Source organism: Pinus tabuliformis, chromosome 5_1 (assembly GCF_031772625.1).
Source record: "Pinus tabuliformis cultivar Carrire ecotype Pingquan chromosome 5_1, CPIR1, whole genome shotgun sequence".
NCBI lineage: Eukaryota > Viridiplantae > Streptophyta > Pinopsida > Pinales > Pinaceae > Pinus > Pinus tabuliformis.
Window position 1 is genome coordinate 825,659,320 of NC_142305.1, and position 288,358 is coordinate 825,947,677.

General features: G+C 39.4%; 1 protein-coding gene across 1 annotated transcript; it reads right to left on the minus strand.

The window, feature by feature from the left end:
• Nucleotides 1–52,225: 52,225 nt before the first annotated feature.
• LOC149167456 (thyroid adenoma-associated-like protein) lies at nucleotides 52,226–195,136 on the minus strand. Its single transcript, XM_089432996.1, is given in 7 exon segments — nucleotides 52,226–53,004; nucleotides 53,101–55,684; nucleotides 56,646–56,958; nucleotides 57,061–57,275; nucleotides 104,296–104,576; nucleotides 190,711–192,336; nucleotides 192,339–195,136. Coding segments are annotated over 6 exon segments (6,996 nt in total). The 5' UTR covers nucleotides 194,349–195,136; the 3' UTR covers nucleotides 52,226–53,004; nucleotides 53,101–53,133.
• Nucleotides 195,137–288,358: the final 93,222 nt, after the last annotated feature.

The following is a 288,358-nucleotide window of genomic DNA, read 5'->3' on the forward strand; positions in this document are numbered from 1 at the left end:
TACTTGTTACACCTATGGTTACATTGGAAATACTCTTATACTTGAGGAGAGGGATTTATTTTTCTCAAGTAGAGTAGGATAATAAATAAATAAATAAATGTTTCATATAGTAATTAGTTTAGTTATAACATATATTGCAACATCTTTTTCATTTGTTTTCAATAAGTGGGGATGTTAATAGCTAAAAATTAATTAGTTGAAAATAGGAGATCTATGTTCCCATTGCATATTTTTTTGGGGGTCTCTTTCAGTTGCATACTATTTTAATGAAAATTGCCACACAGTATTATTTCCAACTACAACATGGTTCAACTATTACTTTGTTTTTCCACATATTATTTCTTTTTAGTTAGATTTGTTTCTAGTTTTTCTTTTCAATAAAGCAAGCTATGACCATTATGTTTGGAATTGTAGGTAAAGTTGGAAATGATTGCATAGCAACATCATCTAGTATTTCATACCAATTGTTTAGTACCATATTTCATCTAACCAGTATCGAGAATTCTAGTACCAATTTTCTATTTTGCAAGAAAAAACAAGATTCAAGGATATTGTTCATTTGAGATGCTTAAATACTGGAAGAATATTTTCAAAAGTGGAAAAGACATCTTCATCAACTGAATGGAACACTTAGGGGAGTATTTGATGACATCTTTCCTTTTTCCTTAAGTTATTAAAAAGGATGCATTCATGCTTTATCTGTTTTAAGACTGTTATTTTACAAAGATGATATAAGCAATCATTTTCATAAAATTTGAATTGAATGATAATTCCAAACTATTCATAGCTAATATACCTTTTCTTTGTTTCGAATTTCATTTCTCTTATTCATATAGATTTCTAATTATCAATATAAAATAGTTTCTCAAATTATAGCTACTAATGTATACTAAGGGGATTAAAACAGATTTAAAAGGTCCATACAATGATAGCGATGAAAAGGAAACTTGAATAATATAACTGTAACATAAACGCATGATCTTTGAGCATCTCTATTAATACTTGCAAGAGAGTTGATGAAGTCTTTGTTCATAGTGGAAAACTACTTTAAAAGCGAAAGCATATATGAAAACTATGATTAGTAGGACTTTAGGTGTCTTTTGGTTATTCTTTGGTTAGCCGTATCCATCTCACATTAAAATGACTCATTCATGCTATGTCCTTTGAAGCACCTTATGCATCCAATACATTATGTAGGTAATCTAAGTCACTCTAAAAGGTGTCATCCTATGTCTTTAAGGGGCTTTCCGAAGCCTCTCCCCCATCTATCAATTGTAAAAACATTATCCATAATATAAAACTAAAATGGTAGGAAACATGGGACTATAGCCTTCAGTGTAAAATAGGTTTAAGAGGTTAACTCGTCAAGGCTATGGACACCTACTGGCAACATGTACTGACCTGTGATACCACTAGGCAAACCCATCGGGGCTATAGATGCTTGCAGGCAATGTGGCATTCCGCCTAAACAAGTGTCAACCAAACCAAGGTTTTTGTCTACATGTATGATGGTTACTCTATAGTGTTACAATAAAAGGAAACATGTGTGGATGAAGTCAAGGGTAAAAACTAACTCCATAAATTTTCTACTAAAGAATGGCTTTAAGGAAACCTTGAGTCCTCTATTATTGGTTTTTCATACTATATCTAAGATTTAATTGTCCTATAAGTGGGACCTATGATCACAGATAAATAATTAAACTCAACTGAAAAGCTTTCTGTAATACTTGGATGACTATAAGAATTTTGGAATTGGTTAGTAATAACTAATTTTTCATTGGTTCATTATTTGTTGTGATCATAAAAATCATCATTTTCTACAAAGAAGGAGAGACCCATAAATTTATAAAAATTTTCTTTTTCTTGAGCATAAAACTATTAAACATTGATGAAATCATATGTAATGAGTGATTTGAAATTTCTTCTATGCTTCATTTTAGCTTTGCATCATTTTAATAAATCTGAGATGACTTATTTTTGTTCAATATTCATCTCATTAGTTTCGTTGTTTTGTTTTCCAGGTTCCTTTGTACTAGAGCCATCTCAACAACCCTCCTCACTTCTTCAGTACCTCACCTTGTTTGCATGAGGACATGCAAAACCTTAGGCATGGGGGAGTGGTTGTTGGGATCTTTTCAGCATCGTCATTTCATTCTCTTTAACTTCCTTCAACATATCAGATTGGCACTCATCAACTTCGGCTCTTCCAAATCATTCCAAACTCTCAACCTTACTCTGCCTCATATTCAGCTTCATAAAACTTCCATGGTAGCCTGCAATACAAATCAAGTCTGAAAGGTATACTAGAGATAAAACATGTTCAAAGGCTCTTTAGCATATTAAAATTTAGGGAATCTTGATGATTAACCACTCCTTATTTCTTCACCTTTATTAACCCACCATTTCCAAATCCATTAATGCATATTCTAGTTTCCAAGTCCATATTTATTTAGCCATTATCTTCATTGTCACCTTATATCATCCATCATTCCTTCCTAGTCCATATTTTGTTTGCATGAGGACATGCAAAGTCTTAGGCATGGGGGGTGTTAGTGTCAGTCTTTGCAGCCTTCCTCCAGTGATCAAACATGCTCTTACAAAGTGATTTTAAGGTGTCAAGGTCAAATTTTGTCATTTCAGTGAGTCTTCAAGCAAAATTTGGTCACTAGGCATTAGGTCTAGGCTTTGATTTTACCCTTGTCAAAGTTGTCCAAATGTCGGTCCATGTCACCGTTCAACTGAGTGTACCATCATTCAGAAGGTTGTCATTATCATGTCAAGTTCCACTGGGTCATTTTACACCTTGTTCATGCTTCAGTTGCACCTAGGTAAGGTCATTTCCCTCTCCTAGGGTTTTGAAGGCAATTTCTCTTGGACGGTCAAATCATTGGAAAAACTTGTATCCTGATGTTCATACACCTTCCCCTATCCTTAAAGTACCTTATCAAACACTTCCCATCACTGAGATCCCCCAAATTCATCATTTTCGCACAAACCCTAGTTTCTTGCTACAACCTGGCAATTTTCTAGGTTGGACCTGTGTTTTGCCTTTTTGGACCCCTTCCCCTCACTCAATTTCTGAGATTCCACTTTCCCCTACTTCCTAACATCCCTCCCTACTTCCCAAAATTTCCTCAAGAATTTAGAAGCTCCCTATCCCCTTCATTTCGCTTCATTTCGACAAATCTCTTGTTCCACACATCGGGGTAGGTTTCACTCAAATGATGTTTCTGAGCAAGTAAAGATTAATTTGGAGAAAATGAGAGAGGTTTATGTCCACAACAGGCCAAGGAAGAAAAACGTCCTTCATGTTTTACATAGGTGTCATGGTTTTAGAGAAATGCCAAAAATACAATTGCCTCGGGAGAATTGATGCATCTCTGAAGCGACCTTGGGAAAATCAAGTTTTCTCCTAGCTTGGTTCGCCAAATGACTTTCTTGATGAGTCAAATGATAACTAGACACAAAGATATTTCCAATGAGCTATCATGATCTCAATTTGGAGTTGAGGATGGCATTCAAAAGTTGACTGTAACAGCACTCTGCCTTTAGGTACTCTCATTTGGCACATTTTGACCAGTCTTGGGAGATTTGATTTTTGATAGGGAAAATGAACTCCAAATTGAAAAATTCCACTTGGGTTGGAAAGTAGACTCAAATACCTTTCCAATGAGCTATCATGCGCCCAATTTGGACACCGGAAGGCCTCCAAAAGTCTCCTGAAAAAAGGCGCGACGCACATAGAGAGCGCGGCGCACTGGGAGAAATTTTCCAGTGTAAATTTACACTGGCGCGGCGCACAGAGCTGCCAAGGCTGATTTTTCTCAGAATTTGCAACCAATTTCCTTCAATCCCTTGAATTTTCCAGGTGGGGTCAATCTCTCAGTGTTTCATCCATTTTTGTGCTCAGTGACGGTGGTGTAATGGCGATAAAGGTTGAAACAAAGATTCATACCCAACACAAACAAATTTGCTGCCAGGGTTTAAAAACTCATTGTTTTCTCCAAACATTGTGGAAGGGTCCAAGCCTACATCAGCAGAACAGGGATCACCATCACAACATAAGGCACCTTTGCAAGATGAGGAGCAATTCCATCTTTACACTGATATAGTAAACTTGAATGTTAATGAATAGCATAAGATAGTAGATTAGGTCATCATGGAGAAAGATGCTAAGGTCAAAGAGCTTAGGGACAATTTTTCTAAGGCCAATTTCATGGTTTGATTCCTAGAGCAGGATAATGAGCAATTGAAGATGATTCAGACGAGCATCAAGAGCAAGTGACAAGGAAGAGTCCAAAGACTAGAGGACTCAAAAGGGAACTTCAGCAACAAAGGGAGCAGATGTCTTCAGTTGACCTAATTGCAGGAGAAATCAATGAAAATGGGGAGTTTTGGCTTGACAAAGTAAATTTCCATTTAAATAATCTTCTTAAGAGGGCCAAAAGAGACAACAAATTTCAAAGACACATGGCTACTCATTGCTACACAAGGAATCAGGTCTCCAAAGTCAAAATCAAGCAGTTGAAGAAAATACTACAAGAAACCCTAATCAGGCAAAAAGAGAAGGCTAAGTTGGATTTGCTTGTTGATGCTTCCCTCAGAGAAATACAGGACAAGGACAAGAAACCCATGCATGATGAAGGGCCATCAGGTGAACAGGAGGCCGATTTCATCCTCATTTAGGATGATAATGCAGATGTGGTGAGCGCCCGACTTAGGATGACTATTCAGGAGCAGAACACGGAGATCCAAGACTTGTCACTCAATGTGGAGAGGGCCAAACGGATCATCAAGTATTTGGAGCAGAGAAAAAAGCATCTTGAGGACCAGCATGAGATCATAGAGCTACAAAACATCCGTGAAGACCAGCAGGCTGCCCAAAGAAGCCTAAATGAGAAGACACCTATTCAGTAGGAGATAGAGGTTGATTGAGAGATTTAGCTTGAGAGGATCCACATCCACTTAGAGAAGCTGTTGGCGAAAGAAAACAAGGACAGGGACATGCTCAGGAACATGAAAAACCACTATTGGGCACGGAACAAGGTTTGCAAGGCGCGAATAAGGAATTTGAAGGCAAACCTAAAGAAGGCATCAAAAAGGAAAAAGAGGAAAAAAAAGCATGATCAACTCCGGATATTGGCCGTGGCAATCGTTGGCCCACCATAACACTTAATGAAGAAGCTCCAGACCAAATTTCAAGAAATTTGGAGCACATTTTGAAATTTTGAATTTTTTTGTGTGCACGACGCTAAAATTCTAGAGCTCCAAATGAAGAATGGTTTGCATTTTTGGATTCATCATGGAAAATCACGACTACTGGTGTCCGGGAAAGAAATTTTTGCAAGATATGAGTCTCCAAAAGGTCAAAAAACACCCAAAAATGGCCTCTCTACCCCTTTTTTGACACACAGTGAGCAGTCTTGGGAGAATGGAGATTTGGAGGGGCAAATGAGCACCAAATTTGAAAATTCCAGTTGGGTTAGAAAGTAGACAGGACAGGCTTTCTAACAAGCCCACTTGGGAACATTTTGGACACCTGAAAGTGCCCCAAAACAGGCCCCAAAGTAGCACGATGCACAGAGAAAATGGTGCGGCGCACAGAGGAAAATTTGCCAATTTGCTTCCGTTTCGCGAAATTTCGGTTCGCGACTTCTCCAAGTGGGCCCGCTCATCTACACTTCGGTTTTTTTGGCACCAAAGGCGGCATTTAAAGTGTTTTTTCTCCAGATTGGCTTCTATCCAAGTGGCGAAGGAAGGCAAACAGTCACCCAAGCCAAATGTCATGTTTGTAGCGCTGCACCTGTAGCTGATGGTTGGCTCTTCATCTCCATTTTGTAATGATTCAAGTAACTCCCCAACCCTTGGGTGTTCTATCTCTTCCTTACACATTCTATATATTGTATGCAAGCTATTTGCAAAGGGTTGCTTGGCTTGTAACTTCTGGGAGACTGTGGGAAAGAAACTTTGTTTCTTCACTGTGTATTTTTGACAGAGAATTAATGAAAGACAGTGGTTATGTTTCATGAGATTCTTGTGGTTGTGAGTGTAGCAAATGTGTCTCTTATGTTTTCATATGTATTTCATTATGTTTCATAATTCAATTCATGTTCATTTCCAGTGAAATTTTTTGAGTGAGATTAGGTAGAATTCAATTTTATTGCTCTACCTGTGGGAAAATTTCATGTTCAGTGTTATTCTTCTGTTGAAAAGGATTCATGTCACTATGCCCTTTTCACTTTCTTCAACAATCTATTCATGTCGCGATACCTCAAACTAAATTGTTACATTTTCCACCTACCTTGCCTCACGGAATAATCTGTGCCTTTGTATTAAAGTCTCTGTTCTTTGTTGAGCGTCGGTACCATAACATCCCAGAAGCTCGGTCATTCATGAAAATTGTTTCCCGAATCCCTATTCACTTACTAGCCTAAGGTAAATATTTCATTGTAAGTCATCTCAGACCGTTTTCGATTATCTATTCACTGAGCGTGACTCAGAGAGAGCCCTCTCCTGCTCTGGTAGGGCTAGCTACTAGACTGAGCGTGGTTTGTGGTTACCCTAATTTTTGCCTTCCTTCAGCCTAAGGCAGATTTAGGTGCTAACAGGGGGATGTTGGGCCCTAGATATGTTATCATATTGGCTATCCAAACATTTCATTTACAACTTATATCCATACCTTTACAGCATATTACGTAACTATTATATTACCAATTTTCACTAAATGCTTTCATTTTACCTTGTGGTTAATTATTAATGATTTCTTGTATTTTTAACGATTAATTGAATTTTTAATATGGTTTTATCAATAATAGTTTACTAATGTGGTTATGTGGCCAAGGAGAATGTTCCACTACGAAAATGTATATCTCTGTATCAGTGCTGCAGTTCGGTACTTAATTATGCACTTGCATGAATGAAGGGAAAAAAAATTCAAAATTATAAAATATGTTTTTATTTTCTCTAGCATGGTAAAATAGGTGCCACATGGACCTAATATGTTGGTACAAGCCTTGGAATATACTCATCTCACACGTGGGATCCTAGTACATGATTTAAGTTACAACCAAAAATATGTAACAATTTCCAAATTGCCATGTTCTACCTAGATTTCTAAGCATATGATGGAAAATATCAAGAATCTGGAAAATGGGTTTGTGGAAAACCTAAAAATTTACTTTTATTTCAAACTTTTCCCCAAAATTCAATACGGTTTGAAAGTTACATCCAGTTCTTTGAAGAATTTTCGTACAAAATTTCTGCAAAACCCAGATTGACAAAAAATCTAAACAGTCATCTTTGGGCGCGCTTTACGAGGCCATGGAATTGAATCAGGAAATTACAAGAGAGTTTTTTTTTTTAATATAGCAATTTAGGCTCCGTAGAAATATCTCCCAAACATACATCATGGTTGAGAATATATGGTTGCTTATTTAACACCAATTTGTATAAAATTACACAAAAATTAGAGTTATGAGATTTTCCTCTAAAGTTGTAAATTCATTTTATGAGTTTAGGGGATTGTATATTATCCTTCCTTAATGGATTTTATGTATAAATAAAGCCTAAAAAATTAGAGGAAAGGAGGTTGTTCATTATTGTAATAGAGGATATCAATGATTAGTTTTTAGAGAGATTTAGAGAGTTGATTTGTAACAGAGATTTTTGAAGTGAATAAAGAATTGATGGTTGTTGAATTGTGGTACATCTTCTTAGCTTGATTTGATATTTTCTTAGCAGCACTAACCTCCTGGGAAGGGCCCCTCAGTGTGGGTAAGTGTTTCTATGCTTCATGTGTTTTGTAGATTAGTCTTACATCTAGCAATTTAGTTTTATTTTGCAATGAATTTATGTTAAATAAAACTTACATCTATTCACTTTCATGCTTTCAATTTAGTGTTTAGTACTTATCTTTAGGTTTAAGAAGTGAATTCCATTTGATTGCATATTTTATTTGATGTTCTTTTCAATTTTTCATTAGATTTGTATTTCACATAGTATTAGATTTATTGCTCTATTTTCATATCTGTTAAGTAGAATGCATTATGATCAAATTCAAATTGATTTTTCTCAGGCTTAAAGAGTCAAAAAAATTTAAATTAGTTTCTCAACATGTTTTAATATTTAGAATTTCAATCTACAAAATTTTCATACTTAATTCAATACTTATTCAAAATTTCAAATTCCAGCCTTTCTGTACTTAATTGGTACTAGGTTCTGTACTAGAAAAAAGTATTAAAGAAATATGCAATTTGTAATTTAGGATTCTTCAATTGATTGGAGCTTTGCAGCTACTTGATAAAATATTCCTATAGCGAATATGAACCTACAATATATCTGTAAACCCGCTTAGCATTATTTTTTATGGTTTGTTAATGCATTTCTTGTAGTATATTTCCTTGTTTTCTTTACTTGGCTCACATGCTTTTTCTTATAGTTGTCGGCATTTATTTTTCTGCAATTTAATTTTCTGCAACATGTTTAAAGCGTTTTCATCACTATAGGATTAAAACCACTGAAGTCTCAAGACCTAATAAGCTACATACATGAAACAACATGAACATGGTTAATGAAAGATTGTGGTTCAAAACCTTATAAGCATTAGAGTCCCATAGTCCAAGTGACAAGTGATAACCCTTAGTGATTAGTTTTTTCTAGTGTTAGTTGTTAGCATAGGCTAGAATAGGCTCTAATATTGCATTTCCTGTGCTTGCAACTCTAAGTCTTACTATCTCGGATTCGATAATTAAATGTTGAAATTAGAATACATATAATTCCACCAACACACTTCAAAGTAAAAACAAATCATGATAGTTTGAAGTACTTCTTGGAATAAATATTACTTTCAAAAGAGAAATAAATATGGGTTACAAAGATGTTGGGTTGTGACTTTGAAATTATCTACCAAAAGAGAAAAAAATATTGTGTTTGGAAAAATATTGAGAGGGGGGAGGGGGAGGGGGGGGGTGTGAATCAGTATTTACAAATCAATAACTTTTTCATTTCATAATCAGATTTATATACACTACTTCAGAGAAGGGAACTCGCGTGTGTATGCAACTATTCTTAAGGAAACCAATGTATATCCAATGAACTTATGATTTAGTTAATTCATCATATGTTGATCTTTAATCAGTGCATCAATACTTTATTAAACATTAAACAGTAACAGAATAAACCATCACACATAAGCAACACACATGAACATTAGGATTTAAGGTGGAAACCCAATGCGGGAAAAAAACCACCTATTGTTATCGTCTCTATCTTCTTTTAATATAAAGAAAATATGTTTTACAATCTTGTATTGGTGCATACTCATAACAGTGCGCAGGAACCCACCTACAGAAGGCTACAACCTTCTCTCGTTCTCCAACTTCTACTGGAAGGGAACTACAACCCCCTAACTCTTGTACTGACTGATATGTTTACCAGTATGTAGGCGCCGACCTATAGAAGGATACAACCTTCGATCTTCCTCGAAGGACCACGTTTCATAAATTTTCAGACTTGATACTCCTTGCACATAACAACACAATATGAAGGCCTTTTTTCATCAAATTTTCATATTGGGACCATCAGTAAAATTGAAGCTCAAAATCAATCACCACTGCAATAACTGCATCAACCAACAATCAGTCAATCTGAGCAGTCAGATCACTGTCATAACACTGTGTTGAACCTAGAAAACTGCATCAACAACCAGAACCAACTGCAACAAAATCATATGTCACAATGTATACGCTACTTCAATGAAGCCAGCCTGCATGTATACGCTACTTCCTTTAACCCAACCTGCATATACCTCCAAAAATACTGAATCATAAAACTTCTGAACCAAAAAATGTAGCAACTAGTAACATTTTGAAGATCTACTGTTAAATTACAGAGTTCTAAATGGACAACATCAAAGATCACCCTTCTCACTTGATCAATCAATCAATCAAACTCAATCTCCTTATACAGTCAGTTCTACTTTCATATCTAAGGAAGGCATCATTGATAGACATCAGTAAAGCAACAACATTGATCAGATAGATCAGTCATCTCTAAAAAATAACCTTTTCTTTTGCATAAGCTACTTGGAAGAGCCGAACTAGCGTGTATATGCACCTTCGCCAATTCGAACCAGCGTATAGATCCGCAATTACTTACTTATAACTTAGCTATTCCAAACTTCAAACATACCTAGATCATGACATATAAAGGATAAAACATTCATTATCATTCAGATCTAGCCCATTCATTATCATATCATACAATGATAAGTCATTTCAAGTCTCATGATCCTGATCCAACATTGTATCCAAAGGTGCACAAGATATTTCAGATCATATCATAACCATAGCCCTTGCAACATAAAATATACTTCAGATAGAAGTATTCATGAAAAATCCTTTTACTTGCACACTTAGCCCTTTGATCTTCTCCTCCTTATATAGTTTTAGCCTTTCTCAATACCTCGGACCAAAACAACACTTAGAACCTGTGGTATTCTTAGACGGGATCAAGTAACCATTATTCTGCTCAATATTGTGGGCTAATACCATGGTATGGACCCTTGGTATTCATTTATCTTAATTTTCTTAATTTTCCATCTCATACGCGCTTTTACTCTTGTGAAAGTGCGTGCATACGTATACGCGCTTTTTGTTCAGTGAACCCGCTTGTATACACTACTTGGACTAGGTGAACCAGCGTATACAACTTAATACAACTGAAAACATTCTTTTTCTTCAATTTCTTGATTCTGATATGTAGTCCTATGTTCCAACATCCTGTTCTTCTGTACCATTTCCCTGTTACCTCTGAATTGACCTGTTACAATGTGAGTTGCCCTTTATCAAATCTGAACTGACCTGTGAGTGGGTTTCCATCAAGGACAACACTGTACCATAATGACAACATATTGTGGCATATGCACTTTCATGGATAAAAGAAGACACAACGAGTTTACTATGCATTGTTACATTCCACAATCTCACTGGTTGGATGAGTCAATGATAGAATGGATATAAGATGATAAGGTATGAAAATTAATTTAACAATTACAAGAGGAACCTGATGCAGTAGAAAAATTTATGTGGAAGAATGAGTTTTTGTGGTATCAATGTTGCTTATGTAAGAATTCTCAACTGAAACAAAAGGATTGTTTGGCATTACACACTTTTCCTGTAGGAGGGCATTCAGAGTTCTTGAAAATATACCATGGGATCAAGAAATTTTTTTTTGGGAAGGTATTAAAGAAAATGTGAAAAATTTTGTGGTTGTGTGTGGCATGCCGACAAAATAAGGGAGAGAGAATCAAGATGCTTGGGCCTTCTCAATATTATTTTTATAAATAAAATGATGTGAGAGTTATATTAAAAAAGAAAGTTGGAATTCAACTCAAAACCATTACATTTCTTCACAGTTGTCAATACCCCTTGTGGGTTTGAGATTAAGCACAGTGACTCAATCCAAAACCTCAAACGAGAACTCCATAACACAAAAAAATTATTTCCTTTCCATCTAAATATTTTCCAAAATACTCCTAAGTTCCAATTACGTTTTCTTTCCATTTCTTACTGCTTATCAATTTGACTTTGACTAGCTTCTCGTTTTCCTTGGAGAGATGTTTTTTCCTTTTTCCCAACTTGAATCCAGCCTATATTTTCAGGTGGATCAGTAGAGTTTCTCTTCTAAGAATGGTCTTTGTTGTCTTTATCACTTTTCCCATAACCCTGATCAGCCAAAGAAATTGCATTTTTAGCTTTATTTCATGAAAGTTCAAAGCATGATCCATAGTTCACAAGGGTTTGTTAGGCTTGATCCTCCTTTGTTTCTAAATTCAATGGATCCTCTTTGACATGCATTTCTTCTTGACTATCTTTTGCTTCCTTTGGTGGATCCTCTTTGACATGCACTTCTTCTTGAATTTCTTTTGCTTTATCCTTGTCCTGAGTCTCTTCATCCTTGTATACAATATAATGTTCTATCTTAGCACCTTCCCACCACTTGGCCCTTCGACTATATTTTGGGTTCTATTATTCTTCAATAACTTATGGAAATTCTTGATTACATGCCCTATTTCATAACATGCTCGACATTGGAATGAGAGATTTTCATAATCAAGCTTTTGAACCCATACATAATCTGGAGTCATTAGATTTATCTCGACAAGAAAGCCTTTAGTAAAATCCATCTCCACGCATATTCAAGCATAAGTCTTGAGGAAATGCTTAGTTTTTGAACTATGATAGGAAAATTTCACTATTGCATTTCCAATTGAAGTTAACATGGGATGAATCCAAAGATGCAAGGGAAGGTTCAAAAGCCTTACCCAAACTGGAGTTGAGGATATTGTCGGCGTAACTAGATCAAAAGAAGGAGACCAGGGCTACATCAAAAGACCAACACTTCCCTAGAGCTAGGGTCTGGAATCCAGAAAAGTCTTCTTATCCTCAAGATTATCAAAGACAACAACAACAAAAAAATTGATCCAAAGGATAAATATTTAGCTCATCAGACAAAAGAGGTTTCCATGAATTAGAAATCCACTTATGAAGATTAATCAGCCATGACCAAAACCCATTAAATCTACAAACCATTCCTTGTTCTGTAAAAAAATTGCACTGCTAAAGGTTTATTCCCCCAAGGGAACATCAAAGGCAAGAGCTTATTGAACTGTCAGGAGAACATATCTAGATTTAAAAATGGCACTGTAAGAAACCTTGGCTTGGGCTACCTGTGAAGAAGAGATTGCAAAACCAGTTTCCATTCCTTCAAGAGTGATTATCTTCTCTATTAAATCATGTAGATTCTCCATTATCCGAGTTGCTAGAGCCATGTTGCAAGAATATATGAGGAGATCTGCGTAATCAAAGAGAGGATCAGCCAGATAAGTAAAACCCTAGTTGTCGCAAACGTCCTCAGAGCTTGGTCTTCCATTCTGACTTTTCCAAGCATCTCAGTTTTTGAACAAAACGCGCCTTCTCAATATATAGAAGACATTATTTCAACTCTTTTCCTAGTGAAAAGTGAACTATTGAAAGTGATACTCAACAATAAAACTACATTATATACTTAAAATACAATTCTAGCAAATCAACTAAATATGAAGTAGAGATGGAATGTCAGTATTACAAGAAAATGGATCACATGACCTAGAATTTCAAATTCAAATTTAATGATGCTCTCTAGGAATATTTTAAAGACAAACGTGTAACAAATGTAGCCATTGATGTATGTTCACCAAATGGTAATGACTTTACTAAAGAAAGAGCATTTTATGCATTTTAAGAAGTCCACATCTTGAAAATAGAATGGATCTAGTGTATATAAGTTAAGCATGGATGGCTACCCAAATAGTTTGAGAGCTTGTAAATGTTAGGAATCATACATTTGTGAGTATCATGAGACTACTTAATGGAACATTTTGGATGTGGCTCAACATGGATGATTATTCAATAATTAAGGAGATAGTTGATTGGGGAGTTCAGGGAGGTGGAGTATGAAAACTAAGAAGTCAGCGCAAGAATTACACCTTTATGAGGGTTACAAGGCAACTTAATAGAGCTTTACCTAACCCAATAATCATTTTCAAAGATGGAGATTCTAAAGAGTTCCAAATGTTTTAATTTTCAATCTACGTGTTTTATATTCAAATAGTATGTTTTTCTTTTAATATTGTAAACCTTAAAAGGGGGTGTTAAAATATAATACCTATGTTTATAAGAAAACACTTTATAACATTCTACTATGGTTTATGCTTTTATTCACTTTTAGTGTAGAATGGTCTATTTGGCATTCATAAGTGGAAATGACTTTCTCAATGAGCACTCATATATAAGGAGGTGAACTCTAGTGTAATAGATGCGCAAGTCATTCATTGATAATATCATATTGTGTTATTGAGATTATATGCTTATGTTTTAAAAAAAGGCACTTTAGGGCTTTAGGTTATAGTGTATCCTTTCATTCACTTGTTGTGTATTGCAACCTATTCTACATTTATAAGTGGAAATGTCTTGATTAGTGAGCAATCATATACAATGAGGTGAACTCCATTATAGTAGATGAACCATCCATTCATTGATAATATTATATTGTGTTATTGCATGTTCCTTTGAGCTTTGTTATGTGAACATTATAGGCTTTCCTCATTTAATGATTTAACTTATCTTATAATAATTTAAACTTCCTCTTATTAATGATATCATTGTATTTCCAACTTATCTTCAAATGTCATTATATAATAGAAATAATCTAATTTAAGGTTACAACCTAGCCAAGGCCAAATATTGAGATACTAAACCCTTTCTGGGACAAGGGACCCCATCCAGGTATAGACTTTATTGTTTGTTTTATAGAGATGTACATACTCTATCTCCTTTCTATTTTGAATTTGTTGACCTTATGGTGACCAATGTTCATATTACACACAATAACAAGGTGCCTATCATCGCTAAATTTTAGCAATTTATGCTTATATTTTAAATATCTTATAATGGTTTTAGACTCCACAAAAACACATTTAATTTCTACCAAGAAAATGGAATGATTAGTGTTGTATTTAATTTTAAAATTTATAGATTAAAAAACATTTTTGAATTTACTCAATTTTATTCCAAGTCTCATGAATGTTGCAAACACTAACTTTAGGGTGATTAAAAATAAATGGAGTAATAATGTGTTACGGAAAGAATTTTTTCTTAGTGTAAAAGTTCAGTATTTCTACATATGTTTTCAATACCATTATAGGTTCTAACCACTAATATTTTTTGCTTAACACTATGTTTCAAGTGAAAATTGTAAACAATGTTAGACTATTTGTAAAATTTCATCTTTTTTTGTGATGTCGTCATCATACATACAAAATCAGAGGATAACTTTTTTGTTGAAAATGGTTGTTAGTGATGTCAAAGGTTGTCCAAATGAAGGAGGAAATTACATAGTCAAGTATCATATTCTGAGACCTTTCCAATGGTATATCGCACTCCCTCTGATTCTATAGGAATGAGGAGATATGAGATATTCTGTCAAGGTGACCCAACCAAAGTACTAGCAGACTCTATTTGGATACCATATCTTTGAAGGAATTTTTACTCTAATTATCTAGCCCAAATGGGAGCATAATATATATGATCGGAAATTTTATTCTGAGACTATTCCAATGATATATCGCATGCATTCTAACTCCGCAAGGCTAAGGAGAAATGATTTTTTTAATATTCACTATACATTCTGCCAGTAGCTTGAATCGACCCAAAGACTGCACAAGTCGGCCTTGCCCGAGCGTCTAAATGCACAATAAATAGATATCAAAAGGAGAATTTCTAACCATTCCACTCAAGAATTTGGTTCCGTGTTTAGAAGAGAAAAGAAACTAGTCTGAATTTCATACCTCATAAACTAAGAAGAAGTGAAGTGAAGCCAAGTTGAAGCAGCTTTCTGTGGAAGGGTTTTGGCACATATTTTGAAGGGTTGTTGGCATTGTTCATGGAAAGGGTTTTGGTATGTTTGAGGTTTGCTTTTTAAGGTCAATTACTATTGTTTTGAAGGTTGAGTTTTAAGGGACAAATTTTATTATTTTAAGGCCAATTTTCAAGGGACGAGTTCTACTATTTAAAGGCTAAGTTTTAGCGTTGAGTTTTTCTATTTGAATTTAGGTTCATCTGATTTGAATTCAATGTTCGGGTATAGTAAAGGTTGAGTTCGGGTTGGAGCCTGCACTTACTGTAAGATAATGCTTATTGAGGATTGGTGGCATCATCTTCTTGATAGGGTGAAATTTTTATTTTCATTGAAATCTTTGTGTTCATACATTGTGGATGATTGATTATGTGATGTTAATTCAATTTCAAGATTAACGAAGTGAAAATTTGTCAAAAGTAACGAAATATTAATTCACCCCCCCCCCCCCCCACCCTCCCCCCCTCCACATCTCCCTCCTCCCCTTTCCTTTTCAGTATTTCCAACAATTGGTATCATAGAAGGCTTCTTCAAGAATAAACTAATAGCTCGAAGAAGTTATTATAGTGGGCCATGGCTAGTAGAGAAGCATCAATAAAAAATATTTTCTTTGATGGAACATTTTTTCTCTTCTGGAAGATAAGAAAGAGAATGCACTTGATGTGTCTTGGTGTTGAAGTTTGGCAGTTTGTTACAGATGGATATAAGGTCCTATCCTCTCCTCCAATTGATCGAGATGGGAAAAAGGCTTATGTATCCAATGAAAAAGCTATGAACTCCATTTTAAGTGGCTTGTCAGATTCATAATTTGTTAAAGTTATGTAGTGTGAATCAGCTAAAGAGATGTGGGACAAGCTTGTAAGCAACTATGAAAGAGATGACAAAGTAAAGAAGGAAAAGATCCATACTTTCCAGAGACAATTTGAAATCTTGAAAATGAATGATGAAGAAGATGTTGTTGCTTATTTTCTTCGAGTAAATGAAGTGGTTAATTCTCTCAAAGGATTTGGTGAAGAAGTTAAAGAAACAACAATTGTTCAAAAAATTTTGAGGTCTCTTCCTCTACGTTTTGATGCCAAGGTCTCTGCCATAGAAGAATTAAGGGATTTGGAGAATCTGAAAATGGACGAGCTTTAAGGAATTCCCACCACATACGAAATGAGGATGGGAAACCCATCACATAAGAAAGTAGCATTTAAAGCATCTAATAAGTCAAGAAAATTCAAGTTGGGTGATTATTCTAGTGATGAATCTGATACAAAAATGGCTTAGCAAGTTAGAAAACTAAAGAGAAAATCCAAATTCAAAGGCAAGTTACCTCTTATATGTTTTAACTGTGGTAAGATATGGCATTTTGCTGCTAAGTTTCCTTATGGGGAAGATAGTAATGATGAAGGAGGAATCCAGCATAGAAAAATCAAAGGAGCAAAAAGAAAAAGTAGAAGAAAAAAATGTTAAAGGCATAGTGGATCTTGAAGCAAAACTTATCAGTGCATTAGAAGAAATAACCTCAGGAAGAAGAATAGGGACTATCCAAGGAAAACATCTTCATCAAGATTGAAAGAAATGAAGCAAAAGCGTGGAAGAAGTGTTGAATGGTCAACTAAAAGAAAAAGAAGAAAATTGTGAAAAGCTTGAAGCAGGAATTGTCTCATTAAGGAAAGAGGTAGATAAGCTCAACAAAACCATGGAAAGCTCCCAAACCCAGGATGCTATTGTTAGCGGTCAAAGATCATCTTATGACAATATTGGTCTTGGCTATATGGGTGATACTTCATACAAAGAAGATGCAAACACCAAGTCACAAAGTAAGGAAGTTGAAGAAAAACTTGAAAGCTCCAATCTCAACAAGAGCAAGGATAGGAGACGAGAGGAGTCTGGAAACACTACTACACCAAAAAGCTATGTTGATGCTCTCAAGAAGTCCATTCACAATGCATGTATCAATCCCATAAGGGACAGGGAACAACAATCTTCTCCCAAGCATATTAACTCCAAAAGAGTTGTTCCATTACAACAATTATATACAACAAGGTATCAAACTATTTTTCTTAGTCATTATTTCTTATGCAAAAAATTTGGACATCAAGAAAGAGAGTGTAAATCTTATAATGATTATGACATAGGTTCTCACCAAACCTCTAAGAATAAGCTTGTGAACAACAAAATTAGAGATATTGATGAATTCAATAATATAAATCATAATTCATTTGTTCCATTATCCAAGTATAGTATAGAGTGTTACAGATGCAACAATTTTAGACATATGGCATGAGACTGTCCTACAAAGTCAAGAGAAGGGTTTTGAAAGAAAAAATAAGAAAAATCACCAAAAGAAAAATGTGGATTGGTTACGTATGCTCAAAACAATCAAATTGAGTGGTACATGGATAGCGTGTGTTCTAAACACATGACCAAAGATCAAAAGAAATTTATTGCTCTAAAAGAAATTAAAAAGGAAAAAAAGGAAATATGTCTTTTGGAAACGATGGATCTGCAAGAATCATTGGAAGAGGTATTGTAAGCCTTGACAATGGTAGGACTAAAGCACAAAATGTTTTGTACACTGAAGACACAAACATAATCTTTTGTGTCAGGCAGATGTGTGATCAAGGTTATGATCTCACTTTTCATGCTAAAGTTTGTGAAATAAGGAAGACTAATTAGGGAAGAGAAGTGGGAAGAGCAATAAGGACTTCACGGAATGTATATATTTTTTATGAAATTCAAGGAGAAAAATGCTACATTGGACAAAAATATGAGGGTTAGTTATGGAATAAAATGTTATGGCACTTGAGCTTTGATGATTTGGTAAAAATCAGCAAAACACAAGCAGTGAAAGATATGCCCAAAATATCGAAACCAACAAGTGCCATATGCAAATCTTTCCAACATGGGAAACATATAAGAGTGAGCTTCAAGTCAAATGACTTCTCAAAATCAATACCATTGTAGCTGGTTCACATGAATCTATGCGGACCAAAAAGAACACCAACTCTACAAAGTGAAAGGTAATTTAAGTTGTTTATTGATGATTCAATACTAGAATGGTTTGAGTTTCATTTATTAGAGAAAAATCAGAAGCACTAGATACTTTCAAATCATTTAAAGCCTTAGTTGAAAATGAAATCAATCTAAGAATCAAATGTCTAAAGATCAGATAGAGGAAGCGAATTTACCTCAAATCATTTTAATGAATTCTATGAGAAGTTTGGAATCAAGAGACAACTTTCAATTGCAAGAACTCCACAAGAGAATGTAGTTGTAGAAATAAAGAATAAATCAGTGCAACAAATAGAAAGAACGATGTTGTCAGAGGCCAAATAGATAAGTTTTGGAGAGAGGCAGTTGTTGCAGCAACATACATCATGAATAGTCTAATGCAACACTAAGTTAATAGTGAAAGGACACCATATGAGCTATGGAAAGGCAAGCTAGTTTTAGTTAAATATTTCAGAAATTTTGGAAGCAAATGTCACATGAAAATAAATGATGATAAACTTGGAAAATTTGATTCTAGAATAGACGAGGGAATATTCCTTGGATACTCAACAAGAAGTAAACCTTACAAATGCTACAATAAAAGGCTATGCAAAGTTGTGTAAAGTATTGATATAAGAATAGACGAAGCATGGCTAGAGAAAGAGCAGAAAAAATAAGTGAGAATTCAGAAGATACCATCTATGTGGACCGCAAAAGATTACTTCATAGGAAGAAGAAGAAGAAGCAAAATCTCCATCCAAAACAACTTTCAAATTTGTGCAAAAACATCACCTAAAGAACCAAATCATTGGATATGTCGATGCAAGGATACAAACCCGAAGAACAATGACCAATACACCAAGAAAAGGCAATTTTTCTTTGCTATCCAAAATAGAGCCAAAGGATTTTGCAGAAGCCAATAAGGACTAGCATTGGATGAATGATATGGAAAAAGAATCAAACCAGATTGAGAAAAATGGAACCCAGGAACTTTTTCCATGACCAAAAGATAAAAACGTTATTGGACTAAGTGGCTATTCAAGAACAAGATGAATGAAGAAGGACAAATTATCATAATTAAAGAAAGACTTGTTTGTAAAGGCTATGCACAAATTGAAGAATTGACTTCGAATAAATTTTTTTTCCAATTGTCAAATTAGAAGCAATAAGAATTTTTTAGCATTTGTGTGTTCGAAAGACTTCCAAGTTTATCACATGGATGTTAAATCGATCTTTCTAAATGGAAACTTAAAGGAGCAAGTATACATTAAACAACCAACAAGGTTTGACTTGTCCGAAAATAACGATTGTGTGTGCAAATTGAAGCTTTTTATGGGTTAAAGCAAGTTCCAAGAGCCCAGTATGTTAGGTTGGACCACTATCTTCAACAACAAGGTTTCAAAAGGGGAGTTTCTAACACTAATATATACATCAAGATGGAAATTGACAGTTTATTGATTACACTTGTGTATGTGGATGATATTAGTTTGGAAGCAATAACAATGATAAGTCATGGACTTGCTCATGAAATGTCAAAGTAATTTGAAATGTCAATGATTGGAGAATTATCCTTCTTCCTTGGACTATAGGTTTCTCAAACCAACGAAGGAATATTCATTTCCCAAACCAAATACCTCAAGGAGATGCTCAAGCGATTTGGAATGGAAGAATGTGCACTAGTCAGTTCCCTTATGGTTATCGGATGCAAGTTAAGCAAGGATGATGAATCCCCTGAAGTAAATTCAACACTTTATAGATATATGATCGAAATCCTACTATACTTGACAACTTCAAGACCAAACATTATGCAGAAAGTTGGAATGGTTGCAAGATTTCAATTAGCACCAAAGGAATCACACATGCATGTAGTAAAAAGGATATTTCAATACTTAAAGGGCACAATCAATTTTTGGCTTCGGTATCCCAACAACACAGATTTCACATTAACAACATACACAAATGCTGAATGGGAAGGTAGCATTGATGATTAAAAAATCACCAGTGGGAGTGCATTTTTCTTAGGAGATTGCCTTGTATCTCAGTTAAGCATAAAGCAATTATCAATTTCTCTTTCTACAGTTGAATTCGAATACATAGCAACAACAGACTAGTGTACCCAAGTTCTCTCGATAAAAAAACTTTACAGGACATCAAAGTGGAGTATGATCAACCCATTATTATTTTCTGAAACAACACTAGTGCAATCAATATCTTAAAAAATCATGTCCAGCACTCAAAAATAAAGAATATTCCAATCAAATATCATTTCCTCTAAGAACAAGTTACTGAGTAGAATGTCAAGATGGAATATATTGGCACCAAAGAACAGATTGTTGACATCTTTACCAAACCTCTGCCAAGAGAAACTTATGAATATCTCAGGCAGAAGTTGGGAGTGATATCTCCTTTATCTCAATAAAGGAAGCGTAAACTCAAGGGGAGAACTCTTTGCTATTGATGTCAAAGGGGGAAAGAAATCAGATAGGGAGAGCATCTGATAAGAAGTATGAACAAAATGCAAATTCAGGGGGGGAGACCCTAAGAAGAAACAAATATCAAAGTATTTGTTAAAATTGGCAACTAGGGCCAAACTCCATGTGGGTCATCTTATTTATAGCAGCTGATATTTTGGTTGGATTCCTCTCATCGAGAGGTGTAGGATTGATCTAAAGATCATCCGCTTCTGACATGTATTCATGGAGATATGAATTTATTTATGTTATGGGACAATTCGTCAACATCGGCCAACAACCAAATTGCCCCCACTTGTGCTCAACGTTTTAGTATAAAAAGAGGTGGCTTGCTAGTCATTTACACACACTCTTCTTTTGATCTCTTCCTCTCCACTTGTCTTTTGGTTTTGGTGGGAGGAGAGATCCTAAGAGATACATTGCCCTAATAAGAGCTTCCCTAGATGCTTCCATGGGGAAGAAGGATCTACGCAGCTCCTTGAAGATGATGTCCTAGCTCTATGCATGCCCTAGACCTAAGACACAGTCATGTTGAAGCTGCCCTCTACTCTATCATGAATCTAGGATGCAGTCATGCGGAGAAGACATGCCCTAGATCTAGGATGTTGTCATGATGAAGTTGCCTAAGATGCAATCATGTTGAAGCTGCCCTCTACGCTATCACGAATCTAGGACGTTGTCATGTGGAGAAGGCGTGTCCTATATCTAGTAGGTTTTCATGATGAAGTTGCCTAAGATGCAATCATGTTGAAGCTGCCCTCTACATTGTCATCAATCTAGGACACGGTCATGTTGAAGTCGCCCTAAACACAGTCAAGATGAAGTCCTAAATGCAGTCAAATGGTGAAGACCTTAACAATGTTCTAGGCCACAGTTTGAGGAGGCTTTATGTGTGCAAGACATATCTAAATGTCCTAATATGCAGTCTCATGTCTGCCCTAGCCGCAGTAAAAGAGAAGGTTACAGTCACCAAAATACAGGACTATAGCAGTTGTCCTATTGTGCTCCTAACCGCAGTCTTGTGTCATGTTGGTGCCCTTAACACAGTCCATTAGGAGGACTATTAGATTTAGGAGGGCTATTAGAGGCAATTAAGGAGGACTGTTAGAGGACTTGATTGTTGTCCTAGAGAAGCTCTCCACTGCTTGAATATGAAAGAAGCCTAAACAACCATAGCCTAGCTTCTTTGCTAGGCTGCAAATCATAACAAGTAGCTAAGGATGATAAGTGTAAATAGGTTGCAGCATATTGGATGTTGTATGTGCAACATAATGATATATATTACAGCAAGCATGGATGGGTGTTTTTTGGATGCAACATGGTGTTAGATACAACATGTTTGGTTGCAACAATTATTAGTGCAGCATGATGAATGGTGATGCATAGTGCACAATGATAGTGGTGCAGCATATACGTGACATCAGGGATGGGTGCAGCATGGTACAGTATGGCGCAGCACAATGGTACAACATGGTGATGATAGGCATGGATGTATAGCAGCAACATGATGCATTGTGGCAACTTGTTGATGATGAGTACAACATGATGATGTGGTATTGCTCAGTGATGGGAGCAACATAGTGATGATAACAGCTTAGTGACAGTGGTGCAGCACAGTGATGCATAGTGCAGCATTATGATGAAGAGCAGCATGATGAGGTACAACTCAGTGATGGTGTAACATGGTGCAGTACAGTGATGATGGACATGGTATGATGGTGCAACACAGTGAAAGGTACGACAAGGTGATGGAATCACCTGTGTTCAAATCAGCTACCTCATGTGTCTTCTTCTTAGAGAAGATATTTGCTCTTATTATGACAAGTCAAAATGTTGACTTCTGATGTATACATACTATCTCTCTCTCTGTTGAACTATTGAAGAACATATAAGAAGAAGTGATCAAGGGTTTCCCCACATTGGGGTTTGTCCCTGGCTAGCACCACATCCTCTGTCCTCTTGTCTTGGCTTGTCTTCTGCGATTTATGTTTATGTTCTATCTGCATTTTACTGTCATGCTAAATGTGATTGCTAATTTGGAATTGATATTGAGCTAATATGGAAAATTGAAGTAAATTTTCTATCAGGATAGAACATACCTAAAATTAACAGGGTATCAGAGATGAGGTGAAGACAAAGCCCAAACAAGAGTGAAAGAGCCATAATTGAAGACAGTTGGAAAGGACAAAAGACTCAATAGGTTCGTCATCCCTTTTCAAATTCACCAAGGGTGAATTTGAAGCAGAGAATATTATTCGAGTGGCGCAGCGGAAGCATTTGATGGCCTACCTAAAGATCACTTCAATGGGAAGTCTAGATCTAAGGGTGGAAGGAAAGGCAGATGCCTTGCTTGCAATAAGTTTGGCCATTATGCAAGGGAGTGTCTGAATAGAAGGGACACATCACTTGATGATGATAAATCATTCCAGGACCATCTTTAATGATCAAAGGAATGACAGGTTCCACGGAAAAGGAAAAAGGAATGCAGGTCATCAAGGAAATGGTCGACTCTTCAAAGAAAGCAAGGAACTCCAGGTATGAAGAATCAAATGTTGTTTCTGATAAGCTAAAGAAGTATTATATTATATTGGCCCTCTCCACTACTTCTCCTCTAGACTCTTTGGGAATCTGGCTTATTGATTGCAGTGCTTCAAGGCACTTCATCAGATAGAAGGAAGCTCTCTAATTTGGTAGAGATGGAAACAATCATGGGGATTATACTTGGATTCAATGCCACCTATCCCAAAAAGGGTGTAGTGAATTTTACCCCTCAATTGAATGAGGATAACACGATTAATTTTCAAGAAGTTCTTTATGTACCTAATCTCAAGAAAAACTTGGTGTCCATTTTGGCAATGGAAGTCAAAGGTTTCAAGGTGACATTCATCGATGGAAAAGTATGTCTTTGAAAAATAATTTTTCAAGATGCTTTTATACTTGGGTTCAGGGTTGGAAATTTATATTAAGTTGCAGGAAGTCCATTAGGGACCATGTCAGTTGACACATCTCTTCTATAGCACTGAAGGTCTTCTTATTATGGGGCCCTACCCGATGTGAGTGAGATGGTGACCGAGATGCCTGAATTTAAGAAGAGCATGAAGGTACATGTCTGAGATGTACCGAAGGAAAATCTTACAAGGGGACCATTCCCCTCATGTAGCAAGTCCACAGGTTTGGAACAACCTGAGGGGTTTGAGATTCACAATCAAGAATCTCATGTATGCAGGTTGAAGAAACCTCTCTATGATTTAGATCTAACACCCCGTGCTTGATATGAGAGGATTGATAGTTGTATGATGAAGCTTAGATTCACTAGGAGTTAAGCCGATCTAAACCATTTCTTGAATATTGTGGATGATAGACCTCTCATACTGGAACCTTATGAGGACAACCTCTTTCTGACAGGTGCAGACCCTCTCATTTGCAAAAGTAAGAGGGAATTGGATTCCAGATTTGGAATGGTAAACTACAAGCCCATGACTACCTCGATGGAGCTTAACTTTCAGAAGTTTTTTGGTAGCGATGCTAGACCTGATTTGGGAAATGCCTCTAGTTTCATAAACTCATTCTAGCATTGATGTTCTTGGTGAACTCTCGTCTGGATATACGTTTTGTAGTTAGCATGTTGAGCTCATTTATGGTTGAGCCTCACTGGATTGGTGCCAATAATCATTTGAGATATCTTCAGGGCACCATCTCTCGTGGATTGAGATACACTTCCGGAAATGTGAAGCTACATGATTATTCTGATGTTGATTAGACAGGCAGTGTGGAGGATTGCAAGAGCACTTATGGGTGTTGGTTCTCTTTGGGTTATGCTTTGATATCCTGGATGAGAAAGAAGCCAAAGTCGGTTTCCTTGATAAACATTGAGGCTGAATACATTGTTACGAGTATGATGTTGTGTGAAACTGCTTGGTTGAGGAATCTCTTCAGTGAGTTGTTTGGACACATGTTGGATACCACCGTGATCTTCCGTGACAACCAGAGGGGGATTCAATTGTTGAGGAATCTTGTATTATATGATCGCTCCAGCATATAGACATTAGGCACCACTTTATCTAAGATATGGTACATCGAGAAGCAAGAAGGCTCCATCGCATTGGGACTAATGTGCAGGTCACCGACATTCTGTTGAAGCCCCTAGAAAAGGTCAAATTTGTGACTTTCTGAGAATGACTAGGATTCGTGGAGAGACTCTCTCCTAAGGGTCCTGTATGATATGGACATTGAGCTCTGGGAGCTCCGGGGGCTTGGGGGTACATATTGGAGTGATGAGCAACCATAGGGTGAGTGGTTCAGCCTTCCCCTAGGATACCCCTAGCAACATGTAGGCAGGATGAGTGGTTCACCCTTCTCCTGTTGAGACATCCTACCCATGAAGTCTAGGATTCATGGGAAGTACCTCTCATCTGGCCAATGAGTAGGGAAATGAGGATAGGGACCATAGTAGTACCGATGGACGCATCATGTTACTACCGTACTCCCTATGCTAGGATGATATTGATCTGGGATCAATTGGAACTGACTTCGGGTCAATAAGAGTGATATAACTCACTCTCTTTTGGAACTGATTTCGGATCAATAAGAGTGGTATGATACACTCTTTTTATTTGGAACTGATTTCGGATCAATAAGAGTGGTACGATACACTCTCTTCATTGGGACTGACTTCAAGTGGTATGAGACACTCTCTTTTATATGGGACTAACTTCGGGTCAGTAGAGGATGGTATGATACATTCTTGATCACTTCTTCTTATTTCGTTCAGCAAAGCAGAGCAGAGCAGTGCAGGGCACTGATGGCAGAGATAGTACAATCTAGTAGATGGATTAGCAGATGGAGTTCTCCCTAGTTAAGAGGGAGTGTTAAAATTGGAAAATAGGGTCAAACTCCATGTGGGTCATCTTATTTATGGCAACTGATATTTTGGTTGGATTCCTCTCGTCGAGAGGTGTAGGATTAATCTAAAAATCATCTGATTCCGACATGTATTCATGGAGATACGAATTTATTTGTGCTATGGGACAATTCGTCAACATCGGCTAGCAACCAAATTGCCCCCACTTGTGCTCAACGTTTTAGTATAAAAAGAGGTGGCTTGCTAGTCATTTGCACACACTCTTCTTGTGATCTCTTCCTCTCCACTTGTCTTCGAGTTTTGGTGGGAGGAGAGATCCTAGGAGATACATTGCCCTAAGAAGAGCTACCCTCAAAGTGTGTTAATTTTAGGTATGTTCTATGCTTAGAGCAATTTATTTCAATTTTCACAGTTAGCTCAATATCTTTTCCAGATTAGCAATCACATCAGCATTAAAGTAAACTATAGATAGAACATAAACATAGATCGCAGAAGACAAGCCAAGACAACAGGACACAAGATGTGGCGTGAGCCAGGGACAAACCCGAATGTGGGGAAACCCTTGATTAATTCTTCTTATATGTTCTTCAATAGTTCAGCAGAGAGAGAGAGAGAGAGAGAGAGAGAGAGAGAGAGAGAGAGAGTACATTTACAACAAAAGTCAACACTTTGACTTATCTACATAAGAGCGTAGATCATCTCTAAGAAGATGATACATGTGATAGATGAACTCAGTTGAAGACATGTTGCTTCAATTGATTCTCCAAGGTGACTCTTTCACCTATCATTGTGTTGCACCTCACCATGCTGCACCCATCATAACTATGTTGGATCTCATAATTGTTGGGCACATATAAGATGTCTTTTAGAACTCCTAAATGCCTCACATGAATTATCGACCTGGGTAAGTCTTTTTGTTTCAAGAGTGTACACAGTATGTGCAAGTGATGGAAATCATTGGATCTACAGAGAGTAATGCTCTAAAATAACTTATTCATTTCAATACAAGAGTAAACGGATCAAACCATAAACTAACAAACTTGTAACTTCAAAGAAATTAAACTATTCAAGCATCAAAACTCAATCTTAATCAAAAATATCTAATTGCAATTACAAGCCATAAGAACATCAACCGAGTGCACTATAGCGGTAACAGAGCTCTTTCAGTTGAATAGAAACTTCTGCATAACAGTAACACACCTAATCTAACCAATAATACTCTAGCTCTCAATTAACTGGAAATAACTCTTATCTAATAATTGAATCAATCTACGACATAAATAAATGAAACCAATCAACAGAAATAATAAATAATGCACGGAATGCACAAACTCAACAACGGTGATTTATATATCAAATAGATCAATCATAAAACTATTAAACAAAGTAATTAAACTTGCAGTAAAAAGGTAAAGATATAACATAGGGAAAAGCAATGAAATCCACTAGTGACCGGGCCCAAGCCATCAGTGATTACTGCCTAGTTACTCAGAATATCGCAATTAAATAGAAACACGAATTATATATTACTCATTAACTCTGAATGCCATTACAGTAACGATGTGTTCTTCAGAATAACGTTCTATCTCTTAAAATTATAGTTGAAGTAAAAAATAAAAAGTTGTTCTATTCTATTCATTTTTCCCCTCTTATAGTCAAAGAGGAAAAGAGATAACTGTGATTCCTCAGGATCAGGAGATCCTGAGGAATTCACAACCAAATGCTATTATCAGAACAATATTTCATCCTGCGTTGATCCTTCTGATTCACTTCTCAACTTGACCGCACAAGACACGCTCTTTTCTCCTTGTTTAGCCTTTGTTGTTCAATAGATTGAATAACAATTGTCCCATTCGCTAATCTCTGCATAAAAAGCAACAAAAGTTAGTTTTGACAGTCAAATCATATCAAAAGTGGTTTCATTCACTTTCTATCGAAATTCTATCAAAACCTTATTACATCATGGCACAAATGCATAAAAAGGAGGAAAAAGATAATGTAATCAAGGGTAAATTTATACCTGTTGCACGGCCCAACATACTCCCCTACTTACCTTGTTTCATGTCCTCATGAAAATAAGTAGTTATTATGTAATGCAGTTAAAGAGTAAGCAGGAAAGACTTTTTCCTTATACAACCTAAAACCGTGCTTTTGTATTAAATTTGCAAAGGCTATCCCTTCATGACCGTCAGGCAGCTCGTAATCAGAACAATATCCTTCAGGAGGGTACCAAATAACAGGGCTCCTAAATCGACATCCTAGCCAATGTGGTCCTTCCCTCAAGATAATATTACTGTATGTGACAAAACGGCCTGCGGCAGCTTTAAAATTCCTGTAGCCAAACGGTTCTCTGTTCTTGACACTATTGGTGGAGACTATCCATCTCTGTTTGGATGCAAGTAAGGACCTTTCCTGTATGGATAAGAAATATGCCCTTCCTGCTTGCACAATTTCTTTATGTATAGGCCCCAGATTCTTAATTACTCCCTCCTGTTTCATGAACCTCTTGTGTCTAACAAAAATATGCAAGGGTTGAGTAGGCTCACCCCTTACCCACAAATCCAGTCCATGTTCTTTCCTTTGAAAGGTGTTATAAGCCCTAGACCACTTAAGTTGGTTCACTGTGAAGGAAATGAAGGCTTGGAACTGAATGTCCCCAATAAAAGGGCTAGGATTGTTATCCACCTCCCTGTCTAATAAAAAATTATGCAAATAAAGTTCACAGAGAAGACGTTGGACTTTTATCCCATGCTCCTTACAACATTTTATGAATTCTTCGGTTGTCTTCAATTCAACTGACTTTCCGGCCTTAACAGCTTTAATCTTCAACAGTAAATATCTTTCCAACAAAAATAGAGCATAGTTTGTAGCAGGAGATCTGCAAGATAAGACATCAGAATATAAAGAGCAAATAGCATCAATATGACCCACGACCTTATCTAGCTTGGCTTTTACTTTCCTCAGCTTTTCTTCCTCCTACCTTGACTTAGCAAAAGTTTCATCCTCAGTTATGGTCAAATCATTGAATTGCTTCTGCAGCTCCTGGTACTTTTGCAGAGGAACCGTCTCCTTCTTACATTGCGCTAAAGAAAGTTGGGCCTGTACCATCTCCTCCTGTAACTCTAGAAGAATAGGATCACAGTTTGATGGAGCGTCATTGAATATTTCTTCTGTCTGGGTTCTTTTGTTGTGAGAGGATAAACCCTCCATCTGAGTAGCCATATCTATCATATCTATATGAAAGCTTGTTTGTGTGGCTACCATCTAAGTAGAAATAGATTCAGTCTGGGTTCCTATTGACTTACTTTCACATACTTTTGTCTGTGCAACCACAGTGACTAACTCAGGAATAATGCTCGGAGTTTCCCCATTTGAAGCTTCTTTTAATTTCCAACACAGCCACTTAACCATCTTCTGAAGCTTCTGGTATTTCTTCTTCAGCTTTCTTAACTTTATTTCAGCCACTTGCTTCTTCTGAGAAGCATCCTCTGTAGGAACAGGTTTATCAATACCCTTTGTGTCTGAGGGATCTTGGTGCTCATCTTGGCTATGTTCCACTATAACCGTGTCACCTGACTGGTTATCAGATTCATGAATTATTTTTGTGTCCACTTCCTCGGCTCGGTCTACAGCTTCTGGGGAAGGCAAAATTTCCGTGTGACCAGAATCCTCTATGGATTGAGACTTGTTCAGGCTCTGGTCGAGTAATCCTTCAGGTTGTATATATGCGTTCAAATTTGCAAGAACCTGGGCCATCCCTTCCTCAAATTCCTACAAGAAATCATCTCGGGGGCTCATAGGTGGTGTTTGAGAAGGCCCTACTTCATTTTCTAGTTCACCATCATCTTGAGAAAAGTATTGTGCTTCCCTTTGTTCTGGGTCAGAATCATGTTCTTCCTCCTGTTCTGGTTCAGAATTATGTTCTTCCTCCTGTTCAGGTTCAGAGTCATGTACAACATTTGGACTAGATGGCTCTGTCGGGCGCTCGGCGCTACCTTGAGGATCTACAAAAGTCCTCTGAAATGGATTCATCTTCGCAAAACACATGTTCTTAGTAGGTCTTGTTATTGTATGAGCAGTTCTTTTCCTCTTCGGAACAGGGTTCTGTTGTTCAATTTCCAAGGTTGCATAATTTTGGACTACAAGGTCTGGCCTAATCTCTAGTGGAGCTATAAAATTATCCCAAGTTAAATCTTGTTGAGCAAGACTGTGACTAACAATCAGTCTGATCAACCCATGGTGACTGACTACAATATCAGGATGTTTAGCCTGTCTTAATCTATCAGCTATATCATGCAACAATGAATTTAAGAAAAATGGCAAATTGACAATAAGCTTTTGCTTTAAAATGGCAAAAAGTTTAAGTTGTCATGGTTTTACCACATCCCGTCGACCATCACAGGGAATGTACTGTTGGACGACACTCGCCAATTCGCACCATGGTCCTCCCAGAGAGGACAGTTGAATTCCCTTGCCTTTTTGGGTTAGCTCTTCACTTACATCTTTGAAAATCTCCACTGCATCATGCAACATTACATGCTTTTCTGGCCATGCTAATCCTTCTACCAACAACCTAGAAACCTCAGCGATCACAGCTTCTGATACTGTTATTCTTACACCTTTTACTATGGATTGCCCATTCTGTAAGTGTTCTAAAAATTCAAGAGTGATTTTACTGCTAAGGATCTAAAGCCTGGTGAAATACGAAATCCATCCCGCGCACACCAGAATTTCCCTGGCTCTGTCAGAAATTTCCAACACCGAGGGTTCTCGATGAACCGATTTTCCACCCATAATGCTCGAATTCTTCCAATATTGGCTCTACAATTTTCAAATATTAACACAGCAAAAACGTAGTAGAGAACAACAATTTCTTTGGTAAAATATAACAGCAAGTAGACATAACAACTAAATTCCATAATGTCAAGCAAAATTTCCATGATAATTAATGATATTAACTCTAAGACTATCATACTGCCACAATAGATTGAATAGATTGAACAACAACTTCTTCACTGCTATTCAAACACGATTGATATTCACTGCCACAACACTTCAACGATTGATATTCAATAGATTGAACAACAACTGCTCAATTAATTGAACAACAAAACAACGCAAAAAAAAAAGAAGTGTTGTTCAATTGGATTGAACAGCAGCTATTCAACGGCTGTTCAAATAATTGAACAACAAAATTATGCCAAAAAGAAAGTGTTGTTCAATTGGATTGAACAGTTGTTGTTCAATCTATTGAACAGCTGTTGTTCAATTAATTGAACAGCAAAACAACGCAAAAAGAGAAAGTGTTGTTCAATTGGATGAACAGCAGCTATTCAATTAATTTAACAACAAAATTATGCCAAAAAGAAAGTGTTGTTCAATTGGATTGAACAGCGGTTGTTCAATAGATTGCACAGTGGCTGTTCAATTAATTGAACAACGGTTGTTCAATTAATTGAAAAACAAAACAACGCAAAAAAAGAAAGTGTTGTTCAATTGGATTGAACAATGGTTGTTCAATAGATTGAACAGTCCTTGTTCAATAGATTGAACAACAGCTGTTCAATTGACTGAACAGCAAAACAACGCAAAAAATAAAGTGTTGTTCAATTGGATTGAACAGCAGTTGTTCAATTAACTGAACAGAAAAACTATGCCAAAAAGAAAGTATTGTTCAATTAACTGAACATCAAAACAACATCAAAAAGAAAGTGTTGTTCAATAGATTGAACAACAGTTGTTCAATTAACTGAACAGAAAAACAACGTCAGAAAAAAAGAAAGTGTTGTTCAATTGGATTGAACAACGACTATTCAATAGATTGAACACCAGTTGTTCAATAGTTGGAACAGCAAAATCACACCAAAAAGAAAGTGTTGTTCAATTGGTTTGAACAACGGCTGTTCAATTAACTGAACAACAAAACAAGCAGAGAAAAAGAAAAATCAAATCAAATCAAATCAGCAATCATATTTACATATTTTACAGAGAAGAAATAAATTTTATAAAGATGAAGCTGCCGAAGGATTGCCTTCTGCAGCTAAAACTTGCATGGTGGGGTCCTCACGTATCTGCTAGTAGAAAGATTCTTTGGTAAGTGGTTTTTGGTAGAGGCGCACTCGATGCCCATTCGCTTTAAAAGAAGAACCAGACCCATCAATGGTGGTCAGTGTAAGAGTGCCATTGTCATGTACTTGCTTTATTTCATAGGGGCCTAACCACCTAGTCTGCAGTTTGCCAGGGAAGTCGTGAAACCTGGAATCATAAAGGAGTGCCCAGTCGCCCTCATGAAATGTCTTTTTCTTAATTAGGGCATCATGCCATTTGGCTCTTTGTTGTTGAATAAGTGTCATACGTTGTAGAGCTAGTAGCTGAACTTCATCTAATTCGTTCATCTGCTGTAACCTGTTAACCTGGGCTTCAGTTAAATCCAATCCCACTTCTTGGGTTGTCCTTAGTGTTTGTATTTCAAATTCTATGGGAAAAATGGGTTCTTTACCAAATACCAGTTGATACGAAGAGTATCCAGTAGTGTTTCTCCAAGTTGTGTGATACGCCCACAAGGCCTCTGGCAGTCGAGCAGTCCAGTCTCGTCGATGTGATGAAACTGTCTTTGTTAGAATAGCTTCGATAACTTTGTTGGTGCTCTCCACCTGCCCGTTCGCCTATGGGTGATACAGGGAAGTAATTCTGTGTGTGATATGATGATTTCTCAATGTAGCAGCAATCTTGTGACCCACGAATTGTGGCCCCCCATCAGTAATTACTTCTTTGGGTAAGCCATACCGCACAAAAATTTGAAAAGAAAATTAATAACGGTTTCCTTTATTTCTCTTGGCAACACTACTGTTTCCACCCACTTAGTTACGTAATCTATTTCAACCAATTAATACGATTTCTGGTTGGATGATGGTTTGAACGGCCCAACGAAATCTAATTCCCAACGCTCAAAGGGTTCTATCAGCAACTATGGATGCAAGGGCATTTCATTAGATTGGCCAAGGCCCATCCTTTGGCAACTATCACATGCCTAGACAAATTTCTTAGCATCTTTAAAAATAGTGGGCCAGTAATAACCCATATGTAGAATTTTATGTCCAGTTTTGCGGTCTGCAAAGTGTCCACCGCAAGGTCCATCATGGCAGGCTTTTAGGATATCATAAATTTCGTCCTCCCTAATGCACCTGCGGATGTGCATATCAGATCTTGTGTGGAAAAGGTATCCTCCAATCCAGGAGAAACGAGTGCTATGCTGAACAATCAATTTCCTTTCTCTGGGTGTCAAATGTTTGGGCAATTTTCCCACTGCTAAGTAATTTGCTACATCTGCATACCATGGCGTTTTTACAGCCACAGCAAACAAATGTTCATCTGAGAACTGATCATCTACTGCCATTGTATCATTTGTTCTTGGCACTTGGGAGAGGAAGTCTGCCACGAGGTTCTCCTTCCCTGGTCAATCCCTTATAGTTATGTCAAATTCCTGCAAAAGTAGTAACCAACAAGTCACTCTTCCATTTGTAATTGGTTTGTTGGCTAAATATTTAATGGCAGAGTGATCAGTATACAGAAATACAAGATATCCAGTTATATAGTGTCTAAATTTGTTTATAGCATAAATAACAGCTAGAAACTCCTTTTTTGTTACTGTATAATTCAACTCAGCAAGAGTAAGGTTTTTGTTGATGTAATATATAGCGTAAGGTTTCTTGTCTTCTTCTTGGCCAAGAATAGCTCCAATGGTTGTATCTAATGCATCTGATGAAATCTGGAAAGGTATATCCCAATTCGGGCCTCGTAATACTAGTGTTGTCGATACTAACCGTTTCAGATCTGTGAAGGCAGTGTCACATTTATCAGTCCATATAAAATCAACATTTCCTATCAAGGCATATAAAGGTGCAACAATTTGCAAAAAGTTCTTTATAAATCTACAATAATATCTAGCAAATCCCAAAAAACTGTGTACCTATGTTTGAGTGCAGGGAGTAGCTAATAAGAGGATTACCTGTATCTTTGCTGGATCTACCTGAATTCCAGCTGCTGAAATGAAATGACCCAGAATCGGGCCCTCTATCATCATCATATGACACTTCTCATGACTTAAGCATAGCTAGTAGCAATACACCGTTCTAGGTCCTTTCTCCAATGTTTGTAATGCCTAATCAAAGTCATCCCCATAGGCTGTGAAATAATCCATGTACACCTCCAATCCTTCATTTATCCAGTCTGCAAAAATATTGAGTATGGCTCTTTGGAATGTAGCAGGTGTGTTGCACAATCCGAAAGGCAATACCATGTAAGCGAATATTCCCCAAGGGCAGGTGAAAGTAGTTTTATCTTGGTCTTCAGGGGCAATTTGAATTTGGTTGTAACCACTGAAGCCATCCAGGAAAGAGAAGAATTTCTTTCCTACCAGTGTATCAAGGACCTGATTGATAAATGGAAGGGGAAAATGGTATTTTTGCATTGCTTTGTTGAGTTCTCTGTAGTCAACGCATATCCGCCATTTTCCATTCTTTTTGGGGACAACTACTAATGGAGAAACCCATTTACTGTCAGATATAGGATAAATAAAATTCACATCTAACAGTTTTTGAAGCTCTTCTTTCACAATATCCTTTAGATGAGGATTTAATCTACGTTGTGTCTGTCGAATGGGTCTTGCATATTTTTCAGTGTAGATGTGGTGCATGCATAACTAAGGGTCAATCCCTTTCATGTCTGGGTAGTCCCATGCAAAATCCCCTTTATATTTCCTAAGGATTTGGATAAGTTTCTGTTGCTAGTCATTACTCAGATTATTGTTAATGTTCAGGATTTTCCCTTGCTCGATTTCAATAGGCTTGCTATTATAGACAGTGGTTGTTGGTATCAGTTGGTCATTGATGTCTCTCAAGGAATCTTCTTCAATCTCATTGTCAAGGATTGCTTCAATCATGTGACATCTCAAATTAGACACTGTAGCAGGGTGATTGATAAAGGTGTTAATGACATCATCTTCTATTTGATTTTTGAATTCAAGCGCATCTGCCACAGTCAACGGTGAACGAATATTTTCTTTTAAATATGTTGCTGGTTGTTTCTGAGTTTTTACAATAGTCAAGCTTAGCTGAGCAGGAGGGTATAAAGCTAGATTCTTAACAGTGTTTCCTCTGGTTATGGTCATACTGCCTGTTCGGCAGCCTATATAAGCATCAGTTGTTGCTAGCCAAGGCCTTCCCAATATTAAGGGATGTACATCTAGCTGATTTCTGGGGTTGATAATCAAAAAATCTGTCGGATATTCCCAAGAGTCCATAGAAACCATCACATCTTGTAATGTTCCCTCTGGCCTAATAACTGAACAGTCGGCAAGTTCCAACAAGGTAGTGGTTGGTTCTAAGGCTGTGATGCCAAGCACTTCACAAATTTCTGTTGTAAGAATGTTAATGGCTGCCCTAATTCAACTAAAGCATTGGGAAAAGAGCGGCCATTTATTTGGACTGTGACAATGGGATTCCCCGGGTCTTTGTATTTTACAGGTGTCTCTTTGCCTAGTAACAAATCAGACAAAGTTCCGACGACATGGACAGTTGGTGTTATTTTTTTTTCTCACATACTTCTTTGCAAACAACTCTAATGGTTTTATCATATATCGGAATATCTTGAATGGCCTGAAGGAGGGGTATTTTTATACAGAGATTTTTTAGTTCATCTAGAAGTTCAAAGTCAGGATATTCAATTGGTCAAGGTATTATCAATCTTTCTAGGAACGGGGGAGAAGTAGTTATGATTTGTTCGGGATCTTTCTGCCTGACTGTATCTTCTCCCTGTTTTGTTTGCTGGTCATCTACAGTCGAAGGCTTATTCAGATGTGTTTCTTTAACTTCAGGTTGCAGATTTTTGTCCTCATCTGGAGCAATTACGCGTCCAAATCTTAACTTAAGTTCATTACATTCTCTCGACTCAACTTCAGGGTCCAGACTTTCAATAATTTGTACTGACTGGATTGATCTATTGTGAGAGTTTGGATTTGGTTGAGTTGGGAGTTGTGGTTGTATATTAGGTTGAGGATTTTGCTGCAATGTGTAAGGTGCTCGTAAGGTTGGTTGAGGCAAAGGAACTGTTCCCATGGGCTGGTTTGCGAATCGTTGCCAATTTGGTTGCTAGTTCTGATTTTGTGAGGTAGAAGGAGACCATTGAGAGGAATAGGGGGTGTTCTGCCATAATGGTGGAGGGTAAGAGGAATTTGGCTAATTATTGTTTGGATTTGATTGGTTGGGCCATGGTGGCATAGAAAATACTTGAGGTGGCCAGGTAGAGAAAGGTGGCTGGTTCTGCCATGCTACCCCTGAATACCGTTGAGAATTAAAATGCAAAGAAGGAAAGAACGAAGATGGCTCTATAGACATACCTGTCAGACGTGTTTACCATTGACGGCGCTGGTTCAACAGATATACTGGTTCCACTTCCTCTTCTGCTTCCTTGAAAACTGCTTTTAATCCAAAAAGTGATGGACAACTTTCTGTAGCATGATCATTAGTGCAAATGGCACATGTTTGTATCATATCTAATGGAAATTCTCTATGATTGTGTTTCTTTCTGCAACGTGGATAGAAAATAGCCAGATTTTGTTCTACTTCAGCCTGCTTTTGTTTGGCTTGCATGATATCCAATTGTGTCGTTAGGGTCCCCAAGATATCAGTCTTGAAATCTTCCAGCAGATTGCCGATTTCAACTTGTGTAATGCTTCCTCCTAAGGCTTTGCTGTCTCTAGTGATCGCATCACGTCCGGTTGGTTTCAGCCTTGTACTACCTCTGGAGCACCTGATGCACAATTGTATAATATCGTCATAATTCTCTTGATAAATATCACCCTTCCCCATTAAATTCAGTGTTTCTACCCATTGGTCTTTCATACCTTTGATCATCGTAGTTTTAAGATCTTCAGGAGAAAAATTTTCATAAGGAAATCTTTGCATATTATATTGAAAACGTTCTACATATGCTTCAAGAGTCTTGTAGCTACCAATTCAAAGATTTCATCCTTCAGTTCTCTAGTTCGGAAATAATCTTAGTATTTCTTTAGAAAGGTTGTTTTCATTTGATCCCAGTCAGTGATGGTACCTCCACCAAGCCCCATAAACCAACGCAGCGCTGCTCCCTTCAGAGTAGAGGGGAACGGTTTCAGCTTCTAGGGGTCGATAGTGTAATCATATCCCCTACATAAAACATCAAATTTGAAAAGGAATGCATCAAGATCCTCTGAAGTTAGCCCATGGAAGTTAGGAATATTTTGTAATGGAATAGCTTTCATGGGAGAATTGACATCTGTATCAACAATAGGGTATTGTAATGTAGAGTTCTGAGGTTGTTGCTAATTATGAGCCATTTGGTCAAAAATGTGCCAATATCCTTCAGGGATTTCCGGAGCTGGAGATTTGTTCCTAGGGGGTTCAAAAGAGACTTTTAGAATGATTTTAACAACACTACCTTGGTCCGGAATACTGGGTGTCTTCTATTCAACCATTACTTCAGGAGATTTGGGTTCCGATGATTTAATATTTTCAGCACTACTTGTTTCTCCTTCTTCTTCACGGAGATTGCAATAATTCCCTTCTTGTAAAGGGATAGGCCGTAAATTTTCAGTGTTTTGAAAACTCCGTTCAGACCCTTCAGTCTTGCTGTGAATCTCAGCATCAGCTACAGATGATGATCCTGCAGCCTAAAGGGTTACAGTAGTATTTCTTGTAGAAACAGTTCAGGGTCCTACTGATGACTGAGACTTAGCTTTTCTTATGATTTCGTCAATGAAGTTTGATCATCGAAGGGTCACCGGTCCCTTAGATTTTTCAAATCTGGGCAGAGGAATTATATCTTTTTCTACTCTTTTCTTCTTAGTCATTCATACAAAAATACAAACATTTATTTCTACTTCAATTCCTATGCAATTTTGCTGAAAAGTGGGAAAAGGAGAAAGCACTTTACTTGCTCATACGCAGGTTCTTACCTTCTGTTTTTAATACCCAATTCTTTCATAGCAAACGAACATCAAACATTTATTTCTACTTCAATTCCTACGCAATTGTGTTGAAAAGCGGGCAAAGGAGCAAGCACTTTACTTTCTCGTACGTAGGTTCTTACCTTATGTTTTTAATACCCAATTCTTTCACAAAAACATACATCGCCTTCTGTGAAATAGAAACACTCTCCCCGAAAACAGCACCAAAATGTTGGGTGCATATAAGATGTCTTTTAGAACTCCTAAATGCCTCACATTAATTACCAACCTGGGTAAGTCATTTTGTTTCAAGAGTGTACACAGTATGTGCAAGTGATGGAAATCGTTGGATCTATAGAGAGTAATGCTCTAAAATAACTTATTGATTTCAATACAAAAGTAAACGAATCAAACCATAAACTACCAAACTTGTAACTTCAAAGAAATTAAACTATTCAAGCATCAAAACTCAATCTCAATCAAAAAGCTCTAATTGCAATTACAAGCCATATGCACATCAACCGAGTGCATTTTAGCAGTAACAGAGCTCTTTCAACTGAATAGAAACTTCTGCATAACAGTAATACACCTAATCTAACCAATAATACTCTAGCTCTCAATTAACAGGAAATAACTCTTATCTAATAATTGAATCAATCTACGACATAAATAAATGAAACCAATCAACAAAAATAAGAAATAATGTGCGGAATGCACAAACTCAACACCGGTGATTTATATATCAAATAGATCAATCGTAAAACTATAAAACAAAGTAATTAAACTTGCAGTAAAAAGATAAAGATATAACACAGGGAAAAGCAGTGAAATCCTCCAGTGATCGGGCCCAAGCCGCCAATGATTACTTCCTAGTTACTCAAAATATCGCGAGTAAATAAAAACATGAATTATATATTACTCATTAACTCCAAATTCCATTAAAGTGACGATGTGTTCTTCAGAATAACACTTTGTCTCTTAAAATTACAGTCGAAGTAAAAAGGCAAAAATTGTTCTATTCTATTTGTTTTTCCCCTCTTATAGTCAAAGAGGAAAAGAGATAACTGTGATTCCTTAGGATCAGGAGATCCTAAGGAATTCGCAACCAAATGCTATTATCAAAACAATCTTTTGTCCTGCGTTGATCCTTCTGATTCACTTCTCAACTTGACCGCACAAGACGCGCTCTTTTCTCCTTGTTTAGCCTTTGTTGTTCAATAGATTGAACAACAATTGTCCCATTCGCTAATCTCTGCATAAAAAACAACAAAAGTTAGTTTTGACAGTCAAATCATATCAAAAGTTTCGTTCACTTTCTATCAAAATTCTATCAAAACCTTATTACATCATGGCACAAATGCATAAAAAAGGAGGAAAAAGATAATGTAATCAAGGGTAAATGTATACCTTTTGCACGGCCCAACAATAACCATGTTTCACACATCATACGTTGCACCTTATGCTGCCACTGTTGTCCCATGCTAGCCACTGTTGTCCCATTTGCTTGCTCCACCAAGCATCATAGCCTTGTTGTCCCATTTGTATTGTTGTTGTCCCATCACAGCTTACTATCCCAAATGTGCCATCACTGCACTGCTAGCACTGTTGTCCTAATGAGTTTGCAGCACTATGCTTGTTGTTGTCCCATGTGGTATGTTGTACCTTGATGTTGTCCCATTGTAGCCTTGTTGTACCTTGTTGTTGTCCCAATGCACCATGTTATTGTTGCTGTTGTGATATAGACTGGTTAGGGCACTTCAGGTTGCTGCCACAACCCTCAAACAGTCACCTAGGTAGCCCTTAGTCTCCATGCTATCCCTTGCTGTGATGGTATGGCCTGCGGCCTACCACACAGCCTTGTTGTAGCTTTATGGCCCACACATCACACTCAAATCAGCCCTTAATTTCTGCGGCCTAGGCTAGTAAGGCTTCTCTCCATTCAAGTTGTTGTTCTGAGCACTGTACAGCCCTAAACCCTTTCACATTATCCCTGTTTTGAGGTGGTTAGGCCTGCGGCCTACCACAGTCCTTGCTGTCACCTACAGCCTTCTCCAAAACAGAACTCCTTACCTCGTTTGTTGCCCAACTGACTTGTCTATGACCTACGTTTAGCCCTGAACATACTTGGCCTTCTTGCAATGGCATCCAACCCTTAGAAGGCTCCACACTGCCTTCTTTTCCTTGCTGTAGTTGCCTCTTGTTCTCCTCCACATCACGTTGTCCTATAATCTCCTTTGCCTTCTTAATTGCGACTAGGATTTAGTGTTAGGACAGCATAAGGAATTGCTGAACTTCCCTCATTACCTAGGGCACCTAACCCTTCTTGTCATGACCCCTTGTGGACAACACTTAGGCCTTACTCCATAACTGCGTTAGGAGCTAGGGCATCTCTTCTAGGTCATGCGTAGATCATCTAGGACTACGTTTTGAACTTCATGCTAGGGCTCCTTCCCTACTGCATCTAGGGCTTGTAGAGACCAGCGTTTAGGGCAGCGAGTAACCCTCCTTCTTGACTACGTCTAGGGCTTGTGCTAGGGCTTCTTAACTTCTACGTTTAGGGCTTCCTCTCTTAGATTTCTCTACCACTAAAACCCAGAACAAGTGGAGAGAAATCAAGAGTGAAGTGTGTGTAGAAATGACAATCAAGTCACCTCTTTTTATACTAAAACGTTGAGCACATGTGGGTGTTATTTAGTTGTTGGCCGACCTTGACGAATTGTCCCATAACACAAATAAATTCATATCTCCATGAATATTTATCGGAATCGGATGATCTTTAGATCAATCCTACACCTCTCAATGAGAGGGATCCAAGAAAAATATCAGGTGCCATAAATAAGATGGCCCACATGGAGTTTGGCCCTAGTTGCCAATTTTAACACTCCCTCTCAACTAGGGAGAACTCCATCCATTGATCCATCTGTCCGACTGTACTATCTCTACCATTAGTGCCCTGGAATACTCTGCTCTCCTGAACCATGAAGAAGAAGAATTGATCGATAATGTCTCATACCATTCTCTACTGACCCGAAGTCAGTTCCATATAAAGAGAGTGTGTCATACCACTCTTACTGATCCCAAATTAGTTCCAAGAGAGAGTCATATCACTCTTACTGACCTGAAGTCAGTTTCATTGATCCCAGATCAATATCACACAAGAGTGTCTCAAACCACTCATATTGATCCTAGATCAATGGAGTTCATCCTAGCATAGGGAGTACGGTAGATACAATGATGCGTCCATCAATAGTACTACTATGGTCCCTAACCCCATTTCCCTACTCATTACCCAGATGAGAGGTACTTCCCATGAGTCCCTGACTGCATGGGTAGGATGCCTCGACAGGAGAACCACTCACCCTCTCCATAACTCACCACAGGGTATCACAGGGGAAGGCTGAACCATTCACCCTGTACACAGTGCACCATTAGGGGAGGGCGAGTCGCCCTATGGTCGCTTGTTCCTCCAAGAAGTACCTCAAGCCCCCGGAGCTCCCAGATCTCATTACATGCATCATGCAGGACCCTCATAAGAGGGTCTCTCAACGACTCCAAGTCGTTTGGGAAAGTCACAAATTTGACCTTTCCCCGGGGCTTTGACAAATTGTCTGCGACTTGCACATCAGTCCCAATGCGATGGAGCCTCCTCGCTCATCGACGTACCATATCCCAGATAAGGTAGTATCCGATGTCTATATGTTGGAGCAATCATAGAATACTGTATTCCTCAATAATCGAATCCTCCCCTGGTTGACACAGAAGATCACAATGGTATCCATCATGTGTACAAACAACTCACTGAAGAGCTTCTATAACCAAGAAGCTTCACACAAGGTCATACTCGTAGCTATGTATTCGGTCTCAGCGGTGCTCAAAGCAACCGTCTTCTGCTTCCTTCTCATCCAGGATATCGTAGCAGAAGCCAAAGAGAACCAACACTCAAAGGTGCTCTTGCGATCCTCCACACTACCTACCCAGTCAACATTCGAATAATCATGCAGCTATACATTTCCGGAAGTGTATCTCAATCCATGAGAGATTGTGCCCTGAAGATATCTCAAAAGATTCTTGGCACTAATCTAGTGAGGCTCAACCATATATGAGCTCAACATGCTAACTGCAAAACATATATCTCAATGGAAGTTCACCAAGAACATCAATGTGAATGAGTTTATGAAATTCAGAGGCATTTCCCAAATCTCGTTTGCATCACTACCATATAACTTCTGAAAGTTAAGATCCTCGAGGTAGTCACGGGCTTGTAGTTTACCATTCCACATCTGAATCCAACTCCCTCTTACTTTTGCAAATGAGAGGTCTGCACCTGTCAGAAATAGGTCATCCTTAGAAGGTTCCAGTATGAGAGGTCTATCATCCACAACCTTCGAGCAATGGTTTGGATCGGCTTCACTCCTAGTGAATCTTAGCTTCATCAGACAGCTATCAATCCTCTCATACTAAGCCTGGGGTGTTTTGCCTCAAGCCATATAGGGCTTTCTTCCACCTGCATACATGAGATTCCTGATGATGAATCTCAAACCTCTCGGATTATTCCAAACCTGTGGACCTGCTACATGAGGGGAATGATCCCCTTGTAAGATTTTCCTTTTGTACATCTCAGACATGTACCTTCATGCTCGTTTTGAATTCAGGCATCCCTGTCACCATCTGACTCACATCGGGTAAGGCCCATAAAGTAGACCTCCGGTGCTATAGATGAGATGTGTGAATTGACATGGTCCCCAATGGACTTCCTTCATTGATACAACCCTAAACTCAAAATCATCTTTGAAAATTCCATTTTCAAATACGTACCTTTCCATCAATGGATGCCACTCTAAAACCTTTGACTTCTATTGTCGAAATGGACACTAATTTCTTCTTGCAATCAGGTACACAAAAGAGATTCTTGTAAATGAATTGAGTTACCCTCGTTCAATTGAGGGGTAACATTCCCTACACCCTTTTCGGGATAGGTGGCATCGGCTCCAAGTATAATCCCACGATTGTTTCCATCTCTACTAAATTAGAGAGAACACCCTTCTATCTGATGAAGTGCCTTGAAGCACTACAATCAATAATCTAGATTCCCAAAGATTCTTAAGGAGAGGGCCAATACAAGATAACGCTTCTTTATCTTATCAGAAACAACATTTGATTCTTCATACCTGGTGTTTCTTGTTTTCTTGAAGAGTCGATTATTTCCTTGATGACCTACATTACCTGTCATTCCTTTGATCATTGAAGATGTCCCTAGAATGATTGTTATCATCATCAGGTGATGTGTCCCTGCCTCGAACAATCCTTTGCATAATGGCCGAACTTATTACAAATAAGGCATTTGCCTTCCCTTCCACCCTTAGATCGGACTTCCCATTGAAGTGATCTGTAGGTAGGCCATCAGAAGCTTCCACTGCGCCATTCTGATAGTATACTCTACTTCGACTTCACCCTTGGTGAATTTGAAGAGGGATGAGGAATCCACTGATCCTATTATCCTCTCCCAACTAGCTTCGATGATTTCTCTTTCACTCTTGCTTGGGCTTTGTCTTCACCTCAACTCTGATTCCATGTTAATTTTAGGTGTGTTCTATGCTTAGAGCAATTTATTTCAATTTTCACAATTAGCTCAATATCTTTTCCAAATTAGAAATCACATCAGCATTAAAGTAAACTGCAGATAGAACATAAACATAAATCGCAGAAGACAAGCCAAGGCAAGAAGACAAAAGATGTGGCACGAGCCAGGGACAAACCCCAATGTGGGAAAACCCTTGATCAATTATTCTTATATGTTCTTCAATAGTTCAGTAAAGAGAGAGAGAGATAGTACATTTACAACAAAAGTCAACACTTTGACTTATCTACATAAAAGCATAGATCATCTCTAAGAAGACGATACATGTAATAGTTGAACTCAGTTGAAGACATGTTGCTTCAACTGATTCACCAAGGTGACTCCTTCACCTATTGTTGTGCTGCACCTTGTCATCATGTTGCACCTCACCGTGTTGCACCATGTTGCACCCATCATCACTATGCTAGATTCATAACCATGTTGCACACATCATACGTTGCACCTTATGCTGCCACTGATGTCCCATGCTAGCCACTGTTGTCCCATTTTCTTGCTCCACCAAGCGTCATAGCCTTGTTATCCCATTTGTATTGTTGTTGTCCCATCACAACTTACTATAGCAAATGTGCCATCACTGCACTACTAACATTGTCGTTCTAATGAGTTTGTAGCACTATTCTTGTTGTTGTCCCATGTGGTATGTTGTACCTTCTTGTTGTCCCATTGTAGCCTTGTTGTACCTTGATGTTGTCCCAATGCACCATGCTATTGTTGTTGTTGTGATATAGACTAGTTAGGGCACTTCAAGTTGTTGCCACAACCCTCAAACAGTGACCTAGGCAGCCCTTAGTCTCCATGTTATCCCTTGTTGTGATGGTATGGCCTGCGGCCTACCACTCAGCCTCGCTGCAACTTTATGGTCCGCACATCACACTCAAATCAGCCCTTAATTTTTGTGGCCTAGGCTAGTAAGGCTTCTCTCAATTTCAGTTGTTGTTTAGAGCATTGTACAACCCTAAACCTTTCACGCTATCCCTATTTTGAGGTGGTTAGGCTTGCGGCCTACCATAGTGCTTGTTGTCACCTACAGCCTTCTCCAAAACAAAACTTCTTACCTTGTTTTCTGCCCAACTGAATTGACTATGACTTGCATTTAGCTCTGAACATACTCGGCCTTCTTGCAATGGCATTCAACCCTTAGAAGGCTCCAAGCTGCCTTCTTTTCCTTGTTGTAGTTGCCTCTTGTTCTCCTCCACATCACGTTGTCCTATAATCTCCTCTGCCTTCTTAATTGCGGCTAGGCTTTAGTATTAGGATAGCGTAAGGAATTGTTGAACTTCCCTCATTACCTAGGGCACCTAACCCTTCTTGTCATGACCCCTTGTGGACAGCACTTAGGCCTTACTCCATAACTGCGTTAGGAGCTAAGGCATCTCTTCTAGGTCATGCATAGATCATCTAGGACTACGTTTTGAACTTCATGCTACGGCTCCTTCCCTATTGTGTCTAGGGCTTGTAGAGACCAACGTTTAGGGCAGCAAGTAACCCTCCTTCTTAACTGTGTCTAGGGCTTGTGCTAGGGCTTCTTAACTTCTGCATTTAGACGTTGAGCACATGTGGGTGTTATTTATTTGTTGGCCGACCTTGACGAATTGTCCCATAACACAAATAAATTCATATCTCCATGAATACTTATCGGAATCGGATGATCTTTAGATCAGTCCTACACCTCTGGATGAGAGGGATCCAAGAAAAATATCATCTGCCATAAATAAGATGGCCCACATGGAGTTTGGCCCTAGTTGCCAATTTTAACATGTTGCCATGGGGAAGAAGGATCTACGCAGCTCCCTGAAGATGATGCCCTAGCTCTACGCATGCCCTAGACCTAAGACGCAGTCATGTTGAGTTGCCCTCTACGCTATCATGAATCTAGGACATAGTCATGTGGAGAAGACATGCCCTAGCTCTAGGACATTGTCATGATGAAGCTGCCTAAGACGCAGTCATGTTGAAGCTGCCCTCTACGCTATCATGAATCTAGGACACAGTCATGTGGAGAAGACATGCCCTAGATCTAGGATGTTTTAATGATGACGCTGCCTAAGACGTAGTCATGTTGACGCTGCCCTCTACGCCGTCATGGATTTAGGACGCATTCATGTTGAAGCTTCCCTAAACGCAGTCAAGATGAAGTCCTAAATGCAGTCAAATGGTGATGACCTTAACGCTATTCTAGGCCGCAGTTTGAGGAGGGTTTGTGTTTGCAAGCCTTATCTGAATGTCCTAATGTTAAATTGGCAACTAGGGCCAAACTCCATGTGGGTCAGCTTATTTATGGCAGCTGATAATTTTATTGGATCCCTCTCGTCGAGAGGTGTAGGATTGATCCAAAGATCATCCGATTCCAATAAGTATTTATGGAGATATGAATTTATTTTGTTTATGTAATTATTATCAAGCCGACCAGCTCTTATGTAGGCTCTAGAAGCCCAACCGACGTGTCTATTCATCATCTTCGTTTTAGTATAAATAGATGAGTATTTGATATCATTTGGACATATTCTCGATTCGATCTCCTCTCCACGTCTTGGGTTTTTGGAGAAGGAGAGTCACAAAAGGAATATGTTGTCTTTGTTTGATGATGCCCTAGCCAACGTATGCTGATCCAACACAGTGACAAGGAGACTCCTTCAACGCAGTCATGAAGACATATATACACAGTCAAATGATGCTCTAACTCATTGCTAAGAAGAGGACTATTACGCTGCTCATGGAAACTCACTTATATGGTGTTCATGGTTATATATATATATACGCTGGTAATGACCTGAAATGACCAACAATATATATGTATGCACAACAGGGTTCTACCTGATATACCAACATGGCAACTCCCGTGCGTACCTGACCCTGAAGCTTGAATTAAGGAGGATCTGCAATTTTATTGTTGTTTCTTTATAGAGGGATTTCGGTGATCGAATACCATTGACAAAATGAGTAAAATCGAGGCCTTCCGCTGTGATGTCGGAGATCTGTGGAAACGCCAGACTGGTGTAACATATCTGAGAACCTTCGCTCACTGCATGGGTGGTTGCTAGGATTCTACGCGGACATGAAGACTCATTTGTAATCAATTGTGAACGCAATCATGGCTTTAACCTAACGCAGTCTTGGCAATGCATACGATGGGCATGAGAGTCATATCCATGAAGTCTGATATTCCGATGTCATAAAAGGAACAACTGCAGTCACATAAGGGTAATGATGAAGCCGCAGTCAAAATCAAACTCGGGTATCTGCACTGAGTAACCGCTGTCAAAACTAAATTAGGTAACGCAGATATGAAGGTAGTCACAGTAATATGCCGTTGTAGTATGAACGCTATGATGTGTTACAGAATGCTAGATTCTATGCACTGTCCAGAATGCATATAATATATGCATATATGAATACACGTTGTGCAGATACATGCTGGGTATATACGTTGATCATTATGGATCATATACGTTGTTCATGGAGGTACAAATACGTTGTTCATTATAAATCATACGCAGCCCTAATATAATGAACAGTAGTGATGTATATAAACTTCGGTGGCATAGAGATAAGGACATTGTATTGATGTGTGATCTGGACATATATAACGCAGTCAGGGGCAGCAATGTTGATGGGAGCCACAATCAAATATAAAGGTGCCAGAACATATACGATGTCATCTTTGAAGGGCAGCAATGTTGATATAGCAGTCAATGGTATGACTGTAACAATCTTCAGTAGAATTGTGTCAACATATTCATGAGCATGTAGAACATGGACAGCATCATGAGATACATGGGCAGCATGATAAACATAGACAACATTATAAGATCATGAACATGAAGAGCAGAATGATAAAGAACATGGACATGGGCAGCATGATGATAATCATGATTGGTGCAGCATGGTGTCATACACAGTGGTGCAACAAGTGGACCTAGACGCAGCACTACGATAGGTGAACTTGTCACCTTGGAGGATCAGTTGAAGCAAAATGTCTTCAACTGATCTCATCGTTATAGGAGATTATCTATGCTCAGATCTAGACAAGTCAAAATGTTGACTTATGTTGTAAATGTACTCTCTCTCTTTCTCTGCTGAACTTTGAAGATAAAAGAAGATTTGATCAAAGGTTTTCCCCACACATTGTGGGGTTTTTCCCTGGCTCACGCCATATCTTGTGTCCTCTTGCCTTGGCTTGCCTTCTGCGATTTTATATTTATGTTCTATCTGCAGTTTATTGTAATGTTGATGTGATTGCTAACCATGAAAATTTAAATAAATTGCTCTAGCATAGAACATACCTAAACTTAACAACCTAATCTGCAGTATGATGTCTGCCCTAGCCGTAGTAAAAGAGAAGGTTACAGTCACCAAAATAGAGGACTATATCAGTTGTCCTATTGTGCTCCTAACCACAGTCTTGTGTCATGTTGGTGCCCTTAACGCAGTCCATTAGGAGGACTGTTAGATTTAGGAGGGTTGTTAGAGGCAGTTAAGGAGGACTGTGAAAGGACTTGGTTATTGTCCTAGAGAAGCTCTCCACTGCCTAAATATGAAAGAATCCTAAACAACCATAGCCTAGCTGCTTTGCTAGGCTGCAACCATAGCAAGCAGCTAAGGCTGATAAGTGTAAATAGGTTGCAGCATATTAGATGTTGTATGTGCAACATAATGATATATATTACAACAAGCATGGATGAGTGTTTGTTGGATGCAACATGGTGTTAGAGACAGCATGTTTGGTTGCAACAATGATTAGTGCAGCATGATGAATGGTGATGCATAGTGCACAATGATAGTGGTGCAACATATAGGTGACAGCAAGGATGGGGGAAGCATGGCACAGTATGGTGTAGCACAATGGTACAACATGGTGATGATAGGCATGGATGTATAGCAGTGACACGATGCATTGCAGCTTGATGATGAGTACAACATGATGATGCGGTACTGCTCAGTGATGGGAGTAGCATAGTGATGAGAGCAGCTTAGTGACAGTGGTGTAGCACAGTGATGCATAGTGCAGTGTGATGATGAAGAGCAGCATGTTGGGTATAGCATGATGAGGTACAGCTCAGTGATGGCGCAGCATGGTGCAACACAATGATGATGGACATGGTATGATGGTGCAGCATGGTGCAACACAATGATGATGGACATGGTATGATGGTGCAGCACAGTGATAGGTACAACAAGGTGATGGAATCACCTGTGTCTGGATCAGCTACCTCATGTGTCATCTTCTTAGAGAAGATCTCTGCTCTTATTATGACAAGTCAAAATGTTGACTTCTGATGTATACATACTATCTCTCTCTCTGCTGAACTATTGAAGAACATATAAGAAGAATTGATCAAGGGTTTCCCCACATTAGGGTTTGTCCCTGGCTAGTGTCACATCTTGTGTCCTCTTGTCTTGGCTTGTCTTCTGCGATTTATGTTTATGTTCTATTGGCATTTTACTATCATGTTAAATGTGATTGCTAATCTGGAATTGATATTGAGTTAATATGAAAAATTGAAGTAAATTTACTATCAGCATAGAACATACCTAAAATTAACAGTGTTGTCATCAATAACAAAGGGGGAGCCTGTTGAAAAGTGTTGTTATTAATGTCAAAGGTTGTCCAAATGAAAGAGGAACTTACATAGTCAAATAGCATATTCTGATATCTTTCCAACAGTGTATGGCACTTCCTCTAATTCCATAGAAATGAGATATGAAATATTTTATCAAGATGGCCCAGCCAAAGAACAAGCAGACCCCATTTGGATGTCCTATCTTTGAAAGAATTATTACTCCAATTACCTAGCTCAAATGGGAGCATAAGATATAAGGTTAGAAAGCTTATTCTGGGACCTTTCCAATGGTATATGACGCACCTTTTAACTCATCAATTGAGGAGAAATGATTTTTTTAATATTCATTATACATTATGCTAGTTGCACCAATCAGCTTAGCTAGTGGACAAGTTGGCCCTACCCCAGAATCCAAATGTACTATAAATAGGCATGAGAAGAAGCATTTCTAACCATTCAACTCAAAAATTTGTTGTGTTTAAAGTCATGAAGGAGTTGCTCCGAAGTTCATACCTCATTAACTAAGAAGAAGTGAAGTGAAGCTGAGTTGAAGTAGCTTTCTGTCGAAGGGTTTTGGGACACCTTTTGAAGGGTTTTTGGTATTGTTCTTGCAAAGGGTTTTTGGTATGTTTGAGGTCTATTTTTCAAAACTGAGTTTTAGGGGAAAAGAACTGTTGTTTGAAGGTTGAGTTTCAAGGGACAAGTTCTATTGTTTGAAGGTCAAGTTTCAAGGGTCAAGTTCTACTATTTGAATGTAGAGTTTTAAGTTTGAGTTTTGTTATTCAAAGATTCAGTTCATGCCTGATTTGAAATCCATGTTCTGGTGTATTGAACACTGAGTTCACGCTGGAGTCTGCAATCACTGTAAGTTGGTGTTTACAAAAGATTGGTGTCCTCACAAGAGATTGTAATAAATCAAATATTGTTTTCAAGTATTTCTTTTTCAAATTTTGATTTGCATTGTAATCTTTGTGTTCAGACATTGTGGATGATTAATTATGTGATGTGAATTCAATTTCAAGATTAAGTGAAATTTTGTTAAAAATAACAAAATACTAATTCACTCCCCTCTCAGTATTTCCAACACATTTTCCCTTAAATTTAATTATTATGATTTTTTATTTTATAAATATTAATGAAGTCCCTAACTTACACTCCAAGTTACTAAAGCTACAAAGTATTGACATTTATTAAATGTAAACTTAATTACTAGCTTAGAGGAATCTAATTTCTCATCTTTTAACCTTATTTTCTGAACTTATTCACTAGCTTTCAAAAATCAAATTTCTCATCTGTTAGCCTTAGTTTCTGAACTTAATCACTAGCTTGGAAAAATCACATTTCTCATCTGTTAGCCTTATTTTCTTCCTATAGAACATTGACTAGTGTACATCAAGGTCCATTATTTTCATGTACAAGTTGTCACAACATCATGTTTTTAGTAGTGGTCCATGGTTTTCATGTACAATTGCCGCACATTTGTCATGTTTTTAACTTTTTAGTACTGGTTGATTTTCATGCATATGCTGAAACATCCAGATGTATTGTGGATCTCTTTGAAACTTCCTTATCAAAATTGATCAATATGACTATCATGCTTAATGTTTACCTCAGTATTGTAGGTTTTGCATATGTTTTCCACGTCAGGGTAAGCAATTCCATTGCAGTGATATTTTCATTCCCCCGTTTCCAATTCACTGGTTTCCCCTCTTGATAGAGAGATGCCTGTGCTTTTTAATTAGATTTGTACAATGCTACATACAAAGGGATCACTGCACACTTTTATTTATTGTCCACATGTTAGAATATTGTTCCAAGTGCAGCTCCTTACAAATCCCAACCTTTCTATTAATGACAAGGGCAACAGACAATTATGTGATAGTAAGGACTCCGAGGCAAAACATGAAAATTGGTTCAGTATCAGTTGTTAATAGATGATTTATTCAATGTGACATGCAGTAAGCCTGCACATGATTTCATATTTACACTGGCAAGATGGATTATATGTGACGTGCAATAAGCCTGCACCCCATAATTTGTTTGCTAGCTTCAAATTATTAGCATGAATCAGTACCAAAAGGATTATCTCCTGGGTTTTTGCCGCAAGATAGTGTCGTAGTACCCGATACCATGAATAACAGACCTTTTATAGGAAACAGAAAAAACACTGACATACTTTATCTTGCTGGATGTATCACCCAGGCCAATATAAGTATTAACTTGTCCAATAATGAACCAATGTCTTCATAGATAGAACCAACCCTCTCTCTTCACGGATTTTACCACTCACCCTCTCTTGAGTTGGTCGGTTGTACCCTTCTAGAGAGGGTGATTTGGAGTGTGCCGGTGCCCCCCTGGTCACCAGGACTGTTATCCACAAAATAGCAATCAGCAAAAACATGGAAATAAAAATTCATGATCAGCCAAAGCGTGGGACTGGGTACTGATAAACATTGAGTCACATTTGAGGCCTAGGTATGTCAACTCAAGAAAATAAACTACAAGTCTGACAAATCAAGAAAAATAAACTTTCTTTCAGGCCCCAGGTTTGCGGACTACAGAAAAATAAACCATCTTTCCACTACTGAACCCATTTTCATGCTAGTATACCCAAACCTGTAACAAGTTATCCAGTATAAATCATGTCAGAATGTTGTTTTCATTTGAGTGTCTAGATAAGCTACAGTACTGCAGTTACCTTTCCGACAATGGCATTATCAAAAACACAAATGTAGCATAACCTAGCATAGATTCATCTTAACCCCAGCCAATAGGAATCAAAACACTTAAGATACAGACCCCCATGTTATCTGATCATTTCAAATGCACAATATATCCAAGCTTAATATGTATCTATGCTAATGTATATAGTTGTTTAAAGATGGTAATATTAAGTCAACTCTTTCCTTTTATTTCGGGAAATATGTTCATTTTTCTTTTCATTTTTTTAGTGATTCACATAAACACACAAATGTTGAACATCTCCACCCAGGCTATAGAGCATCTTGCTTCTGATAGCACAAAAATATGACATTTTTCTTACAAAATTAAAAATGGCGGACTGGCATGATGAATGGAACTCGTTAATCCCCACATTAAGTACTTGAGACAGCTTCAAAACTACACTTATTTTCTATCAAGTTGAACAACATAGTTTGGCATGCCTAAAGCAACTTTAAGGCATCTTCAAAAATATCTAGTGTATGGGTCTCCAACATTGACAATAATTTCTCTGTATTCTACAGAGACATACATAAATGGACATGCAGCAGAGAATGTCTAAAGAGGATGTGAATGTTCTCTTATATTCAACTCTTTTACAAAAGAGTTTGTTCAAGTCATCAATTTTAGCATCTGAAAAAAGAAACCCTCATATTTTCTAATTTAATGCAGAGTAAAACTCAGTTACCAAAAAATGTGCCGTACAGAAATGGGTTCCCTCGAACATATCACGTTTCATTTTCCAATATACTCCAGAGCATAAGGGGTCAAGCTCCCTGAAATCTTTGGACATTCCAATGCTAAAAATTACTCAGTAAATGACAGAATAAGGTGCCATATGTTACATGATAATCCAAGCAGAAACTTCATAGAACATGCAGGTACCAAATAGCCATTCCAATCTTCCACCTCCTTTTGGAGTGCCCGCCTATTTGCAGAACAAATGACAAACTTCAAATTCTAGACCTCGAAACTGTTTTGATGGCATACTTTAAAATGCACAGTGCACAGCCATTAAAAGCATCACTTAATACAATGATCAACAAGATTCCATTTCCTAAGTTTTGCCATTCCCACAACAGGGCAAAAATAACAGAAAGGCATAAATGCCTTCTCTTCAATGCTTCTGCTATAAACAAATATTTGTTCAGTTGCTTCAGTTGCCACCAAAAGGTAGCTATCTGTCATCCTACTCCTTTTCTGTTCAATCGTTCAAATTTCAAAATTGTGGATGTGGAGCTGCTACAAGAAATGCTCATCCAGGAGATTGGCAAAGGCACCATTCAAAAATGGCTGAGATCAAGATCCATCAACATTAACCAACTGCAAGAATTCTGCCACCAGAAAGATACATATAAATACAATATGATTGAGTTTAGGTCAAAAAGGAGTATCATGGAATGAATATAATTTAAATGTTTATTACTGACCATAGGAAAACAGACTTGCACGAAGGAGACTCTTTATTTCACAAGAAAATATGGATCAAAATCCTGAGACCAGGAAGCTCCTTTCGAACTTTGTAGATCCTTGGACCGTAGGTCAATGGTAAACTGGTTCTCATATGCTTGAAGTAGCATTATATAAAGGTTTGAGATAAGTGGATTTGAAAGCAACGGATCCATCCATTTAGTTAATTCAGTCAGCCTGGATGACAGCTCCTCAGAAAACCTTTGAGACAAGTCCTTATATTCCTTCCCAAGGGGATGAAGTGCAAAGACATAAAGCCCCAGAAGACAAGGATATAGAATCTTGAAGATATCTTGATGATTAACTATGCCACCAACCCAACTCAAGCTGCTCTCCAATTTGTTACAATGTTTTGCAAATAAAATAGTTTTAGACAAAAATTTCATCCTCCATGTATGCATATATACTTTAATCTCTTCCCGGTAGTTGAAATGGGTATCTTGATCTAAATTAGTTGCAAAACTGATTTTGGTACCTTCAAATTCAGCTTTCAAAACTTGAGCACTAAGTTGCTTCTGTAGATGCAAACAACAAAGCTGAGAAATCAGAAGTCTTTCTTCATGATGGTTATCAAGTTCTTTATCAAATAAACGGCGAACCAAGTCCCCATTTCTTGTCATAAATATGGAATCAACTTCTGACCCAAGTACCCAATATGCAAGATAATCAAAGTACACTAGCCACTGACTAAAGCTGTCAGTTAGAAAATCAAAGCACAGCTCCAGCACTCTTTCAACTTGGGTGGGCACAACATTCTTCACAGTGCTCTTGCATGGACTGGAACTCATTGAACGTACCAAGGCAACAGCAAGTTTTTGTCTGAGGTTAACATCTTCATCCTCCATTAGTTTAATACATGTGAACCATGTATCAAGTATGGCTCTGGCATACAAGTCTAGTTCCTCATGATCTCCCATATTTGTCATCTTAATGAGGGCTTCTCCATTGGAAATTTTTGAGCCAATCCAACTAACCTCTTCCAGGAGACCAGAGGCTATGATACCCTCCGCTGTTGCCTTTCTCATGTGTACAGATTCACATGGATTGCTATATTTCTTGATGAGAGCAATCCAGGTATGGATGCATTGATAGGTAGTTTTCCACCATTCTGACTTCTCAATCTTGATATCAAGATCTGGATAGTTGTTTGCTTCATGATATTGAAAATCTGACAACATCAAGTATCTAATGAATTTTTTGAGTCGCTTAATACAGACTCCCAAGCAGCATATCAACGTTTCTTGTGTCTTTCCATGCCGTGAAGTTCCCTGAAGTGTGACCAACTTACACCAGAGATTCAAGACTGCTTGGTAATCAGCCCAGCGAAAAAAAAATTTATCCTCACCTACCAAACTGCTGGAATTGAGATAATCAAGCGAATTATAAAGGAAAAAGACTTGCAGAATGCTGCGAAGACAATTAGGATTTTTCTCCAGTTCTAAGCACTCTATCAGCATGGGTTGCAAATTAATCTGGAGCCACTGATAGATTTTACCAATAGAAGTGCCAAATCTACTGTTGTCTTTCTCTGATTCTAGAGATTTAAGCAACTTCTTAAGTGACTTAAATGAAACCAACCTGACTTCGTATGTAGAATCAGATAAGCATCCTTTCAGTCTTTCAAGGAACCTTTCAGAATCTTCACACTTGTTGGATGAATCCAGCATTGATAGCAGCATATCAAAACCTATTCTTGAGCCTTCCATATATTGCATTGGATGTATTGGCAGCATTGCATTCAAATAGAAAGCAGCTGCCTTCTGACGCAGATCTGTTCTTGTGCAATCAAAAACCTCTGTTTTGCACCCCACAGAAGCATCTAAACATTCAGAGCTAAGATATATCAACATATTTTGGATAGTGCTGACATGACTGCCTGAAGGACATGTTTCTTCAATCTTAAGTAAGTCCTCTAAAACCTTCAAATATACACTAATGACCATGGGGCAGGAACATAGTTTAACACTACCAAGCCATGAGCAGCTTTGAAGCATGGGAAGTAATGCACTGACAATTTGATGTTTCTCAGCCACATCTGGTATAATCATGCAGTTTGTACTCAGAAGAGAATCCATTTGCAAAAGTATTCCATGAATGGCATTGAATGAAACAGAAGCCCTACAGGAAGGATTTACATTGTCAAACCTTGCAAGAGCCCTTGGGGCAGAATTCACTACCTCATTGTTAGTTGTTTGACTACCTGCTCTGGGCAATCCACTGGCAATGTCAAGCAATAATTTCAACAAATTTTCGCTGCATACTAAAGGTGCTAAAGCTTTTGATGCAAGTATTCGAACTTTCAAATTGCGCTGTGTTGCACACCTTCTAACATAAGGCATAAATGCAGAAGGATTCAACCAATCTTCACTTCCACTGCTGATAGTAGAAGGCTTGAATCGTGACAGGATGATCAGAACAGCACCTAAGCTTGGATGCAAACTTTTCCCCAAATTACTGCCACTCCAAGATTGAGAAACACTTTCTTCTAATTGTTCCGTTGCACAAAGTAATTCTTCTAGAAGGAAAGGGTGCAATGTAGGGTACCTATGAAAAACAAAAGAAATGAATATCTTCATCCAATGCTAGAAAAAATATGCAACAAGGTACAGAGCAATAAATATATAAAAATAAGAATAATTCAGGTGGCAAACTGTAGTAGATTAGATAGCAAGCGAGAGTCCTGAATATATAAAACATCGAAACTAAAATCATTATAATAAGCTGTGGAAGAAGAGAACCAGTTGAAAGATAAAGGACTTATAAGTTCTAGGTTTCCAGGTGGTACACTATATTAGACTATATAAACCTAGGTGGGCACACTGTAGTAGATTAGATAGCAAGCTAGAGTCCTCAACATATAAAGCATGGAACCTCAAATTATTATAATAAGCTGTGGAGGAAGAGAATCATTAGAAAAGTAAAGAACCTATATGCCCTCGGTTTGCTCTTAATCGGGATTATCGGTTACTTATGATGGGTGGTTCGGAATTGTAGCAGTACCTTCAAAAGCATTTCCCTAACACATGCTATAAACAATAAAATATTCCTCATATAAATTATAATGTATTTAAAGCAGACAAATTTCAAATGAGTATACCCAATGCTAGACAAAATATGCAACAAATTACAGAAGAATAAATATATAAAAGTAAAAATAATTCGGGTGGCAAAGTGTAGTAGATTAGATAGCAAAGCTAGAGTCCTGAACATATAAAACATAGAAACTCAAATGGTTATAATAAGCTATGGAAGAAGAGAATCAGTTGAAACACAAAGAACCTAGATGCCCCTGGTTTGCTATTAAACATGATTATCAGACACTTCTGATGGGTGGTTCGGAATTTCAGCAGTACCTTCGAAAGCATGTCCCTAACACATACTATAAACATTCCTCATATAATATATTTAAAGCAGTCAAACTTCAAATTATCTGAGCTACACTAGTAATTTTTTCTGATCCAAAGAGTTTCCTCACTCCAGCTTGTTAGAATATAAGACGATGTACCTGTGGAAGAATTCAAACCCAGTCATGGCACGCCGTGCTGATTCTCGTTTGTGCACATTTAGAAACCCAATCATACGATGGACCAAAGCAGTGAAGGCAAGAGTGGCACTGTTTCGAACCTCCCAATAATGACAAGAGAATGAAAGTATTGCCGTTATAAGTGCCTCTGCACAGAAGCCTGAAGTATCTGTTGACAGGTTTGTGTCATGGAAAGCAACTTTCAGGACATTAAATGCATGTACTGTGGGTACCACACCTTCATCTCGTTGTTTAGACAGTGATTTGGATCCATCAACCTCCATACATCTAGTGTCTGATGGAAATAGAAAAGGTACAGGCGCTAGAGTCAGTAATTTGCTTTCCTCATCCAAGCTTAGAATATCATTTTCCAGAAAACGACTTCCACTAAGAGCACCTGATTTCAACAAAAAGGACTTTGCAATATCAATGAGCCACCTCAATGCTGAAGGAAGAAGCTTCTTGGGTGTGCCTTCTGGCTCAGCAAGGAAAAGTGCAATAAATGCAGCTGGTATTCCAGCACTTCTCCTCAACAGGTCATCTACAGTTTGACCCTTTGCAATTGTCCTTTGCATAAGCTGTTTCATCCATGATTCCGGCATCTGGTTTATCCTGAAATTTATCATGCAAGAGCACTGTCATATGGAAATTTAGACCAATAATTTTGTTTCAGCAGAACAACATTTTTCAGCATGATTTTCAAGGTAATAGATTAATTTTCAACTTTAATACAATGCACTTCAACAAGTAAATTACCAAAAGAGCATTTATCTTCAGTAATCAATAATAAAAAATAAGAAATCCACAAAACAAAAAGGAGACAAGTTTCATTCACAGTTAGACACAGTGTTGCAGGGGAGCGCCCCGCCCCCCGATCCCGCTCCCAATCCGCGCTCCGGGCGGGAGCGACTCAAGAGTGGGTCGGGAGCGCGCTCCCTATAAAAAAAAATGCTCCCTGCCTTTTCGGGATCATTTTCAGGAGCGTTTAGCCTTTTTTGCAATTTTTTTTGCAGTGATGTTCCAAATGCAATTTTTTTTCAAAAAAACAAATAAGTTTTGAGTGGGGCACTTAATGATCAAGCCTATGGCCCTAGTATTGATATGCGATTCATGGTAATGTTTAAAAATAGTGACATTCTCCTTAATCTTCATTTTCATCCTTTTACTTAAATTTTTAACATTCTCCTTAATCTTCATTTTCATCATTTTACTTAAATTTTTAACATTACCATGAAATGACTCAGGATGTTTGAGAGTGGTTCTGACCTCATTGGATTTCATATGGAGAAAGTAGAATTTTAGATTTCATTCAAAATCCAGCAGACTTATCAGTTTTTCAGGATTTCAGGATTGCAATGTTTCCATTGAATTTTGTCATGTATTAGGGTATGGAACTCATATTTAATCAAGAGCACCAATCCCTCTATGTACCTTGATGTTAGTGACATTGGTTGTCGAACTCCTCTATCATGACCCTCCTAAAAATGTACGCATCACTCAAACAAAATCTTGACTTAGACATGATATGCTTTTTCTATATTATGTTAATGCTTAGAGGGTGATATTAATGACAAAGATCCCTATACAGATACAGAGGTAATGACAAAGATACCTCTGGATATTAATGTTTAGAGGGTGATATTAATGACAAAGATCCTGATTTTCCAACAAGACTAAAAAAATAGACATTTCTCGTGGTGGCAAGAGGCCCAAGCATGAGCAATAGATAATAGATTTACTTGTCTTTTCTAGTTTCTAGTAGTTTTTATAACTATTGACTCTTTCATATTTATTATGATATTTTTTTAAACAATATATGATAATTTAAGTTTGAAGTTATAATTATAACTCATTAGTAATGAATTATGAATATGATGCTTCATGAAAGTTGAAAGTTGTTTCATTTCATTTTATAACATTTCATTTCATGTTAGATATTATTTGTTGTAATGGTTACACTTAGCTTACAAGTACAACTTTGGTGATCAATGATGATAAATGATATATATTGAATTTTGAAAGCTTGAAACTTTAAGATTGATAAATCACGAGACTCAATCTGTTGTATGTTACTATGTTACTAACTTGTGGACGTGGTTGATGAAGATTAAACTTCTAGATGATTGTTGTTATGTGGTTCAATCTATGTTTTTTTATGTTTTTTATATCTAATTCATAATTCTACATGTTTTTGTTGACATATATGTATCAAAATATTAAAAAATTAAAAATAAAAAAAAATAAATAAATAAAAAATATATATATATATATAGATTATATAAAAAACGCTCCGGGATTCGCTCCCAAACTGGGAGCTTTTGAAAATGTCGCTCCCGCACCCATTTTCACTCCCGCTCCCAAGTAACACTGGTAAGACATGTTCTCCATTTTAACAAACTTTCATGTGTGTGTATGTACATATCATTTTTACAACCCAGGAGGATAGCTCGTTTGGTCCAACCCTTTCCACTAAGGTGTAACAATCAGGAAGGTTGTGTGATCCATTCCCACCGAATCCCACAAGGTTACCAGCTGCTATTGCAGCTGCACGCTGCACTCCATCCAAAAAACCGGGGAAAAGTTGGAGAGGGGGAGAATCTGCATGACACTAGCAAGGTACCAACTTCCTCATTCTGAATGCTTTTTCAACCCACTTGAGAATAACCATGAATCAGAGAAGAAAATTCATGCATGGAGGTGGTGTAACCAAAAGAAACCCTAAGATTCGTATGACTTCCTTCTTTAAATCATTGGTGGAGATTACAGAATCTTCACGACGATCTATAGCCCCAATTCCGGCTGTTGCAGACCACTTTGCATTTAGAGGCACCCCAACCGCACTGAACATCCATCGAACCAGCGCCTCTTTTCATCAATTTTTCCAGCCACGAAAATAAATAGTTTCTACGCCACAACTAAAGTCAAGTTTGAGAGGGTGGAGAGATATTTTTCCCAGAAAAAGATATATATATATATATATATATATCATCTTTTTATTTGTATGTGTGTGTTTTTTTACACTTCATCATTTTCATTTACTAATGAAGGACATATGGAAAATCTATTGTAATTAGATGTCCCTATAGACCTGAGCAAAAAACTATACAAAGCCTGCAGATACCATTATTTATATTACTATATGCAAGCATCACTGCCATTTTAGTGTCATACAGTATAAATCTTGCAAGTTGCAACCATGAAATATTTGGAAAAGGTGGCAATATATGTATAAATTCAGTTTCTCAACATAAACAATGCATGCTTGGTTTTTAAAGAGATTAATAAAGACTCTCTGTATACTTAAGGGAGTATGTCTTATTGGTCAAACCTAGTTTATAGTGAAAAACAAGACTCTTCTGAGAATGAGCATAGTTAAAGGAAGGACCTTGAGTGTAGCCCAGGAAAGGACTTAGACCATTGTTCAAAGCACAACATGTTACTTACTACTTACCTGAGATTGTTCGCATAAAGGATAACCTAATTTTGCTATCTGAGATAAGGAATCACCTTATCTTACTTTAATGAAGATGCATTTGCTATACTTAGGTAATTTTTTCCTTTATTTATGCTCAGATGAAAGCTGCTACATTGAGCCAGCTTGGACAACAGAGCCAACTGAACCATTAGTAATACGATATGAAAGGACCTGTGATATCCAAGATGATACATGGAAAGAAATGGATCAGAGACTCGCTAGTTGGCTTTCATATTGTTCCCAGTGAACTGAATCCCACCACTGCATTTAAATGTGCTCTGTCCTGCCACTGCTGAGAAGTTGTGTTGAAGATTACCTGAAGTGCACTTCAGACCTTTACATATCATCTTCAAACAATGCGAAAATTTTTATTCTACCCATATCAATCATTGAGCACATTCCATTCCAGTTCCATCACCCGTGTAAAGGGGCACAATCTAATATGGTTGATGACCAACAGTTTTCATATTAATGACTGGATTGACCACTATCATGACCATCAAGTATAACAGGGGAAATGATAGTATAGCAATGAACGTCAGAACATACTAGGATATATTGTTTTAACAATCCCTATAGTAATTCCATGAACAAACCATTGCAGGATTGGGTTTCTTCTATAGTGAAAATGCCATTAAGCCCGAACTAGTATCCATGGTATGAGAATCAAAATCAGAATCAGGAAGAAATATATATTCCTTGAGATCCTAATTACCATGGTTCCACTGCACCAGAAGAAGTGATTGTGAGGATTCAGGAATGACCATGTTTTAAGTTTTAACAATTATTTAATTAACTTTGACCTTTTGATCCCGAATTGAGTACTTGTCCTTCTCAGCCCTCGGTATAACCCCATCCTTCTATGAAATTCTAATTACTGTTGCAGTTAACTGGTTATTATTCACCTATCAATTTGGACTATTTGTTTTCTGCAAAATACTTGCAGCAAACACTGAATAAAACACTACTGCAACTTCACTGAAAAATAAATAACCACAGGAACTGAGAAAATTATGCGCACACACACAAATAATGGACACCAATATTTTTGGACAAATGTCCCTGGAAAAACCCCAGTGTGGGGAAACCAGTTCTGCAAATGAGTAATTTTATTATTTTCAGTAAATCTTGATGGAGAAAATTATAAAATTGTTTTCCGTAAATTAGCAAACCTCCGGAAAAATATTTTTATCACTTCTGCAAGTAGATTTCTCCTCTAGGAATCAACTCGGTCTCCTCTAAGCAATTCCACTTCCCTCTAGCTTCTGCGCGGCTCACACGTGCGGCCCTGTGACTAGCAAACTCACACTACTGAGGAAATTCTAATCAAGGTCTTTTCTTGCGAAACCTTTTTTGGGTATTGGAGAAAATGTGTTCCTTAGCCTCATAGACACAATTTGATACTCGAACACCTATCTAAGCTACATAAACTAACACTCCCTCTTAGCAAAGAAGGTGTTCTGCATAACACCCAACTTGTGTTTGAAGAAGATGGATCTCGCCTTCCCCAAAGCTTTCGTCAGTATATCTGCTACCTGCCCATCTATGGGTATATACTATAGTTGAACAATTTTGCACAACACACAATTCCTGATGAAGTGGTATCTAATGTCTATATGCTTGGACCTATCATGAAACACCAAATTCTCTGACAACCTGATGCAACTAGGATTGTCACAGTGTATCATTGTCATCTCTATCCTCCGACCAAACAAGGCTACTAGTAGCTTATGAAGTCATATAAGCTTGCATGTAGCCATGCTCGCTGCTATGTACTTCGCCTTTGCAAAACTCAGTTCCACGGACTTTTGCTTCCTATTGTACCAAGAAACAACTCCTGATCCCATGCTAAAGCAGCACCCTGAAGTGCTTTCCGATCCACTGTGTTACCTACTCAGTCTGCATCAATGTATCCAACCAGCGTAACACCATCACCTTGAGCATACCTGATCCCATACTCGATAGTGCTGCATAAATAGTAAATACCTCAGCACACATTTTGTTGTTGTCCAATGCACTCTCTTTGGCTCCACCATGAACTAGTTGAGAGAGTTTACTGCATAGGATATATTCAGCCTGGTGTTGAAAAAATACATGAGAGAACCTATCAACTGCCTATACAAGGTGGGGTCCACATCCTTCTCCCTGGATGCATCTATCTTCCTCCAATTAGTGATCATGGGTGTGGACATGGATCTACAATCCTCCATCCCAAATCTCCTTAGCATCTTGATGCAGTGTTCCCCTCGATGCTTAGAAAATAGTGCATGAGCCCCAAATCCTTCATCTCGAACTCATCTGCAAGATCCCTCCTGCACTCCTCTATGAGCCCCAGTGAACTTATCAAAAATAAGTCGTCCACATATAGGACAAGAATGAGTACATCACCCCCAACCACCAAGTAGTAGAGGTTTGTGTCCACCTCACTCTTCATAAAGCCCATGCCCTACAAGTATTTGTCGATGTGCTCATACCATGCCCTAGGAGCTTGCTTGAATCTATACAAAGCTCTCTTCAACCTGCACACATGGGTCTCCCTGTTGTGTGCCATAAAGCCCTTCGGTTGTTCAACATACCCCTCCTCCAGTTCACCATTCAAGAATGTTGCCTTGACATCCATCTGATGGATCTGCCATCCCATCTGTGATGTTAATGAGATCACGGCTCGTATAGAAGTGTACCTGGCCACAGAAGAAAATGTGTCCCCATAATCTATTCCCTCATTCTAAGGGAACTCTTTGGCCACAAACCTAGCTTTGTATTTCTGAATGTTGCCATCTGCACCGTGCTTGATCTTATCGATGTAGCGTGATCCAACCACTGCCCTGTTTGTCAATCTGGGTATAACCTCCCACACCATTCTGCATTATTGAGGAATACTCCTCAACCATAGGATCTCGCCACACCTATTGTTGTGCGACCTCCTGATAGCTGGAAGGTTGGCTATCTACCAACGAATGACCAAAACCATGTAGCCAACGTACCTCTCTGGTTGTCTCCACTCTCTCTTGCCTGTCCTAGGAGTCCCCACAAACTCCCGAGCATCCTTGAGTGTTTGCTGAACCTCCCAGTTCCTCCTACCAACAAAGGAGTTAGGAATATCCACATTTATATCCTTTTGATGCATCTCCTTGATTTGTTGCATCTGTTGTTCCATGTGAAAATTTCTGAATAGAAATTCTACTGCAGCAACTGATTTATTTCACCTACTTATTATTCACAATAAGTTATTTACGAAATCCCCTCAACAAATATTAAAATAAATTCTATTGCAGTTATCACACAATTACCCGGAGAAAAATACATGGACAAGAACCAATCACATCAACACAGTTGTTTTTGGACAATTGTCACCGGAAAAACCCAATGTGGGAAAACCGGTGCAGCAGATGAGGGTTTTATTAATCTTCAGCAGCAATTGATTTTACAAGGAATGGTTTTATAGAGAAACTGAAAGAAAACACCTGAGACTTTCCCTTTTGTTAAATTTTGGTATGTTCTATGCTTAAGAGCAATTTACTTCAAAAAAATTTATTAGCCCAATATCAATTTCCAGATTAGCAATCACATCATCATCATAGTAAAATGCAGATAGAACATAAACATAAACAGTAGAAGACAAGAGGACACAAGATGTGGCACTAGCCAGGGACAAACCCCAATGTGGGGAAACCCTTGATCAATTCTTCTTATATTCTTCACTTGTTCAACAAAGAGAGAGAAAGTACAAATATACAAAATTGATAGTTATGACAGTAGTAGAAAAGTCTGGACCAGAGAAGACAATGCTGGTCACACAGGACAGAATCTTCCTCTGAAGATCATTCATATGGTATCAACGGGATGTTCAGCAAACTGAGCCAATCAGGGTCAAACCTTGACCCAAAACATCTCCCAGAACTCTGATGCCTTCTGCTGCACTAGCTGTCACTGCTTCAGCAGTTAGGGCACCAAACATTACTGCAACAGTCATCAAAACAGCCTTTAATCTCAGCAGTATTAAGTCACAAGACAGCTCCTAGATTATGCTGATGATCTGGGCATATATAAGCCTTCAAACACACATACGCAATACTTGACTGTGGTGTTATGGCCTGCGGCCTAACACAGTCTTCCTGTAGCTTCCAGGCAGCATGATCTTTATTCCTTGTCCCTCCAACAATACCCCAACAGATCTGGTCTTTATCTCTTCTAACTCAGCCCTCCTACAAGAGGAACACAGCCTCACGCAGTCACAAAGCGATGCCTAAACTGTCTCTTAACCCATGTCTACGAACAGCCTTCTTTCACGCTGTTAACAGAATTATTCTTGTTGCGTTTAGGGCACTTTTTGCTGCGGCCTAGGGTCAGTCAATGGCTGCGTATTATGGCTCCTCAAATCTGCTTGTTAAGACTTCTTTTGTTGTGGATTGAGGGCTTTCTTGACACCGGATTAGGGCTCCTTTATGACCGCATATTAGGGCTTCTAGGAGAGCAAATTTAGGGCCTCCCTTTAAGTGTAGATTAGAGCCTCCTTTGCTGCGTATAAGAGCTTCTTTGTACACGGATTGGAGCTCCTCTTGTTAGCGTATTAGAGCCTTCTTCAACTGTGGATATAGGCTTCCTCTAGACAACATATAGGAGCCTTCCTTTAGACTGCCGCTAGGGCACATCTGAACTGCAGCTAGGGCTTCTCCCTTAGTCTCCTCTTCACCTGCAGCTAGGGCTTCTCCCTCTTGACCTCTCTTGCCACCAAACCCAAACGAGTGGAGAGAGATCATGAGAGAAGTGTGTGTAACAAATGACTTGAGGCCTCCTCTATTTATAATGCCACGTTGAGGTTGAGCTGGGGTAATTTGCTTGTTGGCCGACCTTGACAAATTGTCAAATAATACAAATAAATTCATATTTCCATAAATACATGTCGGAATCAGATGATCTTTAGATCAATCCTACACCTCTCGAAGAGAGGAATCCAAGAAAAATATCAACTGCCATAAATAAGATGACCCACATGGAGTTTGGCCCTAGTTGCCAATTTTAACACTCCCTCTCAACTAGGGAGAACTCCATTTGCTAATTCATCTATCAGTCTGTACTATCTCTGCCATCAATGCAATTCCCTACACTGCTCTACTCTGCTCTACTTTGTTGAACTATGAAGAAGAAGAAGTGACCGAGAAGGTATCATACCATTCTCTACTGACTCGAAATCAGTCCCAAATAGAGAGTGTCTCATACCACTCTTACTGATCCGAAATCAGTTCCAAATAAAAAGAGTGTCTCATACCACTCTTACTGATCCGAAATCAGTTCCAAATAAAGAGAGTGTCTCATACCACTCTTACTGATCTGAAATCAGTTCCAAAATGATCCCAGATCAATATCATCCTAGCATAGGGAGTACAGGTAACAGTAATACACGATGCGTCCATCGGTAGTACTATGGTCCCTATCCTCATTTCCCTACTCATTGGCCAGATGAGAGGTACTTCCCATGAGTCCAAGACAGCATGGGTAGGATGTCTGAGAAGGAGAAGGATGAACCACTCATCCTGCCTACATGTCCCCATGGGGTATCCCAGGGGAAGGTTGAATCACTCACCCTGTACACAACAAATCACTATGGGAAGGCTGAACCACTCACCCTATGATTGTGTCTCAGCAAGAAAAGGATGAACCACTCATCCTGCCTACATAGCAGACCACTAGGGGAAGGCTAACCCACTCACCCTATGGTTGCTCATCGCTCCAAGAAGTACCCCAAGCCCCCCAGAGCTCCCAGAGCTCAATATCCATATAATACAGGATCCTCAGGAGAAGGTCTCTCCACGAATCCTAGTCGTTCTCGGAAAGTAAAGAATTTGACCTTTCCTTGGGGCTTCGTCAGAATAACAGTGACCTGCTCATCAGTCCCAATGTGATGGAGCCTTATTACTCCTCACTGTACCATATCCCGAATAAAATGGCACCCGGTGACTGTGCAGGGAGCAATCATGAAATACGAGATTCCTTGATAATTGAATCCCACTCTGATTGTCACAGAGGATCACGGTGGTATCCAACACATCTCCAAACAGCTCACTAAAGAGCTTCCCCAACCAGACAACTTCACACGAGGTCGTACTCGCAGCTATGTATCTGGCCTCAGTGGTGCTCAAAGCAACTGACTTCTGCTTCCTGCTCATCCAGGATATCGAAGCAGAATCCAAAGAGAAACAACACTCAGAAGTGATTTGCGATCCACCATACTTCCTGCCCAATCAGTATCAGAATAACCATGCAGCCTCATAGCTCCGACGGTGTATCTCAGTGCATGAGAGATTGTGCCCCGAAGATATCTCAGAAGATTTTTGGCACCAATCCAATGTGGGTGATGAGGCTCAGCCATATGTTGGCTCAACATGCTAACTGCAAAACATATATCCGGACAGGAGTTCACCAAGAACATCAATGCTACTATGAGTTGCCAAAACTCAGAGGAATTTCCCAATTCAAGTTTGGCAGCACTACCACATAACTTCTTAAAGTTAAGCTCAATCAAGGTAGTCACAAGCTTGCAGTCCACCATTCCAAATTCGGAATCCAACTCCCTCCTACGTTTGTAAATGAGAGGGTCTGCACTTGTCAAAAAGAGGTCGTCCACATAAAGCACCAGTATGAGAGGTCTATCATCCACAACCTTAAGGCAAAGGTTTGGATCAGCTTCACTCCTAGTGAATCTCAGCTTCATCAGATAGTTGTCAATCCTCTCACACCAAGCTCGGGGTGCTTGCTTCAAACCATAGAGAGCTTTCTTCAACCTACAAATATGAGATTCTTGATCATGAACCTCAAACCCCTCGGGTTGTTCCACATCTGTGGTCTTGTTATTACTTGTAAGTTTTCCCTCGATACATCCCAGACATATACCTTCATGCTCTTCTTTGAACTCAGGCATCCCTATCACCATATGTCTTACATTGGGTAGGGCCTTACAATGAAGATAGGCAGACCTCTGGTGCCATTGAAGAGATGTGTCACACGACATGGTCCCCAATGGACTTCCTGCAACTTGATACAAAGTGCCAACCCTGAACCCAAGAGTAAAAGAATCTTTAAAAAAAATTCCAAACACATACCTTTCCATAGATGAATGCCACCTTGTAACCTTTGTCTTCCATTGCCAAAATGGACACCAGGTTCTTCTTGAGACCAGGTACATAAAGAACTTCTTGTAAATGAATCGTGGTACTCTGATTCAATTGAAGAGTAACATTTCCTACACCCTTTACGGGATAGGTGACATCGTCTCCAAGAATAATCTCCAAGTTTGTTTCCTTCTCTATCAGATTAGAGAGAGCGTCCTTGAATCTGGTTAAGTGCCTTGGAGCACCACTATCAATAAGCCAATTTCCCAAAGAGTCTGGAGGAGAGGTAGTGGAGAGGGTCATTATAAGATAGTACTCCTTTTGCTTATCAGAAACAACATTTGATTCTTCATACCTGAAGTTCCTAGCTTTCTTGGAGGATCGACCTTGATGTCCTGCATTCCTTTTTCCTCTGCCATTGTACCGATCATTCCTTTGATCATTGTTGTTGAAGTTGCCCCTGGAATGATTGTGATCATCATGATGTTATGTGTCCCTTCTATTTGGACAATCCCTTGCATAGTGGCCAAACTTATTGCAAGCAAAGTTTCTACATTTCCTTCCACCCTTAGATCTGGCATTTCCATTGAAGTGACCTTTAGACCCTGCAGTGTTTCTCCTTTTGGCATGAGCAGAGAAAGCAGTAGGGTTACTTCTATTAGAGGGCATCTCTTGTTCCACCATTTTGGTTTCTTCTTGAATGCATCTTGACATCAATTCGTCAAACCCTGGAATTCGATCATTATTGAGAATAGTGGTTCTAAATATATACCACTCGGGTGGGAGCCCTCCAAGGGTAGTGATAGTAAGTTCCCTATCAAGAATGACTTCTCCAATCGATAGAAGATCATTCTTGATCTCAGTGATCCTTAAGAAGTAGGATTGAATATCCTTGTCCTTGCCCTTCTTAATATCCTTCAACTTATTTTTGAGGAACAAAATTTGATTTGCATCACTAACCTTGAACATGCTTACCAATCTGTCGTAGATCTCCTTGGAGGTGTTCAAATCAGAGATGTAGGCCACCAAATGCTTGTCAATGGAATCTCTAATAATTTTCTTCGCTTTGACTTCACCCTTGGTGTACTTGTTCTTTGTAGCAGCTGGTGCATTTGATGGAGGCTCGGGGATTTTACCCTTCACATAATCCACCACTTCTTGTTCTTCCAATGTCAGATCAAGAGACATCTTCCATCCGTGATAGTCGGACTTTCCACGGAGCTTGTCTTTAGCCGGGAAGTGGGATGAGGAACCCATTGAGCCTTTTGTCCTTTCCAACTGTCTTCGGTGATTGCTCTTTCACTTGCTTGGGCTTTGTCTTCGCCTCACCTCTCATACCATGTTAAATTTTGGTATGTTCTATGCTTAAGGGCAATTTACTTCAAAAAAAATTATTAGCCCAATATCAATTTCCATATTAGCACTCACATCATCATCATAGTAAAATGCAAATAGAACATAAACATAAACAGTAGAAGACAAGCAAAGACAAGAGGACACAAGATGTGGCACGAGCTAGGGACAAACCCCAATGTGGGGAAACCCTTGATCAATTCTTCTTATATTCTTCAATAGTTCAGCAAAGAGAGAGATAATACAAATATACAAAACTGATAGTTATGGCAGCAGTAGAAAAGTCTGGACCAGAGAAGACAATGTTGGTCACACAGGACAGAATCTTCCTCTGAAGATCATTCATATGGTATCAACGGGATGTTTAGCAAACTGAGACAATCAGGGTCAAACCTTGACCCAAAACATCTCCCAGAACTCTAATGCCTTTTGTTGCACTATCCGTCACTGCTTCAGCGGTTAGGGCACCAAACATTACTACAACAATCCTCCAAAAGTCATCAAAACAACCTTTAATCTCAGCAGTATTAACTCACAAGACAGCACCTAGATTATGTTGATGATCTAGGCATATATATTCAAACACCCATACGCAATACTTGACTGTGGTGTTATGGCCTGCGACCTAACATAGTCTTCCTGTAGCTTCCCTTCCAGGCAGCATGATTTTTATTCCTTGTCCCTCCAACGATACCCCAACAGATCTGGTCTTTATCTCCTCTAACTCAGCCCTCCTACAAGAGGAACACAGCCTCACGCAGTCACAAAGCGATGCCTAAATTGTCCCTTAATCCATGCCTAGGAACATCCTTCTTTCACGTTGTTGACAGAATTATTCTTGTTGCATTTTGGGCACTTTTTGTTGCAGCCTAGGGTCAGTCAATGGTTGCGTATTATGGCTCCTCAAATCTGCTTGTTAAGACTTCTTTTGCTGCGAATTGAGGGCTTTCTTGACACCGGATTAGGGCTCCTTTATGACTGTGTATTAGGGCTTCTAGGACAGCGGATTTAGGGCCTCCCTTTAAGTGTAGATTAGAGCCTCCTCTGCTGCGTATAAGAGCTTCTTTGTACAGCGGATTGGAGCTCCTCTTGTTAGTGTATTAGAGCCTTCTTCAACTGCTGATATAGGCTTCCTCTAGACAGCGTATAGGAGCCTTCCTTTAGACTGCAGCTAGGGCACATCTAAACTGCGACTGGGCTTCTCCCTTAGTCTCCTCTTCACCTGCGACTAGGGCTTCTCCCTCTTGACCTCTCTTGCCACCAAACCCAAACGGGTGGAGAGAGATCATGAGAGAAGTGTGTGTAACAAATGACTTGAGGCCTCCTTTATTTATAATGCCACGTTGAGGTAGCGCTGGGGTAATTTGCTCGCTGGTCGACCTTGACAAATTATCAAATAATACAAATAAATTCATATCTCCGTAAATACATGTCAAAATCGGATGATCTTTAGATCAATCCTACACCTCTCGAAGAGAGGAATCCAAGAAAAATATCAGCTACCATAAATAAAATGACCCACATGGAGTTTGGACCTAGTTTCCAATTTTAACACCTTTGAGACTTTCTGACACTTTGGAGACCCTGCGTCACCTCTGCGTCACTCTGCGTGGCTCTACGTCCCTCTGTGTCAGCCTGCGTGGGGGCTACGTCTCTCCTCTGGACTGCGTATCTCTCTGCACTATCTCCCATTGTCCTTGCGTCACCTCCTCCTCAGTCACTGCCTGCTGTTGATGCCCTCCTCTTCCTCCACCCTGCAACTCTCCCTCTGATATCGATCTCGTTTACTTGAGAATTGATTTTCTTAGAGATACTGAGTATCTGTCGGTGTGTCTACAAATGATCCTCAAATCTTGTCTTATACTTTTCCTGTTGATGAATCAACGATCGAAATTAAGTCTCTAATCAACGACTAAGATTAAAACAGACTTGATCCTCGTCTCTTAGGAGCTTCTCACCCTTATCTTTATTAATACCCATTAATATTTTTATTTTCCTAAGTTTAGACTTAGGAACCCATTAAAAATATTAATTATTTTAATAGCTCTTCATCCAGGTGGAATTTCTCAAACGATTTCTAGGTTTTGGAGATCTCATGTGCCTTAGCCTCTCCTCCAAATTTCAAGGCTAAAGCACATCCGATGCTACCAAAAATCAACACTCCCTCTTAGCGAGGAATGTGCTCTAGCAATGCTTCACTATAGAAACATCACACTGATCTTCCGCATCGGTACCTGTGTTGATGCTTGGCCTGCTGCCTCACATCCCCTGCACTGCTGCTTCCTGTACTGCTGCCCATGACACTGCCACTGTTGCATATGTACTGTAGCTCCCTCTCAACATGCTACATCATGCTGCCCATAGCACTGCCACTGCTAACTGTTGCACTGCAACTCCTGACACTTATCCATTTCTGCTACTGAAATGGATTCTTTACCATCCCCATCTTCTCCCTGAAATAAACAAACTTTGTTCTTCCTAGCACCTTGGTGAGGATGTCTACCACACGTTCTCCTGTAGGAGTGTACATCAACTGTATTGCTCCTCATTAGACACAGTGTCTGACAAAGTGACACCTGATATCAATGTGCTTCGACCGATCATGAAATATTGGATTCTCATAGAGCTTGATGCAACTCTGATTATCACACGTGATCCTAGTCGCTTCCATCCTTCTCCTGAATAGATTCACAAGCAATTTCCTAAGCCATATGGCTTCGCACGAAGTTGTGCTAGCTGCCATATATTTTGCTTCAACTGAGCTCAAAGCCACGGATTTTTGTTTCCTACTACACCAAGAGGTCATTCCTGATCCAATGTTAAAATAGTACCTAGTTGTACTTTTCCAATCTACTGAACTTCCAGCCCAATCTGCGTCAGTGAACCCACTCAGCCTGATGTCATTGCCTCTGGTGTACAATAGTCCATGCTCGACTATTTCTTGTATATACTTGAGAACATGTTTGGTTGTTGCCCAATGCGCCCTTGTAGGTTCCACCATGAACTGACTAAGGGTGTGACCAGATACATCAGGGACCCTACAAGTTGCCTGTACAAGGTGGGATCAACGTCTTTATCTTCTGATGCATTAATCTTCTTCCAGTTGGTGATAATTAGAGTAGCCATAGGTCTACAGTCCTGCATCCTGAATCTCTTCAAGAGCTTTGTAGCATATCTCCCTTGTCCAAAGAAGATGTCACCCTTCTGCTGCCAAACTTCCAACCCCAAGAAATAATGCATCTGTCCCAAATCCTTCATGTCGAATTTTGTGGCTAGGTTCTTCTTATAGTCGTTGATGAGCCTGGATGATCCTGTCAGGAAGAGATCATCCACATATAACACTAGGATTAGAGGCTCATTCTCTACAACAAGTATTAGGGTCTATGTCACTCTTGACGAACCCCATCTTCCACAAGTAGCCATCAATTCGACCATACCATGCTCTAGGTGCATGTTTAAGCCCATACAAGGCTTTCTTTAATCTGCGTACATGAGATTTCTTCTCATGTGTCTCAAAACCTTCTGGCTGTTCAATGTATACTTCCTCTTCTATTACCCCATTCAAGAATGTCGTCTTGGCATCCATCTGATGAATCTCCCACCCCATCTGTGCTGCAAGAGATATCATGATTCTAATAGAAATATACTTGGCTACTAGGGCGAAGGTTTCTTCGTAGTCTATCCCTTCTTTCTGATCATACCCCTTAGCCACAAACTTGGCTTTGTATTTCTTCACACTATCATCTACAGCATATTTAACCTTGTAGATCCATCTCGAACCTACCATTGACCTGTCCTGAGGCCTAAGTACCACTTCCCAAACATCATTGACCATTATAGAGTTGTATTCCTCCACCATAGCATCTACCCATACTTGATGTTGAACAGCCTCCTGAAAACTAGAAGGTTCCCCAACCTGAGCTACTAAGGCCTGGTATCTATCTGGCTGTCTTCACTCCCTTTTATTATTCCTGGGTGCACCAATGAAGTCCTCTACATCTCATAGAATCTGTCGGAGTTCCTGCCTCGTTCTTCCACTGGTAGTAGGCACATCTATCAACTCTTCCTCTTCCTGAAATACCAATTGTTCTGAAGCTTTGTCTTCAAGAGAATTTCTGGTACTAGTTTTTGCTGGTCAGAGTGGTTTGACCAATGGCTCGTCTTTCGACTGCTCCTAGGAAGGCATTTCTCGGGATTTCCTGAAAGTTATGTCCTCCGTGAACTTTACATCCCGCTGAACTACTACCTTCGTACTCCCTGGATGATAGAATCTATATGCCTTAACATTCTCACTATATCCCACAAGGTATCCTTTCCAAGCAGTTTGATCTAATATCTTTTTCTTTTCTTCAGGTATATGGGAATACGCTAAACTCCCAAATATCCTGAAATCACTGGCTTCAGGTGTCTTCCCTGTGAAGACCTTCTCCGGAGTGATTTTTCCCAATGCCCTGTGTGGAGTTCTGTTCTGGGCATAAACTGTCGTGTTGCATGCTTCTGCGCACAGGAATTTAGGCATATCTTGATCAATACAGCATTGCCTTAGTTGCTTCCACAATAGTCCTGTTTTTCCTTTCTGCTACTCCATTCTGCTCCGAATTGTAGGGAGTTGTCCACTCTCTTCTGATGCCTTCCTTAGCGCAAAAATCGGTGAAGTCCTTGTCAACATACTCTCCACCATTGTCTGAGCACAACACTTTTATCTTCTTTCCTGTCAGATTCTCCACTAGAGCCTTGAACTCTTTGAATCGACCAAAAACCTCATCCTTGATTTTCAGAAAGTAGATCCAAGTCTTTCTGGAATGATCATCGATGAAGGTGACGAAATATTCAGCACCACTAAGAGCTTTTGTGGACATCGGTCCACAGATATCTGAGTGTATCAATCCTAGCACACTCTTAGCCCTATTGTTACTTCTGGAAAACGCTGCTTTGGCATACTTGCCCAGAGCGCACCCTCTACATACATCATCTTGTTCGGTACTTAGTTCTGGAACTCCTGATACTGTTTTCCTGAGAATTCTCAGAGCCCCATGTTGTAAGTGTCCCATCCTCCTGTGCCATAGTTCATTCAAATCTTTGTCTCCATTACTGCCTATCAGTTCCATTGGTGATTCTAGCTGCAACCTGTACAACCTGTTACTTCTAATTCCAATATGGGCCTTCTTTTTCCAACTCGGGTGTTTGACATATACTTTCTCCTTAATAAAGAAAATGTCATAGCCCTTGTTTTGAAGTTGAGATACGAAGAGTAAGTTCAACCCCAATCCCAGCACATGCAACACATTGGTCGCTCGAAGCTGCTCTCCTGCGTCGGTTTGAAAGGCTACAGTACCTCTTCCTCCTCGAGTACACTTTGCCTTATTTCCCATGGCGATCTGAAAATTCACTCTTTCTTCCCGATAATCCGAAAAACATTCTCTGATTCCTGTCATATGCCAGGAAGCTCCACTGTCTATATACCAAACTTCAGAGGAGGCGGAGCTTGCTAAGCAAGCGACTTCTTCTTCCAATCTAGAAGCTAACATAGAATAATCGTAATTCATGTCCCTTGTGCATTCTTCTGGAAATCTGCGTGAGTCCCCTTGAGTGGATGCCTCTGCATCATGCTCTTGACCCATAGTTGATTTTCCTCTCCTAATGCTGAATCTCTGCTCTGATACCATGTGAAAATTTCTACACTGAAATTTTACTGCAATAACTAATTTATTTCACCTACTTATTATTCACAATAAGTTATTTACGAAATCCCTTCAGCGAATATTAAAATTAATTCTATTGCAGTTATCACACAATTACCCAGAGAAAAATACATGCACAAGAACCAATCACATCAACTCAGTTGTGTTTGGACAATTGTCCTCGGAAAAACCCAATGCGGGAAAACCAATGCAGCAGATGAGAGTTTTATTAATCTTCAACAGCAATTGCTTTTACAAGGAATGATTTTACAGAGAAACTAAAAGAAAACACCTGAGACTTTCCCTTTGATATTTTATGACACTTTGGAGACCTTGCCCCCACTCCTACGTCACCTCGACGTCACTCTGCATGGCTCTGAGTGGCTCTGCGTCCCTTTGCATTAGCCTGCGTGGGGGCTATGTCTCTCCTCTGGACTGTGTCTCTCTCTACGTTATCTCCCACTGTCCCTGTGTCACCTCCTCCTCAGTCATTGCCTGTTGTTGATGCCCTCCTCTTCCTCCACCTTGCAACTCTCCCTCTGAAATTGATCTCCTTTACTTGAGAATCGATTTTCCTAGAGATACTGAGTATCTGTCGGTGTGTCTCCAAATGATCCTCAAGTCTTCTCTTATACTTTTCCTGTTGATGAATCAACGACCGAGATTAAGTCTCTAATCAACGGCTAAGATTAAAACAGACTTGATCCTCGTCTCTTAGAAGCTTCTCACCCTTATCTTTATTAATACCCATTAATATTTTATTTTCCTAAGTTTAGACTTAAGAACCCATTTAAAATATTAATTATTTTAATAACTCCTCATCCAGGTGGAATTTCTCAAAACGATTTCTGGGTTTTGGAGATCTCATGTGCCTTATCCTCTCCTCCAAATTTCAAGGCTAGAGCACATCCGATGCTACCAAAAATCAACACACCATGCTCTCCGAGCTCTTAGGAACACCCGAACCTGAGCTAGTGCCCGTACTAGTAACTCTACTCATGCTTTGTTGCCCTTGATCCTGTTGCTCAAGTCTAGGAGCTTATGTTGGCTGCTCACTCTAATATTCAACTCCTCGTAATTATCTGGACCTCTTGTATGCCTTGTCCTCCATGAATCTGACATCCCACTTGACTATAATCTTCCTAGCCCCTGGGATGAAGATCTTGTATGCCTTAGAGCTTTTGTTGTATCCAACGAAGTAACATCATTCTGCAATCTAATCCAGCTTCAAATGTGTCTAGGCAGCCAAATATCCTAAAGTGACAGACATCTGGTTTCTTCCTCGTGAATGCCTCCTCGAGTATCATCTTGCCAAGCACTGTATGTGGGACCTGGTTCAGAATATAAACTGTCATACTGCATGCCTCTACCCATAAATAACATGGGAGATCCTGGTCATATAGCATCACTCTCGCTGCCTCCGAAATAGAGCGGTTCTTCCTCTCAGGAACCCCATTATGTTGCGGGTTGTAAGGAACCATCCACTCTCTCTTGATTCCTACCTTGGTACAAAACTCTTGGAATTCTTTGCTAGTGTACTCACCTCCATTATCTGACCGAAGAGTCTAAATCTTTCTTTCTGTTGCATTCTCCACTAGAGCCTTAAACTCCTAAAAGCGACTGAAGACCTCATCCTTGGTCTTCAAGAAATAGATCCAAGTCTTTCAGGAGAAATCATCGATAAAAGTCACAAAGTACTCGTACCCTTAGAGAGATTTCACTGACATCAACCCACATATATCTGAATGCACTAAGTCAAGAATCCCATGCGACCTGTTGTCACTCCTTGGAAAAGTTTCTTTCGCAAGCTTCCCCGACACACATCCTCTACAAATATCATCGTGCTTTGTGCTCACCTTTGGAACACCTGTCACCGTTTCACAAAGCAACCTCAGCACTCCATGATGAATATGGCCCATTCTCCTATGCCATAACCCCCCCTGGTCTCTCAGACTACTGTTGCAAACTAGTGCCTTAGGAGTGTCCATTTACAACCTGTACAACCGGTCACTCCTCACCCCAATCGCTATAGGTGACCTTCAATCCTTGTGCTTCAACAACACCTTCACCCCTCCAAAGATAACATCATATCCTTTTCCCTGAAGGATGGATATGGAGATCAAATTCATCCCCAAGCCTAGCACATGCAATACATAATGGATAGAAATTGTCTTGCCATTCTCCCTCTGAAATAGAATAGTCCCTCTTGCAATTGGTTTGCACTTGGCTTGTTACCCATCTGAATCTGAAATCTAATCTCCTCCTTATAGCTAGAGAAGTACTCTCTAACTCATGTCATATGGAATAACGCTCCATTGTCTATATACTAGACACCCTGTGAAGTTGAGCTAGACAAGCAAGCTATCAATGTGAATTCCTATTCCATCCTTCTAGAGAGCTCATCTGCATGTGCATCTAATCCCAATCAATGGCTAAGATCATCTTGGCCCCTTCAAGTGACTTTTCCAAAAGTCTCTAGAGTAAAATTGATTTACCCCAATTAATACTGATTAATTAAGCCATTTACCTAAGTTAAACTTAGGAAAATTAATTAACTAGCTAACTAATTCTAAAACAAGGCCTTTCCTTGCGAAACCTTTTCTGGGTATTGGAGAAAATGTGTTCCTTAGCCCCATAGGCACAATTTGAGACTAGAAGACATGTCTGAGCTACATAAACTAACACCTTCTTTCTTAGAAATTGGTTCTACTGGGTATCATACAATCAGTTCCATTGATTTTACAACTAGCAGAAACAGACTAAAAAACTCCTCTCCAATTCTAGTCTGGATAAGGTTTGAGTCCCATTGAGTTACCAACCATGATTGTGGTTGTTGACTGAGCCGCCCTCCATCCAGATATTCCATGGAAGAAAGGGGCAATCCTAGAAGGTTTTCCTTGGAAATATATATATATATATATATATATATATATATATATATATATAATCAGGGCGGCCATAAACAATTATTTTATTAAAAAACAATATATTGAGTGAGCCTTTACACAGACAGAGAAACATGGAGTAATGGGGATCTCCCCCACCTAGGCTGTAGAATATGCCTTTTAGTGCAATAAGCCAACAACACTCATTTCTTGCATGAGTCCACTAATAATCTCATAAGGTGCGAAACTAGTTTCGACATAACACAAATTGCAACAAGGGGTATTTTGAGGGTTGTGTAAGATTTCAATTTTTGGCATTCTTAGTATTTTACCCTGCTTCTCATTTCGTTCAATTTTTCACTTTTTTCAGAGTGATACTAATTGTTCATTTTTAATAGATTTGAGACTTTTGTGATCTGCATTTTGTGTGGTTATGTCTTCCGGAGTCATCGCATTACTGTTTTTTGTATCGATGTTTCGAACCAGCCTCTGTGGTTCATCATCAGGATTAGATATGTGAAAAAGTCAGAGATTGATGTGTAATAAATAGAGGATAGGGTAGGGATGGTAATGTAAAGAGCCGACAAGTCTGATAATGCTATGAATCAACATTGGTTTAATTAAATTAATTTTATTAAAAAAATTATTATTAAATTTTTAATTTTTTTTTTAATTTAAAAAAAAAAATTATTCATTTTTATTTTGAATGATTATTGGCTTACTTTGATAGTTGTATGCTTAGTTTTTGGTTAAAATTATTATATTAATTGTCAAGATCTAATATTATTAATGGTTGTGTACTAATTTATGAAATCGGATTTGCTGGAAATGGCCTGCGTGGCCGAATCCCACGAATCGGACACGATTTGATGGTGATTCGAATCCTAGAACCTAAGTTGCACGAAACGGGGAAACGGGTACGAGTTTCCAAAACGGGCACGGGTATGAAACGTGACCCCCCCAAATTTTGGAAACGGGGAAACGCAATATATATATTACGACATTTAAGAAATATGTGCAATCATAAAGCATATATGATACATTCTAATTTATTACATTATGATTAAATTGTCAATTGTCAATGCATAAACTATAAGTCTCTAAATTTACATCACATTTATTCATGAATGATCACATAATGAAAATAGAAATATCCAAAATCAGCCACGAGAAATTTCTGATTTCTTGTCTCGTGCTTGATTGGGAGTCTCCTCCTACATAGTCGAACAACCTTACTGCTCTTGATTAAATAAAAGTTTCATACCCTAGTACCCTACATGCTCTTGATTATTGGGAGTCTCCCATGCATAGAGGGCTTGGTTCTCTTGATTAAATACAAGTTCCATACCCTAATACATGACAAAATCCAATGGAAACATTGCAATCCCCCCAATCCTGAAATCCTGAAAAACAAATAAGTCTGTTGGATTTTGAATGAGATCTAAAATTCTACTTTCTCCATATGAAATCCAATGAGGACGAAACCACTCTCAAACATCCTGAGTCATTTCATGGTAATGTTAAAAATTAAAGTAAAATGATGAAAATGAAAAATAAAGGAGAATATCACTTTTACTTTAAGAATTTAACATTACTATGAACTGCATATCAACACTAGGGCCATAGGCTTGAACATTTGGCTGCCACACTCAAAAAAATCCTTTTTTTTATAACTTGAGAGACATCTAGAAGCATCTAGAGAATATTTGAGTCACCCAATAAAAAATTAGAAGCGAATATTAAAAAAAAAAAAAAAAAAAAAAAAAAAAAAATTACAAGAAAAAGTCAAGTTACAAGAGGAAACGCCGTCGTACGGCCCAGAAACGCGTTTCTGGCCCTACTGGCCACATTTCCTCCTCGAGAAACGGGCCAGTACGGCCGGAAACGCTTTTTTGGGCCATACCATATAGGTTTCCCCATTTCTATTTCGTTTCTGTACGGAAACGGACCCTCTACCCACGTTTCCTGCAACTTAGCCTAGAACGTGACACGTCGTGTCCTAACGTGACACGATCGAATCCCGCACGTGTCACGATTTTGGGATTCGAATCCCAAAAAAGGGAAACCCGCGGGCATAAAAATGCGTTGTTCTATCAGTCATTTACCATTTCTTTCTTTCAGTTTTGGATACATTGAGCTGTGGGCAAGGAGCTAAAGGTTTGGAGCAAGGAGCTAAGGGTGTGGAGCGTTCGGCAAGGAGATTCAACCACCAGGTAAGTGCATTTCATCTCTATTTTTTTTCATTTCTATTATAGCAATTTGTATATGAATTTTTTTTACAAATTTGTGCTTTTTTTTTTTTTTTTTACAATATTCATGGCGCAATCAAGGGCCGCAGTTAAGGGGCAAAGGAAGGGGAAGAATGTCTCCATTGGAGATGCCTCTCCTCCCCCAATATCATCAGAGTCTGCTGCAAGTAATGTTGAGGGAAGAGGAGGACCTAAAGACAACATTGAGAAATATCCCTTGTGGAAATATGTCACAAGAGAGAATGGGACAAGCACCAAGGGGAAGGGAGGAGGCAATGTGCAATGGAGATGCAACTTTTGCCACATTTCTTTCAAAAGCACATATTACCGTGTGAACGGCCATTTGTTGGCTTTACCAAGTTGAGGAATTGGAGATTGTAAAGTTGTTCCTTTACAAAAGAGGAAAGAAATGGAAAAGGAATTCACTGTTGGTATGGCAAATGTGGCTGCAAAATCAAGAAAAACCAAGAATGAAGACCCCCTTCCATTTTTGAGGAAAGGCACCACCAAATTTCCATTTGAGAGTTCTATTGGGGGACAAGCAGCAAAAAGAAAAGCAATTTCACTTGGTCCAATGGACAAGATTTTTCAAAAAGAGAAACGGGAAGAGCTTGATCTCACCATTGCCTTCTTTTTCTATCAAAACTTCATATCATTTAATGTTGCACGCTCACCTCTATTTATTGAGATGTGTCGAGCTCTAACTCACGGGTCTCCATCATGGTATGTGCCTCCTAGTTTAGAGAAGCTTAGAACCACATTGTTGACGAAGGCAAAAAAGAGGTGCAAAAAATGCTTGAGCCTATTAAAGCATCATGGCCAACATCTGGGGTTAGCATTGTTTTTGATGGATTGACAGATCCAGCGCGACACCCAATCATCAACTTCATGGTGTCTTCCTTGAATGATCCAATTTTCTTGAAAGTAGTGGATACACTTGGAGAATACAAGGATGCACAATTTATGGGTGAGTTATTTATTAAAGTTATTGAAAATGTAGGTGTTGATTCTTGTGTGCAAATCATTATATATAATGCACCTATTTGCAAGGCTGCCAGCATGATTGTGGAAGCTAAATATCACGTGTTTTGGACACTTTTCATTGTCCATTCATTGAACTTAGCACTGAAATCCATTGCTTCTGATGTGCTTTGGATTGGTAACATAATTGAGGATGCACGACATATCTGTAACTTTGTGCAAAATCATACAAATGCCCTCACTATCTACAAGGAGTACAACAATCTATCATTGTTGAAGATTGCTAATACACGGTTTGCCTCTTCATTCATGATGTTGAAGAGGTTGAGGGAGGTCAAGACCGCTCTTGGGGCCATGGTTATTTATGAGTTTTGGTCTTTTTGGAGAAAGATAGATCAAGTAGCCCTTAAAAGAGTGAAGGACACAGTGCTAGATGATGCTTGGTGGGAGAGGGTAGATCTAATTATTCAGATCATGGACCCTATCATTTCTTTGCTTCGATTTGCAGATACAGACAAACCCATCCTAAGAGAGGTTTATGAGGGATGGGATTCCATGATTGAGTCTGTGAGGAGCATTATTCTACAGAGTGAGTGCCCCGAGTATGAGACATCACCAAAGGCCTTCTGTGGTACTATACAGGATATTCTTGTCAGCAGATGGGACAAGAATTGCACACCTTTACATTGTTTGGCTCACTCATTGAACCCAAAATACTACAGCCATGAGTGGCTGAATGGTGGACCTTCCCGCAGATTCCCTCCTCACATGGATGGTGAAATCTCACAGGGGAGGAAAGATGCATTCAGGCGGGTTTTTCAGGATAGAGCATTGCTTGATGAGGTGGAGGATGCCTTTGTAGAGTTTTCCACTGGCACTAGTCGATTTGCAGGATATGATGTGATTAGAGACAGGGGGGCTAAGAAGCCCTATTCTTGGTGGGCAAATCATGGGGCAACAAGCCCTCCTCTTCAGCAATTAGCCATGAGGCTCCTCTCTCAAGTGACTTCATCCTCTTGTTGGGAGAGGAATTGGAGCACATATGGGAATTTGTATAGTGTGAAGAAAAGCAGGCTTGCGCAGTCTAGGGCAGAGGCAATGGTGTATGTGCACACCAACCTTCGTCTTATTTTCAGGCAAAGGGAAGAGTGGTTCAGGGGAAAGACAAAGATGTGGGATGTATTTCCTAATGATATGGGTCTGGATAGCAAGGTTGAGTTGGCATTGGCCAACATGGATCTCAATGATCTAGTAGCCTGTTAGATTTGATGACGGTGATATTTTAGAGGGGTCATCCTCCACACCAGCAGATGCAGAGGTGACTATGGATACAGGGGAGGAGGAGGATGCAGAGGAGAGCAGTGGTGAGTCTGGTGACCATGATGATGAGGTCATTGATGTTGATTCTGATGATGACTATGAGGATTGTTGACTCATGAGTCATGGGCTACCTATTGCCTTGAGGCTTGTATACCTGTAGTTGTTTTTAATTTTCTATTTCTATTTGCCATTGGCATTGCACTACCTATGTAACACATTTTGATTTGATGACTTAATGAGAAAACTACAGTTGTCAGTGTCTTTATCTTACTAGCTTGTAAGTTGTCTTTCATTTATGAATCATGATTTATGTGACATGTATTTGAATTTTATATGTACTATGCATGCTACAATGTTACTAACTTACTTTGTAAACAGTGAAACTAACATCTAGATGAAGATCTTTTGTATCATTAAAGAGAATTTGTGTAAGAAATATCTAATTTTTAATATATATATTAATAAAATAATATATAACGAATCCTACATGTCCTGTTCCGAGGGGTCAACGTGTCCGAATCCGACTCTCGAATCCCCATACCCTGCGAATCCTGAATCCCCATGTTAGGTGACTTAGGTACTAACTAAATATTTCTTGTATTTAATTGGTTTTGTTGTCAATAAGATTATTTTTGAATAATTAGCTTTGTATTGATATTAATGTTCTAAATGATGCAAGATCATTATTAAACATGTTATTTAATAATGAAACTAACTTGGTTTTATTTAAATTACTACTTGAATGTTAATTAAATAAAACCAATTAATAATAAAAAAATTAATAAAATTAATTTAAATAAAACCAAGTTAGTTTCATTATTAAATTGGTTTTATTTAATAATGGATAGAGAGGAGGTCCAATTAGTGGACTACTCTAACAATCCTTGTTAAAAAAAGATTGTTTTGTTCTCATATGGTAGTCAAACTGGGAGCAGAACAAAAGAGTCTAGCCCCATGGTCAATCCAAAAGTGCAGAAGAAGACTTTAGAAATAGGACTAATTTATATGGCAAAGGAGTTAAGGACATTGTCAGATCATATGATGGACTTGATACAAGGCTTAGTATACCTAGTGAAATTTTGGGCCATAGCCCTGACTGAGATCCATCTGAGGTGGCCTACAGTAACGAGAAGCTCAATGCACACTCCATCAATTTGGCAAATATTCTGAAGCACCCTTCCCAACAGAAAAGCCTAGCCAAAAACAAGCAAAAGGAACCTGACTAAAGGAAGGAGGTAGTGGTAAAGAGTTTTGAATCAAGGTTGTACCTTGGGGGGCAGGGTTTATTGGCAGTGGTCAGGATATGGAGGAGCTTAGCGGTTTCAAGCAAGGCTTAAGCCAAAGTAAGGTAGTTTTGGGAAAAAATGGAGTTAAGATGTAATATTCCTTAATGGAAATATATAATGTTAAACAAAGCAAACATAGTAGAAACACATACAAAAATTTATAGCACATTTAACAACCAGAAATCTCCATGAACTACACTGATCTAAGCCATTTTATTAATAAATAAGAGGGTACAATGTGGTGCTGGAAAGAGTGCACCTGGGCTTGCTCAAGGCAAGCTAGCTAAGCCCAAATGAACAATAAGAAATCCCTCTCAAATCTGTTGTTGCTCTCTCCTGGCTTTGCGCTGAAACTACCTAGAAAATATGTTGTTGGCTGCAAAGAACTGCTGCTAGGGCCTCCTCGGGTGCTCAGAAAATTCCGGGAAATTAACCCCGGGCTCTCCACCAATAACCCACAAAAACCCACAAAGGAATTGGCCAAATGTTGACCTTGGAATTTCGGCCCAATTTTCCCCTAGCTCCTCTAACTGTTGGCTAAGTTGGGGCCCCTGTTTGACCCCTCAAATCTGCCCAGAAAATTCTGCCAAATTAATCTTGGCCTCTCCTCAATAAACCCAGAAAAACCAAGAAAGGGTTTGTCCTAGTTTTGATGCTCCAAAATTGAACCCCAAATGCTTGGCCCTCCTCCACAAGCAAAAGATGTAACCTATAGCAAATGTTGCGTTTGTTACTTCGCCAAAATGATGTAAAAGCCCCCACAACAGTTCCCGGACTCCACCTCAAGTTTCAGCTCCTAACTCTCTTCCTTCCACAACCTCCAACCGCGCCTCTTCCAAGAGTTGTGCAGTCCCTATATTGTTGCTGCCAATTCTCTCCACAAACTCGCACTCCCTGCTGCTGATACGAACTGGTACAGGGAAGACTCCCTCCTTGGGCTGGCACTCGAAGTCCACTGAAGCAAGGGTTGAGATCTCCGCTCAAAGACACTCGTGTGCTAAACAACACTGCAGACTTGGCTTTAGCTCAAGCGTGCTATGTCAAAGACACAATTTATGAATAAATGAATGAATGCCCAAAATGAGTGTCTCTTGCTCTATTTATCAAAGAGCCTCCAAGATAATGCCCATGTGGGGGTCCAGCTCGACTTTCCCCACAAACTTCGCTCCAATGAGAGTGTCTTCCACATGTGGGCCACAATTCTCCATGGCGTGGCCCCCACGCTCCACTAGAGCTGCAATATTTCCCTTCCTAACGATTGGGCCCCCACTTAATCCCAAAATCCATGCAAGCCCTCTGAACCCACATTTCCTAAATGCAAACATGAAATAAGACAAAATTGGGCAAGATTGATATTTCCCTTAGCAATATTGCTAAGTGGGAATATCACAGTCCTCCCCGCTAAAACATTGCTTGTCCTCAAGCAACAGCCGAACAATGCTCTCCCTAGTTATTGCTCCCCATTGTCACTACAAAAATGTGTCAGGGTCCCAGATGCACCACTAATTCGTCCCTGACCTCTGCACTGTCCTAACATGAAAGAATCCCTCAATACCAAGATCCCAAGCCATACTATCCCACCTGAAGCTCCCCTCGCTCCACTCACTATCCTACTCGGTATAAGTATCAAAAGTCCCTTGTATACCATTAATGAGTATGGGATCATGATAATGTAGCACTATGTCCAACTCCTCGTGAAGTTGTCCTAACCCGTAAGCCATCCCATTCACTCTAGGAGTATACTCTCGAAGATAACACCCAATCCCTACAGAGATAGCGTCTCGCGCACGTGAGCTTCTCCTGATATCATCTTGCTAGCCCACCTGCCATGCTAATGAAGTCCCCCATGCCATCAGCGAGTCATCAAAGCCCAATGGAAGATCTAAATGATCTTCCCCTGTAGAAATTAGCTCATCCCCAAGGGTAGTTGTACTGCCAAGTCCTATGATGCCCGGATCCCACGCTAGTCTCAAAAGGGTGCCACTATGTTGTCGCTACGCAACTCTGATCATGACAATCTGCCCCTCATGCTCAAGTTGTATCCACCTCTCCTGGGACCTGATGGCAAAACATCTATGGAGTCCCAACGCATTTGGACCAAGCACCTCCATGATGTCACCTCCTACCCATCCAACACTCACCCTGATCCATAGCGACAACAAGGAAAACCAACCTTGCCATGCAATCAAGGCCTCAACACTCCCCGACATGTCAAACCAAGGGTGAGTTGGGTCATCCCCGATCCTGCTCCCACTTGTCAGACCAGGAGGTAACTCCTCAAATCAAAAATTCATATATTCATTCAAGTTGTTCATTATTATATACAAGAGGGAGTGACTATTCAGTTCATCCCCCGATGACTCTCTATCTTCTCTATTATTTATTTACATTAATTACAGTTGTACACCCAATCCCTCTAATTAGGTGTCAACATTCCCCCCCTTAATCTGAAGGGATGTTGGTGAGTCCAAGCATCGTTCTGAATTTTTCAAGTTTTTCTCTTCCAAGTGCTTTGGTGAAGATGTCTGCAATTCGCTCATTAGTGGAACAATGGCGAAGATGGATTGTTTTGGCCTCAACACGATGTCGAATCAGATGATATTTAGTATTGATGTGCTTTGTTCGATCATGGAACTTCGGGTTCTTGGCCAACTTTATTGCAGAGGTATTGTCAATCATGAGTGGAGTCGATTGTAATTGTTTTACCTGCAAATCTTCAAGAATTTTCTTGAGCCACACAATTTCTTTTGTTGCCTCAGCTGCTGCCACATATTCTGCCTCTGTTGTGAAATCTGCTGGAACTGATTGTTTGCGTGATCTCCAGGAGACAGCTCCTGATCCAAGACTCATAGCATAACCTGAAGTAGAAACCCCAGTTTCTTTGTCTCCATCGAAGTCTGAATCAAAGTATCCAATCAAGCTGAAGTCGCCCACCTGCGTATACTTGATTCCAAAGTCTTGAGTTCCCTTAAAGTACTTTAGAACTCTTTTTGTAGCAGACCAATGTCCCTCACAAGGCTTTTGCATAAATCTGGAGAGAATTCCAACAGCAAACGAAATGTTTGGTCTGGTAGTAGTTAGGTAGTTGAGACTTCCTACAAGCTTTCTATACTTTGTTGCATCCTCAAATTCTTTTCCTTCAATGGATGTGAGCTTTAAGTTTTATTCCATTGGAGTAGTCAGAAGATTGCATTCAATCATGCCAAATCTGTTCAACAAGTCTCCAATGTACTTTTTTTGAGAAAGGAATATGGACTTCAGATGTTGAGTTACTTCAATACCAAGATAGTAATGAACATAGTCCAAATCAGTCATTTCAAAACTTTTCTTCAATTCCTTCTTTATGGATGCAATGTAGCTTTCATTGTTCCCTGTCATCAAAAGATCATCTACATATACCACAAGATATACAACTGTTTTCCCAACTTTCTTGACAAACAAAGTTGCATCATCAAGATCATAATGTTTGAAATTGAGTTTCAGAAGATGCTCAATCAGTTTTTCGTACCAGGCTCGTGGTGCTTGTTTGAGGCCATACAAGGATTTCACAAGTTTGCATACTTTATGTTCATGTCCTTTCACAGCAAATCTTTCAAGTTGGGACATAAAAACATTTTCTTTTAGATCTCCATTCAAGAAAGCAGTTTTTACATCCATTTGATGGACTTTCCAACCGTTCTGAGCTGCTAAGGCAAAGAGTGTCCGGATGGTAGCCCATTTTGTTGTGGGGGCAAAAGTTTCCTCATAATCGACCCCTTCCTTCTGTGCAAAACCTTTTGCCACAAGCCTGGCTTTGTGCTTGTCAAGTGAGCCATCAACTTTATACTTGTTCTTGTAGACCCACTTGCAGCCAATTGGTTTAGTTCCCAATGGAGGATCAACCAGCTTCCAAGTGCCATTCTTTATCAGGGCATCATACTCCTTTTGCATTGCTTCTCTCCATTCATCATGAGAAGCAGCTTCTTTGAAGGAAGTTGGTTCAAAATCTGTAGACAAATTGAATTCACAATCATAAGAAACATCCATATCAACAGGTGAATCAGAGTCATCTACATTACCTCCATTTGTCCGGTTTGAATTTCTAGTTCCTGTCTTTCCAACCTCATCAGGATGAACACTTTCAAGTGTCTTTGTCAGCCACTTTGGGGGACCCTTCTCAGATGGTCCAGGCTGCTCTGTTGATTGAGTTGGGACTGAATCAAGATTGAGTCTCCCAATTCTGTCAATCACATCACTCAAAGTATCATCTGTTGTTGGGGTTTAATGTAGGGGAGAGAGTGTTTCAGAAGAAGATTCCACAGATTGATCTAATATAGGAATCCCCCCTTCAAGATGTGGACTCTGATTATCAAATTCTTGAAATGATTTTGCATTTGTGAGTCTATCCAAGAGATCAAGTTGCCTTTCAACAACATTGTTAGTTTTGGATGATTCAAGAGAGATTACATCTCTAGATACAACAAACTTTTTGTTGACTTCATCATAGAGACTATATGCTTTGGAGGTGTTTGAATACCCTAGGAAGATACACTTACGACTTCTTGCACCAAGTTTGTTTCTATGTACCTTTGGTATTAAGGCATAACAGGTGGAACCAAAAACCCTGAGATGCTTTACCGAAGGAATGTGCCCATACCACATTTCATAGGGAGTCTTGTTTCTGATAGCATTAGTGTTAAAATTGGCAACTAGCGCCAAATTTCATGTGGATCACCTTATTTGTGACTACTGATATTTTTCCTAGATTCCTCTCATCGAGAGGTGTAGGATTGATCTAAAGATCATCCGATTCCAATAAGTATTTATGGAGATATGAATTTATTTTCATTATGGAAAAATTGTCAAAGTCGGCCAACAACTTATGTAGGCTCAGAAGCCCAACAGTCATGTATATTCAACCTCAACGTTTTGCATATAAATACAAGGAGCATTCTCCTCATTTGGACACTTCATCATCACACACATCTCTCTCTCTCCTGCGCAGAAAGAGTCTCTCTCTCTTTCTCACACGTGTGGCTGAAAGGAAGACGTCCTAGGGCAAAGAGGACGCAGAAACAGGACAGAAAGTCATCTTTGACTAGCATTGACCAGCGTTGACCTTCCAAGAAGTGTGGATTGGGTGTGGTTGCCTCTCCTAGGCAAGCCGCAATTTTTGGCACAAAAATTGAGGTGATCTGACCTCAGGTTTGACCAGTATTGACTGCCCTAGTTTAGGGCTGCAGTCAACTTCAGAAATCTGCACTTTGACTGAATTTTTGGGGCTGTTCTAGGGCTGCTTCTTCAGGCTGTTCAAGGGCAAGTTGACTGGAAATTGACCGAGCATATTGGAGGTCAATTTCCACTCATTTGACTAAGTTTGACTTTGTTGATCTAGGGTTTGCTGCTGTTGATACAAAATTTCAGAAATCAGATTTTGTACTATTTCTCTCCGCTGAACTATTGAAGATAAAAGAAGATTTGATCAAAGGGTTTCCCCATATTGGGGCTTGTCTTGACTTTTTTTTCTGTTGATCATTTAATGTTCTATCTGCACTTTACATTATGCACATGTGATTGCTAATCTGTGAATAATATTAAAGAAAATAAGTAAACTGCTCTAAACATAGGACATACCATAATTTAACATGGTATCAGAGTTGAGGTGAAGACAAAGCCCAAACAAGAGCAAGAGCAATCACCGAAGAGAAGGTTGGCAAGGCTATCTAAAACAAACCATGGGGTCCTCAACACACTTCCCTGCTGAAGACAAACTCCGTGAGAAGTCTGACTACCACGGATGGAAGATGTCTCTCAATCTAACATTAGAAGAACAAGAAGTGTTGGATCATGTGAGAGGCAGAATTGTTGAGCCTCCATCAAATGCATCCGCTACTGCTAGGAACAAATGGACCAAGGGAGAAGTCAAAGCAAGGAAGATCATCCGGGACTCTATCGACAAGCGCTTGGTGGCCTACGTTTCCAACCTGAACACCTCCAAGGAAATCTACGATAGACTGGTGAGTTTATTTAAAGTTAATGATGCAAATCAAGTTTTGTTTCTTAGAAATAAGCTGAAGGAAATTAAGAAGGGCAAAGATGAGAGTATGCAAGCAAACTTCTTAAGGATCACCGAGATCAAGAACGATCTCCTATCTATTGGGGAAGTAATTCCGGACAGGGAAATGACACTCACAACTCTTGGATCACTACCATCCAAATGGTATGTATTCAGGACTACTCTTCTCAACAATAACGTAATTCCTGGATTCGAGGAATTAATGGCCAAATGCATTCAAGAAGAAACAAGGATGGAAGAACAAGAAATGCCCATACTTAAGGCTCATCCCTCTGCCTTTTCTTCTCATACTAAAAGAAGAAACAATTCCGAGGCTAAATTCAAAAGAAAGGTTGGACCAAAGGGTGGAAGAAAAGGACGATGTTATAATTGCAATAAAATAGGTCACTATTCAAGGGAGTGCCCTGATAAAAGGGACTCTCACCGGGACGATGATCAAAATCCCTCTCAAGGAAATCAAAGGAATGACAGGACAAAAGGAAGAGGTAAAAGAAGCGTCGGAAATCAAGGAAGAGGACAACCATTCAAGAAGGCAAGAAATTCTAGGTATGAATCTAACACCGTAAACAATAAGCAAGATGAATATTATCTACTGGTAGCGCTATCTACTACTGCTCCCCCGAACTCGCGGGGAAATTGGCTTATTGATAGTGGTGCCTCAAGGAACTTCACTGGTTACAAAGAAGCTCTCTATGATCTGATAGAGAAGGAAACCAACCTGGAAATTGTTCTTGGAGATAATACAAAATATCCCGTGAAAGGCGTTGGAAATGTCACTCTTCAATTGAATTAGGGAAATACAATTCATCTACAAGATGTGTTATATGTACCTAATCTCAAAAAGAACCTGGTGTCCGTTTCGACAATGGAAGACAAAGGCTACAAGGTGACGTTCAGCGATGGTAAGGTACATGTATGGAAAAAGAATATTAAAGATGCTTTCACTCTCGGGTTTCGAGTTGATTCATTATATCAGGTCGAAGGAAGTCCGCTAGGTGTCATGTCTTGTGACACAACTCTTCAGTCCGAACTATGGCATCGGAGGTTTGCTCACCTTCATTATAAAGCTCTACCCGATGTAAGAAAGATGGTGACAGGGATGCCAGAATTCTGAGTAGAGCAAGAAGGTGTATGTCCGGGATGTGCCGAAGGAAAGCTCAAAAGGGGACCCTTCCCCTCAAGCCAAAGCAAGACCTCTGATATATTGCAATTGATTCACTCAGACATATCAAGTATGATGCCTGTGAACTCCTTGGGAGGATATTCATATTATCTCACTTTTACAGATGATTATTCTGGCAAGTCTTGGATATACTTCTTGAAAAAGAAGGATGAAGTGTTCTCCTAGTTTCAACACTTCAAACCCTTGATCGAAAATCAAACCGAGAAGAAGATCAAGATCCTAAGAACTGATAATGGGACTGAATATGAATCCAATGAGTTTCATGACTTTTGTAAAAAATCTGGCATTAAGAGGGAGACTACCACACCATATACTCCTGAGAAAAATGGTGTGGCGGAAAGGAAGAATTGCACAATTCTGGAAGTTGTTCGTGCTATGCTCCATGATCAAAGACTTCTGAAGTTTCTATGGGCCAAAGCTGCAAACACCGCCATATATGTACAAAACCGATGCCCTCATCAAGCATTGGGTTCCAAGACTCCCGAAGAAATGTTCACTGGTAAGAAACCTGACGTATCTCATTTTAGAATTTTTGCAAGCCGTGTATATTTTCATGTACCGAAGGAGAAAAGAAATAAATTGGGTGCATCTGGAAAGAAAGGAATCTTCGTGGGTTATAGCGAAAATACTAAGGGCTACAGAATCTATGTGGTTGGTCAAAGGGAAGTCGAAATTAGCCATGATGTCACCTTTGATGAAGATATGGCTCTTAGCAAAGTAGACAATCTTCCTACTCAAAGAGGATCTAAAGAAGCCAACACCAGGGAACCAAAGGAAAAGGAAGAAGAGACGATGCCCGATGTGGAAGAACCTATGGATCCTATTGATCCCCCTCTGCATGAGCCTTCCTCTTCTAGGAAGAGGCCTTCATGGCTTAGGGGGACACTTGATGATGCTGAAGGACACATTGCACCCTAAGGAACCTTCCGTGAAAGTAAGAAGCCGAACAGGTATTAGGGATACTTGACTATCATGAGCACAATCATCCAAAATGAGCCTTCATCATTCACAGATGCCGTCAAGCATCAAGTATGGAAGGATGCTATGGCTGAGGAATATGAGTCCATCATGAAAAATGATGTTTGGGATGTGGTCCCCCGACCTCTGGACAAAGCTGTTGTCACCTCAAAATGGCTTTACAAGATAAAGCATGCAGTTGATGGAAGTGCAGAAAAATATAAGGCTTGTTTTGTCGCTCGTGGCTTCTCTTAGAAGGAAGGTATAGACTATGACGAGATATTTGCACCTGTTGCCCGATACACCACCATCCGCTCAATCATAGCCCTTGCTGCTTTGCAAGGATGGAACCTACATTAGATGGATGTCAAGACTGCGTTCTTACATGGTTCGATCAAAGAGGAGGTCTACGTGGAACAACCCGAAGTATTTGAGATATATGATCGAAAATCTCATGTGTGCAGGTTGAAGAAGGTCCTCCATGGGCTGAAGCAAGCACCCCGAGCATGGTATGAAAGGATCGATAGCTACTTGATAAAGTTGGGATTCACAGGTGCAAACCCCTCATTCACAAATGTAAGAGGGAGCTAGTTTCTGAGTTCAAGATGAAAGACCTAGGACTTATGCACTACTTCCTAGGACTGGAAGTCTAGCAAAAGCCAGGGGAGATTTTCCTATCTCAAGGAAAATATGTGGTGAAGATATTGGAAAGATTTGGTATGGTGGACTGCAAGCCCGTAACTACCCCAATGGAATTTGACTTCAAGAAGTTAAATGGTAGTGCTGCTGGACCTGTGTTACGAAATGCTACCAAGTATCGTCAACTCGTCGGAGCATTGATGTTCCTGGTGAACTCCCGTCCGGATATATGCTTTGCAGTAAACATATGGTTGAACCTCACCACACACATTGGATTGGTGCCAAGAATCTGTTGAAATATCTTCATGGCACAATTACTCAAGGGTTAAGATACACTGCCGGAGATGTGAGACTACTTGGATACACTGATACTGATTGGGCAGGCAGTGTGGTGGACCGTAAGAGCACCTCCAGGTGTTGTTTCTATTTGGGATCTACCTTGATATCCTGAATGAGCAGGAAGCAGAAGTCAGTAGCTTTGAGCACCGCCGAGGCAGAGTCCATTGCTCCCAGTATGGCCTCCTGCGAGGCAGTCTGGTTGCGAAAGCTCTTCAGTGAGTTGTTTGGATTTACATTGGATACCACCGTGATCCTGTGTGACAACCAGAGCGAGATTCGTTTATCAGAAAATCCCATATCCCATGATCGCTCCAAGCATATCAATATCAGGTACCACTATATTCGAGATATGGTGCAGCGGGGAGCTATAAGGCTCCAACATATCGGTACAGATGAACAGATCGCTGAAATTTTGACAAAGCCCCTGGGAAAGGTCAAATTCTTGACTTTTCGAGAACGACTTGGTGTCGTTCAGAGACCCTCTTATGAGGGTCAAGTATGATGTATTGAGCTCTGGGAGCTCCAGGGGGGCACGGGGTACTTCTTGGAGCGACATGTGACCACAGGGCGACTCACCATCCCCTGGTGGTACACTATGTACAGGGTAAAGAGGTTCAACCTTTTCCCTGCAATACCCCGTGGCGATTGTGGACAGGATGATTCGTTCTCCTGTGAGCCAGGATGATTCGTTCTCCGTGGCAACTGTCGACAGGATGATTCATTCTCCTGTGGGCCAGGATGATTCGTTCTCTGTGGCGACTGTGGAACAGGATGATTCGTTCTCTTGTGGGCCAGGATGATTCGTTCTCCATGGCGACTGTGGACAAGATGATTCGTTCTCCTGTGGGTCAGGATGATTCGTTCTCCGTGGCGACTGTGGAACAGGATGATTCGTTCTCCTGTGGGCCAGGATGATTCGTTCTCTATGGCATCCACTGACAGGATGATTCGTTCTCCTGTCGAGGCATCCTACCCATGCAATCTGGGACTCATGGGAAGTACGTCTCATCTAATCAATGAGCAAGGAAATGAGGATAGGGACCATAGTAGTACTATCGATGGACGCATCGTTGTATCTATCATACTCCCTATGCTAAGATGACCTCCATTGATCTGGGATCAATGAGAGTGGTACACACTCTGAGACTGACTTTGGGTCAATGGAGGATAGTATGATACATCCTCGGTCATTTCTTCTTCTTCATAATTCGAGCAAGAGCCAAGCAGAACAGAGCAGAGTAGGGGACAAGTTGTACAGGGCAGTGCATTTGATGGATGAATAGTAGCGACAATCAGATGGATTGCTAATGGAGTTCTCCCTAGTTGAGAGGGAGTGTTAAAATTGGCAACTAGGGCCAAACTCCACGTGGATCACCTTATTTATGACTACTGATATTTTTCCCAGATTCCTCTCATCGAGAGGTGTAGGATTGATCTAAAGATCATCCGACTCCGATAAGTATTTATGGAGATATGAATTTATTTTCATTATGGAAAAATTGTCAAAGTCGGCCAGCAACTTATGTAGGCTCAGAAGCCCAACAGTCATGTCTATTCAACCTCAACGTTTTGCATATAAATACAAGGAGCATTCTCCTCATTTGGACACTTCATCATCACACACATCTCTCTCTCTCTCCTGCGCAGAAAGAGTCTCTCTCTCTTTCTTACACGTGTGGCTGAAAGGAAGATGTCCTAGGGCAAAGAGGACGCAGAAACAAGACAGCAAGTCATCTTTGACCAACGTTGACCAGCGTTGACCTTCCAAGAAGTGTGTATTGGGTGTGGTTGTCTCTCCTAGGTAGGCCGCAATTTTTGGCACAAAAATCGAGGTGATCTGACCTTAGGTTTGACCAGTATTGACTGCCCTAGTTTAGCGCTGTAGTCAATTTCAGAAATCTACACTTTGACTGAATTTTTGGGGCTGTTCTAGGGCTGCTTCTTCAGGTTGTTCAAGGGCAAGTTGACTGGAAATTGACCAAGCATATTGGAGGTCAATTTCCACTCATTTGACTAAGTTTGACTTTGCTGATCTAGGGTTTGCTGCCACTGATACAAAATTTCAGAAATCAGATTTTGTACTATTTCTCTCTGCTGAACTATTGAAGATAAAAGAAGATTTGATCAAAGGGTTTCCCCATATTGGGGTTTGTCCCTGGCTAGCCGCCACATCTTGTGTCTCTTGTCTTGGCTTGTTTTCTATTGATCGTTTAATGTTCTATCTGCACTTTACTTTATGCACATGTGATTGCTAATCTGTGGATAATATTAAAGAAAATAAGTAAATTGCTCTAAGCATAAAACATACCATAATTTAACAATTAGATGGACATCTATTCTTTATATATACAACACATAGAACTGCATCAGCGCAAAACATCATTTTTACATTTTTGAAGAACAACATGGAGCGTACCATATTTAAGATTGTCCTATTCATTCTTTCAGCTACACCATTTTGTTGGGGATTATAAGGCACAGTTGTTTGATGTTTGATCCCATGTTGGCGAAGATAGTTTTCAAATTCATTTGAAGTGTATTCTTTTCCATTATCAGTGCGAATAGAGCCAATATGAGATTGTGCATCATTTTCAATCCATATATGAAAGTTCTTGAATGTTTGAAAAGCATCAGATTTGTTCTTCAATAAATAAACCCAACACATTCTGGTGTAGTCATCAATAAATGTCATCATATATTTATTTCCATTTGCAGAAGGAACAGGCATTGGACCACATAAATCTGAATGAATGAATTCAAGTTTTCTATGTGCTCTGGAGTGTGAATCATGAAATCAATGTTTGCTATGCTTTCCTAAAATGCAAGCATCACATTGCTTAAGCTTTCTAGGAATTGTAGGCAAACCAATAACACCATTTTTCTTCAACAAGCAGAGGCTGTCATAGTTCAAATGTCCAAATCTAGCATGCCATAATAAACTTGATGGAAGTGTACCTTCTTCATAATGAGAATTGTATGAGAAATGTTGTGCACAAGCAGAGGTACCCTGCAGCTTGAGAACTTAGAAACCTTTCTTCTTCTATGCCTGTCATGACAAGTGAGTGGTCAGATGCTTTTCTCACCTCAAGCTTGCCATCAAACATATGAATGGAGTGACCTTGCTAGTGGATGTGGACCAAGAACAGCAAGTTTCTCCTCAGCTGTGGGAGATATAGAACATGATGCAGAAGAAAGTTTGGACAACCAGGCAATTTAAGCCTGATTGTGCCAAGCCCTGATGGCTTGAATTTTGATTGGTCTGCAAAATATACTGCTCCATCAACATGGTCAGTAAATTCTTCAAAAAAATCTTGATTCTTTTCTATGTGTCATGTGGCAAGTTGCTCCTGAATCAAGCAACCAATCATTTTTCGAAGAAGCAAGTGAAGCATTAAATAAGTCTTCATTTACTCCAATATTACATTGTGCCACAATATAATGAGGGAATTCAGGTGCTTTACCTTTGTCTGTGTCATTAGTTTTACCTTTGGGTTGGTTTCTTTGCTACTCAATTTTGTCCCAAAGGAGCTTGCATGTGGAGGCATCATGTGATCCATTTCTTTTGCAGCATATGCAGTGCAAATCTGACTTTTCTCCTTGAGAGTGTCTGCCCCACCTGCCTCTGAAATATCTTCCTCTTCCTCTTCGACCACCTCTTCCTCTAGAAAAATCTTGGGCAAGATTCTTTTCTTTATGAGCAAGGCACACAGCCTCTTCAAAAGATTCAGGGGTTGTCTTCTTTCCAAAAGCTTTCTCTCTTTCAGCAAATTTTTTCACAAGAGAGTCAAAGGTAATATCTTTGAGATTTCCATTTGCTTGCAATGACTCAAGATAGTTGGAGTAACTAGGATAAAGTGCCTTGAGAAAAGCGATCAGAGGAATATCCAGTTCAACCTTAGTGGCTTTGATATCATGCATTATAGATGTTACTTCGGATGCAAGAGCAAGAGGATCATTATTTTGTAATTCAAGGGTGAAGAGTTTAATCATGAGTTGAACAACTTCAAGTGCAAAGTGTGAGTCATAGTGTTCCTTCAGCTTTTGTAAGGCTTCGAATGCATTTGAAAATGGCAAAATATGTCGACTCACCTCTTCACTTACAGATGCTGCAATCAATGCATAGGCTTTGTTGTTCTTATTTTCCCAAATGGTGAGCTCCTTGTCTGAGGTAGGCTGGACTGGCGCTTCGTCTCCTTCTCCAATACACACTCCTTTCCATAGCTCATTAAAAATGAGAGTGTGTTGGATTTTCCTCGACCATTCAGGATAATTCTCCTTGCTAGTGAGAACTATTCCCACAATAGATATGATTGAATGCATATCGTTATACCAACAGCATTCAACCTGGTATCGCCTTCTTTCACCCGTATACTAGAGTTTGACGTTTAAGAGATGAATGGCGGAGATGAGCGACGAAGATGAGTGGAGGAGATGAACGAAGGAGATGAGCGGAGGAGGGTCGTCGATGGTAAGCGATCAACGGTTATTGCAAACAAAACAAGTCAGGGCGATAACCACGGCTAAAGGCAGATTTCGGGTTACAAGTGGGATTTCGGGTGGATAAAAAACGGTAAGTGGTATTGAGAGGGGAGTGCCTGATTCCATTGAGGGGTTGACACGTAGCGACTAGGGGAGAGAGAAAAACCGCTCATATCGAGCAGGTAACTCTCGTGCAACTAATGCACCCGAAATCGCTATAAACCGTTGGATTTGGAGGTTACGATCAACGGTGGAGATTAAAAGGCACTTTTCAGGCAAGTAACTGTCGTGCAAGTGGTCCCCTCTGAAATCAATGTCAGCCGTCAGATCTGGAGGTTGAGATCAACGATGGAGAATGAGCCAGATAAAGTGAAACCTTGGGAACTGTGTCCGAGCGGGTTTAATGAAGGATATGATCGCATCGCAAACATGTAGCGGTATTGATCGAGGAAAGAGATTTGCGATATGCGATTAAAAAGCGGACCCGACGATTTATATATGGGTTTATAATACTTGAGATCCAGCTCAAGGGAATACGGAAAAGGATATATGTGAATACGAAAAAAGATATATGGTTTTTCAATGTGAAAGGGTATATATACCATACTCAGAGCAGGAGGAAATCCAAGTCATTACAGCACCTTCGACAAATGTATTAAACGAAAAATGAACGAAAGCTCTCCTTCGGCTTCAATGCACCATTCGACGCAACAACAATGAATGAGATTTCACAGGACTAGTGTTTTAGCCTCTGGAATTCTAGTCCACAATAGCACTTGAGCATTTTTGTGATTTAGACCCACAGCTGGCCAAAATCATGCTCTGATACCACTGTAATATTCCTAATGGAAATATACAATGTTAAACAAAGCAAAGGTAGTAGAAACACATACAAAAATTTACAGCACATTTAACAACCAAAAATCTCCATGAACCGCGTTGATCTGAGCCATTTTATTAATAAATAAGAGCGTACAATGTGGTGCTAGAAAGAGTGCACTTGGGTTTGCTCAATGCAAGCTAGCTAAGAACAATAAGAAATTCCTCTCAGCTTTGTTGCTTCTCTCTCCTTGCTGCAAAGAACTGCTGCTAGGGCCTCCTTGGGTGCTCAAAAAAATCCAGGAGATTAACCCCAGGCTCTACACCAATAGCCCACAAAAACCGACGAAGGAATTGCCCAAACATTGACCTTGGAATTTCGCCCCAATTTTCCCCTAGCTCCTCTAGCTGTTGGCTGAGTTGGGACCCCTATTTGACCCCTCAAATCTACCCAGAAAATTCTGCCAAATTAATCTTGGCCTCTCCTCAATAAACCTAGAAAAACCCAGAAAGGGTTTGTCCTAGTTTTGATGCTCCAAAATTGACCCCCAAATGTTTGGCCCTCCTCCACAAGTAGAAGATGTAACCTGTAGCAAATGTTGCGTTTGTTGCTCTGTCAAAATGCTGAAAAATCCCCCACAACACTTCCTCGGACTCCACCTCAAGTTTCAGCCCCTAACTCCCTTCCTTCCACAACCTCCAAGAGTTGTGCAGTCCTTGTATTGTTGTTGCCAATTCTCACCACAAACTTGCACTCCCAGCTGTTGGTACGAACTGGTACAGGTAGGACTCCCTCTTTGGGCTGGCACTCGAAGTCCACCGAAGCAAGGGTTGAAATCTCCACTCGGAGATACTCGTGTGCTAAACAGCACTGCAGACTTGGCTTCAGCTCAAGCGTGCTATGTCAAAGACACAATTTCTGAATAGATGAATGAATGCCCAAAATAAGTGTCTCTTGCTCTATTTATCAAAGAGCCTCCAAGATGCCCATGTGAGTCCAGCTCGACTTTCCCCACCAACTTCGCTCCAATGAGAGTGTCTTCCACATGTGAGCTGCAATTCTCCATGGAGTGGCCCCCACGCTCCACTAGAGCCGCAATATTTCACTTCTTTATTAATGTTTGGGCCCCCACTTAATCCCAAAATTCATGTTGGACCTCTGAACCCACATTTCCTAAGTCCAAACATGAAATAAGACAAAATTGGGCAAGATTGATATTTCCCTTAGCAATATTGCTAAGTGGGAATATCACATAAGAAGCCAAAGAAGTGTGTGAAGCAAAGGGTGTATCCGCCACGAATGGTGCTTGGGGGCAACATCAGATTGGATCGGGTGCTAGAATATGTTGGGGAAGCCCTCACCAAGAAGTTCAGTGGAAGAATCATTTCTGATGAAACCTTAATGACTAGATGTTGAATTGGGGTAGCATCGAATGTGCTCTAGCCACGAAATTTGGTGGACAGGCTCGGGCACATGAGATCTCCAATACCCAGAAAGGGTTAGGGCAAATTCCAAACAGATCAGGAGATATTAAAATAATTAATATTTTAATGGAGTCCCTAAGTCTAAACTTAGGGAAAATAAAATATTAATGTGTATTAATATGACTTGTGTTAGAATGGTTCAAAAGACATGGATTAAGCCAGATCTAATCTTAGCCATTGATTAGGGACTTAATCTCAGCCGTTGAGATGTCAACAGGAAAAGTATAAGACGAGGCTTAAGGGTCACTTGGAGAAGACACCAGAGTGATCAATCATTCTATTCTCTAGAACAGGGTTTGCTAAGAGAGATAGAATCAGTGATCGGGAGAGCAGCTGAGGGGCATTGAGTACAGAGAAACAGAGAAGGCAGAGATTGTGTCGAGAGAGCAGCGCAGCAGCAAAGGAGAGTGATGCAGAGCCAGCAAGGGCTCACGTAGGGCCACGCGGAGTCAGCCAAGTGTTGTGCAGAGCACCAGAGAGGCCAGTGTGTCTGACGCAGAGGCCCAGAAAGCTGACACAGGGCCTCCTGAGGCTGACGCAGGTGAAGAAAGGTTGACGCAGGCCAGTGTGAGACAGAGAGGGGCTGACGCAGTCCAAATTGGGCAGACGCTGGGATTGCAAAGCAGTTTTGTGCTGAGAAGTTGCCAGAAGGATTTTCCGGGGTTTCAGCCAGGAGATTTCTCTCGAACTGTGAGGTATAGTTGCTAAGGAAATTCTCTGTTGGGTAGGCCAGTTTCGGCACCCAGATTGTACTCTAATATTGCTTAATAAGAAAACCCTCAGATAGTTGCACCGGTTTTCCCGCATTGGGTTTTTCCGAGGACATTGGTCCAAAAATAATGGTGTCATGTGGTGTGTTTGTTCTTGTTTCTTTTAGTTGCTGATCTGTAATATGTTGAGCATGCACTGGTGTTTATTTTCATTATTTGCTTTGTAAATAACTTGTTAAAGAAAAAATAACAAGTAGGTAGGAATAAATCAGAAAAAGTGCATGAAGGGTTTCTAAACTAAGTAAACTTAGAAACTTCAACATGGTATCAGAGCGTGATTGCAGATCACAGGAGGACTAAAAGACATCAGCCGAGTAGAGCAATAGCAGCAGAAAACAGTTGTCCCGAAGTGACAGAAGTTGTTTCTAGCAGCACAAAAACCAAGAAGTGTGACGCAGAGCCAGCCAAAGCCACGCAGAAGAAGTCGGGAGCTGCGCAGAGCCTCAGAGAGGCCAGCATTGCTGACGCAGAGGGCCAGAGGGCTGATGCAGACCCATCTGGGGTGACGCAGAGCCAGCGTGAGGTAGAGAGGGGCTGATGCAATTCACAAAGAGGCAGTTGCTGGAGTCTAGAAGGTTGTAGCAATATTGCAGAGTGGAGCTGGTGAGGTACTGTAGTCAATATAGTACCTAATAGAGCAGGGCCAGAGGAGTTGTTACCGAGGGTTTCTAGCCGAGGAACCTAGATCAGCAGTACAGTTGCACAAGACGATCAAAGTAAGGGGCATCTCGACAAGCGGCAGAAGGATTTCCAAGAGGGAAATCAAGACTCAGAGGGAGTCCAAAAGAGAACTTCCAGATGGGAAGTAGAGACTCAGAAGAGTCGAATAGAGAACTTCCAGGAGGGAAGTAGAGGAGCGTCATGGCACTACACAGGGTAAGAGACCAGGATAGACTGGACGAAGCATCGAACTTCGCAATCTAGAAGGCCAGAATCTTATCAGTGCTTGACAGGAATCGTGTTAAGAACTTTGCCTTGAAGGTTATAGTTATCCCAGTCAACCCCAATGATAACGAGAAGTACGAAGAGGCGATGGCGAGGGCCAAGTGCATTATCCTTGACGGGGTCAAGGATCATGTGGTACCACATATAGCAGAGAAAGAAATGGCAGTTGAGATGTGGGAGGCTCTCAAGAACTTGTACCAGCATACTTTTGTGCAGAGAAGAATGTTGCTCGAGAACCAGATGAGGTCGTATCAGATGAAGGGTCAATCGATTGACACGTTCCTCGAAGGACTAAATGAGATCCGAGACCAGTTGACTGCTATAGGAGCGACACCGGATCAGGAGCTTATGGTGAGGACAGCCCTGAATGTTGTCTTAGAAGATTGGGAAGTGTTTGTCCAAAGTATCCTGGGCAGAGGGACTCTCCCACCTTGGGACGAGATGTGGGTAGCTCTTCGCCAGGAAGAGATCAGACGGCAGTCGAAGACAGGTAGCAGCAGCAAAGGGATCAAGGTCAAGCAAGAGGAGGAGGATGTGGCCCTAGCATCTGAGGGAAAGCAGGAGAAGCGGAAGAAGAAAGATCTCTCCAAGATCAAGTGCTTCCACTGTGGGGAGATGGGTCATTATGCGACCCAGTGCCCAAGGAAGAAGAGTAAGGGAGAGTCTTCCGAGACTAAGGCAGCGCCAACACAGGCAGAGAAGGAAGTTTTGACAGAGAATGACTGTGCCATGAATGCACACACGCCACTTGAGCGAAAGTGGGGAGACATCGAGCTGTAGTCAGGTGGACTACAGGCGATGAGGGGCAGGGTACTTGAGGTACCCAGCCTCTTGGATTAGACCTTGCTATGGGAGCCCCGACGAGAAGTAGCAGGACTGACTGAGTGGGTAGAGACAAATGCGGATGGAGCAACAGAGAGAGCTACAATGCAGGAGTCCCGAGACAGCGCAGAGCTAGCAGGCTGCAGCAGTGCGAGAGGCACAGGAGTGTTGCACCAGTGCAGGACGGCACAGAGGGGTGTGCAATGGTGCGAGATGCAGGAAGTTGTTGCAGCAGCACAGAGGTCAGGGAGCACTTGTCAGCAGCAGAGAGAGCTTCAGCATCAGTGGGTGTCTCTAGCCCAACAGGGAGGTCAATTGGGAGATCAGTTACTTACTTCTCAGTAACTAAATTGTTGTGCGGCAATGGGCAGCACGATGCAACATGATGAGAGGAGGTGCAATGCAGATGCAGTGCTAGGAGAAAGGACCAGCAGCAGCACGGATGTAGAGGAAGTTATCGTACAGATGTAGCAGTGGCAGCGACAGAACCATAGGCAGCAGTACAGGATGCAACAGTGCAGAGGATATTGGGCAGGAAGGCCTAGCATCAGCGCAGGTACCGATGTCGGATGATCAGAGTAATACTCAGTGAGGATTATTGCTAGAGCACAGTGCTCGCTAAGAGGGAGTGTTGAATTGGGATAGCATCGGATGTGCTCTAGCCAAGAAATTTGGTGGAGAGGCTAGGGCACATGAAATCTCCAATATTTAGAGAGGATTTGGGCAAATTCTAAACAGATCAGAAAATATTAAAATAATTAATATTTTTAATGGAGTCCCTAAGTCTAAACTTAGGGAAAATAAAATATTAATGTGTATTAATATGAATCTATGTTAGAATGGTCCAAAAAACATGGATCAAGCCAGATCTAATCTTAGCCATTGATTAGAGACTTAATCTCGGCCGTTGAGATGTCAACAAGAAATGTATAAGAGGAGGCTTGAGGGTCACTTGGAGAATACACCAGAGTGATCAGTTATTCTATTCTCTAGAGCAGGGTTTGCTAAGAGAGATAGAATCAGTGATTGGGAGAACAGCTAAGGGGCATTGAGTACAAAGAAACAGAGAAGGCAAAGATTGTGTCGGGAGAGCAGCGCAATAGCCAAGGAGAGTGACGCAGAGCTAGTAAGGGCTCACGCAGAGGCAACCAAGTGCTGCGCAGAGCACCAGAGAGGCCAACGTGTCTAACGCAAAGGCCCAGAAAGCTGATGCAAGGCCTCCTGGGGCTGACGCAGGGCCAGCGTGAGACAAAGAGGGGCTGACGCAGTCCAGATTGGGCAGACGTTGGGGTTGCAGAGCAGTTTTGTGCTGAGTTGCTAGAAGGATTTTCCGGGGTTTCAGCCAAGAGATTTCTCTCGAACTGTGAGGTATAGCTGCTAAGGAAATTCTCTCTTGGGTAGGCCAGTTTCGGCACCCAGATTGTACTCTGATATTGCTTAATAAGAAAACCCTCAAATAGCTGCACCGGTTTTCCCGCATTGGATTTTTCCAGGGACATTGGTCCAAAAATAATGGTGTCATGTGGTGTGTTTGTTCTTGTTTCTTTTAGTTGCTGGTCTGTAATATGTTGAGCATGCACTGGTGTTTATTTTCATTATTTATTTTGTAAATTAAAATAACTTGTTAAAGAAAAAATAAGAAGTAGGTAGGAATAAATCAGAAAAAATGCATGAAGGGTTTCTAAACTAAGTAAACTTAGCAACTTCAACACTAGAAACAAAAGTTCTGAAGCCCTTATCTGGGGTATGGTCCAAGGTTGAATTTGATGGCAAGACGGTGGTTAGGCTTCATGTTCAGGCCAAGAGAGGATGCCATGAAAATTCTGGACAGCATTTGATTCTAGGGATTGTTGTAGAACTTTCTGTGGATTGGTAGATTGATGTTTCTCATGCAATTCAGAAATTCAACCTTTATCCTAGAGGTTTCCAATTCTTAGCCCTTCGAATTTTCAGCATTAGGCCTGTTATAAAATATAACCAAAACAGCAGCAACAGTGCACTATATTTCAACTCTTAACAACCCCAATCTACTAGGGAATGGAAAAGGAAAGATATCAAAGTGATTTTCAGTGTCCCAAAATGCCTTCGCCCTGTCTCTAGAGTTCAGCATGATAAGCACTCTGAAAAAAAAGGCAGGAAACTTCAGTTGATACTTTTACAGAGAGTTGTATTCTCAATATGGCCCAATGGTTATGATGACCAGATTCAAGATTTTGCAAAGGAGACCCACCCTCTCTAGCAACAATGAAACTGATATGGTATCCTTACTATTGTTGAGATTGAAGAATTATGAAAAACTTGGGTAGAGATAGCCTTGAACTCTCTACTACAGCTCCAGGAATGCATATTATATCTAGCACAAGATTCAAGTTCTATTGAAATGTCATCCAGACATACGAATTTCCTCAACAGAATAGAATAATTTTTTGGCTTTGCAGAAAGTTTCATTGTTTGGAGAGTCTTTCAGGCAAGCCGCCTCCATTTTAAGTTAACATTCCAGACAACCAATGTGTGGTCCCTTCTCAGGACAGATATTTTGATCTGTCCTGATGAGGGAATAGAATAATATAGGCTAACTTAGGGCTAGGTTAGTTTCATATCAGAACATTTATTTCATCACATTCAGCCCCATCTGCACATTAGACTGATTATCTTTAAAACACAGAAAAAACACAGTTGTCAATTTAAGAATTTAAATCTATGTGTAGATGCAGGAACACGGTGCAGGGGGCTGTGTGCTGAGTCAGCCATTTAATCAAGGCAAAAGATTATGCATAAAAGAAAGCAGAAGTTTACAGACCTTGGATCACTTGAACAAAGCAGGCGGTTGCAGAGGGCAGTGAATCCTGCTCTTGTCTTGTCAATTGCACCATTATGTTTCATGGCTAAAAGCACTTGCAGAAAATGATCTCCTATGATTTCAAGTTGCCTCGAATCCAGCATTGCATCAAAGCATCGAAACTGTTTCACGCTATTGACAAGCTTACCAGCTTCAATTTCACCATTAGAGCTGTCAGCAATACCTGAACTGCATCCTGGTAAAGGGACTTTCCTTGCAATAGTTCCCAAAAGAAGACTCAACTGCAGCCAGAGAAAGACATACAATCACAACAGGGTTTAAGAATATACTTCAAATAGCATTGTCTCAATCAGCCTAGTTTGCCAGCAGATTGTTTCTATAAATAATAAGCACAATGCTGTTATAAGAACAGATACTATAAAATCAAAAATTGCAGTTAATTGTTAGATAAAAGAGTTGGACAAGAGAATGATTTTCATTTGTATGAAAAGGGAATTTGGATCTCCGACTTCATGTTAGGGTTTTGCAAGGGAAACAGCATGCACAGTCAAAGACATCTCCCACCGTGAGATCATGTCAGTTTCTGCCACAGATCTCAAATGATCCAGCAAGAGTGAGCCTCCTCACTGGATCGACCTGTAAAGACAGCAATTTAGAAGGATCATGCAGCATATGATTCTGCCTGGTACTTTGTTAGAGCAAAAACAATGGAAGATTTGTATTGGAGCAGATTTACAGATAGAAGGGATGATCACTCGGAGGCTCCTGCATCTGCTGCTAAGCACCTTTGCAAAGAATGCAATGTTTCAACTTTCAACCTCTAGAAGTTGTGCTGTGTCTGATTATCTTCCCCAAGAAAATACATGAAGACAGAAGTCAACATTTATTGCAGGAAACAGACCCTCTCAGACCTGTTTATGATTGCTATGATCGAAATGGCAAACTCGAGGGCTGTGTTAGTACCTGGAATTGGCTCCCAAAAGTATTAGAGGCTGCATGCAAGTGTTTGACAAAATGAACACATGCCGTGTTTGAAGAAATGCTTGCCTGACAAATGTTTGCTATCCATGTTATCAATGCAAGATTTAAGATTATGGTTAAGTTTCTCACTTGGAAAACCTTAATCTTGTGAGTGAATTCTGCTGATTACATAGTAGATATAAAAATAGAAATTGGAGCTCTACAGGGGATTCCCATGGATTAGCAGTGCTACCTTTTGAGGGAAAACAGCTTGACAAGCAATCTCTATTGTCCAGCTACAGCATATGTAAAGACTCAACCCTTATTTTCTTGCTGCGATTGTGCGGAGGAGCAATTGACCATGGCGTGCCTTCAACTTCAAGATTGTGATCAAGTTTCACATTGGCAAAACCTTAATCTTGTGGGTGAATTCTGCTGATTACATGGTAGATATAAAAATGGAAATTGGAGCTCTGCAGGGGATTCCTATGGATTAGCAATGGAGAAGCAGTTGGCCACAGGAGCCTTCAACTTCAAGATTATGATCAAGTTTCTCATTAGGAAACCCTTAATCTTGTGTGTGAATTCTGCTGATTACACGGTAGATATAAAAATAGAAATTGGAGCTCTACAAGAGATTCCTATGGATTAGAAGAGCTACCTTTTGAGGGAAAACAACTTGAGGACCAATCTCTACTACACCATATGTAAAGACTCAACCCTCATTTTCTTGTTGCGATTGCATGAAGCAGCAATTGACCATGGGGTGCCTTCAACTTCACATTAGTTTTTGTATTTGGTAGCAGTGGACAGGTGTTCTAGTCTCGGATTGTGTCTAAGAGGCTAGGGAACAGGAGATCTCCAAAACCCAAAAAACATTTCGTGAGAAAAGACTTGGAGATGCCTTAATTAAATTAATTAGCCAATAATTAAAAAGTTCCCAAGTCTAACTTAGGAAAACTGGTTAATTAAAGGGAAATAATTAAGGAAGTTCAATTTTGCTCTAAAGGCTTCTATTGATGAAGTCAACTTGATCTTAACCATCGGTTGAGATGTGATCGTGGCTGTTGAGAGACCAACAAGAGATTATAAGAGCAGATCAAACGGATTGGACAAGACACAGTTAATGAGTTGTGCAGTTCGACTACCCAGTTGCAGGTATTTAGCAAGGGCACAGTTGAAGCTAGGGAAAGCATCGAAGCAAGGGTTTCAGCAGAGGTTTGGGAGGAGTATGGAGGAATTTTCCTCGGTATTTTCCAGTGTCCGAGAGACAGGAAAGAGGAGGCTGAATTCATTTGCAGAGGAGGTTGAATACAATAGTGCGAGTTAGCTAGAGTTCCCAATTGAGTTGCCAGAGAAGCAACATTTCAGTTTGCAGTAGCCGGATCAATGTCTCGGACGTAAAGCGAGTGCGTTTTAGAGGCATAGGGAGGCAAGACGACATGCCTGGAGGTGATTCTAAGGTTGTACAAATTTTCTTCAACTAGATCTGCACATTCTGGGAGGAAGCTCAAATTCTAGGAAGGGAGTGCGAGTGGCTAAGAGAGGCCAGATCGATTGCAAAGGGAGACAAGGGCGTCTCAAATATATTTTGCCAATAGAAGATTGTCGGAGCTTTGCCAGTTTGGCAAACAGACCATTGTACTCTTGAATTTGTTGAAGATAATAATAAAACCCTCATTTGCTGCTCTGGTTTTCCCTCCGGGATTTTTCCAGAGACATTTGTCCAAAAATAACTGCGTCAATTTTTATGTGTGTGCGCATCTATTTCTCAGTTCTAGTTTTATATTCCGTGGCGTATTTTTTATTGTGAAGAATGAAACAATGAATTTATTGATATTTGTCGAATAATAATTCAGAAGACAAATAAACTACTAACAATTGGAAGATTAATATCCATTTGGTTGCATTCAAGGAATTTTCACACTTCAAGCCCATTTCATCAAGGATGTGGTCAAAAATAAACTCATAACTTTAGTTGCTCTAATCCCCCTTTATGGTAGTTCATATTTTTTTCACTACAAAAAAACGCTTTCTTTTTATTACAAAAAAGAGAGTACTCCTTATGGTAGTTCACATACAGACTATATAGTGGAAAAACGCGAAGAGGTGCCAACATGGTAGGTCACAGAGCTGGAGATCATAAATTTTCTCTCATTTTATGAAAAATCTTTGGTCATTTGTTGAATCAACGGTTTTTTATCTCCTACACCAGACTTATACAAGTGAATTTGTTCGAACTAGACAAAAAATTGTGAGGTCTATGTAATATCCCGTTTTAGAGATTTTCCCCAAAACCCCAGTAAACTCCAACCAAATACGCACAAATAATATAATAACCGGGAAACTCAAAATGATAAAAATAAGAGTGGTGTAACATATAATAACATAAGCATGAAATATAAGCAGATCCTCAAGAAATGCAGAGAGAAATGCTAAGCCATTTTATTATACTGAGTAATGGAATGAGTACAGGAGGTGATCAGAAGGATGGCACCTCGACTTGCACCAGGCAAGTGAAAAAATACACTCAGAATAACAAAGGAATGGCCTCTGCATGGATGCTGCTAGGAAACTGCCATGCTGTTGCTACTGCTGGAAATCAAATGAGGATTTGGGGCTATTCCCCTCCTCAGAAAATGTTGAAACTCTGGAATCCGCCCCTACTCAGAAAAACCCAGAAAACTTTTCTGAAATGGCCGACCCCCGAAAATCGCCCCCTTGGGGAATCACACAATCCCTCAAGGCCCTACGCTGCCACTGAGTAGAATCCTCCAAAATACTACCTGAAACTCTGCCAAACCCCTCCAATATGCAAGAGTTGATCCCTTGCTCAATATCCCAGCTCAACTCCTCCACAAATCCTCAACCCGGAACTGCTCCCAGAAGAACTGTGTCCCTCTCTCTCAAGACTGCGCAGTCTCCCAATGCTCAGCTCCACCTCAATGCCAAAGATAAAAACTACTGCAAAAAGACTGCTGAAAATACCTTGCTCGAGTAGGCACTCGAAGTCCCCTGGGGCTAAGGGTGAGATCTCCGAACGGAGACACTCAGTGCACTAAACAGTGCTGCAGACTAGCTAAACAGCCAGCGTGCTCTAAGTCGAAGTGACTAGCTCAAATGCACATAATCGAATGACAAAATGAAGGGACTCCTCTCTCCTTTATAGCATTGGCCTCTCCCAATCCCAAGGCTCACTTCCTCCAACGTAATCCCCTCTTGCCACGTGTTCCCTTTCCATCTGCGCAGTCCCTCCAAGTGTCTGCGTGGGCCCCATCTCTGCGTGGTCCTTTGGCCCCCTTGGCTCCCCTTTAAGTCACAACGTTGTGCTACTAGGAAGTGACTTTTTATTCTAAAAGTGAGTTATGTCCCATTTTCCTCACCTTTTTATTTACAAATAACTATATAAGGCAAAATTGAGCAAAATCGAATATTCTAATTAGCCATGGCTAATTAGGAATATTACAGTCTCCCCCGGCAAAATGTTGCTTGTCCTCAAGCAACTGAAGTGACGGATGCTGCAAAATTTTCTCACTCTCCCAAGTGGCATCCTCATCCAATAAATTCTTCCACCTCACCAAGAATACCCGAACCGTCCTACTCTGTAGCTGCCTCTCCCTGGTATCAATAATAGCCTCTGGCTGCAACACCAAATGCCCCTCATCATCCGTGGGTGGTAGCTCATCTGTCATTGTCACATGCTGTCCCAACGCCTTCTTCAGGCATGATACGTGGAAAACGTTATGAATCTTGCTGCCTTGGGGCAGCTCCAACTCATATGCTACCTGTCCAATCCTGCGTATCACCCTATATGGCCCATAAAAGCGGGGCTTGAGCTTTTCAGCCCCCTTCTGCTTCAGTGACAACTGTCGGTATGGCTGTAATCGTAGGTAGACCAAGTCTCCTACCTCAAACTGTCTCTCCACCCGACCCCTGTCAGCATACAGCTTCTGCTGGTTCTGCGTTGTAGCCATGTTATCCTTGAGAGCTCGGAGAATATCCTGACTCTCTTGGATCCAAATCTTGGCTCTCGAAGCCTTGCTAGCACCAAACATCACGTCAGCAAAAGATAAAGGATGATATCCATACAAAGCATAGAATGGTGACATACCGATGGACATGTGATGTGTAGTGTTGTAGCAGTACTCCCCCAGATGCAGCCACTTCAGCCATGCTCGCTGCTGCCCACTGACATAGTTACGCAAGTAGCCCTCCAACCACTTGTTAACTATCTCTGTCTGCCCATCCGTCTGTGGGTGATAACTAGTACTCGGTGTCAACTCCGTCCCCACCAACCGGAAAAGCTCCTGCCAAAATCCGCCCATGAAACGGTTGTCCCTGTCACTGGTGATGGTCTTGGGAAGACCATGTAACCTGAAAATCTCTCTGAAGAACAGCTCGGCCACCTACGCTGCTGTGTAGTGTGCAGATATGGCGAAAAAGTGTGAGTACTTTGTCAGCCGATCAACGATAACAAAGATGCAATCCTTGCCCTGTACCATGGGCAACCTTGTGATGAAGTCCATCGAAATACACTCCCATTTCCCCTCCAGAATGGGAAGAGGCTGCAATAGTCCTGCTGGATGGTTCATCTCCCCCTTGTTCCTCTAGCAAACATCGCACTCTCGGACATGCTGAAATATGTCCTCCTTGAGGCCCTTCCATGAGAACCTCTCTCTAATGGCCCTGTAGGTTTTGGTAAACCCCTGATGACCTACCAATGGTGAATCATGTGACGCCTGAAGTATCTTCTTCTTGCGCTAAGACCCCTTAGTCAAGAAGATTCGGTCCCTGTAGTAGATGATCTCATCAACCACCCTGTACCTCTCATCCGCCACCTGCCCATCCAGAACCTCACATGCAAATCTGTCCTTGGAGTACTCCACTAAGAGTCGAGCCTTCCAGTCTGCGTCCAAGCTCATAAGAGACAACGTGGCTGGCCTTCGTGAAAGGGCATCTGCTACCACGTTGTTCTTACCCTTGACATACTCAATGTCAAAGTCATATGCTTGGATCTTGCTGATCCACTTCTGTTGCCTCTCCTGTAGCTGCTTCTGCTCCAAAAAGAACTTGAGGCTGTTGTGATCAGTCCTCACCTTGAACCTGTTACCCACCAAATATTGCCGGTACTTAGCCAATGCATGCATGATGGCCAGCATCTCCTTGTCGTATATAGAATACAACCTCTCGTGCGGAAGGAGCTTCCGGCTCTCAAAGGCTATAGGGTGACCTCCCTGCATCAACACTGCGTCAATCCCCTCTCCCGACGCATCACACTCCAAAACAAATGGCTACGTAAAATCTGGCAACGCAAGCACTGGGCAGCTGCTCATAACCTCCTTGAGCCTGTCAAAGGCTTGCTACGCTGTATCCGACCAACTGAATGCCCCCTTCCTCGTCAAATCTATCAGGGGTGCAACAAGCTGTGAGAAACCCTTGACGAACTTTCGGTAGTAAGTACAAATGCCAATGAATCCTCGAAGTTCCGTCACGTTTCTCGGCTCCGACCAATCTCTAATGGCCCTGATCTTCTCCTCGTGGACCCTCACTCTGTCCACTCCTATGATGTGTCCCAAGTATAACATCTCCGTCAACCCGAACTCACATTTGGAGAGCTTGGCATAGAACTGTTGCTCCTCCAAGATGCGCAATACTGTCTCAATGTGCTGGAGATGCTCCTCCCAAGTCCTGTTGTAAATGAGGATATCATCAAAGAACACCAACACAAACTTCCTTAAGTGACTGCGGAAGATGTGATTCATGCAAGACTGAAATGTAGCTGGGGAGTTGGTCAGCCCGAAGGGCATCACCAAAAACTCAAAGTGCCCATAGTGACACCTGAAGGCAGTCTTGGGAATGCCCTGCTCCCTCATGTGAATCTGATGGTACCCAGATCTCAAATCAATCTTTGAGAAGAACCATGCTCCTCTCAACTCATCCATCAACTCATCGATCCTGGGTATGGGGTATTCATTCTTCAGGGTCTTCTTGTTCAAGACCCTGTAGTCAATGCACATCCTCAATGTGTCGTCCTTCTTCTTCACCAACACCACGGAAAAAGCAAAAGGACTCGTGCTCGACCGAATGTGCCCAAGAGCCAGCAACTCCTAAATGGCCCGATCAATCTCATCCCGATAGGCCTTGGGATGCCTATAGGGGGTAGTAATCACTGCCTATATGCCCTGCTCAAGCTCAATGGTGTGCTCAAACCCCCGGTCTGATGGTTGTCCCGGTGGAATCTCCCTAAACACTGTGGCATACTGGTCAAGGATGGCCTATATCTCTGGGTGCACCGTCTGCCCTGTAGTCCCTGCCTCTGATGCACGCAGCTCCACTGCCCACTCTATGTCTCCCTTCCGGAACACTGCCTCCATCCGATGAGTTGAAACAGTCTGAGGCGGGCATGTGTGTTGTCCCCGTATCTTCTCATGCCTCCCTATCTTCTCATCATCCCACTCCATCTCTAGGGCCTTCCAATCTGTAGTGACCTTCCCTAGAGTGATGAACCACTGAACACCCAGTACTATGTTGGTGTCCGGAATATTGACCACGAAGAAGTGGTCAGTCAGTGTGTAGGTGCCCATTGTCACTGATAACTCTGGAACATAATGAGCACACAGCATGGTCTGATCTCTTGGGACCAAAACTGAAAATCCATCGAAGCTCTCTGTCGGTATATCTCTCCGCTCAACCATCTGTGCATCGATGAAGTTGTGGGTGGCCCCACTGTCAACCAAAACTGATACTCCCTGGCCACGTAATGTCCCCCGTACGCGCAACGTCAAATACTTGGGAACTCCTCGCAATGCTGCAAAGGCTCCTCCGGTAGGTGCAAAAGCTACACCACCTACTGCTGCTAGTGGAGGCGATAAGGGACCCTGCATGGCATGACTATCTCCTACCTCCACATCATCCTCCTCATCCTCTTCCCCGCTGCTCTCGGAAAAGACCTCAATAAAATGTGCTTTGCCAGCAGCACATCTATGTCCCGGTGCCCACAGCTCCTGACAGGTGAAGCACAACCGCTTCTTCTTCAACTCCCTCCTAGCATCATCATCAATCTATACCCGTCCTGGATTCCCCTTCGGAGGCGGAATCCTCACATCCTTCCCCTTACGCTGAAAAGCCTGTCGCTGGGGTAAGGTGTCCGAGTCCTGGGTAAGACATCCTGTAAGTCCCGGGTCCTGCTAATAGCATCCTGAAGGGTGGTTGGTCTAGCGGATCTGACTAGACCCCGAAGTGGCTTTGCTAACCCCTCAACATACATGTAGATTCTCTGTGTCGTGGATAGATCTGGCACCATCACTGAAACCCTCAAAAAGTCCGCAATGTAGGTCTCTAGGCTCCCTATTTGTTTGAGCCTCGTCAGCTCAACAAAGTGTTGTTCCGGATCCCTCCGGTCAAACCTCTCAATCAATCTCCTGGTGAACTCGACGTATGTCGTCACTGTGGAATGCCCAAGTGTAACCATCCCATGGAACCACCAATCCTGGGCCTCACCATCCAAATGTAATGTCGCCACCTTGATGGCCTCTGTCTCCGACATCTAGTTAAGCTGGAAATAGATGTCCAGCTTCTCCACCCAAGACCTTGCCGAACTGTTTGATGAGCCATCAAACGTAGGCAAGTGAAATCTACTCGCGGTGGGTGTCTCCATCATAATAATGTCAGTATCCTCTGTGATGGTCGCGGGGTCTACTATCCCGCTGGAGCTGAACAAAGTCTCTGAATGAGAGAGCATCCCTGAACTCCTGCCCATAGGCCTGGAAATCCGCAAAATAATCGCCCATATGACCGGGCTCTGTCTCCTGCTGTGCTCCAGCCCCCATATCTGCTCCTAGGAAAGTGGGCATGGTAGAGCGTATAGCGGCATGTGAGGCCACTTGTTGAGTAGTATCACGCTGAGTGGCACCCTGCTCTGGCAAATGGTGAGATGCACCCAATCCCTCTCCAACCTGGAAAACTCGTGGGCTCTCACGCTGTCTAGCCTCCACTGCCGTGAATCTCTGCCCCATCACCTCGATCTGCCTCGACAGATCCTGCACTGATTTGAGGAGCATGTCCACAAATTTCTTCCCGTCATCATCTGCCATTGGATTCTCCTGCTCTGCATCCACCACAGGCTCCTCCTGTCCTGCATCCACCACAAGAACACAGTGTCTCTCTCCGTAGGTGTTCTCCAACCTACGCCCAGCGTCTCTGTATCTCCTACCTCTATAACAGATGTAGGGCTTTTCCCCCAGTGTCATAGATTGCTAGCTCCACAGGCTATGCCAGATCTATGCTCTGATACCACTGTAATATCCCGTTTCAGAGATTTTCCCCAAAACCCCAATAAACTCCAACCAAATACACACATATAATATAATAACCAGGAAACTCAAAATGATAAAAATAACAGTGGTGTAACTTATAATAATATAAGCATGAAATATAAGCAGATCCTCGAGAAATGCAGAGAGAAATGCTAAGCCATTTTATTATACTGAGTAATGGAATGAGTACAGGAGGTGATCAGAAGGATGGCACCTCCACTTGCACTAGGCAAGTGAAGAAATACACCCAAAATAACAAAGGAATGGCCTCTGCGTGGATGTTGCTGGGAAACTGTCGTGCTGCTGCTACTGCTAGAAATCAAATGAGGATTTGGGGTTGTTCCCCTCAGAAAATGTTGAAACTCTGGAATCCGCCCCTACTCATAAAACCCAGAAAAACCCAGAAATCTTTTCTGAAATGGCAAACCCCCGAAAATCGCCCACTTGGGGAATCATGCAATCCCTCAAGGCCCTGCGCTGCCACTGAGTAGAATCCTCCAAAATACTGCCTGAAACTCTGCCAAACCCCTCCAATATGCAAGAGTTGATCCCTTGCTCAATATCCCAGCTCAACTCCTCCACAAATCCTCAACCTGGAACTACTCCCAAAAGAATTGCGTCCCTCTCTCTCAAGACTGCGCAGTCTCCCAATGCTCAGCTCCACCTCAATGCCAAAGATCAAAACTACTGCAAAAAGACTGTTGAAAATACCTTGCCGAGTAGGCACTTGAAGTCCCCCGAGGCTAAGGGTGAGATCTCCAAACGGAGACACTCAATGCACTAAACAATGCTGTAGACTAACTAAACAGCCAGCGTGCTCTAAGTCGAAGTGACTAGCTCAAATGCACATAATCGAATGACAAACTGAGGGGGCTCCTCTCTCCTTTATAGCATTGGCCTCTCCCAATCCCAAGGCTCACCTCCTCCAACGTAATCCCCTCTTGCCACGTGTTCCCTTTCCATCTGCGCGGTCCCTCCAAGTGTCTGCGTGGTCCTTTGGCCCCCTTGGCTCCCCTTTAAGTCACAACGTTGTGCTACTAAGAAGTGACTTTTTATTCTAAAAGTGAGTTATGTCCCATTTTCCTCACCTTTTTATTTATAACTATAGAAAGCAGAATTGAGCAAAATCGAATATTCTAATTAGCCATGGCTAATTAGGAATATTACAGTCTATCTGTGTTTTGAAGTTCTCTTTATTGTACAATTTACATATTATTGATCCTCAACATTGTCATCCCTAATTACCCTTTTCTTACACTATTTTCTTACCTATTATACTCTTTTTGCCTTCAAAAACTATAATATTTTTCCTCAATACCCATAAATAGTGTGACCAGGTACTATTTGCTTAATTTCTTAAAATCCTATGTTTTTAACTAGACTAAAGTGTATTTTGCGGTTATTTTACTAATGATGGACTCTTGGTTCATTTTCAAAATCAATAGAAGTGTTTTGGTACTAGTGAAACCATGGACAATTGTTTACACATTCGTGGCCATCCATGCAAATGGATCACTCTTCAAGATTGTCAAGTACTCAACAAAGTGGCAACTACCCGTCTAGAGCGCATTTGCATCCTTTTTGGCGAGTTCAAAGTCAAAACAGAGCATCGATGGTTCTATGATATACTCATCCATAACAAAACCCTATTTTTTATCACAGTTACAGCATGCTTAGGATCTGATCGGCTGCATCATGTCTGCCATAAGCTTGGCAAGGTTCACAGAGATGGAGATCTTCTAGTTCCCGTTTCGACTATTACAAGGCACTTTGCCCTCAGTTCCAGGGACTAGGTCTTATCTTTGTGTCACAGCCTTTCCAAGGCTATAATGTTCCAAAATAGGAAAAACAGTGATATGCAAGCAAACAACAACTTTTTTACCACATAAATTTTAAAATAATTAGAACACGCCCATAACAATCAGAAATACGGAAGCAGCGGAACCATTTTATTATAAAATGGTGCAAGATTAAAAAATGTGGAAGGAATGCACCTGGGCTTGCCTCAAAGGCAAGCGGAGCAAAGCCTAGGTGAAGCAATGATAACCAAGAGCTACAATCGACTGACCAACTGCTGCATTCAGCAATCCCCAGCAATTTTGCACTATCTGTTGCAAAGATATGGATAAAAACCCCACCTCCGATGCTCAGAAAATTCTGCAAAATTTTCTAGGCTCCTCAGGCAAAACCCACAAAAACCCAAAATGGTTTAGCCTAGTTTTGACCTTTCAAAATCGACCCCCAAAAAGCCCTACACCCTCCAAAACTGTTGAAGCACATTGCCTGCCAATACACCAGCGTAATCCTCCTCAAATACTCAGGAAAGTAGCAATCCCCTCCCCTAATGCTTTCCTTATTTCTCCCGACAAGGATCAGCCTCAATGGTTGAGTCTCCACCTCCCACGTATGCCCAATCTCTTCCTTCTGCGCTGGCCCAGGAAGTGTGAAATCCCCACTAAATGATAGCTCTCTTCTCCAGCCCAAAAACTCACCCAAATGGCAACAAATCACCAGAGCTTATCTTCCGGAATTTCTCCCGAGAAAGGCTCCCCTGAAGAATGCAAAGATCTCAACCCAGTCTCTCCCACTGCATCCTCCAGAAATATGCACCACCTGGAGACACTGAATACAAATGTTGGAAACCACACTGAAAATCACCTCTGGAAGATTATGGATGAACCTCTCTAGGGTGGCACTCGAAGTCCCCCGAAGAAAGGGTGAGTTCTCCGCTTGGAAAACTCTTGCTAAACAACAAGTGACCCGGCTAAGCAGCTTGAGCAACTAAGAATAAATTCGATATGCCAAAGATGGTGAAATGAGGTGTTGCCTTCCTTTTATAGATTTCGTGGAGCCTTTTTCCCTCCATTTTCCCTCCTTCGTGGGCCCCTCATTAAGCCTTTGATTCTCCCTCTCATGTAATTCGAACTATTGGCTTAGGGAGTGCATATTTTCCTTGTGTGGGTGGCCCCCACATGTTATTAACAAAACCAAAATAACTTACTTCTAACTCCTAAGTCTTCTAATAAAATCAAATGGGCCCCATCTCCTCCAAAATTGGCCCCAAAATGTAGAAATTAATCATGTTCCAAAATAATTTAGGAAAGGACATTATAGTGTTCCCCTCCCAAATGTTGTTTGTCCCCAAGCAACTTCAATGTTGGATGCTCAAGTATATGCTCACCCTCCCAAGTAGCATCCTCATCTGGCAAGCTCTTCCAACGCACCAAGTATTCTCTGATTATCTTGCTCCTGAGCTTCCTTTCCCTGGTCTCCAAGATGGCTTCCAGTTCCAAAACCAGATGCCCCTCATCATCAAGTGGAGGCAACTCCACAGCTGTTGTAACTTGTTGCCCCAACACCCTCTTGAGGCATGAAACATGGAAAATATTGTGGATCTTGCTCCCTAGCGGTAGCTCCAACTCATAAGCTACCTCTCCAACCCTCCTGATCACCCTGTAGGGCCCATAAAATCGTGGTTGCAGCTTTTTGGCCCCCTTCTGTTTCAGAGTGGACTATCAGTACAGCTGCAATCGAAGGTACACCAAGTCCCCCTTCCTCAAAATGCCTCTCAACAGATGTTTGTCAGCTTATATCTTCTGCTAATTCTGAGTTGTCTGCAAATTATCCTTGAGAGCCTTGAGGATGTCTTGGCTCTCTAGGATCCAATCTTTGGCCTTTGGGCCCCAGCTGTCTCCAAAAACAATGTCAGCAAAAGATAAAGCATCATAACCATATAGAGCACGAAAAGGAGTCATACCAATGGACATATGATGTGTAGTGTTGTAGCAGTACTCTCCCAAGTGCAGCCATTGAATCCATGCCCTTTGCTGCCATGTCACATAGTTCCTGAGATAACCCTCTAGCCATTTGTTTACCTTCTCTGTCTCGTCGTCGGTCTGTGGATGGTAACTGGTGCTCGGGGTGAGCTCGATGCCTACTAGCCTGAAAAGCTCCTTCCAGAATGTTATGTAAAAAATTAGTTAATTTTAGGTTTATTATTTAATTTTAGGTTAATTAGACGAAAGGGCACAATCATAAGATCATGCCCTTTCCCCAAAGGGTGCCCATGGCGGTATATAAGCCAGGAAACCCCATTGTAAACAGCATCATCTGTCTATTCATTTATTAATAAAATATATATATATATATATATTTTCTGTGTATCGAGAAGTTTTACGCTCCATTGGTATCAGAGCGAGTTCACTCCTCGGGCACTAATTGTCTGCTGCCATCAATTTCCTTCTGCTGCCACGATTCCTTCATTCATTTCATTCCACTGTCTGACTGTGCAACCACGCCAATCTTCCCATCGTCTGCTGCCCACCGCATCTGCACTTCGTTATTGCTCGTTCGACTGTTATTCCCTATCCGCTAGCCACTACCAGCACGATTCCGCTATCTGCTGCTTCCAGCCGCCAGGTATCCATAAGTCTGCAACGCCTCATCGCCTGTACGCTGCCCTCTGCGCTACTACACTTACAGTCAAACCCGCCACTGCCCCCATCCGCTGTACGTCGAACCTTCTGCGGTGATATCTGTGGGTTCCATTGCGGTGAGTCGACAGTGTTTGTTCATCGCGGTAAGATCGATCGTGTTATCTGCTCGAAGCGTTGGTCAACCCGAGCGTGACTTTCCGGTTGGACGCGACTATCCATAGAATACACACACACACACACACACATATGTATATTATAATTTAATTATAAGTTATATAATATATAACTTTAATTTAGTTATAAGTTTCATATATATATAACGTTAATTAAATAAATTTATTTTAATTAAAAAAAAAACACTTATGTCATATAATTAAATTAATTAATTTAATTTAATTATTTAAAAAAAAAAAAAAAAAAAAAAATTTAAGCTGGCAGATAAATACACCCCCCACAAACTCGCTCAATGTCGACAATGACAATGGCGGATTTCCAAAAAAAATTGGTTGATGCGGAGCATAAGATAAATAACAACCACGACGAGGTCAGAAAAAGATTAGATGAATTCCAAATCAAGCTTGAGGGGCAGGTTGACGATATCAAAAATCAGGCTGACAAAATAAAAAATCTTCAAGATACAACAAATCGAATAGAAATAAAGATGGAAAATCAACATGTCCAAACAGAAGTAGACATCAGAGATGCCTTAACAATGCTAAAACTTCTGTGTAAAAAGGCGAACTGGACACCCGAACAACTACTAAAAGAAAATGAAGAGAATCAAGAACCCATCTCATTAGATTCAGCAAAGTCAACAGACTCTCATGAAAAAGTTGAATCCCCAAAAAATCAGCGACACCCCACCAAAAAGTGAGTAACGCAACCCTTACAAACAAGCAACTCTGGGATACCTTTACCAATCAACACCCCTTTTTCGCTCAACCATTAGCAACATACCAGCAAAGGGCAAAAGTCGAGATGCCTAAATTCGATGGAAACGAAAAAAACAATGTTGCATGGATAAATAAAACAGAAGAATACTTTGAGATATATGACATCAATGACGATGACGAAAAGCTTAGGCACACATCTATGAAAATGGAAGGGGAAGCATATAATTGGTATATGTAGTGGAAAAAGACAACACACGTCATTAGCTGGAGAAAATTTAAGGATGCATTCTTTAAAAGATTCCAAGGTGTAAAAGAAAAAGAGTTCTTTTCAAAACTCATCAAATTACGACAAAAAAGAAGCGTGGACGAATACACTCAAGAATGGGAGACCTTAGTAACACGAGTACCTGGGTTATCAGAATCTCGTCTAATTCAGTCATACGTCTTGGGACTCAAAACCCATTTACAAGCAGGACTTGAGATGCATGACATTACATCAATAGAAGTAGCAAGATGAAAAGCAAAAACAGCCGAAAAGAAATCTTAACCAATATTTTGGTCAAAAGCGGAAAAAACATATTCAAGACGAAGGATACCTCAGTATGTGGACTCAAATAATACGAGATATGTTCCACCACATCGTCGTGAAGATGAAAAATCTAATGTGGAAATGCAAAGGATAAATGAGGGTAAATGTAAACGTTGTCGTGAAAAGTGGGACCCCAAACATAGATGTACTAAAGGAAAAGAACCAAAAAACCTATATAATTGTGAAGCAACCAATGATTCAAACAGTGAAGATGCCCCAGAATTCTCACCAGAATTAGATGACGGGAGTATTCCGCAATTGTCATTATTAGCGATGACAGGTATATCACAACCCCAGACCTTAAGGTTAAAAGGACACATAAAGAAGAACAACGTAGTGGTTCTCATTGACTCTGGAAGCACACACAATTTTTTAGATGCAACCGTGGCAAAGAGACTCAATATCTTTTCATTTCCCTTACCAAACATGAAAATGATGGTAGCTAACGGTAAGAAGATTGAAAAGGTGGGGAAATGCCATAAGGTCAATTTGCAGATTCAAGACTTTAATCTAGAGTCTCCGTTCTTCACGGTACTGTTAGGAGTAGATGTAGTCTTAGGTATCCAATGGCTACGAATTTTAGGTACTTATGCCGCCAACCATCAAGTACAATTTATAAAATTCAAATGGGGAGGTCAGAAGTACAAACTACATGGATTCCAAGCACCAGAAAATCAAGTTGTATCATCATCTCAGATGATGAAGCTGAGTCGAAAAGGAGCACCTGCTTATGTAGTACAATGTCACCAATTAGAAATGTTATCTGCAAATATGACCAGCGAAGAGTCACCAGAGATACAAGATTTAATTCAGAAGCATGAAAAAGTATTTCAAGACCTACCTATGGAGATGCCACCTAATAGGGAAATTAAGCATACAATAGAAGTCAAGGCAAGGTCAGACCCTGTCAACATCAAGCCATACCAATATCCACATCACCAAAAAACGGAACTTGAGAGATTAATCCAAGACCTTTTAAAGTGTGATACCTTGATCATCTTGGAATATCTGATCAAGTGGAAGGACTTACCCGAAGAAGACGCTTTCTAGGAGTATGAATCATTCTTCAACAACATCCATCGTTACTTATGCTTTGAGGACAAAGCATTCTTTTGAGAGGAAGGCAATGTTATGTAAAAAATTAGTTAATTTTAGGTTTATTATTTAATTTTAGGTTAATTAGACGAAAGGGCACGATCATAAGATCATGCCCTTTCCCCAAAGGGTGCCCATGGCGGTATATAGGCCAGGAAACCCCATTGTAAACAGCATCATCTGTCTATTCATTTATTAATAAAATATTTATATATATATATTTTCTGTGTATTGAGAAGTTTTACGCTTCACAGAATCCCCCCATAAATCGGTTGTCTCGGTCACTAACTATAGTCTTAGGGAGTCCATTCAGGTGGAAGACATCCCTAAAGAACAGCTCTTCCACCTATGAAGTTAAATGCCATTTTGGAATGGCAAAGAAATGTGCAAACTTGGTCAGTCGGTCGACCACCACAAAAATGCAATCCTTCCCCTGCACTAAGGGAAGCCCCGTGATGAAGTCCATAGAGATACTCTCCCATTTCCCCTCAGGAATGGGGAGAGGTTTTAACAATCCTGTTGGATAGGTCAACTCCGCCTTGTTCCTCTGACAAGCCTCATACTCCTGCACATATCTCAATACGTCCCCCTTGAGGCCCTTCCAGGTGAAGCGCTCTCTCATTGCCATGTAGGTCTTTCTCAATCCTTGGTGCCCAAACAAAGGGGAATCATGAGCTACATAAAGGATACACTCCCTCAACTGTGACCCCGAAACCAAAAATATGTGCCCCTTGTAGTATATAACCTCGTCCATCACCCTGTAGCGCTCATCTGCATAATTGTCCTCCAAGATCTCGTATGCCCAGCGATCCTTGGAGTACTCCACTAATAGTTGTGTCTTCGAGTTATGGCATATGCTCGTGAGTGAAAGTCCTGCGGGTCTCCTGGATAGTGCGTCAGCTACCACATTGTGCTTCCCCTGCACATACTCTATCAAAATCATAGGCCTGCACCTTCCTAACCCATCTCTTATGTCTATCGTTGAGGCCCCGTTGCCCCATGAAGTGGAGAAGACTATTGTGATTTGTCTTCACCCGAAACCGATTACCCACCAAGTACTGTCGAAACTTGGCCAATGCATGCATTATGGCCAACATCTCCTTATCATATATGGAATATGAGCTCTCATGTGGTAGGAGCTTCTGGCTCTCAAAAGCAATGGGGTACCCACCTTGGGACAAGACTGCCCCGATCCCCTCACCTGATGCATCGCACTCCAATGTGAAGGGTTGTGTGAAGTCTGAGGTTGCTAATACCAAGCAACAACTCATCACCTCCTTGAGGCGATCGAATGTTGTCTGAGCTCCATCTATCCATGCAAAAGCCCCCTTCTTAGTCAGATCAGTAAGGGGTGCTACCAACTATGAGAAGCCCTTAACGAACTTTCAGTAATAAGTACAGATGCCCAAGAATCCTCTCAACGTTGTCACATCTCTAGGCACTGGCCAATCCCGAATGGCCCTAATCTTCTCCTTGTGCACCTTGACCCCATTTGCGCCTATGATGTGTCCCAAGTAGAGCATCTCCGTCAGCCCAAACTCGCACTTGGACATCTTGGCGTAGAACTGTTGCTCCTCCAAGATACGTAACACCGCCTCTAGATGTTGCAAGTGCTCCTCCCACGTCTTGTTGTAGATCAAGATATCATCAAAGAATACCAGCACAAATCTCCTCAGTTGACCCCTGAACACATGGTTCATGCATGACTGAAAGGTAGCAGGTGCGTTGGTCAACCCAAAGGGCATGACCAAGAACTCGAAATGCCCATAATGACATCTAAAAGTTGTCTTCGGGATATCCTGCTCCCTCACTCGAATCTGATGATACCTAGACCACAAATCTATCTTAGAGAAGTATTTGGCTCCTCTAAGCTCATCCATCAACTCATCAATATGCGAAATGGATTAGCGGTTCTTCAATGTCTTCTTGTTGGGTGCCCTGTAGTCAAAGCACATGCGTAGAGTCCCATCCTTCTTCTTCACCAGCACGACTAAAGAAGCGAATGGACTGCAACTTAGTCTGATGTGGCCCAACACCAATAGCTCCCTGATGGCTCCCTCAATCTCATCCTTATAGGCTTTGGGCGTGCCTATAGGGTGTAGTAATGACTTCCTGCACACCCAGCTCCAACTCTATTGTGTGCTCAAACCCCATATCAGGTGGCTGCCCTGGTGGTATATCTCCAAAAACTATTGGATATCTGTCCTGTATCCCCTGTATGTTTGGATGTGGTGGCTTGGTCTGTCCCCCAGCCTCTGAAATCCTCAGCTCTACTGCCCATGCTATGTCCCCATGCCTCAAATTGACCTCCATCCTATGGGCCGAAACTATCTATGGAGGATATGAATGCATACCTCGAAGAACCACTAGCTTACCATCCGGCCCGGTAGACTCCATCTCTAGTTTCCTCCAATCGGTGGTAACTTGGCCAAGGGAATACAACCATTGGACACCCATCACCACATTGGTGGCTGGTACATCCACTATGAAGAAATGGTTTGTCGTCAAATAGTTCCCAATGATCAATGTTAAAGCAGGAACATATCGAGTGCATTGTATAGTTCTGTCTCCTGGTACCAGAACTGAAAAACCCTCAAACTCTGCAGTGGTGATGCCTCTCCTCAAGACCATCTGAGCATCAATAAAATTGTGGGTGACCCCATTACCTATTAAAACTGAGACACATTTCCCCTGCACTGTGTCTCTGATCCTCATCGTCAAAAATTTGGGAACCCCGCACAAAGAAGCTAGGGCTCCCCCGGATGGTGCAAAAGATGCTCTCCCATGTGGTGGTGGTGGTGGTGGTCCCCTCTCTGCCGGACCCTCATTGTCTCCCCCACCAAGCTCCAACTCCACCTCATCCTCCTTATCGTTGTCCTAGAAGACCTCGATGTAATGGGACTTGCCCGCCATGCACCGATGGCCTGGTGCCCATGGCTCTAGACATGTAAAACACAATTTCCTCCTCCTGAGGTCTCTCCAGGTCTCATTGTCCAATTGCCCTCAACCTTGGGCTGCTCTCTGTGTTGGGGGTGCTCTAGTACCATTCCCCTTCTTGGGGTAGGAAGTGCATGGTGGAAAGGGTGCCCGAGTCTTGGGGATGGCCCCCTGTAGGTCCCTCGTGCAATTCACAACCTCCAGTAGAGTAGAGGAACTACGTGACTTTACTAGCGCACGCAGTGGCTACGTCAACCCCTCTATAAATGTCTATACTCGCCTAGCATCTGACAAATCCAACACCATCACTGAGACCCTTAGGAACTCTGAAATATAATGCTTTGGATGCCTTGTCTGCCTGAGTTAGGTCAACTCCTTGAAATGAGCCTCTGGATCCCTCTGATCAAAATGCTCCACTACTCTCCATGTGAAATCCTCATAGGAGGTCACGTTGGCATTCCACATAATGGGCAAGCCATGAAACCACCAACCGTGTGCCTCCCCCTCCAAATGCAAAGTGGCCATTTTAATGGCCTCTACCTTTGTCATCATGTTGAGCCGGAAATATGTGTCCAACTTCTCTACCCAAGCACAAGCTATGCACTTGGTAGTGCCATCGTAAGTGGGGAAGTACATCTTCCCAATGTACGTTGCAACTCATAGTTTTGCGTGCCATGGCCTCCATAACTCCTTCCCTTCTCATTCTACTTGAGCTGACAAAAATCTCTGAAAGATAGTGCTTCTCTGAAGTTTGCTCCCATGGACTGCCACTCCCTGAGATGCTCCCCCATAGGTGATTGATCATCAACTCCCCTCGGTTCACCTGGTGCCAAAGGTAGGAAAGAAGGTAGCATAGCTCTAGTTGGCCCCACTAGAGGATGGTGGCTGCATAGTAGGTGAAGGATGATCAAACTGTTGAGAAGCTCCTGAAGTCTCAACTCTCTCCAAATAGAAAATCCCGATGAGTGCTTCGTTCCTGGTTCTACATTTTGATCTCATCTAGCATCTCCTTCTGCCCCTTTGCCAAATCACTCAAGGCCTTCAAGAGACTGTCAAAGGCCACCTCTTCTCTACTCTTGGGCTCCCCCATGTCTTCTTCGATCATTGCCTTCCCACGATCCTCAGTATCTGGGGTGATCTCTAACTCCCTCTCCCTACTTCGGTACCTTTGCCTCTTGTAGGTAATATTTTGTCTGTCCTCCTCACTCATAGGAAAGTCCCCCACGACTGAGCCAAGATCTAAGCTCTCATACCACTATAATGTTCCAACATAGGAAAAAAAGTGATATGCAAGCAAACAACAATTTTTTTACCACGAAAATTTTAAAACAATTAGAACACACCCATAACAATTAGAAATATGGAAGCAATTGAGCCATTTTATTATAAATTGGTGCAAGAGTACAAAATATGGAAGGAATGCAACTAGGCTTGCCTCAAAGGCAAGCGGGGCAAAGCCCAAGTGAAGCAATGATAACCCAGAGCTACAATCAACTGACCAACTACTGCATTGCGCAGTCCCTAGCAATTTTGCATTGTTTGCTGCAAAGATATGGCTGAAAACCCCACCTCCGGTGCTCAGAAAATTCTGCAAAATTATTTCTAGGCTCCTCAGGGAAAACCCACAAAAACCCAGAAATGGTTTAGCCTGGTTTTGACCTTCCAAAATCGACCCCCAAAAGGCCCTACGCCCTCCAAACTACTAAAGCACACTGCCTACCAATACACCAGCAAAATCCTCCTCAAATACTCCGGAAAAGTAGCAATTCCCTCCACAAATGCTTCCTTATTTCTCCCGACAAGGATCAACCTCAATGGCTGAGTCTCCACCTCCCACGTATACCCAATCTCTTCCTTCTGCGCTGGCCCAGGAAGTGCGAAATCCCCACTAAATGATAGCTCTCTCCTCCAACCCAAAAACTCACCCAAATGGCAGCAAATCACCAGAGCTTATCTTCCGGAATTTCACCTGACAAAGGATCCCTTGAAGAATGCAAAGATCTCAACCCAGTTTCTCCCACTGCGTCCTCCAGAAATATGCACCACCTAGAGTTACTAAATGCAAATGCTGGAAACCACATTGAAAATCACCTTCGAAAGATTATGGATGAACCTCTCTAGGGTGGCACTCGAAGTCCCCCGAAGAAAGGGTGAGTTCTCTGCTTGGAAAACTCTTGCTAAACAACAAGTGACCTGGCTAAGCAGCTCGAGCAACTAAGAAGAAATTCGATATGCCAAAGATGATGAAATGAGGAGTGTTGCCTTCCTTTTATAGATTTCGTGGAGCCTTTTTCCCTCCATTTTCCCTCTTTCGTGGGCCCCTCACTAAGCCTTCGATTTTCCCTCTCATGTTATTCGAACTATTGGCTTAGGGAGTGCGTATTTTCCTTGTGTGAGTAACAAAACCAAAATAACTTACTTCTAACTCCTAAGTCTTCTAATAAATCGAATGGGCCCCATCTCCTCCAAAATTGGCCTCAAAATGTAGAAATTAATCATGTTCCAAAATAATTTAGGAAGGGACATTACAAAGGCACGATTTGATGTAATACTTTATGTAATATGTATAAATATGGCAAGGCATCTCAATGTCGAGCTAGCTAATCAATTAATCTAGTCAATCTTTGCAATCAAGCTTTATATTTTGTAAACTCTATGTTTGAGCTACATAACAGCAGACTTTAACTTTATGTAACTTGATCGTGCTTATCATGCTTAATATGAGACTTAATTCTTGATTAGTTGTTTCATTGTGACTTCTTGTCTTCTGCGATTGTAATTTAGCCAGATGCCACTTTGGGAAGGGCCCCTCACAACTGCGTTCTTCATTGTAAAGTATTTGATTTCATTTGTGTTCATATCGCTTTTAATTTACTATGGTATATAAATGTATTACTCTATACAACACGTGTATGGTTAATGGATTGATGCTTATTGTTGTTGTTTCCACTATGTAGATCACATGCAGAGTAGCATTATATCTTTTATACAGTCTAGTTTTAGTTTTGATCGCCATTGTTTGCAGTATCGTGTTGATTGTCTCCCTCTCCAATGTGCACTGAAATCAGAGTGAGTTTTACAGACCTTGAGATAGAACTTCGGTTGCCCTTTCATGCATAGAAAGAGCCCTAATCTAGGGCATGAACCACAGAAGTTGACCTCCACATCATGCGCAGAACAGACCTTACTTAAGGCATGAAATAACAGAGGAAACAATTCTCTTCCTTGAGCAGAAAGTCAACCTTCAAACAAATTAGAGAAAACCCTTCATGCTCCACTATTCATCCCCCTTAAGATGTTGCAGCTTCAGAAGGTACTAGGACCTCCTTCTAGGGCATATTCACATAATAAAAGGCTTCTTAGGATGTGTTTTCAAATGATCTGTCCTCTTGCCTTCTTATAGTTTTCTATGAGGGCAACGACTAGCCCTCAAGGGGCACCACTCAAGCCTAGCCGACTTGACCTTTCTTTGGAAAACCCCAACTAACATAGAGGTTTCTTTCATTTGATCAAGCCACCTCATCAAACCCTTAGGTGCCCCTTAGCCCTTCAAGGGTGCCCCACTTGATTTTGATGATTAAACAAATGTTTCTCCACTTGGTTTCGTGCCCACAACTTTGGGTACAAAACCCACTAGTTGGGTACACTTCCCACAAAGCCCTTTGTGGGTCAACTTCTCCCAAACCCAGAGCCCTAGGGTTGTGGGAGTAGCTCCCAAGCTAGACAAATCAACAGCTAGGACAAAAATTAGCGCGTGGGAAATGTTGGAAAATCATAAAGGCAAAAAGATTTTCTTTATGTCGATAATTACTTGTGATATTCTTATGTTCTTATTAATTGTCTTGTGTTCTTCTTTTATCTTTGTTCATCAAGCAATTACAAAAACCATAATATGAAGATCAAAGACACGAGATGTAGGTAGACATCTAGGGAAAAACCCATATCTAGGGGAAAACCCAGTCAACAACTCTTCCTTCAATAGCTTCACGAGATGATCCAAGACTCCTTGACCTAAACACAAACTTCCTCCAATCACCAAGTCAGTGGTTCCCTTCTTCTACAGATGATAACCTTCCAGCAACAACTTCGACCTAGATGCAGCAACAGCAGTAGTAGCAACACTTTGATCTAATAGCAACAGCAGAAACTTCGATCTAGTAGCAGTAACAACTTCGACTTTGATGCAGTAGCAACTTCGATCTTAGCAGTAGCAACCTTGACCTTAGCAGCAGCAACTTTGACCTTCATAGCAACAACTCCAACCTAGAAGCAGCAGCGGAATTTTGACTTTGATGCAACACTAGAAACACGACCTTGTTGCAGTAGTAGAGACTTCGACCTTCCAGCAGTAGCCCAATAACTTCACACATGTGAGAGAGATGAACCAAAAACTTCGATCTTGCAATCCTTCTCCTGCAATTTCATACACTTCTGCTTCTTCTTCTTGTATATCGAACTTGTGAGTGGATGACCTTCAAATGAATCAAACTGCTCTTTATTTATAGCCTCTTATGGAGTTCGAATTACCCTAATGTAGACCGACTTGATCAAGTGAGGGTCAACTTGGTGTGGAGGTGACAAATGACTTATTTGACTCAATAATAATTCTTTTTACATGATTCAAAAGCCCAAGAAGGGTCTCATAAAATGGACAATGACTCTAATGACTCAATATAAAACCTAGAAGTCCTCAATGGGGACTTTGACCTAAAACATGATGACCCAAGCATGAAACCCATGCTTTAATAAGTCATAATAATAATAATAATAATAATAATTTATTTTTCTTTCTTTTGATAAATACATTTCATTATGACTCAAATACAATTATGAAGACCGAACCTAGTTACATTCTTCAATAGGAAAAATCCTGGCATGAGCTCTAACCCCCCTCATTAGCCATCACCCGATTCGTAGAGCACATGATGCTCCATCTATAAAAAGGAACCCTTGTCCCAACCTTGATGAGCGATAAATTGCCTCATCATTAAGGGGTAATAAATGTTAAATCTCTCAAAAGCAAGCTTGGGTGCTTGAGCTATGCACCTAAATCAAAGCATTATCATAAAGAAGTAAAAGATGCACCAAACGGGTGGAAAAAGCGGGCCAAGAAAAGGGGTAATTAATACCTCCACTATTGCTCCCTCCTTAGATCTATACACTCAAAATGTTGGACACCATTAACTGGTCACTTGGCTATGGAACCTAGGCTTGAAGTCATGCCCGCTCCATTGTCACCATCTTCACTTGCACCTATGCAGTGATGGGTTAGCCTGGGATGTGTCACTTCCCTTGAGTTGGGGACACCTGATAGGGTTATCCATCTAGCCATCCCTCATGTAAGAGAGGGAACACTTATGTGGGACTTTGTCTCGTTAGATATTTGAAGTAATTTGTTAGTTTTCTTTTTGGAGATGGAGTTTGGAGTAACATCAGACAGGTTTTCTAATCTTTGAAGTGTCTAAGAGGTGTTGAAATTGTAGCAAGGAATGGCTTCTTTGACTTGTACCTTAGTCAAAGATGCTAATTTGAATTCAGTCTCATAGATACTTGAGTTAGTTGTCAGTTAACATGTGTGATGTGGCCTATCACTGAGTTATTGTCATTTAATTCGAGTTAGATGGCATGCAGTGAGTTGTGGACTAGTTGATGGCTAAAATTAGCTATCTAGTGGAGTTAAACTCTAGTGTCTGTCAGTTAATTGATCTCTAGTTCTAGAATAGAGATAGACTTGAGTTCTTGAGTTTAGTTGAGTAGTTTGACTTTTGTTAAGTCAATTGACTCTCAGTTAACTAGTTGCAGCTGCTAAATTTAGCCCTAGTAGGCCATGCAATTCGAATTCATGCAATTCGAATTGCCTATTGAGAGTGAATGAAGGCACAATTTGTATTTATTATGGTACACAAGTTTTTGTGTGCAGAGCTTGAGAAGCAAGCAAAGCAATTTTCATGGGAATTGCACAAGGAAATAGGAGAAATTCCTATTTTTTTGGGGCAGAATTGCGCTATGAAATAGGAGCTTCCTAGTAGGCCTTGTTTGCCTAAGTGTTGTGCAAGTCTTGTAGGGAGTTGATTAGTATTGTAGGGGTTTCAGGCTTGAAGCAAATTCTTTGTAATAGATCAGATTTCTCAGTTGATAATACAAGCAAGAGGGGTTTTTCCCAGTTGGGTTCCCCAGAAAAATTATTGTGTTCTATATGTGATTGTGTTTCTATTCATGGTTTTCTTTCCGCAGAATTTAGGTAGGGAAATATTGTGTCTTTTGCACATCAATTTGCTCTCATTAGCAGTTGCAAGATTTCAAGGATTTTCTACATGGTATCAGAGCCGAAAACAAGATAGAGACCAAGTTCCTTGATCAGATTCAAAGCACATTGAAGAGGAGATCAGTGGGTGCAGGAATTCTACAAGTGCAGGAATGTATCAGTCTATGGGTTGAGGACAGAGCATGCCCTAGAAGGGACATAGTTTTTTTGTGCATGGAAGGATAAGATGGAGGTTGTGTTAGATGATAATGGAGTTTTGGGATACATCAATGCTGATATTCCTAAACCTCCTACATCAGATGCACAGCAGCAATGGAGGAAGGACACTGCCAAAGCTAGGAGGATGATCCTAGAAGGAGTTAGAGACCATATTGTTCCAAACTTGCATGGGAAGGAAACTCCATTCCAGATGTGGAAGGCCCTTACAAATTTGTTTAAAAGCAGTAGTGATGCCTGAAAACTTGCTTTGAAGAACAAATTGAGGAACATTTGAATGGGCAAGGACGAGCCCATTGTTACATATCTATACAGGTTTGCTCATGTGAGGGATAAACTTGGAGGTGTTGGAGAGACAATTCCACCAGCAGAGCTTGTGAGCCTTGATCTTCTTGATCCTGGTAGAGTTTACAGGATGTTGTCAATGGCAGAGACAAGCTCCCTGATTGGGAGAGATTGTGACCAAAACTTGTGTAGAAAGAGATAAGGAGGAACACAAGGGATGAAGTCTCATCTGGGACAGAAGATCAGGAGAACTTTGCCTTAGCTAGAAAAGGGAAGAAATCCAAAGGCAAGAAGGCCGAAGGCCAAACCGAATCTAGTCAGAACGATGGCAATGAAAAGAAGGATCTTAGCAAGATCAAGAGTTTTCATTGTCATGAGTTTGGACATTATGCTGCAAAATGTCTAAAGAAGAAATCCAGCAAGCATGTTGCAGCAGCAACAGGAGGAGAAGTACTCACTCTCTTCTCAGTTCAAATTGGATTTATCCTCGATAGCTTGCATGGCAAGCTCAACATGAGGTAATGTGTGGTATATTGACTCAGAGGCTTTATTTCACATGACAGGGAACAAATATCTCTTCAGTAGTTTGGAGGAGAAAGACATGCAATTCCATATCGAGCTTGGAGATGATAGTAGATACATGACCAAAGGAGTTGGTACAGTGAGCTTTAAGAGGGAGTCTAAGTCCCTTATCCATCTCAAGAAAGTTATGTATGTTCCAGGATTGAAGAAAAACCTTGTCTCAGTAGCAGTCCTTAAAAACAAAGGGTATGATGTAGTCTTCAACAAAGGGATGGCCTACCTCAAGCATTTTGCTTCAGGAAAAATCAAGCAGATCAGTGTCAGGATCGAGAACCTCTACAAATTTGAGGTTGATGCATGTGTAGCCTTAAGAAACCAAAGAGAGTTCTCAGAGTAGAGATGTGGTGGTCGAGCGAGAGCAAGATAGAACTCTCAAGATGGAGCCTCAACCAATATCTCAATTTTAGTCTAAGCTAGTTGGCAGTTGGGATGACCAATAGGATGATGATGAGGACCAATCAGAGACTTCCAGTATAAAGAGAGTTCGAGCCAAGTGTGTAGAGGATTTTGTTAAGGAAGCTCAAAAGAGAGTTGAGTCTCCCAGCATCAAGAAGCAGACACACAAATACAAAGGGTACATGGCACTCTCTAGTTCAGAGGGAGCAACTGCAACAGCAGTATGTTCTATGCTTAGAGCAATTTACTTCAATTTTTCACATTAGCCCAACGACAATATTCAAATTAGCAATCACATCAGCATGATAGTAAAGTGCAAATAGAACATAAACATAAACAGCAGAAGACAAGCCAAGACAAGAGGACACAAGATGTGGCACCAGCCAGGGACAAACCCCAATGTGGGGAAACTCTTGATCAATTCTTCTTATATTCTTCAATAGTTTAGCAGAGAGAGAGAGATAGAGTACAATGATTTGAAGTCAATACTTGACTTGCCAAATAGGAGATCAGACATCAAAGATCTTCACCATGAAGATGACACAATGAGGTTGTAGAACTGATAACAAGGACTGAAGATATGTAGCAGATGATAGGCCTAGAACAGCTCAGCCAATTACCCAATATACTAAGGCTTTCCTTCAATAAGACTCTCCATCCTTCACTGCTTCACTGATCATGACAAGGCTGTTAATCTGGCACCTTTCATATGCAGCAAAGACTGATGCATTTCATGGCAGACCTAGTTTCTAGTTAGGGCACACACTTAGTGTGCTACAACATCCTAGACACACCCCACAATCCACCTATTGATTGCAGCTAGATTTCATACAATCCATCCAACCACATGATGCCTTATAAGGTTGTTGTCTTTCTGAACGCAGTGCTTAGAGACCTTCAACTATTGGCTATGGCCTACGGCCTAGCCCAACAGTGGACTGTAGCTTTAGTCCCTTCAAACAATGATCCAAACAACCCTTGCACAGCAACCTCTAGCTCCTCCTTATTGTGGATTCTTCTGCCCTTCAAATCGAGTTTAAGAACAACTTGAACATACCCAAACAGTCTTGAAATGGCCACGCTGTCACCTACAGCAATGTGGCATTATGACTGCAAATTAGGAGACTACAACTAGGTCTCCTTGAGCTGCGTATAAGGGTCTAATTGTTGCGGAGTTAGAGTCACTCACTAGCTGTGTATAAGGGCTCAATAGACTTCGAATTTAGGCCTTCACATGCTGCTGGTTAGGGCCTCTTCAACTACGGCTAAGATCACCTCCTTTAGAACTGCAATTAGGGCAACATTAGTCCTACTTTGACAGCGGATTAGGGCATGGCTTGACCCTCCTTTCTCTGTGGCTAGATTAGGGCATGGCTAGACTCCTTCATGATCGAAGCTTGATCTTCATTAGGGAAATGTATAAGAGCTTTTCCTTCAGTGGTGTATAGGCCTCCTTTACTGCGGCTAGGTCTCCCTTTAGGATAGAGAATTATGGCCTCCTTCAATCTGCGTCTAGGGATTCATCATCTTGACCTCTCTTGCCACCAAAACTCAAAGCAAGTGGAGAGAGATCATGAGTGAAGTGAGTGTAAAATGACTTGAAGACCTCTTCTATTTATAATAAAACGTTGAGGACAAGTGGGGATAATTTGGTTGCTAGCCGACCTTGACAATTTGTCAAGTAACATAAATAAATTCATATCTCCATGAATACATGTCGGAATCAGATGATCTTTAGATCAATCCTACACCTCTCGATGAGAGAAATCCAAGAAAAATATCAGCTGCCATAAATAAGAAGACCCACATGGAGTTTGGCCCTAGTTGCCAATTTTGACACACAGAGATACAAAGGGTACATGGCACTCTCTAGTTCAAAGGGAGCAACTGCAACAATAGAGAACTTGGGAGAGGTGAAGACAAATCCAGATGGACGAGGTTTTTCCAAAAAGCCCTTCCTCACTAAGAGGGAGTGTTGAAATTATCACAAGGAATGGCTTCTTTGACTTGTGCCTTAGTCAAAGATGCTAATTCAAATTCAGTCTCATAGATACTTGAGTTAGTTGTCAGTTAACATGTGTGATGAGACCTATCACTGAGCTATTGAAGTTAATTCGAGTTAGATGGCATGCAGTGAGTTGTGGACTAGTTTGATGGCTAAAATTAGCTATCTAGTGGAGTTAAACTCTAGCGTCTGTCAATTAACTAATCTCTAGTTCTAGAATAGAGATAGACTTGAGTTCTTGAGTTTAGTTGAGTATTTGACTTTTGTTAACTCAATTGACTCTTAGTTAACTAGTTGCAACTGCTAAATTTAGCCCTAGTGGGTCATGCAATTCGAATTACTTATTGAGATTGAATGAAGGCAAAAATTATATTTATTATGGTACACAGGTTTTTGTCTGCAGAGCTTGAGAAGCAAGCAGAGCAATTCCCATCTCTTGGGAATTGCGCAAGGAAATAGGAGAAATTCCTATTTTTTAGGGGCATTATTGCGCTAGGAAATAGGAGCTTCCTAGCAAGCCTTATTTGCCTAAGTGTTGGGCAAGTATTGTAGGGAGTTGATCAGTATTGCAGGTCCTTCAGGGTTGAAGTAGATTCTTTGTAATAGATCAAATTGTTCAGCTGATAATACAAGCAAGAGGGGTTTTTCCCAGTTGGGTCCCCAAAAAAATTAGTGTTCTATGTGGGATTGTGTTTTAATTCATTGTTTTATTTCCGCAGAATTTAGGTAGGTAAATTCTTGTGTCTTTTGCAAATCAGCTTGCTCTAATTAGCAGTTGCAAGTTTTCAAGGATTTTCTACAAGAGGTTAAGGAACACAAGATCTCCAATACCCAGAATAGTTTCGGGGGATATGACTCTGAAATACCTTAATTAAATTAATTGATCGGATAATTAAATGTTTCCTAAGTCTAACTTAAGGAAAACTAGTTAATTAAAGTGTATTACTTAGGGAAATTGACTTTTTCTCTAGAGACTTCTCAAAAGTGATTTTTACAGAGTCTAAGATAATGTGAGCCATCGATCACGATTAGATCTTAATCATTGGTGCTTCAACAAGAGAATTACAAAAGCAAGTCGATGGGGCTTGGAGAAGACGCATCAAATGTGCAAGGGAGCAACGCAAAGCAAATTTCCCAGTGCGCAGTATTCAGTGAGGGAAGTGTTTGAGCGAGCAAAGCATTTGTGAGAAGGTTCAGAAGAAATTGGAGAGAGATTTCCAAGGGAGATTTCCACAAATTTCCCGAGTAAGAGGGAAGGCTGATTTCCTCTGCAGGAAGGTCGTACCAGTGGGCGTGAGTTCTCCAGTGCGTTGATCTGGACAACAGTTCATTTTTTAGTTGTTAGGAATTAATTATGAAAGTCCAAGATCAGCAAAATCTTAGTTTCCAACTAGTGCGTATTTCCCGTAGCCGCATTTTTTGTGTGCATTTACTGGAGGAGGCCGAGTTTGATTTTGCAAGGGAAACAAAGGGTTTCCAGGTCGATTTGCCAGTTGGAGTGGTATAGTAAATTTTTTGGAGCTTGCCTAGTACTTGGCAAGCAAATTTATGTACTCTCTAATTTGTTGAATATAATAAAATAACAAACCTAATCTATTGCATTGGTTTTTCCAAGGACGTTAGTCCAAAAACATTGGTGTCATTTTTATGTGTGTGCATCTATTTCTCAATTCTTGATTTATTTTCCGCGACATTTATTTTAATTGTGAAGATTGCAGTAGTGAACCATTTGTTATTAGTTGTTAATTAAATAACAAAAGATAAATAAACTGCATCAGTTAGAAGAATAGTTTCCAATTTATTGCAATCATGGATTTTTCACATGGTATCAAAGCGGTGTTGATTAGATTTGAAGCTTAGAGGCGAAAGGAAGTGAGATCGTATAGTTTCAGAGGGAGATCTAAAGCACAGGTTTCCGATATGCGCAGGCTAAGCCAAGGGTACAATTTGTAGAGGAGCAGAAAAATCGATTTCCAGATCCAGGAGGAGGAAAGGTTGATGTCGCTTCAATTTGTGGTAGCAGGCAGTGGTATTGCCGGGAAGTAATTCCAATGAGCAGATCGGTCATTTCGCAAAGTAGATCTAGACGCAGAAGATTTGTAGCAAGGTTTGTAGTTGCAAATATGCGCAGGGAAGGAAGATAAAAGCACACAAGAGAGGGAATTTCCAAAAATTCTCAGAGGATTTCTAGTTTTCCAGTGCAAGAAAGGAGATCAAAATTTCCAGCAGCAGAAGGTCGTATAGACTTGCCAGTCCAGCCTGTACAATTTCCAGGGTAAACAGTGTGTGTGACAAAACCGAAGGAGGACATCTAGAAGGTAGAGCAAGTTGCCCAGAAGGATAGTAGTAGGCAATGTTGGTGCCAGGAAGGACACTAGAAGCAAGTGCAGGGTTAAAATTTGCAGTGCAAGATCAGATATGAGCATTTCAATAGCGAGTGCGAATGTAGAAGGAAGGTTGTGTTAGCTTGCAGGAAAGAGGAGATTTCCAGCGTTTAGTTCTCCAGTATTACCAGAGGAGACCGTGCGAGCTAGCCAGAACGCAAATATGGGCAACAGATCGACTTCCAATTACCAGAGACAAGTATTTGAGGAAGTGTGCGTTGTCTAGTGCGAATTGCAAAGTGAAGCAGTTTCCCAATAAGGGGCAAGGCTCGAAAGGAGATAGTGGGGCACCAAATCCAGGAGGAGTATGACACTCCAGAATGCTAGAGCAGGCATTGTCCAATGCAGAAGTAGCAAGGAAGATCAATTAGATCAATTCTGATTATTGCAATAGGACCATCACCTTTTCTACGAGGGCCCACAGTGTCATAGTAGTAGGTTCAATGTCAGCGAGTTGTACTTAGATGACAGTTGCAGAGCTAGTTGCAGTCAATACTCGAGAGACAATTGCAAAGCTAGTTGCAGTGACATAGGCAGTGCGAATTGCCCAAGTTACAGGGTGTAGGTGTAGTTCCAGCCAGAGAAATTAAGATTTAGAGGGAGTCTAGCTTCAAAGGGAGCAGCCCTATGGAAGCTTAGTGGTTCAGGATCTAAGGAGATCAGTACACAGTGGTAGTGATATTAGCAGTGCAAATGCAGTGTACAGTAGCAGTGCAAAGGCTTCAGCAGTGTGAGATCAGAGATTGGTTCAGCTACAGTTAGTGGCAGATGAATTGGAGTATGTGCAATAGCATGGTGGACAGTGAGAGCTAGTTGTATCACAGTTGTCAGACACCAACAACGTGATCAGTCCAGCTACAGAAGGTTATTGGGGAGAGAACACCTTCCTCATTAAGAGGGAGTGTTAGTTTTTTTTGGAGATGGAGTTTGGAGTAGCATCAGACAGGTGTTCTAGTCTCTAAAGTGTCTAAGAGGCTAAGGAACATGAGATCTCCAATACCTAGAAATGGTTTTGCGAGATATGACTCCAAAATACCTTAATTAAATTTATTGACGAGGTAATTAAATGTTTCTTAAATCTAACTTAGGGAAAACTAGTTAATTAAAGTGTATTAATTAAGGAAATCGACTTTTGCTCTAGAGACTTCTCAAAAGTGATTTGACAAAGTCTAAGATGATCTAAGCCATCGATCACGATTAGATCTTGGTCGTTGGTGCTCTAGCGAGAGAATTATAAGAGTAAGTCAATGGGGCTTGGAGAAGACACATTGAATGAGCAAGGGAGCAAGGCAGAGCGAATTTCCCTGTGCACAATACTTAGCAAAGTGTTTGAGCCAACAAAGCATCAATGAGAGGGTTCAACAGAAATTAGAGAGAGATTTCTAGGGGAGATTTCCACAGATTTCTAGAGTTAGAGGGAAGGTTGATTTCTTTCACAGGAAGGCCATACTAGTGGATGCGAGTATTCCAGTGTGTAGATCTGGAAAACAATTTTTTTTCCAGTTGTCGGGAATCAATTCCAGAGGATAGAGCGAGTTGCCTAGTGCGAGTGCAAGGTCACCAAAGGAGCGTGGAATTAGCGGAATCTCAATTTCCAACTAGTGCATATTTCCCGCGGCAGCATTTTTTGTGTGCATTTACTAGAGGAGGCAGAGTTTGATTTTGCAAGGGAAACAGAGGGTTTCCAGGTCAATCTACCAGTTGGAGTAGTGGAGTAAATTTTCCGGAGCTTGCCCAGTGTTTGGCAAGCAAATTTATGTACTCTCTAATTTGTTGAAGATATAAAATATATACACTCATCTATTGCATCGGCTTTCCCTTCGGAGTTTTTATGGGGACATTAGTCCAAAAACATTGGTGTCATTTTATCTATGTGCATCTATTTCTCAGTTCCTTATTTATTTTCCAAATCATTTATTTTAATTGTGAAGATTGCAATAGTGAGCCATTCGTTATTTGTCATTAATAAAATAACAAAAGACAAATAAAGTATATCAGTTAGAAGAATAGTTTCCAGTTTATTGCAATCATGGATTTTTCACATGATCTTTATGTGAAGTATTGGTTACACCACTAACATTAAGTATAATCCACTATGACGCATCCATGGTTTTTGTTACCTAATGATTGTTGATTTACACTTGATCTTCAGGAGGTTTTGGCAGGTGGTTCTCATCACATCAAGAGTGGCTTCTTGAGGTGATTGCCCCACCTCCTCAGAGAGCAGCAAAGGGTATACTATCCATTGAAGAGAGAGAGATTGGCCTTGATGATGCAGCATTGCCTACCCAAAGTAGAGCATTAGGCTATTTGATGACTTCATGTGATCCTTGACACCATAAGGGACCCCCAGATGTTGAAATGCTAAGCCCATGAAGTTTGATGTTGGAGATATTGATGATGTGCCTGGTGGACCCAAGATGATCTGGATTGGATCTTTATATTGTTTGTCATTCATCTCGATGCTTTCAAAGTGGAAAAAGTGGAGGAATCAACTCACAGGATCGTTTTCACCGATGGGACCAAATTTGGCAAAACAGGGTCTAAAACCTTTCAGGAGAGTTTTAAGGCATCAAACGACATTTTTGTTGGAAATACTGAGAGAGGGTGAAACAATATTTCACTTACAATTAGTTATTTTTCTTTCACATAGCATCAATTACTGTTAGCATCAAATAAATATAAGCATTTATCAATAGTAAATAACACTATTGTTAAAATTGGCAACTAGGGCCAAACTCCATGTGGGTCATCTTATTCGTGGCTAATAATATGTTTATTAGATTCCTCTCGTCGAGAGGTGTAGGATTGATCTAAAGATCATCCGATTCCGATAAGTATTTATGGAGATATGAATTTAGTTTGATTATGGAATAATTATCAAGCCGACCTACAACTCATGTAGGCTCAAAAGCCCAACAGTCGCATCTATTCAAACATCAATAGTTGTGTATAAATACAAGAGGACTTTTCCTCATTTGCACTCACATCTCATCACATATCTCTCTCTCTCCCACGTAGAAAAGAGGCTCTTCTCTCTCTTGCGCAGAAAAGACTGTCTCTCACACATGTGGAAGGAAGGACGCAGATTTTGGGGCTGCAACTGCAGATCGGAAGTTTGACCAACGTTGACCATCAGACTCTCTCTCAGAACTGCATTGTAGGTGTAACTGACTCTCCTCTGAAGGTCACATTTTTTGAAGGAATCAAGCCGATCCAACGTTCGGTTTGCAAGATATTGTTTGCCCTAGTTTGGTTGATCTAGGGTTTGTTGCTGCTGATGTAAATCAGATTTATGTACTATTTCTCTCTGTTGGATTATTGAAGATAAAAGAAGATTTGATCAAAGGGTTTGCCCACATTGTGGGGTTTGTCCCTGGCTAGCCGCCACATCTTGTGTCTCTTGTCTTGGCTTGTTTTTTGTTGATCGTTTAATGTTCTATCTGCACTTTACTTTATGTACATGTGATTGCTAACCTGTGGATAATAATAATAAAAAGAAGTAAACTACTCCAAGCATAGAACATACCATAACTTAACATGGTATCAGAGCTGAGGTGAAGACAAAGCTCGAGCAAGAGAAAGAGCAATCACCGAAGAGAAGATTGGCAAGGCTATCCTAAAAGAACTATGGGGTCCTCATCACTCTTTCCTGCCGAGGACAAGCTCCGTGAGAAAGCTAACTATCACAGATGGAAGATGTCTATTGATCTAACCTTAGAAGATCAAGGAGTGTTGGACCATGTGAGAGGCAATATTGTTGAGCCTCCATCAAATGCATCCGCTGCTGCCAGGAACAAATGGAAAACCGGAGAAGTCAAAACAAAGAAGATCATCCGAGACTCTATCGACAAGCGCTTGGTGGCCTACATCTCTGACCTGAACACCTCCAAGGAAATCTACGATAAACTAGTGATTTTATTTAAAGTTAATGATGCAAATCAAGTTTTGTTTCTTAGAAATAAGCTAAAGGAAATTAAGAAGGGTAAAGATGAGAGTATGCAAGCATACTTCTTAAGGATCACCGAAATCAGGAATGATCTCCTATCTATTGGGGAGACTATTACTGATAGGGAAATGGCACTCATGACTCTTGGAGGATTACCATCCAAATGGTATGTGTTTGGGACTACTATTCTGAAAAATAATGTAATTCCTGGTTTCGAGGAATTAATGGCTAGATGCATTCAAGAAGAAACAAGGTCCTCCTGCTGCTTTTTCTTCTCATGCTAAGAATAGAAATAATTCCGGGACTAAATCAAAAAGAAAGGCTGGACCTAAGGGTGGAAGAAAAGGACAATGTTACATTTGCGATAAAGTAGGTCACTATGCAAGGGAGTGCCCTGATAGAAAGGACTCACACCGGGACGATGATCAAAATCCCTCTCATGGCAATCAAAGGAATGGCAAATTCAATAGCAAAGGTAAAAGGAATGTTGGAAATCAAGGAAGAGGACAACCATTCAAGAAGGCTAGAAATTCCAGGTATGAATCCAACATTGTTGAAAATAAGCAGGATGAATATTATCTACCAGCTGCTCTATCTACCTCTGCTCCTTCGGACTCAATGGGAATTTGGCTCATTGATAGTGGTGCCTCAAGGCACTTCACTGGTTACAAAGAAGTTCTCCATAATCTAATAGAGAAAGAAACTAACCTAGAAATTGTCCTTGGAGATAATATGAAATATCTCGTGAAAGGTGTAGGCAATGTCTCTCTCAAATTGAATCAAGGTAATACGATCCACTTACAGGATGTATTATATGTACCTGACCTCAAAAAGAACCTGGTGTCCATCTCGACAATGGAAGACAAAGGCTACAAGGTGACCTTCAGCAATGGCAAGGTACGTGTATGGAAAAATAATGTTAAAGATGCCTTTACTCTTGGGTTTCGTGTTGATTCATTATATCAGGTCGATGGAAGTCTGCTAGGTGTCATGTCTTATGACACATCTCTTCAGTCCAAACTTTGGCATCGGAGGTTTGCCCACCTTCATTATAAAGCTCTACCTGATGTAAGACAAATGGTGACAGGGATGCCCGAATTCCAAGTAGAGAAAGAAGGTGTATGTCCAGGATGTGCCGAAGGAAAGCTCAAAAGGGGACCATTCCCCTCAAGCCAAAGCAAGACCTCTGATATATTACAGTTGGTTCACTCAAGCATATCTGAGGCTGGCATTAAGAGGGAGACTACTACACCACATACTCCTGAGCAGAATGGTGTGGCAGAAAGGAAGAACCGTACGATTGTGGAAGCTGTCCATGCCATGCTCCATGATCAAAGACTTCCGAAGTTTCTATGGGTAGATGATGTAACAATGCCTGATGTGGAGGAACCCATGGATCCTATTTATCCACCTGAGCCTTCCTCTTCTAGGAAGAGGCCTTCATGGCTTAGGGGGCTACTTGATGATGCTAAAGGACATGTTGCACCCCGAGGAACCTTCCATGAAAGTAAGAAACCTAACAGGTATCAGGGATACCTAACCATCATGAGCACGATCATACAAAATGAGCCTTCATCATTCTCAGATGCCATCAAGCATCAAGTATGGAAGGATGCTATGACCGAAGAATATGAGTCTATTATGAAGAATGATGTCTGGGAAGTAGTTCCCAGACCCCAGGACAAGACAGTTGTCACTTCTAAATGGCTTTACAAGATAAAGCATGCAGCAGATGGAAGTATGGAAAAGTATAAGGCACGTTTTGTTGGTCGTGGTTTCTCTCAGAAGGAAGGTATAGACTATGATGAGATATTTGCACCTGTTGCCAGATATACAATCATAGCCCTTGCGGCTTCACAAGGATGGAACCTACATCAGACGGATGTCAAGACCGCATTCTTGCATGGTTCGATCAAAGAAGAGGTCTACATGGAGCAACCCGAAGGATTTGAGATTTATGATCGAAAATCTCATGTATGCAGGTTGAAGAAAGCTCTCTATGGGCTGAACCAAGCACCCCGATCATGGTATGAGAGGATCGATAGCTACTTGATGAAGCTGGGATTCACTATAAGTGAAGTCGATCCTAACCTTTACTTTAAGGTTGAAGATGACAAACCTCTCATACTAGTGCTGTATGTGGATGACCTCTTCCTAACAGGTGCAGACCCTCTCATTCACAAATGTAAGAGGGAGTTGGCTTCTGAATTTGAAATGAAGGACCTAGGACTAATGCACTATTTCCTAGGACTTGAAGTGTGGCAGAAGCCAGGGGAAATTTTCCTATCTCAAGGAAAATATGTGGTGAAGATTCTGGAAAGATTCGGTATGGTGGACTGCAAGCCCGTAACTACCCCGATGGAGCTTGACTTCAAAAAGTTAAGCAGTAGTGCTACTAGACCTGTTTTGCGAAATGCCACCGAGTATCATCAACTCGTCGAAGCATTAATGTTCTTAGTGAACTCCCGTCTAGTCATATGCTTTGCAGTCAACATATGGTTGAACCTCACCACATACATTAGATTGGTGCCAAGAATCTGTTGAGATATCTTCGTGGCACAATCACTTGTGGGTTAAGATACACTGCCGGAGATGTGCGACTACTTGGATACACTGATGTTGATTGGGCAGGCAATGTGGAGGACCATAAGAGCACTTTCGGGTGTTGTTTCTCCTTGGGATCTGCTTTGATATCCTGGATGAGCAGCAAGCAGAAGTCGGTGGCTTTGAGCACTACCGAAGCAGAGTATATTGTTGCAGGCATGGCCTCCTATGAAGCAGTCTGGTTGCGAAAGAACTTCAGTGAGCTGTTTGGATTTACATTGGATACCACCATCATCCTATGTGACAACCAAAGTGGGATTCATTTGTCAGGGAATCCCGTATTTCATGATCGCTCCAAGCATATTGATATCAGGTACCACTATAGTCGAGATATGGTGCAGCAAGGAGCTATAAGGCTCCAACATATCGGTACAGATGAACAGGTCACTGACATTCTGACAAAACCCCTAGGAAAGGTCAAACTTTTTACTTTCCGAGAACAACTTGGTGTTGTCCAAAGACCCTCCGATGAGGGTCCTGTATGATGCATTGAACTCTGGGAGCTCCAGGGGTGCGGGGTACTTCTTGGAATGACATATGACCACAGGGTGATTCACCATCCCCTGGTGGTATACATGTACACCCCGTGGCGACTATGTAGCAGGATGATTAGTTCTCCTGTGAGGCCGGATGATGTGTTCTCCATGGCATTTATGTAGCAAGATGATTAGTTCTCCTGTCAAGGCATCCTACCCATGCAGTCTGGGACTCATGGGAAGTACCTCTCATCTGATCAATGAGCAGGGAAACGAGGATAGGGACCATATTAGTACCGATGGATGCATCGCTGTATCTACCGTACTCCCTATGCTAGGATGACCTTCATTGATCTGGGATCAATGATACTGGTCTGGGACCAGTGGTAGGAGTTGTACCCACTATGACGCTGACTTTGGATCAGTTGAGACTGGTCTGGGACCAGTGGTACATACTTTGAGACTGACTTCGGGTCAGTGGAGGACTAGTTTGGGACCAGTGGGAGTGGTACATGCTATGACGCTGACTTCGGGTCAGTTGAGACTGGTCTAGGACTAGTGGTACACACTCTGAGACTGACTTCAGGTCAGTGGAAGATGGTATGATACATCCTCGATCATTTCTTCTTCTTCATAATTCGGACAAAGCAGAGCAGAGGAGATCAGAACAGGGCAGAACAAAACAGAGCAGAGCAGGTAGAATAGAGCAAAGCAGGGCAGGGGTCAAGTTGTACAGGGCAGTGCATTTGATGGATGAATAGTGGCGACAGACAGATGAATTGTTGATGGAGTTCTCCCTAGTTGAGAGGGAGTGTTAAAATTGGCAACTAGGGCCAAACTCCATGTGGGTCATCTTATTCATGGCTGATAATATGTTTATTAGATTCCTCTCATCGAGAGGTGTAGGATTGATCTAAAGATCATCCAATTCCGATAAGTATTTATGGAGATATGAATTTTTTTTTATTATGGAATAATTATCAAGCCGACCTACAGCTCATGTAGGCTCAAAAGCCCAACAGTCGCATCTATTCAAACATCAACAGTTGTGTATAAATACCGGAGGACTTTTCCTCATTTGCACTCACATCTCATCACATATCTCTCTCTCTCTTGCGCAGAAAAGAGGCTCTTCTCTCTCTTACGCAGAAAACGTTGTCTCTCACACGTGGAAGGAAGGACGCAGAGTTTGGGGCTGCAACTGCAGATCAGAAGTTTGACCAGTGTTGACCATCAGACTCTCTCTCAGAACTGCGTTGTAGGTGTAACTGACTCTCCTCTGAAAGCCGCATTTTTTGGTGAAGGAATCAAGCCGATCCGACGGTCAGTTTGCAAGATATTGTTTGCCCTAGTTTCGCTGATCTAGGGCTTGTTGCTGCTGATGTAAATCAGATTTATGTATTATTTCTCTCTCCTAGATTATTGAAGATAAAAGAAGATTTGATCAAAGAGTTTCCCCACATTGTGGGGTTTGTCCCTGGCTAGCCGCCGCATCTTGTGTCTCTTGTCTTGGCTTGTTTTCTGTTGATTGTTTAATGTTCTATCTGCACTTTACTTTATGTACATGTGATTGCTAATCTGTGGATAATAATAATAAAAAGAAGTAAACTGCTCCAAGCATAGAACATACCATAACTTAACAACTATTCAACAATGCACAAAGATAGAGACAATAGACAGATATTTTAGGTGGAAAACCCCCTCAAGGTCAAAATCCACCAAACGCTTCTTAATATTTGTCCTCAAAATAATTACATCAAGTTTTCAACTCCAACACCCTGTTTACCAACTGCAACTAGGAGGATGCTCCAATGCCCTCGATCTCAGGCTCCAACCTGACAAAACGCTCCAACACCCCGTGTACTAGCTACAACTGGACGACGCTCCAACGCCCTGTGCTTTATCAGTTAGCACTAAAAGGATGCTCCAATGCCTTGCTACAAACTCCAACCTGCCCTAGCAACACCCTGTTGCCCTAAAGTGTTATCAAGCTACAACCTGAAGGTGACTCCAATCACTTGCCTTGCACCACCATGCCACCCTGATGAGTCGGCGAACCACATTTCACAATTTTCACACTGGATCCCCCTGTGCTTTGAATCAATATAAAGAAAATGTAATGAAGGTTCTGCTTCTCTGCTTGGTAAGTATATCATTGTCAAATCTTGGCAGCCTCACTGCTCAATTCTGCTCAATCTAACCACTGCACAATCGTACCTAAAACACAATCATGCCTTTGCTCAATCACAATGCCAAATCAAGCCACTGCATATCAGACCCTAGCTACCACATCAACTGACTACTGCACAATATTGTCAAACCCAGCTCTGCCAAGTATCACTGTGTTATGTCAGTCAAGTACTATCATAACATCAAGCCACACAATGTCCTTAGGGTATTGTTATCATCAAGAAGCTGTCATGTACAAGGAACATTGTCAAGTACTAGAATATACTATCGAATGCTAGGTGCGCTCTCAAGTAGATCATTGTCATGCATATCTAGGGCACACCGTCATAATGGTTCCAACAACACTATTTCCTTTATTCTTTCAATAAGGTCACTGTCAAAGACAGTTGACTTCAGACACCCTTAATGATATCACATGTATATTTATGACAATCACACTGTCATATGTATAATTAGTCACTCTACAAGATAGTCACATGGATGTCCTTACTGTAGAAGTTGTCATGTCAAAATCAGTGTCACTGTCATCAAATCACAATAAGTGTCACTGTCATCAAATGTTGTTCACAAGTTACAACACATCAAGGATCATAGTCATTGTTAATCTGGAAAATTCTGCCATCAAGGATTACACATTATCATCATGGAAGAGCATTACTTACTGGAACAATCTCACAAGCATTTTGCCTTCGCCATTGCTGTAGATGACTTTGAACTCACAGTTAGCCTTGACTTTAATGTTCCTTTTTCTTTTGCTACAAGTTATAGGTCCAAACTTCCTTCATACCCGTTTGTGAGATGGATCAAGGTCACTATACTAATACAAATATTTCAGATCTTTTGTGAGCAGAACAAAAGGTGTTTCAGTCTTTGTTGTAAACTCCTGCTCTAATATATATATATATATATCAAAAGGATTTGTCACGAGATAAGATCATCACTCTTGCTATAATGTGATGACTGGAAACAACTCTTACTGTTTGCACAAGAATTGAAGGTGAACCCTTTACTGCAAATGAATGTCTGCAAATAATACCCTTATATAATGATGAGGTGCTAAACAATGCACTGCTGTAGCCAACTCTTATTGTTGAATGAACCAGTTCAGTGAGATAGTCACTTGAATATATTATATATATATAGATAGATGATTCTGTTTTGAACCAAGACCTCAGCTATCCAATCGTAGAAGACCTTATGTAAGTGCCACAACAATTTTCTTGCTATATAGGGTGCCACTCTTAATGGAGATTGAGGTCAATTATGCCACTGAACATTCTTATTTTTTAGGTCACAAACCAGTTGAGAATTAGCAATGAAAAAGCATCAAGTGAGGTTACAGGCCTTGATTAAGGAGACCGAAATTGTCACTATATCTTCCTCAACAAATTTGCCCAAAAATTTGCTTTAATTCAAAGCTTGAAATAGGCCGCAGATGCCTGTGCCTTGAGTCCTAATCCGCAGGTCTGAAAGTGCATTAGAGCATTAAAATTCTACACAAAGTGGAACATCTTTCTGCAAACAATGATACAGGAACAAGGATTCTTCTTTGGGAGCCAATGTTGTCCTTAATCAATACAAACACGCAAGATGTGTTATGAATTGATGCCCTAATACAGGGCCGGGGTCCTTTTTCTTTTCACCGAGCTTCAATATGATCTAGAACATAGACAAAGCCTTACCATAGCCTGTAATGTAGTTCGCTGTTAGAATTCAGGAATGTGGTTTCTTTTATGATCTTGAAGCCTTGCTGATCTAGTTCCTTGCACTTGAAATGATGCACTACACACCTGCAAAGAGACTGTACCCAAACCAATCCCAGCCTCAGAAGAAAATCAAGTCAAAACCCTGTTACCAAAAGCTGTCTCATCTGAAGTTGCGTTCCTCTACAAAGGCCGAAGTCCAGAGCAAAGTCACTATAGATTGTTCATTGGAGTTATTTTTGTTCCTTTTGGGAGGACTAGGCAATGGTCTTTATAGAGTTAAACTCTTAGATTAGGAGGGGCTGTATAAGGCTAGACGTTGGAGGGTTTTAGGTAGGGAAATTCATAATTTTAAATTAAAATTTCTAAGCCCAAAAATTATGAAATCGACTAGGCAATTCCTTTTTCAAAATTTGACTTTCAAATAATTTCCTACCTAAATTTTGGACCACTATTTCATTTTATTTTATTAAGGATTTTTATTTGGATAAGAAGGGGCTTCAATAGGGCTTTTAGAAAGGTAACCTCTTTTTTAATATTTAAATTTTAAATTTTATTTCAATTAAAGCCCAAGAGTAATGCCCTTCAAGCCTTTATTTGACCTTTGACTTGGCCAATTAACCTCCAAGAATCATTGAACCACAACTTTAGATGAAACACCTTCTTTCTTGCTTTAGATAATGAGTTGACCAATGTAAAGGTGCCACATCACCATCCGTGTGGGGTTTGTGCCCACACATTAGATCCTTTGACTCCAAACACAAATGTCTCTCAAACCGGGAGGCCTCTCTTGGCTGCAACATACCAACAGAATCAACGCAATGAGGAGAATCCAATGACGAGGATTTCCAAGGCAAACTCAGTGATCTGCTTCTTCAAAAACCCTCAACAAGTGCAGGGTGTGTCCTTAGTCTAGGAAACCCAAACCCTAGAAGTAGGGTTTCCAACCATCCTTCAATGGAGCTTCCAACATTATGTAATTCAAACAAATATAAAAGCATTCATTGTATAACGTTGACATCAATGACAACACTATTCAATAGTTTTTGGGGGGTAAAACTTTGCCACTTTAGCACCACACCTTATTTTCTTATTTATACACACAAAGAAAATGGCGCAAGAATCATGTGAATCGAAGTCCATATGCGAAAGTTATGCCACTCAAAAATTGACCTTCCTGTTTTCACCACCATAATTCGAGAGGATGTCACATCAACCCCCAATATTCATGGAAAAGGGGCTAGCCACGTGATTATGATGTAGAAAACTCTAGAAGAGTTTATATTGTAACTCTGGTTAGAGTTGAGGTAGTCAAACCTAACCACTAGTAGGCTATCGGATTGTGTTATAACCAGGCCAATAGGAGGAAAAAGGGGTTCTATTCTTTCAAGTGCAATTGTTCCATAGTTGAGAAAAAATAGCCAAGAGAGATAGGAGATAGAGCACATAGAGAGGATTTGTGCACTGTAGCAGCCCACAGGCCACAAGCCATACTTCTTTGTACTCGCAGCCATATTTCCATTCAGAGAAAGAGAGCAGAGCGGCCTCACCTTCTAGCTGGGTTTTTCTCCCGAAAGGGTTTCCCAAAGCATATCTTGTGTCAAATGTGTGTGTGAGCTTTTATTTTGTCGTTCTTTATTTTCTGCATAATTTTAATTCACATGCATGCACTATTAACAGTAAATCTACAGATTGAGAAATTTAATAAAATTGTAATAGTGTAGAATTTCATATTCTAAATATAATTTTATCAAATCTGTTGTGATGAATTGTCTAGTGGAATATCCATGGCAGTTTACGGATCACAGGATGCCCCAAGCTAATCTTGAGTCTTGACACTATTTGATGGGCATCGCTTGTTCCAAAGCCTAGATGATGATGGTAATCCTTGAGATGACAGGGGGAAGGCTTGTACATCACCTTGAACCCCAACGCTTGAGTTATTTAGCGCCACATCACCCCTTTTTCTCCTTTGAGGGTAACGTATGTTAGGTAAACTTAACTCAGGAATAGAGTTAAAGTTGACCAAGTCTAACAATGGAGGTTTTGGGCACATGGTATTGGGTACCCGTGGCTTTTTCCCATGGTATTGCATGTAATGGAGCCTATAAATGGTTGGGAAGACTTCATTGTAATGTAAAGCCAAGGAGGTGAGCAGTGAAAGCTCACTTGGCCGGGTTGGCCAGGGTTTTGGCCAAGGCTAATGAAATTTCATTAGGGTGGGTTTTCCCCAAAGTTGGGGTTTTCCCAGGGCAAATATTTTGTGCATTGTGTATGTTTAATATTGTTGGTGTGTTAATGTTTTTCTCTTAGTAATTTATATCTCTGTGTAAATATTTGGGCCATGGCCATGACGTGATGGCATGGAGTGACTTTGATGACTTGCACATGATCCTTGAGATGCATCTTGGAGTATGGAGCATTCATTAGCCCTTATCACACCTTTTGGTGGCTTATTGAGCTCATTTAGGAGAATTTATTCCTACACATGTGGGATTTTATGGCACTTGTGTTATGTTTTTGAGCTATGAGGTTGGCATGTAACCTCTTTTTGTTAAATTTCTAATACCAACCAGATTTATTTTCTCACAGAAAATTAATTTATCCCCAACAATTCATTTATTTACCCACAAACATTGATTTGCCGAAAAATAAAATCATTGTAATTTTTAACTTCTAGAATTAAAAATATGCAATGGAAATAAATGAGAGAAACCAATCACGCATTGTAAAATTATTATCCCACAAACAATTATGTCATTTCATTATCTAAAAAAATCTAGCATTTTCAACCCACAAAGGTACAATGAAAAATACAAATTTGGGACCTACAACTCGGCTCCTTCAGAGTGAATTTGGCCCAGGTAAATCAACCTAAATGAAATCTACCTCCAGATGAAATCGGCCTAACGAACTCGGCTTCCAGCATCTCGATTTGTGCCATTCAACAACTCAATCCATGCCCTGCCACTAATGCGTACTGAGAAAACCCCAGCACACCAGCAACTCGACCTCCTCCAAATAAATACTATCTCCCTTCGACAACTCAACCCTGCAATCTCCTCCTACTCGGCCTCCCTGGATTCGCACGAACCCACTCACACTTCTCCTTCTTTGCGCACTAGTCCACTGAGCCACTTGCACTTCAGAGAAAATCTCTCTCTTCATGATGACTCGCTCACACAACTTGTGTTCTTTATCTTGTAACTTCACATCCTCGCTAGGCTCCCTTTATAATATTCATTGAGTCCAAATCCCTAACCCCAATCTCCCTTCTAGAACCATCTTGGAGATCAACAATTGAGATTACTTCTAAGTCACTTAAATAATTAAATTATTTTTCCTTAGAAACTAACTCAATAGTCCACAAGGACCCAAGGGTTAGCTCAATTGGTCGAGATCCAGTTGCTAAAGCACCTTGCCATTGGGAGGTCATGGGTTCAATTCTCCTCGACGTCCTTGGGGTTAGGCTCTGATCAATTTAGCCAGGGCGTGTGGTCGCTTTGGGTGGACCTATCCTAATTTTCCATGGAAAAAACTCAATAGTCCACAATAACTAATTAACTTTAATTATTGTACTTTTCCCAAGTTAGACTTAGGAAAGAAGACATAAATCACTTGAAGAGGCAATTAATGTCCTCCACAAGCTAAGACACAAAGCCGATGCAAAAGATCTTTTGATGCTACTCACATCAAAACTCCTTCCTAGCAAGGAATGGATACACCATCACCCCTAGTTTATCCCAGTACTTCATAAATTATCCCTTCACTAGAGGTTTCGTGATCTCTGCGAAAGAACCTTGCCATTGGGAGGTCACAAGTTCAATTCTCCTCGACGCCCTTGGGGTTAGGCTCTGATCAGTTTAACCAGGGGGTGTGGTCGCTTTGGGTGGACCTACACTGATTTTCCGTGGAAAAACTCAATAGTCCACAATAATAATTAACTTTAATTATTGTACTTTTCCTAAGTTAGACTTAGGAAAGAAGACATAAATCACTTGAAGAGGCAATTAATGTCTTCCACGTACTAAGACACAAAGTCGATGCAAAATATATTCTAATGCTACTCACATCAATACTCCCTCCTAGCAAGGAAGGGATTCTCCATCACCCCCAGCTTATCCTAGTACTTCACAAATTATCCCTTCACTAGAGGTTTCGTGATATCTACCACCTGCTCCTCTGTAGAAATGTATTGCAGTGCCACAGCAGCCTTCTGGACCCTATCTCTAATGAAGTGATATATGATCTCAATATGCATAGACCGGTCATGAAACACAGGATTCTCAAAGAGCTTAATGCAACTTTGATTATCATAGTGGATCATTGTTGGCCCCATTTGCAGATCAAATAGTCCTGCAAGCATCTTGCGAAGCCACACAACCTCACAACTCGCCATACTCGCTGCCATGTACTATGCCTTTGTTGAATTGAGTGCCACTGACTGTTGCTTCCTATTGAACCATGAGATCATGGTTTATCCCAAGTTAAAGCAACATCCAAATGTGGACTTTCTGTCCACCATACTCCTTGCCCAATCAGAATCTACGTACCCCTACAGCTCCACTCCTCTAGCTCTAACATATCTCAGTCCAAAGTCTATTGTCCCTCACAGGTATCTCAACACATGCTTCGTTGTCACCCAATGAACTTGTCTCGGCTCCACCATGAACTAGCTAAGTGTGTTCACAGCAAAACATATATCCATCCTAGCGTTGACCTGATACATCAAGGAACCTATCAATTGTCTGTACAGTGTGGGATCCACTAATTGACCTTCAAAAGCGCTCAGCCTCTTCAAGTTAGCGATCATAGGTGTAGACATAAGCTTGCAATCCTCCATGTTGAATCTCCTCAAGATCTCCACTGGATACTTGCCCTTCCCAAGGAAAATCTCTTTTAGCTACTACCACACCTCCAATCCCAAAAAGTAGTGCATCAAGTTGATGTCCTTTATATCAAATTTTGAAGCAAGATCCTCTTTGCACATCCCTATGAGCTTCTTCAATCATATTAAGAAGGGATCATCCACATATAATACCAAGATGAGTGATTCACACTCAACGAGTACAAAGTACAAGTTGGGATTTGTCTCACTCTTGTTGAAGCCCAAACCAAGAAGATATCCATCAATATTGGCATATTATGCGCACGAATCTTCCTTCAGCCCATAAAGGGCCTTCTTCAACCTACATACATGGGAATCTCTCCCATGCACCTCAAAAACCTGAGGCTACTCAATATACACCTCCTCCTTAATCACTCCATTGAGGAAAGCAATCTTCACATCCATCTGATGTATCCTCCACCCCATCTTTGAAGCAATGGACATAATTTCTCTAATAGATGCATATTTGGCAATAAGTGCGAATGTCTCCTCGTAGTCCACTCCCTCCTTCTGGGAGAACCCTCTCGCCACGAACCTCGCCTTATACTTCTCGATACTACCATCAACTGCATGTTTGATCTTATAGATCTACCGAGAAGTGACCACAGATTTCCCCTCCAGTCTCAGCACTGTATCCCAAATATCATTACTCGTGATGGAGCATACTCCTCTATCATGGCACCTCTCCAGGCCTTGCTTGCCTATAACCTCCTCGAAAGCGGAAGGCTCAAACTCGCTAACATTGCTCGATAGTGCCAAATAACTGGAATATTGGTCGTTGGTTTGCTTTGCCTACAAGTGCTACTAGGAGCCTCCACATGCTCCTCAGCGTCTCTCCATGTCTGCTCGGCCCATCTCGGTCTCCTCCTGGTAGAGCTTGAAGAAATATCCATATCATCCTCTGAATCTGTTGGATGTGTCCTCGCTAGTCCTATTGCTCCCTGCTCAGCCTTAGGAGTTTCTTGCTCCCTCTCCTCTACCACTAGCGATCCCCTTGCATGAAATCTCCTAAGTGTCATGTCCTCATCAAATCTGACATCCTAACTCAAGATCACCTTTCTTTGACCTGGAATGTAGACTCGGTAAGCCTTTGAGACCTCACTAAAGCCAACAAAAATGCCCCTCTCAGATAAGGGCTCCAACTTAGTCCTCTTCTCTGTTGGCACATGGACATAAACCAGACTACCGAATATGCGCAATGACTCATATACAGTTTCACTCCTGTAAACAGCGCCTTAGGAGTCACATCCTCCAACACCCTATGAAGACTCATGTTGTACACATATACAGTTGTATTGCAAGCCTCTGCCCACAAGAACATAGGCAACTAATGATCATAGATCTTTTCCCTCGCCACCTCCATGATGGTCATATTTTTTCTCTCAGCAACCCCATTCTACTGAGGGTTGTAAGGCACTGTGAGCTCCTTCTTAATTCTTGCCTCCCTGAAAAAACCAAGAACTCGCTATAGGGATACTCACGCCCATTATCTGATCTCAACACCTTAACCTTCCTCCCTGTCTAGTTATCCACAAGAGCCTTGAACTCCTGAAACCAATCGAAGACCTCATCCTTAGTCGTCAGGAAGTACATCCAAATTTTCCTGGAATAATCATCTATGAACATCGCAAAATATAAGGACCCTGTGATCAATGTCCCAGACATAAGACCAAAAATATCATAATGCACCAAGTCTAGCACGCCCTTTGACTTGGTCTCAGCATGAGACTACACAATCTTTGCTTGCTTCCCAAGCGCACACCCTTTACACACTCCATCCTGCTCCACCCTGATCTCTGGAAACCCAGTGACCATCCTTTGCACCATCCGAAGAGCTTTGTAGTGTAGGTGGCCCCATCCTCCTATGCCAAATCTCTCTTTGGATGTCACTCTAAAGTATAACAGCCTTCAACGATTAGAGTGAGTTATTTTAATTTTTGAAATTTATGACTAGCCTTGGCTTACCTCATTTTTCTTCAAATGTTTGTTGACATTGAGGGTTGGGAAAGCCCACGAGCTTCTACTTTTCTACATCATAGATCTTGTATTTCTTGTCTACAATAAAGTTGTTTTTCTGGGGGCATTGGAATGACAACTACTTTTTGTGGAATCCCCCTAAAGTTTTCAGCATATAGCAAATCCACAAAATATTGTTCCCTTGACCAAAAAGCATTAGGGACTTCGGTCAAAATGTAGTATCAGCGTGAGGATTTCGATACCTTTCCTATGTGTGGGATGGCTGATCCGAAATGTTTTCATTTAGTGGCTCATGCCTTGTGCTGCAAAGGGGGTCTCCAATTCGACCTTGCCAAAAAAATCAAATTTTGAACAGCATCAGGGGAGGTCGTGGTTCGAGAGTATGGTTATTGATCCTTTCAAATCCGAGTCCAAGATTCCATACCTCGACAAAATTGGCTTCACCATGGATGCCACTAATGGTTGTCGTAGGATATGAATGAACATGGGAGGGGACGAACTGACGCTCACCTCAGGCTACAGCTCAACTACCATGACCTTAGAAGGAAAGGCAACGAGGGTTGAGATGTTGAGCGAAGGGGGTTTTTCGGCCAGCTTTTTGTTACTGCTACAGATCATTCCTGTTTTGGCCAATGCTAAGGTTTTCTTGGGCCACAAGCCCAGATCCTGACTCACACAATATTGGTAGCTTGCAAAATGTAGGTGGTCTACAAGATAAAACCCTATACCCTAATCAATCTGGATTTGGTGAAGGGTTTGAAGGCTTGAATCTTTTTCAGATCTATATTAAGGACATTAATGGGAAATCATTCTTTTTTTGGGTTTCAGGTTCGGATTATGTGATGAATCTCAAGCAGCAAATAGAGAAACGCTTGGGATATCTTGTAGATACATAGCATCTCCTTCATGAAGGGAAGCAGCTATAGGATCATTTTCAGTTGTAGGGTTCCAACATCTCAAGGAATTCCACCATTGGATTGAATCTAAGGCTGCAAGGGGGTGCTTCGAGAGCCAGAAATCCAAAAGGCCTTGTTTCCTACAAGGATGCAGAGTGGGGCAAAGGCTCTAATCCATCGGATCTTCCACAATACAATCCTAGACATCAACAACAATAAGCGCTAACCATGGAGCAAAATCAGCTTTTTTCTATCCTTCAATCCAGGGTAGTGATTTGCAGATTCAATGGTTTTTGGCCCAAATCTGATGCTTTGCATCAGTGGGTTTTCGCAACCTGGACCAGAAACTATGACATATTGTTCAGTTCAATGCCCAAGAAGATGTGGAGAGAGCACTGAAAGAAGGGCCCTGGTTTTGGGGAAATGCAGGGCTCTTCATTACCCCTTGGTTCCCAAATTTTGATGCCACAACAATGGTGGTCTCAACAATGCCAATATGGGTGAGGCTACCAAATCTTCCCCTTCCTTTCTAGCACCACAAGGTTCTAAAGGAAAATGGGAACAACCCGAGGTCATTCAAAAAGATGGACCTCAAAAGAATGGAGAAAGGATTATATATTTTTGCTAGAATCTATGTAGAAATAGACCTAAGTAAAGGTCTACCTGACCGCATCCAGCTGAAACATAAAAACTTCCAATGGACCCAACTTTTGGATTATGAAAATACGGCATTCAAATGTCAATCATGTTACCAAATAAGACACTTGCAAACACATGACCGTGGGAAAAAAAGAATCCAAAAAAAGAAAAAGGGGCAAGCTCCCAAAACAAAAGGATGCAACCTTCTTATCCCTACCTCACGAAGAAGAAGAAGAAGAAGAAGAAGAAGAAATCATGGAGAACCCTCCAAACCAAGAAGAACGGGATGCTACAATCCAAAATGGTAATGCACCCCACAAGCAAAATGGCACAAAATCAGAAGAGATCCATGAACCAGAATAGCAAAAAAATGTGGTACACAGAGAATGGAGTAGTGGGCACAAAGAGAGTTCATGTTTCTGAAAGTTCAAATTTAGACAAAGAAATCCCACCGAAGATAACCAACATCAATTTGGCAATCGTTCTAGTCAACCCCAACTTAGGGGGATGGCAGAAGGACTAGGAAAAGAAAGGCAAAAAAGAGAAGGTAAGTGATTACTATCACACTTAACTTTGCAAGTTTCTGTTCTTTTTTCAATTTTTTCTTATAAGCCGAGAGGTTTCTCTTACTTAATGCAGTTAGTGTCTACAAAATGTAATTTTGTTCCTTTTTTAAAGTTGAATAAAATTACGGGTTTTTCCCTTTGGAAAAAAAGCATTAGGGACTTCAACTGTGCAATTTGATTTTATTTTCTGCACAATCAAAGCTAGCGGTCTGCATATAGATCTACATTTCTAACCACCTTTTTCATTTTCATGATTTTATCAATCGATTCCTCTAGTCCATCAATGCAAATAGCAGTATCTGGAATCCTAATTTGGTAAGTATTCATACTAGGCACTTTAGTAAGAATATCTCCAACCATAACGTTGACTTCATTTTTTCCCCAGAGTGAAAGGAAGGTGTTCTTGCACAAAATCTTGACCAAGAAGAATATCTGAACCAGTATAGTATTGATAAAATTCTACAATGCATAGCAATTCATTAACATATATTGGAATAATATTTAGTGAATTTATTAATAAAAAGGATTTCTTCATTAATAGCCCTTGCCCTTGTTTGTACAAGTTCTTAATAGCAGCATGGGATTGCTCCAGACATAGCACAAGAAACCATATCCCTTGTGTTTATTTGGTCATCCAACTTGTAGGCTTTCTATCCTTTATGCCTGATTTCTATGGGAATAATTACTCAATCTGTAATGTCCTTCATTTCTTGGTATAGGAGAGCACGTTGAATCAAACCTTGGCTCAGTAACCTCGGATCCTCTTGAGATTCAACTTCAGGATCTACAAGTGTTTGTGCCGATTCTTCATCGAATAATGCCCCTTCCTTTGACTACAAAATTTGCAATCTTCCTTTGTCCTTAATAAGCTCTTCTGCGAGATTTCTTGATGTAGATATTTTCTCTTTGATCTGTTGTTGCAATTGGCTTATTTGGCTATATCTCTGCTTCCTTTTGCTAGTGTGTTGATTGTCATGTTGTAGGCTCTACTTTTGGCAGAAATATTTGGAATATTTAGGAATGAAAGGATGGTTGGAAAAAGTGGGCATAGTTGGTCAAGAGGGAGTAACAATGAGAGGAGAACAAATGATAGGAAAGAGGGATTTACCACATTTTCGCAAGGGCATTAGGAAGAAAGAAGATCAATTTGAGCAAAGAGAGATCTTCACTTATGAATATTCCACACATGTGCGTTGGCTAATTGTTTGTGGAGTTCAATAATTTCAAAGAAAAGATCATGAGAAGACACCATCGACATATTTTTGCATAAGAAGTCAATATCTAGATGAAAATATAAGGTGGAATGTGCAGGGGATGATGGTTCAATAAAAGAGTCAAAATCAAAATAGTGAAACACTATATACAACTTCTACATTAGAATCAAAACAAAGGTCAAAGTATCATGGATCAATGTGTGATGAAAACAGTTCTAACATTTTCATACCTTTCCTTGAATTTTTCTAAGGGCACTTATTAGCCCAGTGGATTGGCTTGCCACAAATGTAGCATTTACTCATTTTTTTTGGACTACTCTATTTCTTAAATCAAACTCTTTTCTTGAAACGCTGGCGAGACTTGGAGAATTGTTTTTCTTTCTTTTCCCTAAAGAGCATGAACAAAAGACTAGGACCGGATGCTTGGTTTGGCTTTGGCTTAAAACAACCATAATCATAAGTTTCTTTAAATTGGTTACAGAGAGATTGGTTTATAAATTTTGAATGCTTCTTAAGTTGTTTAGAAGCCTTGAACTTTACACATGCATCCAATAGAGTTTTCTCTATTTCTTGATGTAGACTTGCAAGAGAGTAATCTTCAAAAAAATTCCCTCTCTTCAAATCTCTTTCTTACAAGTTTATGGATAATCCCTGACCATGATGCAACATGCCATCTTTGAATACGGGATTTAACCCATCTCTAGATCTATATAGAAATTCTTCAATCATGCCTCAAGGAGAGATCAAATAATCATTAGGAAAGAAATATATCAACATAGTAGTCTTTTTCTAATTTAATATCACCATAAAATTTTGCACTGGTGGCCTTGACAAAGTTTGTTAGGGTTAGTGCGTCTCTTGGTTGTTGATTTTTAAGGTGCAATTAAGACAAGCACAATTTTCTGCCAAATAATTACTTCAATGATAAAATTATATCTTTAGCACATTCCAAATCATTAAGCAATTACACTTCAGAAAATTTCAACCATAAACACGGTAAGGTAGTGGAGATCATAGTAAAACAATGATGCACAAGAGACACAAAAATTTATCCTGGGAAAACCCAAACCAGGGAAAAACCCAGCAATCTTTTCATAGGAGAAATTGTCCAATTCAATCAAATATACATCTGAATTTTCCAATCAAAACATAGTCAAATTGACCACACCACTTCCCAAGTCAAACTTGGTCAAAGAAGAGAGAAAAGTCAGACTTTCAACCTTTGCTGCTCCTAGTCCAACTGTGGTCAAAGAGGCAAAATTTTAACTTCTTTAGATTAGGATCTTCTCTTTGCTTAGATTATTAAGGTGTTCTTCTTCATCAAACAGCTACCAATGCATAAACAATAAAGAGACATGAGACATAGACTATAGGCAATCAGCGAGGGCCAAAACCTCTCCAACTTGAGAGGAAAACCCAAACGAATTCTTCTTCTTATAGAGACATTCCTCTTTCTTCACAAATTTCCTTCCCATGAACTTTCAATCAAAGTTCCTCCAATTATCGTCAACCACCTCATATTCCATATGAGGGCATATTATGTTGATTTCATCTAGACATTGTGTGACTCATGCGGCATGCCTTCCTGCATCCTTTCAATGAAGGAGATCCTTTCTTTTGATCAGGCTCTCGAGATAGAGTATTTATCCATGTTACCTGCAACCATATAACATGACTCTACAAATATCGAACACAAGCATCCATACCTCATTTTCCTTTAGGTCATCTAGGCTTCCTTCAGCAGCTTCCTTGATTGAATGAACTTCAATTCCTTGATCTGCTTTACTTCATTTGATATCATACCATCATCCCATGAATTCCCACAAGTTGGAATTGTTGATGAAACACTTGCTTCCTTTTGTTTGGTGAACCTTCCGATGAAGATTCCAATAGAGGATCTTAAGTATTCCCATCCAGCAGATGTTTCCTTTTGACTGATGTATGATGAGTTTTGTGCTAGATGACTTCTTCTACCTTTTCCCATAAGTGCTACTTATGATTCTAATGAGGTTACCAAGAGCTATATCCGTTCATAGACTTCTATTTCATCCATCCTTCATTCTTTTCTATGATGATGTCACGAGCTCTTGCTTTTAATGCTTCTATGATGTCGTCATGCATCCTATTATTTTCCTTAGTGACTCATGATAGCCATATCTTACAACAGAAAACTTGAAAACGGAACCTTGAAAAGAACTAGATGAGGAAGCCTATCTCAATCGTAGTAGAGATATTTTACTTCCTCTTTCTTGGACTTCTTCTTTTCAACTTCCTCCACTTCTTCAGTGATATGGGCTTCTTCTCTACCTCTTTTGTTATTGTCCTTCTTGAGCTTAGGACAATCTCTTTTGTAATGCCCATATTCTTGACATCCATAGCATTGAATTTTAGCCATGTTCCTCTTCTTTTTCTGAGGACCAAATTTCCCAGACTTTCCTCTTCTCTTTGCCATAGCAGCATATGCTTGATTTTGCTCACTGGATCCCACATCAGTTTTAGCCTTCAGCCTAGTTTCTTCAATCTTGCATAGTGACCATAGATCCTGGAATGGAGTAGCTTCTTTCTTCCCATAAATGCTTGAAGTAAAGTTACCCCATTCCTCTAGTAATGCATTTAGTACTACAATGGTCATCTCCTTGTCAGACATTATTTCTCCCAGATCTTGAAGTTGATCCCTTATTTCAGATATCCTCATAAAGTATAAGGCTATCCCTTATTCTTTTGATATCCTTAGCTTGTAGAGTTCTTGCCTTAAAGAGATAACTTCTCCTACAGTGCTTACAAAAAACAACTCTACCAATTTGTCATATATTTCTTTTGAGGTGTCAAGTTTAAATACATATGGAATGAGGGGATCCTTGATGGATTCTATGAGAATCCTTTGAGCCCTCACTTCCCCTTTCATAAACTTTGCAAGTGCTTGAGCATCTTCCTTCGATGGTTTGGTGATAGAGCCTTTGACATGATCCATCACCTCATTTTCAATGAGATTCAGATTTATCCTCTTCTTCCATGCAAGATAGTTTGAAGCCCCAACCAATTTGTTGTTTTCCTTGCAAAAAGACATTTTGACAGATTCAGACATAAATATACTTACTTGTGAAGATGCTTCTTCCACTTGTTGCCTCCTTGAATTTGATGATAATATAGATGATAGAGAACTTTTCCTTGATGAAGATAGATCTCTTCAAGAGTGATCCTTGACTCCACAAAGAAGGAGATCACTTTAGATCCTTTGATGGTGAGGTCCTTGTTGATAATGATGACTTCTTGATGATGTCTTGATGCTACTTGGATGATCTTCTTCAATGGTAAGGTCCTTACTTCAACAAGAGGAAATTGCCATAGAACTTTTGAAGATGATGACAACGTTCTTGATCTTGCTTCTCTTTGATTTATAAGTCTCTTCAACTTGAGTAAGGTCTTTGTAGTATTTTTGAGGATCCCAAGACTTCTTCTTGGTGTAGACTTCTTCTTTGATCTAGGGTTTTGATACTTCTTTGTAGATTTTGACTCCAAGATGATCTTCTTAGATTTGCTTTGATGTCTTTCTCGAGATTTTAATCCTTGAGTGTCCCTTGATAAGATACCCTTCCTTGACTTTGTCACCTTAGCGATGATACCATCTTGAGAAATCTAGAGTATCAAGATTAGGTGATTTCTCTAGTAATGATAACTGCTTGTGAATGCTTTTAACTTCTTTAGATTAGGATCTTCTCTTTACTTAGATTATTAAGGTGTTCTTCTTCATCAAACAGCTACCAATGCATAAACAATAAAGAGACAAGAGACACAGAATATAGGCAATCAGCCAAGGCCAAAACCTCTCCAACTTGAGAGGAAAACCCAAACGAATTCTTCTTCTTATAGAGACTTCAATTGACGAATACCAAGACCATGACCTAGACCCTTGACACACTGACCTCTCCAAGATCAAGTCACAAGTCTTCTTCTCTTCCTTTAGTCAACGATGGTCAAACTACTTGCTTCTTTTTCCTTCTTGACTATCTTGGCTTCTTGGATCAGACCTGCAACTCTCGGCTTCTTCAAGAACCCTAGCTGTAGCACATGTGAAGTATATTGACCAACTTTTGTTCCTTATTACCACTTTGCTTGGATGGGGAGAATTCCTTCTTCACTTCGGCTTGATGAATGCAAAGTCTTCTTCCTTGATTTGACTTTTAGACTAGTCTATTCTCGGTCCTTCTCTATCGCAGATATTTCGCACGTGTGACATATATGATCCCTAAAACACATCTGAAATAGTTCGTATATCTTCACTTCTTCTTCACTTGGTGATGAGGCTTCCTTCTTGAGCTTTTCGCACTTTTTTTCTTACTTCAAACCTTGACCGAAATTTTGTCTTTCAAATGAGGCCAAGTTGCCCTATTTATAGTGGTTTGTGCATCCATAATAAGCCGACTTGAACTAGACCCTAAGCTGACATGTCATTCTAGAAACATCCTTAGGTTGACATGATGAATAGCTTGTGACAGTCTTGGAGGGTTATTGACACATTCAAAATTACTTCTTACAATATGTAACATGTCTACAACACATAACATTGACTCCATAGAGTTTGACTTGACGACAAAACCTAATAGCTCTCAATGGGAGCTTCTACTAAAAATAAAATTCCTTGAGCATGAAACCCGTGACTCAAGCATTACAAAATAATTTTATTTTTCTTCTTTACATCAATTACATAAAATTACAACTACACGTCATTATGAAGACCAAACCTAGTTACACTTTTCAACACAACTCCCTCAAAAAATTTGGTCAAACTATCATAGTTGACCCAGGGTCAAAGTTGGTCAAACAAGTTCGGTTAACATCTAAATTTTTGCCCAAAGATTCGATCAGCATCCAATCAAAGATGCTCAGTATATTCAGTCCAATAACCAATCAAAGCTTCAAGTCAAAGCAAGCCCAGAAAATGCCAAGACAACACTGGTCAAACAAATATGAAGATGGTCAAAATTTCACTAGTCAACTTCAAGTATCCTCCTCCTTTGCACGTGTGAATAGAATTCTTCTTAGATAGATCCGATTTGATGAGATGCCAAATGAGGAGGTCCAAATGTATATATATAAGAGTCAAACCATGTGGGTTTTGACCAAGGGTCAAACCCCATCAAGAGGTGGGGCCAACTTGTTAAGTCGGGGCCAACATGAACAGTGAAATAATATTTTATTTATATTTGACTTTGTTGACTTAAGTACCGACTGCAGCTACAAAATTTCAACAATCCCTCTTAGCCAGGGATGCATTTGCCTTGACTTCCACAAACGTACATTTGTTGAATAAAATTTCTCCATTTCAAGAAAAGATTGAACAAGCTTAGCTATGTTGATGAATCCATCCACCCCATGTTCTATACCAAAACCACGTGGAAAGCATCTTGTATCAACAACATGCAAAGGAATCTAGTCACCCACTAGACATATCACCTTTGTAAAGGATCTAGTCACTCACAAGCCAATTACCCATTGGTTGGTCAGGCACCCCCTAACATAAGACTAGTCCTTATTTCACCAATCCACCAAGTCATCACTTGGAATCAGGCACCCCCTGACACATGGTGAAACCCAAGGCCCATTTACCATTCCCACATGTCGTCACATGTTATTGAATGGTAAAAAATACCTGCCCAATGCTATAAGACACAAGCTCAACCTACTAGCCAAAACCCATGGCAATATGGTCAGATAACCCCTAACCAGGGAAGCAATCCAGGCCTCGATGCTACTGGGCCAATCTCCCTAGCCAAACTCCATGGCTCCCAGTCAAAACCCATGACCTAAGGGAGATTATCCACCCCTTGATGCTACAACATCAACACTCCCTTCAACCAAGGGAAGCATTCTCAATCACTCCAAGCTTGTCCCAGAAGTATGCCAACTTCATCCAAGGATAGAGGCTTTATGAGAATGTCAGCAACCAACTCGATCATAGAAATACATAGGAGCCTCACTGCTCCTTTTGTACCACGTGCTTTGACTTGTCATCATAGTCATCTCCCGCACTTGATCAAACAATCCTGCAAGTATCTTTTGAAGCCACAATGCTTCACAACTCGCCAAACTATAATATATATGTTACCAGCTTCCTGCTCATCATAGCATAACCCCAAGTTGAATCATCATTCTCAACCCAATCTAAATATGTGCATCCCTACAGTTGAACGAGACATATCTCAATCCATATCCAATTGTGCCATGTCAGTACCTCAACACATGTTGTTCCACATGCCTAGGCTCAACCATAAATTTACCTGCTTGAATACATCACCACAGCTACTTTTTGGTCACCCTAAATGGGTGCTTCCTCTAATGCTGAAACAAATCCTATTGAGACAATCCAAGTTGCTCCCTCTGCCACTCAGCTTCATCAGAATGGATACAACGGGAATGGCCATGGACTTGTGGTTCATCATCCCAAACCTCTGAAGGTTCGTAATACTATACTTCCTTTTGACCAAGGAAGATCTCACCCAGCTTCTGCTACACTTCTAGTCCCATGAAGTAATATATCCAACCAAGACCCTTCATCTCGATCCTAGAGATCAACGCCCCTTGTCATCACTGCTCCCTCTATCACAAAAGCAAATCTTCCTACCACTGTTGCTCCCTCTGACAATTGAGTCCTTCCATTGTCATCAGAAACAAGATCAACCAAGATTTCTTAGATATCCATACCAAGACCGAGGTCCATATAAAGCTTTCTCCAATCTGCAAACAAGAGATCCCCTCTCATGTACCTCAAAGTCCAGAGGTTTTTCCCTGTACACTTCTTCCTCAATTACTCCATTGAGAAAATCGATTTCCACATCCACCTAATGTAACCCATAATAGAAGCAACATATATAATACTTCTAAGTACCTAATAACTGGATCAAATGTCATCTCATAGTCCTCTCCCTCTTCCTGGGAGAATCCTTGCTTTGTACTTCTCTATGCCATTTACCAAATGCTATATCTTGTAAATCCACCTTGAAGTCATCATTGAATTTCCCAGATCTTGACACAATGACATCCTTCAACTTGTTGGCCTGCCTGCTTCCTCTAAATTAGGAGCCCTTTCAATATGATTCTAGATATCAATACAATTTCTCCCTCTTGAACATGAATCACTCCAGGGAAAATCTGCTTGCCACAAATCTTGCTTCATTCTTCCAAAATTTCCATCTAGTGCCAAAGCCTTATCAATCTTCACAGTGTACCTACAATCCTCACTAGGAGGCCATGGAAGAACAGTTATAATCCAACAAAAGAAACAAAGGCAAGAGGCTAACAAATCAAAACAATAATAATCGAAGACAGATATAGAGTACTTATCTTATATAGAGTACTTATCTTTGAGGATTATAGGGAATTGTCAACTCCCTCTTGCTCCTTGCCTACATGCAAAAGTCACTGAAATCTATTTGCAATCTAATCAACCTAGTAAAACATATCCACGTCCTTATCATCAGCTATTAATGCTTTTGTAGTGTCATCCTTGGAATTCTTCTGATGTGGATGATCATCATCATCACTGTCTGTAGTTGAGGCATGATGCTTTCCCTTCCTCTTATTATTATTTCCTGCGCGACACTTGTCTTGATAGTGACCATACTTGTTGCAACGGAAACACTGAATTTTCGATATATACTTCTTTCCTTGAGAGATGGGAGGTCTTCTTCCTGCATTCCTTTAAAACCTTCCAAAATTTCTCCTTCCTCTGCCATCTTTAGAGTGGGATGCAAAAGCTTGAGAGTCACCATCTTGAGGTCTTGGAATCTTCCCCTTTGAGACAAGTCTAGATTCCTGTTGAGTACATGAGGTCCATAATTCCTCAAAACTTGGAATATACTTTCTGCCACAAATACTAGATGCAAACAAATCACAGGAGTCAAGCAAAAGTGTTGTAGTCACAAGTTTTGTAGCAAAAATAACTTCACCAATAGCTTGAAGTTGATCTCTTTAATTGAGAGATCCTCGTGAAATATGTGTTGATTTTTAGGATCTTCTAGACTGATAATTACTTCTAATGATTACTTCACTAATTTGTCTTATATCACATTCGTAATTAAGCAATTACACATAGAAAATCTCAACAATAAAGACAATAGGATCATAAAGAGACAGCCAAACACAGGAGAAAAAATTATCCTGGGAAAACCCAAAATCAATGTAAAAACCCGGCAACCTTTTCTTAGAGAAATTTGTCTAATTCAACAAGGAATACAATATGAATTGACTAGTAACCAAACCCAAGTCAAGCCTGGTCAAAGTACCCTCAATTAGCCTTAGAAATTTGGTCTGTTGTGCCACAGAGATTTCGGTCTGCCTCAGAGAATCGGTACTTCAAGTCTCCCATAGATTCGTCCTTTTTGCCTCAAAAATCTTCCTGCCTCGCATGTGTGAACAGAGACAAATGATGATTCGAATTGGATGCCCAAATGGAGAGGTCGAATGCCAATATATAGATGTTGAATGAGGAGAATTGGTGTCCCTTCATTAGGGCCGACTTGACAAATTTTAGAGGTAAAATTTAAAGTTATTTAAAGTTCAAAATTTGACCTTTCCCCCTTTTGAAGTCGACTTGAAATACAATTTAAATTTGTCATTTTATTTTGTTTTGGAGGGCTAAAACTAATTATGAAGACCAACCATAGCTACAAAAATTCAACACTCCCTCTTAGCTAGGGAGGTATTCATAATGACTTGCTCAAATGTTCTCTTGTTGAATAAAAATTTCTCTATCCCAAGAAAAGGTTGAACGACCTCAGCTATGTTGGTGTATCTATGCACTTTATGTTTAATACCAAAATCAAGTGGAAAGCATCCCCACATCAACATCAAATAAAGGAACTAGCCACCCACTAGTCCTTGGGTCACCAATCTACCAAGTCGTCACTTGGAGTCTTGTCAGGAACCCACCTGACCCATGGTGAAGCCACCAATGTACCAAGTCATCACTTGGAATCTTGTCAGGAACCCCACCTGACCCATGGTGAAATTCGGTGCGCCCATTTACCATTCCCACATGTCGTCACATGTCATTGAATGGTAAAAATACTTGCCCAATGCTATAAGGCACTTGCTCAACCCACTAGCCAAACCCCATGGCAATATGGTCAGAACCCACTGACTGGGGGAGCACTCAAATGCCTCGATGCTAACTAGGCCAATCTCCCCAACCATATTACATGGTTTTTGGTCAATACCCATGACCTAAGGGAGATTATCCACCCTTTGATGCTACAACATCAACAGTGCCTTCACCAAGGGAAGCATTCTCAACCACAAACTCGTCCCTTATACTGGGACAGAGGCTGTGTGAGAATATCAGCAAGCCGCTCATCATAGCAAACCCCAAGCTAAACATGTGAATCCCAACAGTTGTATTCAACACATGCCTTGGCTCAATCATAAATTGATTACCTTCCTTCAATGGATTCATCACCACAGTTGTTTTCCGGTCACCCTGGTAATCCAGGTTGCTCCCTATATCATGGAGGCAAATCTTTCTGCCATTGCTACTCCTTCTAACACATAAGTCCTTCAAACTTGCTAGCTTGCCTACTTCCTCTGAACTAGGAGCCCTTCTACCATGATTCTAGATATTAATACGATTTCTCCCTCTTGAACACAAATCACTCCAGGGAGAATCCTCTTGCCACATACTTTGCTTCGTTCTTCCAATACTTCCATCTATTGCCAAAGCCTTAGTAGCCTTCACAATGTACCTGCAATCCTCACTAGGAGGCCATGGAAGAACGATTACAACCCAACAAAAGAGACAAAGACAAGAGGCTAACTAATAGTAAAACAACAACAATAATAATCAAGGAAGAGAGATATAAGTTACTTATATTTTGATTGATTGAAGGGAATTGTCAACTCCCTCTTGATCCTTGCCATCTTGCAGAAATCATCCATCTGCAACCTCATCATCCTTGTCTTCATCATCAGTTACTTTCCTTCCTTCCTTGCATGAGCTAGGGTTTCTTCTTTCAGTGGAAACATTGATCTAGGTCCAGCTCTAGGGTTTTATCCACAAACCCTAAGGCTTTCACATCCAAGACTTCAAGTCTTCTAGGATTTATAAACCCTAGTTTGACAATTCTCATTTACAACCTTTGCAAGTTCAACAGACTTTCTCATATGCAAATTCTCTTTTCCATATCCAAATGTCCAAAAACCAGAGTCACCATGCCTCAGTATATGAAATATATCATGTCATCAAACAACCAAGGATGTTCCATCTTGATATCAGTCTAAGCAAAAGTATCACAATTGATGGTCCATTATAGTTTTTGTAGGGCTTGTATAGCATAAAGAGACAACATCCTCCAATTATCGTCAAGACAAATATAGCAGGTAGAATCATAGCTACAAATCTCCAAGGAGGGAATGTTATTCCAATGTTATCTATAGCATCTTACAAGAGATCTTGCTTCATCAAGAACAATCTTCAATAGGTGTGAGAAAGGTCCAGACTTCCTTTAGAGTCATTAGCAAATTCTGATCACAAAATTCGTTCACATAAATGATTGGTCTCGGCCTTTTTAAAAATAATTGTAATAACAGCAGCAATTTGTCCTTTACAAGGACGATCTTTAGTTCCGAAGATGATTATATCTTCACAAGAGGACTTCGGTCTCGAATCTCCGAACTTGATAAGGAACTCGGACTTATGAATGCCCTTTCAATTGTCATGTTATAATAGAATAACCCAACAACAAAAAAAACTTCATGAAAGCAAGATGGTATTCCAGTGTCCTTCTTAGCTCCCTCTAATTCTGAGTAACTTTGCTAAATCAAATTGATCATATCTGAAATGCTTAGCAACAGCCATAATCAAGCAATGGTACCCTAGTACCAGCATAACTTACCTAGTACAATTATGATCACATTAGTACAATACAAACCATCTTTTGTATACTTTACAAGAGCCTTTATTCAATCATACAATATATTTCCATGGCAGTAATATTCTACAACAACATCCATACAAAAACTTCAATCAACATATCACACTTCAAGATGTCAGACTATCCCGTCACAAGTGTATGAAACACACTTGGTCCATCCTCCTATTAGCATGGCTTATCTTGCCTTGGGGTAGGCCTCATGTATGGCAACACTGAGCTTCACGAGTACTTGGATAATAGCATGTAAAAACCTTATTCAATACATACCTCTTTGTTGATTGGAGTCATGAAATAAGATATTGTAGATCTTCCTTTGAAATCTTTCAAGAGAACTCTCTTCATCAACCAAGGCAAACAACCTTCAATTGAAAACACTTCAACTTTATCAACCATGAAACATCAGTGAAATCCCTTCTTAAGAGGGGCTCCTTTCCATGACCTAAATGTACAATTCCTTCCCTAATCAAAGGGCTAAAAACCACTTTTTGCAAACAAATTTTTAGTAGACCTCATGCACAAAAGACAACTTTGTTGGCTTTTCCACTGACTAAGGTATTTCGGTTTGAGATACTTCAGACCTTCTAAGGTCATCTTCTGAGAACCCTCAGCCCTCTACCACTAGTCTTGACTCTTGAGGCCTTCTCAGCATTCTTGATATCAGCCTTGAGGCCATTTAACCCTCTACAACTAGACTGAGGCTTTTCGCCCCTCAACAAAGTTTGATTCTTAGTACTTCCTTCTTCAATAAGCAATTTCGTCTTTAATACAAGTTTGAAAGGACAAACACCCTTGGCCCTTCTGATCCTGGACTAAGGCCCTTTTGATCTGTAACTAGGGTGGCCCTTTTGATATGTAACTGGGGTTGATGTCATTCGGCCCTAGTCCAAGGCTTTGGCCCTTTTTCCAATCTGGATCAATGGACTTGATCTCTTTAAGACTTTGATCCTTCCATAAGGTAAGTAGGATTTCGTCCATCTGCTTGATCAGAACCATGATTTGACTTCACTTGTTCTAAGGTTTTTTAACTAGGGCTATAGGATTCCGATTAGGGTTTTTCTTGGTGTTGGACACCTAATCCGCTAAGGGTTATGGTGTGGAAGGTGAACCATCAAGGGGAGCCCAAGAGACCTTGGAAGATGAATCCAACGGTCACACAATGTATTTATATGTAACATCTTTGTGAATAATAGAGCAATTCAAGCTTATCATTCATATCTAGTTGCTCATTCCAACAATGGTATCAGATCAGGTCTTGCTCAGAAACCCGTCAAATCTACCACTCTGAGTAGTCCTGAAATCCTTGGCCATTTTTGTGTATGCACAATCCAACAGCCCAAGCATTTCCTAAGGGTTATGGTGTGGAAGGTGAACCATCAAGGGGAGTCCAAGAGACCTTGGAAGATGAATCCAACGGTCACACAATGTATTTATATGTAAGATCTTTGTGAATAATAAAGCAATTCACACTTATCATTCAATATCTGGCTGCTCATTCCAACAGTGGCATCAAAGAAGGTCTTGCTTAGAAACACATCAAATCTGCCACTTTGAGCAGTCCTGAAATCCTTGGCCATTTTTGTGCATGCACAATCCAACAAACCTGGCATTTCCTTAGCTCTATCGATTCTTTGCCTCAATTCTCAGAAATGTTTCGTATTCTCTCCTCCCATGTGCAAACTGACCTAAAGTTCCATTCGACAACATTGTGTAACTTCAAACCTAACATTCCCTCTGTAGGGAACGATAGCGAAAGCTCTTATATGCTAAGATAATGCTCGATCCAATTTTCCTCTCGGTCGATACGTAACACATCTTCTGATATTCTCCTAGCATCTCATCATTTCAAGTTGATAACTTTCCCCATCAACATCGGCTTCATTTTTAGCCTCACCATTTCTAGCGAATTTTCCCATTCCCGGGCCGGGGAGCAGAAAAGGCAACCGCTAGATGCTGTCAAAAGTCTAGCTTCTAAGGAAAGTCAAATTCTACATTAGCTACACAACACGGTTTGCTTTTTAAAGTTCTGGAAAGTCTTGTTACGACTGAAGCTTTTATGTGTGCGATGGCTTGTAGCCTTTTCTTTAATATCTGGCAAATTTGGGACTAGTTATTATATGTTGTGTGAATGGCAGGATGGAGATTTTGAATCCACGGTTCCCTCATTAAATCTGCTATATTTCACTACTTTTTGCTTTTTGTTGATGTAAATGGAATTTTTGCAGCTCGGACAATAGACATGGCTATGTAGAGAAGACCATTCCCTAATATTATTCGTCCGCTTGCACATATGTGGACCTTGTCCTAGTAGTATTGAATGGATGATTGGTGTGGCCGCCAGGAGGAACCAAGCCTTTTTCCATCACGACGGTAGAGACTGTGGTCAGTAGTTATGTGGATGAGAAAGTATCTATGAGCAACGATGAAGGTTGCGGTCAATTAAATTGATGTCTATCTATAGAATCCATATCGACGCTCTCAACTTGGAATTATAATCTTGGAGAAGGCGACGAGTTGGACTTCAAAAAGGGAGGAATTTCGCTCCTCCAATTGATAAAAGGGAGACATTCGCATCATAAATTTGGGAGGTATTTGCATTATAAATTTGGGAGGTATTTGATTACGTTAGAGTCGATATTTATTGCAAGCATGTCTATGGTTCCTCGCTTCTTTGGGAGGAATTCCGCTCCTCCAATTCAGAAAAGCAGAAAGAAGAGGCCTAGAGTTTGGTTGTAGAAGTTTTTTGCAAACTAGCCAAGCAACATGGGAACCCATCCCAACTAGTTATCAAGCTACTTGATGTTCATTTATTCTCATTTGTTGTCGGGAAAGCCTTAGTTGTTGGCATAGAGAAATTGAAGAGTACAAATTCGAGGGGTTCTCTTAATCAGGAAGAAGTTTGGAAGTATTTTACGTAAGTTAGAAACATTGTTGGCTCCAACTTGTTATATATGCTTTGATAAGCATTGTCTCTCCTCCACTCAATGTACAACCTCTGCTGGACTATGGGGTATCTCATTCACCTATTGAGCATGTTGCTTACTCCCATTGGCTCTGCATCACATGATAGAACTAAAAGCAAAATCAATGCTATTGTTGAACAATTGGCTTTGGGCTTTCTTCCTTCAGTATTAGAAGCACTGTACTTCGTGGGCATTCAATTAAAAATAATGGAAACTTGCAAATGGTGCTTTTTTGTAAGCTTTCCAGTGAAATTGCATCGTAAATGGGTACATTTTTAGTAGAAACTAACGCCCTTATTGAGTTTCCCGCATGGAGGATCATGGTTTTTGATCTTCATCCATCTGAACAATTTAGAAACATATCCATCCTCTCATTTTGTATGGGATAAGAGGGGATTGACAGTGAGGCTTCTAGTTTTGAAGCCTTATCAATCAAGCATGTAGAAGCGAACCTGAGTAACAGTGATATCATCTTTTCACCTTGTTTCTGATAGGGGGAATTGATGATCAGCTAAAAAATTAAAATTGCCTGAGTAGCAACTCATGTTGAATTTTGCAATTTTGAAATTAATTAGCTTAGATATTCAACCTTTAAGTGCAGACAGTAACAAATAACAATACAAAAGACACTCTGAACAGTAAGAAAGCAGATTTGGTCCAAGACCAGGGAAAAACCCCACTGTGGGGAAAAACCTTTAAGAATATTCTTCTATTAGATCCTCATCAAATGTTCAGCAGAGATACATAAGCAGAGTACAAAACTATTAAATTTTGCAACTAAGGCCAAACTCCACCATGAACAGCTCATATGATGGAGATGATATTTTTGTTGGATTCCTCTTTCCGAGAGGTGTAGGATTGATCTAAAGATCATCTCATTTTGACATGTATAAATGGAATTATGAATTTATTTCTTCTATGGACAAATTGTCAAGGTTGGCCAGCGATCTAATGTAGGCTCAGAAGCCCAAAAGTCATGTCTCTTCACCCTCAACGTTGCATATAAATAGAAGGAGCATCTACTTCATTTGGACATTCATCATCTCACATGTATCTCTCTCTCTCCTCATCTAATTGGGTAATACGAATTTCAGGGCAGCCTTCTTCTCCTCCACACGTGCGAAGGGTAGACTATGTTTTTTGTTTTCCTGCACTGACCAAGCTGCAACAAGTTTGACCAGCATTGACCAGGCAACATTTGATTTTGTTTGACTACGTTTTTCTTGGGAAAATTTCTGTTTGGGCAGGCTGCATTCTTTGGCATGGATTTCGAGGATTTTGGGCAGGTTGACCAGCATTGACTGCAGGTTTGACTGTGCGTTGACCAAGTTTGATCGATTTATTCAGCACTGTTTTGGGCTGATTTGACCTGTTTTTGGAGGCCGAATAGACTATGTTTGACTAAGCTGATTTGGAGGAGTAATTTTGTTGATTTGACTAGCGTTGACTTTCTGGTTAGAGCATCCTGTTGAGTGCAATTTGACTGGACAGGTTTGACTATGTTTGGGCAAGTGAATTTTGTATATTGTACTCTCTCTCTCTTCTGAACTTTTGAAGAATAATAAGAAGATTTGATCAAAGGGTTTTCCCCGCATTGGAGTTCTTCCCTGGCATCCACCAAATATTGTGTCCTCTTGCCTTGGCTTGTCTTCTAGTTATTGTTTATGTTCTATCTGCATTTACTATTAATGTTAATGTGATTGCTAAATTGGAAATTGATATTGGGCTAATAAGAAAAATTGAAGTAAATTGCTCTTAAGCATAGAACATACCATTGTTATCTAAAAATTAACAAAAGCCCCTTTTCTCAATGACAGCAACATTACCCCTTTAGGACAGATCTTCTGAAGTGTGAGATCTTATCACAAATGTAGAATAACAAATCCTTCAATCCTTTAGTAAATATTACAAGTGAGAGAAGAAGATTAGCTTTCATGAATGAGATAGACAAGTCTCCATATGCGTGCTAGAAATCCAAGACAATGCCTTCACAATAAGATGATCTGGCCACAAATAATAAGTAAATATCCTCCAAGTGTGAGAGGATGAGACTTGTAATATGAGATTTGAAAAATTGATAAAATGGAGATCAGCCACCAATGATAATACAGGATAGAGATGTAGCCAATAATACGAAATCTGTCAAACAATAATGCAAGAAAGAAAACTCCAAAAATGCGAGAGAGAAATCTCCATTAGATCTGCCAATGATGAAACAAAATAGCAAGCTTCCAATAAATTTGCTAACAGTGAGAGAGATAAAATATTGATGCAAGGGTTTTATCTCCAATGCGAAAAAGATCACCAGTGATGATAGGATATCTACCACTGATAATCAAATCTGCCACTGATAATCAGAGATCTGCCAATGATGATAAGGGATATGCCACTAATAATCGAATCTGCCAATGATGATAAGAGATCTGCAAATCTGCAATAGATTTGCTACTGATAATAAGAGATCTGCCAATGATGATAAGAGATCTGCAAATCTGCAATAGATCTGTTGTTGATAATAAGAGAGATAAATTACTGATGTGAGGGCTTGATCATCAATGCGAGAGCTAGATCACCAAAGCAACAGAGAGAGAACTTGATGTGTTGCAAATGAAGGCTTCCCTTCAATATATAAATCTTTGAGGCAAAATCCCTTCAACGAATTAAGTGTTTTGGAAGCTCCTAGAGTGATCCATTCGAATTAGATAACTTATGTGATTTTATTTTGCACATGTCTAATTGAATCACCTAAGTGATTTTATTTTGCACATGTCTAATTGCTTTATAAAATATTTTTGAAATAACTTTTGCTCTTATGAAAAATAATTTGCTCTTGAGAAATAATTCGCTTCAAGGGTGAATGGGGTTAACCACAAAAAGTGATTTCTAGGGAAATTTCTCCCTAGTTGCTCAAAAATTCAACAGTTAAAACTAGAGCCTCAAGCCTGAACCAGAATCAAAGTTACGGCCAAAGTCAAAGTTATGATCGTGACTCAGTTTGCAGTCATCTTCAAACGGATATTAGGGAACACTTCCTCTAGCAGAAGACTTCAGCTTCTAGCCAGATTTGGAATTTTTTCAAGAATTGCACTAAGCGTTCTAGAGTTGGTGGTCAGCCTTATTCCGCCATCGCTTGAGACCTCAATGGTTTTCCACCTTTTCAAAACATCAAGGAGCACTTCCACCAACAGAAGACTTCAGCTTCTTGCCAAATTAAGAATTGTTTCAAGAACTGCATCAAGCATTCCAGAGTTGGTTGAGACCTCAATGGTCTCCTGCCTCTTTTGGGTTTGTGGTATTCCTTAAAAACCACCTTTGAAAACATTAGTGAGAACTTCCTCTAGCATAAGACTTCAGCTTCTAGCCAGATTTAGAATTGTTCCCGAAACTGCACTAAGCATTCCAATGTTGGTGGTCAGCCTTAAACCACCATCGGTTGAGACCTCGAGTTCTCCCACCTTATATCATCATTTTAGAGAGCACATTCAGCTAATTGCTACCATGCATTTTTATATTACATATCTCTTCTTGGACTCATATATACCCCTTCGAATTAAGGGGGAAATGTTGGACACCTAGTCCGCTAAGGGTTATGGTGTGGAAAGTAAACCATCAAGGAGAGTCCAAGAGACCTTGGAAGATGAATCCAACAGTCACACAATATATTTATATGTAACATCTTTGTGAATAATAAAATAATTCACGCTTATCATTCATATCTGGTTGCTCATTCCAACACTTGGTTGCTCCTATAAGGTTGCTCTTCCACCTAAGCTCTAATACCATGTTGATTTTTAGGATCTTCTAGATTGATAATTACTTCCAATGATTACTTCACCAATTTGTCTTGTATCACATTCATCATTAAGCAATTACACATAGAAAATATCAACAATAAAACAATAAAGATAGTAGGACCATGAAGAGACAACCAAATACAAGAGACAAAAAAAATTATCCTGGGAAAACCCCAAACCAGGGGAAAAACCCAGCAACCTTTTCTTGGAGAAATTTGTCCAATTCAACAAGGAATACAATCTGAATTGACCAGTAACCACATGGTCAAACTGTCGTCAATTAGCCTCAGAAATCCAATCTGTTGTGCCATAGAGATTTCAGTCTGCCTCATAGAATTTGTCCTTCAAGTCTCCCACAGATTCGTGTTGAAATTTGATTGCGAGATTGAATTTCTTAACATGATAATTACTTGTGAAAATATTATTGTTCCCTTGTTATATTTTTCTTTATTGTTCATCAAGCAATTATCAATTTAAGTACAAGAAAATAAATATCACAGTGCACAAGAGACAAGAGACACTAGAAATTAGGCCACAAGCCGAGGCAAAACCCACAAGGAGAAAACCCATCAATCCTTTCCTTATAGATTCTTTGTCAACAAGAGAAATCCAAGTCACATCTAACTTGACTAGAAGATCCAATCACCAAGTCAACCCTCCACCAAATCCGAACATGAAGCCTTCCACAAGATAGTTCATAAGTCACTAAAGATTGGTACTTCCAATAGTTCACATACCATAGAAGACTAGTCCCTCAAATAGCTTGCATATCATAGAATTTTGGTCCCTCAATTAGCTCGTACATCACAGAGGTCTGGTTCATCAAATAGTTCATATGTCACAGAGATTCGGTTCATCAAATAGCTTGCATGTCATAGACATCTGGTCCATCAAATAGCTCACATGTCACGGAGATCTCGTCCATCAAATAGCTCGAATGTCACAGAGATCTGCTCCATCAAATAGCTCGAATGTCACAGAGATCGAGTCCATCAAATAGCTCCCATGTCATAGAGATCTTCTCCATCAAATAGCTCGCATGTCACAGACAGAAGATGCCACAGGAAGCTTGTTTTATGTCAGAAGAATGTGCCTCTGATTCCCAAGCCATAGACCCAAGTTACTCTACCACAGGTGATCACCGAATTGGTTACCAAATGGTGGAGGATATGTGCCAATATATAATTGATTCTTCATCTGAAAAGCTGCCTCTAAGAGCAAAGCTGACTTGATGGGTAGGAGGTCCGACTTGACAAATTGGAGGGGCAAATGACACTTTAAAATTTCAATCTTTTGCTTCTTTTACAAGGGTCACGAAGAACATGCCCTTTTATGTTTTCTTTTGACCAAAACAAAGCATGAAGAACATGCTAGAGAATAATAATATTTTTTCTTCTTTTGTTTTTACATAAAATAAATATTGATACAAGTATGACAATAATTATGAAGACTGAACCTGGCTACAATTTCAACAATTCTTCCTTTCTGCCTCAAAAATCCCCCTCTCTGGCATGCGTGAACAGAGACAAATGATGATCTGAATTGGATGCCCAAATGGAGAGGTCGAATGCCAATGTATAGATGTTGAATGAGCCGAATTGGTGTGTCCCTTCATTGGGGCCAACTTGACAAATTTTGGAGGTAAAGTTTAAATTTATTTAAATTTCAAAATTTTACTTTTCCCTCTTTTGAAGCCGACTTGAAATACAATTTATGTTTGTCATTTTCTATTATTTTGTATGGCTAAAGCCTAAAACTAGTTATGAAGACCAGCCATAGCTACAAAAATTTAACAATATGAAGCCACTGTATCATCCTTTGTCATTTTAACATCACGAAGTTCATTCTTCAAACTCATTTCTGACCAATGTTATTGATGGTATACAATCCAACTAGGGCATCATACATCTTCTTTGAAGAGTCCAAACCTGAGACATATGGAATCAGATGATCTCTGATGGATTCAACAATAATTCTCATGGCTGTGATTTCATTCTTTTTGTATCTTGTTTTTCCTTCATTATCCTGTGGTTTAGTAACCTTGCCCTTCACATACTCCAAAACATCATTCTCTGCAAGAATGAGATCAATCCTTGTCTTCCATGCCCTGAAGTTTGTAGCACCTTCCAACTTGTTTTTTGTCTTAGTATAGGAACCCATGGTCATAGATCTGGTCAAACAATCATATTGCAGAAGTAGATATCTTCAAGAGTGATCTCAATGCCCTTTTTCCTTCACCAAAGCTTTGATACCATGTTGATTTTTAAGGTGCAATTAAGACAAGCACAATTTTCTGCTAGATAATTACTTCCAATGATACAATTATATCTTTAGCACATTCCAGATCATTAAGCAATTACACTTCAGAAAATTTCAACCATAAATACAGTAGGGCAGTAGAGATCACAATAAAACAATGATGCACAAGAAAGACAAAAATTTATCCTGGGAAAACCCAAACTAGGGAAAAACCCAGCAATCTTTTCTTAGGAGAAATTGTCCAATTCAATCAAATGTACATCTGAATTTTCCAGTCAAAACAAGTCAAATTCACGATGCCACTTTCCAAGTCAAACCTGGTCAAAGGAGAGAGAAAAGTCGGACTTCTGTTCAGCTCGTCAAATCTGCTCAACATGCCAAATTTCGGCCTCTGCTGCTCCTGGTCAACTGTGGTCAAAGAGGCTGAATTTCGGCCCTGCAACTCATTCAGAAAATTCAGTCAAACAGTCACAGCTGACCTGTGGTCAAATCTGGTCAAACAGGTGTGGTCAACATCGAGATGTCTGCCCAGAGATTCAGTCAACATCCAGTCAAAGATGCTCGGCATATTCGGTCCAATAACCAGTCAAAGATTCAAGTCAAAGCCACCCAGAAAATGACAAGTCAACACTGGTCAAACAGATATGAAGATGGTCAAAAATCACTGGTCAACTTCAAGTGTCCTCCTCCTTCGCATGTGTGAGCAGAAGTCTTCTTCTTGGACAGATCCGAGTTGATGAGATGCCAAATGAGGAGGTCCAAATGTCAATATATAGGAGTCAAACCATGTGGGTTTTGACCAAGGGTCAAACCCCTTCAAGAGGTGGGGCCGACATGAACAGTAAAATAATATTTTATTTCTCTTTGATTTTGTTGACTTAAATACTGACCGGAGCTACAAAATTTCAACACGGGTCCCACACCTTCTCTGAAGATATTATCTCTATGCTCCTGGGGTATCTGTGTCCACCAGTCTGCCAAGTGACTTGTGAATCCCCAAGTTAGTCTTGTAGCTAACTCACTAAAGGATAACTTATTATTGGATAGAGCTCCCTAGGTTCTTGCCCATCCTTTCCATGCATGCAGTGCCTTCATGATTTCGATACGGGATTTACAATTGAATTCAAAGATAGGGCCTGAATCACTAAGAGTTGACATGGTGAGATTTTCTGCAGTATTATTGTCTTTTATTAGAGACTGAAGGAGTGAGAGGATCAGTGAACTGATATCACATATATTCTTTTGTATCATCACTTTGATCATAATGCTATTTTTTCATGACTCTAATATCTGGGATTCTTTCTTTTATTTCTAACCACTTCTGCTGTAATACAGAGACAACCTTTTGTGCTTTGGCTACTTCAGCTTGTTCGTTTATGAATTCTAAGTAGTCCATTTCATTATCCATACCCTTTTCAACATTTACAACCTTAAGGACTAAGTCAATAGAACCTGAGTTTTCCATCCAAATTTTGCTAGGGCCATGCTCATCATCTTTATACATGAAGGGAGGAGGAGGAGGTCTCGCATGATCTTTTATCTCATCAATAACTGTTTCTATTTGGATAATGTGAGAAAGCCAGGCAGTGACCATGATATCAGTTCCATCTTCACTAGATGGCCCTCATTTACTTTTCTGCGTTCCTTCGTAAATAGTACAGATATTTTTTTTCATTTTTAATATATCTCTAGCTAAATCATCGACATTTTGGTGTAGAGAAGATAGTTGGTAATTGCAATAATTCAATTGTTTTTACTCCATTGAAATATTTTCATCCTGTTTCTTTTTATAGGAAAGGAATTGCATCTCAGCCAACATGTAGTGAGCCAAGTATGATTAGGAGGTAGTCCTCTTCCAGAAAGTTTCCTAAGACTAATACTGGACTCCTTTTCCCTTGGGAGCAATGTGGAAAAAGTCGAAGTCGGGATTAATTCGGCAAGGGTCCAAAAGTTGAAAAACTCGTTAAAGTCGGGAGTTTTTTGAAAAAGTCGGCAAAATTAAAAAGACACAAAATTATTCATTTTTTTTTCTTAACATCTAGAGTCGAAGTCATAGTTTAGAGGTGTTTTCAGTGTTTTACTACAATGTCATTCTTTACATGTGAATTCGATCACTAAAAGGATGTTACACTCTTGCAGTTTGCATTCTAAGTGTATTTTACCACCAATGTTTTTCAACATTATCCACAAAAAATATGATCATAACAGTGTTGATTCTTGGGAATGTTCATCAGCTATTTACACTGCCTTGCTTGCTAGTCTGGATACTCCTTGTCCTCTTTCTCTTATGTCTCACAATCATGCTCGTCGAGATAGGTATGTACTTCTTTTTCATAGTCTTCTCAGTTTCTTATAGCAGCCTTCTGACAGCTTAGCCTTTGGCTAATGTCTCTTCTCTATATTTTTTTGCACATCTCATATAGATCCCTATTGTTTTGCGAACATAACATCCAACAAGAGCAAACCAATAATAGTCGTATATGTTTCAACATTCAACAGAATATAGCAACCAAGCAATTGATTTTCTCAGTAACACCAACCAACTATAATGCCAAAAATTAAGATTCAACAACAAAACAAATTGCACAGCACAACGTTATCACCAAATTCTAGGGCTATATTTGAAAGATTCCACTCTCTGCCTTAAGATTAAACAGGAGAAAATTATATCATTTTTGCCTTTGCGGCCTCTTTATCCGCGACCTGGGAGGGAGGCAGACTTTTTGGGTCGACTCCTGATTAAATCGGGAGTACAACGATTAAATCGGGATTTTTTCCTTTCTGAAAAAGTCGGCAAAAAGTCGGGGGATTAAATCGTTTAGTTTAAAAAATCGCATTTTTAGGATTAAATCGGGATTTTTTGCAGACTTTTTCCACACTGCTTGGGAGTGATGGCCAAATCTTTTTTATTACTACGTCAGAAGACTTTATACAATATTTACAATAAGAACGGGGCCTGGTAGTTGATTCAAAGCTAGCAATTTTCCCTTTCTAATTTGTGGAATAACCTTGCTGGTGTCTTTGTTGATCCCTTCTTACATCAAGGATCTGTTGTCTACAATTTTTGCAGTTTATTACACTTCCTCCATAATCACACCTTTCTGCAAAAAATCTAATTTATTGGTATGGAGGAGGATGGACTGGCTATAGAGAGATCTTGATAATCTCATAACTTCCTAACCAAAGTTAGATGTTCCAATAGTTATTCTCTCGGGTTCTTTAGGAATGTTACTAATTGCCAAGCTTCTATACTCCCGAGTCCCCAGTCCATTCGGGTGGTAGTGTCAATGACGTAAATGAAGGTATTATGAGATGCATGTTGCCTTCTCCTGCCACCACAAATCTAATCAGAGGAGGCATTGTGGTGGTGACAAACCTGAGGCAGACAAATGTCTTGAGTTGGGAGACATGGGATTGACTAGCCATGTTGCAACTATTTAACTGAATATAGGCTTGTATGCAATAGTAATATGTGGGCCAGTCAAGGCAAAATTTGGGAAAAACCAGTGTCCATACCAGACCATTATGCAAAGGGGCCTCAAATCCAGCTGTAAGTGCATCCTTAAAGCTGAAATGTCTTGAATCAATGATAGAATAGGGACTAGAAATATTTAGGCCAGGTCTAACAAGAGGGTTGATTCCAAATTGAATAAGACCAATATGGATGTATCAGTATGCTTTCGCGAGACCAAATTCTATATCTGCAGGTTTAAGCAAGGGGACTTGGTAGGCGTGTTTCTGCAAGGAGACAGGTATAATAGATAAAGTGTACTGGACTTCTTGGGGAGCTTTGAGATCAAAAAACTTGGTTTCATAAACTTTAGACATAGTAACTTTGGGCATACTCTAGTTTGGGATAGGACTAAATTCATTTCTATCAATAAGACTATCTTGAGTATTCTCAGAAATAACTACCTCGTCATATTTTTGCTTTGACGCCATAATAGTAGAGTTTTACTGTACTAGCAGTTACCGCAGAACCAGGTATATATATAGAGTATAAACTACTACAGCATATATATATATGTGTGTGTGTGTGTGTTGCGAACATTGGCATCGGGATAAAATCGGCAAGGGTACGGAAAACCAAAAAATCGTAAAAATCAGGAAAATATCGGTAAAAATCGGCAAAATCATGATACCATCAAAATATCGATAAAAATCGGCAAACATCGACTAGGCCAAAAAATCGTGATTTCGAGATAAAATCAGGATGTTATCGAGATGTTCGCAACCCTGACATATATACTACTACTACTGCAGATACATACATGTATATATACATAATATATATATATATATATACACACACTACCACTGCATATACATCGTAACATACACACACACATATATACACTACTACTACTACTTCTACATATATATATATATATATATATATACTGCAGTGGTACTGTGCCAGTTTGTCTACAGGTTCACCACTGAAACAAAAGCATTGTCGCAAATATCTTCCAGGAATATATTGCCAAGGGTTTGGAAATAAACTCAATCAAAATATAGGGAAAATATTGGAAAATATCGGCAAGCATAAACTTGGATCTGAAAAACTCAGAAAAAATCAAAAATATCGGGAGAAATCAGAGATATTTGCAACACTGTATAAAAAGATCATTGAAGCTACAAATGCGCTGACTAGTGGAGTGGTGAGCTTGCAAATATTTGCAATATCATTAGCCACAACGTAACTAAGATCATTGACACTGTCAGATTCAAGGCCTATGTCGTAACATTAAGGTGGCAATCCATCATAGAATTTGCAAGTCCCCATGCTTTATAGTTTCTTCCTCTCTTGGTTGTTCAAACTTCAAACTTCAAAACTGGCCCCATCCATAGCCTCAATGCCTTCTAGTTCCATGCAGCTGTCAATACTACTATCGCTAAAACTCAACTTCAAAAAGAAGGGGATAGATGTTAGGCACAAAATGTAGTTATATTGAATTATTAAAAACGTCATTTAGAATAAGGAGGGGATTCATGAACAAGACTTCATGTACTTGTGTAATCAAGTCAGAAGTTTTGTCAATGGTGCTTCAAACTGCCATCTTCATCACTGCCATCATCATAGTATAAGAGACAAGCAGAAGATGTCAAGGTTGGTCATTCTTCATGAGTCTTACCATGGATCTATTATTGTCCCCTAGTTAAGTCCATGAGGAGATGATCCCCTGTGCATGCCTTATGATAAAAAGCACACTTCATTTTGCTACCATTTGTGATTGTGTCCATCCAACTGCCTTGGATAGAATATTTATATGTGTGTGTTTATTCGTACTTTCTCTTCCTGTTCTATTCATGTCAGTCTGAATTTTGTACCTTGGAGAAATTGCTTTTGTGTCAGTCTGAATTTTGTAACTTGTAGAAATTGCTTTCGTGTCAGTCTGAATTGTGTAACTTGGAGAAATTGCTTAATTTGAGATTAATATATTTAGACCCTAATAGCAGTATACATGTATTGAGATGTCTAGTGTCAGTCAGAATTGTGTAACTTGGAGAAATTGCTTAATTTGAGATTAATATATTTAGACCCTACTGGCAGTATGCATGTACTGAGATGTCTAGTGTCAGTCTGAATTGTGTAACTTGGAGAAATTGCTTAATTTGAGATTAATATATTTAGACCCTAATAGCAGTATGCATGTACTGAGATGTCTAGTGTCAGTCTGAATTGTGTAACTTGGAGAAATTGCTTAATTTGAGATTAATTAATTTAGACCCTAATAGCAGTATGCATGTACTGAGATGTCTAGTGTACATCACACAAGCAATTTGTTTTCCCAATCATTAAAGCTTGCTTAAAATTGATTCAAAATCATTTCTGCCACAGACTTATTGTCATTTCCATGTTTCAAAAGCCTCGTCGGTAACTACATCTACTTATCAGTTCAGTATTAAGAGAACGTAAGGCTTTATTCATGCATTAGACTGGAACCCTAACACTGGCCTAGTCAAGTCACAGTTAACCACTTACTCCTGCTTATCTAGGGAACAAGCCATTGTAAACAAATAATAAATTTGGTTCTCTTACAAATAATTACAGGAATAGGACCATGCACATTATATCTGAATATATAATTATAGCTGAAGCAAAATTTTGCTATCCTGATAATTAATTAAGCATAAGGATTCATAAACCAAACTAACTCATTCCATATATTTATGAACAAACAAAATTAACTTGATAGGAACGTGTGTGTGTTCCCCTAATGGGGTGTTAAGGACGAGTAGAGTGTGAGCAAACAGATGGCAAACAGAGGAGACAATGAATGTGGATAGGACAGAGCAACAAAGGGAGGAGAATACAGGCCATCATAATTCAATCCGGACACACCAGACCACTACAAGGCAGGATGCCCATGCTATCAATGCAGCAAACTGGCAGGACCTTACCATCAAATCCAGCAATGGTGTGAGGGGAAGGGTCTTGATTCTTGAACCCTGAATCATTACAAAGTGGAAATTAGAATGGAGATCAAAGTTTATAGCCGGCAACATGGTGAAATCTGATTGTGTGATTGAGTTCACGAGATCACAGGCAGTTTAGATGGTAACTCCTTGAGAACAGGGAGTGTCACTACTTCCAATTATCCACGGATCCCTGGGACTCAACAAGGCCCACCCCATAAGTGTAAGGAGCCAGCACGGACTGGGGCAAGGCCTTCAAAGGGACAAAATAAGGTTCCAGGCACAGTCACATCAGCAGCAGACTACAGGGCTCAATTCTTGGAAATATAAAAATTGAAGTGGAAGCCATGGAAAACAAGGTTAGGTTAAGGCAGTCATACTTCAAGTGCACAGATTTATGAGGAAATTGGACCTTGGATCCCAGAGGCTTTCCAAGAAGCAGAGAAGCCAAGTATACCATATGAATTAACTTCTACTGGTACATAAAAGAACTCATAGAATGTGAAATGGAAGAAAGAGGGGATCAAGATACTGAAATTTAAAGTAAGCTGGACCAACTGGACAGCAAATATGAATGAGTTGTCAATGCAATCTTGTAAAGTTTTGTAGATGTTCTATGCTAAGAGCAATTTCACTTTTCTCACAGCAATCATACAAGTAGATAAGCAAAATGCAGATAGAACATATAAGCAGATCTTACAGAAGACAAATCAGAAACAAGAAAAATGTATGTGTTTGTTTCGGCGGTCAACAGGATGCTTCAACCAGCAAAGTCTCCTTTGGTCAGCCAGCCCAGCATGTGTCACAACAACCCTCCAACCAGTAGATGAGTCAACCCAAGTCAGTTCTACAAAAGTCAACGCTGTCCTGAAAAGTCAACGCAGGGGCAGCAAGCTAAAAGTCAACGCAGCAGCAAAACGGTCAACCCTTTGACCTCGATTTTTGTGCCAGGTAGTATGGCCTTCAAAAGTCGAACCTCCCACAAGTTTTCAGCTTGTTTGGACCAGGCGTTGACCAAAGTCAACGCTGGTCAAACTTCTGCGAAACCCTAGCAGCAGAAACCCTAGCAGCAGAAAAATCTTCTTCGTCCTTCCCATGTGTGGCTGAAATTCGTCCTCCAGGTAGCTCGTACTTTTTAGGATGAGAGAGGAAGATGTGAGTTGTTTTTTTTTGTGATCCAATTCTCTCCAACTTTTCCTGTATATATATATCCATCAATGAGGGTGTGTGACACATCTGTTGGGCATGTGAGCCTACATTACAAAACTGGCTGACCTTTGCACATATAATTTATTAAGAATAATAAATTCAAAATATAAGTTCTGCTCATCGGATTAAGACTATTTTTATATGGATTTTACACCTCTCAGAAAGAGGAATCCAACAAAAATATTAGCCTCTTAATCTGAGCATCAGAACATGGAGTTTGGACCTAGTTGTCCAAATTTAACACTCCCTCTCAACTAGGGAGAACTCCATCTATTAGTGCAATTAACATCGTGAGTCATCCCGCCGAAACTAGCTTTGCTGGCTTCTTTATTTCAGAACAGAAGTGGGTCAGTCACAAAGACATCATTCCCCGACTGACATAATCAGTCCAAAGGTCCCAGACCTCACAAATCTTGATCCCAGATCAAGTGGTTGGACCATGCCATCCTAGATAGAGAGTACGGCAATCTCTGATGCGTCCATCAGTCTTTGCTAATAGTCTCTAGCTTTTCCACACCTCATTGGCCAAATGAGAGGTACTTCCCATGAGCCCTGAACTCAATGGGTAGGATGCATACGGGGCACAGATTAAATGAGTGGCGAACCAGCTCAATAATCACAAGGGTGGGGCAGAAGCATTATGAGTGCTTATAGCTCCGAGAAGCTATCCCCAAAGCCCCCCAGAGCTCCCAGAGCTCATTGTCCAACAGGACCCACATCATAGGGTCTTTCCACGACACCAAGACTCTCACGGAAGGTTAGGAACTTGACCTTCCCCAGGGGCTTAGTGAGAATATCCGCGACCTGCTCATCAGTTCCTATATGATCGAGCCTTACGGCGCCTCGCTGTACCATATCCCGGATAAAGTGGTACCTGATATCAATATGCTTGGATCGGTCGTGGAACACAGGATTCTCAGTCATACGAATCCCACTCTGATTATCACAGAGTATTACAGTGGTATCTAGCACATGTTGGAACAGCTCACTAAAGAGCTTCCTCAACCAAACTGCTTCACAACAGGCCATACTAGCAGCAATGTATTCGGCCTCCGCGGTGCTCAAAGCCACCGACTTCTGCTTCCTGCTCATCCATGAGATCGAAGCAGAACCAAGATTGAAACAGCATCCAGATGTGCTCTTACGATCCACCACACTGCCAGCCCAATCGGCATCAGTATATCCCCGGAGTATCACACTCCCGGCAGTGTATCTCAGCCCATGGTTTATCGTGCCCCGAAGATATCTCAAAAGATTCTTGGCACCAACCCAGTGAAAATGATGAGGCTCAACCATCTGTTGACTCAAAGTATTCACTGCAAAACATATGTCCGGACGGATGTTCACTAAGAACATCAAAGCTCCTATGAGTTGACGATACTCAGTAGGATTGGCCAAGATAGGCCCTGCAGCGCTGCCACTCAACTTCTTAAAGTTGAGTTCCATTGGTGTCGACACGGACTTACAGTCCACCATCCCAAATCTTTCCAGAAGCTTCACAATATACTTTCCTTGAGAAAGGAAAATCTCTCCAGGTCTCTGCCAGACCTCCAGGCCTAGGAAATAGTGCATCAGTCCTAGGTCTTTCATCTCGAACTCAGCAGCAAGCTCCCTCTTACATTGATGAATGAGAAGGTCATCACCTGTCAGGAAGAGGTCGTCCACATACAGCACTAGAATGAGAGGCTTTCCTTCCTCAACCTTAAAGTAAAGGTTTGGATCAGCATTGCTTCGAGTGAAGCCCAACTTCATCAAGTAACTATCCATCCTCTCATACCAAGCTCTGGGTGCATGCTTTAACCCATAGAGGGCTTTCTTCAACCTGCAGACATAAGTGTCTCGATCTTGAACTTCAAATCCCAGAGGTTGTTCTACATACACCTCTTCCTTTATTGCACCATGCAGAAAAGCAGTCTTGACATCCATCTGATGAAGACTCCATCCTTGCATAGCAGCAAGGGCTATGATGGATCGAATGGTGGTATATCGAGCCACAGGTGCAAATATATCGTCATAGTCAATTCCTTCCTTTTGAGAGAGGCCACGGGCAACAAATCTTGCCTTAAACTTTTCAGCACTCCCATCAGATCCATGTTTAATCTTGTAGAGCCATTTAGCGGTGACAACAGATTTGTCCTTCAGTCTCGGGACCACATCCCAGACATCATTCTTCATAATAGCCTCATATTCTTCATGCATATCATCCTTCCAGACTTGATGCTTGATGGCTTCTTCAAAAGATCCAGGTTCAGATTGTATAATAGTACTCATGGCAGCTAGATACCCTTGGTATCTACACGGCTTCTTGCTTTCTCGGAATGTTCCCCTTGGGGCAGCATGACCCTCAGCATCTTCGAGGGTGTCCCTGAGCCATGATGGCCTCTTTCCTAGAGAAGGGGAAGGATCAATAGGGTCCATTGGCTCTTCAACATCAGGCATAGTCTCATCCTGGGGTTCTTCCAGATTTCCAGGTCTTTCTTCATGGTTTTCTTCAGATCTAGGAAGATCTACTACTTTCTTCAGGGAAGCATCTTCGTCAAAAGTGACATCATGGCTTATCTCTACTTCCCTTTGACCAGGTACATAGACTCTATATGCCTTAGAAGTCTCACTGTAGCCCACAAACATTCCTTTCTTCCCAGTAGCGTCCAGCTTACTTCTCTTTTCTTTCGGCACATGAAAATAGACAGGACATCCAAAAATTCTAAAATGTGAGACATCAGGTTTCTTACCAGAGAAAACCTCTTCGGGAGTTTTGGAGTCCAAAGCGGAATGAGGGCATCGGTTTTGAATGTACACAGCAGTATTTGCAGCTTCTCCCCACAGAAACTTTGGAAGACCCTGGTCACATAGCATGGCACGGGCAGCTTCCACAATAGTCCTATTCTTGCGTTCAGCAACACCATTCTGCTCAGGAGTATATGCAGTGGTAGTCTCCCTCTTAATGCCAGCTTCTCTGCAAAAGTCTTTGAACTCATTTGACTCATATTCAGTGCCATTGTCAGTCCTCAAAATCTTGATCTTCTTTCCGGTCATATTTTCCACCAAGGCTTTGAAGGTACGGAACCACATGAAAGCCTCATCCTTCTTCTTCAAGAAGTATATCCAGGTTTTGCGAGAGAAGTCATCAGTAAATGTCATATAGTAAGAACATCCCCCCAGGGATGTTACAGGCAACATACCGGAAAGATCAGAATGGACAAGTTGCAATATCTCAGATGTCTTTGTGACACTTGAGGGGAAAGGTCCCCTTGTATGTTTTCCTTCAGCACAGCCCTTACATACACCTTTATGATTATTTCCAAAATCAGGCATCCCTGTCACCACCTTCCTTGCTTCGGGAAGAGCCTTGTAATGAAGGTGTCCAAATCTTCGGTGCCATAGTTCGGTTTGACGGATAGTATCACAAGTCATAGCTCCCAACGGACTCCCTCCAACCTGGTAGAGTGTACCAACTCTAAAACCAATTGAGATAGCTTCCTTGAAGCTCTTCTTCCACATGAGTACCTTTCCATCAGAGAAAGTTACATTGAATCCTTTGTCTTCCATGGCAGATACAGACACAAGGTTCTTCTTCAATTTGGGTACATAGAGTACATCTTAGAGATGGAGGACTTGTCCTTGAGACAAGTGGAGGGTCACAGTCCCGGTCCCTTTCACAGGATAAGTGGCATTATCCCCAAGGGTAATTTCTAGATTAGTATCCCTTTCAACCATGTCAGAAAGTGCTTCCTTGAATCCGGTGATGTGTCTTGAGGCACCACTATCGATTAGCCAGACATCCATAGTGTCGGGCGGAGATGCAGCTGAGAGAGCAGATATTAGAATATACTCATTTCTTTTATCAACAACATTAGACTCCTCATACCTGGTATTTCTGGTCCTTTTAGAAGGTGGATGGTTTCCTTCAAAGTGAGCCTTCCTCTTTCCTTTGGATTTGTCATTTCTTTGATTCCCATTCCTTCGGTTGTTGTTGTTGTCGTCACTATCGGGAGAATTCTTCTGGAAGGGGCATTCTCTAGCATAGTGTCCAGTCCTATGGCAGGTGAAACATTTACCCTTCTTCTTTTGAGTCTTAGTCCTTCCTTTGTCCTTGGAACCACCAGAGTTCTTCTTTCGGGAATGAGCAACATAGGCAGCATTTCTTTCATTATCAAATTCCTTCATCCTTGTTTCTTCTTGCATAAATCTAGACAGAAGCTCATCAAAGTTAGGGATGGTATTATTGTTGAGAATGGTAGTTGTGAATACTTGCCATTCATATGGAAGTCCTCCAAGTGCGGTGAGAACCATCTCACGATCAGCTATTGTCTCCCCAATAGCTAGCAGATTGTTCCTGGTTTCGGTCAACTTCATAAAGAAAGTTTGAATAGACTCGTCTCGGCCCTTCTTCATATTCTTCAACTTGTTCTTGAGGAATAGCACTTGGTTCACATTGTTTACTCGGAACATAAGTATCAGTTTGTCATACATCTCCTTGGATGTGCCTAGTTCAGATATGTAGGCAACCAGACTCTTATTTATGGATTCCCTGATCAACAGTTTTGCTCTAATTTCTCCCTTCTTATACTTGTGTTTAACAGCAGCAGAGGCATTTGATGGAGGTTCTTGAATCTTCCCTGTCACATGATCTAGGAGATCATGATCTTCTAATTTGAGATCTAATAACATCTTCCAGGCATGGAAGTCATCACTTCCAGTCAGCTTGTCATTCTCCCTGAATTCAAGCTTAGAGGAATCCATTTCCTTCGATGATGATTGCTATAGATAGAGTTTGTCTTCACCTCAGCTCCGATACCATGTAAAGTTTTGTAGATGTTCTATGCTAAGAGCAATTTCACTTTTCTCACAGCAATCATACAAGTAGATAAGCAAAATGCAGATAGAACATATAAGCAGATCTTACAGAAGACAAATCAGAAACAAGAAAAATGTATGTGTTTGTTTCGGCGGTCAACAGAATGCTTCAACCAGCAAAGTCTCCTTTGGTCAGCCAGCCCAGCATGTGTCACAACAACCCTCCAACCAGTAGATGAGTCAACCCAAGTCAGTTCTACAAAAGTCAACGCTGCCCTGAAAAGTCAATGCAGGGGCAGCAAGCTAAAAGTCAACGCAGCAGCAAAATGGTCAACCCTTTGACCTCGATTTTTGTGCCAGGTAGTATGGCCTTCAAAAATCGAACCTCCCACAAGTTTTCAGCTTGTTTGGACCAAGCGTTGACCAAAGTCAACATTGGTCAAACTTCTGCGAAACCCTAGCAGCAGAAACCCTAGCAGCAGAAAAATCTTCTTCGTCCTTCCCACGTGTGGCTGAAATTCGTCCTCCAGGTAGCTCGTACTTTTTAGGATGAGAGAGGAAGATGTGAGTTGTTTTTTTTTGTGATCCAATTCTCTCCAACTTTTCCTGTATATATATATCCATCAATGAGGGTGTGTGACACATCTGTTGGGCATGTGAGCCTACATTACAAAACTGGCTGACCTTTGCACATATAATTTATTAAGAATAATAAATTCAAAATATAAGTTCTGCTCATCGGATTAAGACTATTTTTATATGGATTTTACACCTCTCAGAAAGAGGAATCCAACAAAAATATTAGCCTCTTAATCTGAGCATCAGAACATGGAGTTTGGACCTAGTTGTCCAAATTTAACAAATCTGAGCTCTGAGGCTGGAAGTAGGGGCATTCATGCAACAGGGGAAGAAGAAAATAAACCAGAGATTGAAGCTGCAGAGCAAGAGGAAGAAGTTGCTGTTAAGGCAGCAACTCCAGAGGATGAAGCATGGACCCAGAGGAGAGCTGCCAATCCACCACTGCCGATAGATGTGACCTCAGGCTCTCAAGAATGAACTCTAGTTCTCCCAGGTCATTCTGTTTGGTTTTGTTCCAAGATTTTGTCAATATTTTGAATCAGGCCCTCAGAAATCTGTGTCTATGTCTAGATCTAATTTGTCAATTTCCAGTTTGCAGTCCAAAACAATTCCCCGTGGTGGGAGGGAGGTAACACCAGGCAGATGCATATAGTTTTTGATAGTTGAGCTGCCATCCCCTTTGGGGACTGGCCATGGCCCAGCATGATTGTATTTTCTTCTGTGCATATTCAATAGACAAGTAGCCAACTCACAAAAGGAAAGAGATAGTAATACATGTATGAGTTCCCCCATGGTGCGAGGGAGGTAACACCAGACAGATGCATATATTTTTTGATAGTTCAGCTGGCATCCCCTTTGGGGACTGCCCACAGCCCAGCATGATTGTATTTTCTTCTGTGCATATTCAATGGACAAGTAGCCAACTCACAAAAGAAAAGCGATAGCAATACATGTATGAGTTAGAGTCCAGACAAAAAATAAATAAATAGCATAGAGGCATGATCATACTAACCTCTTTCATGGCAAGCCAGCAACCAACCATGACAACCTGCTCAACTGGTCCTACAGTCCCAATATCTTTAGTATCCTCTTCTTGCAGTCCATTTGCTGTTTCAGGCTTCTTTGTGTCAACTGATGAAGTCTGGTTACCAGATTGAAAATCATCTATAAAACTCTCAATATTCTCTGGCATATCCAATGCATCTACAGAAACTACCCAGAGTGCCAATGATGTCACCCGCACCACAAGCCCAAGAAGCCTCTCTAGGGCAGCCTGTAGTTGAGAGGCACTTGCTCGAGTAGCCTCAGAAGTCCAATCCAATTCTTCAATTGTGTATCGCAGTGTAAGCAATATGCCATGAACAAAGCTGTGCTCACATGCTTTTACCAGATCTTTCTCACCCTCTTCAATCCCCATGTTTAACCATTCAATCAAGGACTCAATGTATTCTCCAACTGGAGTTCCAACATTATTTCCATGTAAGTGATTATTTTTAGACCTCCTAGCACTCTTGTGCAGTAAATGAGGTTCAAACAATTCAGGCTCAGATACATGATCTTGGGCAATACTCACAGTCCAGCCAAGCTCCTGAACATACTTTCTGAAGATAAGACGCAGGGTCAATGCTCCTGCATCGCTCTCTCTCACTCGTGGACTACTAACAAGAGTTTTTGCCCACCCCATAACTTCATTAACAGTGACCTTATTAGTGATACCAGGTAGAGGAGTAGGGAACTGTATAAGGATTCGAAATGCATTTTCTCTCAGTTTGTCCCAACTATCTACAATAGCACCTACTATTACCAGTGTGGAGTCTGCTAAAAGCAATCCTTGATCATATGGATGGTAGTGACTAGTACCTGGAGATGAAGATGCACATTGACTAGACTCTTGTTTTGGCAGTTGATTGATGGGCCAAATATTAATCATAACCAAGAACAGCTCCATGGCCATGCTCTTCCTTTCATAGGGAGCTGAAGGATACAAAGACGAAACAAGAAGGCGGCCCAACCACTTCATAAACTGGTCGAGTTCCCTTACCCCTTGCAATATACTCAAACTGCCATTCTTGTAATTTGCTGTCAGTGAACCTGTTTCTACACAATCTCTGCATGCATTACTACTACTATTTACGCATAATTTGAATGAAGTTTGTTTCATCTGTCTTTCAATTGCGGTACGTACCCGAGAAAAAAACTTTCTAAAGAGGCTAGTCCACTTCATTCGAAAAGCTGTCGAAGAGCAGCGCATGTTTAACGGAATTGCTATTCGCATCAGACTCAGTTCTAAGCCAGATACCAAGCTTGATGTCTTGGGATTTAAGAAAAGTAATTCTGCAGCGTCTATACGAAGCAAATCATCTGTATGAGTTAATGCAAATTTCAGCCACTCCACAGGCACATGAACCTTGGACCCTTTTACACAGACCACAGCCAATTCATTGTCTTGCTTCCTAATCTCGTCATTATTATCTGAAAGTGCTGAAAGGTTGCAGTACCACTCAATATCTCCTTCTAGAAAAGCAAGTGAACGAGCTACCTTCAACAAAGCGATAGCTGCAGCCACGTTCTGGTCAACTGTTAAAGGTCCTGGAAGACCAACTGCACCTTCTATTTCAACCCAACTTAATATGTCATTTGTGTTTCCATTGTATTTTTATGGTTGAAGATAAAAGCAAGCATGGGAAAAAGACCATCGCTGTCTATCTGCAGTGCAACTGGCAAAGCATAAGTGTTCAAGTTAGACCGAAGCTTGGCAAAGCCAGACACTAATCCAGCAAGAATAGGAGGTATCCATAGCCGCCTGAATGCTCTAAAACCGTCCTCAACCCCTCCTTCAGAACTCCAGCAGTCTTCTCGTAGGCGCTCAAGGAAACATTTCAGGAATGAAGTTGCAGCACAGCAAACTTCATCATCCATATAGGCTTGAACCGTCTCAAAAAGTAAATTTGGGCTCATGCTTAACAGATTTTTGGCCCCCAACCGCTGACTTAGAGTTGCAAGGGGCACATACCTCCCCTTGCGATGCCCACCAACCAACAACAGGTCTGATGCAATCCTGTTTAGAAAGGTCCCTGTTGTGTTGTTTTCCTCTTTAGATTCAGCTTTAACATCCATTTGCACTGAATTCAGCTTTGAAGTCTTAAAGAAAAGGGAATGCACATCTATCAGCAACTCAAACACAACTTGTACTTGTTTGACCGTCTGGTTGAGAGGATCTTCCCAATTATTCCAGATTATTTTTAGTATGCGGCTAACCATGATCTCGGGAAAAGGCTCATAATGTTTGACTGCAATACAATGGAGTTTGGCTGCATGGTGAAATTCCCCTTCTGCATTAGCTGGAAGATCAGCTAAAACTGATGCTTTTATCTGCTGTAAACAAATCTGCAGTGCAGTTACTGCGTGGAAATTAAAGTGACTGTCCACAGAGCTTTCACATAAATTGCAAAGGAAAGGCAGGATTCCATCAAACAAGATAGTCCAGACTACCCTGTCCTCTGTAGAGCCACCCTTACTTGTGTCTGTAGGTATATATTCCCCAACAACATTGTCTTTTCTTAGCAAAATAAGATTTTTATTAAGAACAGATCGTGGAATAGCAGTTAGGATGCCCCTCAACAAACATAATCTACCAAAATCTGTGAAATGTTGAACCTCTGCAGCCAAATCCCTCTTGTATAGTTTCGTAACTTTAGCCTCCAACCATCCTTGCTGACAAGTTTCAACTATACCTTGCTCAGAAGTAATAATAGCAAATTCAGTGCCTGGCTGACAAAAAATAGCAGTGGAAAGCAAGAGCGCAAGCTTTGGCTCAACAATGAATATCTGAGCAGCGGCACAGAAACTAACGCCAGCAGCTACAGTGCAGTCCCTTGAAAATACAGAGGACTTTAAAACGTCTATAATTGTTTTCACAACTATTTCATAAGCAGCTGGGCTGTCAGACTGAGGATCCAGGCACTCAGCAGAATCATCACAAATACCTTGTGGAGCAAATTTGTGTGGAAATTGTTGAATCAAATAATAAAGAGAAGACATGGCCTCTTGACACTGTTCCATCACAGCAGGCGATGGACGGCCTCCCTCATCAGCTTCTTTCATCACAGATTGCAATCCAAAGCATGCGTTAAAAGCCATTGTCACTGAGCACTGCTCTGCAACTTCTTTGAGGAAACCAGCTTTGGGCAGACTAAGAATAGATGTTGCTACAGGAGCCAAGGCAAATCTACAGAACTTGTTCCCCATCAATCCATACTCCTTACACAGACGCTCAAAACAGTCCTTCACCAGGGACTGGTGGGCAACTGGAAAACTAGTAGAAAAAAATGAGAGGAGGCTCCGATGCAATGGGGGAGAATTTTCTTGGAAGAGGATCTCAAGATACAAAGGCACAGCGGCATGGACAGCTTCCTCATTCGTGTTGCTTTTGAGGAAAAGTTCAGAAAAGGCAGATACAACTCTTTTAAGTGCTGTGACTTGAGAATGAATTGAACCAAGAGATGCAAATTGCCGTATTTCATCAAAAAACCTCAACCCAGCAATAGGAGGAGGAAGGGTATTCAAGGTTTGCATATATGACGATGGCAGAAAGACTGAATCGTAAGTCCAGCGATGCCGACGTTGCAGAGCCCTCCATTTGGCTGACATATTTCAGTTTAGTAGTTGTTGCTGCAACAATTGCTCCTTTTAATACTAGACAAGGTTGTAATCACACCCACAGGTGCCTACCGGATATTGCTGTAATCACACCTACTGTTACCTGGCCATAAATAAGTATTAATGCCACCACAACAACAGCAGCAAAAACAACAATTGCCCCTTTATATTATTTAACGGGTGCTCCCAAAACGGACTTTCATGTGTCTCTCGTTCATCCCACCATTCATATTCGTGAACTTATGAGCTCCTTCGATAAGATGGGTACGAACGCAATAGAGTTTTCAACCAAATCATATAAGATGGGTGTGATTTAGTAGATTTTTCAACCAAATGTTAATATGACTGAACCAATTATGAGAGTTTTGAAGGGCTGAGTATGGACTCCCAACACGCCCTCGTTCTGCCAGGATTTAGGGTTTAGGTTTTGTTAACTGAAACTGTTATTTTCACCGCGATGGTATCCAATATATATGAACCTTTCAGAGTATGAATTCAATGATTCAAACGCTCACCTTATTTCGCTAACCGGCTGCTTGATAACTTTTAAGTTTTGAGACATTGTCGGTATGCCCATTCTGTGACTGTTGGAGCAATTAGCTCAGCTTCTGAAACTGCCCAAGTCCTCCCAGGGATGGACTTCAGCTGAGCAGAGTTGGGACTTTCTTGCAGCCCGTCAATCCATTCAAAAGTGTCGAAGGCGCCCGACTAAACTATCGTCCAATAATTTCACAAAGTTTTTAAGTGTTTTACAGACACGTTGAAGGAAAATAATGAAATTATATTTTTCTCTTGTAGTTACAAAATATAGTTGCATTAAAATTCCACTTCCATTCGACTCTTCTTAGGGCATGCCTTCTTTCCTTTTTTCCTTTCTACGAAATCTTTTTGTAAATTTATGTTTATTGAGAAGATACTTTATTATTTTTAAAAGTATAAAGTTGTACTCTTGGCATGCTTGTTCGAGCATTTTCTATTTGTTTGGAACATTCCAAAATTTCACTAAGAAAAGTTTAGATATAAATATTATTTTTATTAAATCTATTCCATTAATTAAAAAAAAACTTCACTTATTCATTCAAAGAGTGGATATCTAAATATAGAATAAATAGTAGGATTAAGATTGGTAAAACGTAACTTTTGATCAAAGATAAGAAATACCTTAAAAGTAATTTTTTGAACAAAGATAAGAAATACCTCAAACATGAGCATATTTTACTTCAAATATGAGCATATTTTGCTTCCACTATTAATTCATGAAAAGGAGGGTGATAATATTTTGAAATGTCTCTATTTCTATTTTTTATTAGAATGGAGGTACTATGTTGCATCAAAATTTTAGCTTTGGATAAATCATAAACTTCCGTATTTCTTTCCTAGTACATATGTTAAAGAGCAAGATGATTCAAAAGCACTCTCAAACCTTTGACATCTTCTAAGTCATAGTTTAAAAATACATTGCGACATCATTGTTCATCTTTTACCCATTTGATAATTACTAGAGAACCACCACCCTCAAACCTTTGACCTCTTCTAAGCCATAATTTAAAAATACATTGTGACATCGTTGTTCATCTTTTACCCATTTGATAATTACTAGAGAACCACCAAACACTTGTAATATGTTAATTCCTTTTGCAATTATCAACGTCAATATTGATTATAGTTCCATCAATTATGCATAAATATTTGACATCTCCCTCAATCTGCCCTAAACTTAATGGAATAATTGTTTCCAAAGAATAGAATTCCTCCAACTCCACATATTATAGTGTCCCCTTGTGATGCCCCTTCAAAAAAATCCCAAGCAATGCTCTTATCAATTTATTCTTTAATCATTATCTTCGCTTAGTTTTCTTACTTATCCTATGGGAAATGACCCAATATGTTACGCCTATTGATTGCACACTTTATTGAAGGAATGTTATTTGCTATAAAAATTGAAAGGTTCCTAGCCAACCGTATTCCCCATGCCATTATTAATGGAAGAGTTTTAAAAGCCTTTGTTTGTGGATTGTATGTTTGATTCCTCAAACCTATTTTAATAGAGTCCCCTAACCAAACATTTTTCAATCATGTTAATACTTCCACTCCCAGCCACATATGTTTTGTATAGTAATAATCCATTATCAAATTCCCATTTATCTCCTCGCTGAGTTTGCAAATAACACACTTGTCAAGCCCCTCTTGATTCCTCTTCTATAATCTATCCCAGGTCAATATTTTGTTCATCAATAAACACTACTTAAATACTTGTGCTTTAGAAGGACACTTCAACTTTCAAAGATAGGGCCACTACTATTGAAATTCTCTTCCTCCTTCATGTATACTTAAAAATATATCCAAGCCTGGGCATGTAAATCCTTGAAGGAGAAAAAGAGCAAGTTATCTCATCCTAACATTCTTAGATTCGAACATGACTCATTTCTAAACATGATAAAACGCCATTACATAAATTCACTTCATTGCGTATGAAGCACAGCTTAACTGCCGTAAGCCATCCCTACTTCCATATGAAAGTTGAATTTGTAGAATGTTTTTTTAGAATTTTGGGGTTAATATATTTTCTTCCTTGAGTTTTTAGACATATCTAATGGGTTGTGACATTTTTTTGACACAAATGATAAGGATTTTCTATTAATTTTGTGCTTAGTTGTTGCAAGATACTCTAAAGATTTACATTTTTTCTAGAGATACAAAATCTTCTAGATGGTTCGATAGGAGAAACTCAAAATTTTCTCCAGACTCTAACATAAACTATTATTGCTATGTAATCAACAATATTGACTGCTTGACAAAATACATTTGCATGGAGTAATCATGGCTTACTAAGAGGGGTCTATGGACATCTTGTCCACGGGACTATTCGGTGCACCGGTGGTTGTGATTTTGGTGTCCTTGTTGTTTTGTTGTAGATCTACTAATTGGTTGCTCACCCAGTGCATCTCATCTTCCAATTGTCTTATTCGAGCTTGTTGACTTTGCATTGTTTTTGTTAAATACAAAATTGAGGCTAATTGATGGTTGACTTGCTGACAAAGATCATTGATTTTCATTTGCCTATCCACTAGGAGGTGTAGAAAAAGGGAGCATGGGGCAAGTTTGTTGAAGTCCATTGTGAACTTACAGCACATGTTACGTAGAAATCCCTAATTGCTCAAAGAAAGGTGCTAGACTATGACTCTTTGATCAACCAAACTCAATGAAGCATCGTTCTAGCTAAGTGGGCCAAAGAGTTGATGAAAGAGCCTTAGGGAAGAAAACCTAGTTGTGATTGATATGCCTTGCCTCAATCCTTTTCTTTGTTTTTGGGACTAGTTTAATTAGTGTATAAGACAGAGAATAACACTTATGAACATAATTAGAAACTGTTAAAATTGCTACATGGGCTGGCCAAATTTCATACTTGGAAGTGAAGAAACCTACCAACTTGATCTACGTCGAATTGAGCCTGCAATTCGAACAATTGGAGAAGAACTTCAGGCTTACAGAGAATAGGAAATCCGCAAACTTGACTTCAAGAAGGAAGCCCAATCAGGGAGGCTTCCAACTCGCTGAAAGAATGAGTCCAACACTGAAAATGAACTATTTTATCCACCCAACATATCTTTGACCGCAGGGGTTCCTATATGAGATATTACATTCCAAATTCTACAACTTAAACGTGAGATCTGTTACCCACGATTTTGTAGGTGATATCCCTAGGTGATCTTTTTTTCTCCAAGATGGTTCTCATCCAACAACCAATGCCCCTTTCAACCACCAACTAGCTCATTGTGCCATTTCTCTGCTACCTGAGTCAACCATGTGGTCCCTCGCCCATCTACCATGATCATATGTTTGAAGGTGGGCCTCCCGAACTTGAAGGTATGCCTTTTCATTTGGTAATTGAGTATTGTAGTTTGCTTATCATGGGAAATTTTGGGCATGGATTAATGAGGGGATTCAATGGAAAGAATGGACTAGGTTTGTGCTCCTGTTCCCTAGACCCCTTTTGGATACACCCTTGGATTCTAGTTCCGTGGGATATCTTTTACTGACCATTTGGCTTTAGGGATGGTATTTCACAGGAAGCCCTGATTTTGGTTGTGTGGTCCTGCTTCCTTATCCACTTATATTCCCCCCTTTCCACTCATTGTTACCCCATTCATCATTTCTCCCACCTGGGTCCACATTCCTCCATTGGGTTCACATAGGGTTAGCTTGCCCCTTCCCCTTGTCCGCACCTTGGGTCAAGCCTGTAATGATGCCTCGGAGGTTGATGCATCTGAAAAGAAAGATAAAAGCATATTTGGCCACATTCAATAGGAAAATGTACCACAAAATGCAAAATATGGCTGAGACAAACACATTTAGCACGTGGGAAAAGCCAATACATGAGCTCTACCCCATCATCATGGTCGTCACCTTGGTTCCTATAGGTTCTATGAGCTTCCTTCATCATATAGGAACCCATGATTGTCCCAACCCCTGGTGGGCCATGAACCGCCTTACCTTAAAAGGCAGTATTCCCTGCTATATCTTATGCATCATGCTCTTACCCCTTGAGCCTCGAGTAGTTAATCAAAGAAAATCATAAAAAGGAAAAAGGCATGTAAAGAAGGGTGGAAAAATCATGGTCGGAGCACCTCATGTACCACGATTTCTCTCTCATATACATTATAAACCTAAGTGTGGGCTTCCCTTTTATTAGCTACCCTTATACCCCAACATGTGGCCTAGGGCTACCCCTTCTCATCCCCCACTTCATTCACTTATCTGTCACATGTCGCCACCTTGGAAGGATGTACCTTTAACATATTATCCCCTTTAAATGTAGAAACCACCTAATAGGATGCTTGTTTAACCCCATTTGGAGTTTGGGAGACAGTGGCACAACTTGAAGCCCATTATGGAAGGGCAAGCCATTATGAAGTCCCCACATGTGGTCCATGGTTGGTAAGCTCATTTACTTGATTTATCTAATGACTTGTTGTACTAGAAGGTTAGGGGACATGTTGAAGCCACAAAATTCTGCTGCTCCAACATGGGGGATAACCACCTGGTCCAGACCTCAAGACAACTCATTTTCCGTTTGAAGTGGTGGCTCCGACTGGGGATGATGGGACCAGTTTCCCAGTGTGGGTTTTAAAATGAGAGTGGGTGGTTTTCAAGTGATTGCAATAAGGATAGTGATAACTAAATGGCCTATTCTATCATGCAAATCCCTAGCTAACTTAATCTAATATAAACTGTTGGGTCCCTATAATACTAGTGATTACCCCATTACTATTGTAGTTGCATCCCTTATTAATATTGTTGTGCCCCTATTATCCCCATATTGTTATTACTGTGCCCCATAGAATCCCTCTATTGTTATTTTTGTGGCTTTATATTATTATTGTTAGGTCGGCTGGGTTATATTGTGACTCCTTAGACTCCTATATATAGAAAGGAGGTTTTTTCATTTGAATCATCCAAGAATTGTTCATTTATGTAATGTAAAGGAGGTTGCCCCCTCGAAGAGGCTGAATTCTAAGGCGTTGATCTATCTTTTATATCTTTTCTTGAGCTGGTTTCATAACATTTGGTATCAAAGCCTTGGATTCTAGGGTTTCGCTGCTCCAAATTGGTGATCGTGGCTTTTTCACTATAACTTTTTTTCTGCGACGTTTCAGAGGCTAAAAAAAAACCCATTTGAGAAGACATCGCGCTGAACCTCGGATCCGAATTTCAAAGCTTTTCGTGCTATATTTGCGGATATATGATCTGAGGAAGTTGGTCTTTTTGCAGACTCCTGAATTACATTCCAAACAGGTGACTTGGGGAAAATCGTCATAACTTTCTCTCTAAGCATCGGATTGAAATTTCGTAAGAAGTTACAGAAAGAGGACGGATTTTAGTTTCTTGTAGATATTTTTCAGAGCCAAAGGTCAAAACAGTGACTCGTGGCACGTCGTACAAGTTCGCTCTACTGAACTAGTCTATAATCAAGTCACTGTGGGAGATTTTGCATAACTCTTCCTTGGAGAATCCAATTTGGGTCAGACTGTTGGCATTGGAAAGAGGACACAAAGGGCTACTTTAGGTCGCAATTTCAAAACTAGATGATCAGAAAGTACAGAGATACATCAGAGGCAATATCGAGCTCCTACAAAGTGAAAAACGGTGTGTAGATTTTTTTAAATTTTTGCTTAAGCTTGGTTTGAAAATTTATTTTGAAGGAATTCAAAGGGAATAGTAGAGCATTATTATCAGTAACTGATGCCCCGAGGAAAGAAAATGCAAACACCTAGTAAGCAAACTGAAAGCTCTAGCATGACTCATGAAGAAGAGGAAGAAATGCTACATGATATATCAAAATTACAAGAACAAGTGCAACAAATGTCACTCTCACAAAAGCTAACAGAAGCTAAGATAAATGGCGTGGAAGCTAAGATGAATAGCATGGAAGCTAAGATGGACAACCTGAAGATAGATTTGAACACAAATTTGAAGACAGGCATGGCAGATTTGAAGACAGATTTGACAAATTTTCTACAAAAAATACTTACTAATGGTGAAAAGGTAGTAAAGGAAACTCATGATGCAAACAAAAGAAATGTTAATCATGATTTCTTAGACTCTAATGTGGGATTGAAGACCCACCATATTTCAAAAATCGATATGAGGAAGTTTGATGGCAAGGATCCCACAACATGGATATTACAAATGGAGCAATTTTTCGATCTCAATAATGTGCAAAACACACAAAAGGTACGTATTGCAACTTTATATTTGGAACCAAATCAGTTTGTATGGTATCAATGGCTTTGCTCTCGTAAACAAATTATCACTTGGGCAATTTTTACGGAAGAATTGATAGCACATTATGAGGATACAAAAAGCAACACTTTTTTTAGCCAATTGATAAGTCTCAAACAAAAGGGTTCAATAATGGAGCACACTGAGGAGTTCCAAAAATTGAACATAAGGGTAAAGAATATTCTAGAGGAGCATAGGATTGATGTGTTCATAGTGACTTTAAAGGATAATATCCAACATGATGTTCGCCTTTGGGAACCTGATTCATTAGAGAAGGCATTCAGGTTAGCAAGAAAAATGGAAAGCAAAATTATGGCAACCAAGAAGCATACCACTCACAACTATAAAGATGGAAGTGTGGTTGCCCCTTTATTCATTGTAAGGTAGCAAAAGAATTGAATTGCTTCTTATATCCAGCACCAGAGTGTCAAGTGATGGTTGCAAATGGAGGAACAATAAATTGCTCTGGAAAGTGCCATAATATCAAGCTATCGATGGGAGAATATGTATTGACTAGCCCAATGCTTTCCTTTCCAATGGGAGGTGTTGATGTTGTACTAGGAGTCCAGTGGCTACAATCCTTGGTACAATAGATTTTAATTTTCAAGAACTTTTCATGAAATTTTCCGTGGAAGGAAAGGAAGTTGAATTAAGGGGTATTGCAGGGAAATCGGGAAACATAATTAGCTCTAATAGTATGACAAAGCTTCTGAAAAAGGAAAAAAGGGGTGTAATTGCACAATTATGTTCGCTTGATGTTTCCACGTTGCAATCATCTATTTCTCCAGATCTCCAAAAAGTCTTGGACAATCATTCCAAGCTATTTGAGACTCCCAAAGGTCTCCCACCTATTCGTGATCATGATCATGCTATTCATTTGATTCCAGGAAGTGTTCCTCCAAACATCAGGCCATACAGATATCCCTATGCCCAAAAGAGTGAAATTGAACGTATGGTTGCAGAAATGCTAGAGGCTGGTATAATTCAACCGAGTCAAAGTTCTTTCTCTGCTCCAGTAGTATTAGTGCACAAGAAGGATGGATCATGGCGCATGTGTCCGGATTATAGGGAGCTCAACAAGCTCACTATTAAAGATAAGTTTCCCATTCCCGTCATTGATGAATTACTGGATGAATTGCATGGATCAATTTACTTCACCAAGTTGGATCTTCGTTCAGGATATCATCAAATCAGAATGAAGACTGAAGACATTTCAAAAACAACATTTAGAACTCATGAGGGTCATTATGAATTTTTGGTCATGCCTTTTGGCCTTACCAATGCACCTTCAACATTTCAAGGTTTGATGAATTCCATTTTCAAACCATTCCTTATAAAATTTGTGTTAATATTTTTTGATGATATACTAATCTACAACAAGTCTTGGAAGGATCATGTTGAACATGTTGATAGGGTGCTACAACTATTGGAGGAGAAACAATTATATGCAAAAAGATCCAAATGTTTCTTTGGAGTACAAGAGTTGGAATATCTGGGTCATATTGTATCTCATGAAGGAGTTAAGGTAGACCCTAGCAAAATTAAAGCCATTAAGGAATGGAAAATCCCCACATCCATAAAGCATCTGCGAGGATTTCTCGGGTTGACAGGGTATTATCGCAAGTTTGTTAAGAATTATGGGAGAATAGCAGCACCTCTAACAACATTATTGAAGAAAGATGCATTTTCATGGACTCCAGAAGCAACAAAGGCCTTCGAACATCTGAAAGAGGCAACGTGCCAAGCACCGGTCTTAGCTACACCGTACTTCACAAAAACCTTTATTGTGAAATGTGATGCTTCAGGAAATGGAATTGGTGCTGTTTTAATGCAAGATGAAAGACCCATTGCTTCTGAAAGTCGTCCAATCAAGGGAAAGTTTTTACACAAAGCTATTTATGAGAAGGAAATGTTGGCAATACTCCATGCACTTAAGAAATGGCGACCCTACCTAATGGGAAGACACTTCAAGGTAAAAACGGATCATGATAGCCTTAAATACTTTTTAGAACAAAGATTATCCTCTGAAGAGCAACAAAAGTGGGTCACAAAGATGTTGGGTTATGACTTTGAAATCATCTACAAAAAAGGGAAGCAAAATGTGGTGGTAGATGCACTCTCAAGAAAGGATGAGGATGTGGAAGCATTGTTGTGCGCCATTTCTATTATCCAACCAGATTGGATAAACGAAGCAAGGGAGGAAAGGAAGAATGATGAAGAAGTGTGGGCACTTATTTGAAAGTTACAACAAGATTCTAGTACGTCTGATACATTTCGCTGGCAAAATGATTCTTTATGGTACAAAGATCGCTTATACCTTTGTAAGAATTCCCAACTAAAACAAAAGATTCTTATGGAATTGCACACTTCTCCCTTAGGAGGGCACTCAGGATTTTTAAAAACTTACCACAGGGTTAAGAAGGAATTTTTTTGGGATGGCCTTAAATCGGATATTAAAAAATTTGTGGCAGAATGTTTGGTTTGCCAACAAAATAAAGTTGAAACAATTAAGACACCGGGTCTATTACAACCTTTATCCATTCCAAGCCAACGTTGGGAGGAGGTTTCAATGGATTTTATCATAGGTTTACCCAAGTCTGAGGGAAAGAGTGTCATCATGGTGGTAGTTGACAGACTTACCAAGTATGCACACTTTTGTGCATTATCACATCCATTTAAAGCCAGTACAGTTTCTACTGCATTTATGGAAACAATTCAAAACCTACATGGAAACCCAAAGATTATTGTAAGTGACAGAGATCCCATTCACTGGAAATTTTTGGACAAAATTATTTTCTTGTCTTGGTACTCAGTTAGCTCATAGCTCATCTTATCATCCTCAAATTGATGGGCAAACTGAGATAGTGAACAAATGTTTGGAAGGATATCTTTGTTGCTTTGTATCTGATAAACAAACACAATGAGTCAAATGGTTGCCTCTGGCTGAATGGTGGTATAACACTTCCTTCCATACAGCAACAAAAATGACCCCATTTATGGCACTTTATGGATATCAGCCACCATCCATCACATCATATTTAAGAGAAAATTCTAAGGTTCAAGCAGTGGAACATCACATCGAACATCAACAACAAGTCCTCCAACTCTTAAAGGATAACCTCGTGTTGGCACAGAATAGAATGAAACAACAAGCAGATCAACATCGCAGCGAAAGAAGTTTTGATGTAGGTGATTGGGTATTCCTACGGCTACAACCATATAAGCAAATGTCCCTTAAGCAAGCTAAGAAGGATAATAAATTATCACCAAAGTATTATGGTCCGTACAAGGTGTTGCAAAAGATTGGTACTATGGCATACAAATTGGAGCTTCCTGCAGCTTCTCGATTACACCTAGTTTTCCATGTTTCATGTTTAAAGAAGGTTATAGGCGACAAGCTCCCAGTTCAAACAATATTGCAAAAACTTGACGAGGAAGGAAAAATTATATTGGAACCGGAAGCAGTCACAGAAACAAGAACTTGACAGCTACGAAATCGATCAATTTCGGAGTATCTTATCAAGTGGAAGAACTTATCCACATAAGATTCCACATGGGAGTATGAGAATTTTATACAGAAGCATCCAGAACTACTCAAGCGTTGAGGACAACACTTTTTTGAAGGAGAGGGGCATGTTGGGTCCCTATAATACTAGTGATTACCCCATTACTATTGTAGTTGCATCCCTTATTAATATTGTTGTGCCCCTATTATCCCCATATTGTTATTACTGTGCCCCATAGAATCCCTCTATTGTTATTTTTGTGGCTTTATATTATTATTGTTAGGTCGGCTGGGTTATATTGTGACTCCTTAGACTTTTATATATAGAAAGGAGGTTTTGTCATTTGAATCATCCAAGAATTGTTCATTTATGTAATGTAAAGGAGGTTGCCCTCTCGAAGAGGCTGAATTCTAAGGCGTTGATCTATCTTTTCTATCTTTTCTTGAGATGGTTTCATAACATAAACCTGGGTATTTCTGTGTGATATGCGGTCTAAAAATATATCTATTTGACGTGTGATAATAAAGAACAATCACGCATTAAACAGAGGTGATAACGTATAAAGATAATTTCTTTGACTAAATAGTTAGTCAAAGAAATATATAAACTATATCGCATATATCTGATGATTATATATGAAAATAAACAATTTCAGCTAGGCATCATACAGTAGTGCAATTAACGCTTAACGGAAAGAACATATCTCATATACAATTCATGAAAATGAAGTGTTATCACTAATTAAACAAAAACAGAACTAATCATACAAGATAGAAGTACCATATGTGTGAAGTTCTACTCATTTGACTAATGACATAGATCAACTCCTTTCTTCAGATCAAATTATCTTCCAAGTATACAATAGTGCATCAACAAAGGAAAGTAGTGTTGAGCCTCAAACCTGCACCTTCCTATACACCCTCTCAGCCTTCTTTTTCCACTTACTTCATCCACCAAGTTGTTAAATCATTGCATTATAGTCTAAAAAGAGCTTTTTACATGGTTTTCTGACTATGCTTATCACTGTTGTTTGGTTTAGATTTTTGTTCAGGCAGCTGCGGAAACTTGTCAGTTTCCGCAGCCAGCACAGGTTTCCGCAACCAGCACAGGATTCCGCAGCTATTTTGTTAAAAGCTATGCTACAGGTGTCCTATGAAGAAACGAGCCACATGGGCAAGCTACAGGTGACGGGTACATGGAACGTGTCCCTTCAAATCAGCCAAATTATCCATGGAAGGTCACGGTCAACAAGGGTCAAAGGCAAAGCCAACCAAGGAATTTAGCGGTGGCACGTCTTTGTTTTGAGCACGTGAACGTTTACGTGGCACAGTCCTCAGCCCACGAAGACACCGACACACCTGGAGATCATCCCCGTAACCTGAATCCAACAGCTACCACTCCGAAGATTTAATAGACATGATGACAGTTACGCTAGATCTCGGCTGAGGAGATCTACGTGTCTTTGGCAACACAGTTAGTAGCATAGGATTCAGTTAGTTAGTTTCAACGCCTTTTCATTATAAATAACGCGTTGATGAACGTTGTGAAGAAGCTTTTGCGATGTAATTTTTAGAACTGTTTCTATTAGCACCCCACTGTACTTTGTTTCATATATGTTGTTGTTGTTTTAATACATGAGAAGACTACTTTGCTGAGCTCGTTCTTGCAACTGTTCGTTGACTGGCTGAGGTGGCAGAGGGCCCCTGCTCACTAAAGCCCTGTATAGTTGTCATTTGATTTCATTATGTTTCTGTTTTCATAATCATTAGCTTGTATATAACGTGTTGTCTTGATGTTTTTAAATTCACTGTTGTTTATATGTTCACTTCCTTTTTCTTATAGCTGTCAGCTGATCAACATTTCTCTGCAGGTTTTCTTAGGCAGCCCGGGCAAATTTTCATCTTTTTGATAACTATTGACATATGAGATCATCTTGTCCTTCCTGCTAACTTTCATTTTCTGAAGTTTAAATCCAGCACTGTCCTTTTTCAAGTTGTGATTTGCTTACTTATTTTTCTGTTACTTAGACATCATAATACTCATCAGTTTATGGTTTCTTTCTATAGTCAAACTCTATTAGCAAGAAATCAGAATATTACTTATTGTAGTGTGATTTAGTTATCATATTGCTTAAACTTATTCATGATTGCTTCCCACAAGGTAGATTGAGCTGAAGGGTAAAGGATCAGAAAAGTTAAAGTAGTGTGATTAGTTTCCTTTCTGCAATTTAATTTCTTGCCATTTAGATATCATATTACTTAAACTTATTCATGATTGCTTCCCACAAGGTAGATTGAGCTGAAGGGTAAAGGATCAAAAGAGTTGAAGTAGTGTGATTAGTTTCCTTTCTGCAATTTAATTTCTTGCCATTTAGATATCATATTGCTTGACTTGTTCACGATTGCTTCCCACAAGGTAGATTGAGCTGAAGGGTAAAAGATTTGAAGAGTTGAAGTAGTGTGAATTAGTTGCTTTGCTTTGAGTTGCTTTAAGTTCATTTTTCACTTTCTTTTCATTCAGCAGCAAGGATACTGGGCCATTGTCATTAGTTCACTGTTTGATACATTTACTTCTTCTTAAGAATTGATTTCATTACAGTTGTTTTAAAGCTTTCTTTTTGAGCACTTTTAAGTTTTGGAAAACCATTGTAGAAATCACCATCACCATCCATACTTAACTTTCATTTTCGCCATCACACATTAGGAAAGATAAATCTAAAAACAAACCAAAAAAAACTCAAAAACGACAAAAGTTTAAGGAAATGGTTATCTAGTACATATAGTACACTTCACTTCGTCAGTTTACGAATCCCGGATTGACATTTTAAATAGCAATTTAGAACACACTAAATTGACCAAACATTTTGGCGCCGTTGCCGGGGAAGTGAAATTAGGTAGCCAATTTCTTGAAAAAAAAAACAAGAAAATGTCAAGGAAGGAAAATTGATAACCTCTCAAAGTATGCTCTCCTCTTGCACTTAGTGTGATCTGGAGGATCAGAAAAGAGAAAGTTATTGGTTTAATAGTTTCTTGAGTATGCTCTCTTCTTGCACCTAGAGTGACCTGGAAGATCAGAAAGAGAATTATTAGTCCGACTTGAAGAAAAAAAAATGACATGCATAGAGCAAGAGATTCTAGGGGAAGGTTTTTAGCTAGAGCCAAGAGTTCGATTTTTACAACTCCATCTACTTCAAGGAATAGACAAGAGACACCTCCATCATCTCCAACCTACACTCCTAGCCCTAGGATTCATGGAATTCAAGAAGCAGTAGTTGACTCTCCCACACCATCCATCGAATATGAATTAGGAATAGATCCTTTCTTTCCTTCTACAGGGAGACAAATTGTAATTGAAGAAGTAGAATCACTTGAGGAAGAAGAGGGAGAAATTCCTCCTCGTTCGCCCTTAGTAGAGGAACCAGAGGACTCTGAAGTCTCTAGGGAAACTACCATGACAGAAGAGGGAGTAAACGGATTTGGTAGAGGTAGAGGTAGAGGAGGAGGAGGAAATAATGGAGGAGGTAGAGGTAACAATGGGGGAAATAGGGATGGAGATAACTCATTTGGATTTCCTATAGTCGATGAGGATTCTCGAGCAACAATGAAAAATATTTCACCATCTGTCCTCCCAAACTTTCATGGGTTAAGAAATGAAGATCCTGAAACATTTCTATTTGAGTTTGAGGTCGTATGTCGAACCTATGATTATCCGGAAGACTCTCAAAAACTCAAACTGTTTCCTTCAACATTGAAATGAGCAGCTTTGAAATGGTTCATGGGATTACTCACTCAATCCATTAGGACTTGGAATGATATGAAACAAACATTTTTGGATAGGTACCTGGACTATTGTATGCCCACCAATCACAAGGATGAGGTATTCAAAATGGTACAAAAAGAAGATGAAAACTTGGAGGATTTACTTGAAAGATTTCAATACAACCTGAAAAGAGCAAAAATGAGTAACCTAGATGAGGAAACCTTGAAAGCCCTTCTATTAAAAGCCATTAGAGATGAATGGATAGATATTTTGAACATGATGGGAAAAGGAGACATATCTCAACTTCCACTTCATGACATAGCAGAACTGTGTGTCCATCTCTAAAGAGGAAAATCTAAAACTGGAAAAGGGCCTAGAGATCCTTCTCTCATCAGAGCAAATAAATCTGCAACTGGATCAGTAAGTAGGGCTGAGATTGGCAATATGCTTGATGAATTCAAAACTGATATCCTAGGGAGTCTTAGTGAGCAACTAGACACTCTTAAGATCCACAATAAGCAGAAAGTAGAAGCAGAAGCTTTAGCCATCTTTTGCCCAAAATGTAGAAAAAAACATGCTCTCAGGGAATGTCCCTTGGATGCAAAAGTTGTAGAAAAATGTGTAATCTGTTCAGAGAATCATGAGACCAAGGATTGTCCTTCAATTCCTGGGCTCAAAGCTGTCTTTCAAGAAGATCCAAATATAATTGAATCTCTCTGTTTTGTTGCAAGGAGACCTTGGCAGGGGCAACAAAATCAAGGGTTTAACAACTCTATGAACTTTCAATCCCCACCAAATTGGAATCCTTGGCAACAACCTTGGTCCCAACCTCAAAATCCTTTTCAATCATGGGTACAAGGTATGCAAAATCCTTATGGGAGATTTGCTCAATTTTATCAATATCCTCCATCTTTTCAAAACCAACAAGTTCCACAATTTCCAAATCAAAACCCACAACTATCATTGCCATATCAACAACAACAACAACCCCCTCAACAAAATCCAAATTCTAAACTCTTGCTTCCATTCCAACAGAAGTCAAATCAACTTCCTTCTCAGCCATTGCCAAACCCCAATAATAAAAATCCTCAAAATGCTTACATGATAGAAGGTCAACAATTTCCTGCCTATATGATTGTTCCTCTCAATGATGTACAACTCAGGTCTGGTAGAGTTCTAGATAAACCTTCTATAGATGACCAAAATCAAAGCATTTATGAGGAAGAATCTCTTGAAGCCAATAAGGGTTCTGAAGCATCTCTTCAAAACCCTCAGAAAGAAAAAGAAAAAGAGCTAACCCCCACAACTCCTATAGTTGAGCAACCTGCATCTTCATCTACACCTCCTTTTCCTGAAAGATTACAAATTGACAAAGGGGTGGAAAAACAAATCTTGTTGCCTGATTATGATTTTCTAGATGAATTGAAGAATGTCTGTATCAAGATTCCCTTGTTACAAGCCATTAAAGAGATTCCTATTCTAGCAAAAAAAATAAAGGAGTTGAGTCTTAAAAGACCAGGAAGGAAACCTAGAGACACAAGAAGAATCCACCTGGTAGGGAAAATTGCAGACATCATGATGGGAAAAATTACTATGCAGAAGTATGTAGATCCCGGTAGTCCAATTGTCAAAACACATATCAATGGGGTTGAAATTCCAAATACTTTGATTGATTTAGGGGCTGCTATCAACATTATGAGTAGACAGACTATGGAACAACTGAAACTTCCTAATCTTCTCTTTACACCTACCTTACTGCAACTTGCAGATCGATCAATTATTAAACCAGATGGTGTATTAGAAGATATTTCAGTCTCCTTAGACTCTTGGGAGTATCCAGTGGATTTCATGATTTTAACTCCCAAGAGTAATTTAGGAGGACATCCTCTCATTTTAGGAAGACCTTGGCTAGCCACAGTCGATGCTTTCATCAATTGTAGGTCTGGGGATATGTATATTTTTTATGGTAATTCGACAAAGAAATTCAATCTGTATCCTCTAGCAAAAGCAATTACAGAAATAGGAGATAATGAGTGGATTGATGATGAAGATACTATACAACCTGTCTTTACCATTTCTGAAGTTAGTGAAGATAGTCAAATTCTGAACACATTAGAAAATTTTGAAACATCTTCAGAATATGACCACACACAATTTCAGTTAGATTCTGACATTGAGTATCTATCATCTAGACAAATGTCTCTTTTCTCTATGGAAGAATTTGGTAGTTCTACCATTGAGATCTTTCCAGGAAAAACATTGAATATCAACAAAAATTTGGAAAGATCACAACAGGAAGAACTAACCAAAATCTTGCAAAAACGTTCTACTGCATTTGCATGGGAGTATATTGATATGAAAGGTATTGACCCTAAGACTTGCATTCATCACATCTACATTGAGGAAAACAGTAGACCAATCAGACAACCTCAGAGAAGGATGAATCCAAACCTTAGGGAGATAGTGAAAGAAGAGCTCCAAAAGTTACTTAATGTGAACTTCATTTATCCAATTTCAAATAGCCGATGGGTTTCTCCTTTGGTTATAGTACCCAAAAAGAATGGTAAATGGAGGGTTTGCATTGATTATAGGGAATTGAACAAAGCAACTTTGAAGGATCACTTTCCTTTACCCTTTATCGATCAGGTATTAGATACTTTAGCAGGCAAAAAGTATTTTTCATTTTTGGATGGTTTTAGTGGTTACAATCAGATTTAGGTAGCACCTGAAGATCAGGACAAGACCACATTTACCTGTCCATGGGGAACTTTTGCTTACCGAGTACTTCCTTTTGGATTATGTAATGCACCTGCAACATTTCAAAGGGCAATACTAGGAATCTTTTCCGATCTAATCCATGATTGTGTAGAGGTTTATATGGATGATTTTACAGTTTATGGTAATTCGTTTGAAGAGGCATTAGAGAATTTGGAAAAAGTCCTTATTAGATGCAAAGAAACAAACCTATCATTAAGTCATGAAAAATGCTTTATGATGTTTACTGAAGGGATTGTTTTAGGACATCATATTTCAGGAGATGGGATTAAAGTTGATAGATCAAAAGTTGAAGTCATCTCCAAGTTGCCTATTCCAAATTGTCAAAAAGATGTTAGAAGTTTTCTTGGATTTACTGGATACTATAGAAGATTTATTGAAAACTTCACCAAAATAGCATCTCCACTCTTCAAATTACTTACAAAAGACTGTGAATTCAAATGGGATCCTGATTGTCAATCTGCATTTGAAACTTTGAAAATAAGAATATCTGAAGCACCCATTTTGAGAGGGCCGAACTGGAAACTTCCTTTCCATATTTCTACAGATGCTTCAGATACAGCTCTAGGAGCTGTGTTGGGACAAAAGGATTTAGTTCCTTATTCCATTTACTACACCAGTAAAAATTTGACTCCTACTGAGTTAAACTATACTGTGACTGAGAAAGAGTTCTTAGCTGTTGTTCATGCAATCAACAAGTTTAGACATTATATAACAGGTTATGAAACTTTTGTCCATACTGATCATTCTGCAATTAGATATCTCATGAACAAACCTGTTACTAATGGCAGAGTTACAAGATGGCTTTTACTTTTACAAGAATTCAATATTACTGTGTTGGATAGGCCAGAGAAACAAAATACAGTAGCTGATTTCTTGTCTAGAATCCAAAATACTAACGAAGATTCTCTTGTAGAGGATAAGTTTCCAGATGAATATTTGTTTGCAGTAACTACTAAGACTCCTTGGTATGCAGATATTGCTAACAATTTGGTTACAGGGAAGCTACCTCCACATTTATTTCCTAATGAAAAGAGAAAAATTATTCAGGAGAGTTCAAGTTATTCATGGATTTCTAATGAATTATTTAAAACAGGGCTAGATTGTGTGATCATAAGATGTGTTCGAGAAGATGAAATGCCTGACATCCTCAAGGCATGTCATGATGAACCATGCGGTGGACACTTTGCTGACAAAAGGACGGCCTATAAAATCCTTTCTTTAGGATATTATTGGCCTTCCCTTTTCAAAGATGCAAAACAGTATGTCAGAAGGTGTGACAGTTGCCAAAGAATTGGGAGACCGACCCTTTCAAATGAAATGCCATTACAACCACAGGTACTCATCGAACCCTTTGAAAAATGGGCTTTAGATTTCATTGGACCCATTAATCCACCATCTAGACTAAAGAAGTATATATTAGTATGCATTGATTATGTCACTAAATGGGTAGAAGCTAAAGCATTGCCTTCTGCCACTGAAAATTCAGTTATTCAATTTCTTTTTGAGGATATTTTTACTCGTTTTGGTGTCCCAAGAGAAATTGTGACAGATCAGGGAAGTCAATTTACATCTAACTTGATGGAGAAGCTGATGGAAGAATACAAAATCAAGCACAGAAAATCTACTCCTTACCATCCGCAAGCAAATGGCCAAGTGGAATCTACAAACAAAGTTCTTGAGAACATCATCACCAAAACTGTTCATCTACACAGAAGAGATTGGGCAGAAAGGCTCCCTGAAGCCTTATGGGCCTACAGAACTACATGGAGGAACACAACAGGACATTCTCCCTATGAACTTGTTTATGGGAATGAAGTCCTGCTCCCCATTGAGTTTCAAGTCAAGACTTTCAAGATGGCAATTCAGTTGGGGATGAATCTATCAGAAGCCCAAAAGCACAGAATGAAGCAGTTGAATGAACTAGATGAGATCAGACAAGATGTAATTTTAAGGACTGATCTAGTTCAACATCAAATAGCTAAGTGGCATGACAGATATATCAAAGAGAGAAAGTTTCAAGAGGGAGATTGGGCGTTACTGTTTGATTCCAAGTTTAAAGACTTCGAAGGAAAATTTCAAACTCATTGGCTTGGGCCATATGAGATTGACAAATTCTTTAACAATGGAGCGGTAAGAATCAAGACCATTGATGAGTTTCAAACTCCTCTCATTGTGAATGGCCACCGATTGAAAATTTATCATAAGCCACTCTCGAAAGAGGAATTTGTCAAAATGTTCCAAGAGAATTCTGCAATAAGGCTGGTGGAGAAGAATCCTTCTCCCCCATCAGCCTAGCCTTTGTTACTTTGCTGCTGCAAAAAAAAATAAAAATTAATAATAATAATAATAATAATAATAAAAAATAAAAAAAATCGTATAAGCCTGAAAACAAATCATAGATTGGTAGTCTTATACAGAAAATGTAGAGTGAAAATCAGGGACACCTGACACTATATTTTCCAAAAAAAAAAAAAAATCTTCTCTCCTTCTCTTTCCATCTTCACTCCATTTCATTTGCCATTTCACTTCACCTCCATCTCATTCTCATTTCCATTTCACTTTACTCCACCTCATTTTCATTTCCTTCCACTCATTCCATTTCACTCCATCAATAAAAGTCCCTTTCAGGACTATTTTCATTCAGTTAGTTCTTCTCTAACTATCTTTGTGCAGTTAAGGTGGTGCTGTCTCAGTTTCCGCAGCTGGAGACCGTTTCCGCAGCCAGAAGCAGTTTCCGCAGCCAGCATCACTCTGTTTTCAAAATTTATAGTCAACTGTTAGTGCCATAATCATGAAATGCAGATGCAATTGAGCTAAAGACATGGGGTATCTCCAAGACAATAAAGAAGAGAAATTGATTAGAAGCCTTGAGCAAGAAATGACAAAGTTATGATCAAAAATCTTTATCAAATAACAATTCAAGTCATAATTACGCATAGTTATTAAACCATAACAAGTTCTACTATGTGCAATGATTTGATACGATAGCCCCACTACCACTCCTATTCCACGATATCACTCCACACACCTCACATTCATTTCTCTAACGGTCTCATGATCATTCCGAGTTTAAACTCAAGATTGACTGCACTTCCATTTATTACCCGTACTCTTGAGACGTGACCTATTGTGTTACGACTCTTCTTAGCCGTAATTTCCGCAGCCGTCTGTTGAGACGTGTAAAAAAAATTTTCATACACAGTCATCCGATTCAAAAGAATCCCATCGTTATTTCACTCATTTACAACTCCACTAATACCATACTCCTCGCATGCATCCGCATTGTGTTTTGAACCTGTTTACTGCCGCTCACCCTCTGTTCCTCCAGTAAATTGGGTACTTCCATTCCCTGTTCTCCATTTCCGACTGCAGTCACTCCAATCATCCAAACCCCGACTGCAGTCACTACAGTCATCCTAAACCCTGTAATGGAGCCATTTTTCCTGAACCCTCACACGTAGAAGAACTCTTAGTTAGAATTTAAAACAGAGGATGGGAAAATTACTGAGAGTCGAGCCTGAAGGACCGAAATACTTGGAGGGTTATCCTCAAACTAAGGAATTGCTGAAGAAAGCCAGGTGGCTACGATTTATCCAAAAGTTTAAAGGCCATAACAAGGAGGTGACCAAAGCTTTTGCGTGGTCTTTTGATGGACAAACAGTGGAGATTGGAGACTTAAAGTTTACAGTGACTGAGGCCACAATAGCAGCTGCCACGGGCCTACCTCAAGAAGGTGAAAGGTGGTTTAAAAATAGAAGTGTGGACGATCAAATATGGAGAATCATGCTACAAAACCAAGGTATGGATACCACCGTATTTACAAAAGGCATCCCTGTTCATGCACTAAAAGAGGAATGGTCTAGTCTACTGTTAGTCATCCAGAAATTTATCACGTGTGAAGGTCGTTTTGGTTCTATGTATATGTATCATGCCAGACTGATGATGAATTTCATAGAAGGTCACACTCTTAATTTGCCTCATTTTCTGCTATTAAGTTTGAAAAAGATGAGTTTTACAGTTCAAAAACACGTAGGCAACATTGAGCCTCATCTCTACCATCATGGATTCATAAAAATTCTTATTGAGGACCAGTTAAAGAAAACTAAGGATACTTGGGAGCAATTCTTGACAAAGAACTACTTCCAAGAGCCGTCAGAGGCCTCTGGAAGCAGTCCACCAAAGATTCCAAGGAAAAGTAGGAGGAAAGAAAAGAACATTACAGTCCAAGACTCCCCTACAATAGAAATTCAAGAAATTGTCCAAAAAGAAGAAGAAGATAGAGCTAAAAATAAGAAACAGAAGAAAGAAAAAGGCAAGAGAACCATTCAAGAAGTCTATCCATCCCCTGAGCAATCCATAGAAGAGGATTATCAACCTCTGTCAGAAAGATTAGTACACCTTCAGGCTGCTGCTATAGCCAAGAAAAAGCAAAAAGGAAAACAGAGTGCATAAGAGAAGAGTACTAGTCCATACTTAAGGAGGAGCACTAGGCTAAAAGGAAGAGGAAATAAAACCCAAGAAAAACAGTATCACTTTATTGATTTAGGTGAAGAGACACTTGAGAAATCTCCAGCTCAGCTAAGCATTGAATCATGTCCTCCACGTGAGGAAAGCCCTTTTCGGCCAGACAGAGAGAGCAGTCTTCCTCCTCCGCCAGATTTTGAGCCTAGTCTGACAAAGACACCGAGGTAGATCCTAATCAGCAAGAGGTATATAACTACCTAGAATCCTTAGAACAATCAACTGCAGGACCGAGTACCACTCTGCCACTTGATGCACAAGTTCAGTCTTTGAAACAGGAAGTATTTGAATTAGAAGTCCTAAATAGGCATATCAAACAGGAAAATGAAGCACTCAAAGAGCAGAGTAAGGTAGACAAGATTGTCCATGATAACACTATGCTCCATTTAGGACTGTGGCAAAAGAAAAATAGGAAGCTGAAGAAAAAGTGCAAAAAGTTAAGCAGAGCATTGATTAACCTCAAGTTCAAATGTCTAGTCAGGAAACCAAGGATGATGTTAGCATCAAAGAAGAAGAAAAGAGGGCTAGATGTCCTTGCAGAAGCCTCAGAACATGTGGATCAGAGGGAAATAACTAAATTCTGGTTGCATGAGGACATGCAACACCTTCACAGTGGGGGTATGTTGAGCCTCAAACCTGCACCTTCCTATACACCCTCTCAGCCTTCTTTTTCCACTTACTTCATCCACCAAGCTGTTAAATCATTGCATTATAGTCTAAAAAGAGCTTTTTACATGGTTTTCTGACTATGCTTATGACTGTTGTTTGGTTTAGATTTTTATTTAGGCAGCTGCGGAAACTTGTCAGTTTCCGCAGCCAGCACAGGATTCCGTAGCTATTTTGTTAAAAGCTATGCTACAGGTGTCCTATGAAGAAACGAGCCACATGCGCAAGCTACAGGTGACGGGTACATGGAACGTGTCCCTTCAAATCAGCCAAATCATCCATGGAAGGTCACGGTCAACAAGGGTCAAAGGCAAAGCCAACCAAGGAATTTAGCGGTGGCACGTCTCTGTTTTGAGCACGTGAACGTTTACGTGGCACAGTCCTCAGCCCACGAAGACACCGACACACCTAGAGATCATCCCCGTAACCTGAATCCAACAGCTACCACTCCGAAGATTTAATAGACATGATGACAGTTACGCTAGATCTTGGCTGAGGAGATCTACGTGTCTTTGGCAACACAGTTAGTAGAATAGGATTCAGTTAGTTAGTTTCAACACTTTTTCATTATAAATAACGCGTTGATGAACGTTGTGAAGAAGCTTTTGCGATGTAATTTTTAGAACTGTTTCTATTAGCACCCCACTATACTTTGTTTCATATATGTTGCTATTGTTTTAATACATGAGAAGACTACTTTGCTGAACTCGTTCTTGTAACTGTTCGTTGACTGGCTGAGTTGGTAGAGGGCCCCTGCGCACTAAAGTCCTGTATAGTTGTCATTTGATTTCATTATGTTTCTGTTTTCATAATCATTAGCTTGTATATAATGTGTTGTCTTGATGTTTTTAAATTCACTGTTGTTTATATGTTCACTTCCTTTTTCTTATAGCTGTCAGCTGATCAACATTTTTCTGGAGGTTTTCTTAGGCAGCCCGGGCAAATTTTCATCTTTTTGATAACTATTGACATATGAGATCATCTTGTCCTTCCTGCTAACTTTCATTTTCTGAAGTTTAATTCCAGCACTGTCCTTTTTCAAGTTGTGATTTGCTTACTTATTTTTCTGTTACTTAGACATCATACTACTCATCAGTTTATGGTTTCTTTCTATAGTCAAACTCTATTGGCAAGAAATCAGAATATTACTTATTGTAGTGTGATTTAGTTATCATATTGCTTAAACTTATTCATGATTGCTTCCCACAAGGTAGATTGAGCTGAAGGGTAAAGGATCAGAAAAGTTAAAGTAGTGTGATTAGTTTCCTTTCTGCAATTTAATTTCTTGCCATTTAGATATCATATTGCTTAAACTTATTCATGATTGCTTCCCACAAGGTAGATTGAGCTGAAGGGTAAAGGATCAGAAGAGTTGATGTAGTGTGATTAGTTTCCTTTCTGCAATTTAATTTCTTGCCATTTAGATATCATATTGCTTGACTTGTTCATGATTGCTTCCGACAAGGTAGATTGAGCTGAAGGGTAAAGGATATGAAGAGTTGAAGTAGTGTGAATTAGTTGCTTTGCTTTGAGTTGCTTTAAGTTCAGTTTTCACTTTCTTTTCATTCAGCAGCAAGGATACTGGGCCATTGTCATTAGTTCATTGTTTGATACATTTACTTCTTCTTAAGAATTGATTTCATTACAGTTGTTTTAAAGCTTTCTTTTTGAGCACTTTTAAGTTTTGGAAAACCATTGTAGAAATCACCATCACCATCCATACTTAACTTTCATTTTCGCCATCACACATTAGGAAAGATAAATCTAAAAACAAACCAAAAAAAAACTCAAAAACGACAAAAGTTTAAGGAAATGGTTATCTAGTACATATAGTACACTTCACTTCGTCAGTTTACGAATCCCGAATTGACATTTTAAATAGCAATTTAGAACACACTAAATTGACCAAACAAGTAGTATGATATTTAAAAGAAACAATCATGTTCCATAATTTCATCAAAGCAGTCACAAACTTACAGAAGTGCATTCTTTGCAAATGTTTTTGATAAAATTCTGGACCCTTCTCTAAATGCATGAGAAAGGTACAAATACTATTCTAACTAATGTTCAAAAATAGATTATACAAAAATTTGAGGAGGTTTCAAACAACCTTCCTCCTAACTAGTTAACTAACTCTAAAAACAGAAGTGACTTGATGAGAAGTGGCTATGATGATGATTCATTGTCTGCCAGCTTCTCTTTTAAATCACATATATCGACCATCGGTTTGACTTGAGGAGGTGCCCCGAATTGTGTTCTGACCTATCCTACGAAAGTAACATCTGTGGGAGGTGGCAACATCCGCTGAGTTGAGTGAAGTGAGTAGTTAAGGGTCATGATTTGGATGTGTGGTTTGACAAGGTATTGTCAATACGCCTTCGGTCAGTCTTTGCTAATTTTGTGATTCCCTTTGAATTTCCGCTCTTTCCTTCCAGCTTTTATGCAAGTCATTTAAATCGGGCAGTATTTTCGGGTTGCCTTCTTTCACCAAGTTGGTGGCATACAAAGTGTGGTTTACCGCTTTTACTATGTTCTTTGACACCCCGGCTACTCTTGCAACTGCTAACTCAACTTGTTTGATCCTTGCATCCCAATCCGTGAATAGAATATCCTTATGTGTCTCCTCGATCTCAGGCAAATTAGCCCTCCTTCCCTCTTCTATTTCTTGCCACTCGATGAATTCTGAGATTCTTGTGTTTAGATGAGTAAATTCAGTTCTTTGGTCAATCGCCTTATCTGTTAGCTCGTCACTGGTGATCAGATAAGGAGCGATATGTGACATCTTTTGGCAAAATTGTTCTTGTTGTTTTAATAGGAGGGAATTTAGCTCTAGTGCCTCTTTGATGAATTCCTCGACAGTAGGGACATCTTCATATTTTTCCATGGCCTCTTGCAATTCTTGAACTTGTACATTCTTTGCAGAAATGTTTGCTTCATAGCTTATCTTTAACACTTCCATATTCTGTTGTAATTGAGCGATTTGTTTAGCAGCTTGTTGGTTCACATTTGCTTTTTCAACTTGCAGTTGTTGCTCAAGCTGTGCTATCTTCTCGTCCTTTTCCCTTAACAAAATAGATATCTCGGTAGCTTTATCCATGGTGGCAGTTGCATATGCCCCTGTAAACTGCGACAGTCTGGTCAAGTTTTCAGCTGGATTGGAAGGAATATCCTTCCAGACTATGTCCATCAGCTCATTCCCAGGTGGGATCTTGGGTGTCTCTACCCTCCTTCTTTTCCTGTCTCCTCACTACATCCTTATGAAGTGGGCTATAGAACACGTCTAAAGGAGGAATTCCAATCACCTTTAGGACGATTTCTGAAGTGGGCAAAGCGGGAATGATTTTTATTTGCTGCGAACTTGTCCCTTGCTCATCCATCAACTCAAACTATGTAATATTATGGGTATGCAGGGGAGTGTGATATTCTGTGGTTTCTTGAACATTTCTTGTGTTAGGAGTGTCTTGTAGTTTTTTATTGAGTTGATCCAATTCCTACTCCAAACTACTACTTTTGATCTCAGAACTGATATCTTTAGTTTGGTTTCTCATTCCCTGCTTTTTGGCTGACCTCCTACTAGATTCTGTTGTATTCTCAGTGTCTTGGGCCCTCCCTGTGTCCAGTGCTTTCCCTATATCCACTTAAAACTCTATGCGAGAATTAGGTCCCTCGTTGTTGACAGTCACATTGGGTGTAGGCTTGTCCTCGATTTTTAACAAATGCAACGAAATTATTTCGAGCCTTTTGTTTCTGAACTCCTGAAAGCTTTAAAAATATTTAGGACTCAGATTTGCCTTTGCCCACTCGAACGCTTATTCGAAGGATTCAGTTGACTGTAAAAGGTATTTAGAATTATTAGCCTCATGGTTATAAGGCTTGATCTTTACTGCAGTAGTAATGTTATGTGTTATTTTGTTTGGATCAAATTGCCTTTTCGGCAAAGTATGGAGCCTAAGGCTCTCTAGGCTTATTGACTCCTTGACTGCATGGTTAAAATTTGCTAATGAAAAGGAACCACACCGAATAGGAAAAGATGGCCATAATGACTTTTTTCTCTCTTTTAGGGTCTTGGTCAAGCCTTTTCCCACAGTCTGGTTGGCTATTTCTCTTGCTAACAATTTATCAGAGACATATAAAGGGAGGACATGTGGGTCCGTTGTACTGCCAAAAACCCTGATGTATGTAAACCATTCTTCAACAAAATACTTGCCCACTACTAGAAGGTCTGTAGCGGCTTCTTTGGAAAACCTGGGGGCTTTCTTATTAAAAATTAATTGATGCAATGGCAAAATAACAACATGGCATATTTTATAAAAATGGGGTATATAATGGGATTCCCAAATATGTTTATGGCTGAGATGGATAGGGTAGGGGTCCTGCAAGGTCCATTTCCAACCCATGATTGGAAATTTAGTGCAAAAACAGATGGCATCCATGATGTAGGCATTGAAATAGAATGGAGGTAGGTTTTCTGTGGAGAAGGATCTCTTCTGACAGTACTCAGTGATGGCAGTGGCTAGGTTATCAGATAGGATAGTGGCCCAATTCATAATGTGGGAATTGACACAGGCATCAATCAAAGGGATCCATTCTATGGAAAACTTAGCATTGTTAGGTAATCCATATAGCCTACATAACATAGTTGTTGCATAGTTGTAGGGATTTGCTAAGGAGGCTACGAGATACATACCCGTTTTGTCAAATTTGAACTTGTTCTCTAGTACTCTCCAGCCCTGGATCATTTTGAAAGGTTCTTTGTTCTTCTTTGCAAAGTTGGTCAGGTATGACTTGTCATATATGTCTTGAGGGTTAGGTATATGGTACATTTGCTTCAGGTCTTCAGCTTTGAATGACCCCATGAGCTCCATCCTTGAGTTCTTGAATTACCTATCTTCAATTGTGAGATTTTCCACAACCCACCTAATCATATCGGTATAGGGGAGGATCTTTGCTCTCGCTCTTATTCTGTGAAGGAAAGAACATGCAATACCTTTGAATTGGACTCCCAAAGGTTTTATTAAATCGGTCGTTGCCTTTACGACAATAATTTTGGAACGTTCATCCTCAAGCCTGTTGTATATGACCTCCCATGCTGTCGCTCCCCCATCGACGGTACAGACTGTATCAGAGAATACAAGAGACATTTTTGACAGCTCAAACTTTGTGATGCTCTTCCTTTTCTGCTTTTGCATCACCTTCCACAATGACATGTCTTTTGAAGCTTGCCTGAAATGGAAGAGATATATCAGCGCAGACGATATAGGGCAATTAAGGCTGAAATCTCTCTAAAATGACTTTGAATCGTGGAGGATTTAAAATGAGATATTCAGTGTTAACTAGCCATAACTTGAAACATCATTACTTCTCCTAGAGCTGCTAAACATTAATTACCCTGTCAAATTGTTCATTATTATATTAAAACACAGTAACTTCCTATGCTTAGTGCTTTATTCGCACATCGCAACTTTTAAACGTCGTAATATAGCGTTGCCTGCTTATAATGCGAAATGTGATTGCGAAAATCGCAATATCGCATTTCACAAATCGTTAACGGATGACACAATGGCATGGCTTATTTATTTACAACTTTGCGAAGTGCAATCGCTTGTTCTCAAGGCTTTCTGATCGGTATATCGCAGCGGAGGATCTCATCGCATATCGCAATTCGGGTTTTCTTAAAGATGTTTATAATTACTACATGGGAAAAATGCAGTTTGCAACAAAGATCCTAAACTTCGGTTGTTTTCTAAGGGTTTTCAAGGCCATTTCTTAGAGTTATGATTTTATTTTTCAAAGACTAAATTTTTTAAAAATGGTTCCCATTTATATGTCAAATATCAACTATTATTCGTATAAATGGGGGGGTTGTTACATAGTACAACAGGACACATTGGATCTTATGCAAGATTGCATATGATCTCCATCTTGGGTTTGGTCTCCCTATACGGGGTCCTAATCCTCGAAAGGGCTACATTAGCACATATAGGGTTTGTGTTGAGATCCATGGGCCTCCATAGCAATAAATAACACTCCTGGATCCCCGAAGATGTTCAAATATGCTTGAGATACTCTTATTGGATGAGGAAAATGCACTTGGTTCACCTTTGCCCAGTCGGCCCCATAGATGTACCATGCACTTGGAAGCTGACCCGAGACTTGTAGGATGATGTGGCATCCCCTACACCATCATCAGAGCCCTTGTAGATGATATACATGCATATTTGACTCATTTGGAGACCCAATAGGCTATTATTCTGCCCCCACACCCACAGGGAGCACCACAAGTTTATTGTTTGGAGAACAAGGGACCAACCCCTTGTCCATCACTTTTGAGGGTCCTATTCTTCATTATGGCACCTCTGGACCTCATCAAGCCTCTTGGAGGGCCCTACGACATGTATTATTCATCATCTAGCCTCTTAAGAGGCTTTTTCTTTCATTTGTGAGCTAGTTTAGTGGGCTTGTCACCAAAAGTTAGGTTATTAGCACATTGTTTTATTTTTGGGGCTTATGTAGGCCAAGGAGACTATTTCGAACTTCTTATTAGTGTATAAATACAAGTGATATGATTTCATTTGTTCATCATCACTTTGTATTGGATCTCTTCTCTCTCTTGATAATTTCACACTTTTTCTTGGAGGATGAATTTGAGCTTTATGGATGAATTTTGATGTTTGGATTTGGTTTATCTTATCTTGGAGCTTCTCTATTGTCAAATTTTGGATGGTTGGATATGTTCTATTACATGTAAGTACATTCTTTTAATGTTATTCTTTTTTACTTTGTCATATACATTGGATTGGGATTTTCGTTATTTTTAAGGCTAATTGTTGCATGCATTTATTGCTTAAATTGTGGAATTTCGTCTCTATATAGCATCTCTCAATGTATGGGCTATGTAATTTGAATGAAATTTCTTAGGGATAATTCTATCAACGAATTCATCTTGATAAGCCATCACCTTTTGCAAATCAAAGTATAGAAGTTGCAAGGTTGCTTCCCTTTGCCCAAGAAGGCTAGCGAGGTAGTATTAAGGCCTCCTTGACTAAGAAACGAAGTCCTCATTCATATTTATCATAGAATCCATTCTCCCAGAGACTAAGGCACTGATCTACCAAGAGGTGGTCACCCAAAATAAATTCTTTTTCACCTTTTCATAGGTCTATCCTGGTTGGGTCATCTAGGGCATCATTTTCCCGACAAAATGGCCCCCCAAAAAGTTTGATCTCCTAGCCTCCTTGCATTGGTGTCTCCTCAAGGCCTCCTCCAATTTTGAAACCATTATGATGGTCGGGTTGTGAGAAAAGCCAAGCCTTAGCTTTGGAATCAAACTTTACCCTAGTATCCCCAAGGCTAGTGCCTCATAGGATCAAATCAACACCTTTAAGTGAAAATTATTTCTTTGATCCTTTCCCCTCCTTGTCCGGGTAAGAATATCGTTGGTCTCTAAACTCTTACCTCCTAACCCAAGCTAGGTCCACTTGGTCCTGTGTGGTCCCATTCCTTTGAAAAGACAATTCTTTAAGAACCATCCAAGATACCAATTTCAATAAGAATTTCAGGGATTGGGAAATTCTTTCACAAGTCATATTCCTTAAACCTAACCTTCAAATCCTCCCATCCTTCTCCTAGAAGACATTGTACCTTGCTTGGAAAGCAAGCAAGCTCTGTCCTTCAACATCTTCTGGAAAGGGATTATTTGGGTCACTCTATATCCACTTGGTGATTTATTCTTCATTTGTGACTCCATATATAGTGGGTCTCCTCCTATCGGTGAAAGTCTATAAATAGTAGGGAGCCTTAGTTGAGGTGACAATGGGATAAGTCTCCATTTGTTGCCCTTGGTATAGCACCTGCCCCTTTAGGTCTCCTGCTAGTTTGAGTGGTAACAAGGTGAACCTTCATGAATGTAGATAGAAATTCTGGAGGTTCCCATGCTCCAGGAGATGGTGTCAATGTCAAATTCATGTGCCTAAACCATATGTTATCCCTCCTTCTTGGTACAATGTCTGATACAGGAAAGAGAAGAAGTTCAAATTGAACATGTGGCGCATGCTTCAAATAAATGTTGCCCTCACCTACATTCATGAAGTTTGCCACCTCATGGGATAGGACATGTGGATAATGTCACTTGGAGATCACTGAGATACCACCCTAAAGAGCCAACCTTAGAGGCATGGAGAGGGGAATTTCACCTCTATCATTGCCCCTAAGTTTGCTCCACGTCATATTCCATTCCTTTTTTCTAATGTTAGGAGGGAAACTAAAAACCTTATTTTGAATTTTCAAGGAATAACTTTCTGTTTGAGGGAGTCATTGAGCTCATGCTGACACTCTGCCAATTGACAAGTGATATTGGTTTGTGCATTTGCTTCTTTGTTTTGGTCGCAGAGGATATGGAAATAGTGTTTTTGAGTGAATGATTCCAGAATGTCGTAGATTATTGTAAGGAGAAGAGGGAGAAGATTGTTCTTAGGGAGAGAGCCCGAATGAAGGAGTTGAATTATGATGAGGGAATCCCCTAAAATGACAATGGATGAGATGTCACGTTCTCTGGCTAATTGGAGGCCTAGGAAGAGGCCATACATCTCAACGAGAATGTTTGATCTTTGACCCAGTCCCCAAGCGAACTTTATTTCCTGTTATCCATTGAGATTTAAAAGAATTACCCCCCCTCCTCACACCCCTATAACATTTTAACTTTGAAATTATAGAATGTTTTTCTTTAAAATTTTGGGGTTAATATATTTTCGCTCTCAAATTTTAGATATATTTTAGGAATGGTGACATTTTAACTTTGTGATTTGGGAAAAAAATGTATCCATAAACTTTTGTGGATGTTCCACTAGACAGTTAGCCACAACATATCTACTAAAATATATTAGAAAATACAAAATCTACACTATGAGGGTTAATTTCTCCTTGGAATTTTTGATTTGTTAGCTAATATTTACTATGTATGCATGCAAAATATAGTTACACAAAAAATAGAGAACAAATGGAAAAAACCACTTGCAAACCACAATAACACAAGATATAACCTAGGAAAGCCTTTTGGGAGAAAACCCACCTGGAAGGTGAGGTTGCTTCACTCTCTCTTTCTCTGAATGGAAATGTATGCAAGTACAATGAAGTGAAACATGTGGCATGTGTGATACTACATTGTACAAACGTGGCACCAACACCCACCAAGCTACTACTTGCAAATTAGAGCTACCACAACTGATAAAGGAAAGGGAGATTCAAAACAGTCAAGGGATTCTCTCTATTTGATCTCTTTCTATCCACTCTCAGCTACTCTCCTCATCTATGGAACAAAATGCACTTGAATAGAATTGAACCCCTTTTCCTCCTGATGGTCCATTATAACACAACCCAATAGGCTACTAATGGTTATGTTTGACTCCTTTAACTCTTAACTAGAGTCACATTATGGACTCTTCTAGAGTCTTCTTCATCATGATCATGTGGCTAGCCCCTTTTCTATGAATAATGGGGGTTGATGTTGCATCCTTTCAAATCACGGTGAACAAAATAGGAAGGTCAATGTTAGACCCCTATACTACTAGTGTAACCCCTTATTGTTATTAAGTACAACCCCCTTATTATATTTTTGTACCCATGTAGTCCCCATATTATTATTATTGTGCCCTTACATTATTATTGTTGTTGGTTCTGATTATATTATGACCCCTTAGACTCCTATATATAGAAAGGAGGTCTTGTCATTTGTATCATCTAAGAATTGTTCATTTGTGTAATGTAAATGAGGTTGCCCCCCTCGAAGAGGCTTATTTCTAAGGTGTTCTTCTATCTTTTCTATGTTTTTGTGAGCTTGTTTCATAACATTTGGTATCAGAGCTTTGGATTCTAGGGTTTCATTGCTCCAAATAGGTCATTGTGGAATTTTCGCTATAACTTTCTTTCTGCGACGTTTCAAAAGCGAAAAAAAAAACCCATTTGAGATGGACTCGCACTAAACCTCAAGTCCAAATTTTAGAGCTTGTCTCGCTATATTTTCGGAGATATGATCTGAGGAAGTTAGGGTTTTTGCAAGCTCCAGAATTTCAACTAAAACAGGTCATCGTGGGATTTTCGCTATAACTCTTTCGCTACGAAGTTTCAGAAGCTAAAACAAAAACCCATTTGAGAAGAAATCGGTTTGAACCTCGGCTCTGAATTTCAGATCTTGTCTCGCTACAGTTTCAGAGATATAGTTTGAGGAAGTTAGGGTTTTTACAGACTGCCAAATTACATTCCAAACAGGTCACCTTGGGAAAATCGTCATAACTGTCTCTCTGAGCATCAGATTGAAATTTCGTAAGTTACAGAAAGAGGACAAACTGTATTTTATTTTGTATATTTTTCAAATCCAAAGGTCAAAATAGTGACACGTGACACTTCATACAAGTTCGCTCTTCTGAAAAGGTATATAATTAGGTCATCTTGGGAGATTGTGGATAACTCTTTCTTGGAGAATCCAATTTTGATCAAATTGGTGGCATTGGAAAGAGGACACAGAGGACTACTTCAGGTCACAATTTCAGAACTGGAAGAGCCGAAATTACAGATTTATAATTGTTTCAAGATCGAGCTCCTAAAATCAAGAAAGGGCGATATGAGGAAGTTTGATGGCAAGGATCCGGTAAATTGGATACGACATACGGAGAAATATTTTGATCTACATGAGGTGCAACTATTACAAAAGGTACATATTGCATCTTAATATTTAGAACCAGATTAATTTTTATGGTATAAAGGGCTTTGTTCTCGTAAACCACTTGTTACATGGTCAATTTTCACGGAGGAAATGATAGCACATTATGAGGATACAAAGAGAAACACCTTTTTTAGCCATCTGATAAATCACAAACAAAAGTGTTCAAATGCAAAGCACATTGAGGACTTAAAAAATTGAATATAAAAGTAAATGATATTCTAGAGAAGCAAAGGATTGATGTCTTCATAGGTACTTTAAAGGATAATATTCAACATGAGGTTCGTCTTTGGGAACCTGATTCATTGGAGAAGGCATTCAGGTGGGCAAGAAAAATTGAAAGCGAAATTATGGAAACAAGGGATCCCACCACTCATGACTATAATTATGGAAGTGTTTCTTCTCCTAGCCTTCCACAACCTACAAGGTTTACACCACAACAATTGAAGAAAAAAGAGAAAAAGGGCTTTGTTACAATTGTGATAGCAAATGCACTAAAGGTCATAAGTGTGCTGAGAATAAATTATTTTACATAGAGTATGAAGAGGAGGAAGAAAAGGATCAAGAAACATCAAAAGAAGAGGATATATGCAAGGACCTAACCCCAGAGAAAGAAGAAATGAATCCGACCATATCTTGTAAAGCATTGGCAAGAATTACCACTCCTCAAACTCTCAAGATAGAAGGACATATCAAGAAGAAAAAAGGTTCAAGAAGTGAAAGATCACATCGAGAAAGAAGAAATGAATCCAACCATATCTTGTAATGCATTGGCCAGAATTACCACTCAAACTATCAAGATAGACGGACATATCAAGAAGAAAAATGTTCAAGAAGTGAAAGATCACATCAAGCATCAAGAAATGAATCTGACCATATCTTGTAAAGTATTGGAAGAAATTACCACTCCTCAAACTCTCAAGATAGAAGGACATATCAAGAAGAAAAAGGTTCAAGTAGTGAAAGATCACATCGAGCATCAACAACAAGTTCTCCAACTTTTAAAGGATAAAACCACTTTGGTGCTGAATCAAATGAAACAACAGGTAGATCAACATCACAGTGAAAAAAAATTTGATGTAGGTGATTGGGTATTTTTACGGCTACATCTCAAGCAAGCTATTTATGAGAAGGAAATGTTGGAAATACTACATGCACTTAATAAATGGCGACCTTATCCAATGGGAAGACACTTCAAGGTAAAAATGGATCATGATAGTCTTAAATACTTTTTAGAACAAATATTATCTTTAGAAGAATAGAAAAAAATGGGTCACAAATATGTTGGGTTATGACTTTGACATCATCTACAGAAAAGGGAAGAAATTTTTTGTTGCAGATGCACTCTCAAGAAAGGATGAGGATGTGGAAGCATTGTTTTGTGTTATTTCTATTATCCAACCAGATTGGATAAACGAAGCAAGGGATGAATGGAATAAGGACAAAGAAGTGTGGCTACTCATTCAAAAGTTGCAGAATATCCAAATTCAAACAATATTGTTAGAACTTGAAGAGGAAGGAAAAATCATATTGGAACCTGGAGCAGTCACAGAAACAAGAACCCGACAGCTACAAAATCGATCAATTTCAGAGTATCTCATCAAGTGGCAGAACTTACCCGCTGAAGATTCCACATGGGAGGACAAGAATTTTATATCGAAGCATCAAGAACTACTCAAGCGTTGAGGACAACACTGTTTGAAGGAGAGGGGCATGTTATGCCCCTATACTACTAGTGTAACCCCTTATTGTTATTAGTACAAACCCCTTATTATATTTTTGTACTAATGTAGTCCCCATATTGTTATTATTGTGCCCCATAGAAGTCCACTATTGTTATTATTGTGCCCCATAGAAGCCCACTATTGTTATTATTGTGCCCTTACATTATTATTGTTATGTCGGCTCTGATTATATTATGACCCCTTAGACTCCTATATATAGAAAGGAGGTCTTGTCATTTGTATCATCCAGGAATTGTTCATTTGTAAAATGTAAAGGAGGGCGCCCCCTCGAGAAGCTTATTTCTAAGGCGTTCATCTATCTTTTCTATCTTTTAGTGAGCTCGTTTCATAACAGTCAACTTATGGGCAACATGACTTTTGCACACAGACTCCAATTGAGATGGTTTATACACCATTGTATAGGTATCTATGTGTAGATTTAGTAGGGGGTGCATCGCTTAAGTAACAACCCCCCTCCCGGAAAAAATGTTATTTGAGGCCTCAAATTGCTTTTGAAATGTTTCAGACTCCAATTCACCATACTCGGACCCACTAGTAAAAATGATCATGTAAGCTTATTCCTCCACTTTTTAAACTCTAAAAGCATCAACATGGATGAAAAATAATATGGTGATCCAATCCAAATAACACTCCCCCATTTTGGGAGGCTTTTGGTCCTCAATATCTTCTATTGAATGAGATGAGGAAATTTTTCTTCCACCTTCTCTTAGGCATACCATTTAGCCTTGCCTAGAAGACGTCCTTTCAGCTCAATATACTAAAGATCAGTTTGCCCCTATCTTGTAGTTCTATACCTCTTCTATGAAATGATATCCCCTATCAACTTTGCCTGAGCATCTAGTGCCAAACCCTATACGAAAGGTAGGACCTATTCCACTTCTTGATCTAGCATGGAAGGCTCTTAAAGTTTTAGATTCTCTAATCATATAAGGAGGTAGACTAAGTCTATCAACATTATCTCCCACCTTCTCTGGTATCTCAAAGGGACCAACAGGCCTTCTCCCATGCCAATATTACTCCCATATCATATCCACTCACATTTGTCTCATCTTCGAAGGGTTGTTGCAAGTTTGGCAGTGTAATAATTGGTGCTTAACTATTTTTTCTTCTTTAACTCCTCAAAGGCCCTTTGTTGACCCTTTCCCCACTTGAAACTCACGCCACTTGTTGTTATGGCATGGAGTGGTGTTGCTACTATTGAAACGAGGCTATGAATTTCCCCATATATCATGCTACCCTAATCAAACTCTTGACCTTAGAAACATCATTAGGCATCGACCACTTCATAATGGCCTCCATCTAGGCAGGATCTATCATCAACTCTACCCCACCTTTCACGTATCCTAGATACACCAAAGATTGTTGTGCAAACTCACACTTCTTGAGATTTGCCAATAGTTGGTGCTTCTTTAATGTATCTGTCACCTACATCAAATCTGAGATTGGCTTCTCCTAAATAGTGGTGTATACCAATATATCATCAAAGTAAATAATAACAAATGAATCTATAAAAGGGTGTAGTATATCATTCACTAACCTCATAAATTGGTGCATTGCATAGGCCAAACAACATGACTAACCACTCATACAAACCTTTCTTGGTTTTGAAGTTGATCTTCCAATTATCTTCTTCTATGGCCTAAACTTGGTGATATCCTGACTTTAAGTCTAGCTTGGTGAAGTATTTGACTCGCTGCAATTGATCTAATGGATCATCTATCCTGGGCAAGGAGTATTTATTCTTGAGAATATTTTTGTTTAAAACCCTATAAATAATGCATATCTCCCAAGTCCCATCCTTCTTTGACACAATAATGATGGGTGACCCATGTGTTGAGGTATTTATTCAAATGACACGATGTTCGAATAGTTACTACAACTACTTCTTCACCTCATTTTCCTCTATAATAGATTGCATGTACAACCTAATGTTGGGAACAAAGATACTTGAGGAGTATATCTAGGTTCTTTGGGGATATAGCCAACATTTTAACCATATTTCTAAATTTTGTGGTGTACTCTTATAGACTGTGTCTTATCTCTGCCTGAAGTAATGCTACCAAATCTATTGGTCCTCTAAATACCTGATAGGGTAAAATAATCACTTCTAAGAGTTTTGTAATCATCCCACTTAGTTAGTAGAGGATCTCCCTCTAACCTTAGGGTATTTGTGCGGCTTTCCCACTAAGTCAGGGCATGGCCCTCTAGGTTCAGACGAGGCAATGAAAATTTATGTTCTTCCTCTATATGTAAATGCTTAAATAAACTTCTAATTATTGCAACCAAGGATTCAACTTCAAAATGTTAATCTCATCTTTACATACCTTGATGTTGACCCTCACTTCCATCTTGAATAAGGATTGTGAATGGTTCACAACACTCAAATTAGGTTGATTATTTTCAGGTTCTTTTTTAGACTCCCTCTTTGGTTCTTCTCAATCTCCCCTCCGATATGACCTTTGTGTTAAAACCCTCATCTTCTTTGAATATCTTAAGATTATTGGTAATGGTTGTCATGAGGAGGCTCACATTATGGTTTATATCTGCGATGCGTGCTTCTAACTACACAAGCATATCCTTTGCAAGATCTTGAGGGGTTATTAACAACTATTTCCAGGGTTTTGTGACTTTCAGCTTAACCAATATGGATCCCTTGTAACTACCCGCAAAATACACAAAGTGTTTAATTTTGTAGTTATGGTTGGTCTTCATAATGTTTTCATTTGTACTTGTAATTATGAAATATAAATTATATTTGTAAAAGAAAAAATATTTGAAGCATGTTCTCCATGCTTGCAAGAAAAAGCAATTTTTTTATTTCTTTTGTATTCAAAGGAAAATTTTATAAGGCATGTTCTTCATGACCATATCTTAAGCAGGAAAATGAAAACTTGAATTTGCACTTTTGACACCACGAGATGCTCAAGTCGGCCTCCCAATGATGAAGTCATCCTAGCCCAAGAAACACCTACTAGACGCCTCCCTATCATGTACATATAGAGAGCACTTATCTCCACTCTATCACACAATTTGGATCACATATTCAAGGACATTTCTGATATGAAATAGTGAAGGAGGACAAAAGGAAAGAAGGTTGAAGTTGAAGGATAAAAGGAAGCCAAGTTCAAGGAAGAATCTCTTCGCACATGTGAACTCTCTCTCTGTTGGCCTCGCATGTGTGATTGCAAGTCCGAAGTTTTGTGGTACAAGTATGATCAAGGTCCAAAATTATGAGATAAGGAGAGGTTGAAATTCAGATCCTATTGCAGACCTAGTGCGAGCTTAAAAGAGGCATATTGAAGTATCTTGGTGAAGCTTTAACTTGGCATCTTAGGCAAATTGTGGTTGTCATCTTGCTGATTATTTTGACTTTGATGTATCTCTTGTTGCATTGATTCTCTAAGGAAATGGTTGGTTGGGTTTTTCCCCCTTAGTGGGTTTTACCAAGGTAAAATCTTCTTATCTCTTTGCGCATTGTGATCTCTATTACTCTATTGTCTATATGGTTGAATTTATGAATATGTAATTACTTAATGATACATCGAAAGAGCTAATAATCATCTACATCATTGGAAGTAATTATCAAATTTCATAAATAAGTAATTTGAGATCATGTTGAAGAAACCCTATATCTTCAATCAAGTTGCATCCATGGCTTATATTATGAAATCAAAGAAAAATATAGAGGGGGCTACTAACTTTAGGGCTTGGAAGACAAGAATTGACGTAATTCTCGCAAGGGAAGATCTTTTCGAAATTGTGCAAGGCAAGGTGACTAAACCTGCGTATGAAGCAAGAAAGGATAATTATAACAATGATGACATTACTTCTCTTAGGGTCCTATGATTCATAGGATCAAATGATGATTGAATATTTTCTTTCAGTATATCAAATTGTAAATAATATTGCATGTTGCAAATGATTTCCAAAAAATAAAAATAAATAAATAAAAATGAAAAGAGGGTATATAAAAAGAATAATAATAAAAAAAGAAAGATGAAAAGAACCCCATGAAAAGAAAAAAGAGTGAAAGTGATGCAAATTCAAATGCCACTAGAAGAAAAATAGTTTTGTTTTGAAAAATAAATTAGGGATTGTGTGCAGCTTGTTTTAAATGCCACAATCACAGATCTTTGTTTGAATCATACAGTATAATCATGGTCAAACACATTTGAATTTTTGTTGTGAGAATAGAGAATAATTTAACCAAATTGTTTAAACTTGGTTAAAAGTAGGTAGATAGGTGAAGAAATTGATCCAATTGTTTAAGTTGGATCAATAATTTAAGTTGTAGGTTAGAACTTAGATTAGGATAAAATCTCTCCTTCAAATGAAAATAAGAAGGGTTTGCACATTTAAATGCACCCTTAGTTGGTAGAAGATACTCCTTGATTTCAAAAGTTAGAAAAAAAGTATTAAAATGGTATTTTGAAGGTTTTAAAGCCATATGAGTTTTGGCCTAAGTTTGGGGCTTATAAAATAAAAATGAAACCCAACAATATGTTTTGTCATGTGGTGGATAAACGTCGGGCCTCTGGAAATCCAATTTACCCCTCTACATGTTTCCCCAAACCCATCACTTCCATGAATTTGTCCTCAAATTCCAAGCTTGCTACCAACCAGACCAAAGAGCCATTGTGGCCCACAATGGTGAAATTTTATTCACAATTACCTCTCAGTCAATTAACTGGATATTGCAGATCCCTCATAATGATTCCACTGTTCCTTTCTCAGTGGAAATCCTAAATGAACTATATCAGAAATTAACCTTTTCTCAGAGATCCAAGATTTTCAAAATCTTCCTACCTGAAGATGCCCATCTCCCAAAAAAGAATCCATCTTATAACTCCTCCATTTTTTCAGACAAAGCTAAACAAAATATTTCTATACTCTCATGTTTACTAGGGTATTATTCAAATGAATGGGTAGATGAACCTATTTTAGGTTTTTTGTCCATTTTCTCCACTGAAGAAAAACCCTTAGTAATTTTCAATTTTAGCCAGTTCCTTGCTGACAACATTCATGAACAATTCCTTAAGCTTCCAATTGAAGGAATGTTAAGATATGCCTCTATTCTTGTGTATATGTTTTTATTTTTTCAAGCAGACAAATTCCCATTTGCAGTATAGAAGCTGAATGAACAAGGAGAGCCACACTCAGTCATCTTTTGGACTTCCATACCAAGAATAAATTCATAAGAATATAGCTTCAAAGACTTTATTGATCAGTTTATACATCCAGCTACATGTTTGTTGAGCAATGAGACAGTACCCAGGGTCAGTGCAGAAATTAAGAAGGTTTTATACCTAAGTGAGCAGGTCAGAACAAGTGACTGGTATTTATACCAGAATTACACCAAAATAAGAGTATATGGGTGCAAGTTTCCACCTTATAAACTACCCAGGTATCTCCCAATGAGGATTTTTGCTTTAGAATACATCAGGCATATTATATACTCAGATGAGGTCCACTTTGTATCAGCAAAAAAGAAATCACAGTTCAGGATAAAGGCTCAGGTAGGACCATTTATTTGTAACAACAGGAAAGCAAGAGAGGAGGCAGATATCCTCCTAAAACAGATGAATTTTCCCTTGAGTTTTACTTGGTCATATGACCCATTTGGTATGATCTCTAAACTAAGAGTGGAACAAAAAACCACTCCATATGTTCACACTCAGAGGCCTGAAATTGAGAAATACATGAACCAAGATGAGTGGGAAGAAAATACTCTACAGGAGGCAGAGGAGCAACTGCTATCTACCACTACTTCACAAACTCCCACACCATGGGAAAAAGCAGAGAAAAGGCCTCGGGATGAAGATTCTCCTTCAGTCAAAGATGTTTCGGCCAAACAATTCAAAATGTACACTAAGAAGCCAAGAACTAATCCTAAGATAGATTTTTCAAAAGAAGGAGCAGGACAAGCTCCTATAATATTCAAGACTCCACAATTTCCAGCAAGGGATAACATCTTTAGAGGATCTTTGTTCTCTTCAGTTTCATAAGGAAGTCCAAATACAACTTAGACATCAAAATTGATCTAAGGGAAAAGGGAAACAAGTATCTTTGACAAGTTTAAGGAAATAAAATGTAGGAATGAGCTTATCAAGGTCAACACTTATGACCAATTTCAAAAACAAACTTCTTCTACACAACATAGGCTCTTGTCAGCCTTCGACACTGAGAAGGGAAGAATGCAGATGGCATTCTTGCAGGCATAGGTCCTCCACCCTAAATCTGCAGTAGACTACAAGCAAACTACATTTGAGTTTGATACAAAGGATGTCCATCATATAGATCAGATGGACATGCACAGGCAAGCTGGGGAGATGATCTATTCTACATTGACAAGTACTGCAATGACTGCTTCCAAATTGCAGGTGTCCCTTACTAATATTCAATCCCAATTAAAGCTTGAAAAGGCTTCTTCTTTAGAAAAAGATAATAAGATAAAATCCTTGGAAGACTTGGTCATTAAGATAGGATATGACCCAAGTAATGTTAAGGCAGCAGAAGAAATAGTCAAGAAGAAGAATGTTGACATAGTAACACTTAGAAAACAATTAAAAATGTCAGCAACCGAGGATCCACAAGCAAAATAAGTAGGGGAGACAGAGAGCCAAAAAGAAGATATGCTCAGATTAATTATGGAGCAAAATGCACAGATAAGGGACATGGAAGCAGAAATGGACAAGCTGATCAAAGAGAAAGAACAGAGTGCATAGCTATCTATAATCCCACTTGATGCAGTACCTCTTTCAACAATAGTACACACTTGAGCTTCTACATCGATTACAGCAGCAACGGCTACAACAACTACAGTAAGAGTTTTTGTTATCACAAAATCAAGCCCTGAGAGGCTGCTGATCAGGTAGACCTTGTGTAACTCTTTCAAACCAACTTTTGGTTGAGGCTTAGCCTCCCCAACCTGAGAGGGCTCTCTCACAAGATTAAAGATTTGGATAGTGAATAAGATCGCTAACTCTATGGATTGAAATCAAATGAAAATGTATAAATGGTTGAAATGGTTGAAATGCCAATCAACAAGCATCTATTGGGCTATGGAGTCAAAGCATGTTTTAGTACAACAACAGATCAGCTTACATGGAAGTCAGGGCATAAAGAGTTTTAATCTACTAGCAAAACAGAGACATGATATAGGAAACACAGTTTATGAATTCATGAAGGAAGTTAGAGCATTATCAATGAATTCTAAGTAACATGTGTTCATACCACTGCAAGTGAGAAAATGAAGAAATCCATGAGGAAATAAAACACATAAAACCCTCTCTGAATCCTGAGTAGTAAAGCCAAACTTCTGCATTAACATAAAACATACAGTGTTCTGCAATAACATAATATGCACTGTTTCTCTTGAAATTTCCAACCCTTAATACATTAGTTTTCCTCCCATATATAGATTTCATGTAGATTCCTTCCTCCAGCATGAGGGGAATTCGAATTCCTTCTAATTTGACACCTATTGACACTTAAAACTAACTATTTAATACAAAGGACAGCTAACTAGGAGTCCTAGAGACCTAATACAACTAGGAGTGTAACTCCTTATTATGATTACAACAACCTTATCTAAACATTTAAAACATTCTTTGAAACCTAAAAGTCCATGAAGTCGAATTTGATGGTGCTCATAACCTTCTAGCTGGCCCTTGATGACTCATCCTTTTGCTGTTCCTAGAAACTAGGAGACTGTCCCTTGCTCTGTTCTGGCTAAAAAATAGATCTTGGGACAGAGCTCATAACTTCTCATAAAACCTGTATTTGGAAAAACTGAGGGAGGCTTTTGTGAACCAATCCATGCTGAACAAAAACCTCTCTTGGTTTTTTGAAAAATATTTCCTACCGCCCAGAATGAGTCTTTGAAAAACAGGTGTAAAAATATGCTTGTGAAAAACTGCACTTACAGCAGTTTCATAGAGCAAGTTTGATCATTCATTTCTCTTAAATCATAATGGATTTGAAGAAATTGGAAGAGGTTTTTGTACTTCAGAATCTTAGGAATGAAAACCTATTTCACTTTTTAGATATGAGTTTTTAACTGCTTGGTAATCCCATTAGAAGTCGACTGCTCTTTTCATAACATAAAACTTTGGAGTTCATAAAAGTCTTTCCTTTCCTTGTTTTGCCTTTGCTTGATGTTTATACCTTGTAATTAATCCCTTTCAGCTGCCCATCCTCAAAAAGTTATCCTTTTGTCTTACAAAAATGGTCCATCAAATCACAATATGCAGCTACAGCAATTTCATAGCGCGCTACGAAACTGCTGTGCATTAGGCATCACTTACAGCAGTTTCGTAGCGCGCTACGAAAATGCTATGTAATTTCAAAACACAGTTTTAAGACTAAAATTTAACCTTTTTGAGTCTTTCTTTTTCTTGAAATGGCTTTCTCCACATGTCATGAAGCTTGTTCAAAACTGAATATAATAAACACCATTCTTCAAGGAAAACTTTCAAAATGTAATCTATATCAAAATTTAGGATTACCTTACATGCCTTGCTTGAGCCTTCAAAGAAATCTGATGGATGCTGACCCTGAGTTTGCCAAGTGCTTCTTATGCATGAAAGGAGCATGAGAATAACCAAGACCAATTCTCCCTTACCTTACCCTTTTCCTTTGAAATCTTTTAAGTGATAACAGTTTCTACACCTACAGTACCCCCTACACAAACTTTTGATGACCCAAATAAACTGGTAAAAGCCATGGAAGACATGTCTTTACAAGGGGAGGGAATCAAGAAACTACAAGAATATGTCAAGATTCTACAGGAGCAGAAAGAAAGAATTGAGAATTCTTTATCGACAAAGATACAAAAATCTCAGAGATTGATGAAAAGGATACAACAAATGGAAAAGGAATCTGCCATGGCTCGTATCTTAGCTCAAGCTAAGAAGAATATATGGATAGATATCAACCAATCAATGACAAAGATCTAGCCATTAATACAAATTATTTTTTAGCAGAAGGATCTGATTGAGAAATCCAAAGAAGTCATTCAAGAAATTAGAGGAAAGTTGCGAGGCAAGCCCATTGAAGTCATAGAGCTCATCAAATTTCTGAATTCTAAAAACGGATATGAATTGGAAGAACTAGAAATAGAAGACATAACCGATACCATATTGGAAATTAAGAAAGTATTAACCAAAAGAAATCTTATGTTGCAGCTAAAAAAAAAGTGTGAGGTTCTGGAGACTGGTGTCCAAAGATTCTTCAACAAGTTTAAGGTCCTCAATCAAAAGGGACTTCCAGGTTTGTTAGTATTGAATGACATGTTAATGACATTGCTTGATTACAGCCAGAAATTGATGGCTATTGCTAGAGACAATACCAAATTTGCAGGAATAAAGGGGGCTATAACAAGGAAAGCCTTCTTACGGGCATTGGAATTTGATTTCTACATCCAACGTGAAATCAAATACTTTTTTATCACTAGCCCACTTTTGCCAAGTATAGAGAGGTAGATGAAATTTACAAGAGGTTACTCAATTTGTAAATTCCAAGTGAAGGAAGGTGGGAAAGATTTTGTGAATTACTTTAGTAAACAATCAATTCTTCTCCAACAATAGGACAAACAACACAACAAAAGTCAAAGGCCACATCAACAACAACTTCCACAACTATAGTGCCAACAACCCAAGTAGTTTAAGTTTTCCTATATTTTTGTAAATTAGAGATATATTCAGTTTAGAAATTCCTAAATTACATCCTGTTCAGTTATGACAGGATATTTTGTAAATAAACTTATAAATACTTCTCCTTTTGAAGTATTATGGGTTGGTTTTTGCATCTAAGAAAGCTATTGTACATTTTCGTGCTTCAGTGGACTTATCAGTAATACATAAAGCTCTTTCATAGGATTCTTGTGTCAAATTGTTGGTGAAGTGCATCTATCGTTTTATGTGTTTATTATTCTTTGTTTACCATACTCATGTGTTTTCATAATCTGAATTATTCAATAGAAAGTTGAAGAACAAAATTTGTTTTGATGTACACTCTGATTCTGGCTTTGAATAATTTTAATGTTTTCAACTGATATTAAGTAAAATAATTCTTAATTGCTCTTTACTTAATGGAAATCCTTTCTCTTCTTCTTATTCATTTCACTTAAAATTAAAGAATCCAATTAGTTTGGCTACCTTGCCCTGTGAAATCTATCTGCAAAATACTGAAACAGATCCATCTTTTAAGTCACAGACTCCATATCCCAATGGTAATCTAGACATCAATCAACCATACAATTCAAACCAAACCTTGAACTCTAAAAACTAGCCTAATATCCGAAACCAAACAAATCTAAATCTGACAGAGAGATCCCTCTCTGAAGCTGGCAAGGCTAGATCCCAACTTCCAAAGTGGTTTTGTGGTTACCTTTGTAGTTTCTCTAGCAACCTCAAAAATTACAGAGTGATAACATAGTGGCGACCATATTGGGAATGAACAAACTTTCATTTCTAAAGATTCATTTCCCTAGTTCAAAAAAAAACTTTATTTCAGGAAAAGTAATGTTCAACTTTCAGCCAGAGGCTATATTTTGTGTAAATAATTGAGTTGTGTGTTTAACATTTAAGATTTGGTTCCAAAAATAATTCACACTAGATCACATCCTGATCTAGAACGCCCCAAGATCTTACATGACCCTAAAAATTTGATTAGGAAAAGAAGTTTAGCTGAAAGTCAAGGAAGTAATAGTCCCCTACCTAGGGCAAACTCTCTCCCAGAGAAATTTGTCACTATACAAGATATTCAATTTGACTTACCATTTGAACATAGTCTATTTAGGGTTAAGTGTGAAAGTTTTGTGGATGAAATTGTGCTTGATCAATCCATGCTACAATCCTATACCTCTGAAGGTTAATTTGTGGAACCAAATATAGATCAGCAAGTCATCCAAAACTTCAACAAGTTACAAGACCTAGTATCAGTATTTGATCAAGTTGTACATGAAGCCTATGTTCAACAATCTGTTGAAATTTCTGCCCTGACTGTTGCAACATCTGTTATTTCCTCTCAATCTGTCCATCCTGCATCAATTAGTCCCACTTCTTCCATAATCTCCACTACTTCTCCAATAGTATTACAGATAGTGACCCAACCTATTTTAAGAACTCCTACATCTGTACCTCCCATAAGCTCACATATTATTCAACCCAACATGGCAACTCGTTATGCTCCCTTGGTCTTACCTGGGAAATTGCATCCTATGCCCCAAGATTATCAAACCAGAATTCCTCAATTTGATGCCAGTGGTGCCATCATTGCACAACAACATGTAGACAAAATGACTAATTTCTTTGATCTTCAGGAAGTGGATGAAAGTGATGTAAAAATGAGACTTTTTGCCCAAAGTTTGGGTGGAGAGGTAAGAAAATGGTTCAAAAATTTAACAGTAGCTAGTATAGCTGATCTTGATGCCTTTCATCAAGCTTTCCTAAATAGGTGGGAAACCAAAAAGAATCCCCTTCAGATTCTAAATGAATATAAAAACTTTAAAAGAGGACCTAATGAAACTGTGGAAGAATATTGTGAGAGGTTTAATAAAGTTTATAACGCAATTCCAACTGCTATTAAAACTCCATCGGGCTTGGCCCTTATGCATTTCCCTGACGAATTTGATGTGGATATGGCATATCAACTAAGAGAGAGAGCCTACTACATTAGAGGAAATGCAAGTTAATGCCCTTAAAGTTGAGGCTAATTCATTAGCCAAAAAATCAAAACTAAAAACTGAACGAAGCATTACTATCAAGGAGGAACCTTCCTGCTCTTCTTCATTCGATTATAAAATAGATAATCTTCTCAAAACTATAGAGAGGATGATAGAAAGGATAAGTATAGCTAATATGGCTCCTCCTAGAGAAAGCCAACCTGCACCCCAAATCAGAAATACTAATTTTAGGAGAAATCCACCCAAAATCAAACAAAGGGAACAAAAAGGTTCAGATCAGCTGATCAGACCTCCATTTCAAGAGAACTATACAGATGAGGAGGGAGAATTAGTTGAAGACCTTAATGATACTCAAATCAATTTAATGGGAGTAAATGATAATGACTCTACGTTTCTTATTCAGGAGGAACAAGACCTTTTCTTACTTTCACAAGATGAAGTAGATCCCGAGGAATCAAAAGATTACAAACAAGGTTTTGAAAATGCAATTATGGAAGTCCATCGGCAATATAACCTAAGGAGTAGAAAAACAATTGATAATCCTACTAAAAATAATGTTGATACTCCCAATAAAAAGGCAACTGACACCCCTGCTAAGAAAAATCTTGATATTTTTCCTAAAAAGAATGCAGATGTCCCAACCCAAAAGACATCTGATGTTCTCTTCAAAGCAAATCAAAGTAATAACCCCTCTACTAGCCAGCAAAAAGATATTTCCCAAAAGGATGTTGCTAAGAAACAAGATTCCCTCAATCTAAATAAAACTCAATCATGATTTAGTATAGTACATGAATTGGAAAAACTTAAAATATCCATTCCTCTAACATAACTTATGAATAAAACTATGTACAAATCACAAGTGATGAAAGCTTTAAATATAGGGGAAGATACAGATACAGTGAATGTATCTAATGATCAACCAGAAATATTGTTTGGGCCTGAAGTTGATGGAAAACTCCAAGATGGAGATGTACCTCCATTTTACATCAGTTTAAACATTCATGATAAAATTTTGCATAACACAATGCTTGACTCAGGGGCTTCTCACAATCTCATGCCTAAGGTTGTCATGGAAAAATTGGGACTGGATATCACTAGAAGATACAAAGATCTGTATTCTTTTGATTCAAGTAAAGTAAAATGCCTAAGTCTCATTAAGGATTTATGTGTCAATTTAGCACACATATCATCCAAGATCTTGGTAATGGACATAGTTGTTGCTGACATACCTCCTAAATATGACATGTTACTGTCTCGCTCATGGGGAGCTCAACTGCAAGGGACTTCAAATGGATATGACCTATGCTACCATTCCAGTGTTTGGTTAGTAGAGGAGACTATATAGGGAAAAACTAATGAAATTTATGGTTACTAGTCAAGATAAACCCCACAATTATCCCTTATATTCAGTCCATTCAGACCTTGATTCTTTTATTTTGTACAATGATGGAAACATAAATGAACAAATTGCCAATGTAGAAACTGATTTGTGTGAAATTGAGGAATGCAAAACAAATATGATGGAACATGATAAACAAAATGAACCTTTATGGAATTTGGGTTTTGATGGGGCTGTCAGTAAAGAAGGATCAGGGGCAGGTGTATGGGTTTCAAATTCACAAACTCGTCACTCAGAAGGCCATTCATATAAGCTAAACTTTCAATGTACTAACAACATAGCTGAATATGAAGCCTTAATTTTAGGGTTACAACTTTTAAAGAAGCTAGGTGCCAAGAGAATTTCAATTCATGGGGACTCTGAACTAATAATAAAATAGATTAAAGGGGAATACTCTACCAAACACCCAAGGTTAAGGGCCTATAGGAATGTTGTTTTGGATTTTCTTGAATCTTTCATTGAGTATAACTTGTCTGTGGTCCCCAGAGGTCAAAACATCTTAGCTGATGGTCTAGCTACTTCAACTAGTACATGCAAAATGCCATATCGTCCTAGTCACCAATACATTGTTGAAGTAAAAAATAGACCAACTGTACCAGACAATATCAGATACTGGAAAGTCTTTGGAAACAATGAACAGATTGAAAGTTTTTTACAATCAAAGGATGAGTTTGAGTGTGCTAATATAGATGTAGATGTTGACATAGAAGATAGTGTACATAACAATGTGACTAAATTAGAATTGAAAGAAATAGATCAAGAAAAAGAAGAATTAGAAATCTTACAATTGAAAGACAATGTTTTGCCTAGAGGGTTAGTCCCCTTAGAGGATTTGTTTGATTTTAATGACGTAGCCAAAAAGCCTAAAATCGAACCTACTGGAGCTGAAGTTGAAGATTGTAACATAGGAATTGAACAAGAACCCAAGATGATTAAATTATCCAAATCTTTACCCCCAATTGAAAAGAAAAAGTACATAAACTTATTCAAAGAATTCATAGATGTGTTTGCATGGAGTTATGAAGATTTAAAATCTTCCTTTAAGATTCCCTTAAAGGAAGACCAAAATCCTTTTAAACAAAAACTTAGGAGGATCAACCCAATGCTGATGCCTCTAATTGAAAAGGAGGTCAAAAGGATGTATGATGCCAAGATCATTGTACCATTGAGATATTCTAAGTGGGTATCAAACTTAGTTCCAACTAGGAAAAAGACTGGAGAAATTAGACTTTGTATTGATTTCCGAAATCTTAATAAAGCCTCCTTGAAAGATAACTACCCTTTGCCTAAAATGGATCACATTTTGCAGAAGGTGGTTGGATCCAGTAGAATTTCTTTATTAGATGGTTTTTCTGGTTACAATCAAGTCCTAGTGCATCCTGAAGACCAAGAAAAGACAACATTTACTACACCTTGGGGCACTTTCATGTATGTGAAGATGCCTTTTGGCTTAATGAATGTTGGTGCTACATTTCAAAGAGAAATGGACTTTACCTTTGCAGATGAAATGGGCAGATTCATAGTCATATATCTAGATGATATCACTGTTTTTTCAAAAACAGATGAAGAACATTTGGTTCAGCTGAGAAGGGTATTTGAAAAATGTAGGAGATTTGGTATTTCCCTGAACCGAAATAAAATGTTATTTGTCTTAAAAGAAGGGAAACTGTTAGGACATGTCATTTCAAAAGATGGAATCATAATAGATCCTAACAGAATTGAAGCTAATTTTAAAATAAACCCCCTTAGAAATGTAAAGGAAGTCCAATCCTTCATTGGCCAAATCAAATTTATAAGGAGATTTATTCTTAATTTAGCAGAGCTTCTAAGAAATATAACAAATATGTTGAGAAAAGACACTAAGGTAAAGTGGAACAGTGAGGCCAAACAATCATTTGATCAGGTAAAATAAGCCTTAAACCAAGCTCCTGTGTTAATCAGCCTTGATTTCACAAAAGATTTTCTCATTCGCTTCTGAGCATACTATTGTAGCAGTTGTCTTACATAAAAATAATGAAGGACATGAACGACCTATTGCTTTCATGTTGCATTGAAATACAACATCATGGAAAAACAAGCATTTTCTTTAGTGAAAGCAATTAAAGATTTTAGAGTTTATATTCTTCATTCACATATAATTGCTTTTGTTCCAAACGTTGTGGTAAAAGACAAACTGATCCAAAACAATCCTGATGGGAAAACTGGTAAATGGATTGCCATTATCCTAGAATATGACATTGAAATCAAACCTACCAAACTCATTAAGGGTCAGGGGTTACCTAAATTGATGGTTGAATCTAATTTAAATGCTTTGGATATAAATTTTCTAGCTATACTTGATGAACAAGAAGAGAATGCGACTCCACAAGTAGCAGAGGCTTTTGCAACCTCTCCCTGGTATGCAGACCTTATTTTTGTTTTACATCATTTACAAGCTCCTCCTGGTTTGACCAAAACTAAAGCTAGATTTCTTAAACTCAAAGCCATGAAATTTTGTATTCTAGACAATAATTTGTATTGGAAAGATGCTGGAGGAGTTTTACTAAATTTCTTGTTGAAAGATGAAGCAGATAAAGTAATGCAGGAATTTCATGAAGGAGATTGTGGAGGACACTTGTATTGGAAGACCACTGCCAACAAGATCCTAAGAGCTGGTTTTTACTGGCCAACCTTATTTGTTGATGTCCATAAGAAAGTCACCTCATGTCACCAATGCCAGATATTTGAAGGAAAAAGGAAACTACTGCCTTTACCCTTGAACCAGATATTTGAAGGAAAAAGGAAACTACTGCCTTTACCCTTGAAGCCCATATCAACTGAAACTCCTTTTCAACAATGGGGTTTGGATTTCATTGGAGAAATTCATCCTTCCTCCTCGGCCCAACACAAATGGATTCTTACAACCACTGATTATTTTACCAAATGGATTGAAGCTATACCTACCAAGCAAGCCTCTGATGCAGTGAATATTAAATTCCTTTCAAGATTTGGATGTCATAGGAAAATCATCACAAATAATGCAACAACATTCAAATCAAAGAAGATGGTGGAATTTTGCAACAAATATCAAATAACCTTAGGACACTCTACTACCTATTACCCCTAGGGGAATGGATTAGCAGAGTCTTCCAACAAAATTCTGGTTAATATCATCAAAAAATTGTTGCAAGATAACAAGAAATCATGGCATAACAAACTGGTAAATGCATTATGGGCTAACAAACTCACCACTAAGAAATCAATTGGCATGTCTCCATACCAATTGGTTTATGGAATGGACGTTGTTTTTCCAACTTCATTAGGTATCCCTGTTTTGAAAATGATGCAGGAATTGCAAGTGGAACCTAATGACCTTCAAAGAAGAATAAATCAAACAATTCAACTGCAACAATCAAGAGAAGAAGTTCACAATAGAACCCAATTGGTCCAGGAAAACATCAAGAAGATTTATGACAGAAGAACTAAGGCCGATGATTTTCAGATAGGGAACAATGTCTTGAAATGGGATTCAAGAAGAGAAGAAAAAGGTAAGCATGGAAAATTTGATAATTTATGGATGGGACCTTACACAATCCATGCTTACAGGGGCAATAATGCATTTTTTTTGAAGGACATGGATGGAACAGAGCTTCCTGGTGGACCTGTCAATGGCAGAATGTTGAAACATTATGTTTTCCAAGAATAGAAGCATTTCTCACCAAAATCATTGTAAATATCATTTTCTTTGTACTGTTATGATTGGGTAGCTCATGTCAGAAAGTTGAAGCCCGAAGAGAAGGCCCTGAGATTTTAGTCATGTTTTCCACCATAACTCTAGCAACAATAAGAAATCAGATACAAAAAGAATATTCAAGGAGATGATTCAAGGCTACTAGTCAACCATTCTTGACAACTCACAAGGAGAGTGTCATCCCTAGCTGGAGCTACTGTTAGCGTCCTATGACTCATAGGATCAAATGATGATTGAATATTTTATTTTAGTATATCAAATTGTAAATAATATTGCATGTTGCAAATGATTTCCAAAAAATAAATATAAAAATAAAAAATGAAAAGAGGGTATATAAAAAGAATAAAAGAATAAAAATAAAATAAAAAATAAAAAATATGAAAAGAACCCCATGAAAAGAAAAAAGAGTGAAAGTGATGCAAATTAAAATGCCACTAGAAGAAAAATAGTTTTGTTTTTGAAAATACATTAGCGATTGTGTGCAGCTTGTTTTAAATGCCATAATCACATATCTTTGTTTGAATCATACAGTATAATCATGATCAAACACATTTGAATTTATGTTGTGAGGATAGAGAATAATTTAACCAATTTTTTTAAACTTGGTTAAAAGTAGGTAGATAGGTGAAGAAATTGATCCAATTGTTAAAAGTTGGATCAATAATCTAAGTTGTAGATTAGAACTTAGATTAGGATAAAATCTCTCCTTCAAATGAAAATAAGAAGGGTTTGCACATTTAAATGCACCCTTACTTGGTAGAAGAAACTCCTTGATTTTTTCTTTTTTGGTAGGTAAGCACCCACGAGAGATTTGAACCAGTGACCTATCGCAAGGAGTGCCTTTACAATGCACCCATTCACCATCAATCCAAAGCCCCATGGGCTAAGAAACTCCTTGATTTCAAAAGTTAGAAAAAAAAAGTATTAAAATGGTATCTTGAAGGTTTTAAAGCCATATGTGTTTTGGACTAAGTTTGGTGCTTATAAAATAAAAATGACACTCGAAAATACGTTTTGTCATGTAGTGAATAAACGGCGGGCCTGAGTAATGCAACATGTCGAGTCACGATCGTGATCGACGGTCTATAACACCTTTCGCCCCCCACCCCGACCCTTCCTACCTTTATTGCCAGGGGGGGGTCCGAAAAGGCGGTTTCCTTTTGCCGACCCTGCCTAACATGTAATTTCCACGTTCTTTCGCACCGCCCACACACACCCCCCCCGCCCACCCCCCCCCACCTTAATACTACATACCACCCTCCCCCCTCCCTTGAAAACGACCAATTTCCCTCATTCCCGCCAAATCTCCTCATGCCTACACCGCTAATCTATCCCTGACACTTGTCCGACCGTTTCCCCTACCCGTTATACATTAAATTCCCTGCTAAATTACCATTTAACTACCAACGACCCTGCGCCTCCAACAGACTATTCCATGAGCTTATAACATCCCGTCATCCATTCAAGTTATGCCTTTTGCTTAGTCTGATCTCACGAATTTCTTAACTTAATTGCACTTCATACAGGTAAATTCTCCAGACCCTGAGCAAGAAACCAGGATGCCATAGCACCAATTTCCCATCGTCACCAACCGCCAGTTACAAGCTTTCCTAGGTAAATCGTATCACTCATCAACCTTTTCTAGATTCCTGCAAAATTTATGATATGGCTCCCAAGAGCAAAACCTCTGTCAATACTGAAAATCTGATGGTTCCGCTAGTAGTTGACCTTGATCATATCCCCTTGGAAGAAACAAACTATAAAATCTCAGAGCCCAAATGTGTATTCAATTTATTTGAATTACATAGTTGGCTCAAAGACATCTTCCTTGACCAGAGTGATGAAATTGGTCTCTCGAAATTCAATTTACCCCTCTACAGGTTTCCACAAACCCATCACTTCCCTGAAATTTTCCTCAAATGCCAAGCTTGCTACCAACTAGGCCAGAGAGCCATTGTGGCCCACAACGGTGAAATTTTATTCACAATTACCTCTCAATCAATTAACCAGATATTGCAAATCCCTCAGAATGATTCCACTATTCCTTTCTCAGTGGAAGCCCTGAATGAACTATATCAAAAATTGACCTTTTCTCAGAGATCCAAGATTTTTGAAATCTTCCTACCTGAAGATGCCCAACTCCCAAAAAAGAATCCACCTTATCCCTCCATTTTTCCAGACAAAGCTAAACAAATTATTTCTATACTCTCATGTTTACTAGGGTATTATTCAGATGAATGGGTAGATGAACCTATTTTAGGTTTTTTGTCCATTTTCTCCACTGAAGAAAAACCCTCAGTAATTTTCAATTTCAGCCAGTTCCTTGCTGACAACATTCATGAACAATTCCTTAAGCTTCCAATTGAAGGAATGTTAAGATATGCCTCTATTCTTGTGTATATGTTTTTATTTTTTCAAGCAGACAACTTCCCACTTACAGTACAAAAGTTGAATGAACAAAGAGAGCCACACTCAGTCATCTTTTGGACTTCCATACCAAGAAGAAATTTAGAAGAATACAACTTCAAAGACTTTATTGATCAGTTTATACATCCAACTAAATGTTTGTTGAGCAATGAGAAAGTACCTAGGTTCAGTGCATAAATTAAGAAGGCTTTATGCCTAAGTGAGCAGGTCAGAACAAGTGACTGGTATTTATACTTGAATTATACCGAAATAAGAGTATATGGGTGCGAGATGCCACCTTATACACTGCCTAGGTATCTCCCAATGAGCATTTTTGCTTTAGAATACACCAAGCATATTATATACTCAGATGAGGTCCACTTTGTATCAACAAAATATAAATCACAGTTCAGGATAAAGGCTCAGGTAGGACCATTATTTGTAACAGCAGGAAAGTAGGAGAGGAGGCAGATATCCTCCTAAAACAGATGAATTTCCCCTTGAGCGTTACTTGGTCATATGACCCATTTGGTAGGATCTCTAAACTAATAGTGGAACAAAAAACCAATCCATATGTTCACACTCAGAGGCCTGAAATTTAGAAATAAATGAACCAAGATGAATGGGAAGAAAATACTCTATAGGAGGGAGAGGAGCAACTGCTATCTACCACTACTTTACAAACTCCCACACCTCGGGAAAAAGTAGAGAAAAGGCCTCGGGATGAAGATTCTCCTTCAGTCACATAGGTTTCAGCCAAAGATTTCAAAATGTACACTAAGAAGGCAAGAACTAATCCTAAGATAGATTTTTCAAAAGGCTCAGTGCAAGATCCTATAATACGCAAGACTCCACAATTTCCATCAAGGGATAACATCTTTACCAGATCTTTGTTCTCTTCAGTTTCACAAGAAAGTCCAGATACAACTCAGACATCAAAATTGATCCAAGGGCAAAGGGAAACAAGTATCTTTGACAAGTTTAAGGAAATAAAATGTAGGAATGAGCTTCTCAAGGTCAACACTTATGACCAATTTCAAAAACAAACTTCCTCTACATAGCATAGGCTCTTGTCAGCCTTCAACATTGAGAAGGGAAGAATGCATATGGCATTCTTGTAGGCACAGGTCCTCCACCCTAAATCTGTAGCAGACTACAAGCAAACTACATTTGAGTTTGATATAAAGGATGTCCATCATGTAGATCAGATGGACGTGCATAGGCACACTGGGGAGATGATCTATTCTACATTGACGAGTACTGCAATGATTTCTTCCATATTGTAGGTGTCACTTACTAATATTTAATCCCAATTAAAGCTTGAAAAGGCTTCTTCTTTAGCAAAAGATAATAAGATAAAATCCTTGGAAGACTTGGTCACTAAGATTGGATATGACGCAAGTAATGTTAAGGCAGTGGAAGAAATAGTCAAGAAGAAGAATGCTGACATAAAAATGTCAACAACTGAGGATCCATAAGAAAAAGAAGTAGGGGAGACAGAGAGCCAAAAATAAGATATGCTCAGATTAATTATGGAGCAAAATGCACAGATAAGGAACATGGAAGCATAAATGGACAAGCTGATCAAAGAGAAAGAACAGAGTGCACAACTAGCTATAATCCCACTTGATGCAATACCTCTTGCAACAATAGTGCAAATAAGAGCTTCTACATCGACTACAGCAACAACGACTACAACAACTGCAGTAAGAGTTTCTACACCTACAGTACCCCCTATACAAACTTCTGATGAACCAAATAAATTGGTAAAAGCCATGGCAGACATGTCTTTACAAGGGGAGGAAATCAAGAAACTACAAGCATAGGTTAGGATTCTATAGGATCAAAAAGAAATAATTGAGAATTCTCAATCGATAAATATACCTAAATCTCAGAGATTGATGCAAAGGATACAACAAATGGAAAAGGAATCTTCCATGGCTCATACCTTAACTCAAGCTAAGGAGAATATATGGATAGATATCAACCAATCAATAACAGAGATTTGGCCATTAATATAAATTAATTCTTAGCAGAAGGAGCTATTTTAGAAATCCAAAGAATCCATTCAAGAAATTAGAGGAAAGCTCGGAGACAAGCCAATTGAATCCACAAAGCTCATCAAATTTCTGAATTCTAAAAATGGATATGAGTTGGAAGAACTGGAAATAGAAGATAGAAATGAGACCATATTGGAAATTAAGAAAGTATTACCCAAAATAAATCTTATGTTGCAGCTAAAGAAAAAGTGTGAGGTCCTAGAGACTGGTGTCCAAATATTTTTCAACAAGTTTAAGGTCCTCAATCAAAAGGGACTTCCAGGTTTGCTAGTATTGAATGACATGTTAATGACATTGCCTTATTACAGCCAGAAATTGATGGCTATTGCCAGAGACAATACCAAATTTGCAGGAATAAAGGGGACTATAATAGGGAAAGCCTTCTTATAGGCATTGGAATTTGATTTCTACATCCAGCGTGAAATCAAATACATTTTTATCACTAAGCCCACCTTTGCCAAGTATACAGAGGTAGATGAAATTTACAGGAGGTTACTCAAATTGTTAATTCCAAGTCAAGAAAGGTGGGAAAAATTTTGCGAATTACTTGAGTAAACAATCAATTCTTCTCCAGCAGCAGGACAAATAGTGCAACAAAAGTCAAAGGCCACATCAACAACAACTTCCACAATTATAGTGCCAACAACTCAAGTAGTTTAAGTTGTGCTATATTTTTGTAAATTAGAAATATATTCAGTTTAGAAATTCCTAAATTACATCATGTTCAGTTATGGCAGGATATTTTGTAAATAAACTTATAAATACTTCTCCTTTTGAAGTATTATGTGTTGGTTTTTGCATCTAAGAAAGCTATTGTACAATTTCGTGCTTCAGTGGACTTATCAGCAATACAGAAAATTCTTTCATAGGATTCTTGTGTCAAATTGTTAGTGAAATGCATTTGTCGTTTTATGTGTTTATTATTCTTTGTTTACCATACTCACGTGTTTTCATAATTTTAATTATTCGATAGAAAGTTGAAGAACATAATTTGTTTTGATGTACACTAAGACTCTGGCTTTGAATAAATTTAATGCTTTCAACTGGTATTAAGTAAAAGAATTCTTAATTTCTCTTTACTTAATGGAAATCCTTTCTCTTCTTCTTATTCATTTCACTTAAAATTAAATAATCCAATTAGTTTGGCTACCTTTCCTTGTGAAATCTATCTGCAAAATACTGAAACAGATCCATCTTTTAAGTCACAGACTCCATAGCCCAATGGTAATCTAGACATCAATCAACCATACAATTCAAACCAAACCTTGAACTCTAAAAAATAGCCTAATATCCGAAACCAAACAAATCTAAATCTCACAGAGAGATCCCTTTCTGAAGTTGACAGGGCTAGATCCCAACTTCCAAAGTGGTTTTGTGGTGACCTTTGTAGTTTCTCTAACAACCTCAGAAATTACAGAGTGATAACAACTTCCATGAGCATGATTGTGGACACCATTAAGGATGCCCTAAATGATTTGTATATTGTCAACAATATTGGCCAAGTCACAAGTTTGAGAAACGAGCATCATGACATAAGAATGACAAAGAATGATACAATGGATTCATACTTTGTGAGGATTTCTCAACTGAGAGATCAACTACAAGATATTTATGAAAGTGTCTTTGACACAGAACTTGTGACTTAAGCACTTAATGGAATACAACATTCATGGGATTCATTTGTAGCAGGTATAAGCAACCCAAAGGAAGCTCCAAGTTTGGAAGAACTGTGTGTTCTCAAGAAGAATCAAGACTTTTGTCTAGAGAAAGAAAGCCAAAGGAAGAAGAAGATTCTCAACCTGATGCAACTCGTTCCAAGAAAGTTGGAGGAAGAAAGAAGTCCAATTTTCAGAAGAAGAGAGGGGATTTTAATAGAAGCCTTAATCCTTAAAGGAAGAAAGATATGTCACAAATTCAATGTTTTTGTTGCAACAAATTTGGTCACTTCAAAGCCCAATGTCCTAAAAGATTAAATGATAGGATGAAAATAGGGAATCAATATGCTACTGGGACAAAATTTGAAGAACATTCTAAGAGACCCAAAGTTGAATGAGATAAAGACCACTTCTACTACTCTGCACTTGTAGGATCTCTTACAGATGAGGAATACATATGGTTGATCGCCATTTGAACTTCAAGGCATATGACAAGGGAGCATGACCACTTACAAGTTTGAAGGAAAGAAGATTGACTCAAAATGTGGAGCTTGGAGACAACAACAACTATTCAGTAAAAGGAATTTGAACATCATCCGTTGAGATGGGAATAGGTAAAGGTGTTCACTTGACCAACATACTCTATGTTCCAGTTTTGGAAAAGAATTTGGTTTCAATTTCATGTTTAGAATATAGGAGAGATAGAGTAGCCTTCGTTGATGGGAAATTCCAAATAAGGGCTCTAGTATAAGCTTTACTAGGGTTATAGGATTTGTGAAGGAAGGTTGTATAAAATCCTTGGTAAACCTTCCCAAGCTTTTGTGCATGATGTTATTCATCCTTTTGATCTATGGCATGGGAGATATGCACACCTCCATTATAGAGCTTTTCCAACTTTGAAGCAAATTGTTTCAGGTGTACCAAATTTGTAGATGGATCATAAAGGTGTGTGTAAGGGAAGTGCTCTTGGAAGGAATATTAAGAAACCCTTTCCAAGCAATGAACATAGTTCAAAGAGATTTTGGATCTAGTCCATTTAGATGTGTGTGATCATATGCCGATGAAATCTCTTAGAGACGCTCTTTACTATGTCTCTTTTATCGATGACTTCTCTCATAAGACATGGATCTATCTTGTGAAGTCAAAGGTTGAAGTTTTTAGAAGTTTATAAGAATTCAAATCCGAAGTAGAGAACCTAAAAAGGAAGAGGATAAAGGTTATGAGATCAAATAATGGAGGAGAGTACACCTCCAAGGAACTCATTGTTTTCTATAAGGAAGTTGGGATTACAAGGGAGCTTATAATTCCCTACAATCCTCAACAAAATGGAGTGGTCGAAAGAAAGAATAGATCTATAGAAGAATCTATGAAGGTAATGATACATGATCAAGATGTACCAATGCTCTTATGGGGAGAATCAGTTAGGACAACCGTTTACATTCAAAATAGAAGTCCTCATCGAAATCTGGAAGACAAGAACCTTGAAGAAGTGTTCACCCGTCAAAACCCACAAGTTGATCATAAGAAAATTTTTGGTTGTCTAATGCTCGTACATGTACCCAAGGATGAGATAAATAAATTAGAGCCTTCTAGAAAGAAGGGGATATTTTTTGGGTAGAATGAGTCACCAAAATGCTATAGGATCTATGTTTCAGGACAATGAGAAGTTGAAGAAATCGGGGACGTGAATTTTGATGAAGATGTCGTTTATTAGAAATTCGGAGATGAGAACCTAGACACTAAAGATGAAGAAATGAAGCATGTGGCTCCCAAAGAAGAGGTTACAAATCCTCCCACATCCTCAAGTAATTATGAAGATCATGAAGCAATGCCAAAGGGACCTTATGGAACATTGGATCTTAAGGTTGTTCCATAAAATATAAAAAGATCAGCTTAGCTCAAATATACTTTGCAAGATGCAGAAAGACATGGGACTTCAAGAGGCACCTTTAGGGAATCCAAGAGACCTAAGAGGTATTCTTGTTATGCAACTTTAATGACTTAGTTAATTGACTCCAAACCTTCCAACTTATAAGAAGCATCCACCCAACAAGTGTGAAATGATGTAAATATGGGAGAATACCAATTTATTATGAAGAATTATGTCTAGGAAATTATTCCAAGACGTTAAGGAAAGTCTGTGGTAAGCTCAAAGTGGATATATAAGATCAAGCATGCAACTGATGGGAGCATTGACAAATATAAAGCAATATTTGTGGCTAGATGGTTCTCTTAGTAAGAGGGAGAAGATTACGATGAAGTCTTTGCACCAGTTGCCAGGTACACCATGATTAGATCTCTTGTTTCTCTTTATGGGATGGAACTACATCAGGTGGATGTGAAGATCACTTTCCTTAATGGCATGATTGAGGAAGAGATGTACATAGAGCAACCTTAAGGTTTTTAGGTTTTTGGGAGATAATCTCATGTGTGCAGACTAAAGAAGGCCTTGCATGGACTTAAGAAAGCTCCAAGGGCTTGTTATTCTAGAATCAATGGATATCCGATGAGACTTGGTTTCTCTAAAAGCAATGTTAATACAAATCTTTATATTAGGGTTGTGAAAGGTGAGTTTGTGATGCTACTACTATATGTTGATGATTTTTTCTTTATAGGTGTAGAGCATCTTATTGTTCAATGTAAGAGGGAGTTGGCCTCTGAGTTTGACATGAAGGATATTGGCTTGATGCATTACTATTTGGGATTGGAAGTTTGGCATAAACTTGGTGAAATCCTTCTTGGGAAAGGAAAATATGTCATCAAGATCCTTCAAAAGTTTGGAATGATGGAATGCAAGTCTATGGCAACTCCTATGGTGACGAATCTGAGAAAGCTAAGGGATTCTGAGTCTAATCTGGTAGATCCGTCCATGTACTGAGAGTTGTTTGGATCATTGAAATTTCACCTCAGGCTGAGAAAGGTAAACCTCAAGGCAACATCAAACCACTTAGCCTCGTAGCTAGCCCTACGGGGCAGGAGAGGGCTCTCTCCGGTCTATCTCGATAAAGATCTTCAATGGGAGAGATAACCAATAGGGTAACACTGATTTTAGGCTAGTAAACTGATCAAAAGGGTTGATTTGGGATTTTTAGGGTTTTTGGTGGAAAATTGGGGAAATGGCAATTTTAGGTGCGGGGATTGGACACAGTTTCTGCAGGGGGTTCTTTGGGGCGAGGTAGGAGACAGTATTGATGCCTTAGATTGAGGTGAATGGATGAGAAAGACAGGTGAGGAGCTAAGGAGAGCAAACAATAACTTTGAATTCTCCTTAAACAGTAGAAAACATTTAAATTAAGCAAACTTAAAAGCAGAGCATGACAGTCATGAGTTCTACTTTAACACTTCATTTGCCTAATGTGCAGAAGGAAAAGTAAGGAAATGATTCACATAACACACTTACAAGTACAAAGAGAAACACACCATCAATACATGTGACCACAAGAATCCCAAAAAGGACTGCAAAACCCTGGTCTTCCTTAGCCAAAAATTGCAGAGATACAGTGAATAATACAATGATAGCTTCTCCCTCAAGAGTCCAACCCTCCAACCTCTGAAAATGACTAAGAAAATACATAATATAGGCAATCTAACATCTTTCCTTGCCTCTAGGGGTCGAGCTCATCCTTCTAGGAGCTGTTTCAACCAATTCTAAACTGAGCACTAAAATCTAGGCAGTCAAAACAACTTGCCTCTATAAGCTAGGAAACCAATTCATTCATTAAATGTTTGCTATTTCATGAATGAATCTTCTAGAATAGGTAAATAAGTGTCATGTCAACATAAAAATACATTAATTACATCAAAGAGGGTGAAAAATCCCATCAAAAGTCAAAACTAGTAAAAGCTGGGCGAATCCATGAGCTGTAAGTGAAAAATTGTGAAAATTGCCTGATGGGTCGCGCGCCAAATCTTGACGGGTCGCGCACCTTTGAGAGCACTTTTGGGGCACTTCAATGTGTCCAAATGAGGCAAGAGTAGGCTTTTTGGAAAGGTATGTGAGTCTACTTTCCAACCCAACTAGAATTTCTGAATTTGGTTGTCATTTTCCCCTCCAAAATTGCAATCTCCCAAGACTGCTTTCTGTGTGTCAAAAATGTGGCAGAAAGTCATTTTTTGCTTGTTTTTTGACTTTCTGGAGGCCCAAAACTTCATAAAATCTCTTGGCAATGGGTGAGCATGTGTAACTTTTCATGAAAAATCCAGAAATGCTGAGTTTTCCCGGAACGGAGTTGCCAAATGAAAGGGTCGCGCGGGGGGTGAGACCCGTCAAGCGGAAAAACCTGTTTATGGCACAAAAAATTCACAAATGACAAAATTTTCTCCAAATTTCTTGAAATTTGGGCTGGGAGTCCCCAATAAAGTACCATGCTCAATCAAAGAGGCTTTGACCAAAATTTGGAGTGGATCGGGCCTTTTCCGTCGTTTTAGTGCCTTGGCCAACCTCCTTGGATTCGGCGATTGTAATTTTGACATTTCTCTAAAACCATGACACCTGTGCAAAAAGTGAAGGAGGTTTTTCTTCTTTGGCATGTTTTGGACAAAAGCCTCTCTCAGTTTTGCAAAATTCATCTTTGATTGCTCTGAAACATCATTTGAGTGAAACTTGCCACGATGTGTGAAAAAGGAATTTTGTCGAAATGAAGTGAAATGAAGGGGATAAGGGGCTTCTAAATTCTTGGGGAAATTTTTGGAAGTAGGGAGGGATGTTAGGAAGCAGGGGAAAGTGGAATCTCAGGGATTGAGTGAGGGGAAGGGGTCCAAAAGGGCAAAACTTAGGCCAAACCTAGAAAATTGCCAGGTTGTAGCTAGAAACTAGGGTTTGTGCAAAAATGAGGAATTTGGGGGATCTCAGGGATGGGAAGTGTTTGATAAGGTACTTTAAGGTTAGGGGAAGGTGTATGAACATTAGGATACAAGTTTTTCTGATGATTTGACCGCCCAAGAGAAATTGCTTTCAAAACCCTAGGAGAGGGAAATGACCTTGCTTGGGTGCAACTGAAGCATGAACAAGGTGTAAAATGACTCATTAGACACTGACATGATAATGAAAACCCTATTAATGATGATAGACTTAGCTGAATAGTAACATAGATTGGCATTTGGGCAACTTTGAAAAGAGTGAGAGCAAACCCTAGACCTAATGCCTAGTGACCAAATTTTGCTTGAAAACTCTTTGAAATGACAAAATTTGACCTTGACACTCTGAGACCACTTTGTAAGAGCATATTTGATCACTGGGGGAAGGCTGGAAAGACTGAAACTAACATTGGCTCCAATGGGGATGGTAGCTCCTTGGAGGTGCCAAGAACCGTAGATCTCTGGGAGAGCAGACCAGTGTTTTCAACCATTGGGCAATGGAGTCAAAAACTCAAGCTGAAATGCATGACTGAAAACTGATGACTTGACAACACAAATTGACTCTCACTCAACTAAAAACTGACTCAACACTTAAACACAACCGACAAACTGAAAATGATGCTCAAAGGGGAGCTTATTCATCACAACCTACTCTAACAGTTTCATTCATCACCTGATCAAGTGAAATGAAACAACCAATGCAACCAAGTAAGTATTCTGTCTGCTGGTTGAATTCTCCACAAGTTCTCGCTTATGAACAACAAGAGAGAACTACTGAAAGGCAACTCCCATGACAACTTAGAAACAGATCCATTGAATGATATGGCTTCTCTATCCACCTCCAAAAACACTGCATAAGGATCTTGAAATTCAAGCACACTGGAACTTAGCTCATCCAATGGATTACTTCTCGTTTCCTCATACCATGAATGCAAATTGTGATCTGAGCCTTGTGACGAGACCTCTGCTGAAAATGACAAAGAAACTGACTGCCGGATCAAATTCATATCAACACATGTTTCAAGCTCACATGTGGTCAATGGAGAAAGACTTTGACTGCAAACCTCATCCAAAACATCAGCTATTGGATCATGAAAAACTTGAAAAGACTGCTGCAATCCCATTTCTATTGGTTCCAATGTGATTACATGATTGCCTACATGCTGCTCATTCTTCACTGAAGATGGACTATGCAAATTTCCCTTCAAATACTGAAATGATTCAAAACAGAATGGTAGGGAACCTTCTTGTATCATTTGATCAAATATGTCAGCTTCCATGCCTTCATCTGCAACTTGACAACCAATGGCATTTGGGGGCTGCAAATTTGAATATGAGAAGTCTGGAACAAGGTTTTTATTGCCTTCAAGATGGTCTAGATCAAGACTTGTTGACAGCTGATTTCTAATGAACTGACATGAATCAAAACAAAAAGGCAAAGATCCTTCACTTACTTCAAACTTTGCTGCACTTTCCTCATCAATTTCGTAGCTGATATGTGAGGGCTGAACATTGTATTCAAGCTGCTGAAAATGAACTTCCTCCTCCCACAAACTAGCTGCTGATTTGTCTGCAAGATTAGCTTTTGTTTGGAGAACATAATCATCATCATATTGATCATATTGAGGCAAATCATCGGTATAAAACATATCATCAAGCATGCAGGTCATATCAACAGTTCTTTCTTCGCCAAGGTGATCTACAAAACAATCATTATCAGATCTTTGACAACTAGGATAAGAAACAAAATGTTTTGGATCAGCAACTTGTTCTTCTTCAATCAGCGAGTCATGAGTTTGAACATCATAATCATTTCTCACGTTGATCTTGTCAATCATGTTTTCCACTGCACTTACCAAAATATCAAGCTTCACCTCTAGAGATGTCGATTCGGCCGGATCTATGTTTTTCATCTCTTCTTCCTTCAACCTTGCCCTTCGGATCAGCAGATGCGCCTCTACATTTACTGCACTGTTTTGCATCTCGTGAAGTGTTGTAATATCCCTTTCTCTCAGCTGAAACTCCATCTCCGGATCAAAGGCACCCAGATAGTGCAAGAGAGCAGATCTAGTAGTAGGCCTTATATCAACTGGCATTGAATAATAAACTTGATTAAATCTGGCTGAAAACTGTTGTACTGTCTCCCCTGGCAATCTTTTCAGCTGGTTATACTCTTCTACAATCAAGAAAAGGTTCTGCCCAATCATCCACCTGTCGAGAAAAACTTTGACGAACTGCTGGAAATCTGAGATGCTCGCATCAGGCAGGGCTTTGAACCAACTCTTCACTTTGGCTTGCAAAGAAAGAGCAAAAAGCCTTATACTAACATCTTCTTCATCAACTTCAAAAAGATCTAGAAAATTCTCAAAATTCTGCACATGTTGCTCAGCGTTGACATTCTTACTTTCACCATCAAAACTCGGCAAGTATAGATCATAGTTTTTGGGGAAAGCATGAAGAACAGAAGGTAAAACAAGAGGTTTATACCGATCTGGAATTTTACAAGGTGTAGGGGTATGTACAACAGGTATAGAATCGGTCTTGGTCTCTTGGGGTTCATCAATTTGAATATGGTCATCACAAAATTTAGAAGAAAGGTCTTGATCAAGCTCAAAGGTATGCAAATCTTTGGTTTTCACAATCTTCAGAGGGAAAGAATCAACTGTAGGCCTGGGATCTTTTCTCAAATACAATATACGTTGCAAAGCCTTCTTGACATTCTTGGGAAAAGAGAAGAAATAATTTATGACAAAGAACAAAATGTCTTGGATGAAATTCCAACTTGAATACCTAGTCTGTCCATGTTGTCCTTTCATGTGTCTGCTGGTCGGGATCATCCTCCAGTGGAGTCCTTGGATCTGATCTTGAAACTGATTTAGAGTCACCAAGTGAATGATTTCAACCTTTCAAGTGTCTGATCGTTGTCCACCATCAACAATCAGATCTGAACTTGATACATGTACTGGGGTAAAATGCAAATGAAGTGCTGTATTCACAAGCTCACGGAGGTCGACTGAAGCATCGTTTATCTACTTGCGCTGATGCAAAGCAAGAGCGTTTTTGAAGGCTACCTGGCGTATCTTCAGACTCCGTCTAAGACTTATGAAACAAACACATCAATCCACAGACAAGTTTGTTCTCCCCAGTATGGTCGCCAATATGTTAGCGCTTGAAATTTCACCTCAGGCTGAGAAAGGTAAACCTCAAGGCAACATCAAACCACTTAGCCTCGTAGCTAGCCCTACGGGGCAGGAGAGGGCTCTCTCCGGTCTATCTCGATAAAGATCTTCAATGGGCGAGATAACCAATAGGGTAACACTGATTTTAGGCTAGTAAACTGATCAAAAGGGTTGATTTGGGATTTTTAGGGTTTTTGGTGGAAAATTGGGGAAATGGCAATTTTAGGTGCGGGGATTGGACACAGTTTCTGCAGGGGGTTCTTTGGGGCGAGGTAGGAGACAGTATTGATGCCTTAGATTGAGGTGAATGGATGAGAAAGACAGGTGAGGAGCTAAGGAGAGCAAACAATAACTTTGAATTCTCCTTAAACAGTAGAAAACATTTAAATTAAGCAAACTTAAAAGCAGAGCATGACAGTCATGAGTTCTACTTTAACACTTCATTTGCCTAATGTGCAGAAGGAAAAGTAAGGAAATGATTCACATAACACACTTACAAGTACAAAGAGAAACACACCATCAATACATGTGACCACAAGAATCCCAAAAAGGACTGCAAAACCCTGGTCTTCCTTAGCAAAAAATTGCAGAGATACAGTGAATAATACAATGATAGCTTCTCCCTCAAGAGTCCAACCCTCCAACCTCTGAAAATGACTAAGAAAATAAATAATATAGGCAATCTAACATCCTTCCTTGCCTCTAGGGGTCGATCTCATCCTTCTAGGAGCTGTTTCAACCAATTCTAAACTGAGCACTAAAATCTAGGCGGTCAAAACAACTTGTCTCTATAAGCTAGGAAACCAATTCATTCATTAAATGTTTGCTATTTCATGAATGAATCTTCTAGAATAGGTAAATAAGTGTCATGTCAACATAAAAATACATTAATTACATCAAAGAGGGTGAAAAATCCCATCAAAAGTCAAAACTAGTAAAAGCTGGGCGAATCCATGAGCTGTAAGTGAAAAATTGTGAAAATTTCCTGATGGGTCGCGCGCCAAATCCTGACGGGTCGCGCGCATTTGAGAGCACTTTTGGGGCACTTCCAGGTGTCCAAATGAGGCAAGAGTAGGCTTGTTGGAAAGGTATATGAGTCTACTTTCCAACCCAACTGGAATTTCTGAATTTGGTTGTCATTTGCCCCTCCAAAATTGCAATCTCCCAAGACTGCTTTCTGTGTGTCAAAAATGTGGCAGAAAGTCATTTTTTGCTTGTTTTTTGACTTTCTGGAGGCCCAAAACTTCATAAAATCTCTTGGCAATGGGTGAGCATGTGTAACTTTTCATGAAAAATCCAGAAATGCTGAGTTTTCCCAGAACGGAGTTGCCAAATGAAAGGGTCGTGCGGGGGGTGAGACCCGTCAAGCGGAAAAACCTGTTTATGGCACAAAAAATTCACAAATGACAAAATTTTCTCCAAATTTCTTGAAATTTGGGCTGGGAGTCCCCAATCAAGTACCATGCTCAGTAAAAGAGGCTTTGACCAAAATTTGGAGTGGATCGGGCCTTTTCCGTCGTTTTAGTGCCTTGGCCAACCTCCTTGGATCCGACGATTGTAATTTTGACATTTCTCTGAAACCATGACACCTGTGCAAAAAGTGAAGGAGTTTTTTCTTCTTTGGCATGTTGTGGACAAAAACCTCTCTCAGTTTTGCAAAATTCATCTTTGATTGCTCTGAAACATCATTTGAGTGAAACTTGCCCCGATGTGTGAAACAAGGAATTTTGTCGAAATGAAGGGGATAAGGGGCTTCTAAATTCTTGGGGAAATTTTTGGAAGTAGGGAGGGATGTTAGGAAGCAGGGGAAAGTGGAATCTCAGGGATTGAGTGAGGGGAAGGGGTCCAAAAGGGCAAAACACAGGCCAAACCTAGAAAATTGCTAGGTTGTAGCTAGAAACTAGGGTTTGTGCAAAAATGAGGAATTTGGGGGATCTCAGGGATGGGAAGTGTTTGATAAGGTACTTTAAGGATAGGGGAAGGTGTATGAACATTAGGATACAAGTTTTGCTGATGATTTGACCGCCCAAGAGAAATTGCTTTCAAAACCCTAGGAGAGGGAAATGACCTTGCCTGGGTGCAACTGAAGCATGAACAAGGTGTAAAATGACTCATTAGACACTGACATGATAATGACAAACCTATTAATGATGATAGACTTAGCTGAATAGTAACATAGATTGGCATTTTGGCAACTTTGAAAAGAGTGAGAGCAAAACCTAGACCTAATGCCTAGTGACCAAATTTTGCTTGAAAACTCTTTGAAATGACAAAATTTGACCTTGACACTCTGAGACCACTTTGTAAGAGCATATTTGATCACTGGAGGAAGGCTGGAAAGACTGACACTAACATTTCCAACAAACACCTTGAGTCAGTTCTAGATGGAACCGAGACATGAGAATTGGATTGTAACAAAGCATATGTAGAGGTATTTGTGTGGTACTATTGACTATTATTTGAGATATGGTTCGAGTGGTGAGATACAACTATAGGGATATACAAATTTTTGTTGGGAAGGGAGTGTGGATGACAAGAAGATAACATTTGGTGTATGTTTTAGTTTAGGTTATGTTATGATACCTTGGATGAGCAGGAAGCAAACATTTTCCGCACTCAGTACTACAGAAGCATAATGTATTGTAGTTTTTTCCCATGTTGTGAGGGAGTATGCCTTTTTAAGCTACTCTCTATATTGTTCGACTAGATGTTGGAACCAACTGTGTTACTCAATGACAATCAAAGTTGTGTGAAGCTGACAAAAAATCTAGTGTTTCATGATAAGACGAAGAATATTGATATTAAGTACCACTTCGTTTGTGATATGGTGCAGAAGGGAGCAAGGAAGCTATAGTATATTCCCACAGATGAGTAGACAACTCATATTCTCACAAATCCTATGTCCCAGAAAAAGTTTGTATACTTCAAGGACAAGCTAGGACTTGTGGAGAACCCCTCTATTAGTGAGAGGGAGCATTCATGTGACATCAATAGGGGAATGGCTTGGACTATTTGTGACAACACATGCTTGGCCTGGACTATAAATGGGTTGACAACAGGGGCATGGCTAGGACTGTTAGTAACAATAGGAGCATGGTATGGACTATTTGTGAGATAGCACGAGGGATGAACATTCTAGAGAGGATGGTGCTTGAGGCCCAAACACTCAATGGAGTGGGTGCCTTTTCAGCACATGGCCTAGAGTGAGGCCTTTGGAGTTGGGACATGGATATCCCTAGGGTTTGGCCATGAGTGATAGCAACCTTTACCTAGTCAGAGTACCATGAGGTGAGGTGCCCATTGGATCATGGTGACTAATTGAGTGAGTACCATTCGTTAGGAGAGCTACCCTGGGTTGTGGTACATATTGACGATGATGTTGATGTAGGTCAAGTGTGTTGACCTAGATGATGATGTTATCAGTGAGTTGTATCTTTCCTTAAAGATATCATGTATATAGAGAACATCTAGATAGTCATTGTGAATACCTCCCTCACTAAGAGGGAGTGTTGAATTTTGTAGCTATGGTCGATCTTCACAAAGTTTTCATTTGTACTTGTAATGATGAAATATAAATTATATGAAGCATGTTCTTCATTCTTGCAAGAAAAAAACATTTGATTGTTTTATATTCAATTTTTTTTTATAAGACATGTTCTTCATGACCTTATCTTGAGCGGGAAAATGAAAATTTGAATTTGCACTTTTGACACCACGAGATGCTCAAGTCAGTTTGGCCCAAGAGACATTTGTTCAACCCCCTCCATCATGTATATATAAATAAAACTTGTCTCCACTCTATCACATGATTCACATCACATCTTCAAGGACATTTTGGATCTGAAATAGTGAAAGAGGACAAAAGGAAAGAAGATTGAAGTTGAAGGATAAAAAGGAATCCAAGTTCAAGGAAGAATCTCTTCGCACATGTGATTGCAGGGTTCTACGGTATAAGTCTGACCAAGGTTTGAAATTTTGAGATAAGGAGAGGCTGAAATATGGCTCCTGTTGCAGACCTAGTGCGAGCTTGGAAGAGGCATCTTGAAGTATCTCGGTGAAGCTTTGGCTTGGAATCTTGAGCATCTAGTGGTTGTCATCTTGCTAGTTAGTTTGACTTTTATGTATATCTTGTTGCATTGGTTCTCTAAGGAAAAGGTTCGTTGGTTTACCCCCCTCAGTGGGTTTTCCCAGGGTAAAACCTTCTTGTCTCTTTGCGCATTATGATCTCTATTGCTCTATTGTCTCTATGGTTGAATGTCTAAATGTGTAATTACCTAATGATACATTGAAAGAGATAAATAATCATCTACATCAATGGACGTAATTATCCAGTTTCAAAAATAAGTACTTGTACCTTTTGTAGTGGAAAATTTAACACAAAGAAACCTGCTCTTATACCAATATGATCTATAAATTGTTGTGGATATTCCATTGGTTAGTTCATCATGACAATTCCACTAATATGTATTAGAAAATTGTAAATCTACACTAAAGGGTTAATTTCTCCTTAGATTTATGGATTTGTAATTACCATATATTGTTTATGCATGCAACTTATAATTGTGTAGAAAATGGAGAACTAATATAACAACCACTCACAAACCACAATAACACTAAATATGACTTGGGAAACCCTTTCGAGAGAAAACCCAAATAGAAGGTGAGGCTACTTTGCTGTCTCTTTCTCTAAATGGAGATGGACGTAAGTAAAAAGAACTGAGACTTGTGGCCTGTGGGCTACTAAATAGTACAAACCCTCTCAGTTTTCTCTCTCTTTATCAACTCTCAACTAATATTCTCCTCCATGGAGCAAAATGTGCTTGAATAGAATGAAACCCATTTTCCTCCTAATGGCCTAGATATAACACAACTTAACAACCTTCTAGTGATTAAGTTTGACTCGTTCAACTCTTATATAGAGTTGAATTATGGACTCTTTCGAGTCTTCTTCATCACGATCACATGGATAGTCCCTTTTCCATGAGGGGGGTTAACATGGCATCCTCTCCAACCATGGTGGACAAAGCAAGAAGGTCAACCTCTATGTGGCATAAGTTTTGCACATGGACTCTGAATGAGCTGATATTTGCATTGTTGGAAAGGCATCGATGTGTAGAATAGCAATACAGGTGCAACACTTTAGCAAGAAATATTAACCCCCGAAAAATGCCATTTGATGCCTCAAATTGTTTCTGGAGGTTTCAAATCCCAATACACCAAACATGGGTCCACTAGTAAAAATGGTATTGTGACCTGATTTCTTCACTTTTTCCACTTTGAAAGAATCAATATGAATGAAAAATAATAGGATCACCCAATTCAAATAAATTTTGGAGTTGCAATATTTTAACCCTAGGGATTTTGGGGATTCCTTCAAGTTTAATTTTGTGAAAGGTACTTTTCGAAGGCATGATTAAATTTTGGAATCTAAGCTTTTTAGGAGGTTAGAGGTCCTTCCAACTTACAATGCAATGCCTAAATAAGGCTTTTTATATCTTTATAAAATTTTGAAACTAGTCCTTCATTTCTTGCAAAGTATTTTCATATGAAATGGAAGAGTAAGTAACTAAACAATAATAAAAGTTATTATTCCATTCTGTAAATATGATCTCCTTTTACATATAATGGTTTTCTTTATATAGACATGCAAAAAAAAGGGACAACATATTGGACCATGTCTCATTTTAATTTTAATTTATATTATAGTTAATTGGTTAATCATTAATTAAGTTATACTACTTACTATACATCAAGATTTTGTATCGTTTCCTACCAGTTTAAATGGAAGTTTTCCTTGCTTTCTTCTTAGTCGTTAACAAGGATAAATGACCCAATAACACTCACAAGGGTTCTTTATGATATGAATTGCAAATTATACCTCACACCATTTGGGATAAGAGACCCATCAAGATTATGGCCTAGTAACCATACTTGATTTCTTGAATGTTGTGAGATATTAAATGATTGTCACAACAGGGAGCATGCAAACTAAACTACATCTATCTAATTGTGGAAATAAAACTATTGCAAACTAACTAAATGTCCAAATATAGCTAAGGACAAAAAGAGATAAACTACTAAATATGACAATAGTTGAATCAAGACAACAATTAGTTGATTTCCTAGCATTATAATGTTTAACTTATTAGAGCAAATAAAGAATAGTTAGTCTTTATTCCAACAAGTACTCATTGATGAAAGCGAAATTAAAGAATTAGTAACAATGTGAGAAAGAACTATCTACTTCAAAGAATAGTTCATTAGCCAATGGTAATAAATCTCAAAGAAGTTATACACAAATGAAAATACTCGAGTTAGTCTGAAAAAAATTCACAATGCATGCTAAGTCACGATTTTGTCAATGGCCCTTCTAGGCTTCTTAATATTATTTTTCATTAGATATAGGGTACACCAATTTCCCAGATCCTATGTTTTAAACTCTACACAATTTTACTAAGGATTTGAAATTTTATAAGTAAAGAAGTTCAAAAATCCAAAAGTCCCTATCACTCGGAGTTTTACATCAGTTATAGGTCACATCAATAATATCCTTTGGGGATTGTTGGGCTTCCACTGGGAAGTTACAATATCTCCATATTCTCATTATTTTCAAATATAATTAAGGAAAATAACATTTAAACTCATAGCGACTGAAATTGACAATTGCTACAATGTGATTCGATATTATAGAGGGACCCCCAAAACTTCATGAACATAAGATACCCGGATCTCTCAATAGGAGAAAATCATCTTAATCCTTCTAGATAACAACCCTTCCATGATGACATGGTATTCTAACATGTTTTATGAGAGGGCATGTGCATCTTTCTTCAATGAAACCATGAAGGAATTACGAACTATTTGCTTCTTTAAGGGCTCCAAAATGTGTTGGTTGAGATTTTCTTTTGTGAGTTTATTAGTGTAGACACTAAAATAAAACTCTCTAGTAGTCAACATCTCTTCCAACTCCCTACCTACTTCTTCATTTGGCTTGGCTTCTCTCTGGGCTCCCATGGTTGGCAACTTGTTCATTTTGATTAATCTCTCAGCCAAGGAATAATGTTGTTGATACTGATCTTGTTCTAACTTTTCCTAGATCTTGAGGGCCCTGTTAACAATATTGGAGTCATATGGCAGTCCTTCTCCACTAATCCTAGGGACCTTTGATGGAGCTTGTGGGTATTCCTGAGGCCATTTATCTAGCTAGTTGATAACATTCCATACTCCTTGAAGTTGAGTGCCTATTTCCTTAGTCTTTTCCCAAAGTGGCAACAACTTGGTGGATATCTTTTGGAGCTATTGGAGGCATGGGTAGACTTGTTTGACCATGCTCTTGTAGGATTCATGCAATGTAGATGTGCAAGACCTATAATCATCCATGTTAATGCCCTCCTACTTCATATTTTTGTTGTTAGTCTTTAATAACTTGACATGTTGCTCTAGCTCTACTATTTTCTTATCTCTTTGATTCAGTTGTTTAAAGAGGTCATTCACATTTCGCTTAGTGGCTTGAAAGAATGTTGTGCATGTTAAGGCCATGGAAAGTGGATCTTTTTTGGTGTCTAGAATAATGGACCTTTTGCTGTGATTAATACTAGATGCAAATTAGGAGTTGTCACGGTCTTCTCCTCTTGCTCTATTATCCTATTTAGGGTAAGATCATATATGGATCTACCCAATTTAACCAATTTCCTCGTCTTTCTTGGTGTGATGCCCAACTCTATAATCGACAATTGACCACCTGTGATGGTAGGAGTTGCTAGTTCAACTAGGTAAATATCCAGGAAAGTTGTGCTTTGGTGGGCAGCCTATTCCTATGCTTCCTATTAGGCCTGGAGGCTTCTTTCTTTGCTTTGGCTTTAGATTCTTTTCATTGTCTCTTCCCTTCTTCTTCATGTGTTTTTCTCCTTTCTTCCTCTGCTTTTCTCGTTTGTTCTTTCTCCCTCCTCATTTCTTCCTCTTCCTTCTTCTTTAGCTCAAGTTCCTAGGTTATTTGGGTTACTTCTTGCACAAACTTTATATGTTTCTTGTTTGGAAACTTGCTTCTTGGAAATAGATTCTCTTTCAGCTTGACATTTCTCTTTTTCACTTGAGAAGAACTATAGCCTATATGTAGAAATTCCTTGTAGATTCAAACTACTTATGTAATTTTCTAAAACAAAAGACTTGAATATACTCTACTCATCAGTAGAAACAATTAATCGATCGATAAATCATTAAACATACAAGAGAAAGAAATCAATCAACACATTAAACAATGATTTCCCAGGGAAAGCCACAACTAAAAACCCTTTCTATCTGTATATTGCATTAGTCAGAAAATATGAGAAGATTACAATGATTTGCTCAAGCCCGAGCAACCTTTTCCAATCTCTATCTGCCTCATTATTTCCTAGACAAACCTAGGCCAATACTTAACCAATTTCTTGCTTTCCAAAGTCCCTATTTCCTTGCTTTGTTTCCTTGGGAATTAACCCGTATTAATTAGGTAAATTCCTCAATTGGAATTGCGCAATCCATCATAGGCCTTCCTCTGATTGCATGCACCACTTGTACAATTTGGATGATTATACAACTGATAATACACTGCCCTTGAACTCTAATCTCAATTGGGTAACTCTCAGATCTGACATGCATGAGTTATTTATGGTTGAATTATCAATTAATTGGTTGAATTCATGAAGCAACACCCTATTGTTTGACCTCCTACTAGTTCCTCCATCAATTGGAACTAGTTTAATTGACTTTAACTTAGTTAAACTGAATTAATTAATTACAACTCAAAATAAACTCAACCAGGGCTCCTATAAAGTAGGATACACTCTACATGACTCAAGTTAGACCCTCAACTTGAATTAACTAAGTCAACTAAGTAAAATTAACTTAGTTAACTCGTACAAGTTGTCTTGTGATGTGGAATTACAATTTTTCTCCTAATTTAATTCAAGGGAAAATTAAATCAGGATTTTTCTTGTTGCATTTTCAACACTCCCTCTCAACAAGAAAGGGATTATTAGATACCCCAATCCTGCCTCTATGGAACTCGAATTTTCCTCTTGACAATGCCTTAGTCAAGATGTCTGCATCATATTCCTCTGTAGGAATGTACTCCAACAACATGATTCTCCTCTGCACACAATCTCTGAGATGGTGATACCGGATGTTGATATGCTTGGACCAATCATGAAAAAATGGATTCTTAGAGAGTTTGATACAACTTTGATTATCACAGTAAATCACTGTAGGATCCATCTGCTGACCAAATAACCCAACAAGGATCTTCCTCATCTATATAGCCTCACAAGTTGCTTTACTAAGAGCCATGTACTCTGCTTCAGCTAAACTGAGTGAAATTGATCTTTGCTTCCTACTGTACCAAGAAACTGTGGCTGACCCAATATTGAAGATTCCCACTGATGTGCTCTTCCTATTTGATGGAGTCACTGCCCAATTTTCATCTATGAAGCCTTGGAGCTTCACTCCCTCTGTCTGTTTGTACCAAAGACTAAACTAAGTGGTGCCTCTAAGGTATCTCAACTCATGTTTATCTGCCTTACAATCCAATTTGGTTGGCTTAACCATTGCTTGAATAAGTTGGTTAACTACAAAACACATGTCTGGTCGTGTTTTCACCAAGTACATAAGTGAACCCACAAGCTGCATGTAAATAGCAGCCTCTGCTACTTCATCTGAAGTAGCATTTGCCTTCCTCCAATAGCTTGCTAGAGGAGTCTCCATGGGTTTTCTGCTCTCCATGTGGAACTTCTTCAGTATCTCATTGGAATACTTGCCCTGAGAGGCAAACATTTCTTCATCTCCTTTCCATACTTCCATACCAAGGAAATAATGCATGAGTCCCAGGTCTTTCATCTCAAATTCTCTTACAAGATCCTCTTTGCATGATTTGAACAACTTCTCATCACCTGTTAGAATTAAATCATCGACATATAACACTTTAATCAATAATTTACCTTCAACCACAATATGGTAAAGGTTTTCATCTTCTTCACTTTTGATGAAGCCCAACCTGGTGAAATAGCTATCGATCATGTTGCACCAAGCACGAGGTGCTTGTTTCAATCCATACAAAGCTCGCTTGAGTATGCACACATGTGGCTCTTTGTTGAAGGTCTCAAATCCTTCTGGTTGCTCTATGTAAACCTCTTCCTCAATCACTCCGTTGAGGAAAGTTTTCTTCATATCCATCTAATGTATCTTCCATCCCATCTGCACCGAAAGTGATAGAATAGATTTGATTAAGAAATAGCTTGCTACTGGAGCAAAGGTCTCCTTGGAATGAATTCCCTCCACGTGAGAGAACCCCTTGGCAAAAAATATGGCATTGTGTTTCTCGACACTCCCATCTGCTGCTTTATTCACCTTGTAGATCCACTTGGAGCCTACCACTGAATTGTACTCTGGCCTTGGGACAACTTCCCAAGCACTGTTCCCGATAATGGAGTCATATTCCTCTACCATGCCATCAAACCACACTGGTTACTGCACTTCTTCCTCGAATGAGGATGGCTCAATCTCCACACTCTTGCTCATCAGATCCATGTAGCTAGTGTACCAATATGGTGACCTCCTCTGCTTGCACTGTGATGTGGGTGATCCCACATTCTCTCTAGCATCATGCATCAATTTGTCAACTTTTCTGGTGCGATTACTTCCATCTCTGGATGTCTTTGCATGACTCGGGTGCTTCTACTCTTTGCTTCTATGCATGTGGATGCTCCACATCATCCTAAGGTTCTTCCTTTGGAGCTAAAATCTCCTCATCTGCATGTAACTGAAGCTCCCTCTCAAGTGAACATCTCATGGCCTTCTCTTCATCGAACTTCACATCTCTACGAACAAATGTCATCTTGTGAGATGGAAGGTACACCCGATAGTTGTGAGGTGTATCAGTGTACCCCACAAATATGACCAACCCAGTTGTCAGTTCTATATTTTTCCTTTCATCCTTGATAACATGACAAAAAATTGATGAACTAAAGATCTTGAAATGTGATACATTTGGTTTCTTCCCTGAATAGATTTTTTTGGTGTACTCATCCCAAGAATTCGATGAGGACTCTTGTTCTACACATATACCATTTTTTTGCATGCTTCAACCCACAAGCGCAACGATAGGCCTTGATCATGTAACATCGCCTGTGCAACTCCCACAATATTTTTGTTCTTCCTTGCAGCCACCCCATTCTGTTGTGGGTTATGGGGTGCTATTAACTCCCATTGAATGCCTTCTAATGCACAAAATTTCTTGAATTCATTTGACACATATTCTCCATTGTTATTGCTCCTTAGAGCCTTCACTTTCTTGCTAATGTCTTTCTCAACAAGTGCTTTAAATTCACAAAATTTCGAGAATGTATTATGTTTCTTCTACATGAAGAAAATGCAGCACTTACGTGAGAAATCATCTACAAATATCACATAATACCTGTGCTTGGCCATGGAGGCCGTCGAAAACGGTCCACACACATTTGAGTGAACTCTTTCAAGGATCGATTGCACTCAACTGTCTTTATCATGAAAGGTGGATTTGGTATACTTCCCCAACGTACACCCTTTGCATGTATCTCGCTACTCTAGTGCACCCTTGGGAAGTCCTGTAGAAATTTGTTGCATGATCTTCAAGGCTCCATGGTGCAAATGGCCAAGTCTCCTATGCCATAATTCACCAATGTCTCGGCTCTGCACCTTCTCTGCTTTCATGCTCAAAGCATCACCAATTTGTACAAGTTCTTCACCCGAACCCCGATATGCTTTACTTGTCCCGTGGCTATGTGATGAAGGAAAACCTTTCGTTTTATAAATATCACATCGTAGCCATGATATTCCAACAATTAATCGATTGAGAAATCACAAATAATACAAGAGAAAGAATTCAATTAACACATTACACAATGATTTCCTAGGGAAAGCCACAACTAAGAACCCCTGCTATCTATATATTGCATTAGTCAGAAAATATGAGAAGATTACAATGCTTTGCTCAAGCTCGAGCAACCTTTGCACTATCACTATATCTTTCATTGTTTCCTAGACAAGCCTAGGCCAATACTTAACCAATTTCTTGCTTGTCCAAGTCCTTATTTCCTTTAGTGGTTTCTTTGGGAATTAGCCCCTATTTATTAGAGAAATTCCTTAACTGGAATTGCACAATCCATTATAGGCCTTCCTCTGACTGCATGCACCACCTATATAATTTGGATGATTATACAACTCATAGTACACTTCCCTTGAACTCCAATCTCAATTGGGTAACTTTCAGATCTGACATGTGTTGGGCCTCCAAAATGTCATCCACTTTCACCTTCATTTCCATCATTTTACCCTCATTTTGTAACTCTATAGCCCCATAACCGTACATTAAGTAACCATTTTCATTATCATATGGTTTTAAAATTAATATTTTCCAAGTCATTAATTTTAATGTATTTTAAGTGAATTTGTGATTAAATATTATGAAATTAACATGTTTTCATATATATCTAGAAGTGTTATGAGTTTTGTGATATTGTAGGCCTACTTGGAGATTCTAGAAGAGTCCTACTTGGCCATCGAACCGCAAATTCGAATTTCAAATTCCAACTTATAAGGATTTGTGGAATAATTGTAGAAGATGTGGACCATTAACTATGCACATCCAAAGGAGAAGAATCATGGATGAGAGGATTTGTATCTTAAATTTTTAGGTGATTGGTTGTAACCACAAGAGATAAATGTGGATTTAGGGAGAGATCTAAGGATCTATATTTATTGTATAGTTATCCTTAATTTTTGTATAAATAGGAGTGCACCCTTTATACAAAGGGTTATTGGATGCAAGGTAGAAGTTGTGAGTGTGAGTTGTTAGTTGTTAGTTGTTGGCTAGTTACTGATTAGGTGTTAGTTGTTAGTTGGAGGTTCCAAGTTCCATCCAAGATGTGATTTATAAAGTGAGGAGAGAGAATTCTTGTCATATATTATAACTTCATTTTTGATCTCCAAGATGTGATAGTTGTTTAGTGTGCTTGCTGAGGAATGGAGGCCCCCCATCAACCACAGTTTGCACACGTTTGTACATATTGGTAACATAGTGTAGTTGTTTTATTTCATTTATTTTTAGCAAGTGTGTTTTCATTTTATGCAAGTGCGTGTTTCCTTTCAACAAGTGTGATTTGATTTCAACAGGAGTGAGTTTGCTTTCAATTCAGCATCTGTGATTTCAATTATGCAAGTGTGGTGTGATGTCATTTATGCAAGTGTGGTGTGATTTCAACTCTACAAGTGTGATTTCATTCATGCAAGTATGGTGTGATTTCATTTATGCAAGTGCGATTTCAATTTCTTTATGTTTGGTTTGATTTGGATTAGATTGATTTTATTTGTTTTGTAAATAAGTTTTAATTGTAGAAATTTTGAATAATTTAACACATATTCAATGGAGATTATCCTGATCATGTACTAATGCGGAAAACATACACAATACATAAGCTCCTCTACGTTGATCAAGAATATAGCAGCATCAATAACAATAAAACATCAAGAGCATTCACACATTAACACAGTATGTATCACGGGGAAAGCATCTCGCTAAAAACCCCACACTATCTGTATATTAATGATTGAGTCATGTAACATTACACAGCATAATACTTCTCACAAGTATCTCCACCTCTGTTACACACAATACAGCTCAGATCTGATCTCCAAATCTCTTCCACTGCTTGCCTGCCTCCACTGCTCAATACCTGCTCAAGAACTGATGAGAATTGCTTCCCAAACTCGATTTTCACCTGCAAAATAGTCACTCACTCTTTGTGGACGTGAGCAAAGGCTAAAATGCGGGCCAAATACGTGAGCAAACTCATTGGCATACTCAATCCTTTGATTGTGCAAGATCTGGTGCACAACTATAGTCACAACTGATAACAATCTGATTCTCTACCACCTGTCCCTGTTGAACTGAACATGCACTGACATGCAACTGAGTTAACTGATGTATTCTTTAGTTGTATTATGAGTTAATAATTAGTTTAACAACTCATCATTAGTCTATCTACAGTTAGACTAACTACAACAAGTTTAACTAAGTTAAACTGAACACAACTCCATCAACTGTACCTCCAGTCCACTAAACTCAACTCACTTGAGTTCTAACTGAAGTCATGCATGCAACAACTCAACTGACTCATAAGAAAAACGAATTTCCTTCTGACAGCTGCATGTGCCACTTCCGTAGCTCAAACTGAAGTGCTCCAAGAGAATAAGATTAAGTTTATAGTCCAAATATTATTGTGAGATAATAATATTTGACTTTTCTATTTTTGACAGCCAGTCTAAAAATAGACTTGATCACTCACACTGTGATCACTCACACTTTCATCAGAAATAGAAGTCCATCTATTTTCCCAACTTGATCAATCATCCATAAACATAGACATGATCCATATGTCTAAAAATAGACATAGTCTAAAAATAGACTTGCGCCAAAAATAGCCTGCGGCCCCACTTAGTGAAGGCGACTCTTTTCACTAAGCTCCATCATCTTGTTGCAATCTCAACACTCCCTCTCGACAAGATATGGATTATCAGCAACCCCTATCCTACCTCGGTGGTACTCGAATTTTCTCCTGGTGAGAGCCTTCGTCAGAATATCAGCATCCTGATCCTCCGTTGGAATGTACGAAAGTAACATTATCCTCCGCTGCACACAATCTCTGATATGATGGTACCTGATGTCAATATGTTTAGATCTATCATGAAATACAGGATTAGCCGAGAGTTTAATGCAACTCTGGTTATCACAGTAAATCACAGTAGGATCCAAATGAGAACTGAACAAACCAACCAGGATCTTCCTCATCCATATAGCCTCGCATGCAGCCAAACTTGCTGCCATATACTCGGCCTCCGCTGAACTGAGTGCTACGGATCTCTGCTTCCTGCTGTACCAAGAAACTGCTGTCGATCCGATACTGAAGACCCCTCCTGATGTGCTCTTTCTGTCTGTTGGGCTCCCTGCCCAATCTGCATCCGTGAAGCCACATAGCTTCACCTCATCCTCCTGTCTGTACCACAAACCATATCCCGATGTGCCTCTCAAGTAGCGCAATACATGCTTGCCCGCCTTCCAGAAGAGCTTGGTAGGCTTAACCATAGCTTGTGAAAGCTGGTTAACTGCATAGCATATATCAGGTCGTGTATTGACCAAATACATCAGCTACCCCACCAACTGTCGATAAACAGTGGCATCCACTTCTTCTCCCGAAGTGGCATCCTCCTTCCTCCAACCTCCAGGAAGAGGAGTATCAACAGGCTTGCAGCCATGCATGTTGAACTTCTCCAGTATCTCCCGAGCATACTTGCCCTGAGAAACAAACAGTCCACCACTGCGCTGCCATATTTCCAATCCTAGGAAATAGTGAAGGAGGCCCAAATCCTTCATCTCAAACTCTGTAGCAAGATCCTTCTTGCATGATAGTATCAACAGCTCATCACCCGTTAGAATCAAATCATCAACATACAGTACAATGATAAGCAACTTACCCTCCACCACAATCTGGTATAGGTTCGGATCCGCCTCGCTCTTGGAGAATCCAAGTCCTGTGAAATAGCTGTCTATCCGTGTGTACCAAGCACGTGGTGCTTGCTTCAACCCATACATCGCTCTCTTGAGCCTGCACACATGCGACTCGCTGCTGAAGACTTCAAAGCCTTCAGGTTGCTCAATGTACACCTCCTCCTCAATGACTCCGTTGAGGAACGCAGTCTTCACATCCATCTGATGAATGTGCCATCCCATCTGCGCTGAGAGAGCAAGAATCGTCCGTATGGAAGAATACCTTGCGACAGGTGCAAAGGTCTCCTCATAATCGATCCCCTCAATCTGTGAAAAGCCTCAGGCAACAAATCTTGCCTTTTACTTCTCCACACTCCCGTCAGCTGCCTGCTTAACTTTGTAGATCCATCTCGAACCTACCACTGATTTCCCTTCCGGTCTAGGAACAATCTCCCATGCACTGTTTCTGACAATAGAATCATACTCTTCCACCATGGCGTCTACCCATGCGGGATCCTCCACAGCTTCCTCGAAAGAGGATGGCTCAGTCACAACACACTTGCTCATAAGAGCCATGTATCCAGTGTACCGATCAGGTGACTGTCTCTGCCTGCGTTGGGCTGTAGGTGGTCCTACAACTTTCTCTGCATCTTGAGCCAGTCGCTCAGCTTCTGTCAAGCGCTTTCGCCCTCTGATGGTTGGCGCTGCATGAGTGGTCTCTTCCACTCCATGAACCTCGTCCTGTGGCTGATCCACGTCCTGAAGCTCATCCTTAGGAACTAATAGCTCCTCATCTGCATGCAAGTGTAGCTCCCTCTCAAGCGAACACTTCATGGCTTTCTCCTCCTGAAATTTTATATCCCGTCGCACAACAGTTTTACCACTGTCTGGCAAATACACACGATAGTTGTGGGGCGTATCAGTGTACCCCACAAATATCCCAACCTCTACAGTCGGTTCCAACTTCTTTCTAGCATCCTTCGTCACATGCATGTAAACGTTAGCACCAAAAATCCTCAAATGAGAAAGATCAGGCTTCTTACCAGAATAAGCCTCCTCGGATGTACTCATGCCAAGTATCCTATGAGGACAACGGTTCTGCACATAAACTGCTGTATTGCATGCTTCCGCCCACAAGTGAAGGGGTAGGCCCTGATCATGCAACATTGCCCGTGCAACACCCACAATCGTTCTGTTCTTCCGCTCAGCTACCCCGTTCTGCTGTGGGTTATGGGGAGCTATGAGCTCTCTACGAATCCCTTCTGCCTTGCAGAAATCCTTGAACTCGTCCGAGATGTATTCACCACCATTATCGCTCCTAAGAGCCTTCACCTTCTTCCCCGACTCCTTCTCGACCAGTGCTTTGAATTCACAGAACTTTGAATATGTCTCGCTCTTCTTCTGCATGAAGAAGATCCAGCACTTACGAGAGAAATCATCAACAAAAATCACATAATACCTGTGTTTTGCTGTCGAAGCAACTGAGAAAGGTCCACACACGTCTGTGTGAATTCTCTCAAGGATCGTCGTGGCGCGACTATCCTTCTCGTGAAAGGTGGCTTTCACAAACTTCCCCAAAGTACACCCCTTGCATTGATCTGACTGCGCAAGTGTGCCTTTAGGAAGCCCTATAGTGATCTGCTGCAGTATCTTCAAGGCTCCATGGTGAAGGTGACCCAATCTCCTGTGCCACAACTCGCCATCATCCCAGCTCACCAATCCTTCTGCCTTGCCTGCCATTGCTGCGCATCCATCTACATGCAACTGATAAAGGTTCCTCACTCGAACCCCTATCTTCCGGGTCTCACCAGTTGTCTTGCTGCGCAGGAAGGCCTTTCCCTCGCTGAAAACAACATCATACCCCTTGTCTTCTAACATCGCCACTGAGATGAGATTCTTCTTCAATCCTGGAACATGCATGACTTCCTTCAATACAAAGGGTTTACCAGACTCCCTCTCAAAGGAAATGGTACCGATACCGGTCGCACTGTATCTACCATCATCGCCCATCTCAATGTGCACTCCAAGATCTTTGTCCTCCAGATCAGAGAACAAATCTCTATCTCCCGTCATGTGAAAAGACGCACCACTGTCCAGAAACCACACTGATCCCATCACACTTGAAACCAAGCATGCGATCAATGAAAAATCAAGCTCAAACTGAGAAGCTAAGGCCTCTCCCCCTGCAGATCCAGCAGCTTGCTTGTTCTTCTTCTTCTGCGGACAATTTGTGGCATAGTGTCCGTGCTGGTGACAGTGAAAACACTTCACCTTGGACATATCCTGCTTCTTGCCTTTCGCACCGGAATGAGAAGCTTTCTTGCTCTTCCCTTTCTTTGCTTTGGCAGCCAAAGCACAATTCTCTTCATCAGCTCCCTTTGACGAAGATCCGTCCCTGGTACTCCGCCTGATCTCCTCCTGCACAAGATCTAACCATAGTCTTTCCCATCCTGGCAACTTCTCCCGACCATTGACAGAGTCCTGATAGGAATGCCAACTCTTCGGAAGACCAAGGAGAGCCAAGCTCACCAAGTCCTCATCATCGACAGTAACCCCCACACTTACCAGCTCATCTCGACACTGAGTGAACTTCGTGAGATACTTGGGAATACTGTCTCCCTTCTCGCATTTGATGTTTCTGAGTTTATCTTTGAGCGCCAGCTTCCTCTGATCGCTCTTGCTTTGGAATAATTCTGTTAATGATTTCCACATCAAATATGGAGTAGCCTTTCCATGGAGGCTGGACACAATGTGATCCTTCACGCCCTCCAACAGAATTCTTCGACATTTTGCGATCTTCTTTTGCCAAGCATCAGCTTGAGTAGCATCAGTAGGCTTTGGGATATCCGTATCTATGAATTCCTTCAGCCTGTTATCATCCAATACTGCCTCCATCCTGTCCTTCCATGCAATATAGTTTGAGCTGCCCTCAAGAGCATACTCCAATCGCAATCCGTTGAAAGACATTGCTGCGTTGTCACCAAGAAAACACTGCTGCAAATTCGAATTCCACCAGCAACCAACTCAACTGCTTCCGATCAACCCTCGCTTGATATCCTGTAAAAATCTCTTCTACAAATCAAGCTGCTCCGATACCATGTAGAAACTTTTTCTACAATTATCTAGCTCTGATACCATGTAGAAATTTTGAATAATTTAACACATATTCAATGGAGATTATCCTGATCATGTACTAATGCGGAAAACATACACAATACATAAGCTCCTCTACGTTGATCAAGAATATAGCAGCATCAATAACAATAAAACATCAAGAGCATTCACACATTAACACAGTATGTATCACGGGGAAAGCATCTCGCTAAAAACCCCACACTATCTGTATATTAATGATTGAGTCATGTAACATTACACAACATAATACTTCTCACAAGTATCTCCACCTCTGTTACACACAATACAGCTCAGATCTGATCTCCAAATCTCTTCCACTGCTTGCCTGCCTCCACTGCTCAATACCTGCTCAAGAACTGATGAGAATTGCTTCCCAAACTCGATTTTCACCTGCAAAATAGTCACTCACTCTTTGTGGACGTGAGCAAAGGCTAAAATGCGGGCCAAATACGTGAGCAAACTCATTGGCATACTCAATCCTTTGATTGTGCAAGATCTGGTGCACAACTATAGTCACAACTGATAGCAATCTGATTCTCTACCACCTGTCCCTGTTGAACTGAACATGCACTGACATGCAACTGAGTTAACTGATGTATTCTTTAGTTGTATTATGAGTTAATAATTAGTTTAACAACTCATCATTAGTCTATCTGCAGTTAGACTAACTACAACCAGTTTAACTAAGTTAAACTGAACACAACTCCATCAACTGTACCTCCAGTCCACTAAACTCAACTCACTTGAGTTCTAACTGAAGTCATGCATGCAACAACTCAACTGACTCATAAGAAAAACGAATTTCCTTCTGACAGCTGCATGTGCCACTTCCGTAGCTCAAACTGAAGTGCTCCAAGAGAATAAGATTAAGTTTATAGTCCAAATATTATTGTGAGATAATAATATTTGACTTTTCTATTTTTGACAGCCAGTCTAAAAATAGACTTGATCACTCACACTGTGATCACTCACACTTTCATCAAAAATAGAAGTCCATCTATTTTCCCAACTTGATCAATCATCCATAAACATAGACATGATCCATATGTCTAAAAATAGACATAGTCTAAAAATAGACTTGCGCCAAAAATAGCCTGCGGGCCCACTTAGTGAAGGCGACTCTTTTCACTAAGCTCCATCATCTTGTTGCAATCTCAACATTAATTGCATTAGATTAATCTATTCTAATAAATAACTACCTAGTACATATAGTACAAGTATACCTCATCAGTTCTACGAACCATGGGTTGACAATTAATGACAGGGATTTAACTCACAATTAAATCACCCAACATTTTGGCGTCGTTGCCGGGGAGGTATACATAGGTGTTTATTTTGAAGTTTAGACAACTCATTATAGTTGCATTCATTTTTAGATGCATGGTTAAAAGCATGTTAAAATCATTTTGCATTTTAGATTTTAATAATTTTTCAAAACTTCATACTAATCTGTGTGCATGACAGGAATTATTAACCAGTTGGAGTAATTCACAGACAATTAAGGCATTTGAAGAATGTCCTTCCAATAACTCTCTCGAATCCTAGCAACAACTAGCATATTTACTTCTCGGGAAGAGTATATTTTAACTGCATTCAAAAAATTATCTTTCTGTCCACCTCCACAAGAAGATATTCAAGTCTCTTTTGATTCCTCTTGTCAATTTGTTGAAGAGACTAAAGAATCATACAACACTGTTGATGGGGAGAAACTACTAGAATTCGAGGAATGCATAATAAAGGAGTATATTCAAAGTGATTTAAACCAAGAAAGGAATTCAAAATGTCACAACCTTATTGAAAGATGGTTCCAATCAAGGATACAATCACCTTATTTCTTAATTGCATTATCAAAACAATTGGTTTTTCATGTTTTGATGTAATTTAATGCATATTTTTCAAAACTAAGCATGAATATCTTTTTGCTCCTATTATACACATGGTTACACTAGAAATATGCATACACTTGAAATAAATTTTCTATTTCCAGTAGAGTAGAGTAGGATAGAATCAATGAATAAAAACCAAGTTTGGTAATGTGTGTGTGTGTGTGTTTTTTTTTTAAGTTTTTAAGTTAGATTTCATTTTATTTGCAATTTTATTTTTGGTGGTGCAGTAAGAGCCACCCAACTCACTAATCAATTGCAAGAAGATGAAGAAAGAGAAGGAATATTTGAGAAGGAGACAAATAGAGTTTTGAGAGCCAAAATTTGAAGTTAGAAATCAAATCCTTTTGCTTTGTTTTTGAATAAAGAGTTTCAATATTGCTGAGTATGCTCTCTTCTTGCGCTCTCTACGATCTGGAAGATTAGAAAACAAAATTGAACAAAGTTAGTTTTAAAATTTTGCAATAAAAATTGGATAAGAGATCTAAATTCATAATCAAAAGTATAATAACAAGCTTTTATAAAGCTCAAACATAAAAAAAACTAATGTCTCCAATGGATCTAGCATTGTCGAAAACCCTTGTTTTGACTCTTTTTGCACCTCATTTGGCCAAAAATTGAGTAAAATATCATTGTTTTAAGTTTCTACCCAATTATGCTGTTAATAATCCTACAATTCAACCCAAACTCGGCTTGTGCACCTCGAACACAGAAACTAAACGAAAACCTGGCCTATATTCCCGATCTGCGGTCGAAATTGTAGGATGGTTACTATTCGTACTTAGCACTTTTTTTTTTTTTTTTTCCCGTACCCTTGGTCATCTAGCACTATGTGCCTGGAGGTTAGCCCCTTTTGTTTTATGCTAGCACCTAGTCACATTGCACTTTTCATGGGACAGTGGCCGGGGCTAAGGCCTAGATCTCGGCCCCCGCCTGTGGTCCTATGGCGCTGGAGGGCTTGGGGCTATGGCTTAGCTCGACCCCTTCCTCAATGGCGCATATGTTATAACTTAAATGCACATTCAGAACTTAAGTTAACAAGAAACAATGTATAACGGAGTTGGTAAGAGGCTTTATTGGTTTGTATGAGGTCGTGGGGAGCCTATTCGCCCTCATAAAATTTTAGTACGCCACGAGGATTTCACATGGCACTTCCTTGTTGGTCCACCACAACAACTAGTAAACCAATAAAAAATTAACATGTGTCAACCAATAAACTTGTGACAAGTGTCAATCACTCATTAGATAATTAAAGACCAGTCAAATAGTGTCAAGTGTCATGACCCAGTTAGCGTACAGACTGCTGATTGGGCATTCCTGCAACTCAAAAATTCATTTTTTTCGTTGTTTCACAAAACGATTAGAATGTGATTTCAGGAGCATTCGAAGTCAGATTTCAGTGAAATAAAGTGCGTTGGATTTAGGGCGATGAGATCTATGCTTTAGCATTGGTTTCAAGATGATCCAAGAATTTTGAATTTTGAGCATTTTCTTGATCCATGAGATCATGGATAAGGGTGGAGTGCTATAGAAAAAGGACAAACGCAGTTACAAGCTTCAAATTTCATAAAAACATGCAAACATTAAAAACCCAACTGCAATAATTGACAAACCACCATCCGAGTCTAAATGCAAGTTGTAAAAACATAAAGGTAATGCAACGATCTGTGTTTTTAGTAGCTGTAGAATTGACACAATTCAGTAGCTTATGCAAATTTGGTTTATGGTTTATTGATGAAGAATTAAGTGTGTGGAGAAGAGGTCTCAAGCTCAAAATTGGTTAGAAACACAGTGAAGAAGTCACCAACAAAACAATAACAGATGATCCATGGTACTGATAAGGTAAAAATGCATTTAATATTTTGTCCTTAAATTTGTTTTATTAGTATTATTTCTGAGTTTTTTTGTGTATATATCAAATGAAGAGGCACTAATCACCTCTCTATTTTGATAGTCTTACATTTTATTGCAATAATTGCTAAGTTTTTGCAGGTTCCAGGACGATGAAAGAAGATCACTATATGCACAAGTACCTTTTTAATATCATGATCATTCAATGTAAAATTAGATCCACTACATCGTTGCTACTAAACACATACCAATTTTACCATTGCTGCACATTTTAAGCCTGCAGTCGATCCATGATTTTCCATCTCCCTATTACCAAAAACTCATTTCCCTTTGCAATCTTCATATTTTCCCGCCTCATTTTCACTCACCCTTAACCCAAAAGAAAAGTCATTCGACTCCCTTACAAAGTTAAATCATCCCATTTTCCATTTCCTTCCTGTAAAATAAACCTTGCTTCAATGAAAATTTTCCATTTATTGTTCTTCAAATTATTATTTCATACTCACATTAGGTGATGGAGGATTCCTTAAGGCCTCCCTTCTAACAAGTCTTGACCCATCAACTCCGACACATCATCTGGGATCAAGACTAGAGATCTTTCAAGTACCTTGAGGCTTGCATGCCTTAATGGCAAGCTCTCTCACTAATAAATAGTGGGAATACATCAATGCCCCTGTTTGTTGGATCTTTTAGGTGACTCAACTACGACACATCTATTTGTACCTAGTAAGATGTACTTAGGCATCTTGACTCACATTGACATCAATAGTGAGTAGTCTCGTGTTGGTTAATGGCATTCATTAATGGCTAGTAATCCAACAATTTCTTTCTATGTTAGACATCGACACATATATTCACATAGATAAGAATTATGCCACTGAGTGGGAACAAATGAAGACTGCATGATTTCAATAGTTTGCATCAAGGCTCAATTCAGAATTCAGCAGCCATAGCAATAAAGATTCTAAACTCATCCTCAATTCATACAACCAAGAGAAAGAAGAAGCAAGATCAGATTCTTTTACTTCATATTCCATGATCCAACAGCAACAACCACACTCTTCGATATACACAGTTTGTCCACTTTTCAGGTAAGTGAAGGTATATAATTTTATAATCTTTAATCATGTAATTCCTTAAATGCTAAAATTTTGATTTTGGAAAATCCCTCACCACATTCATATTCCCTTTTTCATTTGCCAAAAACTGAAAACACCTTAAGTTGGGGGGAGGGATATTCATATTTCATGCCACATGTCACATTTCATTTCATCCTAACCAACATATTTTTCCCAAATCAACTATTATTGCATTTTGATTCAAAAAAAGTTTATATGTTTTGCAATTATCAATTGATGGGCACATTAAATGGTTGATAGTCACTATGAGACTTGAAAAGGATTTCTCAATGTTTTCAAGTATTTTGATGCAACAAAAATAATAAAAGTATTGTTACACATGAACCAATACTCATAAAATTTTGGTTGTCACACAAGGACCAACCATAAAAAATATATGTTGCAATCAAATGTATTTCAAAGTACACTTTGCAAAAAAAACAAAATTGTCAAATGATATGACTATGCAAAGTTAAAAGAGAATCAATACAAAGCCAAAGCTCATATAGAAGCAAAACATCTCAAGAAGATAAACTTATGATTAAGTGAATCAATGCAATAGTTGCATGAGGACATGCAATATCTTCAGTTGGGGGGTATGTTGGGCCTCCAAAATGTCATCCACTTTCACCTTCATTTCCATCATTTTACCCTAATTCCATAGCTCTATAGCCCCATAACCTTACATTAAGTAACCATGTTCATTATCATACGAGTTTAACATTAATATTTTCCAAGTCATTAATTTTAAGTATTTTAAGTGAATTTGTGATTAAATATTAAGAAATTAACATGTTTTCATATATATCTAAAAATTTTATGAGTTTTGTGATATTGTAGGCCTACTTGGAGATTCTAGAAGGGTACTACTTGGCCATCCAACCACAAATTCGAATTTCAAATTCCAACTCATGAGGATTTGTGGAATAATTGCAGAAAATGTGGATCATTAACTATGCACATCCAAAGGAGAAGAATCATGGATGAGAGGATTTGTATCTTACATTTTAAGGTGATTGGTTGTAACCACAAGATATAAATATGGATTTAGGGAGAGATCTAAGCATCTATATTTATTTTATATTGATACTCAATTTTTGTATAAATGGGAGTGCACCCTTCATACAAAGGGTTGTTGGATGCAAATTAGAAGTTGTGATTGTCAATGGTTAGTTGTCAGTTGTTAACTAGTTACTGATTAGGTGTTAGTTGTTAGTTGGAGGTTCCAAGTTCCATCCAAGATGTGATTTGTAAAGTGAGGAGAGAGAATTATTGTAATATCTTGTAACTTCATTTTATGAAATACATACTGCCACTTTGATCTCCAAGATGTGATAGTTGTTTAGTGTGCTTGCTGAGGAATGGAGGGCCCCCATCAACCACAATTTGCACACCTTTGTACATATTGGTAACATAGTGTAGTTGTTTTATTTCATTTATTTTCAGCAAGTGTGTTTTCATTTTATGCAAGTGTGCTTTTCCTTTCAACAAGTGTGATTTCATTTCAGCAGGTGTGAGTGTGATTTAAATTCAGCCTGTGATTTCAATTATGCAAGTGTGGTATGATTTCATTTATGCAAGTGTGGTGTGATTAGATCGATTTAATTTGTTTTGTAAATTTGTTTTAATTACATTACATTAATCTATTCTAATAAATAACCACCTAGTGCATATAGTACAAGTATACCTCGTTAGTTCTACGAACCCCTGGTTGACAATTAATGACAGGGATTTAAATCACAATTAAATCACCCAACAACATGCATGAGTTATTTATGGTTGAATTGTTAATTAATTGGTTGAACACATGAAGCAACACCCCATTGTCTGACCTCCTACTAGTTCCTCCATAAGTTGGAACTAGTTTAACTGACTTTAACTCAGTGAAATTGAATTAATTAATCACAACTCAAAATAAACTCAACCAAGGCTCCTATAAAGTAGGAGACACTCTACATGACTCAAGTTAGACCCTCAACTCGAATTAACTGAGCCAACTAAGTCAAATTAACTCAGTTAACTCATACAAGTTGTCTTATGATGTGGAATTACAATTTTTCTCCTAATTTGATTCAAGGGAAAATTAAATCAAGATTTTTCTTGTTGCATTTTCAACACTATCTTGAAAATAACTTTTAAAAATTTCTCTGATTGGAAATCCCACCTGTTTTTACATGCCTTACAATCATTTTTTTACCATAGATTTGGGATCATATTTATGGAATTTCAGATCCACAAACCAAAATAGTGTTAGTGTGTTAGATTTTTCTCTAGCTTATTTCATGTCTTTGAATTGATAAGAGTCCGTTAACAATGCTGGGAGCCACCAACAATAAGAGGGTCTCCTCGGTTTGAAGTCCCAATCAGATCTCACATTGTTTGGGATAGGAGCCCCATCTGAAATAAAGGCTCAACTTCCATTTATGCTTAGAGATTTTCCTTGGTTCCAGTTATCAACATAAGAGATCATACACAAACTTTGAGATAAGCAAGTAATTTGACACCGTGAAGCATACAATTGCAATGTATATAAGCTACTTTCATGAACGAAACGAAGAAAGTGAGCATTTAGAAGAAAAGTAATGGTACTACCCTAATAAAGACACACAGGGGCATAGAAAGAATTGTTAATTAACTTGAAAAATATTTCACAAGGTAACAATGATCATAAAAGCAAGTAACAATGCACATTCAACAAGATGTATACTAAAGCCAACAAAATAGTTCATTTTCTTTAGTATGTATGAATGCAAACATATATTGCAAACATTAAAAGAATAGTCTTACATCATCCATGATATTTGCATGAAAGTGTACCAGCTCTGAGAGCTTCAAATATTAAGTGAAAATTCCAAGATACATAATTACAATGATGCATCACTAGCCCCGATAGTGGAACATTAAGTCACTACTTGCTCCTCCAAACAATAATCTTCTCTCCTATGCCAAGCTAGAGAAGCCAAGGTGAAAATTCCTTTGCTTGGGCTATGAGAGTTTATTTATAACAAATGAGGTAACCTTTCACCTCCCATGTGACTCTTGACATCCCTCATGACTCTTGAGCTCCTATGTGCCTTTTAAGCTTTTACATGACTCTTAGAATTCCTAGTGACTCTTCATGTTCCATGTGTGACACTTGGGCTTCCACACTTTTTATATTATTCAATTTCCAAAATTACATAATTACATTTCACCAATAATGTGGCAATAATACACAAGACAAAACAACACTCTCATGATGAGACTTTGAGAAGCCATAATTTGGCGACTATGACATAAGACCTCATTTTAATGTATCAATGCCAAGTTCTTCTTTCTGCTACTATGTCTTCAATCTCCATGATTGATCTATGATGTGCTTCATCTTCACCCTCCAAAGGGTGTGGATACGAATTGGAACCTTTGATTCAACGTGGGTTGCCATCTCTCTGTCGTGATTCAATATTCCTTTACTCCTGTATGATAGCCTCTTTGTGTCCTATCTCCACACATGTCCTTGTAACATCTTCTTGATGACCTCCTTGAGCATTATCTTGCCATGATAGGTGATGAGCCCCAATTTTTGGTATAATTTGGGCTCATTTGGCCTACTTGCTCTGCTCAAACCATTCATTTTTTATTGCTTATGCATGCATTTCTTGGTTTATTCGTGTTGTTTGTAGGAAGAAGGGTAGACATTTTATCTACGTGACTAATGCATGATGCTTTCAGGTTTTTGGCATTAAAAGGGAGAAAAAGACAACGAAAAAGGAGACAAGGAGACAATGAGGTGGCACTGCTGGTTTTTAGGAGAGGATGTCCACGGTCTTGGGGACCTTCCTCGTGATTCCCACCAAGAACTCCGAGCTCCAATCCATCTCCCCACCGAGCTTAGAAGCAGCCAGCTGTTCTACAGGAACAATAGTTATAACTGTTCTACAAGAACAGTAGTTATGACTGTCCTACAGGATCAACAGTTAAACTTTAGTTGGACAGCCGAGCTCCTAAAATCAAGGACACCTGTTGGATGATCGTTTTTGCATAAATACTGAGGCCGTAGCCTTGGATAGAAGCTTTTTTGAACCTTGGCATTACTCTTGTAATTTGGAAGTACGAGCTAGAGCTCGGTTTTAGTTCCTTTTTGTAAGCCAATTTGGCATGACATCAGATTATGAATAAAGAAGGCAGATTTTGATCTAGTTCTGAGTTTTCTCAAGGAGCTATAGCTCTCAGGTTAGGGCCCAACCTGAGAGCAATAGATCTCCTCAGTGTTGTAATGTGTTTGCATTTCGTTCCAGCACTTTGAGTTTGTTTACTTTCACATGCAATTCGAATTTACAGTTTGTTAATTTAGTCGTTTTCATGAGCATAGATAGGACTGGTTTATGGTGATTTGCTTTCAGTTGCTTAGGAGGATAGGTATAATCTCTTGGAGCTCCAGCAAAAAGGTTGTAAAGGCTCACTGCCATCTCTCTGTTAGGGATTGGGGTGCAGTCCATGACCAACCACCAAAAAGAAAAGCAGTTCTTCTCATTTCCATGCAAGCTGCAACATAAACGTTTTCATTGAAGATCCATCCATGCATTTTTGACATCGAACCATACTTTCACATTTCACTTCCACGCATAGGTTTCATTTCTTGTTTTCCATTTCTGTTCATAGGTTTCATGGCACAGTTATCATAGGTTAATAAATTTCTCATTTTGATGCATAAGTCATTTGTTTCATTTACGCTGCTCCTTCTTAATCCACTTCCTTCTTCTTCTTCTTGATCTATCCTCAAGTCCTATTTAACCTCTGTCTTACTCATTTACCCTCCAACTCTCTCATTTTCCACATAGCTCCATCTCCTTCAACTTTCATAGTTCCCATCCGTCCAATCATCAAACCACTGCATACACTCTTCCTCCATCTGATTCCTCTGCTCTTGAGCCATTACCAGCTCCATCTCCATCTCACCTATCCTTCCACACCACTCCAACCCTTCACCATCTTCCAAAACTTCCACGGCCAATCATCCTGTAGAATTGCACAGCCT